The following is a 288358-nucleotide window of genomic DNA, read 5'->3' as shown; positions in this document are numbered from 1 at the left end:
CTCACAGATACACCAGAATCACAAAGGGTGGAGATGCCCCAGCTGCCGGGGAAGATGCGTGAACAGGTTCAATCAGCTGTACATTTGGAAAAACAAAACTTCATTAAATAAATTTTTAAAGATGCTTACAGAAACCAGAAGACTAACGACCCTGTTGCTGAAGATGTCATATGCCTTGATATGAAGAAATCAGGCTGGGACTGAACTGGAAACCTCCTCCTCTTGGTTAGTTAGTTTTCATAGTGCTGGAAAGTGCTACACAGGCTACTCAAGGAGAGTTGTGGCCAACGATCTGACTTGGCTTAGAGCCTATGTCTAAGTTACTTTTTTGTTGCTGTAGAGAGATGACCAAAGCAACATGTAGAAGAAAGGGTTTATTGAGCCTTTGTTGTGGAGTATTATGTTAACTAGGCAAAGATGTGTTACATTTGTTTATGCTGCAGAATATTACTTTAACTGTATAAAGGTGTGTTACTTTCATTGCATTGTATTTGTTTAACCATGCAAAGCTGTTTCACCTTGCCTGCCTGTGGCACCTGATTGGTCTAATAAAGAGCTGAATGGCCAATGGTTGGGCAGAGAAAGGATAGGCAGAGCTGGCAGGCAGAAAGACTAAATAGGAGGAGAAATCTAGGTGAGGGAGGGGGTGGAGGGAAGAAGGAGAGAATGAGGGACATGCCTAGGGCCAGAAGCCAGGCAGACACCAGCCAGACATGAGAAGCAGTGAAAGTGGGTTATACAGAAGAAAGGTAAACGGCCTCGAGGGAAAAGGTAGATAATTTAAAACAGGTTAATTTAAGTTAAAAGAGCTAGCCATAAAAGAGGTAAGATAAGACTGGGCATTCAAAACTAATAATATGTCTCTGGGTCATGATTTGGGAACTGGTTGGTGGCCCAAGAGAAAAAGCCTGGTACAGGGCTTACAGTTACAGAGGGTGAGTCCATGACCATGTTGTGGGCAAGCAGGCATGGGGCTGAAACAGTAGCTGAGAGATTACATTGGTCCACAAACAAGAGACAGAGAAAAGAGAGAAATGACTGAGAATGGGTGGGTTTTTGAAACCTTAAAGCCCACCCCTAGTGACACACTTTCTCCAACAAGGCCACACCTCTCAATCCTTCCAAAACACTTTCATCAACTGGGCAGTAAGAATTCAAATATATCACCCTATGGGGGCCATTTTCATTCAAAGTACCATACCTGTGTGCTCCATTATAAACTCAACAGGCAATGTGTGTGTTGGTGCAACAGTAGCCTGATTGTTATCAGTGCAACCACTTCCTGGAGAGATTCAAGGCCTACCACTCAGGAGGAAATTCATGGATTGCAAGTCAGGTCAACCACCTATGGCTGAGGCAGTGATAGGTCCTGGTGGGGATGCTATTGATGTTGTTTTGTTAAATGGTTATGATGTGTCTATCACATTGCTTTCTAAACACTTACGTTTTTGCCCATAGATTATCACTGCTGCCATCCTTGATCAGGGAAACTTCTTTTATTACAGTGGGACTTTAGAGACCTATAACTGGTGAGGGTGCTGAGACTAAGTGATTGTTGAATGCTCAGACCCAAATAGGACATTTATTTAAAACCTTCCAAGGTTCAGGAAACACTGGATGATAGGGCAGAAAGTAGGTAGTATGTTGGAGCATGAGAAAGGGATAAAGCATTGTTGAATGATGTCTTTGGGTACAACGTGGCCTTTGTCCTTGTGGTGGTTTGAATGAAAATGGCTCCCAAAGGGAGGTGTGGCTTTGTTGGAGTGGGTGTGGCCTTGTTGGAGGAAGTATGTCAGTGTGGAGGCAGGCTTTGAGATCTCATATATACTCAAGCTGTGGTGGTATTGTGTTTCCCAAAATATTGTGTACCTTAATAAACTTATCTGGGGTCAGAGAACAGACAGCCACTAGATACAGAGGCTAGAAAATGGTGGCACACCCGCCTTTAATCCTAGCATTCCAGAGACAGAAATCTCTCTGGATCTCTGTCCACAATGTGGATCAAGGCCACATTGGAAACGGCCAGGCATGGTGACACACGCCTTTAATCCCAGGGAGTGGTGGTAGAAAGCAGAAAGGTAGATAAGGCGTGAGGACCAGAAACTAGAAGCATTTGGCCTGGTTAGGCATTTGTTTGGTTAAGCTTCAGGCTTTCTGGCAGCAGTTCAGCTGAGAGCCATTGGGATGAGGACACAGAAGCTTCCAGTCTGAGGAAACAGGACCAGCTGAGGAACTGGCAAGGTGAGATAGCTGTGCCTTGTTCTGGTACTCTGACCTTCCAGCATTTACCCCAGTAACTGGCCTCGGGTTTGATTTTATTAATAAGAACTTTTAAGATTCATGCTACACTCAAGCCACACCCAGTATATCAATCCACTTCCTGTTGCCTTCTGATCAAGATGTAGCCAGCACCATGTCTGCCTGCACGTTGTCATGTCCTGCCATGATGATATTGGACTAAACCTCTGAAACTGTAAGCCACCCCAATTAAATGTTTTCCTTTACAGGAGTTGCCATAGTTATGGTGTCTCTTCACAGCAATAGAAACCCTAAGACATCCCTCTTAAACTGCCAGCAGCTATAATTACCTGCAGGAGACATGTACAAGACTGGGCCCATTAAGCCAGGTGGTGGTGGCGTATCCCAACACTCAGGAGGCAGAGGCAGAGGCAGGTGGATCTCTGTGAGTTCAAGGCCAGCCTGGTGTACAGAGCGAGTTCCAGGACAGCCAGGGCTACACACAGAAACCCTGTCCAAAAAAAAAAAAAATTGAGTGTATTAACATTCATGAGGCCCTGTTCCTCCCACCACCCACCTGGACACCCAAAGATACATAAACTGTTAATAGTTGATGGTAGAAAGAGACTTCTTAGGTGGTACAGCCACTCATAAGTCGTCCTTGATCCTGTAAGTAACCACCCATGCTCTTGTAGGTAGCCCTAATTAACTCACTGGTCTGTTGTTGGTGTCCTACCTGGGGAGAGTGGACATTTTGTTAACGGGACAGCCTGGTGGCACAAGCCTATAATCCCAGCACACTTGGGAGATAGAGCCAAGAGGATTAAGAGTTGAGGGTAAATGTTGATGTCCACGATCCGTGCTGCTGCCAAAGGCCATGTCGATGTCTGTGATCAGGACTGTGGCCCATAGCCATGTGGTCTGAGGATGGTATTTATTAAGCGGCGCTGTTTACCATGCAAGAGAAGCCACGAGGCACAACAAAATCCACTCTAAGAGTTTACTAAGGGGAGGGAATAGAAGGGGTGTGCATAGGCCTATGAAATGACCATGCAGGAAGAGATGGGAAGAATAGGTAGAACCCGCTTTTATAGGTATCCCCCTCCTCCCACCCCCGCACATGCGCATATCGACTTATGTAGCTACACCATGCATGTGCATAGATTATGTGATCCCGAAGCGCAGGTAAGGCCCTGGGATGACTAAGCATCTGCCTGGTTCCTGGACAGTGCACACACTGTCGTGTAGCTGGGAGAGTGACTAAGAATTCTAACAGACGACCCCAGTGCTTTGCTCCATAAAGCATAGCAAAGAGGCCAAAACTTTCATAATCAGCTTTTTAGATCTCTACAATTTGGGATTAGAGGGATGGCTTCATGGTTAAGAGCACTGGCTGCTCTTCCAGAGTGACTGGGTTCAATTCCCAGCACTCACTTGTCAGCTTACGACCATCTGTAACTCCAATTCTAGGGGTAACTCTAGTTCTGGGGGATCTGATACCCTCTTCGGCCCTCTGAGGGCACCAGGTTTCTCTCAATGCAGAGACATAAATGCAAGCAACACACCCATACACATAAAATTTGAAACAAAAACTAAGAACACTAGAAGTTAACAAGAGACTCAAAGTCACCAAGAAGTGTTTTGTTTGTTTGTTTCTGAGACAACAGTTCTCTACATAGTTCTGGCTTTCCTGGAACTCGCTCTGTAGACCAGGCTGGTCTTGAACTCAGAGATCCACCTGCCTCTGTCTCTGCCGGAATGCGGGGATCAAAGGTGTGTGCCACCACCACCTGGCTAGAAAGTGTTTATTCAAAGAATGCTCTGGAAATCAGGGTCAGCTGTGAGCTGTTTGGCATTTTAACTTTAGCGTCCAGCCCAGCTCCTGGTAGCGATGTTGCAGGGAACAGCCTGAATTCCAAGCACCAGCATGACAGAATAGACCTCATTTTAAAAGGGTAATAATTAGTTTCTTTTTAAAAATGCACTTGGTGACTCTGTGGAAAGCCAGCTTAAAAGGCTTATCTTTGTTTCTCTTGATTTGGAAGTGGCCCAGTGCAAAAGCTGCTGGAGAGGAGGGAGGCTTTAGTCAAGAGTATTCACAGGTAAATGTTTTAACTGCTACTGCCTGAGGTGACAGATAACAGTAGGCACAAACGTAGGAGGGAAAGGCTGGGAAGTGTGAGGTCCACAAAAACTTTGTAAAGTTCACAGTAATTCCTGGACTCTGAAAAGACATTTGGGTTTAGGAATGGCCTAACCTCTGACCTCTGGCTAACCTCAGCCTGAGAAGGAAGCAGAGGGTTGGGCAGAAGTGTAAGCTGCCTGGTGAGTGCTCAGCCAGGCCCCAACATACAGGCTGCTTCTTGGTAGAAATCTGGTAATAGTTTTGGTTCCAGGCATCTAAGAAATCTTCGTTAGGTTATCATCTCGTTCCTAATCTAACAGAGACTTCAGTGGCCACAAATGGCAAAGAATGCTGATGCTGGAAAAATTGTTAAGTAAACAACCACTAAAATTATCGTCATCAACAACCCTGGTGTGCAGTGGGTAGCTGTTCCAGCTTTGACTGGTAACTGTCACACCTACGAGGCGGGGCCAAGATGGGAGCCCTAAGACCCGAGAGATCCGGATGGGCTAGCTCTCTTGGTTCCTGGATCCTGGATGCTGGATGTAGACCTAGCAGAGTTCTCTAGAGAACACCGCCGGACTGCACTTCACCTCTCCCAGACCTTGTAACCTATCCCTTTACTTGTTGTAAGTAAAACCCCCAAATAAACCTCCCTTTTAACTACGTGGAGCTGCCTTCATACTTCCACCGATGCTGGTGAGAGGAGAAAAATTGAATTCCCGAGTCATCATTCTGGAATATTCAAAACGTTCAGTGGGTGGGTGGGAAGATGGCTCAGCGGAAGACACCTACGGGTTTAGATCCTCAGCACTCACAGGCTTGCCAAGTGGACATGGCAGCCAGACTGTAATCCTAGCACTCAGGAAGCAGAGATGGGGAAGCCTGGTGCAAGCTGGCTACCATGACTGCAAAATCAGACTCTCTGGGTCCAAATGAGAGACCCTGCCTCAACATATAAGATGGAGAGAAAGGGAGTAAAACATCTGATCTCAACTCTGGCCGCCACATGCTTATGAACAAACTTACACACAGCATCCTCCCTGTAAGGGCCTATAGACATGGAAACATGCACACACAAAAGCACTTCACACATACCCACATACACCATAAGTAAATAAACAAGGAAGTTAAAGGGCCAGGTCACCAATTTCATGATTGTTTGGCTGTTTGTTTGTTTGTTTTGAGACAGCGTTTCTCTGTGTATCCCTGGAACTCACTCTGTAAGCCAGGCTGGCCACAGGACCCAGAAGTTGGACAGCCCAGAGACCTAGGATAGAACCAAGTACGACTGGCAAAAAAAAAAAATAAATAAATAAAAAAGCCAATGTAATGATGCCGAATGACATTCTGCTGTACTCATAGATTGGTGCCTAGTCCAATTGTCCTCAGAGAGGCTTCACCCAGCAACTGATGGAAACAGATGCAGAGACCCACAGCCGAACATTAGCTGGAGCCTGGGTAATCCTGAGTAAGAGGGGGAAAAAGGGTTATAGGAGCCAGCGGGGTCAAGGACACCCCAAGAAAACCCACAGAACCAGCTAACCTGGGCTCATGGAGGCTCACAGAGACTGAACCACCGACCAGGGAGCCTGCATGGGACCGACCTAGGCGCTCTGCACATATGTGACAGCTGTGTAGCTTGGTCCTCTTGTGGGACTCCTACAGCGGGAGCAGGGGCTGTCTCTGACTCTGTTACTGGCTTGTCTTGTGTAGCCTTAATAGGAGGGGAGATACCTAGTCTTACTGTAACTTGATATGCCATGGCTGGTTGATACCTGTGGGAGGCCTGCCCTTTTCTGAAGAGAAACAGAGGATGGGTGGATGGGGAGAGGAGAGGGGAGAAGGAGGGGAACTGGGAGGAGAGGAGGGAGGGGAAACTGCGGTTGGGATATAAAAACAACAACAAAAATGAATAAATACATACAATACAAAAACATAAAACAAACAAGCTGGCCTCAAAATCAGAGATCTGCCTGCCTCTACCTCCCAAATGCTGGGATTAAAGGCGTGCGCCACCATGCCCGACTTCATTTTTTTTTTTTTTTAGTGAGACAGGCAAAGGTGTATGTGTGTGTGTGTGTGTGTGTGTGTGTGTGTGTGTGCGAGAGAGAGAGAGAGAGAGAGAGAGAGAGAGAGAGAGAGAGAGACAGAGAGAGAGAGAGAGAGAGAGAGACAGAGAGAGAGAGAGAGAGAGAGAGAGAGAGAGAATGTAGTGGTGTTTACTCCACCCATGACTTTAGGCTATAGGGCTCAAAGGAGGCCGTGCTTCTTGCCATTGTGCATGACCTCTTAAAAGGAGAGGAGAGAGGGGTCACATGTCCCTTCTTCCATTTATTTATTTATTTATTTATTTATTTATTTATTTATCTATCTATCTATTTATTTATCTATTTATTTATTTATTTTTGTCCTGATGTGATTGGACTCAAGACCTGGGAATTGAACCCGGTTCCTCTGGAACATCAGTCAGTGCTCTTAACCACTGAGCTATCTCTTTCCTCTTCAGTCATACATTTCAGATACCATATTGGGTACCAGATAAAGTGAGAAATCCTTGGGAATGTGCTTAAGGAGTATTAGAGAATTTATTAGGATATAAATTGAGGAAATACACTCACAAATACAGTAGAACCGAGTAGACAGCTGAAATCGTCCTCTGACCTGACTGGGAGCAAACCCACCTGGCAGTTCAGTCATACCAGGAAGCAGGAAGCAGGGAGAAGGGGCCTCATGACCCCTCTCCCTTTCCTTTTAAGAGGTCATGTACAAGGGCAAGAAGCACCGCCTTGGGCTGTACAGCCTAAGGTCATGGATGCAGCAAATACCACTACATTAGAGAGAGCCAGAGCGAGGGAGCAAGGGAGGGAAGAAGGAAGGGAAGGAGGAAGGGAGGAAGGGAGGGAGAGAGAGAGAGAATGAGAGAGAGAGAGAATGTGGCCTAACTCAAGGAACGAGGAGACTACTAGAGTGTCCCTGAGGAGGCAGAGACATTGGACACCTGGAAAAGACCTTAATTAAGCTATTGAAATACATTTAAAAAAAAAAAAACTGAAGGAAACCAGACTTAAGAAGATAAAAACAGAGCTGAGCTGCCTCTGGGTTCCTGTACTCATGGCAGGGAGTGGGAAGAGCCAGCGAGCCGTGGAATGTAACCTACAGACAAGCTAGGTGCCCGTTAAGGCCTGCCCACCACAGCCTAGTTGCTGAGGTGGGACATTTAAGAGGGAACGCTGCAGGGACCCATTCTGTGGTGTCCGGAGAGTATGAATTCAGAGAAACATGACTGGTTTATTGTAGGGGTCTGTCTGTTTTTGAAGGATAAAATTCAATCAAGAGACAGTTTGAGCAGTTTATTCAGCAAAGTAAACAGGCACTCCAGAGATTGAAGTAGGCTGCACCCAAAGAGGAGAGCAGTCCACTGGGGTCTGTGTTAAGGGTTTGAAAAACATCTTCACAAATATGTAATGAGACATATGACTTCATGAATATGTTTGAGATATATGACATATGTATTCATGAAGTAAGGTAATATTTAAAAAAATAAATCTTTGTGGAATGGATCTTTCTTTTAGGGTATTTCTTCCCATCTTCCCATGATTATCTAGAAAAGCTCACAAAGTGTTGGGGAGTTGGTCAAAACCATAATGAAAATTGTACTGTTCTGAAGATTGGTCTTTAGGATGTGGGAAAGTGCCCCAGTTCCACAGTTTCTGATACAGTGAGAACTATTTATCTGCAGCTCCAAGGACATCTAACAATAAAGGAGTGTCTTAGGGTTTCTATTGCTGTGAAGAGATACCATGACCATGGCAATCTTATAAAGTAAAACATTTAATAGGGTGGCTTACAGTTCAGAGGTTCATTATGGTAGGACATGATGGCTTGTAGGCAGACATGGTGCTGGAGAGGTAACTGAGAGTTCTACATCTTGCACAGGCAACAGGAAGTGGACCAAAATATTGGACATTGCTTGAGCATATATGAGACATGGAAGTCCGCCTCCACAATGACACACTTCCTCCAACAAGACCACACCTACTCAACCAAAGCCATGCCTCCCAGTGGTGCCACTCCCTTTGGGGAACATTTTCTTTCAAACCATCACAGGGGCATTATGAATAACTTCCTTGATTACTTCCTGTCTAACTCCTTTTTGAGAGGCTCAGGACCCCATGATAGCTCTCACAGCTGTGAGTCAGGTAAGTAATTTTGCTAACTTTTAACTTTAGGCTTTATTTATTTAAGATTTATTTAAAAGCTACGGCCAGGGGCTGGAGAGATAGCTCAGAGGTTAAGAGCACTGGCTGCTCTTCCAGAGGTCCTGAGTTCAATTCTCAGCAACCACATGGTGGCTCACAAACATCTATAATGAGATCTGACACCTTCTCTGGCCTGCAGGCATACATGCAGGCAGAACACTGTATACATAATAAATAAATAAATCTTTAAAAGATAAATAAATAAAAAATAAAGCTAGGGTCAGAGCTTTACAATAGCTTGTCAGAAGGTACAAATGGGACCAGGGCTTGGGATGTATTTTAGGGCCCCTTCTCCTAGCTCCCCCATCCATGTTTTTCTTCTACCTACAGAATGGTAGAAATGCTTCCTCGAAGCCTGACGACTTGAGTTGGATTTCTGGGACCCACATGATGGAAGGAGAGAATTGACTCCTATAGGTTGTCCTCAGACCTCCATAAGTGAGACATGATATGCAGCCCCCTTCCAAATGACTGACTGAATGGATTAATATATAAATAAAAAACATTTTTTTTTTTGTCATTTTGAGATACGGTCTCATAATGTAGCCTTGGATGTCTTGGAACTCTCTGTGTAGATCAGGCTGCCTCAGACTCATAGATATCCACCTGCCTCTCCCTCCTGAGTGCTAGGATTAAGAATAGTCACAGGAGCCGGGCGGTGGTGGCGCACGCCTTTAATCCCAGCACTCGGGAGGCAGAGGCTGGCGGATCTTTGTGAGTTCGAGGCCAGCCTGGTCTACAGAGCGAGATCCAGGAAAGGTGCAAAGCTACACAGAGAAACCTTGTCTTGAAAAACCTAAAAAAAAAAAAAAAGAAAAAGAAAAAAAAGAATAGCCACAGGAAATGATACTGAAGAGTGGGGATGAGCCATTTTGTGTGGTAAACTTTGAGAGCTGATGGCTGCGGTCTGTCTGAAGTTGACTCATAACCTGGAAAAGCAAGGTGGACTTGGGACTTTGGGAAGTGGAAGCTGCCATTGAGCTCTGCTCTCTCTTTCTGGAGAAATGGACATGCAGGGGCCACAGGAAGAACACCCAGGGCTTGTCAGTGAAGCTCGTTAAGAAGAGGAATTGCTGATAAAGATGACACTTCATCACCCCCTCAGAAGCAGATGACTAATGAGTGAAGAAGTGGGTGAGAAGTATGGACAACCTACTCAGGAGTGAAAGTGCCACCTTAAATAGACTATTTCAGCAGAACCATTTAGAGGTTCTTAGAAGAGGTGGAAGACAGAAAATAAGAACATAGCCAAGGGGAGGTCCTAAGGCAGGTCACTTTCATATGATTGGCTCAAGCAAGTGGCAATCATATCAGTGTGTTCTTAGAGGCTGGTCAGAGTACAGTTTTCCATGTTTGAGCAGGCCTGGACAAGTCCCAGGCTCTGTCCTTGAGCTGCTGTGGAAGCTGGCTGACCTAGCATATACTGACCATGGGGGCTGGCTCAGTGGCCCAGGCTTGGTGCATCCTATCTCCCTTGTCCCTGTTGTCAGGGGCACCAGTGATTAGTTGCCCTTTATTTGTGGCTCTTTCTCAGAATTTGTCTGCTATGTTTAAAGGGAGCTCACACATCTTTCTCAGGGTCTTCATCATCTTGCGTTTGTGTGGGATGGCAGGCCCCAGTGTGCTGGAATAATTAATGCTCTTGCTGATTGCATATGTTGATGGTGGTCTTTTGTGGGACTTCTCCGGGACTTCTTCACAGTCATCAGATTTTATCACAGCAAAAGAAAAGTAACCGTTATACTGCTTTTACAGAGGACACAAGTTCGGTTCCCAGCACTTCAATGGGCTATTTACAACTGACTGTAACTCCAGTTCCAGGGAATCCACACCCTCTCCTGTCCTCCTCGGGCATCTTCCCCATGTCTGGCATGTGCATGCGCGTGCACACACACATGCACACAGAGATAAATCTAAACAAACACACAAACCCTTAAATCAGGTATGTTTTCTTCCCATAGCACACAGCACTTGGGAGGCAGACAGGCAGATTGGTCTACAGAATGAGTTCCAGGACAGTCAGAATGGTTATATAGAGGGGGGGGGAAGAATTCATGGGATTATCTGTGCTAAGACTTTCTAAAAGATGACGTATTTCACAGATAACGTTGTTATAAGCTTTACATAATATTGTTACCTGCTTACTTCTGTCTATGGATTTATGTTAAGAAATTTAACGATCATCCTGCTGGAAACTGTTGGATGTAGAAGAAAGTATCTTAGCTGAACAGGGACAGATGAAGAATAACACTGTCTTAATTATGCAGTATACCATATTTGCTGGCTCTGTTTTACTGGTTAAGCAACAGTTTTATAGCAAAATAAGAAATAAAATATTCAATTTCTTCATTAAAAACAATTGAAAAGTACCGGACTTTGCAAGTGCAGAGTATTGGTAATGAGTCAGAGATTGTATTTTGTTTGTTTGTTTATTTTCCAGACAGGGTTTCTCTGTGTCGCTTTGGAGCCTGTCCTGGAATTTGCTCTGTAGACTAGGCTGGCCTCAAACTCACAGAGAAGAGGCTGTATTTTTAAAAAGTCCAGTAACATTCTGGAGCTGAGATGCATAGTGACTGAATTCACAGCCCACCGGAGGCACTCAACAGTCGCTTTGATCAGGCGGAAGAATTGATGATTTGAAGGTAGGGTGATGGAGACAGAGAGAAGCAGGGAGTGACATGGAAACTCAGCAGAGACTTAGAGACCCATGGGCTGCCTGTTCACACCTCACTCCAGTGCCAGAGGAGGAGAGTGAGTCAGTCCACACTGACAGGGAGGAGATGGGCGGTGACGAGGTGTTGGTGAGGGAACGTGGGGATGACTGTAGAGAGGATGTAGAGTTTCCTTTCGGGGTGACAGAAAAAAACACCCTGAAAGTTAACAAAAGCAGTGATCATACAGTGAAGAGGAACGTTAACTGCTGGGGAACTGGTCATTTTAGATGATTTTATCTCCTGTGACTTTCACCTCAAGACATTTTTTTCCTTTTAAAAATGGAATATATTGTTACAAGGCATGCCACAGATCAACCTTGAAACAGCCTGCTATATGAAAAACAGACAAAACAAAACAAAAAAGCCAGACACAAACAGCCACATATTACATAATACAGTTTGCATGATTCGCAGAATAAGAAATTGATTGAGTTGGAAAATAGATTAGTGGCCTCGGGGGTCAAGGCAGGGGAATTGTGACTGGCAACTGATGGGGACAGGCTTTCCCACTTAGTTCCACGTTTATTTATTTACTCTATACGCCTGTGTGGATGTGCATCCATGCTCATGTGTAGAGTCTGTTTCCTCCTGGTACCCTGGGGGACCCGGAGACGGAATCGGCATGCCTGGCAGCAAGCACCATTGGCTGCGGAGCCTTCTTGCTGGCACCTGGAGGCAGGCTTTCTTGTGGGGTGGCAGAGGTGTTCTGTGACTGAGAGCAGTGGCCAGCGTTCAGCACAGTGAGCGTGTTAAAACCCCCTGGACTGCACGCTTTGAAATGGCAAACTCTATGTTCTATCACTTACTCATTTAAAAAAGGAAGGAAGATATGGAGAGAGGATGTAGAGAAACAGTCTTGCATGCAGTAGCTAACTGACAATTATAAGAAAGTTATGATGTCATTTCTAGATCTGCCATTTTCGGCTTTGTTACATGTAACTTGCTGTAATTTCTTTTGCTCTAAAGATAAGCTGACCTTTTAACCTACTTCATACATTTTCTCCTAATAGGGCTCTTGAACTTGATGAAACTTGTTTCCCACAGAACCAGGATGCCCCCAGAAGCTTTGCAAGATTGGGGAATTTTGTCACCAAACAGGGTGTACCCTGTGCCAATGGGGTCTGCCTCTCAGTATCTCCCAGTGCCCCATCAGTCCTCAGGCCCCTTCTGAGAGCACCTCTGTTTATTCTCACATCTTCCGTTGCTATAATCCGCACTCAGCTCCCTGTGGCTGGTCTAGTCCTTGGCCATCAGCAGACTGCCTCAGGGGTGGTTTTAAAGTTATCTACTTAGTGATTTGTTTGTTTAGACATGGTCTCGTGTAGCCCAGGACAGCCTAGAACTTTCCGAATAGCTGAGGATGCCGCAGCTGGGATTATAGTCAAGTGCCACCACAGCGAGGCCTGGCACTCATCTCCAGTGGCCCTCCAACTTCGAGGTTGGTGATGCTGAAACACCCCTCTCTCCTTTCTATCCTCTGCTGAGGAGCATCCATCCCAACCTCTCTGTTTATCCCGTCTTTCACCTTTCTCTCATAAAAAGGGCCTGCATCAAACTGTGCCAGCACCCTGCCTCATTCCCCCCAAATTCAACACACGCATATCTTTGTGCAATTCCTTCTCCTCAACTTGGACCCTACACCTGCCTGGAGCCAGCTCCCAGGTGGTCCTCAGAAAGGCTTCCCACCTCTCTCTGCAACATAGATGCCTCCCACTGGCATTGGTGAAGAGCTGGGAGCATTTTAAACAGCCCGTGTTTGCTCAACTTACACTGTTTCTGTGTATGAATGTATAAAACATTTATATGCATTCATGGGTTTATATATGCCTACATGAATAGTATATATGCTTTCTATTTATTTTCTCAAGAGCTAGTCATCTATAAACATGTCCAAGGCAGGGACGATGCCTCATTTATTTACATTTGGAAGTCCCCATGTTTTCACTTGACAGTATGTGCACACCCCTGTGCCAATTTCTGCACAGGAGAATGACGCTTTCGGAGTTGAATAATGAAACCACCAGCAGAGCACAATTAAGAACGTTAATGTGCCGCGTGTTGGTGGTGCACACTTTTAATCCCAGCACTTGGGAGGCAGAAGCGGGTGGATCTCTGAGTTTGAGGCTAGCCTGGTCTATAAAGTGAGTTTCAGGACAGCTAGGACTGTTACACAGAGAAACCCTGTCTCAGGGGGAAAAAAAAGAATGTTAATGTTAGAAATAAATTAATGTCGACTGTAGACGGAAAACCAACCAGGTAGTACTGAGGGTCCTGGATAGAGGGGGTGGCTGCTCTATCTGCATCGTTGTCCTGGGGCTTGGGGCCTCCCGGCTAAACAAAGAACCCTTCCTAGAGCAGATGGGCAGTGTAAAGGTGAAGCCGTGTTTTCAGGGTGTGGGCGATAGTGGTTTAGGATATGGGCGGCCAGGTTCTTCTCTGGAGGTGAAAAGCGTGACGATTGGATAAGGGTGAGGTTGGTCTTAAGGAGACAAAGGACTTCTGCCTTCCCAGTGGGAGGTCCTGGTCCCTTCCTGTTTTCTCACAGTTTTTGAGCTCTTCCACTGGACAAAAGAAACTGCAGTAATGTAAGTTACTGTCACACCAGTTCGTGCTGTTGGGGATGGGTGGTGAGCCACCCCCTGCCCCGCCCCTCCCCTTGGTAACACACAGCCATATTAAAAGTGGGTGGAGGAGACACTCCCCTTTTCCTCTCTGCTTCTCCCAGTCGAGTGGAGTCCTCGGAGGCTTCGCAGAGGCCAAGGCTGCCAGGCTTCCTTGAAGGGTTTAAAGAAAACAGCAGGTGCCTTGCTGGGCTAGAAATCCGGGATGTGGATAAAGCAAGTGGAGCTGGGCTTGACAGTGCACGCTTGTAACACACACACACACACACACACACACACACACACACACACACACCCGCACTCAGGAGGGAGGAGCGGGTGTTCAAGGTCACTCTGGGCTGTATTGTGAGTTCTGGGATGGGCTGTGCTACTTGAGACCCTGTCTCAAACAAACAAGTAAAAACAAGCAAACCAAAAACACAGATGAAGAAACTGAATTCCATTTTGTGTAGGGGAGTTAGAGGGGAATGTCTCTTTGTTCACTACTGACGACACGACTGTGACTTCATGGGGAAGCAGATGGAAGCCACACTTAATTTTAATGTAACTTTAAATTTAATTGTGTAACTGAAATTTTTATTTCAATGTTTTATAATTTCCTTCAGCCTTCCTTCCTCTTTCTTCTTTCCTTTGTCCTCCTCCTCTTCTTCCTCCTCCTCCTCCTCCTCTCTCTCTCTCTCTCTCTCTCTCTCTCTCTCTCTCTCTCTCTCTCTCTCTCTCTCTCTCATCTTGGCCCCAAGTCTGCTTGTGCAATGTGCTGTGCACCCAAGCCGCGCTCCTGCCGGACAGTGTGAAGAGACAACACCCTGCTTGGGGCAGAATAGGCACATGAACCTGGAACAAATGTCCAGGGAGGGCCATTTCAAGAGATGCGTCTGAGCAGGTGTTGGCAGAGGAGAGGGGTTAGTGTAAAGTCTGGAACTAAACTGAAATACAGCATTCTGGTCCGCTATTCTTTCCTGTAACAGGCTTCTCACCATGGCTGAGCTGGGCACCGAGCCGAGTACCCGAGCTGGGAAGGGGCAGAAGGCATCAGGGCAGACTGGCAATTCACAGTACTTGTGAAGCTTCCACTGTGGGACAAAAGAGTGCTCCAGGCTGGGCTAACGCGGCTGAGACGCTTCTGTGTGAAAGGGGCATTGGGCTCCAAAGCTAGACAGAGCGAGCTCTGCCATTTGGAAAGATCCACACCCGTGGTGGCCATAAGGGATCCGGGCTGATTATGTGTCTACTCATCTTGTTTCCAAAGCACTTTGGCTACTTTATCAACAAGCGCCAAAGCAGACAGAAGGAATTTTTTTTTTTTTTTTGGTTAGGACATGGGGTCCTTCATAAATGTGAAGTCCAAAGTACAACTGTCCCATGAAGTCTGGAACCTGCCCTCGAAAAGCTGCCCGTAGGTTGGGACTCTTGGGCTGGCGATACAGTCCACTGGTAGACTTGCTCTCCTAAGGCTCTGGGTTCTGGCCCCAGCACCGGGGGGGGGGGGGAGGAGATTGGCGTATTCATTGTGTGTGTGTGTACCCTCTCCTCTCCCCTTTCTTACCTATATGACAGTTCATTCCAGAGGCCCAGAACCTGTTGCCCTGTAAACCTCACTGATCTCTGAGGGTTCCCTGCTGAATGAGCATGGGGTACCGAAAGGAAAAGTACCCGCTGCGACCCCCGAGGCCATGTTCTTATCACAAAGGAGATTTATTTGCCCCAGAGGGACAGCGGGCAGGAGATAGAGGAAGAGGGAGACCTGAAAGGGAAGAAGGGAAAGAGGCAGGAGTATTTGTCCTGGAGGGACAAAGGACGGCTTGTGGATTGAGAGGAGACAGACACAGAGCAGTTTATAGAGGTAAAGGGGAAATCCCATGTAGATTTGTCTTTGCTCTTTTGGGGGGCCCACCATCCAGCTCCCAAATAAATCACATATGGAGGCTTATTATTTTTTTTTAATTCATTTTCCATACCAACCACAGATCCCCTTCTCATACCCCACCCCCCAACCTCCCAACACCCCCCACCCTGCCACCTCCGCCCAGTTCTCCCATAGCAGCACAACTAAGCCTGGTACATTCCATTGAGGCAGGATCAAGTCCTTCCCCGCTGCATCAAGGGTGAGCAAGGTGTCTGACCATAGGTGATGTGATCCAGAAAGCCAGCTCATGCACCAGGGATAGATCCTGATCACACTGCCAGAGGCCCCTCAAACAGACCCAGTTACATAACTGTCTCCTGTATGCAGAGGGTCTAGTCGGTCCCATGCAGGTTTTACAGCCTTTGGTCTAATGTTTGTGAGTTCCTCTGAGCTTGGTTCAGTTGTCTCTGTAGGTGTCCCCATCATGATCTTGACCCTGCCCCCCTTTGCTCATAGAATCCCTCTTCCATCTCTTCAACTGGACTCCTGGAGCTCGGCCTGGTGCTTGGCTGTGGATCTCTGCATCTGTTTCCATCAGTTACTGGATGAAGACTCTATGGTGACAGGGTATTCACTAATCTGATTACCAGGGTAGGACAGTTCAGGCACCCTCATCACTATTGCTAGTAGTCTAGTCTGGGGTCGTCCTTATGGGTTCCTGGGAATTTCCCTAGCTCCAGGTTTCTCCCTAACCCCATAATCTCTCCCCCATGAGTAAACTGGGGATGAGGGAGGGCAACAGGAGAACAGAGGGGGGATAAGAACCTGAGGGAATGGGACGAAGGCTTATTCTTAATTATGAATGCCCGGCCTTAGTTTGGCTTAGTTTCTAGCCAACTTTTCTTTTCTTTTGGTTTTTTGAGACAGAGTTTCTCTGTGTAGCTTTGGAGCCTATCCTGGAACTCACTCTGTAGACCAGGCTGGCCTCAAACTCACCGAGATCCACCTGGCTCTGCCTCCTGAGTGCTGGGATTAAAGGCGTGTGCCACCACCGCCCAGAAAAGCCAACTTTTCTTAAATTATCCAGTCTACCTTTTGCCTCTGGTCTTTTCCCATTCTCTTACTTCTGTAAATCTTACTCTTACTCCATGACTTGCTGTGTAGCTGGGTGGCTGCCTCCTTCTCTGGCTCTTCCTTTGATCTTTCATTTTCCTCCCAGATTTCTCCTTCTATTTATCCTCTCTGCCTGCCAGTGCCACCTGTCCTTTCTCCTGGCTTGCTGTTGGCTGTTCAGCTCTTTATTAGATTATTAGGTGTGTTGGACAGGCAAAGTAACACAGCTTCACAGAGTTAAACAAATGCAATATAAACAAAAGTAACACACCTTAAAATAATATTCTACTACACCCATGTTAGGATGAGGTGTTTAATTTTAATTGGGCATGTTAATTAGGGCAGCCAAAGGGGAATTTTGATTGCTGGACTTTAATACACTGGCAGCTGGACCTTGATAGTCAGCCTCAGGAGGAGGCAGTGGCCAAATAAGGGACTAGATCTTGGCTAGCTTTAGGAATGTAATCTAACAGTTTTTAGATGGCAGAGGGAATGGGAGAGAAGGGCAAGAACTGCCAGAGCCATGCTTGCCACCCTCGAGGTGGCCAGAGTCCCTTCAGGTATGGTATTGGGAAGAAGGAGTCAAGTGGGCCTTCCCAAATAGTTTTAGTCTGTCACCACCGGAGTTCTCAGGAGGCAGAGACAGGGTGGCCAGACTTCCCAAATGACCTTTATTACTATACAATTGTTTCATGTGGTGGCCAATCACACTTTTTTAAATGGTCTCACGAGAGTCAGTCTCTCCCTCTGAGACGGAACAGCCAGGATTTGCTCAGGAAGCCTCTCACTCAAGTGCCCCTGGGGTCTGTGAGAGATGCTGCAGAAACCAAACCAAGCTCCAACATTAAACTGGTCACAGAATTAGCAGAAGGCAAGTAAACCAACAGTCTTCCACAACCTGGAGAATGCAGAGAGAAAGTTCTTGTCCTCAGTTCAACTTAGCTGATTTCATTAACCATAATGTAAATGCCTTGCTAGGGTATGCAAAGATAACTGTCTGCATTTTATCCCCAAGGAGTTCAGAGTCCAGAAGGGGAGACAGACATGCCAACAAATATTAACAGGGTAAAAATAAGTAACCAATATGAATACGTGGAAGAGTCCTAGGCAGAAGAGTGGACCTCCCCCACACAGAGAGGGACAGGATAATCTCAGAGTCCTTTGTGAATGAGGTGGAGCCTGTGACTATGCTGGGCTGTGAAGGGCATTCCAGGCCGTGGGCTTTGGACACAAACACATGTAGTGACGAGACTAAATGGCATCTGGAGGCAATAACTGCTGGGATGAGGTGGTGGTAGTGGAGGCAATAAATGGGTCAGGAGACCATGTGAGATGGTGGGGGACTTGGATCAGGGGTGACACAGATAATGGGGAGCTATCAAAGATGGCTAGCAGCCATCCATGACTGGATTTTAAGTTTCATGCATGCATGCTAGCAGGAGCATGGAAAACGGATGGAGTAGCACACAGGCAGAGAAATAAGGAAGGAGGCTGCTCCAAGAATCTACACGGGGCGGACAGCAAGGGCTACAGGCAAGTCCACAGCACTGGGGATGGTGTCAGTCACACATGCACTGTTGTGGCCACAGTCCCTGACAGAAACAGCTTGAAGGAGAAGAGATGAGTCAGGCTCAGAGTTCCAGAGGGTTCCCTTCGTACCTGACAGGGGTGATAGAACAGTGCTGGTCACGGCCACAAGAGCAAACGGCAGAGGCCTTTCCCATCAAGCACACCAGGGAGCAGAGGATGGATGATCTGGACCCGGTGCTGAGTATAACCTGGGAAGTCCTGCTCTTACTGACCTACACTGCCTCTAGTGAGGCCCTGCCTCTTGAAGGTCCCACAGCCTCCCCAGACAGCAGTACTAACTGTGGAGTAAGCATCGGAGTATGAGCCGATGGGGGACACTTCAGACTCAACCCCAAGCAGGGAGGAAGTGGGGTGGTTACACACAGCAATGGGTAGGGAAGTATTTGAGGGCATTGGTGGCTGGTTGGCTGTAACTTGTAAGGAAGGGACAAGGAGACCCAGCTTAGGAGCTGGGGAGATGACTCACCTGGTACCTGAGGTCAGACCTGAGTTTAAACCCCCATCCTCCATGTAAAAGCTGGGCACAGCAGCGTGCAATCTGTAGTCACAGAGCTGGGGAAGCCAAGATGGGGATATCCCTGAAGCTCACGTCCAGCTGAACTGGCAAGTTTCAGATTCAGTGAGGGACCTTGACTTACAATATAAGATGGAGAAGCAGTTGAGGAAGACACCCAGCATTGACTTCTGTCCTCCATATGCATGAGGCATCCATGTGTACACATATGCACACACAGACACACAGACACACACACACACACACACACACACACACACACACACACACACACACGAACATAGAAGCACACTCGAAGTCTGGAATTGATCCCAGCTTTCTGCCTCAGGAAAGCAGGGTAGATGATGATAACATTAATTCCCTATACAGAAGGAAGGAGAAGGATGGAGGAAAGAGAGGGAAGCAGGGGGCTGGAGAGGTGGACAAGGAAGTTTTCAGAAGTTAAGCATATGTCTTGAGTGGACAAAAGCAGAACTGAATGTAAACTGGGAATCTCCTAGAATCTAGGTGTCTGAATCAAGGGAGAGGCTCAAATCTCCAAGAGAATACAGAAGAAGCCTAGACACAGCACAGTCCCTCGGGTTCCTTTCGGCAAAGTGATTACTAGAAAGACTTCAACAAATAGTGACCCACTCAAAACCGAGAGGAAACTTGTATGGAGAACATGGGTAAAGGGGTCAGTTGCTACTGAGAGGTGAAGCAAAGCTTAGAGAAGTTAGAAATGAGCAAGGTGCTGGAAACTTCTAGGAAGATGTCTTCTGCACTGTTGGAATGGGAGAGAGGCTCAAGGGCTCAGAGTGAGGAGGAGGGGTCAGCAGAGATGGTTCCCTTCAGAAGGTCAAGTCTGAAGCCACATAGGGAGAAGGGGCTTAGCTAGAAGCAGCATGGCGTTGGAGGGCTGGGTTTAGACGTTAAGTGTGGACCTGATTTGAAGACTGATGAGGTCCCCACAGAGACAGAAGCACATAGATTCTAGAGCAGGTTTAGTTAGGGACACTGATCTTCAACAGAAGGAAGAACACATCTCCATCTCAAACTTGAAGAATGGCAATGGATGAAAAGGGGGATTTTGTTTGTAAAATTTAGGAATTTTAAGCCCATTGGCTTGAATTACTGGAAATATGAAGGCTATTTTCCAGGTTGAAGAATCAAGAAAGGAGAAACCAATGGGGAGTGTTAATCCCACCTGATGAAAATAAGACCACTACCACAATTTTGAGCCATATTTGAAGCAACCTTCGATTAAATACTGGCCAGGATGATGGACTCTGACCAGGTCCTTTCCTAGGCCATCCCAGAAAATGGCAACAAGTCACATTTTGCAGAGGTTTATAAGGCAAACCCATAAGGCTCATATTTCCCACCAGATCCAATCAGAGGCAAGCATACATCCTGACGTATTTCCTGCCTACATACCACCACCTACATGTGATCAAGCACATCCTGTGCAGTTGGATCAAGCAAACTTGTTTAGGGGAGCGAAATTATTTGGCTTGTTATCTTATATAAATAGCCTCCAGCATTTTAGGAAGTAGCTGTCCTTGGGCAAGGAGCTTACGGGTTAGAGGCATTTTTGTTTTATGAATCTCTTAGGCACAGTAATTAAAACTTAAAACATTACTTTGGCTCTCACAGGAGGAGGTACTGGTTCTTATATCTACATGGTCAGTGATGGAATGAACTCACAAAAAGGAACTAAGAGCATTAAAACTATAGGGAAACTATAAACTAGCGTAGGAACTGGTCATCAGCATCCCAGGGTGTAGATGTAATGGTCTTATTAAATAAGAAACACAGAGCCAAATGCAGAGTTAAAAGCCCAAGAGGTCAGAGCAGTAGCTGAGAGCTGAGACTAAAAACCCTTTCTTACCCTTCGCTGCCGCTGTCGTCCTTCCCCTGAGAAAGAGACCTACTTCCTGTGTATCTGTCTTTTTATTGACTTTCTCTTCTTCCTTATCATTGGTTGTAAACCCAACCACATGACCTCCTCGTCACTGCCTGTCTAAACAGAACTCCAGGTCTTCTATGGTTGGTATTGAGATTAAAGGCGTGTGTCTCCATGCTGATGGTGTCCTTGAACACATAGAGATCTGCCTGTCATATAATCGGGATTAAGGGTGTGTGCTACCACTGCCAGACTTCTGCTATGGCTTGCTGTTGACTCTGACCCCCAGGCAACTTTATTTATTAACATACAAATAAAATCACATTTCAGCACAAATAAAATATCACCATACCAGGGAAATCAAAGATCTTTCTCCAGCTCCTGCTACTAGGCCAGTCTGCTATACTTTATGTCAAATGACATCAATTCTAGAAGTTCAAGGCTTTTCCACTATAAACTAAGTATTCAAGTTAGATAAATTAAATACGATGCAAGGTGTCTGGTAAAGTTATGTCTGTGGAAGTCAAGTATGGGAGAGTACCCTCAGCTTGCTGTGGAAGTCAAGTATGGGAGAGCACCCTCAGCTTGCTGTGGAAGTCAAGTATGGGAGAGCACCCTCAGCTTGCTGTGGAAGTCAAGTATGGGAGAGCACCCTCAGCTTGCTATGGAGCTGCATCTTCCCCAAAGAACAGTGGGAAGACGTGAACTGGCACAGTTTTAATAAGGAATGATATCCCAGGAAGCTAGTGAATCCTTGGACTTAGAAGGAGAACCTGCCAGGTGAGCCTCGGGAACATGTATGTTCACTCTAGGTGGTTTTCATTTAGTCCTAGGGAGTTTATGTGACTTAAATGCCCTTTTAATTCTGTGCATCATGTGGGCTCTGGGGGAAGGGCAGAGAGAGACACACACACACACAGAGACAGAAAGAGAGACACAGAGAAAAAGGATGCACACACACACACACACACACACACACACACACACACACACACACAGCACACAGGAGGCTTCATTTACTGGAGAGTATTTTGCTCCTGTTGACTTAGCCTCATCTGTAATGGGTACATCAGGAGGCTTCAGGTGTCAGTTTCTTGTCTCACTGCTGTTGACAGAGCACCCTAGCAAAAGCAGCTTAAGGAAGGAAGGGTTGATTTTGGCTACTGGTTTGTGGGGATACATCCGTCACGGTGGGGGAGACACGGCCAAGGAGCAGGAGGAGACTGGTCACACCGTGTGTCCACAGCCAGGAGGAGGAGGTCAACGGTACCACTCAGCTGATTTTCTCCATTTTTTTAAAACCTTTTTATTCCATTCAGTATCTCAGCCTGTGGCAGAGTGCTACCTGATGTTTCTCTGTCAGCTTAGCGGCTGCACATGAATCTACCAATATTTTAATTATGTCTGCAGTCCCACAGCCCCCCAGTCAGCGCGCCACTGGCTGAGTGACTGTGGCCCCGGCTGGCTCTGCCATGGCCATGATATGCAGGTTTAAATTAAGTCTCTATTTTTCTACTTATCAACAAGATGCAGGAGTCGAAGGCTGGGGTGAAAACCTGCTAGCTCAGAGAGGTTGAGTAGCAGCTAGCAGACCTTGCTTTTTGGCCAGAGACACTGCAAGAGACATTTCTCTTCTCTCACCCCAGAACCAAAAGGAAGTTCAAACTCTGGTCCCAGCTCTTTCCTTCCTGAGCATCTTCTCTATCCAAATTGCTGGCTTCTCTATGGCTAATTCTGGTCAGCTAGTCTCTGGCTTCGTCCTGTGATTCAAGGTAAACTTTATCGACAGTCTGGAGTATCACAGTGTGATCAAAATATCCAACAACAGCTATCTACCTACAGCCAGAGCTATCTTTTTCTGGTCTTTTAAATCTTTAACACTCTCACAGACACACCTGCTGGGTGTGTCTCCTAGGAAATTCCAAATCCAGCAAAGTTGAAAGTAGGTATTAACGGTCACACTTTGATGTAAATTAATCTGGACCTTAAAGTCGAACAAGTCATGTGTAATCTATTCATTGTGTCATCGGCTCTATCAAGGGGAGAAAGGGGGAAATTCTGACCCCACCCCCTATTCCCTAGCAGCCTTGCTGGCTATCTCTAGCTTGATTAAAGGGAATGATACTCATTTGTAAATGTATTTGGCAAACTTACCCTGCTATTGTTTCCATTATTTTGCAAATTACAGACATTGAGATGAAGGCTCTATAATTTCCTAGTGCTCCCTTTATTCCCGCTTGGGAAACTGGTGTTGCCCTGGCATGCTTCCACTTCGCTGTTATTTCATTTGAATGCAGCAAATTCTTTATTATGATTAACAAAGACTTCTGCTCCATTCCTCTTTGAATATCAGTCTGCTTATGGAGATGAGTTGATTGGGAGCCTGCTGTCTACTTGAATCCCTCAAAGACTTTCAAGACAACAGACACCCAAGGATTCCTAAATGACATGTTTTTTTTTTTTTTTTTTTTTTTTTTTGCATGTTCTCCATTTTGAATCTGTGATACATTTAGTAATTTTGCCATTGTCTGGAACTTTTTTCTTCTCTTCTTTCAATTGTCTGCTTCTAAGTGTCTCCTTCACCCATTACTTAAATGCCTGAAAAATATGCAAATGGCTGGGTTTTGGTGATTGTTGGGGCTCAGAAAAGTGTCAGTCTATAGGGAAGTCCTTAGCAGCAAGGCTTATCACTAAGCTTCCCCAGCCTCCTGCCTCTGACCACTTTCCTTTCACAAGCCACAGAAGCTAGAATCCCTCTCCTGCAATGTGATGGCAGCAACCAGAATCCCTTCCTCCAAAGTCAGACATAAAACCCCAAAACATGACTCTGACTTTGCTGCCTTTCTGCCTAACAGCTGGTCATTGAAAAACGATCAAACCTCCATGTTGACACCATTCCAGAAATGATCCTGTGCTGTGCCTGGAAGGAAGGTATGTTCCGCAGCATTCTGGGAGAATCTGAAGAGACAGGCTTGCTGACTCTCCCAGCTCAGTTTTGTTCACAGCCTTTTATTCACTCATACTTCTGCATGAGTGTCTTTATAGAACTAAAGCATAAAATGGGAAGCTTAGCCTGGGTGTCTGGGTCTTCAGTCCAAAGGCTCTTGAGTCACACAAACCCGTGATCAAGCAGCTTTCTTATGATTTCTTCTCATTAACCCCCATTACAGGAATGTTGAACCTTTAAAATGTACAGAACTTTCCCCCCACATGCTCTCCCGATTTTAAAACTCTTCCTCCTTGAAGCTCTTTTGATTTTCTTTTCCTCATCCATGTAACCTGTCAGGATGTTTTTACAAGATTTTCATAAACAGCCTTGATTCCAGCCACTTTGGGGTCCCTCAAATGCATACACGGTTTCTCTCAAGTGATAAGCACCCGATAACTGCTGAACCCACATCACCTTGGCCCACGCCAGGCTCTCTTTCCTTAAATTTCACTTAGGTGTTTCCTGGTGTCATGTTCATTGTGCTGATTCTCACCGAGAGTCTGTCTCCTTGTAAAGGAGGCACATGTAGGGGATGTCACATTAAGAACACTCTTCTAGGTGGAATGTGCTAGAACTACCACAGGGGCATGGTTATGACTTGGGAGCCTATCTTCCAGACCAAATATCCATACATAAAATACTTATTGAATCCTTTTTTCTTGTCTCTTCTATCTCCTCCCTCAGGGATGTCAGCATCTCTGGTCATCCTTCTTCCTTTAACTCCAGCTGTACACTGTACCGAGGTGAGGGTAGCTCAAATCCTTTCTCCAGCCGGATGGGTGGCATTGTGTAAAGCTAGGACCATCAACAATTGCATCTCATACTTACTGAAAACTTCATGTGTGCTTGGCATCTTTCTTGGTGTATTATCAATATCATCTCACTCATTCCCAGCCTTCTGAGGATGTGTCTTAGGCTGGGCCCTCAAGAGGAACATAATATATGCATATTTAGTTGTAGAAATTTATTGGATTGGTTCCTATGACAGGAGCTGGGCAGTTCAACAATGTCAGTCTGCAACACCAGAAAGGCTGAGAACTCAGAAGTAGCTAGTCCATGAAGCTAGATCCCCTCAGCTGCCCAAATCCAGTGCTGAAAGTCGAGATGTTCCGTGCCATCAATGGTGTGGGCTACATATTGGAGGCCTAAGAACCTGGAGTCCGATGATGTCAGTAGTGGGAAGGAGCAGCAACCACAGATGTGCTCACTCAACAAGAGGAAGCATAGACAGGCGCCCCACACTGCCCTTTCCTAAGGCCTCTTTCTACCTGTGCTGCCCATGGGGAGTGGTCCAATGAAGCGGCTCACATTGAAGACAGGCCTCATCTGCTCAGTTAATCCTCTAGAAATGCCCTCACAGACACACCCAGAGCAGTGCTTCCTAGGTGACCCCAAGTCCTGTCAATCTGGCAATCAAGACTAACCATCATATAAGATAACAGCTGGTGCCTATGTTGAAGGTACAGGTTTCAAACCACATGGCTGCTGTGGGATGTAGTGGGTGGCTGTTCCAGCTTTGACCTTGAAGCACTGCCCCTAGTGAGGCAGCAGGTAACTGCTACACCTGCCTATGACCTGCCCTTGGGGCGTGGCTGAGACAGGGACCCCTTAAGATCTGAGATGCATGTACCTGCTCTTTTGGCTCCTCGTGATCTTGGATGCTGGGTTGCAGACCAAGTCAGAGCTCTCCAGAGAACCACGCTGGACTGCACCTCACCTCTTCCAGATCCTGTAACCCACCCCTTTACTGGTTGTAAGTTACCCTGAAATAAACCTCTTTTAAATACCAGATAAACTATATGGAATTGCCTCATTAATTGCCACTTCAGTGAAATGTCTTTCTGTATGCTGTGAATATATGTTGCTCTCATCGGTTAATAAATAAAGCTGCTTTGGCCTATGGCAAGGCAGGATAGGGCTAGGTGGGAAATCCAAGCAGAGATATAGGAGAAGAAGGGCAGAGTCTGGGAGATGCCAGCCTGCCACCCAAGAAATAACATGCCAGCACACCAGTAATGCCACGACCATGTGGCAATACATAGATTAATAGAAATGGGTTACTTTAAGATGTAAGAGCTAGCTAGTAACAAGCCTGAGCCGTCAGCCAAACATTTATAGTTAATATAAGCCTCTGAATGGTTATTTGGGAACTGGCAGGCAGGAGAGAATCTTCCAATTACACATGGCCAACTGTAGAGCCACTGTGTCAGAGCTCCACTGAGCTTTTCAGGGTGACTGCTATCAGATACTGATCATGTATGCTCTGAGCACTACTGTGTGCTCAGCTGGGTTGGACCTGCCATCTCTTTAATTTTCACAATAATCCCTGGTAACGTCTTTTTTTTTTTTTTTTTTCGAGACAGGGTTTCTCTGTGTAGCTTTGTGCCTTTCCTGGAACTTGCTTTGGAGACCAGGTTGGCCTCGAACTCACAGAGATCCGCCTGCCTCTGCCTCCCGAGTGTCAAGCCTTCTTTTTATGATCAACATGGAATCTCAAAGACATTCTGTCACTTGCTCAAGATAGAGTAGTGGTTCTCAACTTTTCTAATGCTGCGACCCTTTAATATAGTTCCTCATGGTGTGGTGATCCCCAACCATAAAATTATTTTCTTTGTTACTTTATAAATGTAATTTTGCTGCTGTTATACATCATAATGTAAATATCTGTGTTTTCTGATGGTCTCAGGCAACCCCTGTGAAAAGGTCATTCAACGCCCCCACAAAAGTTCACGACCCACAGGTTGAGAATCACTGAGCTAGGAGGAAGCAGCAGCAGCCCCAAATAGTCCAGGGAATTGCTTTTTAGCTCCATCTGAATGGTGTGCACTGTGGAGAGCACTGTGAATTTTTTCTTATCAGACTGAGGGTGCTAATAAGGTCTGATGACAAAAATGTAGAAGCCAGTAGAGGCTTCCTCCTGTGCAAAGTCTTATTCCCGAAGGCCACGTCACCTAGGCTCAACACATTTGTTGAGAGCTGTCAGTGCCCCATAGAGTGTTTTTCCCAAGAGATGTTTTGTGTGCTCAAGAGGAGACGCATCCTGAGGAGCAGCAGGGAGGAAGGACTCACACTGGAGTCAGCTTCCTCAGCATCTTGAGCGGAGGTGGAGCTGCTGTTTCAGTAATTACAACAAAGGCCTTGAGCCCAGTGATGGTGGCACACACTTTAAATCCCAGCACTTGAGAGGCAGAGGCAGGTGGATCTCTGTGAGTTCAAGGCTAGCCTTGTCTACAAAGCCAGTTCCGGGACAGCCAGGACTACATAGAGAAAACCTGTCTCCAAAAACCAAAAGAACCCAAACCCAAAACAAACAAACAAAAAAAACCCTTCAAAGACATGGAAACTACTCTTTTACTTTTCACTCTCCACCCTTTCCCTGTCCATAAGTGTCACTTATGAGTACGTAGGGACCACACCAGGATTCGAACCTATGTGACGAGTGCCACTCTGCATCCAGAATCTTCCTCCTGTCCATCAGCTCGGATGCGGTTTTGCTCCGTGGTCCACCTTGCTGAGTGGAACCCTCCTCGTTCTTCCTCAGAAGAGTTCTTTCGGAGCCTCACACACATTCTAAAGATGTTCAACGCTCTAAAGCACACTTCAAACTCAAGGGCAGACTCTCTAATCGCCGCGTCTCGCTGTTTTGTCTGTCGAATATCCAAAAGCCCTTGTTATCTTGCAGGGAATTGCCCCTCCTCCACTCCCAAATGTGCTATCTTGAAGGAGAGGTGTATCTGCCAACTGGGCAAGCCGCAGGGCCGGAAGTGAGCGTGTGGTCTTGTTTGGCCCATCAGTGCTTTCCTTTGGAGCTTTGCTATGAGGAATCATACAAAGAAGTGAGGGGTCCGAAGCTGGCAACACTCGGGCAGCCCCTCAGACAGCCTCCTGTGGACTCTGAGGCCACGCTCTCAAACTGCCCTTCGCTCCACTGGCTCGCTGAGCTCCTGGGATGATGAACGGGAGTTACCTGTGAGAGAAGACCGCCACAGGCACTTCTGTTGCTCCCATTAAGAATTCAGACTGAAATGGAATGGAATAGATGATAGAGAGGTGGCGATGAGCATCTCTGTGGTCCTTCTTCATCACCTCATTCCCACTGATATTAGCTCCTCCGCCCGCGGCGATCTTCACTACCCTTACTGCCCAGATCTCTTACCCTGGTCACTTTTCTAAACTTGTCCCCACCAAAGACCGGAGGCCTTGGATTCTTTCTCTCCAACCCCACCATCCAAAGAACAATATATGCAATTGCTTTTCTCAGAAGGACAGCTGCCCTTGCAATCTGTGCAGTTAGATGCTGTAACTCCTCAGAGCTTAAAAAACAGACGACTCTTGCAGCTTTACAGCTCAATCTGTGAGTTGGTGAAAGGGCTTCTTAGGTCCACACTGAGTAGAAAAACACACACTGTGAGCCAGGCTGTCTCTCTCTCCTACAGCTGCTGATGGTTCTGACCAAGCAGCAGAAGGAATATCTTAAGGCAAGCTGATGTCTTCTAGCATCCCATGGCACGGCTTTCATCGAATTACGGAGCCCTCTGAGATTTCCATGTTTGAACCTGGGAAGAGGAGGGCGTTGTAGTGGGCTCTCCTCAGGGAGCTTGCACTCCTGCTCATTTGGGTTCCAGTGGCATTTGCATTTTAGTAGAACATTTGAAGATTTCCAAACACACATCACCAGTGTCCAGAAATGGAGTTTTGTGACAGGCCAATAGGAAAGATGTTTGCTGGGATGGAGGGAGAGGAGGAATAAGGAGAGGCATCCAGTTTTACTGTTCAGCTTTCTGGATGTTACAACTCACCATGGATGCCTGCTCACACTGCTGATCTGCTATCCAGCCAAGAAGCTCCTGGTGTGCTTTGATATGTGGCCTAAGATACACATCTTCCTGGAGTTTCTGGCTTCCCTGGGGAAGCTTTGCTTCAGAACATGCTTTCTCTCTGAGCAAACAAGAACCCTGCCCACCATGCTGCTCCAGGGCAGTGGGTGCACCAAGGGGGTTCATTTCTTTGTTTGCGTGTGTGTGTGTGTGTGTGTGTGTGTGTGTGTGTGTGTGTGTGTGTGTGTTCATATATGTGTTGCTTTGCAGGCTAGGCTGGCTGAAGAGGTAGTCCTAGGCATTCAGCCTGTCTCTGCCTCCCCAGCCCTGGGATTAAAAACTTGCACCAACATGACCTTGCCCCTTTCTTTGTGGGTTCTGGGGATTGAAATCTTGCCTTAATTTTTGCAAGGCAAGCACTCTACCTGCTGAGAGATCTCTTCAGCCCTCATCTCTCTGCATCGCCATCCTGTGCACTGATGGGGCAATGTTTGTTCACTTGCAGCTCACAAGCAGGTGTGTACGGATGGTGCAGGCCACCATCTTCCCCTGACTACTCATCTAGCAGAGGCAGGGGTTGGGAACATCGTAAACCCCATTTGACTTCAACAGCTGGAAGGGATACATTTTTCTTTTTGTTGGAGACGTGAGACCTGGATGTTGAGACACTCAGCGACTTCCCCAAAGTTGCACAGCCAAGAAGAGGCACGGCTGAGGCGGGAAGCTGCATTCATTCTGCTAAGAGCTGTGTCTGCAGAAAGATTTTCAGTAACAGCAGACCTCTGAGGAATCAGGAGGACACGTACCCATTTGTCATTGTTCACTGTGACTCGGGCCTGTCTGAAAGCAAGATCCAGAAGGTAGAAGTGTTCCCGTGTTTGCAGTTCATAAGCTGGAAACGAGCGATCAGCTCTCTTTCACATAGACTACAATAATGGAGGCTGTAGTTGAAAGGTTTACAACAAGCCCCCACGGTCAGGCGTGTCTGCCTATGCCTGGTGGATACTTCCGCCTGGCTAGGTCCAGGTCCAGATAGCCATATCCGAGTCACGGCACCAAAAATGTTAGTTTTTCGACTGCGTTGTGTGCTTACCCTGCAAGGAAATGCCACGAAACACGACAGAATCCGCTAACAAGAGTTTTATTAAAGGGACAGAGAGTGAGCAGGCCTGTGGGAAACACGTGTGTGGAGAGGAAGAAGGAACCGGGAACATGGCGCCTGATTTTAAAGGCTGGGCGTGGACAGATCAGCGTCACTACTACGCGCAAGCGCGTAGATCACATGGCCACGTTGCGCGCTTACGTGGCTAGTGGGACGTCATGGATCTTGGTCCCGCGAGATTTTCGGCCAGCGTTAACGGTTTCCTGAATCTGTGAGAACGACCGTTGATCGTCCGGCGCCTCACCAGTATTCTTGAGACCGGGGGAACCCCCGACCACGGTCTTCACTGGCTACGGTCGGCCCCTATCGCAGGCCTCAGATTTCTAGCCCTCTCCCACGTCTGTAGCCTGAGATATTTCTCGCGTTGGGACCACCGCCGTTGGGTGCGTCCTGGGGGCCACGTGGGGCCGACACGTTCATCCGACTTGACGAAGCGGCAGACGCTGTCCGGGTTCCCGGGGAATCCTTTCCTCACGTGGCGAGGGCCCCTGTTTCTGTGGCTGACGAGCTAAGGAACAGCTTGTGCCCGGTATCCGTCCTTGGCCTTGGGGACGCCTGGGGCCTTGGCTCCGGATCACGTTTGTTTTTTTTTCTTTTTTATTTTTTTCTGCCTCTCTGCTGCAGACATGGGAAACAAGGCTTCCAACCCTGTTAGTCCTTCCTCTCCGTTAGGCTGTCTTGTTGAAGCTTTAAAACCTCTCAGTTTAATGCCTTACATAAAGATTCCTAAGTTAACTCGTTTATGTTCTAAAAAATGGCCAAAGAATGCTTTAGAAAACAACAAAAATGGCCGCCGAGCGGCTCCTTAGATCCCGATATTTTACAGGATTTATCTAATTTCTGTCAGCGTTCAGGCAAATGGAAAGAGTTGCCCTATGTGATAGCATTTTTCTTTCTCAGTGCTAAACCGTCTCTTCTGGATTCCTTCTCTCCTGCTCATGTGCTCCTGGCTATGCCTGAACCGGAGGATTCTCTGACTCCGGAATCTCTGACTCTAGATCCTGCTAACGAACCTCCACCTATTCGACCTCCAGCTCCAACTCCTAGAACAACTGTTCCTTCCGCTCCCCTTCCGGATTCTTCTTCTTCTAAAGCTGCTCCTTCCTCGGCAGCGGCCGGTTCCAAAGGCCCTGCCCTAGCTCCAAACTTCACTCCTCCTACCACCCGCTCTCGGGCTGCTAAACTGCCGGATACCAGCCATCCAAAACCTTCCACTGTTCTCCCTTTGCGAGAGGTGGCTGGTGTGGATGGACTGATTAAAGTTCATGTTCCATTCTCTCTAGCAGAACTCTCTCAGATAGAAAGTAAGCTGGGTTCTTATACTTCTAATTCTGCTGCCTTTATTAAACAGTTTCAATATATAACTCAATCTTATAGTCTCACCTTTCATGATATATTCATGATACTTTCTAATAACTTACTTCCTGAGGAGCGCAGGCGGGTTTGGGAGCAGGCTAGGATTCATGCAGACGAAATTCATCAAACTAACCTCTCACACCCGCCAGGAGCTGAGGCGGTTCCTGACCGAGAGCCACACTGGGATTATAACACCCAGGGTGGCTGTCTAGCCAGAGATAGGTTTATTACCTGTCTCCTGACAGGTCTCCGTAAGGCTGCCCTAAAACCAGTAAACTATGAGAAACTAAAAATGGTTATTCAAGATAAAGACGAAAATCCGTCTCATTTTCTAGAGCGGCTCACCAAGGCTCTACTTCAGTTCACTAGCTTAGACCCAGAGAGCCCTGAGGGCAGGCAGCTGCTAATGACCCACTTTGTCTCACAGAGCTTCCCTGACATTAGGGATAAACTTAAACGTTTGGAGAACGGCCCTCTAACTCCACAGGCAGATATGCTGGCGATAGCATTTAAGGTGTACCATGGGAGAGATGAAAAAGCCCATAAAAGGAGCTGCCAGATGCTGGCAAGCACTGTCCGACCGGCTCCCCGAAAGCCGTCTGGTCCCTGTTTCAAGTGTGGGAGAGAAGGCCATTGGGCCCGGGCTTGCACCGCCGGCCCACGAAGGGCACCAACAAAGCCTTGTCCAAACTGTTACCAAAAGGGTCACTGGTCAGCTGACTGTCCTAACGTCCCAAGTGACGTAGGAACGCCAGATGAAGACCACCCTTCAGCTGACTTTGTAGGCTTGGCTTACAGCGAGGACTGACGCTGCCCGGTTTCCGCCCCGGCCACTCCCATCTCACACAGGGAACCTAGGGTAACTATAAAGGTCAATGGGCGCCCCATCTCGTTCCTTTTGGACACCGGAGCTACCTACTCTGTCCTGAGAGAGTTTTGGGGGCCCACCTCTCCTGCTCGTCTCCCTATTGTCGGGGTTGGGGGACAGCCTTATCTACCTCATCAGACACCACCACTCAATTGCATTTTCAGAGGCATCCCTCTCACACACACGTTCTTAGTGGTGCCAAGCTGCCCTGTACCTTTAATGGGGAGGGATCTTCTAGCTAAGGTAGGAGCGTCCATTTCTTTCGCTCCACACATTCGCTCCATCCCAGACGCGCCAGCAGCTCCTTTACTTTTACTTCTAGCTATTCACTCTTCTGACTCTAACAATTCTTTTCCCCTACCAGCTTCTCAGGTAGACCCAAAAGTCTGGGATACCCAGAACCCTTCTATTGCTAGACACCATCAGCCTGTTATTATCCAGCTACAAGATCCTGCAAGGTATATCACCCAAGCTCAGTATCCTCTCTCACTCCAGAGCCTGAGAGGACTTAAGCCTATCATTTCTGACCTTCTCAGGAAAAAGCTGCTTCGCCTAACCTCTTCACCTTTTAACACTCCCATTCTTGCAGTTAAAAAGTCTAATGGAACCTACCGCCTGGTTCAAGACCTCCGGCTCATTAACTCTGCAGTGGTCCCTCTCCATCCTGTAGTGCCTAACCCGTATACTCTCCTGTCCACTATCCCTTCAGGAACCTCTCACTTCTCAGTTCTAGATCTCAAAGACGCCTTCTTTTCTATCCCTCTCAGTCCTCAGTCTCAAAATATCTTTGCTTTTACCTGGACTGACCCTGACACCCACCGGTCCACACAGCTGACCTGGACTGTTCTGCCACAGGGATTCAGAGACAGTCCACACCTGTTTGGTCAGGCTCTGGCCTCTGACCTGCTTTCTCTGTCTCTCCCTGGCTCTAAACTAATACAGTATGTAGATGATATTTTACTCTGTAGCCCATCCTTACAGGTTAGCCAAACTAACACCTCTGCTCTCCTAAATTTCTTATCCAGCCGGGGTTACAGGGTATCTCCTTCTAAAGTTCAGCTGTCAACTCCCCAGGTCACCTATTTAGGCCTATCCATTACTCCAACTCACAAGGCTATTACTGTAGACAGAAAGCGTCTAATCCAGTCCCTCACAGTCCCTTCTACTAAACAGGAGATTCTGTCTTTCCTAGGAATAGCGGGTTTTGTACGGTCCTGGGTTCCATCTTTTTCTCTCCTTGCTCGCCCCTTATACGAGGCAGCTCAGGGCTCACCGCACGAGCCCCTCCTTCATCCTGTCACTAAACCTTTCCAAAGGCTCCAGCAGGCTCTTCTTCAGGCTCCAGCGCTCCATCTCCCAGACTTAACCCGTCCCTTTTCCCTCTATGTAGCAGAGAAAGAGGGATTTGCCCTGGGAACTCTAGGGCATCAGCTGGGACCCTCCTTTGCACCTGTAGCCTATCTGTCAAAGAAGCTAGACCTTACCAGTCAGGGCTGGGCACCTTGCATCCGTGCCTTAGCAGCTGCAGAGCTCCTTATTCGGGAATCAAAGAAGTTAAGTTTTGGGTCATCTATTACTGTTTTCTCTCACCATAATCTGTCCCATCTTTTAACTTATAAAGGCTTACAAACTTTACCTCCTTCCCGAGTTCTTTCTCTCCAGGTGGCATTACTAGAGGATGCGACGCTTACTTTCCGGACCTGTCCACCTCTCAATATTTCAAGCCTCCTTCCTCAACCTAACGCTGACTATTCTCCTTCTCATTCCTGCACTGAAACTTTAGAAGAGCTGCTACCTCACCCTTCACACATACAGGAGGGCACATTGCCTCAGGCTACTTATACTTGGTACACAGATGGCAGCTCCTTCTTATATGAAGGGACCCGTAAAGCGGGTTATGCCATAGTGTCAGATACTGAGATAGTAGAGGCACAGGCATTACCCACACACACCACCAACCAACAGGCTGAGCTGATAGCTCTCACTCGTGCCTTCCAATTGGCACAGGGACAATCTTTAAATGTTTACACAGACTCCAAATATGCTTTTCATATTCTCCTGTCCCATGCTGCTATTTGGAGGGAGCGTGGCCTTCTCACAACAAAAGGGGGATCCATATCTAACTCAGGCCAAATAATGGCCATGCTGGAGGCTTCCCACCTCCCCAGAGCTATAGGAATTGTCCACTGCCGGTCTCATCAGACGGATAGCTCCATCATCTCTAGGGGAAACAACCGGGCTGACCAGGCAGCCAGGACAGCGGCCCTCCAGGGCCAAGTCTCACCTCACCCACCACAGGGAATCCATACAGTACAGCCTACACCCTCACAGGGAACTCCAGACACTAGACAAATTCTGTCCTATCTACACCAGCTCTTTCATCCTAATAATCTTGCTCTGTCTCAATTCGTAAAAGCTCACCTGCAGCCCACCTCTGAGGATTTACAGTTCTTAAGAACTATTACTGCTTCTTGTGAGATCTGCCAAAAAACAGATCCCAATACCAAGTACAGGAGTCAGCCTTTTCCCACCCACCAGGCTAGAGGTTCCCTTCCGGGGAGTGACTGGCAGCTCGATTTTACCCATATGCCCACCGTCAGGAAAGTTAAGTATCTCCTCGTGATGGTGGACTCATTTTCAAATTGGGTGGAGGCATATCCGGTTTCTAATAAGCGGGCTCAGACAGTTGCAGACCTCCTTCTCCGAGAAATTATTCCTCGGTTTGGAGTCCCTGCTTCTCTCCAGTCTGACAATGGCCCAGAATTTACTTCTCAGATTTCTCAGACACTAGCTAAGGCGTTAAATATTCCCTGGAATTTCCATATCCCATACCGTCCTCAATCCTCAGGTAAGGTGGAGCGTACCAACCGGTCTTTAAAAACTATTCTTACTAAGATGTCACAGGAACTTCATTTCGACTGGGTAAGATTATTGCCTCTAGCTCTCCTCAGGCTCAGGGCTCTTCCTAAAAAGCCTCTTTCAATTTCTCCGTTTGAACTAATGTATGGAAGGCCAGTTCTAACACCAGGTCTTTTATCCAAACCTCCAACTATTCCAGATAGCCTGTTAACTCCTCTTTTATGTCACCTAAGGTCTATTCTATGGAGCTACGCAGACTGTTCATTACCTCAGCCGTGTGACAATAATTGTCCACCTCCAATACAGATTGGGGATCAGGTCCTTCTTTTCCCTCCAGGCCAGCGCCCTTCACCCCTTTCCCCTAAGTGGCAGGGACCCTTCAAGGTAATTCTTGTGACTCCTACAGCTGCTAAACTCGAAGGCTTTCCTCACTGGGTCCACCTGTCTCATCTAAAACCTTTTATCTCACCTCCATCCCAGAAAAATCTCTCTTCATATACAGTAAAACAAACAGGGCCTCTCACTCTCAAGCTCCAGAGGACACCAGGATCCACTGCCTTGTCACCAATTCCAGAGGAATAAGGTATCACCCCTTCATTTCCCAACCAGGGCCACACAGAGCCGGAGGCAAAAAGGACCATCAAAAATATCCAGGCGGTAAGGAATAACGTAACGCAATAATCTATCATTGTTCAATACTCAGCACCTGATCACCTGCGTTTCCTAAATGCTAACCTAATAAGGGAAACAGGTGCCTTAAATAAACTACCTCTAATAAGGCTTGTCTCAGATAGAGATCAAGCAGAGTACTAAGTCCAGATCTACCTCAGGTAAATATCACATGTCTCTATCTGGACAGGCCAGATCTACCTCAGACAAATGCCAACTCCAAAATAAAATAATAATGATTCTTTCTCTTTAAGCCTTTTCTATGTCAACAGTATCTTGTCAAACAGAAGGTTCCCAGCCACAGCACGGATGGACAGCCACAGAACGAGGGGACGGCAGAACTTCATTCCAGGACCTGCCCACCACCATCCCAGGACTTCACAAGATACCCTCTCATCCCCCTGCTCCCCAAGAGCCAACCAACGCCCACTATTCAGCTGGAAGCAGTCTTTGAGAGAAACGTCGCCCCCATACCCAGCCAACCACAATTTTTTCTTTTTTAAAAAACAAAGAGTCAGGAATGAAAGGTTTACAACAAGCCCCCACGGTCAGGCGTGTCTGCCTATGCCTGGCGGATACTTCCGCCTGGCTAGGTCCAGGTCCAGATAGCCATTTCCGGGTCAGGGCATCTCGCGGGACCAAGATCCATGACGTCCCACTAGCCACGTAAGCGCGCAACGTGGCCATGTGATCTACGCGCTTGCGCGTAGTAGTGACGCTGATCTGTCCACGCCCAGCCTTTAAAATCAGGCGCCATGTTCCCGGTTCCTTCTTCCTCTCCACACACGTGTTTCCTGCAGGCCTGCTCACTCTCTGTCCCTTTAATAAAACTCTTGTTAGCGGATTCTGTCGTGTTTCGTGGCATTTCCTTGCAGGGTAAGCACACAACGCAGTCGAAAAACTAACAGTAGTGGTCCCTGCAATTTTGTTAGGCAAAGAAAACAGGAAGCAAGCCCATTTTCCCCACGTCTTCTCTCTGGGGTGGGTGAGGGGGTGCTGGCATCTGCTGACTTCTTGTCAATATTGTATTTACTCTCCTGGTCACAGGAGCAGCGGGAGGATGATGAGTCACAGTTAACTGACTGCTAAATTAGGAAAATGTAACCCGTGAGCATTTGAGAGCCTTTCCCCTCAGCAGCCATGCCACACCCTCAACAGCAAACGCATTCCTGAACCCCCGCTAAGCTGGCTGGTGGTGATAAGTAAGCCCATGATTGGTTTGTGGTGGTTCTCTTCCAGAGCTGTAAGATTCTGAGGATGTTCCTCAGCCCCTGCTAACTCCAAAGTTCCTCCACTGTGATTCCGCTCACGTCCACCCCTCCCTGCTCCCCAGATTGACTGAAATGGAGCACACCACACTGGGCAGTACCATTTCTAACCCCAAGGTAGTCCTTGAGCAATAGACGTCTCAGAACCGTGGCCCTGTGAGGAATCTGTTGAGGTACTCAAGGTGACTTCCTTACTTGCTAAATATAAGAATAAGAGACCCAGCAAGGCTGAAGCAGGTTCGTGATGTCTGGCTTCCAGTCCAGCCCTCTGTTGGAGAAACCTTTCTCCTGAGCAGATCTGAAGATCAGCATCACACAGGAAGCCCTGGTTTGGAGGCGGCAGATGTGCCAAAGTTAAGCAAATAAACAATCATCACCATAAAACACAGCCAGTTCTCATTCCAAAGGGAACAAGAGAGGTTATTATGGGGCAGGGGAGAGGACTCACTCCGGAGGTAAAGTACTTGCCTTGTGAACATGAGAAGTTTGTCAGAAACAGGTGGATCCTCCAGGCTCGTTGACCTGCCACCCTACTTGGCAAGTTCCAAGCCACTGAGAAAACTTCTCTTCAAAAACAAGGTAGATGGCATCTTAAAGAAGGGCAGCCAAAGTTGCTTTCTGACTTCCACACTTATAGGCATACATGTGCAAACACACACACACACACACACACACACAGAGAGAGAGAGAGAGAGAGAGAGAGAGAGAGAGAGAGAGAGAGAGAGAGAACGTCCTAGCCCATCGCTTCCCTCACTTTTGCTCACCTGACAAGTCAAAAGCATGCTCTCCCCTCAGAGCATTTCAGGCATTTGGAGCACTATTTTGCAAGAGGAACGAGCCCTGTTTGTTCTTCCACATGGGCCTCTTGGACTTTGATTCCCTGAACATCTCCGGAGTTTGGAAAGTCTCCAGGTGGCAGCGAACAGCAGAGTCTCTGGGAAGGAGAGGCGTTCTGCTCAGGACCTGGCAGAGCTCTTTGCTCAGGGCCCAGCCAGCTACTTCAAGTTCAAGGTGACAGACAGAGGCTGTTTGTTGAAGACTTGAACCTGCTGGTTCAGCTGGCCTTCACACACCCAGCTCTTCTGTCTCCTTCCAGCGGGGATGTCTTCTTCCTGAGGAGGCTCAAGAATGGCCTTGGACCCTTCCGGTCTCCCCATCTATTCAGCCTCATTGTGCCGGGAAGGATAAATCTCTCTCTCTGTCTGTTTGTCTCTGTCTGTCTCTGTCTCTCTCTCCCTCTCTTTCTGTGTTTTACTCAAACAATTGAGAAAGAAGACAGAAGGCTGGACAGATTTCCGGCAAGCAGACTGTGACAGTCTAGACTAGTAAAACATAGTCAACTTACTTTTTTTTTTTTTTTTTTTTTAACCAGTGATGATTAGTGACTTGTTTTGTATTTAACTGTTTTCCAATCCAGGAGCATAAGAAAGTGAAGAAAACCATGTATAGATGCTAGGCTTGGAAATGACAGCCAACTTCAGTTATTTCACTAGTAACAAGAAGGTTAAAATTCTGATCAGAAGGTCCATGTCGTTTAGATGGAAATGTGGTAAATCTTGAAAGGGTCCTACTTTTTTCCTTCTGTAATTAAAAGAAGCAGCACATCCTGTTGTTAGGTTCAGAAAAACCCTGGCAAAAAGAGAGTTGAAATCACGACGACTGTTCATGTGGCTGTGAGATTACACGGTTTCCTGGAGCAAAGAATGACTTGGACTTAGGTAGGAAAGGTTCCAATTATGGACCTGACTACATGACTCAGAACATGTTAATGCTGCTCGGAATTGCTTCCCTCTCCATAAAGGGAGCCCCTTATTTATAGAAGAGTCAGGGATCGCAATAGAATTCTAGGCACAAAAATAATTGCTAATTTGGGGCTGGTAAGATGGTTCAGTGGGTAAATTGCCTGCTGTCAAGCCTGACCACAGGAGTTCTACCCTTGGGATCCACGTGGTGGCTGCAGAGAACCAGTTCTGGCAGGTTGTCCTTTGACCTCCACAGACATGCCTTGGCATGTCTACACCCCTCCACCCAGTAAATAAACACAGCAAACAATGAAAAAGATCTTCCTTTCAGTGAAATGTTGCTTGGATGCCCAGTAAAGAACCTCCTCCCCAGAGGTAAAAGGAAGTGTCTCCCCTCCGTTTTAAAGTTACATTTATTTACTTATTATTTTACTTGGGGGTGGAGCATACTTGGAAGCCTGAGGACAAATTGCAAGAGTTGGTTGCACGTATCCACCATGTAGGTCCCAAGAATTCAACTGGAGTCCTCCGGCTTCATCTATACCTTCCTCCTCCTTTCTTTCTCCTTTCTCCCCTCCCCCACTTTTCCTTCCTTTTCCAGATAGAGCTGGGGAACCTTGGTTTGGCACCCCCCCCCCCCTATATCCTCTGCCCACGCAGCCAAGCACCGGCTACTGTAGCTTGTGAAAACTCTGTGGACGAAAGCTGCTCCCTTCGTGCTGTGAGACCCACTGACTTGGTTGTGCTCGCTGGTTCCGTCAATAATTAACATTGCTTTCACAAACCTGTGGATGCTGGAAGGCTCGCTAACTGGACCTCAGGTGCAGCCTCTACCTGGCCCTGCACCAAGAAGAGTACTGCGGATGACTTCCAAACTCCATGACAGCCCTCTTCCTCTACCTCAGAAGAGTGCCCTTCCTGTGCCTAGCCCTACCCAGGAGTTGCCACACTGCTTTCTGGCTATCCTGGGTCCTTCTACCTTACAGGCAGGTCTGTCTCTTCAGAGTTTCCTTTGCTACTTCAGGACCAGGGGAGTCACACCTCCCTGTGTGTCCCCTTTCTCTCCCTCTGGCCTTGTGGAGGCAAGAGCATCATTCTCTGCTGCTCAGGCCACAGTCTTGCTGGCTTCAAAAGCACAGCTGCTTTTTCTGTTGAATTTTCATCGTGTCCCCACTGCCTGGAACTTTACTACAAGGCCAAAGGGCTGAGCACCAAAAACTGACTCCTCCATCCCCAGGATACCCTCCGGAGTCCCTCCTTCCTTTCTTCCCTCTCTTTCTCTTCCTGTCTGTCCTGCCTCCCTCCTTCCCTCCCTTTCTTCTTCCCTTGAACTGGTGGCTTCACTCCAGTACCTGCCCCTCTACCTTCTCCCCTTAGGAACCTTCTTTTCTTCTTAATTCAACTTAATTCTTCTGTGCCTAACAGCTCAGACAAGTCCACATCAGCTGACTCATGCCAAATGCTTCTGTGACCCCCTGGCCTTCCAAGCACCATGTCCAGAGCAGACTGGTTCAGTGTCAGGGTTAATTGCTGAGGCACAAATCTGAGCTAACAGTGACCGTGAGAATAAAAGAAAGGGGGAAAAAAAACCTGGCCGACTTTGGATTCTCCCAGTCCTGGAAAAGTAGGTCAAACTGGCCTTGTCTATGGCTAGCTAGCCAGACGACTTCACCTAACATCTGGAGTCCACATGGAGCAATCAAGACTGCCTGATGGGAAGGGACATCTCAGTGCTGGAAAATGAAGGAATTCGCAAGTTCAGAGAGGATCGCTGTTAGATTTCAAGGCACTTCTACAACCCTACACCATTATCTTCAAAGTAATACTGTTTTAAATTTAAATTTAAAACGATGTACATGTTTATGTGTGGGTATGTGCACATGAGATGCAAGTGCTTATGGGGGCCAGAAGAGGGCGACATATCCTTTAGAGCTGGAGTTATAGGCAGCTGTGAATTACCTGATGTGGCTGCTGGGAACCAAACTCAGAATGTCTGCTTGAGCAACTCACACTCTTAACCACCAAGGGTCTCTCCAGCCCCTCCAACTCTCCCTTGGTTGGTCCATTTCCCACCCACTCGCTGAGAGCTGCTCTGAGGGCATTGTGTTTAAAACTCCTTTGCTCCTTCGGTGGCTTGAATGTCATCTTCCAGACTGTACTCAGTTCATGTTCATTCTGAGTGCAATCAGTGAAGACTTCCCACTGTTTTTTTTTTTTTCAGACTTGAGTAAGTTAGACTTAAGGAATTATGTAGGTGAGAAAAACGGAGCAGCTATTCTCAACGTGCAATGGCCTGGAGGAACCACACCAGTGTGGCCCCAGTGCAGGGTGGGAGAGGATGAATAATGGCAGATGCTACTCCAAGCAGTTTCATCGTGGAAGGCCTTGATGTGGGGGTAGGTCATTTCAAATGGCCACGCAACAGTTTAGCTGGACATACACTTATCACCTTACAGTTATCACCCACCATGTTATAGCTATTATACTTAAAAGTCCCAAATAAGATTCAGTTGGGTTAAAAGTTATCAGAGGGCTGCATCCCTTTCTAGAGGCTCTGGGGAACAATCCATATGCCTTTCCATCTTCTGGAGGTCTTGTTCCTGCATTCTTTGGCTTCTGGTCCCATCCTGGTCTTCAAAGTCATCTACATAAAGTCTTCAGGTCTTGTTGTCTTCTGCTTCCTTTTTCTATTTTTAGCAACCCTTGTGATTAGCCTGAGGCCACCTGGGTCATCTAGGGTCATCTTCTCATCTTAGATCAGCTGACTTACAACCTTAACTTTATCCCCTTTGACTAGAAAAGTTTTACAGGTTCTGGGGATTAGGATGTGGACATCTTCAGGGACCAGCTCTTCCGCCTGCTAGTGAGGGTGTGAGCAGAGGGGCATAATGGTTGTGGTTGCAGTTAGGGCAGCAGAGATCACGGTTGAGGGGTAGGAAGCTGGAGTGTCTTACGGGAGCTTAAGTAGAAAGCCGAGGGAAAAGACCATTTAGGTACGCAGAGGCAGCACTGTTGGTAGCTGACCTTGAAGGTCACAGGAAGGTTTAATATGGTTAAGCTTCAGAAATACCTCCTGGCTCTGAGAGAAGAACAGTGTTTGCACATCCTGGTTTGTTATAGATAATTTAGGAACAAAGGCTAAGTCTTCACATAGCATTTCTTTACTTTCCCCAAGAAGATACTTTTTTAGCTAATGAAATGAGGAGGCTGCTGGACTCAGTCACCTCTGAAGTTTCATTCAAACCAGCTTCCCTGACTCTATGAACACTGTTTCTATCTTGCTGGCCAGTGGCTTGGAGATTCTTCAGTATTGAATGAAAAGACCTTTGCAATAAAACAGAGGGTGTAAGGATTCTGTCCTTAAATACATCATCAGCCTGTGATGGCGTCCCAGCCCAAACAGCGGGTGGGCCCTCTGTGCATCCCTCTCTTCCTTTCCACTTCTTCCTTCCGTCTGCCTCTCTCTCTCTCTCTCTCTCTCTCTCTCTCTCTCTCTCTCTCTCTCTCTCTCTCTCCCTCTTCCTCTCTCCCAATAAAGCTCTAAAAAGGTAACTATGGCTGTGATTCTTCCAATCAGTACTCTCCTCCACTGGCATGGCTGCCACGGGCGACGGCCAGCCATGAGGAGCAGCACCACCGCGGAACCAACATTGGTGTCGTGACTCGGATACACCACCGAACACCTCGGACCTGCTGTGACCGCTGCCGCCTGCCGCCTCCTCCCCCATCCAGCAAGACCTCGAGACTGCAAACATGTGTGCGCATCCCTCGCCTCCACTGGACCCCTATACAGCTACCACTACTGATACCGCCATGATTCTTCACCACAGTGTGTCTGCCATTCTCGCGGCTGTAGTCTGAGCTATATTCTTTGCGACGGACACCCCAGGGGTTGTCCTCAGGCTGTCCTGACAATGGCAGGCACATTTTCGCTCCTGATGAGGGGGTAAATGGTGTCTAGGGTTCAACAGTGGACCAATTGCAGTACAGCCAAGCCCTCACTTCCCCTTGACGAAGAGGCACGGTGACTTGAGCTGATTCATAGATCTCTCTCCACTCTTTGGGGATGCCCAAGATTGTAGTCTGATCCTGGTTTGTTATTTTAATTTTTTATTTTTCTCTCGGCTACAGCCATGAGTCAAAGGGGCGGATACAATACATTTACCACCTACATTGGCAGATAGGGGCAGGCACCAGTAAACCTAGCCACATAACAGCTTAAACCTGGCTACATAACAGCATAAACCTGGCCATATAACAGCGTTGCGGGAACTCCTGCCAGCAAATGGGCAAATAAGAGTTACTTTATCTCCAAGCTTTCTGCTGAAGTTCTAACCTTTAAAAGTGCAACCTTTTCTGTCTGACTTCCGCCGGCAGTGGGCGGACTCAAATGGGTGGGCTTGGGCAGTTTCTACGACTCGACCTAACTCACCTTAACTCCACCCACTCATTCTCAAACTGCCTTGAGAAGCACAGACGGGTCTGGAAGTGGCTAAGATCCACTGCCTGTGTTTCTTATGTGCACACAGACAGGGCCCTGATCTTTGCCTTGTTTCTAATTCCAAAAAAATAAATTCTCATGCACCACAAGCTTTTCTCTTCCCAGTTCCCTGTTCTAACTCACTGTTCAGCTAATGGTACAGGACCGCCATGGAACCCGAGTCCAGAGATCATCAACATCTTGTCAAACAGAAAGTTCCCAGCCACAGCCGAGAGGGACACATGTCTCCAGAGCAAACGGATGACAGACAGCATCCCACAACGCCTGTCTACCTCGGAAGACTCCCCCAAGAGCCAACCGATGTCCAATTGTCAGCTGGAAGCAGTTTTTGGGAGGAACGACGCCCTTATTCCTATCTATCTGCTTTTTATAATAAGTGAAAGTCTGGGATGTAAGGATTCTGTCCTTAATCATGTCATCAGCCTGCGACGGCGTCCCAGCCTAAAAAGCGGGTGGGCCTTCTCTTTCCTTTCCACTCCTTCCTTCCATCTGCCCCCTCTCTCCCTCCCTCTCTCTCTCTCTCTCTCTCTCTCTCTCTCTCTCTCTCTCTCTCTCTCTTTCTCCCCACTCTCTCAATAAAGCTCTAACAAGGTAACCATGGCTATGATTCTTCCAATCAGCACTCTCCTCCGCCGGCATGGCCGCTGCGGGCGGCGGCCAGCCACGAGGAGCAGCACCACAGCGTAACCAACAGAGGGTACTATGACAACATGCCTCCAACTACCAACCCATAAAAGACAAGAGAGAGACAAGCAGAAATGTAAGATATGAACAAGGGTGTGAGGGTGTGGTCTGGACAAGGAGGGACATGATGGCAAGCATTTGAGCAGTAGGTCACTTGGGACCTGCAGTCAGGAAGCAGAGAGAGATGAATGGCAGTTCTTAGCTTCCTTCTTCCGTTTAATTCAGTCCAGGACCCCAGCCCATGCCAGGGTGCCACTCATATTTAGAGTAGTTCTCTCCACCTCAGTTAATCAGTTTAGAAATTCCCTCATAGACAGGTCCAGAGATTTTTCTCCCAGGAAAGTCTAGATCCTGTCTAGTTGACAACGTGAATCATCACACAGTCCTTAAGATTGGAAGCTGGAGCCTGGGGGCGTGTTTGGGACATCAGGCGAAGGTACAGGAGAGGCTAGAAGCATTTGCTCCTCCTCCTTCATCCCTTCCTCCCCAGGCGTTCCCTCTCCAAGATGGGGCTTCAAGTGTCATCAATTAGAGGAAGGAAGCCAGGTGGATGTGGGGAAAGCAACGGGACAGAAGGGAGCAACCACCTCTGTCACCCCACACTGCAAGAGGACAGCTGTGAAGGGAGGGGCCAGGAAGGATGGGGAAGAAAGTTAGAGATGAGTTGGTGTAGGTTTGAGTTTAGTTTGCCTCTCGGAGACAGGTGCCGTTCATGCCGGGATGTGGACAGCTAGAGTACCTGTCACCAGAATGAAAATGACAAAGTGTAGGAGTAGCGGAGATGTGCCGTGTTCATCCCATCACCCAGGTGGCCACTCTCTGTCGTTCTGAGTATGGGGTCAATCTTCTCGCTGGCGTCATGAGCTGTGAGGCCCTGCTAGTGATGCTCAGAGAGGCCCGTCTTACTGAGGGCACCCGTGTGTCCTTTCCTGTGTCGCCTCCAACGCACACACCATCAAACAGATGCAACCGTGGGCTGAGGATGCGCTATCTCAATACCGTGTGCTGGTGCTTTTGCCAAAAGCCTTTTTGCCAAAGATTTCTGAGTGGGTCAAGGATACAGGAGGGAGCGGCTCGCATGACTCCAAATGTTGCCTGACAGCCTCATGAGCACGATGAGTGCTTGCTGCCCTGCTCCTGCCCAAAGTCCCTGGGAGGACGGGTTCATTGTCTTCCCTCTCTCTTGCTACATTGGAGTTAGCCCTTCCTACAGCTGAATTAGAGCCTTGTACTTCAGCCAAAACCCAGTGTGGATTAGACAACTAAAGATGTCTTTTCAAGTGAAACAAAGAAATTTAATTAGAGCCAGGCAGGGAAGTGCTTCCAATGTGACATCTGGCTTTGTCCCCTCTCTCTGGCCCTCTAGGCCCCAGCACGGAGGTGGGGGTGTGGCAGGTGATTGGTGGGAATCTCACCAAGGCTAGATGACAGAGCAGCCTCTGGGATCTGTGGCTGTACCCATGGGGAGGAGGTCAGCATGGTATGTCCATTTGCACGTGCATGTGTGTGTCCATGTGTGCCATAGTTAGCTTCAGCTGCCAGCCTGATACAAACCTCCACACCCCTGACAAGAGGGAAACTCAGCTGCGGAACTGCCTCCTTTAGAGTTGCTCGTTGCTGTGTCTTGAGGCATTTTCTTTTCTTTAAAATTTTTTAGATTTATTTTATGTTTATGACTATTTTGCTTATATATGTATATATGTGCACCATGTGTCTGCCTAGTACCTGTGGAGATCAGAAGAAGGTGTCAGATCACCTGGAACTGGGATTGCAAGTTGTGAGCCACCAGGAGGGTGCTGGGAATCGAACCCATGCCTTTTGCTAAACTGCTGAGCCATCTCCCAGCCTGTGCGGCATTTTCTTAATTGTTGATTGATTTCCAAGGGCCCAGCCCACTGTGGGTGGTGCTATCCTTTCCTAGGTGGGTCTGTGATGAGAAAGGTAGCCTAAGATGAACCAGGGGAGGAAAAACCAGTAAGCTGAGTTCCTCCATGGCCTCCATGGCCTCTGCCTCTGCCTCAGTTCATGCAGCAGGTCACTGCCTTAAGCCCTTCCCCACAAGTTGTTTTGGTCAGTGTTTTATTATAGCAACAGAAACCAAACTAATGCAATGTGTATGTGTGTTTGCATGTGTGTGTACACAGAGCAGCACACACAACTGCTGTGTAGCAAACAGGCCAGAGGAAGGGCAAGAAGGACACAAAAGGAGACACAATGTGATAAACTGGCATTTTTCGTCTCTCCTGATGTCAGGAAGGAACAAAGAGATCTAAACATGTTTAGGCAGAAAAGTCAGTCAGTCCCCTTCACTTGTGCTACTTAATTTAATTCTTAGTTAAGTATTTACCATTTTCCCGGAGGAGCCCACAGGCAAACAATAATCGCTCTAATAAAGGCCACATGGGGAAGAAGAGGCTTGGGGTCTTCAGTGCCTGACACAGAAGCCCGGGGACATCCTAGGTAGTACCCAGCCTCTCCCTTCAATGGCCCCTCCTTGAGACTGAGCACCTGGGAGACTTAGGGTATCCTCACTCTGCAGATAGATCACACCACATTTCTCTGCCTCTGTGTCCTTGGTCAACCGAGGTGAACTCCAGTCTTCTCTCAAGCGGGGATGTCCTTCTGTGAACCCTCACAGTATCCTCGATGGGGGTCACCAAACTCAATGTCATAGTTTCTATTCTTCCGGCTGTGAGAAAATCCACCGACAGAAGCAACTGAGCCAAGGAAAGGTTTACTCTGGAACATAGTTCTAGGTACGGTCCATCCTGGTGAACAAGGCACAGCGCAGCTTAAGGTGGCTGGTCACGTCATCTCTGCGCTCAGGAGACAGAGAACCAGGAATGCTTGCTCCTTGTTGGCAGTTCAGGGCCCACACTCAGGCAACGGTGCTGCCCGCTTTCAGTGCAGGCCTTCCCCTTTCAATGAACGTAATCCACATAACTCCTCTGGATTGAAGGTAACCAGTCCTTTACGACACAGTGAGTTTGAGGCCAGCCTGGGACACATGAGACCCTGTCTCAAGAATAGAAAAGAAAAGAAAAGAAAAGAAAAGAAAAGAAACATGCTGAGGCTTCCATCTGGAAACCTGAAGCCAGGCATCGAAGGAGTGAAGACATTTGTACAGGAAAGCTGGGGTCAGGTAGGCTGCACACACTCTGATGGAGCCACACGGACTACCCCAGAACCTCAGCATTTTAGGTGCAGCACCAGGGAGGGGCTAGCTAGTCTCTGCACGAGGTGTCTGTAGGTGAACCATCTCAGGCTGTAACCTCCTGGAGGAGGAAGCTGAAGGTCCTAGTTTTTATCCATATGGATCAATTGTTGGTAAACACTGGTATTTGGACCAGAGGAAGAAGGCTTTGCTAATTTCAAGCCTGACCTACATATGGGGAGAAGCTTTGCCGATTTCCATGAGCCTGGAGCTTGGTGGCTGTGCCCATGACAACAGTATGCACTCACTCGGGACATCATCTGGGCTTCCTCCACTTCGTACACTCCGGGTTTTGTAAACATGGAGTGGAAAAAGTCTGGTTGTTAAGAGAGAAAAGTTAGCAGTGGTTTAGCAAAGACGAAGAGCAGCCAGTGTCTTCCTCGGAAGGTCCCGGAGAGCCGAGGACCACACGGACAGTACATACACCCACCGTGCAAAGGGCTGGTTTTGCTGCAATTTCCACAGTGTGTGACCTTTGCTTCGGGATGGTTCTGAGTGTTAGGGGTGGGGAGTGGCCAAGCAAGGAATCCATGGACACCAACGAGAGGGGGCATTGGCTCAAGGTGGTGCAACAGAGCCTGGGCTTGGGTACGCATGCTGTTTTATTTCAGGACTCAGTGGGAAGCTACCGGTGCCAAAGGATATGAATATTTAACATTTCCCAAGGAAACAGTCAATCTGTTCATTTTATCCTTCTGTATGTGAGGAGATGGCAAGCAAGTGGAAGACACCCAGAACAATTTAAGGTCACTGGCCTCAATAGTTACAATGAATAATGAAACAAGAGAAACATGGGAGAAGGAAAAAACCACACTAGCACTAATTGTCATTGGCAACGGAAGTCTCAGATCAAACCTTTTTTTGTTTTTCAGTCTTCTCTGTAATTAATTAGTGAGAGGAGAGTGTACAGAGTGCGTTTTTAAAATGGGAAAATCAGTTTTTAACCTCACTTCTTAAGATGCAAGTTGGGTGTTACTGGACTGATCAGATGGTTTTCTTCTAGAACATTCTGGCTTCTTTGTAGCTGTCCAGCAGTTCTTTGCTAGTCACATGACTACAGATCCTGTTATCTAGCTCTGGTATCGTTAATTATGACACTTATGGAATTTACTGGGACTGGGGTTAAGGTAAGAATAACTAAGTTAGGGCTTTGGGAACCTCGGGTTCCCTTCAGGTCTGGTTAACTACGTTTTAGTGGAAATATAGTTTTCCAGTTTATTCTAATTGAACAGTTTGTGTCTCCTTCTAACCCATTGATAACCCGTGATTTTCTTCACTAGGAATTCAAAGCATTATTATTGAATCATTTGGAAGTTGAAGGGAAATCATAAGTGTTATATTATTAGCTGTGGAAACCAAAGTCATTGTCTACCCTCTTCTCATCTTGGTCTCTATCACTAGTTCATGGATCTCACCACCATCTACCCAGAAATCTACCCTGCTATTTCATATCAGCCCTTAATCCTTCCCTTTTATTTTTTGAGACAGGAATTGAAGGGACTCTGGCCAACTCAAGTGTGGTGACATGGCTCTGGCAGGCCCTGCTCTTCTCCTCAATTCCCTCTGCCTCGCTAAAAACCATTAGATTACATTCCTAAAGCTAGCCACCAAGGTCTGTTTCCTTATTTGGCCACTTCCTCCTCCTGAGGCTGACTACCAAGGTCCAGCCATCAAAATATTGAAGTCTAGCAACCAAAAGCCCCCTTTGGCTCACCTAATTAATATGTCCAAATAAAATTAAAGAACCATCCTAGCACGGTGTTTCTCCTTTACCTTTATAAACCACCATTTGCCTAGGTGCCATGTCTGTGTCCTCTCTATCCAGAGGCAGTCCTTTGTCCTCGGGGACAAACGCCCCTGCCCCCTCTCCCTTGTCCCCTTCCCCTTCGCTCCCATCCCCATCTCCTTGGCCGTAGCATCCTAGCCCATTGGAGCACATTACACTTGCTGTTTTCTGCCCGAGTCAGAAGCAGCCACTTTAACTTTTCTGCCCCACTTAATAAAGGACCTCTCTGTGAAAACAGGTGTTTGGGTGTGGTTTGTACCTAATCCAGGGTCCAGGAGGAAGCCCCCACTGTGGGGGGGGTTGCTCTTCAGAGTTCATTCTATAGCCCAGGCTGGCCTCAACTCTGCATCCTGGAATTGCAGGCATGTGCATGGCTTTTGATGTGTTTAAAATAACTTTTTTTGGTTGGTTGGTTTGGGGAATTGAAATCACGGTCTTCTACGTGATTGGCAAGTACTTTACCAGTAGCTACAACCACTGCCGATAATCTTCTTTTGGGGAGAGTGTGGTAAGTACCAGGGATTGAACTTGGGACTTCTATAGACTGGGCAAGCACTTTAATCCTCTACATTGTAGTCAGGTGTGGTGGCGCACGCCTTTAATTCCAGAACGTGGGAGGCAGAGGCAGATGGATCTCTGAGTTCGAGGCCAGCCTGGTCTACAAAGTGAGTTCCCGGACAGCCAGGGCTACAAAGAGAAACTCTGTCTTAGAAAAGAAAGAAAGAAAGAAACAACAAAAACCAGCTGGCTCTCCTGGCCTCGGGCCGGTAGGATTTGCTGAAGGAGGCAGAGGCACGAGGATCGGGAGTTCGAGGACAGCCTTGGATACAGATTTTAAAAGCAAACAAACAAACAACCACAAGCTTTTCTGCATTGCGTCAGGCATCAGATCCCTTCTGTTCTGACACCAATTTATGTCTAGAATTTATATCATTTTTTTTCTTTCTTTTTCCACCCCCCAGATCAAGCCTCCTTCATCATCTTGACTAGTTTCCTTTCCTCTGGTCTCAGCACCTCAGTACAAATGCCAAGAACCTCAGACTGAGATCCCTCAACTCCTTGTCTCCCCTTTGCAAATGCCCGAATTATCCCCTGGGCTTGGAGCTCAGGGCCTGGGGTTGAGGTGAGAACCTGCCTGACATGTCCACCTTGGCATCAGCGCCCTCCATCCAGCCTGGAGACTGTCAGTCAGCACAGGGCTCTGTTGCCATTCTCTCCATCCATCATCCGCTCCAACCACACAGTGAGCTCCTACTGCGGGCATGGCAGAGAACAGGACATATCTTACCTTCCTCAGAAACACTGCCAATTCTGCCAATGTACATATTTACATAATAGCTTTGTGGGGACAGGGGCTTGCTAGGTAGCACAGGCTGGCTTGAACTTGCCATCCTCCCGTATCAGCCCTCCGAGTGCTGGAATTACAGGTCCTAACCACAACACATAGCCTGATGCATATGAAAAATTCTTATACATTTAGGGAGATGAAGATACCACCAACTTCCCTTATAACTCCAGGTACTTTTTGTGTTACTTAAGAAACACCTTTTGCTTCTAAACCCTGATGGAACTCTTCCACAGAGCAATTTTGCTAGAGAACTCAGGCTAGAAATAAGTGTATGTGAATTCAAATCCTAGAAGCCGGACAACTTAGCTAACTGTGATGTTTCCGTTTGCTCATCTGTATAATGAAAATAGCAGGAGGCTTTACTTCCTAGATCGCTGGAAGGTTTGAGATGCTAGAACAGTTAAACGTATAGAGTGGCTCCTCAGTAGTTAGTAGGTGTACAAAACTACGGTTATTTTACATTCTTATTTATTTAGTTATGGGGACAAGGTCTCATTCTCTCACTCAGTGTGAGCTAGAGTGCAGTCTGTAATCCGGTCAGGCACCTGATTTGTGGCAAACCTTCTGCTGCTGTGGCTTCCTGCTGGGATTACAGGTGTGAGCCACCATGCCTGGCTTGTTTGCTCTGTAGGATTAGTTCTCTCATTTTCTCTCTCTCTCCCTCTCCTCCCCTCTCTCTAAGTGTGCATGCATGCACACACAAATGTGTGTGTGAGGCCGGAGGGTAAACAACGGTAAGATTGTGAACGACTAGGGGAACTTTTGAAGTTGGACTAAATGCATTTTACATTATGATATGGCCACAGGTCTATGGGGGCTAAGGAGTGGAATGTACTGGTGTGAATGAGAATGCTCCCATGGGCTCAGATGCCTGAACACTTGTTTGCCAGTTGTTGGAACTGTTTGGAAAAGATTAGGATATATATATAGCCTTGTTGGAAGAGGTGTGTCACAGAGAGCAGGCTTTGAGGTTTCCAAAGATTTGTGCCATTTTGAGTTGGCTCTTTCTGTCCCCTACTTGTGGATCAAGATGAAAGTGCTCAGCTCTTCAGGCCACCATGCCTTTGCTCCAGCATTATGAATTCTAACCCCCTGAAACCATGAACCCAGTTAAACGCTGTCCTTTACGAATTGCTTTGGCTATGGTGTCTCATCACAGCAATAGAAAATTCAGTACCTTCATCACTGTTCTGTTGCTGTGAAGAGACACCATGACCATGGCAAGTTTTGAAAGAAAGCACTTAATTGGGGCTGGCTTACGGTTTCAGAGGTTTAGTCCATCGTCATCCTGGTGGGAGCATGGTGGCATGCAGGCAGACATGGTGCTGGAGAAGTAGTTGAGAGTTCTACCTCAGGATCCACAGGCAGCAGGAAGAGACACTGGAGAGACACCGGGCTTGGCTTGGGTTTTTGAAACCTCAAAGTCTAGTGGCATACATCCTCCAACAAGGCCACCCTCCTAGTCCTTCTCAAGTAGTACTACTCCCTGTTGACAAAGCATTCACATACATGAGCCTATGGTGGCCATTCTTATCCAAACCACCACAGTAACTAAGCCATGTTAATCTCAGGTGGTGTTCCTCAGGCATTGTCCTCCTTTGAGATAAGATCTCTCACAGGCCTAAGAGTTTTCAAGTACGATACATTGGCACCCAGAAAGCCTGCTCCTCTTCCTCAGTACTAAAATGACAGCTGTGGGCCACCATATCTAGTGTTGTTTTTTCCCCATAAATTCTGTCCTGGGAAATCAAACCAAAGTCTTGGAGCTTAGCAGGCAAGCGCTTTGGTGACAGAGTTCTTTCCCTGGTTCCTCCTGCAATCAGCTCTGAAATTCATTTCCATTTATGGTAGAAGTTGTGAACCCAATGATACATTATTTTTTACATCAAAAGACAATCATTGCAGACCTGTTCTAAATCTTCCACAGCTTCTCTCTGCTTCCAGAGCCACAAGGTGATTCCTTGCCATTTTCTTTTCACTGTGGCTCTGCTTCCTGCCCTCCTTCTGGGTTTTTATTTTAACTCTATCATCACAGTCCCTTTGAGATCCCAAACACACCGCTCTCTTCTCCTCCCAGGCTCCTTTGTGTTTCTATCTTTTCTTTCAGTCCTTTGTTTCTTCTGTTTTATAGAGCTGTCTCATGTGATTTGAGGATCCCCTTGGCCATCCGACAGGAAAACCACCATTCTTCCTGTTCCAGACAAGCCAGCACACTATTTCGGCCCCGGTTCCTTTTTCTTGTTTTAGGTATCTCACTTTGGATCTGAGAGTTGATGAATCACCCTTATTTCCCCCTAGAACATGGGAATTATTGAACAGAACTGTCTTCTATTTGTATACAGATCATATTTCCTGACCCGGAAGAGCTATACTGATATTTTTTTTTCTTAAAAGAGAAAATGACAGTGTGGGCGGGCCGTGTCCTCCTCCTTCTTAGGGGTCAGCATTCTACTTCTGTCCTAAGCGTGTACTGTCTATTGGGGTTGCCAGGCCGCCTTTGGTGGGACCGCGTCCCCAGTGTCTGGAACCACATCTGTAAACAGCAGGGCCTGATATAAGCAGGGTGACTTGGTGGAGGAGAATTCTGCTGACGCTGTGGAAGGCTGTCTCGAGTCCTCTAGAGAGCCACAGGATGGGGCTGGGCCAGAGAGGGGGACATCAGGGGACCTGGCAGGAGGGCCCAGCTTTGATCGGTGTTGAAAGCCGGGGAAGACCGAGGTTTGCCAAGCTGGCTTGAAGTCCTGGCTTCGGCACTGGCAGAGCTACACACCTGGATTGCTCTTCTGCTGGCTTGCCCCTGTGGTCTCACGTCAACTCTAACCTGTCCACGGAGGGCTTTTGAGATTCTCATCGACTGTGGGGATGGGACACCGAAAACCCTGGGAATTTAAACATGCATGCCAACCGTTTAAAGGTAGGCTCCAAGGCCATGAGGCTAGGAGCTCCAGTGGGCTGCTGGCCTTCTGTTGGTGGCTTCAGCACTTACCACACAGTGTAGATGAGTCAGGTAAGTGGCTTTTCTGAGGTTTCTTTGGTTTTTCTTTTCTTTTCCTACTTTGATATTATGAGGATTTATTATTTTTTTCCTTTTGGGCCTGGGCATGGAAAAGCTGTCTGTTGGACGTCTGTGTGCCCATTCTGTCAGGTGGTGAGGCAGTTTCTTTCCATGTCAGATGCTCCTCCCTCCCCACTTCACTGGCACTTTTTGGGCTGGTCTAACTTGGAGAACATCTCTGCCTTGGTCCCCTGCCATTTCTCCAGAGATTCACAGCCACTGAGCAGTTTTTAGGAGGGGCACAACCCAATTACAAAATCCCAAGGCTTTGTTAGACACTAGTCCAAGCCAAGCTCACTGAACTGTGGAGGAGAGAAGAGCGGGAGAACCTGAGCCAGAGCAAACACCAATGTAGCACTTTTTGCGGGCCACAGCAGTGCCGTGCATGTTACAGGGGATACTTCAATCTAAAATGTGTCCCAAAGGGCAAATGGGTCATTTGAGAAAGATGGTTCTGCTCCAGAATGACATTTGGAGATGACATTGGGACATACAGATGGAGATGTCTTGGGGACAGATGTGACTCCTGGTCCACAGTTGGCTCCACACAACCTGAAGTCCAGCCTTAAGATTCTGATTAATAATCCTCCAGGATGAACAAAGAAATCACGAGGATGAGCTCGTGCACACTGAGGACTGAATAAACGCACAGAATAAGAGCTGATCATTCGTGCAGATGTTAAGTACGTCAGTGAATGATCTTTTTTTAAAAAATGACAATGAGTGGAATGTGTTCCATTGGCTTTAATTAGGTGTCAGCCTTCTCTTTCCCTTTGCTAAATGTCTACTCTGTGTGGAGATTGGCAGGCTGCTTCTGGTGGACCTGCAGTCTGCCCTGTTCCCTAGGTGACAGAACACAGACCACATTGTTGAGCTTGAGTCTCCAGTTCCCCAGGCAGTCCAGGTGGGTTCTGGGACTTAAGGGTTCACAAAAAGCTTTCCCTAGCTCTGAGCTTTCACAGGTGGAATGGCGTTGGGCCTACAGGGTTAAGGAAAACCCCACTGTTTAGCATTTCAGTCCGAGGGCCAGTCTTGATCAGGAGAGGCCAGTCAAGCATTCAAGGCTACACACTGAGTGGAAGCCCCAGGCACTAAGCCTTCCTTCTTCAGACAAGCTATGTTTCCTCTTGGCCTGGGGCAAATCTCTACGGGCCTGTCTGGCACAGGTGGGCAATGCCACCCTAAATTGCTCAGGCTTCTTGTGAAGTCTATTAGCAATTGCAAAACACAGGTGCTATGCTCAAGATCTCATTTAGTCTCCAGGGTAAAGTTCTGGGTAGGCTCCACCCTCTAATCCCGACAGCTAGACTGTCCAGCAACTCCTTGGAGTCAGCCGGAGCTGGACTCAAACATAGATGCTTTTCCTGCAGAGATCTGGCCCTAACCACAGCACTCTTTGGTCTGACCATCAGACACAGTCTCCTTCTGGCTATGGTGGCAGCTGATGGCTAGCATCCTTATATGGTATGTACTAAGAGCATATGAATTAGCCATTTTTTGACCTTTCCAAATATCAAATGAATTTTAACAAGCTTTTATATAAAACTGACCTTTATTACAATTTAAAAAGAACAAAGACAAGTTTATAAGTGCCTTTAATTACAACGTACCTGTTATTTACAAGTAATTATACTTTTAATATACAACTTGAATAAGGTTCATTACATGTAAACTAGAAGACATCACGAGTTAAACTGCAGCCTTTATGACTATTCAGAATTGACATATTACCATCAGAGACAGAAAACAAACACCCGTGTCAGTTCCTTAGGTACCATTACTGAATGAAAACTCGGGATCTGGCCAGAGAAGAGGAGTAGAAATATGCTTAAATTGAAACATGACAAAAAGTATTGCTATTATCTAATCCTAAATACAAGGTACCGGATCATTAAAAACAATGCAACCTTAATTTGTGTAGCACCTTTCAAGGAGGCCGAAGCATCCGTACTTGTTTATAGTGTCTTACTTGTCCTCCAAACACCCCGTGAGGTAGGCAACGGTTGATTATCATTCCCCCCATCTTGTCTTATGGAGAAAGCGAGGCTCAGAGAAGTCCCATCATTTGCTCGAGGTCCCGTGGTAAAGCTGATGATGGAACAGAGACCACAGCCCTGTGCTCTTGTCTCTAAAACCAATAATTCTCTTCAGACTCAACACATTAAGTCACGCTTCCAAGAAAATTTTAAACTGTGCTCCCTGCTCCCCACAAATTGTTGGAACATGGTAGGCAAGAAGAAACCCCTGGGATGATGGCAGACAGATGCTGTGTTCTGCTAGAAAGGCTCTGGGAGTTTTGTTCTTCTATTCCAGGAGTGGATCTTTGAAAACAGCTGAAGTCTTAAAAAGTACCCTTGAAAGACTGCTTCTCCTGGTTACAGATTGCAGCGATCATGACCATACTACGTTTTCCACACACTTGGCTTACTCTTGAGTTCCAAAGAAAATATCTAAGGAACAATTTTAATGTTTGAGTGAATTGTCCTCATTTATACACATTCACTGTTCACATCTTAAGACATTGGTTCTCAACCTGTGGGTCATGACCCATTTGGGGTTGTATATCAGATATCCTGCATGTCAGATATTTATATTACGAGTCATAACAGTAGCAAAGTTACAGAGTAGCAACAAAATAACTGTATGGTTGGGGTCACCACAACATGAAGAACTGTATTAAAGGGTCCCAGCATTAGGAAGGTTGAGAACCACTGCCTTAAGAGATTTCAAGTGGCAGGTGGGGAGCGGGGATAGGATATTTTTGAGAGACAAACAGAATCAGGAAGCTACTCACAACACTTAGTTCTAATTTTATTTTTTGTCCCCCTTCAGAGTTAAATGTATATTTGATACTTAAAAAAAAAATACTAAAAATACATGGAATGATTGGAGCCCCAGACTCAACGTTCCAGGCATTTTTTGTGTAGCATCTCTCTTAGATAAACACTGTGAATGCTTTCACAATCCTCCTGGGTAGCTGGCAGCCCTCTGTGAAGTAGCATGGAGGAACTGATATTCTAGACTGACTTCAGGGGATAGAAGAGAAATAGAGCAACAGAAGCCTACATTACAAAATGGAAAAGGCCTAAGTGATGGGGAATGTCACATCAGGTTCACCAATGGGTTCTACATGGAGCTGGGTCAGGAATGGACAAAGTCATCAGTGACCTTTTCTTGGAGCTTGAGAAGCAGGAAATTAGAGGTGGTCATTCCAGAGCCACAGTCAGTGGTTTCTCGCTGGCTGGTGATGGGTGCTGGGAGAGAGAGGACATGCTGCAGAGATGGCACAGAGGGGTAGCTGGGGAGATTTCCATTGGTGGGGAAGAGGTCCTCAGACAGATGGACAAATGGACAGAAGGCCATCTGTGCAGGAGCAAGCAAAGTGAGGTGGAAAGAAATACAACTTCACACCCTAGTGCTTCTGCCTCTAGACCATCAGAGCTAGGGAAGAACTGTAGGATTCTGAGGCAGTGTGGATAGTTTTGAACATATAAAACCAAATTTTTAGTATTTCACTTTTGAAAACCAACTCCTCACTCCTCCATGAACTGGATGATCAGAGACAGTTACAAAGATCTGCAGACAGCTGGTGGGTGCTCTGAGTCTTGAATTGTTTTGTACTGTACTTGAGTAAGAGAAGTACCTTTGAACTGGTGTGGAACCCAAGAAACATGTTACAGTTAACCATCCTTACGAGGGAAAGTGATTGAATGAGAAATACAAACCCTACTTATGATAGTGTACTTATCAGGCTGTATTTCAAACTCCCCCAGAAAACATAAGGCATGTAAATGCGACATGATTATTTAACAGATGACAACATTTTCCTGTGACCATTTAATAGATGAGTCTGAGGAGGGACAGTCATCAACCTACATATAAGGTGACTTGAGATAACTGGAATAGTTTATTTAGAAACAGGGTCTTGCCATGTAACCCAGGTTAGCCTTGAACCCAAGACCTTCCAGCCCACTCTCCCAAATTATAGGATTACAGGCATGAACTACCATACCCAGCTCCTATATCTTAAAACCTACAGAATATCAGTGACAATCCAAGGAAGAAGTCTGTATTAGGATAGATGAATATTAAATGGAATGATCTTTAATATTATCTTTTAAACAAAATTGTACTTCCAATTTTATCTGATATTAAGAATCTGAACAAATATTTCTCAGTAAAATGAAAGAACTTGAAAAACAATAAAATACAAATATTTAGAGGTAAGATGTAAAAAATAAAAATACAAAAGACTTGAAAATGAGCAAAAATAGGATTAAAAAAACTATACAGGTGTTGTTTCTCTTTTAGACCATGATTTTTAACATTTTATTTCCTAATTCCAGATAAAAATAACTTTCCTGGGTTCTGTCCTGATTTCTTTACTTGTAGTATAGAGTGTTTTCAGCTTGTCTGATGCTCTGCCGGAATAATGCCCTGAGGAAGATACGGGCCCCAGCAAGGAAGGATGCAGAGGCCACTGTAAATAAATCCACATTTGATTTTGTCCAGACATGTTCCTATTTTCACATCAGTTACTCACTAACACCCAAAATTACACTTTCTTTTATTTTTTTAAAATAATTTGCTTATTTTTACTTTATATACATTGGTGTTTTGCCTACAGGTCTGTCTGTATGAGGGCATCAGATCCCCTGGAACTGGAGTTAGAGACAGTTGTGAGCAGCCATATGGATGCTAGGACTTGAACCCGGGTCCTCTGGAAGAGCAACCAATGCTCTTAACCACTGAGCCATCTCTCCAGCCCCCAACATTACATTTTCAATGTCCCCTTGGCACAGTATAATATACCTGTCAGGGTTTCCAGGAAATAACCCTCAATACAGACTGTGACTCCGGCAGCCAGCTCTAAGCTGTCTGTGTACCAGAAACCAACCCTTTCTGAAGAATGGCACCCCGAGATCACAGGGATTCCTATCCTCCATCACAAGGAGCATTGGGATCAGTGTCATCTACCCATTTACAAATCCTGCTTCAGTCTGGAATCAGCTGCTGCACGGTCACAAGTCAGGCTTTGTCCCTCCTGCTGCAAGTGTTTGGGTTTGAACAAGGAATAAAATAGATCCCCCGTGGGATCACTGGCCTCAGAGCCGGGGCGGCCACCTTGCCTGCAGCCCAGCTCAGGGCTTCTCTTTTGTTGCTTTTGGCTTTCTCTCTTCCTTGACACATGCAGAGTAGTACACCTGTTTACAGTCTTTTCTCAAACTGAATATGCATTGAGTCTCAAGTATAACAAAGGCATCTTCAGACAGCATTGTTTGCCAACCGGGAGAATTAAAATCTGAATGTATTCATTGGGAAAGCTCAGTGGAAGCAGCCCAGGAAGGCGTCCCATAACTACCAAATGAAACGGATGGAGAATAGTTTCTTTGAATTCTGCTGCTCTGACACAAGCTCATCACACTGGTACGATAAACTTAGCAAACATATAATAGAACACAGACTAATTAGTGCCAGAGCCAGCAACACAGAATACATACATATGTACATACATACACATGTGTGTGTACATACAGTTCATGACTGGTGAAGGCGGGGGGGTGTTCTAATTATACAGGTGAAAATCAAGTAAGAGAAGTACTCTGGCATGCTGGTGAGATTTTAGTTCTGTGTTGATGGCTTATTGTTATTTAGCACTCAATTAGAATTTACTGTGGGAGAATGCAACTCTCTTGAATTTACTGTAGAACAACCATGAACCTCTTTCTCACAAAGATTATTGGTATTATTTAGAAGTGTTAGAGACTTAATGATATGATTTAGATAAGGACAAGTCAAAAATATGCAGCCAACATGTTTATAAAAATGACCTTCTTTCAGAATTTCTTAAACATTTCACATAAGACAGCCTATGCTTTCTTATGATTTACATTTGGGAAGTATGTGAAGCAGTATAAAATGCTTTCCTCAGACTTTTAACAGTATTTAAAGAAAAAGAAATAACCACTTCTAGATAGAATTATAATTCTGATTTAGAGAAAAAAATCCTCTGATTTACTTTTCTCTTTGTAGATAAGTTCCCACAAGCTGGGTATGATCAGACACACATTGTGGATATCAGCCGTGAATGTTTCTGTATACGGGGCAGTCTGCTTTGGTTATTACTGTCGCACACACTTAAACTCTGTAATATTTAGGTTAAGACTTTAAAACAGACCACAGGATCTGTCCAGCTCAGACAGGAACACAGATTTTTGAACCAAGTAAAAGAGTAAAAAGCTACAACAAGACAAAACAAAAAAGCCCTGGATAATCAAGTCGAACAATGAGGAGACACCAATCAATACACACTGATTATGTGCCTGAAGCTCAGCTGAGCCAAGCTGACCGTCCTTGCCTGCTCCTCCCCCAGTCCTCACAGCCATTGCTTATTCTTTTGGAACTTGTGTCGAGGGCCTTCCAGTTCCTTGTAAAGCACACTTAAGATACGATCTGTCACAACTTATTCATGGTTCTCAAACCAGGAGAGTGCATATTTTATGACTGTTTTGCATATATATTTGAAAACTCCGGGGACATTCTGACGACGAGATTTCAAGATGACATGACTATTGATAATGAATTTGTCTCTAAAGAGTTTTATACATAGAGACCACACCAGCTTCCCTGCTAAGTTAAGACTTTGTATAAAACACAATCAAACCTCTGAGCCGTAAGGTGCCTGTGAAGAATGGTGCTGTGGCAAGCACAGACTGGGAGTGCCCTGTGTCATGGGTAGCACCACGTGCTAAGGCGACACTTGTGACCCAAGAGACGCTTGGGTCAACTCATTAATACCTAGCGGTGGAAGTCAGTGTTTGCGGAAGATCCTTGCCCTCTGCTGCTCCTGGGGCTGGCGGTCCCCTGCTCGTGACCTTCCGATCGGCAGTGGTGATGCTTATCCGTGTGGCATCGTCACGGGTTGACGGACACCACCTAAGAGAGCTGAGTTTGAAGTCCCACAAGCGTGGCATACAGCAGCGACAGAAGTTTATGAATACGGGATGGGAACAGGCCACAAGCCGGGCACTTCACCCCCTCAGTCACACTCGCTGTCACAAGAAGGGAAAACAGCATGATTATTAAGTCATTGGAGTCAGATGTCACGGCAGTGGGGGGACCGGCCTCTCTCTTTGTCTGTATCGGTGCAGGAAGGCTTCCTGTCTGCACTTCGGCTAGGCTCCTTTTGAAATGAGAAGTGAGCGCGGCTTCCCATGTTGGCCTTGGAAGATCTACAGATGACTAAATTCAAACCAGGCAGAACTTTTCATCGGAACTTCTTCGCCCTGGTTTTTGTTAAATGAAGGAAAAAAAAGCCTAACAGGCAATTTGCACTGTCAAGTGCTGCACTGTGGATACCACCACTGGTGTTCTTAAAGGCGTCATCGGCCTTCAGTGAAAGTCGGATACATTCAGGAAGCTCAAGATTCCTGAGTCGGATTTTGTTCTGTTTTAACACTGACTATTTCAGTAGCGTCCGTCACAAACACTGACACACTTACTTTTCCCTACTGTATTTTCGCCACCAGTGGCCTGGGTGTTTTGGATCTGGAGCTCCCAGTACCGTTTGGAAAGCTGAGTCGTTACAGGTCTTCAATGTTGTATTACTTGTTAGAGAAAAGACTAAAAGCCGCTCATAATTATCTAGTTTATGTGCTTTATGGTGTCCTTTCAAATTGAGAGTATAAATCATTGTACATAAAATCAAAATAGTTAATATATATTTTCTGGCACTTTCTAGAAATTAGGCATGAAACATAAAACATCTTATAAATTTATATAATAAAATAAATGCTTACATTTTACTCTTAGACTACTATCAGATAACAGGAAAGTCACACACGTGGGCAGCAGAGATCACTGGAAACACAAATTCGTGTCCACAGCCCTTTAGGGATAGACACCATGGCTGCCATCCGCACATGTGGCCTGGGTCCCAACATGAGCACTAAGGCTCTGCTTGGAAGGAAGAGCCCTGGGCTTACACAGCTCCAGAGGTACCGTGGTAGTCACTGGAAATTCTGAGAAGGCTTTGACAAATTTCTGAACACTGTTGGGGGAAGGTTTGGAACAGAAAAAAATAGAAAAAGTGTCTAAAGTCCCTCAAGTACCTTGTGAAAAGACTGCAGTGTCAAAATCAGGAGCAAGGACCCCAGAGATTCCAGGGACACCCACCCAGACCTAGCAGCCTGCACAGTCCAGATGCCCGGGGACCAACAGGGCAGGTCTGGGAAGAGGGCGATCTAATGGGAACCAGCGGCCAGCTTCTCACCATCATAACATCTAGCTGAAGGCCAGCGCCAAGCCTGTGGGAGACCGTCCTTGGAATGAACCACAGACGTGGGGAGGTTTCAAGGGGTGAAATGCCAGATATTTTAGCACTAGGAGCAGACAGAGAAAAGGAGAGTGAGGGAGAAAACCCTGGCTGGTCTGCAGGGCCGTATCCCAGGCAGAAGGAATTGCATCACTGGTGGGTGGAGCTTCCCCTCACAGCCTGCCTTCCTCTGTGGGATGCGAGGCCCCAGGTACTCAGGGTTCCTTGGGAGCATGGGGTCCTGCCCTGACAGGTGGGGCTACCCCTTACTGTTTCAGAAGCTGAGGAACAGCTGGGAACCTGTACCTGACTTCGGTTAACTAGAGCAACGTGAGACGGACGTCACTTCCGGCAGCCCTGTCCCGGGACTCTTCGGGACTACTTTCTGGGTCTCTAGAGCCTGGTGATATCTCTGCAATGCTGCAAGTCCCCAATGCTCTCGTAGTCATTCTCCTTGGGGACAAGGTGGCCATTGGTCTCCAGAGGGACCTTTTCTTCCTCCCTGTTTAGAGTCTGTATGGCTTCATAGTCAGGCTCCGGCTCCCCACTGGGCCTCCCTGCTGGGAGAAGTGTGCTGATGCTGTTGGGAGATTTCTCGAAGTCTTTCACAGTGGCATAGAGGTCATTACAGGAAGAGGATGACCTCTGAGGGGGCCCCTGCTTGGAGTGGCAGGTAAACTCTGGCCCTTTCGGAGCTGGTCCCGGTTTGTGTGCTGACTGTCCGGGTTTGTTCACGGAGGAATACATCGCCGAGATCTAGGGAACAAAGAAATGAATATGCTGCCCGAAAGCTGTGACTTCCTCCCCCCCTTCTTGGTGATGAGCTACTACACGGCACACCCCCGAGTTACCGTTGTCACCAATATGAATTCTAAGTATGTTACTAGAGAATAATCAGACTGTCTTCTCTTCTGTACATCACTCATACTTGATTAACCCTACAAACCCAGTTTTGTGGGTTTCTCACGGGACCAGATGGAACTTCTGTGATCGGTAGAAAACCCACTAGAGGGAGGTCATGGAATCACAAGAGATAGAGTAGGAGGGGACTGCATGGGCCCGTGAGGGGCACTCCAGAGGTGGAGTGTGAGCCTGAAGGTGGGGAGACCCCTGAAGGGCCTTGGCAATTGGCCGCCCCTGGGAGCGGGAGGCAACAGGGATCAAAGATGACTCCTAGGTTTTGCCTTGTGGAGACAGATAGATGATCGTTTCCCTTCCTTAGGAAAAGGAACTTGTAGGAGCTGAGGCAGTATCATCTGAAGAAAGTATGTCTTGAACTCTGAGACTCTTCATCTTCCAGCCCTGCACTCCAGAACTCCCTGGCTCTGTGTGTGGGTCTCCACAGGACCAAGTGCCCACACTGGGCATGCCACTCCAGCCTTGTGCAGCAAGATTAGGGAAGGGGTCTGGTGCTCTGTCTGAACCCAGCTTGATGTGTATCATAATCGTGGCTTCTACATTTCGAAGGCACCACTAAAAGTCTCAATTTTTACCCTGGTTCTTGCAAATTCACCGTCTGTTTTCACTGGTTGCTTTAAGTGTTGTCAGCCTTAGCCTAATTCATCTTTCCAGAAGCGACCAGCATCCAACATTCCTCACAGAGACAGTTCCCCGTCTTTTAGACAGGATCAAATTCCCTGTTCCCACCCATCCCAACTTTGGGATTTCCTTCTAGTGTGGTCCCCTAGCTGTTAACTAAACTCCCTCTCCTTCTTTTTCTGACCCCAGTTCTCTCTCCTCTTCATGTTCGTCCCACACTTCCTCCTGCCTAGCATTCTCCTGGCTCACCACCTCTCATGTACCTTCCCGTGCGAAACCAACATCTCAACCCTGACACCGACACTGAAGCAGAGGCTTGGGAGCCTGTCAGTTCTTTCAAACAAGGGAAGCAGTCAGGAAATGTTTATCCTTGGGAAGAAGCACTATTTTTCCTTTTTTGGTGGGTAGGAGGTCTATTTATGCAGTCCAGGCTTGCATTGAACTAAATATCCTCCAGCTTCAGCCTCTTGAGTACTGAGACTATGTTTGTGAATAACCGTGACTATGCAGTGTTTTGTGTGTGTGTGCGTGCGTGTGTGTGTGTGTGTGTGTGTGTGTGTGTGTGTGTGTGTGTGTGTGACTAACTATGACTCTGCAGTTATTAAACAACCATGACTGTGCAGTTTATTTCCTGACTAATCGTGACTATATAGGTATGGAACAACCATGACTGCGCAGGTTTTTTGTTTTTGTTTCCAACTTGATATGAGCTAGTCATCTGAGAGGCGGGAACCTCAATTGAAAAAAGGCCTCTATAAAATCAGCCTGTAGCCAAGTCTGTGGGGCATTTTTAAAACTGATGATTGATGTGAGAGAGCCCAGCCCACTGTGAGTGGTGCCACTTCTAGGGTGGGTGGCACTGGATTGTATAAGAAAGCAGGCTATGAGGAGCAAGTCAGTAATCATTACTCCATGGCCTCTGCTTCAGTTCCTGCCTTTAAGTTCCTGCCTCGACTTCCCTCAGTGATGGAGTATGACCTGAGAGTTGTAAGCTGAAATAAACCCTTTCCTCTCCAAATTGCTTTTGGTTATGGTGTTTTATCACAGAAATAGAAACCCTAACTAAGACAATACTCCATGAGAATTTCTGTGTATGTGTGAGACCAAGTTTCATGTAGCCCAGGCTAGCCGAATGTAGCCAGGGTTGGCCCTGAATTTCTGATCCTCTTGCCTCTACCTCCCATGTACAATGGTTGCAGCTGTTTGCAATCACATTGGATTTATGATAACTGGGGTTATAGATTTTAATTTTATTTTTTATGTTTTATTTTAAAAATTATATAAGTGAGTGAATGTGTGTGTGTGTGTGTGTGTGTGTGTGTGTGTGTGTGTGTGTGTGCAGATGCCTGTGGATATCAGAGGCATTGGTAGGCACTGGATTCCCCTGGAGCTGGTGAGACAGGGGGTTATGAGCTGCCCAGCCTGGGTAACTGAACTCCTCTGCAAGAGCAGTACATGCTCTTAACTGCTGAACCATGTCTTCAGCCCTTTGATGTCTATATTTTCTAGAGATTTTTTTTTGTTATTTGAAAAGAATTGAAATTTACCTCCTCTTCTGTAAGAGTCGGATCTTCTTCCCGAGACTTATATGACAAGGAACTAAATCTCTGTCAAAAAAAAAAAAAATGCAAACCAAAGTAAAGCAGTTTGAAGCCGACAGTTTAACCTACCTTCTGCCTATGTCTACACCAACGCTTTCAAGTGATCTCTACAGACTACGGGCAATTATGTGTCTCTTGCATCAGCTGTTGGCACACTCTGGCTGCCCAGCCACATCACTGCCACACAAGGTCATCTAATACTCCAGTGTGCAGGTGGAAACAAGCCAGTGATTTTTAAACCACGGATTTGGTTCCTAATCACCACCAAGGGAGGGCTGATCGAGGTGGGGGACGGTGATAATAAAGCTAGCCCTTTTATACAACATGTCCCATCTAAGAGCCAGCCGGTGTCACCAGTAGGAATGCCCACAGATCTCACAACCTCCCCTGGCCTTGTTTCTCAATGATTTTGTTCCCAGTTCTTCTACGACTTAGGCTCTGGCTTATTAACTAATTCTAATACACTTCTTATCTTAATTCTTGATTCCAACAAAAACGCATCCATCCAGACCCTCTCTCCCCCACTCTGACAGCATGCTCCGCCGCCTCCCAGTGCCTCTTCACTGCACCAGGCCTTTAGTTACCTGGGCCCTCTCTGTCCTCCACCACCAGCTCCTAGAAATCCTTTCAGACCCGCATTCCTCATTCCAACTCTTCTTTTTAATTCCGGATTCCAACAGTTCATCAACACTTAGTTGTGATGCAACTGTCTTTCCATTTCTCCTTGTGGTATCTCTTTCCTGCTTTACCAAGTATTACTCTATAGTCAGTCGTCACAACTGGGGAGACTCAGGTCCCTTCCCTGCTGCTGAGCCAGTGGGCAGGCCCTCACAGTGGCTCTGGGTCTTAGGCCACTCGACTAAGATACTCCGCATCTGCTCTTCCTCGCAGGCCCATTTACTTGGCATCTTCTCCTCTTTCTCCATCCCACCCCCCCATCCTCACCTGCCCACCACAGCACCACCTCAGTCACTGACAGACGGGACGGCCTCGCTTCTGGATTCTCTGAGAAAACTGAGAGGGGCAAATACTCTACCCCACCCCTAGCAGCCCTGGTGTCCTTCTGTCCCCAACGGGTTACCACACGTGAACATGCTTGCCATGCCCTGCTCTCAGCCGTCCCTCCTTCACACTGGATCCCGTCCTCTCGCACTGCGTGTGAATGCTCTTCTACCTCTCTCCTATTTTGTCTACAGCACCAGATTTTCTCCCTTGGTGGGGTCATCTCCACTGATGTGTAAACATGCTAGACACCAAACAAAACAAACCACTGTACTTCCATCTTTTCCTCACCATCATACAACAAAGTCTCAGATTACTGTCCTCTTCGAACCCATTTCAGCTGTGCTTCTACCTCCATGGTCGGAGGAACTGTTTGTCTGGTCCCAAATGATGGCCACATCGGAACGATGACTTGTCCTGTGTGAACTGAGGTCTCGCCTTCCTCTTCAAATACTTTCTTTACTCAGTCTCCAGCAACTCCCGCCCTCTTTCCTTGTTCTTATTTTGGTTTCTCCTGCTGTTCCCCCCATCCCCAGATTCCTGTTCTTGGGACTCTTCTGGCCCTAGTATTCACTCATGCAAAATCCCATGTGCTTACCCACAGTTCTGCTGCCAGTTCTAAATCGTGTGAATCCAGTCCCTGCCTCCCCTCTCGGCCCACTCACCTCCCCAGCTGCCCTGAGGTGTGTCACCACTGGGGCCAGTCCTGAGCTCTAGCTTGCTCCAGCTCCTGCCGCCTGAGATACTCTATCTTAGTTCACGGTGGTTCCCTGTGCCCACAGGCTGTGCCAGCCCTCAGCTCGTGGCTCTGGCTAGACCCTCTCATCATTTCTGCTGCCTCTGTCCTAACCGCGGCTCCTCTAGCTCTGGTTATTAGCACAGGGGAAGCTTTCAGAGCATACATTATACTGCTGCATCCCGCTGGTTTTGTTCAGACGTTGAGCCCAGGCCATACATCCACACCCTGGTGCCTGTCGACAAACTGCTCACATCCTTGCCTATCTTTGCGCTACCCCAGCCCTCCCTCCACAGACCAGCCGCTGATCTAGCTTAGGGGTTCCCCAGAGACCAAACTGCTCAGTGCCTGAAGACCACCTGGACAGCTTTCCTAGCCATTCCCTAGACTCTTCTTGGGATTACCTTCACGTTGAGGTGAAAGCCAACAACTCTATCCCCACCCCACTTACTCCCAATCTTCCTTACTTTATTTTTCCCTTTGAACTGTATTGTGTCTATCTCTTCCTCATTAAACCATAAATCCACATGACCTGGATTTTCATTCATTTATGTTTTGGTCACTGTTGTATAACATCTAGAAGGCCATATGACATACAGTAGATGATCAATAAAATCTTTTTAGAATATCAAACATTTTAAATTCTTAATTCACTTAAAATTGGGATTGTTTACACGGAAGAGGATTACTCACTTTTATGACATGAAGGGATAATTTGACCCTTAGATGTAGGTTTCCAGTTTTTGATGTCAAACCTGGAGAATTGCTTATTAACAATAGAAAACCAACCCTTTTAGCGTTCACACGTTTAATAATAAGAACCTTTAGCTATTCTAGGCAGTGTGAGCTTACACTGGTTTTCCTGTCTTTGGTTATACGAAGGGTGGAAACTCAAGACTGTACTGAAGTTTATAGACATGTTTGTAAACACTTTTAAGGTGCCTGCCACAGCCGATTTCACAAGATAACGTAAAGATTTGAAACAAACTCAGAATAGTGCTAAGAATGACTTCATAACATGACCAGTGTGGCCATAGGAAGGATGAGCATCTCCAATCTGGTTCCTGACCCCTGCAAAGGGCTGGGGGTGAAGCTATGGCCGTAAGATAACTAGGCATTTTTCTGTGTAGTTAACAGGAATCTATCTTGGCTGACTGAAGCAGAGGGGGCCTTCTTAACAGTGAGGGCATTTTGACACCCAATGTGAGGCTCGGTGTGGCTCAGACGCTCTGAGACACATGCACCACAGGCTGTGGACTGCTGATGGATTTTAGACCTCTGCTGACTGAACTTTTTAGAAATGACTTCAAAATATTGCATAGAAACTAGTGAAAAATAAGAGCTGTGAGTCGATTTAGAGGAAAATAGACACAATAAGTTGCAAGCAGGGGCACATCTGGACTCTCTGTACAGCTTTGAGTTGTGGGATTCTGAAAGGCTCCAGGTTGCCATGCTGCCCAGAGAAGCCACACAGAGAAGAGGGAGGATGTACGGCAAACAATCTAGCCTATTTAGTTCTTAGTCTTCAAACTGAAGACAATGATATCGATCTAATTACATATAATATAAACACTGGAAACTATCCACATGAGCTACTGAGAGGGAGGTTTTGAAAACGTCCATCTTCAGCACCTTAAGACTTAGAGGTGAAAAGGCCAAGCACAGCTCACACTAGGCTGTGTCTCTTCTCACCGTTTCATGGACCTGCTGGGAGTATATGGATTTCCCAGGACCCGGTAACCTCCTCATCAGGACAAAGCCCACCTTGCTGTGTCCACTGGTCTCCTCTGGAGCTTGCTCTTCTGCCCCCCTCTCTCCCTTCTCTGGAAGGTTTGCGTTCTCATCTAGAAGTTTAACGGGGACAGGTGGGGGGGCTTCCTCTTCCAGGTCACTGCAAGTTCCCAGAATGCTCTCGGCGTTGATGCTCTGGCGGCACTTTTTGTTTCTGTCCACGGAGGCGTATTCAGCAAAGTCGGCTTTGCCCTCTGCGTGGGGCTCCTGAAGCTCCTTCAAGGCGGAAGTGGACTTGGACTTGCCAGCCTGCCCTTTGTCCGTCACCTCCTTGATCTCCTTCACAGTTTCATACAGGCAGTCCTCCACCATGTTCTCCTGGGAGGAGCTATCCTTGAGCACCTCGTAGGGACCCTCCACTCCGGGCCCCGAGTCCCCATCCACAGCCCTGGCTGTGAGCATGGCGTCCACAGCGTTCTCAGGGGGGATCCTGGGCAACTCCCGGCTCTGATGACTCCTGGGCTTTCCGGTGCTGTCCTGGGAGTCCAGAAGATCTGAAGCCGAGGTCTGAACGTCCTCATAATGCTGCATGCAAGTCAAGGTGCTGTCTTCTGAAAGAACTGAAGGGAGAGGGCTATTAGCAGCAGAGGAAGACCACCCCTTACTAACTGGTGCAGCAGACCACTGTGATAGACCGTTAAGGCCATCTTCACCTGATGCTCAGCTACAAACTATGACGTCAGTGCAGATTCTCATTCCATTATGTTTAAAGGGAGGCTATCCCTTGTATCTTTCCCAGTACAACATTTGATCAATGATGTGGGCTATACTTTGACTCATGGTTCCTTTCATTACTTACTGTTACTCCTGCTGAAACCCATGTAGGCAGAGGGCTTGTCAGTACACAGGATTGAAGTAACAATCCCGGCGGGGCCAACCGCTTCAAGAGGCTGAGGCAGGAAGACTGAGTTCAAGACCAGCTTGGGTAACTTATCTCAAAAGAAAAAGGGACGTGAGGGCTGTGGCTGCAACCCAGATGTAGAGTGTTTGCCCGGCATTCACAAGGCCCTGGGTTCCACCTCCAGCACAGAAAACAGAGTTGACAACCCATGGTGCTGCAAAATACAAAAAATGGGGCACGTGCCGCCCTCGTCTAATTGGTTCCTGCCTGTATGGAGGGACCAGGTGCTCTTCCCATGCCTACCCCACTCCACAGGCCACTTTCATTCAGCAGACATAACGGAGCTGAGCAGCAGTGGTGGGCCAGTATCACAAAGGGCCCAGACACCCCGTGCCTCCTTTCCACTCCACCTCAGCCGCATCCTTGCCTCACGGACGAAGTCCAACCAGGATGTCCTTGGAATGCCTCTAAAACCGTAACCCTGACGCCTGGCAGTCGGTCCTTATCACGTGACTTTTGAGTGCTGGCTAGATGCCAGGAACTGTTCAGTCAGGTAGAGACACACAGGTGAGCAGGAACAGAATTCTTCTCTCAGGATGCTCACATCAAAACGACAAGTTCTTACCCAAGTGGACCTCACCGTAGGGAAATTAGTGACAGTGTACCAGCTGGGAGGGACTCCCGAGGCCCTGCACCCAAACCACACAACAACACAAAATCCAACAACAACAAACCAAGAAAACCGAACAGGAAAGGGGGAAAGGCATGTGGGAAGAGGAAGGGGGTCAGCAGAAGTGTATGAGGGTAAAGAGGGTGGACGTGATCAACGTACATTATATCCATGGATGGAAATGTAAAATATTAAACTGTTAGGAAGAAGAAAAAAAAAAAAAAGAGAAACGTGTGGGACAATAATGTGTCCTTAATCCTCTGGATTTAACAGTGCTAGAGTTCCAGCCCCTTCTAATCCTGCAGGAGGGCTCCCGCTGTGGCTCTAGGTATCTGGTCTCAGGACACACAGGGGCACAGGCACCTGCAGACTTGGGTGCCGTGACTGATCACCCCGAGTCTCCTTCATAAAGGAGGAAGAGGATGCCTGGCCTCGGGTGAACGCCCAGCACAAAGGAAGGAAGCAACGGTTGCTCCTCCACTGCCAGTCAGTGTACAGAGTGTGTCAGAGGGACGGCTGGTACGCAGTGCTGAGTGCCTGCCCTACAATCATGCTACCCGGTTCAAGTTACAGATCCCCAAACTCTGTGATACTTAAACCTTGGTCACGTTATTAATGGCTGTGTGACAAAGATTTGGCTTCCCAAAGATGCCCACATCCAAGTCTATGGAAACTTCATGCTGTATCACACAGCAGCTGTGTGTGTGTGTGTGTGTGTGTGTGTGTGTGTGTGTGTGTGTGTGTGTGATCAGCTGACCTTGAGATGGGTAGAGAAACTTGGGTTGCCCAGACAAGCCCAAGAGACCACATGATGTCTAAAGAGTGGAAGAGGAAGGCCAGTGGGTGTTGTTAGAGTTTTCCTGCCTGGCCCACAGTCAGGACAAATCTCTCTCACCCGCCAGTCCCAAGCCACTTAAACCTGATCAAATAAACACAGAGACTTATATTGGTTACAAACTGTATGGCCGTGGCAGGCTTTTTGTTAACTGTTCTTACAGTTTAAATTAATCTATTTTTATTAATCTATACCTTGTCACGTGGCTTGTGGCTTACCGGTATCTTCACATGCTGTTTCTCATCATGGCGGCTGGCAGTGTCCCCCTCACTCAGCCTTCCACTTCCCAGCTATATTCCCAGCTCTATTCTCCTCCTTGTTAGTCCCGCCTATATTTCCTGTCTGGCCACTGCCAATCAGTGATTTATTCATTGACCAATCAGCAACATATTTGACATACAGACCATCCCACATCAAGTGGGAGATTCAAAGGTTCAGTGAGAAGCCACAGATGAAGGACACAGGAGGCTGCAGAAGGCAAGAAGTCTCCCCATCAGCCCCAGTGGGAAGTGTGGGCAGGCCTGCACCTGGATCTTACTACCGCTCATACTTGTGACCTTGACAGTTAATGAGGTTGCTCCACTCCAGGTCTGTGGTCATTGGATGCAGCCGCCGTGGGCACTCAGTGCCTCCTGTCAGTGGGGCAGTAACGAGGGCAGCGAGGCGTAGCCAGCTCTCAAGGCTGGAGTAAACTACACACTTCTAACAGGGCTCCTGGCACCCCGCAGCCAAAAACCAAGATATCACGTGTCATTATGCAAATGAGACTTCCGGCTAAAACTAGTAATCATAACGACTGGGCTGGGATAGACTCCTCAGTCTCTGAGCTGCCCGTTTTCCTTACTTAAAAGAAAAATCTCTATTTTACATGTCTGGGAGTTCTGCCTGCATGTATGTCTGTGCATCACTTGCATGTCTGGTGCCCGTGGAGGCCGGAGGAGGGAGGGCATTGGATCCCCGGGAACTGCAGTAGTGGACGGTGGTGAGCTGCCATGTGGGTGCTGGGAATCAAACTCAAGTCCTCTGGAAGAGCAGCAGGGCTCTTCACCACTGAGTCATCATTTCAGCCCTGTGAGCTACCTTATTGGAAAATGAGTACTTTCACGGGGTGTCTCTACAGCGCTTACCGTCGCCATTGGTGAGCACCCCGTTCTGCTCACCGCTAGCCAGGGCATCTGTTGTCAGGCTGGTCGCTGAATGGCTGAACATCTCCTTGTCCGAAGGCTGAAAAACCAAATACATCTTTTGGTAAGAATCTGCGGGGCACCAGAGGAGGATACTCCTAAAATCAGAGCAGTCAAAAGCAAACCCCAGAATCCGTGAGTTCAGTTAGGTGAGTCCCGCAGACAACGGAGCCACCGTCAGGGGTCAAGTGGGGACCATTCTCACCAACGGAGAACGGCTAAGCTTACTTCCGAAGATGCGGTTCTGGACTCTCAGGGGCACTGGGACTCTTCCAGGGCTCTAGCTGCATTGTGTTTCCTTAGCTTGAGGCAAAAGGAGACCACAAATTCTTGTGTGGGTCAGAACAGACCCCAGCAGGGACCAGTGCCATCCTTGTAACACAGGTGTTGCCAAACAAACAGCAAAAGCATCCCTGCTGTCTCCAGCTAGGAAGAGACTTCAGTCGGGCCAGCACAGTATTTAATGCCAGACATTTCTGAGTCTATTTCAGAGCTCTGGCTTCAGGCTTTTTACTAAAATGATCAACTCCTGAAAAACTGCTTTGCGCATCTTTCCTATTCTCAAAGACACACAGGCACTTGGAAGGAAGAGTGGACTGACAGTCTGTCCCTCTGGAGTGATGGTGGCGTGTAGACACTGCTTGGAACAACGTGACAGGTGGCGCTGTCACAAGGGGCATGCAGAACCAAGCTGCTCCTGGAGGCATCTCTTCCAGGACTCAACTGGTCCCAGAGAGCACCCCAAATGGGCGTACAATGGACCCCATCCTTTTCATGTTCATGGCTTCTGCTGCCCAAGACACAGCCCAGCCTCCAGGATAGATCACACAGGAAATTCTCACATATCCTGCACAGAAGTCTTGGGGAGTTGGCCTCACAAACTTCCTGATTCTGAGGGGAAATCAAATAACAATAACAACAGGCAGAGAATGGCCCTTGACTGTACGGAGATGCCCAAATGTCCAGGAAGCCTGCTCTTCCATGCCAATGCCGCTCACATCTGCTGCTCCACGTTCCAGATGCTCATACTATGAAAACAGTGTCCTCAGGGCACAGGACAGGCGATCAGTGGAAGGCGTCCTGTATAGCCAACCTACCATGGCCAAACTCCCACAAGCCGTGTTTGAACCGCTGTTCGCCACCTTAGTTTCTGTGAGAAACAAACCTGCAAACTGAATGATTTAGGAAACGCGGGAGCTAGGTGGGCAACAGCGTGTGTGCAGGCCTCGCCGCCAGTATGAGCGCGCATCCTTGTGAGTGCGCACTGTGGTAGACAGTCATGTCGTGAAGGCGTGGGGAGGGCATCCTGTGTGAGGAAGACGATGAAGAGGCAGTTTTCTCCTCTGCTCACCTGCTGACCTCACCAACGGCTGCCGACCTCGGGCAGGACAGCAGGGACAGAGCCAGAATGGTGGCATCCACACTGACCTGCGTCAGAGTGCCCTGGAGGCTGGGTCCAACCCCCGGGACCCTGGCTGTCTACCGGCTCCCAGGTGGTGCTATTCCTAATGGTCCAGGCCTGGCTGAGAACCCTCATTCGAGAGGAAAGAGGGTAGAGGTGGATGCCTAGCCTCAGCCACAACTCACCATCCCCCTGACTCTGAGGAAGGTGGAGGGTGAAGAAGGACAGGCCTATCCCTCTACCCGCTTCCTCCATCCCACGGCAATCACTGGGAGAGACTGGAGAAGCCAGGACCAGAAGAGAAGTGGGGATAACGTAAGACGTGCAAACAGTGAGAAAAATCAGTCAAGGGAGGGAGGATGCTGAGGGTCAGGATGGCTGGGATGGGTGAGGACAACAGTCTCACACAGACAGAAGGGAGAGCGCCCTGGGGTCGAGGAGGAGCCAGGAAGGGAATCCTGGCAGCTTCCTGTCTGTTTGGGCCATGGGCACACTGGGAAGTGGGAGTTCGGGCAGTCCGGTGCCTCCTGTATCAGCTCTGAACACACCCGCTGAGTGTAAGTAACCTGGATCCCACAGACTTTGATGCATTCACGCTTCCTTCTTGCTCTGAGCGAAAGCGACTTCTCTCCCAGCACTGCCCTGGGGCTCAGAGGGCACTCTTTTTTTTTTTTTTTTTTTTTTTTTTTTTTTTGGTTTTTCGAGACAGGGTTTCTCTGTGTAGCTTTGCGCCTTTCCTGGAACTCACTTGGTAGTCCAGGCTGGCCTTGAACTCACAGAGATCCGCCTGGCTCTGCCTCCCGAGTGCTGGGATTTAATCTCAGAGGGCACTCTTAACACAGCCCTGTGGATACAGCTGCAGAGACTGCGCTACTACCTAAGGGCACAACTGAGTCAAAGGACAGACAGACTGACACCCTCAGGCCGGTTCTCGCCCAGGTGGGTGGATCCTTGAGACTATTGGGCCCACTAAGAGCCCGTCAAATGCTGAGGATCCCAGACGGCAGCAAGGCCAGGCTCTGCTGTGGGCCCCAGGCCCTGGTGAATGGTTGTATTTCCACTGAAATATAGGTTAGAATCTTATTCCCCAGGGCACAGACTAACTTTCTGGAAACAGGGCCACTTCAGATGACACTTGTTGAGGCTGAGGTTACATTAGCTGAGGTTAGGTAGGGTGGGTTCCGGTCTCTGTGTTTGGTGTCTTTATGAAAGCAGGGGACTTGGCCTTAAGGACAGACACTCAGAGCGGGAAAGGCGACATGAGGGCCATAGGAGAAGGTGGCGGGAAGGTGGAGACAAGGACGAGAAGTGTGAACTAAGGAACTGAACTTGGGAACAGATCCAACTCAGGAAGGACCTAGTGTGACAACACCGTGAATGCCTGACTGCTCTCCAGAGTGGAGAGACAATAAATCTTATGAGTCATCCAGCTTGCTCTTGTGACGGCCCTTTCAGACCCGAGGGGACACGAAGACACCCCTGCAGCAGGCTGGAGCCCTGTGTGATCTTCCAGGCAGTCCGGTGACTGCCTTTGCTTCAGAAGCCGCTGGGAGCCCTGGCGAAGCGCACCCTCCCCGCCCCCAGCCACACATGCAGACTGTAGACAGCCACAGCTCATGTCTACTTCCGCATGCCAGCTTCACGGGGGTCAAAAACCAGCAGCAACATGCCTGGGCAGGTGTCATTGGACAGACAGACAGACAGACAGACAGCCACACCGAGGCTTACCACATTCATCAGGTTCTCGTGGTCCCCACTGGGCTGCTTCGGCTTCTTCTCTCTGCAGTGGAAAAGAAGACGTCGTTCTGATGTCAAGTGTGTCCCTTAAAGTGAAGCGGACACCACGCTTCTCTAGGCTAATGTTTACCTGGTTTTATGAACTAGGTTTATTTTGCTAAGAGAGGGAAAGAGTCACAACTGACAGTCAAGTCCCCTCCCAGTGAGCCGAGGATCGAGTTCACGATGGGCGGACAGAGGCAGGCTGCAAGCAGGGTCTGGCTGTGCCTGGAGCGCTCAGATGACGGACAGCGCTTTTTTTCCCTAGCAAATCCTAACAGTGATCTCATCTTCCTTGAGAGTCTGTGGAGTCACATGCTGTGAAAGTACATGAGAGAAAGTACAGGAGATACGACATTGGCACATCAGGAAGGTGACATGCTCTCAGAATGAGTCATATGTACCTCTAGTCTATGGAAAAGTCCAGTGAGTAAAAATAGACCGTGCTTTACACAGAACAGTCTCTAAAGAAAGCTGTCAGTAGTAAAGATGACATTTCTACCTATGGTGAGGAGAGGGTGACACCTAGCGGGAGAGTAAGTCATTGCAAGAGCAGAATCGTCAAGCTCGTGGGAGGTAGAACTAGGGTCTCCCATGTTCTCATCTTCTTGGAGGTCAGGCTTGTCCCAGCCCTGAAGACCTGGTGCCATGCTTAGCAGGGATTAGGAGAGGCTACATGAAGCCTGGATTTTCCCTTCTTGACAGATTTTAGGGTGGGATCCATATCAGACTTCTAAATATCATCCCGTTTCTTCTCAGACTGAGAGAGCTGAGCAGGGAGCTGGCTAAGCGGGTCCCCACGGGCTCTGGCAACACCGGAAGCCTGCACACTTTGTGCCTTCTCTGACTGTTCTTGCTTGCAAAGAACTCCACTTCCCCCTGAGCAAAGGGAGACAAGTGTAATGCTTAAAATGAAAAAAAAAAATGTTTCCACATTCAGCGAGTCTCTCTTGTAGGAAAACAAATCTGTCTCTTCATAAAGGGCAGTTCCCCACACACATTTTTAATAATACATGAGCTCTCCCAAGCCACGTAAGAGCGAGCACCCTCAGTAACTCCAACTGTGGAAAAAAGATGTAGTGCCTCCCACTCAGATTCCAAAATGCCCACAGCTAGGAAAAGACAACACACAAAAAAGGATGCGTTCAAAGAACAGCAAGAACTCACTCTGAGACATTTGAAATACTACGAGGGGCTCTTTGCTTTGCTCTCCAGGAAAATTAGTAAGGCTTTCCAATCGCCTGATGAAGAATGTCCTGGAACACGGGCCAGGGAGGCTCTTTCATACAGAGGCTCCTCTGGGCACAGGGAATAGGTTTAGGTTCCAGAAGAGGCGTGTTTGTCCTCACCTGTCACAGCTTGAGCACAGAAAGATGAGGACGGTGATGAGGAAGAACATGGCCACAGCAGCCAGACTTCCCCACAGGACCATCTGCATCTGCATGTGCCCGCTGCTTAGTGTGCTTCCTGCAGGGCCCATGGTGGGAGCCGGGGTGGCCAGCGGCTGGCTGGAGGCAGCTCTTTACAGGTGCTCACATGGGTCTAGAGGCTTCATCCTCCTGCAGAGAGAAAGACACATTTGCAGTCGCTTCGCTGGAGAGGTTGAGCATTCCTGAGCTGAAAATTCAAAACCAGAGGGAAACCCAAAGCTAAACTTTGAGTACTGCCACGCTGTCACCCCACAAACTGCTGTCCATGATGCCCGATGCATGTGCACTGGCCCCGTAAAATGACCTTCAGTTTGAGTATGAAATGAATAGGAAACACACAGGAAGTCACCACCAGGCTTGCGTCTTTTCTCCAGGCTAGCTAGCTATATTTCAGAATCTGAAAATCCTCCAGCACTTCTGTACACGATCACTTCAAGTAAGAAACGCACAGCCTCCTGTCATAAGCAAGGTCTCAGAGCTGCCAGGGTGACGTGGGCAGGAGGTAGGCATGCCTGGGAACCCGACACTCGGCCCAGTCTGCGGTCCGACGTGTGCGTTCCTCGTGTGAGAATCAGATTGGGAACGCACCAGTGCCTAGCAGAGCATCCGGAGCAATGGGTACTGTATCATCTTGATATATTTGGAGGATGGACTTATTTCGAGGGAGGTTCTTCAGGTCTTCAATAAAGATTTCAAGCACCCCAAAGCAAGAAAACATGTTTATTTGGACTTAATATGTCTTTATCTAGGGCAGTATAAAATGTTTGGTGCACATGTATACATGTACATACATACACATCTTTAAATTTTTTATTCATTTTTATTGATCTAGGTGTGTGTGTGTGTGTGTGTGTGTGTGTAGGTGTACATACCCCATGGGACAAATGTGGAGGCTACAAGACAACGTGCAAGAGTCCGTCCTCTCCTCCTCCTCTGTAGGTCCTAGGGACAGAACCCAGGTTGCCAGGCTCGGTGGTAAGCACCTTACCTCTGGGCCATCTTGCCAGTCCCTAGACACACAGTTCGCAAAAATGCTGTTTTCCTCCCATGTCCCACTGCCACCGTCTGTCCCCCTGTCTCCCTGCCCCACCGTCTGTCCCCCTGTCCCACCGTCTGTCTCCATGTCCCACCGTCTGTCTCCCTGTCCCACCGTCTGTCTCCATGTCCCACCGTCTGTCTCCCTGTCCCACCGTCTGTCTCCATGTCCCACCGTCTGTCTCCCTGTCCCACCGCCTGTCTCCATGTCCCACCGTCTGTCTCCATGTCCCACCGTCTGTCTCCATGTCCCACTGTCTGTCTCCATGTCCCACTGTCATTCATTTTCAAAGGAAAGGGTGGAAGCTCATGCTGAGGACACCCCCTCAGTAGAAGATGGATTCGTGAAGAACCACAAAGTAGGCATAAGACCAGCACTCAGCAGGTCCCAGGAACGCCACCAGATGATTGGCATGCATTGCCGCCACCACCACTCAGTGGGAGGTGCTGTTCTTCCCCATTACAGAGCAGGTTGGACCCATGCAGGGAAAGAACCTGGTCCAAGTGCTCTGGAACCGTGAGTCTGGCTGCCTGGACTCCACACGGCCGTGTTCCTGACCACCGAGGAACCAGCCCCCTGTTCCCACTGTAATGCTTCCGAGGATGTCCAGGTACTGGTGTTAAATATTCAGTATTAGAGGCACATTGAAAATGGAGGAGCACACCAGGCCAATACTATCTGTGGTAAGAGAGATCTTATTTACACAACACCCATTTGGTTAGTTCCAGAACATTCTAATTAAAAGGAACAGCCTGGAATTTCCTCTCAAGTAAGCAGTATAGTAAGAAAACATAACTTCTGTGTTAGGATGATGAGCCATAAGCCACGTCTTCCTTGTGAAAGACCACTGATGCTTACATTGTCATTTGACTTAGTGACAGCACTGTAGTGTGGCCATCCCTGAGACTGCACATGCTGGCACCTCTAGGGTGTCTTAGTGACAGATCAGAGTGTAACCCAAAGGGGGAAGTCCAAGCCATTTCAACCAACACAGATTTCTCTATGACATGTTTATCTCAGTCTTCAAGGATGAAGAATATGTAGCTGAAGCCCAGTGCAGCCAAGAAAATCCTGTTTCTCTGTCTGTGAGTCCACATGAATATGCTTCAAATGCTCTATAAATGCATACATTAGAACTTGGGTAACAGAATTTTTCTCTGGTTATACATTATGCCTGTAAACAGGCCAGGCTCAAAGTAATACACAGACAAATTGCTTCTACATGAATAAAATAACTACCACATTTCAGGATGCAAAAAATAATTCTCTTTAAACTGTGTCTACAAATTGCCATGGCAATCGGTTTCTAAAACACACACGAAAGAAGCATTTAAATTGTGGTGACCCGCCGGGCGGTGGTGGCGCACGCCTTTAATCCCAGCACTCGGGAGGCAGAGCCAGGCGGATCTCTGTGAGTTCGAGGCCAGCCTGGGCTACCAAGTGAGTCCCAGGAAAGGCGCAAAGCTACACAGAGAAACCCTGTCTCGAAAAACCAAAAAAAAAAAAAAAAAAAAAAAAAAAAAAAAAAAAATTGTGGTGACCCATGAAATAACTTTTGGGTGTAGGTGTAAACCATGAAACACTTTAGGAAGCACAGACACAGGACTTTCATTCACACACCGGATTAATCAATGCTGTTTATAAAGGACAAAATTCCCAGGAGTTAGCTGGCTGTGTGGATTGCTCAGAGGCAGAGTGGTGGACCAGAAGGCCGCAGGGGCTCTCCAGTATATTCCTCTCCATTCCAGCGCATGCCTCTCTCCGTTCCTGACCGCATCTCCTCTTTCCTCTCTTGTTCCCTTAACAGGAGGGGCTGATTGGAGACAGGGAAATATGTGGGCTACTGTCCTAGGAGGGCAGCCCAGGGAGGGAGAGGAAAGGGGGTCACTACAAGCTACGGAATAAAAGATGGAACTCACATAAAATGTGTCAAAACTCCTGGCTTACCCCCTTCAATTAGAACTTCATGAAAAGGCACAGAAAGAAATTCTCCCCAGTTCTCATCTGCACAAAAATCTCGCCATGAAAAGAATGCTTGTCTGGTAGCACTTTCCCAGTGAGCCAGGGTAAAATCTCAGTCTCAGCTGTTGAACAGCTTCCAAGGCAGTGGCTCCTGGTGCTACTCTACTGGAAGACTGAGGCTCCAGCAGGGGTCTGGGCAGAGCCCTGAGAGACAAGGTAGCAGCAGTGGTCCTCTACAAGGTCCCTGGAGGGGCTTGGTATCAAGGGTGTGCACATGGTGCCAGGGCAGGTGGGTACCTTCACACCTCTGACCTCTGGAGTGAGAGTATTCCTGGTTTAGAGATCTTATACTCTTTTGTCTCCCTCTCTTTCTGGATCTGCCCCCATAGTTCTGCCCCCCATGTCTTCCCTGGATACTACACCCTGAATTTCCATAGGCTCCTCTACAATTGAACCATATGTGTCTCCTGCAGTCTCCCTGCCAACGTGTGTAGATGCACTGTCTCCTCCTTTATGTGGAGATGAAAGGTCCCTTCTCTTGTGTGAATGCACTGCCCCACTGTCGTGTGTGTGTGTGTGTGTGTGTGTGTGTGTGTGTGTGTGTGTGTGTGTGTGTGTGTATATGTGTGTGTACACTGTGACTTGTGCTTTCTGCCTTCTAGGCAGGAATGGGGGTCGGGTCCTTCAGTAAAATGTATGTTACATCTCTTGAAGAGATTCATCAAGAACAGTTGATTTTGGAGGCTGGGTGTGGTGGCGCACACCTTTAATCTCAGCACTCATGAGACAGAGGCAGGTGGATGGATCTCTGTGAGTTCAAGGGCAGCCTGGTCTACATAGTGAATTCCAGGACAGCCAGGGCTATGTGGAGAGACCCTGTCTCAAAAGCAAACCAAAACCAAAACCAAAACAGAATAGCTGACTTTAGAGTGCACATGTAATATTTTTTAAAAAATTATTTGATACAGGGCAAAGGAGTCCTGTCTACCTTTACTGCACCTTAACTGACACTATGACACATGCGTACCTTACAGTTGGAAAGGCAGTGGACAAGTGTGCACAGCTCTTTTGTGTTATGGTATACCTCGTTATTGGATACACTGACATCAATCAAGTAGCAGACAGCTGTGTAATAAAAATACACTGCATTACTGGACAGGGCCGTGGGGTTTCCTGCATCCCCCAGACCTATGTCAATTCTGGGGGGACTGTGGGCACTCACCTCCTTAACTAAGGAAGGTCAGTACTTCAGCTTATAAAACTTCTGCTGGGAATTCATTCAGAAGTGGGTGTATTTAGTTTTTTTTATGTAGGTTTTGTTGGTCTTGGACTGGCTATGTTGCCAAGGGTGGCCTTGAACTTCTGTTTCTACCTCCCCTGCCTCCAGAGCGCTGGAATTACATGTGTGTATCACCATACCAAGCTTGCTTATTTTGTGCTGAAAACTTCACTATCTGTTATCATCCTGTCAAATACATTGAGTCTACAACTTCAATTGTTATTAAAACCACCGGCCTTTAAAACAGATACCATTTTATGCCACAAGGTGGCAGCATAGGTCTATTTTGGCTCCAGGGAGCAGGCTGGAGCCTCACAGAGGCGCTGAATAATTCTGGTGTTTGTCGTACTTGGCATTTTAATTGTCTTCATTAGCTTGGATTATCAGCCACCCAGATCAATTCCAAAGGAAAAAAAGCAAATACCAGACACAATTAATGAAAAGGTACAGAGCATATGGCAGCTGTTTACTTCTCTAGCCAAACACACTTAACAGGTAGGTGCTCTGATCACACACAGCCAGTCACATAATAACACCACTCTGCAGGGCTGGGATGGCTGCCGCGTTAGATTATCTAGGCCGACACTTGCAGCTCCTTTGAAGCAGGTTTGGGTTAGTAATGACAGTAACTACTGTTTCACAGCCGTCCTGTGGGCCTGTAATTAAGGATGAGAGAAACCATCTAGGCTGACGATCCTTCTCCTAGGGACGGAGGAGGGCAGAGTCACAAGCCCCATGGGAACGGCTCCTGCCTGGTCATTACCAGGTATGTGAACCATGGGGGGGAAAGGACACATTATGGGCTACAAATGAACCAGACAAGTTAACAATCACGAGGAGCCACACTCTCAGGCAGATCCCAGTCCTGCATGCAGTGATGGATGCGGGGGCCAAGGGTAAATGAATCCCAGGACAAAATTCTCATGTCCTCTGTCCTAACGTCACTGTTGTCACTGTGATAAAATATCATTATGACAACAACCACTCCCAGCACCACCACGGAGAGCAGCTCAGGGGAGGAGGGGCTTGTTTGGCTCACAAGTCCAGGTTATAGGCCATCACTAGTGGGAAGTCAAAGTGGCAGCAACTTGACACATTTAGTTGTGCCCTATTCAGTCAAGAGCAGAGAGAAATACATGCACATAATCCTGCTTGCTTGCTTTTCCTCTTATATAGTTCAGGCCCCCTTACTAGAGAATGGTGCCACCCACAGTGGTCTTCAATTAACAACCAGAACCATCCCCCACAGGCAAACTTGATCTAGACAATTGAGACTGTCTTCCCAGGCTATTCTAGGTTGTATTATGTGGACAGTTAGAAATGAACCACCACATCCCCTGAGAGAGTTTTAACTCAAGTGTTTACATTTGGTTGGCTGTCTTTTCAGACTGAAGGGACTCTGACAGACACAGGCAAGCCTGCTTAAGCAACAGCATGAAGCAGGTCTGTGGCATACGCCTGAATAATGGAAGCAAATATTCTGCTCCTCTGTGGTGTGCTGTGAAGGTTTTGGTCTTGGAGTGTACATAGATGGTTATCTAGATGTTACCAAGATTGGAGCATGGAAGGAAGATACCCAAAGATCAGAAGGTGGTAAGAGACTCTGGGCCAAGATTCTTTCTATCAGAGCAGTGTCTTGATATTTCTTCCTGCCGCAGCTTGAGAAACACGTTACCCTGAAAGTCTCCCCTCCACCAGCACAAAGGGAGAGTGACTAAGGTCACTGTTCCTACGAGAGGGGTAAGTTAAATATCCTTATGCCATCTGTCAGCAGGGCTTGGCTACTTCTCCCGACGGGGATTCTGACCTAGCCTGGACACAGGAGAGCAGACCCTGATGGGGAGCACCTGAGCACGCCTGCCTGCCATTTGTTTTTTGGAACCCAGCTGCTTTGTTCACGCACCCACAAACGGTTAAGAGGCATGATGGGGTTTGATGGGCAGGGGAGTGACTCCTATGACTGCCTTTTCTCATTATGATCTGATGCGGATTTGGGGGAGGAGAGAAGGAAAAGAAGAGCGAGGAAAAGAGGGCTTGTAATTTCTAGCCTCCTGTGCTGTCTGCCTCCAGACAGAGCTCCGAGACCCACTTGCCTGCATCTGGGTCAAGGTGACCCAGTCTGGGCTGAGTAGGAGGGCAGCAGGTGAAGAGGCGTTGTTGTCCTGCCTCTGGACCGTGTGTGGGCCACATCAGCAAGCTTGCAGCTGGGCCTTTGGGAGGCCTCTCTTTATGCTGCCTGCTTGCTTACTTGACCTAGCAGAAAACGCATTCACCTTACTTTCCTTTGAAATCTCAGCATCTCCGCGAGCTGAACAACAGGTTCTGGACAGGAAGTTTTCCTGAGAGCTGCTTGTGTGGGAAGATGAGCACAGAGATTCTCAAAATGCAAGTGTGGTTTATGTGTAAGCGAGAGAAGTAGGGAGAGAGAGGTGAGCGCGTGGAACAGCTGAAGCAGCCCAGTGTGTCCTGGGGCCAAAGCCTCCCTTGGGAATGAGCATAGCGGATCATTCTGGGGACACTGTTGCTCTACACACATTGCTACCACTGAGCAGGCTCTGGGTGCTGGCAACCCCACTGTCCTCAGGCTGAGTGTCCCCACCTCCCCTCTCACAGAGGACCATTTTGCATCTCCCCTCCCCTGGAGGGAGCTGGATGCTACCCTTTTCAGAGGAAAGCGAGTTCTACACATCTACAGCCCCACCTGGGATTTAATCTGATGACATCCTGTCTGCCAGTGCTCAGCTTCAGGGCCATTCTTCCAAACAGGTTCCTATGCTCACAGCCCTCTCCCCTCCACATTCAGTTAGGGCCCCGCTCATTGAAGTTTTCCTGTCTACCATGACTCAAAATTAAAACGACAGAGCACTCCAGTGTCTCTTCCGTGGACCTCTGTGGGTGTCAGCTGTTGCCTCAGTGTGTGGCACACAGTGGGCGTTTAGAACACAGCTTCAGAAGGAAGAGTTCTGAGGGGGCAGAGCCTTCTGAGCAGGCTGGGACAACAGAAGCCTTTCGGCAAGAAGTTGCTTTTCTGTTTTCAGGTTGGCTTTCTGTGAGGACACAGGAGTGATGCCTGTTAGGTTTGCCTGTTAGACCACCAGGGCACAGCAAGCTGATCGTCACAGTGCTCCTTGGTACACAGCCCCGGGTGGGTACCTTCCTTTACCAAGGCTCCCCAGGATGAGGAGGTGGCTACACACCGGCCATACCTCCCAGTCTTGAAATAAAGCCCACCAGAACTCTAAATGAGTTTATACTGCATACCAGCCTCTTTCCCTATGATCAAAAATATTCATATTTAATGTGACTATATGTGGGTTTGTGTCATAGAGGCCAGGGGTGTCAGACACCCTAGAATGGAATCACAGGAATTGTGGGCCACCTGATGTGGGCACTAGGAACCATACTCAGGTCCCCCTGGAAGAGTACTATGTACTCTTAGCCGCTGAACCATCTTTCCAGCTCATGTATACGATGTTTGATTTAATCCTGTGGGCCTCTGCTATGGGTGTCACTGAGTCTGTTTTATATACCAGGAACTGATGCTCCTGTTAATTCCTTGTCAGTGGAAGGGCTCCCTACCCTCTCCAGCACTAGGTGCTCAGAGGCCATCCAGAGTGGGGTTCTCCCCGGTGCTTCATCCCTCCCAGGGATGATGGCAGACAGTGAGGACAAGGGAGCGCTGCCCATCCTCCCTCGCGCTTCGGTCCCCATCACGACTAGTTTGGGCAGCGCTCCTTCTCATGGGGCATTAGTCACAGGCTGTCTTTCCGCGGCAGCCAGAGCACTTCGCAGGCCTTGGGCAGCAGCTGGGCTGTGATGGATGTGCTGCTCACAGGATGCTGCCTGAGCCCAGGTCTATTTACCGTCACGCTCAGCTAAGCATTGCTTCCAGACCTCTTTATTTGGCTTCTCAGGCTCACTGACTGAGCCCTTGTTTTCATAATAGTACAAGACAACACAAACAGATTTCAGCTTCTTCTTTTTTAAAAATGAACTCTTGGACATAAATACCTCCCAGTCAAATCCCCCTCTTACAGCTCACTGTATTTAAAAGTTGTTCAGATCTGTGGCTAAGGAGATGACTTAGTCAGCAAAGTGCTTGATGTATGAGCACGAGGACCCGAGTTTGGATCCCTGGCATTGACATAAATGCCGGGCTTGGTGGCACACGTCTATAATCTCAGTGCTGGGAGATAAGAGTCATGAGGCTCCTTGGAGCTCACTAGCCGGCTGGTATAGCATAACCAGTGCGCTCCAACTTCAGTGAGTGTAAGGTGGAGTGTAAGTAAGACACCTGGCATTGACCCAGATCTCCACATCTACAAGTGCATTTGCTTTTGCGCACACACACATGCACGCGCGCACACACACACATGGCTCAGATGCACTTGGACAGGTTAAATTATGAGTTTATCATTCTCTTGCACCCCCTAACAGCACTGTACGTCCAAACATGCTTATTATGTGGAAGTCACCCTCAGGACTGGAGAAGTAAAACTTAAGACAGATGATGGCTTAAGTAATAGAACAGAAACAATAACAGAGGTACTCTGTTCATAATACCCCCTCACTGTGCCACAGCAACCAGCACCACAGCAATCAATGGCCGTAACACTAGACAGACACAGACAGTTAAGGCATGGTGCTCAGGAGATGACTCCCTCACCTGCTGGCAGAGGAAGGGTCAAGCATGGCTCATATAGTACAGTGGCTGAAACAGTGGTCCTGCACTTTACCTCCTGGAAATGTGTTGAAAACACAGTCTTCCGGCCGGCTTGCTTGTACAAGTCTGTAATCTTAGCTGCTTGCTCACTGATGACCTGGAAGTTCTAGTTCAGCCATTCGGGAGGGGCCAAAGGCTCTCCATTTTTAGCTACTGTCTAGATGGTGACCTATGGCCTTCACCTCAACTCATGCCAGTAAGATATTTGAGTCCTGTCAGGAAGACATTTGTCATCCTTCCAAGGAGAGCTAGAGGCTATGTGGCTAGCTCCCTGGTGCTGAAACTTGGCCTTCACCGTCCTTGAAGTGCGCGAGGCCATAAGGTCTCCAGCGCCTTCTTTCCCAGTGGTGCTTAAATACAAGGCAGTTCTGTCAGTCCAGCAGTTGACAGACAGACAGACAGGCATGGTGGACACCCATGCCATGTGCAGGAGATTCCGTTCTATGCATTTCCACTAAGCTGCTGTGTGGCCTGAATCTAAATCGTCTCAGGCCTCCCTTAGTTTCCCCTTTTGAGAAATATGGTCATTTAAGATTCCTTTCCAGCTTCTAGCTTCTATCATTTCATGAAGGTGGCTGTGGTTCTCCAAGTGTGAACAAGGCAGGGCTGTGTGTAGAGGCACACATGCTGCCCGGCTGTGCCTAAGGATAGCTTGAATGCACCAGGAAGCATGGGCCTAAGGTTCATGGGAAGTCTTATCAGTTAAATAGATGCCATGAGGGAAAAAAAATCACAGCATGTAGTACCAGGAATCTACCCCACAGTCCTTCCAAAACATCAGCCATAATCTACGGTATACACCAAGGCTGACTTCATGTCCCTATCATTTTATGAACATTACATTTCATGATTCATTACAGGCACATGCTTGTAATTCCAGCCTAGGAGACTGAGGCAGGAAAATTGAGAATTATGATCCAGCTTGGACTATGTAGTGAAACCCTGCCCCTCCCCAAACCATGAAACAAAGAAACAGAAAGCATGTACTTAGCATATGTACATATTTTTGGCTGCAATTTCCAACAGCCTTTAACAAAAATGCCAGAACTGAGCAAAGCCCCAGATATTCAGTGGTTCATATACAAGTAACGCCGAGCCGCTGCTGCTGGGCACAGCTTGAAGCTTTTTTTTTTTTTTTTTTTTTTTTTTTTTTTTTTTTTTATCAAGACAGGGTTTCTTTGTGTAGCTTTGGAGCCTGTCCTGGATTTCACTCTGTAGCCCAGGCTGGCCTCAAACTCACAGAGATCCACTTGGCTGTGCCTCCTGAGTGCTGGGATTAAAGGCGTGCACCACCACCATCGGCTGAGCTTGAAGCTCTTTAAGGGCAAATGCTTGTGTTTTGGCAAACCCCACAGGTTTGAGAGGGCTCCATCTCAGTGTGTGGTAAGCCCAAGGGGATTCCAGAAGTTATGACATTCTAGAGACTGTCTCTGTTGGGGAGGAAGTACAGAGGCAGGTTCTTGGTTTGGCCCCACTGGTTTCTTGACTCATACCTCTGGACATTTCTAACTCTTTGCCGTTCTCATTCTCTAACTACCCACTGTGTGCTAAACGGGACACATCCAATCACATCTTAAGCTGAGAAATAGGTCAACTCTGTAAGAGCAAAGTTTCTCAATCAAGGATGTATTTTTGGCCACGAGTAGAAAAACAACTTAGCATTACATTTCAAGCATGCAGAATGAGAACAAAAGGCCGTGAGTCCTTCCCTTCGACTGTGTTACATTTGAGACAGCACGCCGCCGCAGTCCCTGCAGCTTGGCTCTGTGTAGCGTGGCTGCAAAGGCTCCACGGAATTCGTGCAGCTGCACTGCCTTGGACTGATGTGGTCTCAAGCTGAGAACTGTCCTCAATGTGTCGGGCGGATTCCGAAGGCAGTCTTCGCATGCTCGCAGGGTGGAAAGGCCCACCACCCACGTGCACGCAGCCTCCCAGCGGCGTCAGCTGGCCTCTGAAGACGGGCCAGCTTTCAAGGACAGGAGGTGCCAGCACAGACAGAAGAAAGCTGCTGGTTTTATAGCTAAGACCAAAGGTTAAGAATGCAAAGACTTGAGGGAGGCGGGACGAGCGCTGAAAACCTCACAGAAGCATGTATGACCGGTCGTCAACCAAGTCACCTGATGTAGAAAATAGAGCGAAGGAGGGTGAGAGGGCTGTGATCGAGGAAGACGAGACATGGAAGGACAGACTTGGAAGTGTGCGCGTGTGCGTGTGACCGTGTGTATGCAATGTGCTCGTGCGTGTGTGTAAATACGAGTATGGAGGTCCAGTGGGGACATCAGATGTCTTTCTTGGCTGATTCCCACCGTACCTTTTGAAACAGAGTGTCTCACTGGACCTGGAGCTCACTCATTTGGCTAGGCTGGCTGGCTAGTGAGCTCCAGGGATCCTGTTGTTTCTGCTTCCAGAGCACTGGGATTACAGACACACACTGCCACATCTGGCTTCTTACATGGGTGCTGGACACCCCAACCTAGGTTCTTACGCCTGTGAAGCACCACTTGACTGAACTAGGGGACTTCTTAGGGCAGTTTTTCCTGCTTTCTCACCCTGTCTGTGGCTGGTCAGGTGGGGAACATGATGGAGAAAGGTGGTCATGCGCACGAAGGTGTGTTCTACACACTTTAATACTTTGATTTCTCTCTCTTCTCTTGCCAGATGTGGAACAGAAGATCTGGGATCTAGGATGAGAGCCCCTGAAGGTGCCTTCCAGAATCACCTTCACCCTTTCCCAATCCTGCTTTGGAACACCTGAGGCCTTTGGGAAACCTGATGCCCAGAGCCAACCCTCATGTCTTCTGCTGAGGGCCTGCTCATACCATGTTCAACCTGAGTGAATCTGGAACTCAGCAATAGGAAGCTGTCATGTTTTTAGTTCATTGTTCCATTTAAAAGCTGCTAAAGCCTTGGAGAGCTTAAAAAGTCTCTAGTTATAGAAAACCACATGGAGGAAACGACAGGGTCTCAAACAGAGACAGGACCGTAGGGTGGAACAGCATGTCACTTCTGAACAGGGGAGTGTTGTGTCGGCCCATGACAATGCCTGCTGTGGCCTTGCCCAATAACTGCATGGGTCTGCAGCAGAGCATGTGATATGCACGTGCTCTAGTCACCCCGCCCCCGCCCCCCACCCTGGCTCCCCCAAGCAAAGGTACCCTCCAGAATCTCTCTTTCCTTCACCTTTTCCAATCCTGTTTCACAACACCTGAAACATTTATGAAATCTGATGCCTAGACCTGACCGTCAGATCTTCTGGTATAGATTCAAAGTGGGATCCCACAGTCTATATTTTTATCCTACATCCTAAGAGATTCCAAAATGAAAATCCTTCAAAGAACACAGGCCGGCGAGCATGTGAGTCTTACAGTGTTCATCCCATCCGCACCGAGCAGCTGAAGCGCCCACTGTCCCTGCTCCTGCCCATCACAGTTCCTCAGGCAGCTTTGCGATGTCGTGGATCTGACATGCAGCTTCACAGCCTCTTGTTAAGCTGACACAATTGCTTGCACTCCAGGGGTTTTGGCAGGAGGTGGCAGGGGAAGGTTAGGGATATGACTCATCTACGCACACCCTCAGACAGATTCCGAATGCCACAGTTTGGATAAAACCACTGGTTAATATGCTAGATATTTGTTTATCTCCCTAATGGGGACCCCAGGGAGGTGGCTTCAAATTTTCAAAACTTCAGAATTACTTAACATTGACACAGCATCAGGCAGGGCTCACTATAGAGGGTGAGGGAGGGTGTGTGGGAGCAGGGTTTCTACATACAGTATTATTTTTCTTGGTTTATTCTGAAAAATGAAAAGTGTAATCCCACTGTGTGTCCCACGGCAGGGAAGGGGAAGCTCTAGGGAGTTCTCAGGGAGACTCTGGGGGTCAACTGTGCTCCTTGTAAAGCTACGTAACTAATGCGATTATACTACCTAATGAACTGAAGCAAATCCAATTTTGAACATCTTCATAGCTAATGAAAATCACATCTTTCCCCCCAAGATCTTCCATTTTCTCTGTAAATGGAGAATAAAATGGAGGTGATGCATTGAGACCGTGTTTATGAAAAGTCTTAAGAGTGATATATGGAGAGTTTTATGGTTTGAGTGAACGTCACAGTAGCTCCCAAACGGAGGAGCTGTGTTTGAAATGTCCCTGCTGCAGCGTTAGGGCTGGCTTGCAAAGGAACTCAGAATGGATGCATTGAACTGAGAAGTTAGGCACAGCCTTTCCCTTCACCGAGTTTAAAGCACTTTGTACCCGGGCAGTCAATACGGTCACTTTACCCACAATGCCCATTTTCTCTGGAAAGGGAAGAGCAGAAAAATTCTCTACTCTTGTACAATGAGAGCTACTATGAGGGATGGCTCTGATACCTCTGGTCCTCACTGCTCTATGCTGTGTCTTCACATTTTTCTGGAAGGGGAATGTTGATGGTATTACATTGAAGGGAAGTGAGTGACAGATGGTGACATGGAAAACTGAACTTGGAAAGGGCATATTCTAAGACGTGCTGTAGTAAGCTAAGAAAAATGGTGATGACTACATCATCCCGGAGTGTCAAAGTTAGTTCTATTAATTTAACAATAAGGAAATGGATATTATTGGAATGCAAGTTACTATAACGCGCTTTCAGTCAGAGGCTCACACAATGGCTCAGAGGTTAAGAGAACCTGTTGCTCTTTCAGAAGACCCAAATTCGGTTCCCAGTGCCCATATCTGGTGGGTCATACTCACCTGTTACTCCAGCTCCAGGGGATAAGACACCTTTGGCTTTTGAGAGCTTCTACACTCACGTGCATGCACCCACGTGCACACACCCATCTACACACAATTAAAACATTTTAAAAAAGAACGTAAGTCAGGTGTAGTGATGCACACCTTTGATCCTGGCACTCAGGAAGCAGAGGCAGGCAGGGCTCCTGGAGTTCAAGGCCAATTTGGTCTCCATAGTAAATTCCACAACAGCCAGGGCTATATAGCGAGATGCTGTCTCAAAACAACAAAATCCAAGAATCTCCCAAGCCCTTGACCCCAAACATTCAACAACAACAATAACAACAATAACAACAACAACAACAACAAAATCCAACCAACCAAAGATACCACATGAAAACGCAAAGAGATTTTGCTCATGTAGTTAGGAATTCACTCTTTTCTGCCATTGAAGCTTTGCATGGTTCTGGTTCTGTTAGGGGTGTAGACTGCAAGGCGTGTGGTACATCTTCTGGAGGTGAGAAGTGTGCATTGCATAGCCATGCTGGCAGCTCTGGGAAATACAGTAGAGGAGGATCTCACTAGTCTCTTGGATCTCTTATAAGAAAACTTCCAGCAAAGTATATTTGTGAAACGGTACAAGAGATGATTTCAGGAACAGATGAAGAGTCACCTAGGAGCTGAGTGTGGTGATCGACCTTCTGCTCTGATGAGACTGAGACCATGGGAGGACTGCCTGACTCCAGGGTGTCATGACCAGTCTGAACAAATCAGTGAGACTCCTCTCAAGAACAAAACCACAAACCTCCCTCCTAAAACAAAATTCTCACCTAGGAAAGCAAGGCAGTTACTGATACTTAGTAATTCCTACTGGGAAAGGAGTTTATAGTTCTCATTTTAACTTAACTAACCTAAGTGACTTTATCTTGTTCTTGTTTGTAAAATATTTTATGATTATTGTACCCTAAGCACAGTATTCTACCATAAACAAGAACAAGCCAGGCTTTTCCACATTCATTTCCTAGGCCGTTCTCTAAACTCTTTAAATTCGACTTATTTGGCTTCCTGGTAAGTGAGCATATCATAGTCTATCAGGAGCAGGTAGATTGCAGGGCTACTGCATACCCACAGATGCATTCTACTTCCTTTTGCTGAGAACACAGTGAAGAACAGTGCAAGGCATGCTATTGTTCCAAGTCTGGGTCTGTAGCTGGGATTCATCCAGGATGCCAAGGCACACGATCTCAGAACAGTTCCCAAATGACTAACGCCTCCTCAAAGGCCACATCAGAATGCTTTGGCTATCCCAATTAAAAGGGTAGGGGTAGGCCGGGCGGTGGTGGCACACACCTTTAATCCCAGTACTTGGGAGGCAGAGGCAGGCAGATCTCTGTGAGTTCGAGGCCAGCCTGGTCTACAAAGTGAGTTCCAGGAAAGGCGCAAAACTACACAGAGAAACCCTGTCTTGAAAAACCAAAAAAAAAAAAAAAAAAAAAAAAGGGTAGGGGTAGGGTGGATGATCTAAGGCTGGTTTCCCACATTACCTAACAGTGTGTACTTCACCTGACAGACACCCTTTACCCTGCTTTACAACCATGTGGGGTGGCTCTCAGGAGCTGAAGGGCATCATCCTGCGTTAGTATTGTGTCTAGTATGTTCCTACTGTCATGGGCTGGGAGGCCAAGGAGGTAGCGGCTCAATCTATGAGCTTATGACATGAGTATTTCATGTCATAAATAGCAGCTTTGTGTGACATATTTAAATGAGAAGCTGACATGACCTGTCTATCTGTGTTTTTGGTAAAACTGTTAATGAATGCCACTGCTCTATTTGTGGGGTCCAGGAAGTTTTCTGCCTCTGTGTAATAAATACCTAGTGCTCTTAGAGCTGGAAGAAGGGTTTTGCATCCCAGTGAATTGCTTGCTTCTCTTTAGAAAAACCAGGCAATACATACAAAGTCATATTGCCTTTATTTCCTTTTTTCTTTTTCCTTCACACGGCTGGCTGTGAGCTCAAAGTGTGTAATTATCTTCAATTATAGCAATTATCTTAGCCTAGCTCTTTCTTCCCTCTCTCTGCAGCAACTCCAATTACAAGTTGTTTTATTTCACACCGTTTGAAGAAACTTTTATGTGTCTTTATTATAACTTCACTTTTCTGAGTTGATTCTTAACTTCCAGGTAATGCAAATGAAGCTTACTGTTGTATGTGGTACTGCAGACTGAATGGGGGCCTTGTATACGCTGGGCAAGAGTTCTACCCATAGCTAGACCTTTACCACCTTTTACTTAGTTGTTCAGGTTGGCCTTGAAATTGCTCTGCGGCCTTGGCAAGCCTTGAGCTGTGATTCTCCTGCCTCAGCCTCCCATGTGGCTAGAATCATAGCCTGAGTCTCCAGGTTCAGCCGAAGATTTTTTAAAAATTCCCTTCAGTACTGGCATTTGAGTGCAGGGTTACTAGCATGCTGAAGAAGCATTCTATCACTGAGCTGTGCTCCAGTCTTCTCTTTAGCCTTTGAGACCGGATCTGTCGGATACATAAATGTTAAGATGATTAATATCTAATTAGATTTAGCCAGGTATGATGTACTCTGGAGGCTGAGGCAGGAGAATCTCTGCAGGTTTATATCCTGAGCTACACAGTGAGCTGAATGTCAGTCTGGGCTATATGGGGAGATTCTCAAAGATCCAAGACAATAAAACTTAACTAGCATTCCCCTAAAGGCTGAAGGGAACTCTGCAACTCATGGTGAACACTCATTTCTTTGGTTAGATTGCTGGTTTTCAACCTTGGTTACATATTAGAATAACTTGAGACACTTCATAAGATACAAGTGTCCAAGTCAAATGCCCTAAGGGATAGGGCTGGTCACTAGAAATGTTCCCAGGCACTGGAATATATAATGAGGATCGAGGATCACAGAGCTAAACTGTTCATTTATATTATTAAGCTTTTTTTTTTTAGATAGGGTTTCTCTAAGTAGTGCTGGCTGTCCTGGAACCCTCTCCATAGACCAGGCTGGCCTTGAACTTAAGATCTCCCTGCCTCTGCCTCCTGAGGGCTGGGATTAAAGATGTGCGCCACCACTGCCAGACAGTCTAAATGTTTTCTTTGTTGACTTATTTTTATTTTGTGTGTTTTAGTTTTCTGTCTGCGTGTATTTATGTGAATCATTGGTGTGCCTGGTATCATAGGAAACTAGAAGAGAGCATCGGAGCCCCTGAATTGGAGTGATGGTTGTGAGCCTCCATATGGGTGCTGGGAACCAAACCTGGGCACTTTGCAACCACAGTAAGAGCTCTGAGCCGCCGAGCCATCTCCCCAGTGCCAGTATTTTAAACTCTTAACTATCAAATGCTATTTCCTCTCAGCTGTTTTTCCCGTTACAAGAACACTAGCAAGAATAGGAAGGGACAGTGTAAGACATGCAGTTCACCCGTGCGTTCTTACCACACAAGTCCTTACTGGCAATTCCATAAACCGACAGATGCTCTCTGGCTCACAATGGGGGCAGTCAAACACACCAGAAATAGAAGTATGGTAAGCAGAGCTCCACAGTGATGGTTGTTTTCTCGAGCCATCGCTCCTGACTGGTGCCTGAGGCTCAGTGATGCTACCCACCATCATCATCGAGAGAGCATTGTACTGCATAGCACTAGCCTGGGAAATGATCCAAATTTAGTATCTGAAGCATCGATTCTGCTGACTACTTAGAGCTTTCATGGCATCATCAAATTGAATAATCCTCAGTTGAGCCATTGTAAGTGGAGAATGTTCATATGCTTACAGCCCAGTCCCGAACACATCCTACATCAAGCCTGGCCCAGGAAGTGGTGTCTAAGCTCATGGCACAAACACCTAGAATCCCAACATAGAGATTTTGAGCCATTTACCACCAAATTTATTTTAATTTTATGTGTACAGGTGTTTTGCCTGCACATATGCCTGTGTACCATGTGTGTGCCTGGTGGTGGTAGAGGACAGATCCCCTGGAACTGGAGTTACAGATGGTTGTGAGCTAACATGTAAGTGCTGGGAATCAAATCTGCATCCTCCGGAAGCGTATTCGGTGCTTTTAATCCTAAGCCAGCTCCCGGCTCCCTTGAGCCATGATTTCTTGCTGCCATGTCTACGTATTTTTCTTCTTTCCACATGTTTCTGCATCTTCCAAAATCTTAATCTCAAAGTTATAAAGGTACTCATCTGGTAGATAAATTATAAAGTATATTCTAAGATGAAAATTTTCAACAAGCAATGTATTAAATCTTATGGCTTTGAAGCTCAATGCTGCTGTTTTTTTAGGCGATGTGTCAAAGCCGACTAAAACACATTCGTTATTTATTCACTTGCAAAATGATCTATAGTCCTTAGAGGTAAAGACTGTGCTAGAAATCAATAGATTATCTCGATAAGAAATAACTTTTCTTTATGCTTTAGGCCATCTTAGCTTTTCTATTGATCACCATTGCTGAAGTGGACACGATACTTTGTTCAGCTCAGTTTAATAAACTCTCATTGGAGATTTGTCATCAGCAGGTGACCTAACCTTCTGCTCTGAGCTGGTTCCTTCTCCTTGTTCATAACCCTCCATGTATTTTTCTTTCTAGACTTTGATGATGTTGGGCATGCCCTCCCCTTTGAATTTTCATAATGTTTTCTTGAATGATCACCCTTCAGGGTAACATATAGCTGATTCCTTTTCATTTTTCTATCCTACTTAAACATGTTTTTCAGAAATGCCTTCCCCGACCAGCCTGTTGTCTGTGCAATTTGGCTATACTCACTGTTTTCTCTCTGCCGTCCCTGTATGAAAGCATATTGATAGACCCTTGTGTTTATGCTGCGTGTGTCCTAGAGAATATAATCTCCCTGTTGGCCTCTGCAGCTCCAACTCTACCACCAACGATGGTAACTACTGAGACTGTGAGTGGATGCTTGTCTCTGTAGTTTTACCAAGAATAGTACCAAATACAGTCCTGAGTTCTTTGAGCTAGAAACTACTGATGGCTGGTAACAAATGAGTGTGCTCAGATGCAATTTTAACTTATAGTTCTCATGCAATATGCGCATGTTGGGATTTTAATTAGCTCCACAGTGCCAGCTCCTTTTGCAGAGAAGCCAATTTGCATCCTGTGCCTCCCTGACCTCTAGCTGGCTCTCAGCTTCTGCCAGAATGAGCGCTTCCATTCTGTATAACTTGCTATCTTGGCTATTTCTTTCAATTCCCAGCAGAAAGCAGAGAGATGAGACTGTACCCCCACTACTCTGTTGGTATTTTTCTAGAGCGCTTGATTGGAAATACACCATATACATTTGGCTAAGGGCCCTCAGTATGCCAAGGTAAAGTCCTTAGGTGGCTTGCTATTGTTTACATGGCTGGCTTTTGATGGAAATTTCAGGACAAAAACCATCTATTAAATGTTAGTAGACTCATTACAGTCCAGGATTTTTTTTTTTTTTTTTGGTCTGCAATGGTATCCTTATATTATTACCAACATGATACTGAGGGTATGAGGGTACTGGTCAGGAAGTCAGCTGCAGAGTCTTCGGACAAATCCGTGGATATATGGCACAGAGAGTCGGGCACTGCCACTATTTGGAGGCACCTCTGTTTGGTGTAGACTCACACTTCCAATCACATTGAAAACACACCTTTCCAGCTTCCCACACATGTATGGGTGTGTACAGGCACTCTAATTCGGTGGTTCTCAACTGTGGGTCATGGCCCCCTTGATAAATCTCTACCTCCAAAAATATTTATACTATAATTCATAACAACAATAAAGTTACAGCTATAAAGTAGCAACAAAAACAGTTTTATGGTTAGGGGTCACAACACGAGGAACTGTAGCAAAGGGTCACAGCATTAGGAAGGTTGAGAGCCACTGAGAATTTAATCAGTAACTTCAGTGTTTCATTTTTCTAACAAGCATAGAAAAAATTAATAGCATTTAATAGTGTTATCAAAATCAGCTCCATTTGTACCTCATGAAGCATGCATAGCTCAGTGTCCTTGTCCAGAATAGAGCCCCAATAAATCATACTACCTCCTGCTGCTTCCCTTGCCGACTTAATACAATCTTCTTCTCTTCAACACACACTTAAAGGAAAAATCTGCACATTATTGCACTCAAAGCAGTTGATTTTGATATTATGATTTACAACTTATCATTTGCAATGAACATAGAACATGAGAAATCATCAGACTTCTGCACAGGTAGACTCTTTAAATATGCTGAATTAAAAATTACACTTATTCATTTTGTGACCTCTGTGGCATGTGTGCAGAAGTCAACTTGCATAAATTATTGGTTCTCTTCTTCCACCTTGTGGGCTCCAGGGGTCAATCTCAGGCTGTCAAGCATAGCGTCAATGTCTTCACCACTGAGCAACCTTTCCAGCTATCTACACACCGGGCTTTTGAAAGGCAGTAGATCCTTCCAAAGCCAGTGAGTACTCCTCGCATGGCGAGAGCAGGCACAAGCAGACACTGTATCATGTGACCTGAGCAGCTCTATCTGGCCCGAGTTAGAACGTGCCAATCCAATGGGAATCTGAACCAACGGGAACTCGGGCTCTAACCAAAGCCCTTTGTGTCGCCACTGGAGCACTTCTCGGATGACTAACGGGCTGTTAAGGAATCTGCCAACTCATGGGCTTCCATGTTTTCAGAGTAGTCTTGGAGGCTTCTAACCATGGAAAAATATCAGAGCAACTTTTAGACGCGCATCTTGTACACTTATCTGTAATGTGCTCCATGCATCAGTTACAAAGGCAGAGGTCCAGCCGACAGAGGACAGCAAACTGTGGTCTCGTGATTTATATATAAAATGTCCCCACAGGCTGCTGTGTTCCAACACTGGATTCCTAGCTGGTGGCACTGGTTTTGAAAGTTGTGGGACCTTTAAGGGGTGGAGACTTGTAGGAAGTCGATCTTGGGGCAGCTTGGAGGCTTTGAAGTCCAGTCCCACTTCCTGCCCACTGTCTGCTCCTTGACTGAGGTAACACCCCCTGCTACCAGTCCTTCTTGGCCACTATATTAGTTACTTCCTTGGTGGCTGTAATAAAACACCATGACCAGAAACCACTTCAGGAAAAGTTTAGGTTTCAAGAAGGAGAGATGCTTATGATGGTGGGAAGGCGTGGTGGCAGGAACAAGGAGCTGAGAGGTGACAGTCAACTGCAAGTGGGGTGAGAGGATACATCCCCATGCCTTCTCCAGGGGACACACTTCCTCCGGTAGGTCACATGGCCTCAAGGTTCTGTAACCTTCCCAAACAGCACCGCCAACAGGGGACCGGTGTTCAAACACGTGAGCCTGTGAGAGGCATTTCTCACTCAAGCCACCAACCATGATGGGATTTTATCTCCCCAAACCGTGTGCCCACATAAGCTCTTTCTCCCTCAAGTTACTTTTTGTGGAAGCTTTGGTAGCAGCAACAAGAAGAGTAGCTAATTCACATGGCAGTCACATCATGCATGAATACCTTTGCAGTCCTCTCCCCAGTGACGGGACACTGAAGCTCTTCCAGGCCCAGCCTCGGCTCTTTCCCTTACTTTGCTCTCTGTCATTTTCTTGTGTGTGCTATCTATGATCATGGCTTCAATTCCCATCATGTTGCCTTGATGCTGTCTGGATACCTAGCAGAGGGCTCTGTATCCAGCTCACACCTGAGCCTCTCCCCCTGGTGTCTCCCAGGCTGGGCTCTCCACCAGCCTTCCGTTAGCTACACTAGACTGAACCCTAGGTTACCCTAGTTCCCACCTTCCTCGGCTGGTTCCCCTATCTAGTCCATCTTCAAGCTCCTCAGTGTCATCATCTTTACATACTCCAAAGTCTATTTCTTCAACTTATCCTTGTTTCTGCAAACCCAGGGCTGCATTCCTTTGTTGAAGTCACCGGCATCTTGGCATTGAAGGAGCCTACTGGTCCCTACATTTATATTGCTGCCTCCAACCTCAGCCAGACCGACATCTTTAAATAGAAAGCTTGATCACACCAACTTCACATCTTAGGACCTTTAACGGTTTCCCACAGCTCAGAAGATAAAGCAAAGGAAATCATAAGCAGCCTGCTACTTCCTGAATGTTCTGCCTTTTGCACGCTCCCTTACCTCATCCTGCTCACTCACGGCCTGCTACTCCCCCACCCCCACTTCCTGCATCTCTGGAACTTCTTCAGCCCACACTGGCTTTCCCCAGTTCAGGTCTGTCCGAATTGCACCACAGCACGGGATGGAATTGACCCAAAGGTTACTGCCAGGAGTTTTGGTCTTTCCCTCTTTCACAACACCGTGTTTTCTTACGTCCACATGTGGATGGGACATGGTCGGACTGTGTGGCAGCCCTATGAGGAGGAGATCAAACCCTCGCTAGGAGTCAGCAGACACTGCAGTCTCCTCTCTGGCGGCACGATGCCATCTCATCTTCTGTCACACGTGCTTAATCTTGTTGAATCTGGATCCTCGGGTTTGGGTTTGGTTCTAGTTTCTGTTTTCATAATTAGTTGGAAAGTATGGGGTTAGGTTTAAAGATAAGGGTCCATTTGTGCTATTTCCCCAAAAGATTGTTGAGCAAGAGACATGTAACTGTCCCCTGAACTTTAAAGTTCAAATGTTACAGGCCTATTAGAACACAAAGGATTTCCTGAAATTAACACTGTAGTAGGCTGACTCCACACTTGGGTGTAACATGTGCAGTGTGTGCATGGGTGTGAGGATGCTGGTGGCTCTGGATGGCTCTCGGCCTGATTCCCTTAAGTCAGGGTCTGCCGCCGAACCTGAAGCAAGGCTGGAGGCCAGCAAACCTCGGCAATCCTGGCTCCTCTCCTAGCGTGCTGGATTTACCGGCCCCCGCGGCCAGGCACGGCTTTTTATGTGGGTGCTAGGATCTGAACTCAGGTCTGCACGCTTGCACAGCACTGCTGTACCCACTAAGCCATCTTTCTGGCCCCATATTTCCCACTTTTTATGGCAGATTATAAGGAGAAACTGACAATCGCCCATAAAACCAATATTTGATAGCGCTCAAGAGGGATACAGATGGAAATGAGATCTTGACCCAACCAAGTGTCCTGAGCCACTCACTCACTCACTCACGTGGTCACACACTCACTCATGCAGTCACTCAGTCACTCATGCACTCACCCAATCACTCATTCATTCATGAATTCACTCACTCATGCACTCACTCACTCACCCAATCACTCATTCACTCACTCACCCATCTGGTCACACACTCACTCATGCACTCACCCAATCCCTCACTCACTCACTCACTCATGTGGTCACACACTCACTCATGCACTCACTCACTCACTCACTCACTCACTCACTCACAAACACCAAGAGAGCCAGCTCTGAGTCCCTCACCTTCCAACTCAAGGCAGGGAGATGTCCTTAGCTTTGTGGACTACGTCAGAGTCATCAAACGTTTTCATAGGTTTTCCTTTCTGAGTAATTCAAAACTTGAAAATTGATTAGTTAATTTTTATTTTAAAATTATCATGAGTGTTTTATAAAAGGGGTCAATATGATAGAGAGATGACATGGCAAAGAAACCTGCCCTGGGGACAGCACTATCCCTGTGCTGGGACAACCTCTAAAGTCTATGCTTCCTTCTCATTGTGTATTTGGATTAGGAAACATGTGATTCCACAGAGTGAATTTTATCAATGAGCTGTGAGGTCACAGATTGGACAACATGAACCCCAGTGACCAGAAGGTAACACCAACAATGATGCAGCCAGCGAAGAGTCAGCCATCTTTCTCACTTTTGTGAAAAGACAGAACTCAATACATATATTCTGTTGTTTTTTTCAAGACAAGGTTTCTCTGTGTAGTTTTGGTGCCTGTCCTAGATCTCACTCTGTAGACCAGGCTGGCCTCTAACTCACAAAGATCCACTAGCCTCTACCTCCTGAGTGCTGGGAGTAAAGGCCTGTGCCACCATTGCCCATATATATTCTTTTTAACACTAAAAAACATGGTGTGGAGGAGGAGAAGAAAAGAAAAAAGAAAAGATGTAGATTTGACTTTGATGGTTGGGGAGTAACAGAGTTGGAGGAGATGGAGGCAAGCTATTACTCAACACCACCCATACTAGATGCTGGGTACTACTCTGGGTATGGTACATGTCTGGAATTCTAGCACGCAGGCGTGGGATGCAGGAGGATCATGAATTTATGGTCAGCCTTGGCTCCATAGTATATCTGAGGTCAATCTGGGCTATATGAGACCTGTCTCAAAGTGGGCAGGAGGGAGAAGGAATCAGCAGAAGTAGGGGCAGAGAGGGAGGGAGAGAGGTAAGGAGAGAGGGTGCGTGGGAGAAGGAAGTAGCGGAAGAGCGAGAGAGGGAGGGAGATCTCTAAAGGTGACAACATTCTACAATTTTCCATAGTAGAATAGGAGTTCATGACTTAATATGAGAGTGGGACTACTGTAGCTGTGTGAGCAGGAATGAGCATTTACATTTTACCAGCGATCTGAAACTTAGGAATGAAGCACTCACTAAACTCATGGATGGCTTTCATCAGTATAGTTTCAGACAGATTTCAACATATGCATTTAATACAAAGTGTTAATACTGAAAAGTTTACGCCATTCAGGGAACCTGGAGAACTAGTCTCAGATACTTGCATCTAAAAATTTTATTGACAATCATTGTGGCAATTTAACATATTTGCAGGGTTTACCAGGGTAAAATTCTCTTATCTCGGGCTCATCATTCTATATGCCACTTCTAGTTTTGTAAACACATGTCAAAACTATGGAACTCCTCCTAAAGATATAGAAATAGACTCACCAAGTTTAGAATATGAAGCCCAGATGGCCTACCAGTATCAACAAAAGCACTTTCCTTGCCAACATGAATTTTACAAACCAGAAATCACTGTCAGGCCTGCAGAGAAGACAAAGGAGTACCGTGTTAGGTGCTCCACTGCATGGTCCATAAAACGTTATTTTCAAAACAAACACTGCAAGTTCAGAATGAACTCTACTCTATCACCAAGGCACCGAAGCCTTCCAGAAGATTGACCTGCGTGTCCCTGTGTTCCACTGAGAAAGGGGAGTAGAGGTAGGTGTGGGTTTTAAAAGCAGATGCAAACCCTTCAGCACACCCCTTGCCTGCGTCACTTGGAACTTCTAACTACAAGTCCCTCTTCTTTCTGACACTCGGAGTTTCTGGGATTCAATATCTATGTGGTTGCTGAAATCTACTAACCATCAGTGTACTAGGATAGCTCTATCAACCCCCATCCACTAGGCGACTGTTGGTGCAGAAGGAACTGAGCTAAGGCCTACAGCTTCAGACTCGCCTCTGTGGCCTGGAGAGATGCATGCTGAACCTCTTCATCACTCTGCCTCAAGACTTTCTAAAGTCACAAAAGGGACTAAGTGAGGCCGGCAAGAGTCAGGCTGTCCAGGCAGCCTTGGCACTTCTAGAAGTGATAGTTTCGGTGAGCCAGACTGGGGCAGTGGCAGAGAATCCCACCACATGACATCTGATTTAGGGGCTTCAAATTTCCATGTTCTAGGAGGTAGACCCTTTAATGAATTTGCCATAGTTCTACAGGATGCATATGTGTTGTGTGAAGAGTGGTGTGTAGGTGTACCTATCCCCGCAGAGGCCAGAAGATAACGTCAGGTCTTCTTGATCTCTCAGCCTCGATCTCTTGAGGCAGGGTTTCTCACTGACCTCGGAGCTTGCTGTTTTGGCTGTGCGGAAAGCCAGCAAACCCCAGTGAGCTGTCTCCATCCCACCCTCCAGCACTGAGGTCACAGGTGCACATGGAGCTACACCAGACTTTGTATCTAGTGCCAGGGAACCCAAACTCAGGTCCTCACAGTACAGTAAACCCTCTACCCACTGAGACACATCCCTGGCCCTCCAAGTATTTCTTAATTGCCTTTGATGTTTTATTCATTTCAAAACAGGCAGATTTTTTTCACCCATGTCACTAATTAGGTATTCTAGCCGCTAGACAAATAACCTATGCTCAATCTGTTGCACAGGATTTGTGTGCAGTTTATGGATCAATCTGGAACTATGTGGGCCTTAAGAGGTTTGATGAAAATATTTACAATAGTGAACTAAATCAATAAAGGTTTATTAAGAGCCTGGGTTTTGAAATGGATTCTTGCCCATTATGACAGACCTTTAATAGTTTGGGAGATGAAATACTGTATTTTATTGTTTCTGGTTCTTTCCTTGGGTTGACCCTTTATGTGTTATGCACACTGCCATCAAGCTCTGGTGACCACATCAAGTGACAGTCCCTGACCCTGAACCGAGCTACACATGCCCTCAGAGGCAACCTTCCCTACGTCTGTTATCATGCTAGACGGGAAGGCTGCGTGACACTCAACTTTTGTGAGTAGTGTTTCATGGAGGCTCATCTGATACTTTTAAAAAGAAAGCAGTTAAAGAATTTGGATCTGATGGTTAATACACCTAAGAAAAGGTCAACAGTTTCCAGGTATTGAACAGGCACAGTCTGCCAGGTGCTTTGGCACTTGGAACCCCACGGGTTTGTGAAGTAGATGAGAGATCACAGACTGTCACAAGTCTTCCCTCTCTGCAGCCTCACTGCTTGGAATGGGACTCCGTAGCTCGTAGCTCCTTCCGGGAGCCACAGCTGTTCCTCTGCTCTGGGCTGGCCTTTTGACTCACTTGTACCTATGCAAAGCCCTTCCAGCGAGTTGTGCCTGCTGCAGTGTTTACTCTTGGACCCCTGCTTTCTCTCTGGGAAGCCTAGCCTGCGTGCTCCTCACAGACTTGGGCCCAGTTGCCCTGGTTTCTCAAATCTAGTACACCTCTGGATTCAGAGCGACATGGCGGGCTGCAGGCGGACGGTGGGCTCCTGATAAGTCCCGGTGAGATCAGAGCTGCCCAAGGGAGTCAGCACACACGGGAAGGGCCTAGAACTGGGAGCTGAAGCAGTATCTGCTTACCAGCTGTTGAGTCGTAGGGTGGCTTACTACACCGCAAAAGCCGACAGACACACGGTTGACCTCTCTGTACTAACCGCGGGGGCTGTCACTTGTCCGTGCTCCACCAGCGGGTACGTGGTGAAGGCTATCAGTTACCACATCTGACATGAGGGCCTGGGCTCTTAGGTCACATCACTGTCCACACTCAGAAGCCCATACGAAGTGCCCTCAGTGTCAGGGTACTTTCTGTATCGGAAGAACTTGTCATTTCTGTCTAATGAAGCTGCAACTTGGTGGTCTGGCTCTTGCTATTCTTAGTACCTGAAATGGGTTTTCGGCTTCTGAAATCTGCTCAAATGTAACCACTTCTTGGGAATCTCTCATCATATTTGAAGACAGAATTACTTTTCTCTATCCTCTGGGTGATGGTAAAAAGAACCACAGCTGCTCACTCTTTGTGCCTTTCACAGTGTGACATTTCAGTATCTCTTATCAAGAGATGAAATCTGCTTTTCCATCCCCTGAACATAGACTGACTGACTGACTTGCTTTGGCCGAGGAATGTAGCCCAAGTGTAAGTATCAATGTCACAGTTCTGGGAGGTCTGAGACATCTTGTATTCTCAAGGGAAACCTGATGCCCCTTCCAACAAGTCTACCACGTCCCGCTGAGATTCAGAGAGCAGAGTTCTGTCAGCCAGGGTGTCTCCGCTGAAGCCCAGATACGGGAGAACAGCCTAGCTAAGAGGAGTTAACCCACATCAACCAGAGTATGGACACACACACCACACACACACACACACACACACACACACACACACACACACACACACACACACACACACACACACACACACACACCACACACACACACACACACACGGACACACACACACACACACATACACACACACACCACACACATACACACACACACCACACACACACACGGACACACACACACACACACACACACACACACGGACACACACACACACACACACACGGACACACACACACACACACACGGACACACACACACACACACACACACGGACACACACACACACACACACGGACACACACACACACCACACACACACACACACCACACACACACACACACACACACACCACACACACACACACACACCACACACACACACACACACACACACACCACACACACACACACACACACACACCACACACACACACACACCACACACACACACACACACACACACACACCACACACACACACACACACACACACACACACACACACACACGGACACACACACACACAGGATAAACGGCCAGACAAATGGTCACCCTAAGTTTGTGCTGAAGCAACAGACAAGGGTTGTTACTTTTTCTGTTTTACTTCAGGTTTAAGAGATCATTTGTATTTCTGTGGCCGTTTCAAGCCCCCCCCCTTTTTTCCCCCCGAGACAGGGTTTCTCTGTGTAGCTTTGGCACCTTTCCTGGAACTCACTTGGTAGCCCAGGCTTACCTTGAACTCACAGAGATCCGCCTGGCTCTGGGAAGGAGTGCGCCACCACCGCCCGGCTTTAAGCCTTATTTTTGATTGCGATTGAGTTCTTTTATTAACAAAATGAACAAATGATGGAATGTCAAACTAGTCAGAAAAATTTGTTTTCTCACAAAACAGAACTCTGGATTTCTCTCTATAATGATGGTCCTGGGGACTGAATTTGGGGCCTCGTGCTGGCAAAGCCAAGAACTCTGGCCTTTTATCCACGTTTCCTGGCTGGAAGTCAGATCCGTGTGAGCATGGGATCTGATACCTAGCAGGTGCTGCTTAACTCTCATCTGCCGTGGACTCTGTGCCGGAAGGAAGGTGGACGTAAGCAGAACAAGGCAAAGCCAGAACACGCGCACGCGCGTCAAAGTCAGGGCAACCTCTCCCCGCGTCTCCTGGAGGGAGAGTCAGGGTCGGCCAGGAGCTGCTCTGTTTGTTCAAATGCTGGCAAGTGTCTTTCTCTTTGAAACTATGTTCGTCCCCAGTACTCCCCAGCTCAAGCCACACAGTCACAAACAGCAGGAGCATTCTGTGATGGGCCACCTTGGAGGCATCTTGCTTTCCAAGGCAGTAGTCCTCAGCTCCGGTTGCACATTAGAGAAACCTGGGAGCTTTAAAGAAATGCCCTCAGAGATCGGGTTAATTAGTTTGGGGGTACAGCTTGCATGTGCGGACACTAAAAACCTGTGGGTGATCTGACCGAGCAGTCAGAATTGAAAACTGCTCTTCAGCCTTCCACAGATTCCCTTCCATCACACTCATTATGGGATTTAACAATCAAGGTAATTATAACAAAACCTTTTTAATGTGCCTGTAATCAAAACTCAGCACCGATGCACCACAGCTAGGAAATAATTTCTTATACCAGACAGTGACTGGCTGTGAAGGAACTAAAAATGATTACTAGATGAGAAATGTCCCCACGATTAACTCCAAGCACAATGTGAACACTTGGCAGAACCCAAAATATCCTAAAAGCCTCCAACATAAATGGGTATTCAGGGTTTCATTGACCTAAATTAAATAACACATAACAATACTACAGACTGCATTAAATAATACAGCAAAGCTAATTATCATTTAAGTGTCTAGTCTAAAAGCACATTAAACTCTTTCTCTGAAAATATACATCATTTGTGTGAATAAAATCATTTTATCCCAAATTAAGCTACAATGTGGTATTTTAGTGTGATTTTAATTTCAGGTTCAGATTCAACATGGAGATCTCAAAGAATGTGGGTTTTATCTTCCTAGTATGCAAGTAACTCACATGGCACTAGTGCTACTTTCACAATTATAATTATTTTTGGACAAGACTTCAAGTGTCAAAATTATAAATAACCTTGTTACAGAGTATATAATATATACAAGTCACTTTACTGCCAACATTTCATCTTAATAAACATAGGTTCCCCAAGAGCAAAGCCTGCTCAGACCCGACTTTATAGACAGGAAAACAAGGTCAGGAGATAGGGATCACGATCAGCAGTACTCCTGCCCGGAATGTCTGGGTAACCATGTCTGGATGTCTGAGCCTACGTCCTCTCTCTCGGGCATCTGGAGTGTATTCTACTGCACAAAATCAGGGTGCAGTACTGGAGCTGGTCCCCAGCCTTTGCTAAAGGCCTATGTTTTGCCAACCTCTGCATGGTTATGTTCAGTGAAGGATTTTAGCAAGGGCAGAAATGATCACTTTCTACACTAGTTCTTCCTACAAAATGGGCGGATGTCAACTATAGTAATTTACTACATTAGCTTAAATTGTTTATTTTCTAGTCCATCATTAGCTTCTTATATTAGCATGCTATAATTTATAAACTGATATTGGCACACTGTTATCATTTAATTCATATTTTCTTAGAATTTATCTAATTTTTTGAAGACAGGAGTCTCATTCTGTAGACTTGGTTGGCCTTGGACTGGAAGCAATCTTCCTGTTCCATCTCTCAAGTGCTGGGAGTTGTGAGTCACCACACAAGGCTTCTAATGATTGGCTTTTTGTCCCGGGATGGTGTATTACATTTAGTTGGCTCTTTTTCTCTTTTTTTTTTTTTTTGAGAGACGAGGAGGAGGGAGAGAAGGGTAAGGGAATGGCCGGCACACACACTCTTTGAAGGAGTGTGACAGGGATGGGGAGGGAGAGAATGGATGGACATGAGTATTTTTCTTCTGGGATTCAAAGGGGGCAATCCTACAAATTACTGCTCTCCTGTTCTCCTATGAAGAAGAGGGCACATGTTAATGAAGTAATCTCAAGTTTTAATTATGAGAAATACACTGTGGACAGGAGAAAGGTTAAGTTAAAAAGAATGTGACATTTGGAAGGACCTGACATGTGGTTTCTGATTTTTAACATGGATCACCAAAACCTAAAAAGCAAGGGAAAGGGCAGAGTAGAGGAAATAACAGGCATTTCACACACAACCATGATACTCTTGTATAATTTGCCATCACTGGCTTGAGAAAGTTCATATTCTTAAAGCCCACAATGATTCAATGAACATTTCCCTGCCAATGTTTATGTAAAACATTTCCCAAACAAGACTGATTCATCTTACTTTGAAGAGGATTGTCAGATCACAACAGAGAATGCTAAAGCGTTTGTGTCCTTTACAGAGATGCCAAGTATTTTACTCTGACTGGTGCTGCACTATAAATGGGCAAATCTAAAGGCCAAAAAGACCCTCCAGGTTGCCAAGCACAGCACTTCAACATCTTTTTTTCCTAGTACTAATGACTTGTTCTTTCAAAGTTTGAAAATAACAGCTAGTTATGATTCCAAGAAAAATTGTAGTTTACTTCAGTTAATGCAGTGTAAAAGATACTACACTGAATGGGTATGTCTGTTGCTGTCCTGTCCAATGAATACTTCTTTAGATATTAAAACCTTGTTAAGCAGTGCTGTGATGACAGGTGGGTTTTTAAATTAACATTGAGAGTCAACCAAACTTCTTGGAAAACAGTTGAGTCCAAGATGAATAATTCTGAACTTTGTTAGTGGGCTTTGGATGTATGTAATAGCAGATGTAAATTTTATCTACTGTGATGGAAGAAATGAATAAAGACAGAACTTCAAAACTGATAAGCCTGCCAAATAAGGAGATCCTAACAACATCCTAATGCCCAAAGGCACAAAGGAAGGAAAACTAACATATTCTAATGGAATGTAGAAATTCTGGGGAAATCTTTTTATGTAAGAACAATAAATGAGGAAATGTCACTTGTTTCTGATTGACATTTCAAAAACAGTATGGATCTCTCTGTCATGCACTATGTAAAGAGAACGTAAATAGTATAGGGATTTCCAATGACATTTAAGGTTATCATTCATCTGAAGAGGTGACTCCTGGGACAGAAACCTCCAGGAGACCTGGCATGGATGGCGTGGTAGTGTTGTGAGCACAGCTTTATGACATTTTCTTCTAATAAAATGACTACCCCAGTGGACTTTAGGATTTCCTCTGCAACTGATTAGGCTTCATATCAAATTACAATTTTTATGAGGCTACCTGTCTTTAATCAGTCATCCATTATATATATATATATATATATATATATATATATATATATATATATATATATATAGTAATAAAGTAACTGTACTTGATGGATTATAAGAATGGTAAGATTTGAGCTGGGGCTATAGTTCAGCAGAAAAGCATTTGCCCCATCTGTGTGAGGCCCTGGGTTCAATCCCTGATGGTGCAGAAACACACACACACACACACACACACACACACACACACATACACACACACACCTGTGATTTGGGGGGCTGGAGAGATGACTCAGGGGTTAAGAGCACTTGCTGCTCTTTCAGAGAGCCCAGGTTCAAAATTCCCAGCACCTAGTTGCAGGGATAAGAGCCACCTGTAATTCTAGTTCCAGGCATCTGGCACTTCCTTTGGCCTCCCCTGAGCATCAGGCACACATGTGGTGCATAGACACACATGCACGCAAAATGCTCATACACAGAAAATAAAAATAATCAGAAAAATAAATAAATCTTAAAATCTTAAAAAAAAGAATGGCAAGATTCAAATTATAACAAATAACATTATTCCAAAGTTGTTCCTGGGCTTCATTAAGGGTGTGGCCTACTTAGACTTTCATGGTTAAATTTTTGCAGGCCTCATGGCAAATATTTAAATGTTCTATAATACATAAGAAACAACATGTAAAATTTTGTGGGTTTTGGTATATTATTGTTAACTATATTGTCAAATTTGTTTTAATATAAACTTTAGCTGTTGCATTTTGAGTTTTTTCTTACTTAAAAAGTAACATGCTTTTAATTTACTTTAAATCTATTTTGTACTGGAATGCATAACTTAAAATATCTTTTAAAGAAGATTTATTTATTTTATGTGTATGAGTGTTTTGCCTGTATGTATGTCTGTGCACCACATGCATGTCTGGTGCCTGAGGAAGTCAGAAGAGGGCTTTGGACCTCCTGGAGCTAGAGTTACATACAGATGGTCGTGAGCTGCCATGTGGTGCTGGAAACTGTACCTGGATCCTCTGCCAGAGCAACAAGTGCTCAGAACCACTGAGCCATCTCTCCAGCCCCACCAAACAGTTTTGAAATGGCAATTATGCTATATATTCTTGGTTTGGGAACTAAGAATGCAATTTTCAAGCCACATTTAGTATATCATGATACTAAAATAGATAAAAATTGTTTATTATAATAATTAGCATTTATGGTATCTTGAATTTGGACAAAAATACTGAACTTACAAAATTTTTTGTGGTTAATAATAAAGTAACCTGGCAAAAAGCTTTTGGCACACGCGCGCACACACACACACACACACACACACACACACACACACACACACTCATCTCCCAACCCTTTCCTAGGTCTCTCCATCTATGTTAATCCTCTTTACAAGTGTCTTTTCCACATTCATGCTTTTGTGATGTTTGTTTTGGTTTTTTGAGACAGGGTTTCCCTGTGTAACAGCCCTGGCTGTCCTGGAACTCACTCTGTAGAGCAGACTGGCCTTGAACTTAGACATCTACCTGTCTCTGCCTCCTGAGTACTGGGATTAAAGGTGTGTGTCACCACTGCCAGGCCACATTTTTGTGCTTTACCTTATGATCTGGTGAGTTTAATTGGGGCCATCTGTGTGACCATGAACTTTGAGCTATCCGTTGGAGCCTGGAGGGCTCACTGTGGGGACACTAGGGAAGAAGACAATGACCATCTCTCCTTGACAGTTCACAGTCAGCAGGGTGGGCTGTGGTCTTGTGCATCCTTCCTTGATCTATGATTGAATGATGACAGGCTTGGTCGTGAGCAAGGCCCAATGCAAGCAATTATAAATGCTGTGATGGCCGATGGGTTAGTTATGCATTTACCTGAAATTTGTACATACTGTGTTTTATTACTCTCTCTCTCCAAAATCCTGAGAAGTGTGTACAAATTCTGAGCACATGACTGCAGTTAGTAATGTGATAACTGCGATGTTTCTTAATGTTTACTGTCAAAAACTGGCTGTCCTTTATATGTATAAAGAAATCTCATTTAATTAATATTGGAAACTACAGAAAACTGAGATGGGAATTATGAATGTCTACACAAACCCTAGGCATTGAAGTGTGCTTGCTCACCTGATCTTCTCTGTTGACATATTCCAAAACACCTTTCTCAAACATTATTTTCTTAAACATTTAAGTCATCATTTCACTTACCAATTCTTTAAACACAGAAATTGGATTTGAACCATGGTAGTACCATAGTTAGTACTACGACATGTGTACAACTCCTGGACATGCTGAATCTCAGTGATTTTCCTTTAGTATTATGAAATGTGTACAACTCTTGGGCATGCTGAATCCTAATGCTTTCCTTTAGTACTATGAAATGTGTACAACTCCTGGATGTGGTGAATCCCAATTATTTTGGTGGAGCAGCTGCTAGGAAGAACTCAGCACTCTGGGCCCAGGCACATTGTAAGAAATTACATAAGGGCGAAGGGAAAGAAGATGGGGTGCTGAGAACATGGGAAGAAAAGGGGAGCCCTGAAAACATGGGGCAGGCAGAAAGTCAGGCTAGCATGCTTTGCCATTGACAGTGTTTCCTCCAACTGCACCAGGGACCTGGGGCTTTCTGTCATACAGTCCGTCTGGTTTTGGAGAATACCTCAGAACTCAGACAGTCAAGACTCACACATCACACATACCAAGCAGGGCTGTATGGTTCAGGAACTCAGGCATGAGGACAATGTGTGCACGGCTCCCCGTGACTCACATCCACTGAGGTCCCGCATCTTCTTGCAGCAGAACCATAATCAATATCTAAAAGACTATGGGGAAATTTTGGTCTCAAAACTGGGAACAGTTGCTTCTCCTGGGAACATTTAATTGTTTGGGTTTAGAACATCATTAATCACGAAGCAGCAAACACAGTTCCCTTTCAAACTGCTCATTAAATAAAATAAAGTCTGTTTCTCTCATGCCCACCACAAAGGATCTTGTGGAACTCCTCTGTATCCTACCAGCCCTCTTCCCTTCTATTCCGTTCCTCATTTCACTCCCGCCATGCTTTCCTGTCCATTTGTTGTGTATTGTGGTCCTTCTGGAGTAGGGCATGTTCTCACCAGTCCCCGGTTTCTAAAGCTACAAAGAGCTTAGAAATAATCCAGTTCTATCTTGCATAGTTCACAGATGAGAAACCCCAGGTCCCAGTGGTTAGCGTTTCAAAGTCTGACTGCAAGGCAGGGATCCTAAAAGGAATTTATGATTTCTAGTTAGCATACTGTTGCCTCCATGTCACGAGACTCTTTTCTTTCCTGTTCTTAAGATGGCATCGCTTGGACTTCTCCCCGACACAGAGAAACTCTCCAGGCTACACCTTACTTTAGAGGGTCACAAGAAAATTCTGAGAAGTCTTCTAACAAGTGAATCCACTTAACCTTTTCTAACTTGTATCTGTAAAACATATCTGATTATGAATTAAAAACATCTCTTTTGGGGCCATGGTTGGGAGTTATACTTATGAAGGCTCCTTGGAACACACCTTGAGAAGTCTGGGGTCAAGACGAGATCCCAGGAATCAGGTGGAGGACAGAGATGGCCACATGTTCATCTCCTGACGCGTCAGCCTCTGCTGAGGGTGCTCTTGCAGGTGGCAAGTCACATTGTCCCTAGGAGCTCAATCTCCCAGCAGTGGAGAGGGTACTAGGCCTGCTAGAAACACTGCACCAGGAGGGTCATGAAGGAAATGTCTGGAATTTTGTTTTTTAATGATCACTGTCTTTTGTCCACTTTAGATAGGAGGCGATTGATTATAAGTTATTTTTCTACAGAGGTACACACAATCAGACAATGGTTTGTTTCCAAGTGTGTGCCTTTAGAGAGGTGACTGTTTACAGATCCAAAGGAGGGGACAGCTCAGCAAGCTCAGCCCAGATTACAAGCTGTTGTTAGATGACAGTGTTGACTCTCACGTTCTTACCCTCTCTGAACTTCTCTTTCATCTTCAGTAAGATGGGTATCCTAATAATCACAATATGGAGCTATGCAGATTGCAATTTAATACCTCAATGCTTGCCCTTCCCTTTCCAGGAGCCATGATGTGTCCTGTAACAGGAAAACACCGTTCAGGCTTCACTGTGTCTTCCCTTCATACACACTTCTCTTCACAGTGGACAAGGATGACGTACACCAATGGTCACATAAGACCCTTGGTCTCCTCCCCTAAGGACAACTGTAGCTAACCAGTTAATACTGGCTCCTCCAAGGATCTACCCGCCTGTGAGCTCCTACCCCCGTCCCTTCTGATGAGTTATGCTCACAAGTATGGGAGACCAGGTGTCAACAGTAACAATGCTCAGGCCCCGGGTATAGTGGTACTGGGGGTTTCAGACTCAAGAGAAACAAATGGGTTTCTCTTGGATGCCATGGATGCCAGAGTCATGATGGGCCTGCCACCAGGTCCTCTGTAGACAGCCTTGCCATCTAAGCAGCCTCCACAGACTTCCCAACAGGCAGGAGTGACACAGCTCTCTAGGATGCCCTCGTACAACAGCATCTTAGAGATGCCAAGGGCATCTACCCCATGCCCTCAGCAATCCTCTACTCAATTGTTAAAAACAACAACATTTATATTAAAAACTGATAAACTAAAATGCATCAACTGGAAACAAGAAAGGAAGGGAGGGAGGTTGCTGAAGATCTTAGTTATTTTTATTGATTTCTCTGTTGTTCAGTCCCAAACACTGTCATATTAATGCACTCTTCTATTTTTTGTCTATTTATCATCATTCTTATTTATTACTGTGGTTTGTAAGTCTAAGGATTGAACATAGGTCCTCGGGCATATGAGGCATCTACGCTGTTACTGAGCTTTAGCTCCTGCCCTCTTCCTATTATAATCAGAAAAAATTAAAAAAAACAATTAAAATATATGTTTTAGAAAAAAGAGAAATACAAGCATATCTTCAAAAAGATTATCAACAAATACTGGAAAGTTTAAAAACAACAAAACAAATAATTTTCATTAGTCATGTCACTGGCGGTCAAGTGAAAGGTGGGCCTTGACTGTGTAAGATGAGTCTTTACATAGGTGACCTCAAAAGCCGGGAGGGTTTGCAATGATCTGAGGGCCGACGCTATCAGAACTGCACACTGAGAAATCTCCTGATTTATAAAATGCAGTAGCTGGGGGAAATATTCGAAGGGGTTATTCTTCTACATATCTGGCAAGACTGGGGAATGAGGGACAATCTCATGGCAAGCTTGGGGACAAGCTCTAAACTCAGGCCTGACCTCAGCTCGAGTCTGTATTTCTGCCCTGGCAGTATCCAGTCCAGACCGCAGAGACTTTGACCGCTTCCTTCTCCAGTTGGTGCCTTCCAGGTTCTAAGCACCATGGGTGGCACCCTCTCCATGCCCCTTGCCATGCAGTGTTTACTCTCTGCACACCTTTAAATGTGCTTTTTCTCTTATTCAGGGGGCACATAACTGTTTCCATGAGCTTCAGATTAACATCACCGGCAATGGTATGCGTGCTACAGTACACGGAGCAGCATCAAAGGCTGTCTGGAACGTGCAGGAAGTCTTTCTAAATTTCTAGGATTGAAATTCTTGATGCTGCAGTATTGAGATGGGTACACTGCTCTCATAAGGACCTCTCTTTGTAAGACATGCATAATGCAGGGCAAAGAAAGGAAGCAAGGAAAACGGTTTCCCAAATTATAACTTGCATCTTGGTAATGAGAAGCTATTAAAATATATTTTAAAAAATCCCTAAGCTGATGTGTTTCTTAGAATTCTGAGGTTTCCCACTGCTCTGCCGTTTCCCATTCTGTATGCACAGCAGAGGCTCCTGCCAAGACTATTACAGTGAGCAAACAATGTCCTCTCTGTCAGAGCCGAGAATGAATAGTATCACAAAATTCTCCTCTAATGTACAGCCTCCACTCCCCACAAGCCTTCCGAGGAGAGCAGCCTGGGGAGGGGAGGACAGAACGTGGCTCTCCTCTTGCCAATCTGAAACGGCTTTTCAGAACACCAAGGGTGGACCAACACTAACTGTGAATTATCTTCTAATCAAAGAAAGTGGACAAGTAGGTTTTAATTCCCATCGAATATTGTCTTATCCCTCTGGATTTGAGCACACAGACACTTTTGTGAGGAAAAAGGAGGAAGGGCTCATCAAGCAACATCTCAGGGCTTAGCGAAAATAGCCTTTTGCTACAAACTAAACAGCAGCAGAGGGACTGCCCAGAGGTTTGTGTGAGGATACCAGGAGCTGAGGCACAAGTGTGAAAGTGAGTGTGGGCTCTACTGCTTCCCGTAAGCCGTGGTGTCTGCTAAGCTCATGATTCATGGAGGAAGAGCCTGGAGCTACTCCCCTGGATGTAAGACAAGGCTGGCCCACTCTGCTCCGGTCCCAAGGACTGTCTATGTCTCCCCCTCCACGGCTCCTCTTCAGAAGAGGCATTAAGTACACAATCTTCCAAAATGAGACATTTAGAAAGCATTTTGCACACAAATCAATGAAAGGCTTACTTGGTGTACATTTTCAGAAAAGAATAGAGATTTCTTAAAACTTTTCTTATTTGTTGTCGTAGTTGGTGCAGAGTATAATGGTCTAGGCGCCCCCCCCCCCCCCCCCCGCCCCCCGTATGACATGTGCAGAACATATACTTTATCTGACCTTTAATTAGAATCACTCAACTCTTTCGTCATAAAGGAATGAACACTACTTTCAGTCTAAACACACAGGCCCGCTCCCCTCCTCTTTTCCCACACACTTGCCGGCGACCTGTCCCATGATCTCCCAGGGTGAGATGGTGCTCTCTTGGTGACACACTTAGCCAGGCTGCAGGAAGCAGCGACAGCCCTCCTTTCTTTCTCTCACACAGTCCAAGTCTGCACTAGACTAGACAATCAAAGCTCTGTGTGTGCGGTCCCGCCGCCACCGCCATCTGAGAATGCTGACCATGTGCTCGTTCTTCCTCAATGGCAATATTTACCTTGGAGGAGTGCTTGTCCAAAAGTATTTCTGAGTTCTAGTAATGTGTCCCGTTCAAATGTTGTTATGGGAGAGCCCCTCTCCTTTCTTGGCCTGCAACCAAAAAGAAAGAAAGAATGTTGGGGGGCAGGGAAGGCGTATGGATAGGCTGTGAGAGACACTTGCCAGCTTACTGGAAAAACCCTGGCCTGTTTACCAGACATGGAGCTTTGCATTCCTCTCTAAGGAGGCTGCAGGTTTAACTTCTAAACAGGCAAACGTACCAACAGCAGTGAATACATACAATTTTTCCCCTCTGAAACAAGAGCCACATTATTATTTGATCCAATATAAAGCAATTTATTTTTTTTTCCTGCAAGTCTTCCTAGTTTGTGACAGATAAATCTGTATGTTACTTAGTACAATTAGGATCAAGTAACAGTTACCAACATTTGAGGTAAAACACAGTATTTATATGAAAAGAACATTCATACTTTTTGGCAAGGTAAGCTATGACTCAATTCTGAAATTTTCTGATGGAAAGGAAGCTGTGGTGGTGTGGTGCATACATCAAGACCCAAGAGCCTGTAGATCTAATCCTTTATCATTCCATCAGCACCCCACCATGGAAATGAGAAAGATTCTCAGAAAGGGAGGCAACTCCCAGAAGACTCCCCCAGTCTTTCCCACTCATCAGCTCCCACATCCTGTCACTGGTCGACTCTAGAGTTTTGGCCAGCCCTTCTCCCGCCTCCCTTTCCTCTTTGCTTTACTTCCTATTTTTGAACAAATCTCTTTGGTACTGAATACCTAGTTTTATCTTTGAAAATATTTATTCATGTGTATGTGTGTGCATGTGTGTGCCGTGTGGGGGTGTCCGTGGAGGCTGGCAGAAGTGCTGGAGCCCCTGGAGCTGGATTTGCAGGAAGTTTTGAGGAACCAAACCTGGGTCTTCTGGAAGAATTGATGAACTGCCTCTCTGGCCCTTGAACACTTACTTTACATGAGACAACCATGTTGGGGGCCGGGCGAGGGAGAAGAGGAGAAGAATGGAGTGGAAATGAAGAGTTTATTCTCATGAGACTATTCCAACTGCTGACCAAGATCTAGAGCTTCTTAATTACTTTAGCAGACTGAGGTGCAAATTCTGTATTGTTTAACATTCAGTCGTAGAACCCGGATTTGTATTAACTGTTGTTCTTTTGGACTGATCATTTCTGAGTGCTGCTTTCTTCTGCTGCAGAATCAACACATTATTCATATTGTATATATTGTATTAAGGTGTAACTATTCTTTCCCTGCCAGTTGTCAAGTGAGAAAGGCTGCCTTTTGTTTGCCAGTGCATTCAGCTACATTATTATTTTCTTATTTCTAAAGTAAATCTAAAAAGATCAGAACGAGAGGCACAATCACGGGCTGTCTTCTTCCTCTAACCCAACTCCAGGTCTCTCTCTGTCAATCACACAAAGTGGGAGGGACAAGGCTGTGCTGGGTGAAGTGCTCCTGGGCTAAGTGAATTCTAGTGATATTGTTCTACTCTTTCATTAGCTTTCCAGTCAAACCTCCTCCCAGGCTCCTGCCATGCACATGGATTTAGATGCAGATTCTAATCACCTCTTGGCCTCTCTATGTCAATGCCCAAGCTCAGAAAACTCTTTTGAATTAGTCAGAAAGATGAGCAAGGTTAATTATCCAAGTCCAATGGCTTCAGGTCAGGGTTGTTTTGTTTTTGTTTTCAAATGTGAAATTCTGTCAATGCATATTAGAAATAGTATTTCAGGGCTGGGGATGCAGTTTGTGAGTTTGTGGTAGAGCACTGTGTAGTATGCTCAAAGGTCTAGGTTTAATTCCTAATATCACAAACACATACAAATAAAATCAAAATGAGTTTTCTTTTACTAGATGTGAAGGAAGAGTCTGACTTAAAAACTGAACAGTCTAGGGTGGTGCATAGTTTTGCACTGTCAAAATAGCTAGAGCATGAGTTAAAAATATTCCAGGGAAACAAGGTGATGGAGATAGTGGTGTTATCACAAAGACAGACAGACATACAGATTAAATGGGAAAAAAATTACCACCCATGCAAGCAAACCCATAGATTTACATTCCTTTATTTACATGGTCAATTGCCTTTTAACAGAAGTGCCCAAACCACCCAATGGAGAAAGAGCAATCACTTTAGCAAACAGGGCTGGGATAGGTAGCAGCCATAGGCAAGAAAGTGGAATCCTGAGTTCACGTGATACTAAAGTTAAGTTGAGATGATAAATGTAAGAGGTAAAACCACAAAAAAAAAAAAAAACCTAAAACAAAACAAAACAAACTACTGTGAAAGAAAACACCAGGTAAATCTCCATGAGATCAGATTTGGCCAAAGCTACTGATATGATGCTAAGTGTACAATCAATAAAATATAAAATAAAAAGTTATGAGCTTTAGAAAACACTAAGTACAATAAAGATGACATCCCAGAGAAGAGAAATAGCTGCAAGCCTATTTATGATAAAGGAAATGTAGTGAGAATATATAAAACCTCTTAAAAGGAAATACGATATCCAAGTCCCAAACGAGCAAAGAGTCTTAGATAGGCATTTCTCCAAAAGAAGTTATAAAAGGACCGATGAATTCACAGATGGTCAATGCCATCATCAAAGAAATGCAAGTGTAAACTACAATGAGATGCTGCCTCACGGGTCTGAACTAAACGCTAAGAGTAATGTGTGCTGGCAGGATGTGGAGAAATCTGAACCTGCAGCCGCTCTGCTAAGAGTGCAAGACGATCATCCACTTTCCAAAGAGTCTCAAACTTCTCTGAAAGTATTAACCGTGAACTATCATCTCATCCAATGGTTCTACTCCTAAATAGAACAAAGAAAAGCAAGAACAGAAATCCACACAAAAGCTTGTACACAGAGGTCCAGAGCAACATGATTCATCACAGCCTCAAACCAGAACCACCCATGTGTCCATCAGCTGATGAACGGAGACAAAAATGGTAAACACACAGTCACATGTAGAATGGAATGCCATATTGACATAGGTTCAACATGGATGCCCTCTGAACACATGGTGAGGGAAAGAAGCCAGTGATCCTGAATATTATGGGATCCCATTGATAAGAAATGTCCAAAAATGATCAAATAAATAAAGCTGGGTGCCTAGAGAAAGAGTGACTGCTTAGAGTTGGGGAAGATGGGAGGTAGGCACCGTGGTGGAAATGTTCTGCAAACAATGCTTGCATTACTCTATGCTAACACCCATTAAACTGCATCGTTTAAATGGATGATTGTATGCTATGTAGATTATAGCTCAGTAAAGTTCTTACTGAAAAAATATTCCACAAGATGTAGACATTATAATATTTTCCAGATCACTCTCAAAGAACTGTGGCAAACTTGAGCTGAAGCAGAGCACCTAGCTCCATGGCAAATGGTCGTGTGTGAACTGCCCTGAGTAGAGTCCTCACTGACATGGTGGTCCTTCGGGGCTCCTTTCGTGTGTGTGGCTATCTGTACATGTGTACACTGCAAAGGAGGACTGACTCAAACTAAGCCCACACTTTCAACTTAATAGCTCTTCTGTCCTGTGGGATTTTAGGATGCCCCAAACCAGGTATCTACTCATCTTTCTGCTCCTCTGCATCTGCATCCACAGAGCCTGTGGAATGTGAGGATCAGCATCATTTTTTTCTACACTTATTCTACGGACAGCTTCCTTATGACTGGCAACAGGTTCTGAACATTAATAGTGATACTCCCAAGAAGGTCCAAACAAGGAGTTTGTGATATGCTTGCAAAACACCTGAAAGCTTGCTCAGCCTAAAGCTGCTCAGAGCCATGGGAATGATTTAATTTGGGGACCCTGGGACCTGTGGTAGGAGATCTGCATTTGATAAAAGGCCTGGTCTGGCATCAAAAGTCTTCTCAGTGGTCAGTGACAATATCATCTCAGCATGGGAAACCACAACTGAACAAATGAATTCCACCAATACTGAGCAAGCATCCACCATGGATGAGGCCCAGTGAATGTGATCTGTGGTGCATTCCACCAGCAGCACACATTAAACAGCCTCAATACTTCATGTTTTAGTCACCACCAATTCAGTTTTGGGGAAGGCACGATGATGTGTGTGAGAAAAAGTGGTGAGGAGAGAGGGAAGGCAGGCAGGAAGAGACTTCCTGGGGCGGACACTTCCCGTTTCGGTTTTGTGGGTTTTTTTTTTTTTTTTTTTTCTTCTCCTTGAGCAGTTCAAAGGCAATTCTCCACTGAATGTGGCTGGTCAAGTCGGAGTACAGAGCCCTGGTCTATACTGCCTTGCATATCATTCTTTATACAGAAAGGCAAAGGTCACAGCAGCTTCTTATCAGCTATATTATCCTGTTGTAGACAGCATCTTAGCTAAAACAAAATGTGAACTTCCTTCTGTGGCTAAGCCCCATCTCTCCTTCCTGAGGCTTTTGCAGTTGGACTGGGGAGAGGCTGCTTACACAGTCTCCAGGGCAGTTCTGCGTCTCAGCTTTGGGGTGCAGAGCTAAAGGCCAGAGTGCTCCTGCTTCCTGCACTGCGCCATTGGGTGGCCATCTTTCACAGTTTTTAGCAGCAGATGGAGTTTCACCCAGATGAGGCCTAACGTTGACTAAAATGGGATTAGTCTAAAACTCCAAGAGCCTCCCTGGGAGGTAGCAATTTATTAATCAGCTCCTCTGGGATATGCCTACTAAATCAGCTATTAATCCAGTTAATTATACACATCCCCAATTTGTCAAGATGATGAATGTCAGCAATTTGATAGATTTTTGGTAAAGAAAAAAAAATCCATAAACTAATGCATGCTACTTCCCATTAGTCCATTGGCATTCTGTGATGGGTTTAACAAATTAACAATAAATTAGAGAGATCTCCCTCTATTTTAGACAGAACAGATATTCCTGTCCATCAAATGTCAATATTCAGTCCTTTTCAGCAATCCTGTGAGACAACAGTGTTAACTGCTCAGTGGCTCGGCAATGCAGGGGCAGCGAGAGACAAAGTAACAGGCTGCCAACGGCTGTGCAGTGGAGGGACCAGTGCCCTACGCCGGCCGGCATTCCAGGAGTCTCATTGCAGGCTGCTGGCATTGCCTGCCCTCACTAAGCTTTTCCTGTTCCCTGCTGCCGTCTATCTCCTACCAGTTCCCCAGCTGTTTCTCTCTCCCCTCCCCATCCTGCTGGCCACAAGCTCAGCCTCCCTGGTGGTCACTGCATTCCCTGTTCACAGTTGCTGTCTTCACGCCATCATCTGATGCTCCTGCTTCATTGTTCCTGCACTCAAACAGCTGAAATCCCTGATGGATGCAGAGCGGCAGGCCATTAAGAGGAGGGGGTTTTCCTGTTTTATTTTCCTTGTGGCAAACGGAGAAATGGAAAAGGGGAGAAAGGATAGTTGACAGAGGCCCTGCAGAGGCCACCATGAGGATGAGATGGCTTAGGAATGTCAGGGTGTTTTTTTTAAGTCATCAAAAAGATTATAAAGACGACACTGGGACAATAGTTCCTTCTGGAAATCCTCTCAAAGGTTCAGTTTAATAAAATAATCTCCCCAAGAATAATATGCTTTCTTGAATTTTAGGGAGTTGATGATAAGAATCCTTGAATACATATTTTTATACTATCTGCAGTCTCCAGACCTTGGGAAGACAGGTACCATTCTAATGCCAAGGTCTAGTCGTAAACAATTGGCATTTTATAAGCAAAAGCTTTCTATTTATAAGCCTATTACTTGGAAAGAGATAAAATGACACATTAACACAAACCTTATCTGTGAGCATGTATCACAAGTGTGGCTTGGCGATGGATCCCTTGCAGTTTTAATACTAGGAGAGAAATAATGAAAGTGATAGAGCGCTTAACAGGAAACCAGTCCTCCTGGCTGGTAAAGAACAGACTAGGCTAGAATATGCAAATGTGAGCATTTAGGGGAAGTCTACAGCATACTTCTTAGGTATCTGGACAGAAAGCCAGTGGCACAGACACCAGCATGTGAATGCTAGTTTCAGAAATGACATGCTGCTTTGGAGATCAGAAAATACAGAAAATGTTTCTGCTCATGACCTTTACAAGTTGGTAGCAAAAAAAAATATTTAAGAATTTTCTCAAGGTAAGCAGATGGCACATGCTAGCATCAGGAGGCTAAGGCAGGAGGATGGAGAGTTCAAGGCCAGCCTGGGCTACATAATAAGGCCTGACCCCTCAATCCAATTTAAAAGAATACTCTTTTAGAGAATGGAAATACACACGGAACAGTCACAAAGCAATGGGAAAGCCACTTTTCATTCACTTTCTTCATTCATCTGTCAATTTTATTACCTTTCTTATGAATATAAAATCTCCTCTTTCCCAGTCCTGCCCATTCCCTACGGCACAGAAACGTCTTTTTTTGCACCGAGAATTCACTGCCATTTATCAGCTTCTGGCTTCGGGTTGACTTTGTCTCATAGCGATGGGCATCTTCCCGACAGGGCAGCGAGAATGCAGACTTGTCTATCACAGCCCCAGGTCAGCCTTCAGATGTGTCCTGATAAGAAATAACTTCTCTAATTTCTGTTTTCTGTTGCTGCACTCAAGGGTTAATCTCTAGCTCACCCAAGGGCTGGAGGAAGCAGAGTTGTATGAGTGTAGAAGGGAGACGGGCAAGAATGACGTTTTCTTCTTAGAAGTGGTGTAAGTGCAGACTCTGGAGCTGAAAATCAGGACAGAGACACCTCTGACACCCTCAACTGCACGAGCATCTACACGCTAAGTGCCAGCCCATGCCAGCCGGGTAGCAGGGAACGTGTTGGCTGTTCTTGTGGAGCCACAGAACGAGTTGTGCTGCGTGGACCCTAGGCAGGCTACCTGTGCGGCGGGTGTGTGTGGGTGGGGGTGAGGGGGTGGGGGTGTGGGGTGGTGGATACAGGCGATGATGTGATGAGGCTCTGCTCATAGGCCTCCACATTTCAAAGACTGGTCTGCAAAGTTGCCTGAGTTTCAGAAGGTTGTGCGAATAGGCAGTAGGGCTGGCTGACATTTAGGAAATGGACCATGAAGTAACTGTATTCTTTGTCTCCATATAGACACACACAGACTAGATATCTATCACCATCTTTATAAATGTATAACACACACACACACACAAATTGGTAAAAGGAAAATTCCTTAGATCAATTAAATTGAGTTTCTCAGGCAAGATAAAACAAAAACTTGATTTCCAGTAAATACAGCTTCCTGAACCAGAGCAGGTTCTGAGAACCTTGAGCACCAATCTAATCAGACACTAATTATACAGCAATGAGATACAGGGAAGGCTCCAGCATGGCCCCAAGTCAATTGGTTATAGCTTAACTAGTTCACTGTTCACACATTAATCAGTGAACTGGCTACAGCCCTTTTTATAAACAACTTAAGTTCAGTTATTCTCATAAAACTCCATAGTCCTGGCCTCCATTAAACTCCATAGTCTGTTGTAGAATATTATTTTAAGGTGTGTTACTTTTGCTAATGTTACATTTGTTTAACTCTGTGCAGCTGTGTTACTGTGCCTGTGTAAAACACCTGAAGGTCTAATAAAGAGCTGAACAGCCAATAGCGAGGCAGGAAAGAGAAACAGGTGGGGTTGGCAGGCAGAGAGGATATATAGAAGGGGAACTCTGGGAGAAAAAGAAGTAGTCAGAGGAGGAAGAGGACTCCAGGGGCCAGCTACCCAGATCCACAGCAAGCCACAGAGTAAGAGTAAGATTTACTGATGTAAGAGAACGGGAAAAGCCCAGAGGCAAAAGGTAGATGGGATAATTTAAGTTAAGGAAAGCTGCCAAGACATAAGCCAAGCTAAGGTTGGGCATTTAATAAGTAATAATAAGCCTCCATATGTAATTTATTTGGGAGCTGGGTGGCGCCCCCCAAAAAAGAGCAAAACAAACAACAATAACAGTCTACAGCAGGCATCTGTCCAAACTCAGGACTTCTTAGAGTATGTTATTTAACAACTCTCTCTCTCTCTCTCTCTCTCTCTCTCTCTCTCTCTCTCTCTCTCTCTCTCTCTCTCTCTCCAATCCTCTGTATACATGGATTCAACCAGTTGCTGAATGAAAACAGAATATCAAAATATTAAAAAATGCATCATTACTGAACAGTTTTTTTTTTGATGTCTCTAAACAATACAGTAGAATAACTACTTACAGAGCACTCATGGTCCACTAGGTGTTATATCCAAAGAAGATTTAAAGGATCCTGGAGGATGTACAAAGTTCTATGCAAATACTATGCCATTTTATATAAGAAATAAGCATCAGCAGATTTGGGTATTTGTGAGTGTGTATGTCCTAAGCAACCCACTCAGATACAAGGGGGAGTTGTATACACAATGACACACACACACACACACACACACACACACACACACACACTTCAAGCACATTCTTTTCACACTGCTTGCAGACATCACAGAGGGCTTGTTCTATGAGGTGTCACCACATGCAGGACACCCCAGCCATTCTCTGATGGGAAACAATTACTTGATGACCTAAGTTGAACTTGGCGATTCTGATACATTCAGTAAGATGTCATGCTTAGTATCTCAGAGGAAGACAAGGAAATTCATCTGAAGGTAAACAATGCATGAACCAATGTGTGCTCAAGCACCCCAGTGGAGCCATGCAGTAAACAGTGAGAGCTCGGTGCATATGGGCTGTGTCATGAATAGTCAGACATGGTGTGTTTAGAAGAATTGAAGAGGAAGCTATAGCTCTGCAGGGTGACACACTCATACTGCTGAACTGTGTGGTGGTATTTTACTTGTACTGAAATGTGATTTTAATTGTATGTTAATAAATAAAGTTGCCTGGGGGTCAGAGCTATTAGAGCCATAGAAAGTGCGCGGCGGCGGTGGCGCACGCCTTTAAGGACCTGGAGGGCGGTACATTCAGGCAGTGATGAGGCAGTCACATGTTTGGGTTTACAACCAATGAGAAGGCAGAACAGCTAGAGTATATAAAGACATACACACAGAAGTAGGCCCCTTTTTCAGAGAGCTCTCTTGGCTGAAGAGGATCCCTGAATCAGGAAGGGTGAGGCTCTTAGCTCTGACCTCTTGGCTTTCTTCTCTGAATTGGCTCTGTGTTTCTTATTTAATAAGACCGTTGGTTACATCTACAGAACTGTGTATATCCAAGTATACACACTTACCTGCTACCTTTCTAAGACCATTAGAGGTTCAGTTGTCTAGGCAAAAATGTACACACACACACACACACACACACCCCTAGATCCAGAGTCATGCACACACACCGGGAGAACATGATCCAAACTGAGACTTGGTTGCCTTAAATCAAGGTGCTGCAGAGTGAAAGAGGCCGGGCACACTTGCTTGAAGCCACTGCAGCGGCATGCCTCGCTGACCCCTGGATCTTAGCCCCAGCGTGGAGAGCTGACACAAGCTATCGCTGTCACCCAAGCCACACACTCTGGGCCACTTTGTTATGGCGGCCTTGGGAAACTGTCAGAACCAATGCATGGAAAAACAGCCACACCTCCTACCATCCCATCCCACCTTTGAGGCAGAGAGGGGAGGGTGAGGCAGGTGATGCTCAGGGCATTATAGCCCTCACATCAAGGCTGACACAGCCACCTTGCTGCTGCTGTTTCTTAATTATAGAAATTCAAAGGAACGTAGAAGGAGCAGGCAGGTTCACATCATTCATTATACCATTTCAAAGATGGAGCGTGCATTTTTAAACATCATTTTCAGGACTAGCTTGCAGGCCTAATTATGAAAACAACATGCAGCAGGATGGAAGAGAAAATTCCATAATTATAATTGTGAGATAGTTATGAAAGGACCCCACAAGACTTCGGGCTGGCTGGAATTCTCTGAGAACTGCTTCTACTCTACTAGAGCATACTGCATAAACATGTTAGATCACGGTTAGTTCATTTTGGTAGTGGGGACTGAACCTAGGCCTTGCACACGGTAGGTGAGTGCCCATTTGTTTTCTGTGATTCCACTCTGTTCATGCTGTCTCTTCTCGGAAAAGTCATCTAGTGTTCACAGTTCTGAGACTACTTGGGTTTCCGACATTTCCTTCATCTTTGGTGTGTAATGGTGTTTGTGTTCTGTTCCTCAGGACTTGTACCCATTTCAGAGTAAGCTTAAGATACTTTTAGAGCCGAGAGCAAACTCCATGATAGCTCAGCTCTGAATGGTAGCGAGAAGGAAACCAAGGCTCAGCGAGGACCACCGAGGACCACGTAGCACTTTAGGATCGGAGCCCGGAGCAGAATCCCTACGACCATGTTTCATGACCTTTAACTCTGGTGGTGACAAGGACTTGTTCTGCAATCAAATGAAACCCCTCACCCAAAGGTTGCTGTATTGCTGCACCCAGACCAGCTGGGCCCAGATGCCCACTTAAATGGGGCATGGCCCTGAAACATCTCAGCTTCAGTAAAACAACACTAATGATGTGTGGTTTCTTTAGTGTATTTCTTTTTAAAGAATCTCTTCTTTTTACTTAACACGTAAAATATATTTCTTCTAATACATCTGTAGAGCTAATGACCATCACATATAAGCCTAGCTTTATTTCCTAGTTGTTTGGTGACATTTTAAATGACAGAGGAAATCTATGTTCTACTATTTGCAGCCCTTTGCCTGGCTACCCCATCAAAGATGGAATGTACATCCACCCAAGTGACCATGGAAGAGGGCGTGAAAGGGAGGAAATAAAGAAGAAAAGGAGAGAATTAAAACAGGCTGTAGCTTGGCACGGTGGCACACACCACTAACTGCAGCACTCAGGAGGCAGAGACAGGTGGATCTCTAGGAGTTCGAGGCCACTTTGGTCTGCACAGTGAGTTCCAGGACTGCCAGGACTATACAGTGAGAGCCATGGTTTCCTGCAGCAAGAGTTTGAACTCCTGAAGGGTCATCTTTGCTGACAGCTACAATCAAAATACTTTTACAGGACATTTGAGGAAGTCCATTTTTGGCCTTGGGCAGATGCAAGAGTATCAGTTCATGTCTCTGATACACACTCTCAACTTACTTGAAGGTTACACATGTTCTAGGTTCTACAAATCTGAGAAAGGGTCACTAATTGAAAGTTCTAGTGAGCAATGGCCCTTTAGGGACAACACTCTTTGGATCTGTCTTCCTCTGCCCAGTTTGCCCATGGTAATAAAGTACCCTTCTCCCATCACTTTCCTTCCCACTAACTGCTTCCCAAGATCCACTGAACAGACGGTGTTTGTTCAACAACAGTATAACAGTTTCAGGAGGACAGACAGATACTAGAAACTAGTAGATGCTATACACCAAATAAGAGAACTAAACTGTATGTTTCTTTTACCTCTACAAAGCTGTTAACGGTAAATACATTTGATTTCCTCTTTCTGGCTCTTTGGAGTCCACTACCTGTGGTGGGACACCTTGCACAGCCTTGATGCAGGGGGAGGGGCTTGGACCTGCTTCTACTGAATGCACCAGGCTCTGCGGACTTCTCATGGGAGACCCTGCCTTGTTGGAGCAGGGAATGGGGGGGTGTTGAGGGGGAAGGCATGAGGAGAAGGAGGAAGGGAGGGAATCTGTGATCGGTATGCAAAATGAATAAAAGAATTTCTGAATTAAAAAAAAAAGACTCAGAAAAAAAAAAAACCCATGAAAAATCAGCCCAATAAGGGGATTACAGAGCGGAATAGGTCATTTACAGAAAGAAAAATCTAACAAAAACTATGTAAAAATTAATAAAGACATGACTTGTGTTATAGTCAGCAAAACCACCAGGCAACAAAACACTCCAGAGGGTGACGTAGCCGCAGCTTAGCGTGTAAAATGGAAACTGCAAAGAACAGTTTCAACCACCTGCCAACATGAAGGAAACAGGTATCGCTCACAAGATTAGAAAGAAAGAAAGCATCCCTTGGTCTGAGTAAGGAGCAAGAACACAGCAGCAGCTTCCTTCTGCAAATGGCATTCAGTTTTCTTTGCAGTCTGCTATCAACAGGTGTTACTATGGCAACCGCCCTATAGTTAAGTAGCAAAGGTGAGAAAAACTATATAAAACCACCACAGAAAGAAATCAGAAAGGTGCATTGTAGCAAAATGAACCTCAGATCTGGAGCAACCAGGGACTTGGTATGCCATTTCGTCAAGCCTTGGGTGTTGTTTGAAAGGGATGCTGCAAGCAGAGAGCCCACCAGCTTGGGAGCAGGGTCCGTGGGGGGACCAGTGTTAGTCAGGGGCAGCTGTGCCCCTGAATTTGTTCTAAGCACCACTCTCCTACAAACGGTGCCGTTCATCTCTGTGATAGCATGGTAGGAGGGAAGACTGCTGTGTCTATTACATCAACACTTCTAGAAGATGACCGGCTTTGGGGTTATAGTTCTCTGTCTTGTATACAATATATTTAGTAACTATTTTTTTCTGCCTTCTTCCTTCAGACCAAGAAGCTGTGGACAGCATGGGGATTCCTCCTCTAGAGGTTACAAGAGAAACATGGCTCTGAAACGCCTTGACTGCAGATTATGGATTCTAGAACTTTGGGAAGAATTAGTAAAACAATTAACAGCTATTTATTTGTGTGTGTGTGTGTGTGTGTGTGGTATGTGTGAGTCCATGTGGCCACATGTGTATGAGCACAAGAGGGCCAAAAGCTGATGTTAACTATCTTCCTCCTTTCCACCCTCATTTTTGAGACAAGTTTTCTTCATTGAAACTGGAGCTCACAGAAAGGCTAGCCCAGCCTGTCTTCTCCCCAACACCTGTCTTGAGTGTGGGGGTCACAGTGCTACCATCCAGCTCTTTATATGAGTGCTGGGGATCCAAACTCAAGTCCACATGTTTTACCCAGGCAGCCAACTCTCTAGCCTGTAACAACTATTTCTTATGAAGAAGTATGGACAATATTTCTAGACTAGGTACTAACATTTTTAGATTAATCACCAGGAAATGCCTTGAAATCCGGCTAGGAACAAAACTTTATTTCTGTGGAACTTTCTGTATTGTTTATGATAGTATCCATTGATTTAGTATGATGAACGAGAAAGTTATTATTACCATTATCAAAATGAAATACAAGTTTGTAAGACATTATTGGTGGCCTACTTAAAGGACATTATTTATCAAGCTTGTTACTCAAATGACCAGTCTACTTCATAAATAAGTAACATAGATGAGAAAAACTGCTAATCTCTGTAGCTGACAGAAGATTTTTGGGAGCTAATATGAAAGGTATAAGCTAAGAAAAAAAATCTAGATGGTACCAAGGATGTTTGGCTGAGATACGCAGGCATCAGGACGGCAGTGAAAGATGGTACCTGCGGTGTTGGCGAGGCTCCGAGACCTGGGATTTGCTGTTCCCTTTCCTAAAGAGGTTGAGTTATTCTTCCTCCAGGGGCTGGTGTGAGGCCATCATGGAAATAAAGCATGTGCTTGCCAGTTTTTGTCACTGTGACAAACACCTAAGAGGAACAATTAAAAGGAGGAAAGGCTTATTTTGTGTCTGGCTTCAGAAATCCGTGGCTAGTGGCCCCATTGTTCCAGGCTAGAGCTGAGGCAGAACATCAACCACATCAGTGACAGCCCAAGAGAGAGGAGGCTGCTCACCTCACAGCGGCCAGGAAGCAAACAGCCAGACAGGACGGGGTCAAGGACAAAGCATTGTCTTTCAAGGGTGCATCTCTAGTAGCCTACTTTCTCCAGGTCATTCCCACCTCCTAAGTTTCACTACCTCCTCATAATGCCATCAAATCCATGAATCGATTGAGTATATTGATGAAGCCAGACAGCCTCATGACCCAACCACTTCCCCCAAGTCCCACCTCTGAACACTGCTGCTTTAAAGGGAGCAGCTCACTTCATTCCCACACCATTTCCAAACATAGGAAGTGTTCTCTTCACCAGCTGTAAAGCACCAGGCATATAACAGCTCACGCCGGAAACACGGCTGTCATGTGTGCTTCGGGCTTCCTGCTGTCAACACTACCTGGCTCACACACTCTTGATAACTAAATAAGCAGGGCCTGAACATTTTCACATGATGGTTTTGGCAAAACGTCTCTTTCCTCCTTATTTGGAGTCGTTTATCTGATCTGGAAGTCTTTTTCTCCAGTGAGTTCCCTTTGACTTTCTATTTTCAGGCTAGAAGATTTTTATCAAGCATGGCTGGATGTGTGTATAGAAAGGAAGAGGGATGATGGACGGGCAGAAGGAAAAAAGGTCAAGAGACCAGCTACATAGAGGGAAGGTGACGTGAGAGGTGTGGGGAGACCATTATATGATGCTAGGGGCAGACAGGGGAAGTACCTGAGGCTACCACAGCTGGAAATGCAAAGAAAGATTCCTCCCCTAGAGCTGCAGAGAAACATGGCTCTCTCTGAGGCACCCTGACTGCAGACTTGTGGACTCTAGAACTCTGGGAAAGGAAGTATTATTCTGAACCACTGGTTTGTGGTTCTTTGCCATAGCCGTCACAGGAAATGAATGTGGTAGGTGAAGCCTGGGCTCTTGGTACTTCACACAGGACTTTCTAGAGACTGATTCACAGTTCAAAGGATTCTCCTCAGTGCCTTCCTTCCTTTCCCATCACCCCTCGGCTATGTCATCTGCTCACATCCCAAGGCCCTACGATGTGTCCTACCTTCACCTCCATTTCCTTCTCCCCATGTTCAAGCCTCCCTAATGCTTTCGTGGGCTCTAGTGCTGCCCTCTGCGGGAGCTGCTTCTGAGAGCTCTGCCTCACAAGGCTCCCGCTGAAGTGACTGTCCCTTCCATGCGCACTGTTAAGTGCTGTTAAGAGGCTCTGACTTTATTTTGTACTCACCTGTTTTTGCAAATCCATCCCTCCCTACTGTGCCGTAACCTCTCAGAAGGGAGGAGCCATCCCATCAAATTCGATACACAGAAAGTCCCCAGGGGCTTTTGCTACACAGTACACCAGAGGCCTAAAAATATGAAATCGATAAGCTATTTATTGCAAATTTTGTCTGTTAAAAGCACTTCGTGCGAAGAGGTAGAACAAATGACTGAAGTCTACAACTGGCGGTGCCTGTAAAGTACTTTCCTCCATTCTGAATTCGTGGCTATTTTCAGCTTGTTATCATCCCCAGTGATACATAATCTTTTCATCAGTCACATGCAGAAACTGTAGACTTTTCCATTAGATTCAGCAAACTCTCACAGCTACAACCATCCCAGGTAAGTGTTTCCAAGGGGCTGCCTGGCCTGTTCCATGGAGGCAGAAGGGAATCAGAGGGTGCTTAAGGTAGGTGGGGGGAGGGGATACTTACTTGTGGGTGGGGTGGGAGGACAGCAGGGGCAGTGAAAGCTGCTTTTGGGTTTAGGTAAATGTTCTAAAGCTGACTGCGATGGTTGCGTGCCTCTGGGTACACTGACAGCCACTGTACTGGGCACTGGAAGTGAATGCACTGCATGACATGAGAATGCTATCTCTATAACTTGCTTTTAAAAAAAATGGAATCTCAGAGGGGATAGAGGACACCAGGAGAACACAGCCCTCTGAATCAACTGAACAACACATATGTGCTCACAGAGACTGAAGCAGTAAGCACAGGGCAGACATGGGTCTACACCAGGTCATCTGCATACACACATACATACATACATACATACATACATACATACATACATACACATATATATTTAAAATAGCTATTAGCTTAGTATTTTTATGGGACTCCTGCTCTCGGGACTCTTTTGCTCCTGCTGGGATGTCATGTCCAACTTCAATATGAAAGTTTTTGCTTCATCTTACTATATTTTATTTTGTCTTGTTTTGTTGTTATCTCTTAGACGCCTGTTCCTTTCTAATGAGAGACAGAAAGGGAGTGGATCTGGAGCGGAGGAGGGGTAGGGAGGGATTGGGAGGAGTAGAGGGAGGTGAAACTATAAACAAGATATTGTATGAGAAAATAATCTATTTTCAAAAAAAAAAAAAAAAAAGGATGATGTCTTACATAGGGTTTCTGCTGCTGTGATGAAATCCCAGGATCAAAAGCAAGTTAGGAAAGAAAGGGTTTATTTGGCTTACACGTCTATATCACTGTTCATCATCAAAGGAAGTCAGGACTGGAACTCAAACAGGGCAGGAACCTGGAGGCAGAAGCTGATGCAGAGGCCATGGAGGAGTACTGCTTACTGGCTTGCTCCCCATGGCTTGCTCAGCTTACTTTCTGATAGAACCCAGGACCAGCAGCCCAGGGATGGCACCACTCATAATGGGCTAGACCCCTCCCCATCAATCACTAATTAAGAAAACACCCCAAAGGTCTGCCTACAGCCCATCTTATGGAGGCATTTTCTTAATTGAGGTTCCCTCCTCTCAGATGACTTTAGCATGTGTCAAGCTGACATAAAACTATCCAGCACAAATGGTTTATTAAATTCATAAGTTCACAAAACTGCCATTAAAACAAGTTAATGTTTTTCATAAGCACATACGCACATAAGCATGTAAAATAGGCCTCTTGCACTAAGAGCAAACAAATCCTGTAGTCTCTTCAGGAAAAGCTGACACAGCTGGCCCTCTCACCCTGTCTCTTGCCCAGGTAGAACAGAGAAACTAGATGACATATGTTGCCTTTGTTTACAACATCATGTTCCCTCTTCTTTCTCTGGCATTACAGAGTCCCTGGATTCGGCCAGCTGCGATCTAGTGAAGAACTAAGATACCCATTTGGTCAAAGAGAGCCAAGAAGGGAACCCCACTGTGGGGCGTTTACCCAACCACCCCCACAGTTCCCCAGAGTTTTCTTGAGTGCGAGCAGCAGGAAATATTAGATAGAAGGAATTATTGCGGAGAATATCGCAGAGATAAACAGATAGAAAATAAAGGATAGCCTCGAGAGGGCCTGGAACCTATTCCAACGGCCCCCGACTGTCTCTGCCCCAGGGTTTTTATAGAGACGCCAAGGGGTGGAGCAAAAGACCTCCTCCCCCAGCACAGCCAAGTGCAGACCATCTCAGACACCTGCACTCAGGCCCGTGGTCCTAATCATCCTCTATGAGGACCTGCTGGGTAAAGCCACGAGGAACCCGAGAACGGGCTCCCACACCCCACAATCCAGAACCCCACAGTGGAAGCCATGCCCGGTTCTATACATAGCAAGTCTGTTGATCTCTGGGCTAAGCCAAGACAGTCACAGCAGTCAGGATCTCACAAAACAGAACTCTGTAAGAAGCCCTTTTTAACAAATCAGGCAGGTCTAGGATAGACAACCTGGCTCTTATCCATATGGTGCCTTGTATTTACCATATAGCATGTGACTGTCCACATCTTCCTAGCGAGACTTTCGGGGAAGGAGCTGGTGGCTGATATGCTCTGTTTACTCCAGGCCCCACAACTTTCTTATCACCCTTGCCCAAGCATCACTGACAGACATAGCAGTCCGTATTGAAGCATTCAGAGAAGAGTTAACTATGGCTTTATGCCAGATGGACCTCCCTTACAGTCTCATAATATTAAAGACTGATTTTGTTTCTTTTAGTGATATCTCTGGGCATGATTCACTGGAAGGGATGACAAAATCTATAGGTTATGACTGGCCATTCTCTCTCTTTGAAGTTCCTTGTCGAAGGACTCAATCTTGAGCAAATTCAACATAACCCTCACTCAAACAGAAGCGGCAACCTTAACATTAGTAGGTACTTGCCTTGGGAATATATCTGGACTTTACCCTGAGTTACCCAAACATGCCACGCAGTCTGCCTGGACTGATATATACTCACAAACTGCAATTTTAATGTCTACCTCATAGCTAACTCTCTCTTCTAACATAACCACAAACATCCTTTTTATCAGGGAAAAGGAGGAAACAATCTCTTTCTGCAACATGTCCTTATAAAGATCATACACTCCAAAAATTACGGGCTCTTTGCTAGTGAAATCTGATGATTAGTCACTGAGTTCAATGTATAATTGGAAAGCTTCTAGCTACATGTTATTAGTCAAGATAAATTAGAGAGAACGATGCAAATATACAAAGATATTCCCAGAGATCAGCATGCTAGCATACAGTAACACAACAGCAACAAAACCTTCCCAAAGAAAAGCCCACTTGTGCTGCTGCTGACAGTTGTGGGTGAGGAGGCAGCTCCCCAGCTCTCACATGCTCCGTCAGCCTTGGCTTTTTCCTAACACAAAGTTACTCCCCTGCATATATCTCTGCTGATAGAACCAGGCCTGGAATGTTTCTCCTCAAACATGTCCCTATCATTCTTGGTAAAGCTCACTCTTTTCCTCTGTCTTTAGGTTCTATGCAGTTTCACATGACCCGAAATGCTCTATTACCTGTTCTGCAAAGGGAGTGAACTATTCCGCCCCATGCCCATATTTCAAGCACATAAATCCATCTCTTCATTAGCTCCATCTATGGGGAGGTAACGTGACTACTCTAAGGAATTACCTGGGGGACATGCTGCTTCTCTCGGGAGTGGGGCTGCCCTCTGGGAACACAAGCTCTTTTCTAGTCTCTGGGCCATAACCTGAGTCGCTCTGCTGGGATTAGGGGGTGGCTTGTGCAAGCCGCTGTGGCCTGTACTTCAAGCTGGGGCTCCATATTAGAACAAATAAAACCTGGCCTTCAGCCTGGCCTCTGCTAGCAATGGGTAGTGTTTGAGCCTCACCTGTCCATGATTTTATTCCATCTCTTAATGTTTCTCAGAGCTTAGGGAAAAGCCCTAGGCGTCTTTAGCGTAGTGTTAACCAAGCCTCCACTATTCTTCTCTATATGAATACACATAGTGACTAGACAGCTGTACAAAGTGGTGTGAGATTGTATCTTATTTTCCTGCCTGGAAAATGTGTTGGATCACATGCTGACAGCCTCTGCCTTCAGCACTCCCTGACAGTACATAACAAAAGTGAACTCAAATGGGTTCAATCATTAACATATCAGCTAAGATATATAGAAAAGACTGAAAATAAAATAAAACGGAATTGTAACACTTGTGATTCTGGCTAATGATTATGACTTTATTGGTACATTTCTGGTATCACTTTTCAGCAGGGTGACTCGAAAATTAATATGGGCAGGGTGAGTATGAAATTAATATACGACACACACTGTGATCCTGTGCAGTAAATCTAATTGCACAGTGAGCCAGAAGAGAGAATAAAAGATAAGGCACACACTGATTGATTTTCTTCATCAAAACCTGCAAGATTTCATTTCAAAAAAACCCCATCATTAAATAGACAGCATATCTAAGAGTGAATTTTATGTGACACGTGTCCTGATCTAATGTCCTATGGAGTGATAGTAATCCATTAAATGCCAAGTTTTCATTTATCTATATCTTAGACCTTCATAATAATTTTTAGACGCATTCATCTATGCATAAAAGCTTTTAATGTACAGAGAGAAATGACTCAATCATAAGTCTGTATGAATTTGAATAATTCCACATGAAAAACAAAAAGGAATGATAATTATGTCTAATTAGTGTTTGTAAGTCAAATAATTGAGAAGAAATTACATTCTGCCTTAACTTTAGTATCACATTACTAGCTCCTAAGGCTTAACTATGCATTTGTTGAAGGGCAGCGGGGTGTTAGGACTGGCATAGGACTGGCATGGCACTGGCGTGCGGTAAATACCACACAGGAACAACACTGGAGAGGACTCCAGCATCAGCATCGTCCAACACTCGCAAATGGGACAAACATCCCCTTGATTCTAACTTCCAATCCTTTAAAACGACAAAGCAAACACTGTCATACACTTCTGTACTCAGGGAAACTGAGGCTCAGGGATTCAACAATACTCTGAGGACTGGCACTCTAGCCAGAGAGCCAAGTTTCTGCAGCTAATTACTTACCTGGAGATTGGTGTGTTACTCCTGAGCACCTGCTGTGTAAGAAACCCCATGTTGGGACTTGGGACACAGGTCATTACTCTCCTGTTTTGATGCAACTGACCCTGTTTAACATGGGACCAAATCATCAACGCACACATGGCAGTCCATATACACATTTAGTTTTATTTGTGTATAAACAACACACCTATAAATACTTGCCACCACCCCCAACAAAACCCTAAGGAAAGCTGCCTTAAAGTTAAGCTCAATCATTAACTTAAGCACATGGTTTATTGTTCCTCCTCAATGCTCAAAATAGAATGATGGTGTTTCAATTAAAATGGAGATTCCAAATTAAATGTGTCCTTTTTCATTTTACAATATAGCATTTAATCTTCTAGCAAATGGATGAGAATTTAATCACAGAAAGGAGTCTACTTCATGTGCCCAAATGTCACAATTTATCGAATGAAACCAAGTTCAGTTTAAACATCCATAGAGAGAACTACGGAATTTGCCCGGAAGATGCTCTTTGACATTAAGCGGTAATCTTTCCATATCAAAGGTGACAGGAGGTAAGCTTTCCATATCTAAGGTGACAGGAATCTAAGGCCTCAAGGCCTCTCTGCATTCTCAAGTCAGAACTGTAATTTGAGGTCACCTTTTCACAAGTACAGCCATCACAAAGTGCCAAACCATGGGAGAGAGAGGACCGATACTTAGTCATGAAGCCACAGTGTGTTTTCTTCTCAGATGGGGTTTTCTCATGTAGTCCAGGCTGGCACCAAACTCATTATTCTTCTGCATCAGCCTCCTGAGGTTGCAGTGGATAATAATATGATGGGTCACCCACACTGCTTTTTATCCTATCTTTGTCTACAGATTATTTACAATATAGTAAATACATTGAATGTAAGGCAGATTTCCCCTCCAGGTGGGAATTCCAACAACAGAAAAAGAGGCATCATATTGAGAAATCCATAAACCAATGAAAAGACAAGAATTGGTGTCTGAGTCAGTCAGTCATGGCTGATTCCAAAGTCATGTCCCTCCCACCCCTGCTGCTGTGCTGGGGTGACTTTATAGTTCGCGTGCATAGGAGGAATGAGCTTACCACAGTGCAGTACCTGTCAGATGCAGTAAGAGGAAAGAGGACAATGAGACATCAGAGAAGTCTAGGTTATATAAATCACACTGTCTGGTGTCCTTTGCAAAGCACTTAAGCTTTCTGAAACCACTGAGTCCCAAATGGACACATAAATTACTACAGAGGATGCATCTACTGAGAGTTGGCGATATATATACATATACATATATATGTATGTATATATATGTTAATTAGAACTCTAAATCTTCTGCTCAAGTCTCCCACAGTTGTTAGCTTATTTACATATATAAGATTTTAGCAACATATAGAAAAAACTCTTAAAAACCAAGTGAGAAGAGGGCATAAGGGGAGGGTTTTACTTCAGAAGTTTTCAAGTCTGCCATTAGGAGCGACAGACTCATTAGAAAGTTGAGAAAACAAAGGGACAAATCCTAACAGTCTATAAAGTTACACAACTTTACAGAAAACAGAAAGTAGCGGACGACAAACTCTTCTGACATCTAACATTGCTTTTGACCTTCTTGAGAAACATTGGTTCAGCTTCTGCCAGCCAGTCCATATTGTCACCTTTATTTTCAGTTAGGATGCTGTCCTAGTTTGTCTTCTGTCGATGTGACAAAACATTCTGACCTATGGCTATGGTTCCACAGCACCAGTCCATTCCCAAGCTCCAGCAGGTCATAGATGGGGTAGATATTAGGGGGGGGGGGGCAACTGTTGTGAATGACTTTCATACATTTTCCTCCATAACATCAAATCATGATCTCACGTGTAGAACAGTTAGCATTCTAGAGAAGCACTGCTTTCCTATTGAGAGTGAGAGGATTCTTCCACTTCTCACTAACTAGAACACCTCTAGGTGACAGGGAAACTTTTGGAACCCTGAACAGAGGTGTCGTATGATTAGGGTAGGCCTCAAACACGAGGTTGATGGTGAGGACAGCATCAACAGTCACCATCACTACAACGATTCCAGAACCTACTATGTGCCAGATGTGCCAGATGTCTTACAGGATTCTTCCCACGCTTCCTGTCACACCCTCTCATGAACTAGGCACTACTTCTCACTTTAAGCACAAATAGGTTACCTGACTAATCTTAGGGCCATGCTCTATCCATTGGACCAAACTGTCTAGCTCTGACAAAAAGATCATTGGGAGCAGGGCCTGATGATGCATGACTATGATCCCAGCTACTCAGGAGGCTGAGGCAGGAGGATCACAAGTTCAAGGTCATCTGGGATTCAGAATGAGCACAACCTGAATACTTAGTAAGACATTGTTTCAAAATAAAAAATAGCTGGGCATGGTGGTACATGCCTTTAATCCCAGTACTTGAGAGGCAGAGGCAGGAGGATGTCTGTGAGTTTCAGGCCAGGCTGGTCCACACAGCAAGTTCTAAAATAGCTAGGACTACATAGTTAGACCCTATCTCAAAAACAAACAAACAAACAAACAAACAAACAATAACCCCCACCACCACCAAAATGATGACACACAAAAATAAAAAAATTAAAAATGCCTGGGGTGTAGCTCAGTGGTAGAGTACTTGCCTAGCATATGGGAGGCCCTTAGGTTCAACCCTCAGTACTGTAAAAATAAATAAAATAAACAAACACAAACTTTCTAAATGACCACTGGATGGTACTGTGGACCTGCAAGCTTCTATTTCCTAAAAGACACGAACCTACTTGTGTGATCTAGTAGTGTGATCTAGTCTTGGAGTGCCACCTGCCAGGTTAGATGGGAGGCCCTACGGGGTCACCAGCTTACAAACAGTGACACAGTGCCAGTAGCGGCTGCTATCACTACAGGAGGCAGCTGAGAAAAGGGCATGGAATCGATGTGTTAGCTTAACATCCACAAACACTTGCTCTTTAAGTGTTTCAGCAATTCTGAAGTCTGATGGTGGGCGGTATCTTTCTCTGAACCAGAATGTAAAATCATTCTTAATTTGACAGTAATTGAGCTATACTTTTTCTTTATATGTCTGATCAAAATATATCTTTGAAAGTCTATAGATAATTAACACTCCAGGGAGAATTTGGGGAAGAGTATAGATGTATTATATTATCCCTAACAGAGGAAACTATGAATCTTTAAGATCACTGTTTGGCACGTGGACCTGTTATTCTTGAGTCTATTTTGTGTTCCACAAAGACTAATATCTTTGCTGGTAGAATCAGAATTAATTTATGGCCTCAGCTCTACATGTAAGTGTTGTCAACGTCTCTTCTGTTCTTGGAAAACAAAGACAACTCCTGTCTAAGTTTCAAATAGAGAGTGAAATTAAGGCACTATGAAAATATTTGCTGGATAAAACAAATGCCAAGATCAAAGCTGCTAAGGCACTGAGTGGATATTAATTACTCACTAATCCCTTTGTGTTTCAAGCTTATTTGTGCGATATTCCTCTGTGCTCTTTACTAGTTATCAGAGAATAATTTAAATTCATAAAAGAGTAAGCAGAGCTAATAGTATCATGAGCTTTACAATAATATTCAAGTAATACTGATGAGGATCAAAATGCATTTATTATCTGTCTGTGCTCTTTGGATGAACAAGAAAAATGATAATGTCATGTTAAGGGTTTTAACTCTTTACCCTCAATCAACGAGGCTTTGCATCAAATATGGGAGATTCCCTTTCAAAGCAATAAATAAATGGTTTTGAAGTGCCAACTCGATCAATTGGATAATCACTCCTTCCTCCATATGTTCGCGTAAAGAAACCATAGGCTTAAGAATATTCTGGCCATCTACCATTTCCAAATTTTCACTTGAAAAGCCATGTCTACAACTCAGCAATGGACCTCTCTCCCATGACAGAGATGTACCAACAGCTGTTACCTGATAGACCTTCTGGAGAGGAATTTCTGGGCTCTGGTCTGAGCACACTGGAATGGGGAACCTTCTCATTGAGGCCAATGTTCTCAAGCAGATTATACATTTAGGATAATCAACAGGCATTCACTGCAGATTGGTCACAAGCAGTGAAAAGAAAGATGGCATGCTGACATATGGTAGTGTTGTTAACCCAGATAGGAAGGAAGCCCAGGAGGAATTTGTTTCCTGTGGAAAATGTATTCTAATCATTTGCTGATTTTAAGAAGGACATGGGGTCTGGAGGTAGAGGAATTTGATGGGTGTCTAAAATTTAAGGATCTTGATCTCGGGGGAAAGATGAAAATACTAAGTGAGATTAGGAAACTCATCAATTTTCTGTAAATGGCCAGGGCATAAATATTTCAGGCTTTGGAGGCTACTCATTCCCTCATAACTCCAACTCTGCCACTGCAGCACAAAGGCAGCCAGGAAACATAGCTGAAGGACGAAGGCATGGCCGTTCCAGTAAAACTTAATTTACAGATAACAGGTCCCAAAATGTATTGCTGTCAACCTTGCGTCACATGACTAATGAAAACCTAGGAACCGATAGGGTCACCTACAGAGAACACACGAAAAACAGGTTTGTCTGTGATGAAATCTGAAAATGCAATTCTGAAATTCTATTCAGTGTAATGCAGATGTATCCTGTGTGCAGAGTGTGCAGTGAGGCTCCCAGGAAGCCCCAGGCTCTAGGTCATACTGTGTGTGAAATGGGCCAAGTTAATTAACCTCTGAGCCCGATTGCTTTGCCTTCAAATGGCAATGGTGATGATTGTGGCTGGGAGGAGGCCAAAGACGACATTAACAGCAGCCTCAGGACTAGGTGCTCTTATGAGCGAGGGTGCAGAGGCACAGAGGGTGCTAAGAAGCACGGTCAGACGACGGGGCCGGTAGGTGGGGAAGAAGTCTCATGGCCTGCTCAGTTGGTCCTGAAACCCCTCGCCAGGGACCACACTCACCCCTCACATGTCATGTGCGTACCAGATGGCAGAAAGGGAGCTTTCAGTGCTGTGGGCAGAAAGAGCCTTGTGAGGCCACTGTCACTACATCTGGAGTGATGGGCTGGGATGAGGACTGAGCCAAGGTTGGTCCTGTCCAAGACATTCTCCCCACCGGATTTATAGCCGAGCTTGAAAAGGGCCCCGGATCAACTCTGCCGGCTTCTTCTAGGCTGTTTTTCCCTGAAGGAACAAGGAAAGGAAAGAACAGGGTCTCTCCATATGCTTGCCTGCTTTGGCTTCTTTCTACTACGTGTTCTAGTCAAGCTTGGGGACTGTGGTAAGGTATGTCTTCACAAGCATTTAGGTAGAATTAGGAATAGAGTTCAGGAAAATCGAAAGAACAGGAGAGCGGTTCTGCAAAGGCATTTTTTGTTCAAGCAACTACTGCTTATCCACTAAGGTCCGGCTTGAGCCACCCTCCTCTGCAGAGCTTGCCAAGGCCTTCCTGGCTTCCCCAGCCCCATTTCTTACATATTCTCTCTGCACTCACTATTAATATTCACGTCTACTCCTCCTCCTGTGAGAGAAGGGGTCACCTGATTGGTGGGACTGGAGCCATTTTTACTTTTTAACTTTCCATGTAGAACAAGGTCTAGCAAAGGGCTTTACACACAAGACAACCACTAACTACAAAACAATAAAGGATTTGAGTTGTAAGTGAAAGCAATGATTTCACCACTGCTACTAGTTTCCCAAACACTTTTGAAAGTTTAACCGTCACATGGAGTGTGCCTATTATTTAAATCCATCAATTATCGCTAAACGGAGTTAAAGCCAGGTTTTGATTTTTCTAGAAGAATCCGAATGCTGACATGAATTAACTCTACTCAGAAAATGGATTAAGTATTTGTATCTTTAGACACCAAGGACATTACAGCTCAAGAAACTACAGAGAGTGTTCTTTGTTAAGGGCAAACAGCCTGCTTAAACATCAGCTTCAATGCATAGGTCCTTCACAAGACTCTGTAGCTCCTTCCTTAAAGACTGTCAGCTTCTTAAATACCAGTCACGATGAAAGGGCTCCCTAAATGTTTCTGTTTGACTGACAGTATCACAGTACAGAATAAAATCCAAATCTGCACCAAGTGCCAGACCATTGTCAGAGATCACAACATCGAGATTTTTTTCAGCACAAAAATTAAGTTCAGCCACTGGTCAGAAGATGCAAGCCAAGGTCCTGCGTAAGATGGTGGGCCAGGCCCAGGGAGACCCGAAAAGTACCTGCAATTAATTATATGTAAAGCTGTCTTGGTGCATGCCTTTCTTCCGAAGACAGTCCGAAGCTGTCGTCAAACCCAGTCTATCACCTCCCCAGATCAAAGTCAACCTTGGGCAGTCAGGCCTTTCTGAACACATTTGTGTTGCCTTAAAGGACAAAGTGGGGGGCTGGGGAGGCGGCTCAGTCAGGAAAGCATAAGTATGACAACCTAAGTTTGGATCCTCAGCATCCATGTAAAAAGCTGCATGTGGCAGCTCCCACCTGCAACTCAACCCTGGGGTGTTAGACTGTTGGGGCCCTGGAGTTTGCTGGCTAGCTAGTCTAGCCAAATTTGTGAGTCCCAGGTTCAGTGAGAGACCCTGTCTTAAAAACTAAGGCAGAAAGCATTTGAGGAAGATCTTTTACAACCTCTGGCCTAATATATATGTTTCTGTGCCAGATCATTGGCATCAGGTCCAAGCTTAAATTTTGTGCATGACATATAAACTCCCAGAGACTGTGGCAGCATGCACAAGGCCTGTACAGGTCTAAGTCAGATGAGGTCCTGTTGGCTGAGAGAGGAAGTAGAAATAAGCTCCCATCCATAGCCCAGAAGAATCTCGAATCAATAACCACTTAGAAAGGAAAAATTAGTTTTCTTCAATGGAGTCTCAACTAGGTACACAAGCCACACTTAGGGGCAGGCCCCATGCTCATCAGGAGATGGCCAACACAAAATGAACTCAATGATATTTTTGGAGGCTTTTTTTGTTTCACAACACTATGTCTGTTTTTGTTTTTCCCCACCCCCAGATGTTTTCCTTACGTATTGTGGTTTCCGATGGGTTTTCTGCGTGTGCGAGTGTGTTCCCAGCATCTGTACGTGCGTGCTTTTTGAGTCTTTTCTTTGACTCGTTTTTCCCGTCCGGTTCTTTTGTCCGATTCTGATTTGTTTGTTTTGTTTTATCTTATTGTATTATTTTCTCAGGTGAGTGTTTGTATTCTAATGAGGGAGAGAAAGAAGGGTGTGGATGTGGGTTGATGGAGAAGTGGGAGATATGGGGGAGGGGAAACTGTAATCAGAATATATTATATGAAAAAAATATACTTTGAATTAAAAAGAAGATTTTGTGCATGAGTGAAAAGTTCCTTTTTGCTGTTTTCTAAGAACTGATCCTGAACTTAGACTTTTTAGATTTGAATGTATTTCCAAGGACTGAGGAATCTGTTTTTCAAGTTCACATAAAAGACAAAGATCAATAAATGCCCCAAGAGCTAAGAACTTCTAAAATTCTTAATTATTAATTCATAAGCCCAAATTTTAAATTAATATGGAAAATTAACTCTACTTAAAAACCAAACCACATACCAGACAAGAATGATATTCTTGCAGGTTATTGTGTTTGGAGACAACCCACCACAGGTTGAGGACAAAATTAAATAAAGAAGAACTCCCAGTTCTCCATTTATGAGCAATAACCCGTTGTCTTTAACAGCGTGAAGGTATTTTGTCATCTTTGAGGAGACAAATGTTTTCTTTCCAGGATAAAATTAGGTTCTCGTGGGGATCACATAGAAAGAGATGTCATGGCACTTTCAAAGGCCTTTGCTGCATCTCCCTGCTAATTTAATTTTCTTCCTTTTCCTTGTGAATAGCCAGGTTCGATTTGGAATAGCTGTTCTATACTATTGGAAATCAGTGAGCAAGTCTCCTTAATGCTTTCAGACTGCTGATGTACCAAGGTCACTACTGTAAAGTGTAGAAGATGGGCAAAGACCATTTCCCTTCCTAAAACAGGAAGTCACAAGGACTGTGAGCTTCAAAGGCTCCTTTCTGTTTTACCTGAAGCTTTCTAATAAACATTATCTCTGGTGAACACAGAACCAACATTTCCTTTTGTTAACCTGACAAGAGCCCATAAAATTGTATTTTACAGGCTCCCTAACAGCTTCTCTGCTCCCCGAAAGAATAGCATGATTCAGACACGTTCCAAATTATATCTATTTTGCATAAATGAAGTCGACTCTGCAGAAAAACTTGGACTCATTATCATGTAAAATAAGCCATTAGCAGAAAATGTAGTAATTATATTCGCAGACAGAACAAGAACAGACTCAGGCCACTGTGTTGGAGTTGGGCAGTGAGAAAAGGGTACAGTTGCTCATGGGGGAGGTGGGGTGGTGGGTGTAAATCAACAGTATCAGGAAAGGAGGCTCTGTCAGGCCTGTCTTCTGTCTGTCCGCGGAGCAGAGCATGCTCTCCAGCTGGCCTGCAGAGCCAGCCCCACTGCAGCAATTCAAGGGTGGGCATGTGGTTCTTGTCCAGAGCCTCCTTTGTCTTGGGGCTGGAAAGCTGTCCAGCCCTCACTGACTCCAGTGGCTCCCACATTAACCAACAGTGGGTAGATGTCGGTGATCCAGTCAGATTCCACAACCAGAAAGCAGCTGCTGCTCAGTGAAAGAATGCATGGTGCCCAGTACCACGGAGTCCACAGCCAGGGGAGGCCAGGGGAAAGCTCCTTCCTTCATTAGCTGCCTGGCAATCATTCCTTCTGGTGGACCCAGAAACTATATCTCTGCTGAAATGGCCTCGGGGAAGGCCCAGAAGATGGGGAGAAGAAAGTGTGTGGCTGGGAGGAATGTTTCACAAAGGCTTCCTTCCTCAGGCCAGGCACTGCCCTGTGCACTGGGGATTTCAGGCCATAAGACAGCTGTGGTCTCTGCTCTCCTCTTTGTGAGGGAAGACTGACAAAAGACCGACTAACATCCAGTCACCAGCCGGCTAAAGAAAATGAAAAAGGAGAAGAAAAGGAAGAGAGTATGCTTGTTGTTAGTTGTTGCTGGAGTTCCTAAGATGTGGGTATTAGGGATGGCTCTCTAAGGAAACAATAAAGCTGGGATTTGAATGGCAAGAAGGAACCATCTGGGGCTTCTGGAGAGATGACTCAGCAGTTAGTAGCATGCACCATCCATATGTAAACAAAATCAAATCTCAAGAACAAAAGCAGAATCAAGGGTACCATCCAAGGTTTTCAACCTATGAAAACCATCTTTGATGGGAAGAGGGGCGACAGGTGTAGACTAGAGGGGCATGGTCTAGTCTTGTTATTATTTAGTTGTTCTCATCAGTTTTGGCTGTGTGTGTGTGTGTGTGTGTGTGTGTGTGTGTGTGTGTGTGTGTGTGTGTGTGTGTGTGTGTTTCAGGCACACTTTCGAGTATTAAATGATTTATCAGATTATGTGAAAGGGCTATAAAACAAAACAATTCAAAATGAGAAAACAGTAACCGGAATCGAGTCACTACCTTTTAGCTAACAGGAGCACGGATGTCAAAGTGTCCATACTCCTTCTCATGGTCACCATGCTTATTAGCAGAGGCTCAGAAACACACAACATCTCTTGTATTTGCTTGTCCTCTGTAAAAAATAACCCGTTTTGTTCAAAGATTTTTCTGGCAATCCCTTTAAGTCCATAAACACAGTTTGCATTCTTTCTGTTTAGCTGAAAACAAGTGCAGGGAAGCTTCTACTTCCGGACATCAGGTGAGACGGGCAAAGGACGGGTCCATGAAGCGGGGGACCCACTTGTTTGTAAGTTTCTTGGCTGTCTGGCTATGGTTTCTTTTTAATCACTCATAGATTTGTTTTCCCCCTGCAGGAATTGTTGGAAGTTTTACTTTTTTCACTGCTGGCTGATTTGTTGTGGCTAAAGCCATCACAGACAGGCTTAACCTTGTCTTTATCAGGATCATGTTGACATTGGTCAAGATTCACCATGGCTGACATCAAGACTGTAGTGAAATCTGTTTTAGACAACATCCGAGGAGTACTAAAGCATCGTGCTGGGCAATGCGATATGCCACAGAGTATTGTAGGCATTTCTTTGAAATAAAGTAAAGGGAGAAGAGGAAGATGCTAAGAAAGAGAAAAGAAACAGATACTTCAGTAGAGGAAATGATCTGGAACTGTCCTGAGTTTTAAGCTTGATTGTCAAATTGACAGGATTTGTAATCACTGTGGGAACAGTTGTGTGTGTGTGTGTGTGTGTGTGTGTGTGTGTGTGTGTGTGTGTGTGTGTGTTTCTAGACTAGGTTAACTCAGGTAGGAAGATCTCTAACTGTCAGTGGTACCCATTAGGGACCTGGACCGCACACACAAAGGAGAAAATGTGTGTGTTGAGCACCAGGATTCATTTTCTGTTGCTTGCTGACTGTGGCCGCAGGGTGAGCAGTTGCCTCACCTTCCTGCTGCCCTGCCTTCCATGGCGGCTGAACTGTGCCCTGAAACCGTGAGACAGAACAGCTCCCCACCCCCTCTTCCCTAAGTGGTTTTTGTCAAGTGTTTCATTATAGCAAGGAGGAAAGAAATCAATACAGAGGAAGAAATGAAATTTCAAAATCTAGAACAAACATCCCACGGGGGGCTGGGTCACCTCTCCTAGGATCTCCGACTGCGCCTTTTCACCGCTGTGGTTTCTTCTACTCTAGTAGACTGAGATGGGCCCATAAGAGCCCATGGTCTCCCTTTCTGTACATTGATAAGGGCTTCCAGCACAGCTTTACTCAAAAAAAGGGTAGGCTCACCAGAGAAGGTCTGTGCCGTGAGAAAAGGAACATGGGAAGCAGCTTCAGCTGCCGATGGTGGGGGCAGCCAGACAGGCCTGTTCACTGAGCTCTAGGTTCACAGCAGAAGCTTCCATGAGCTCCTCTGGGGAACCCCAAGACACTGAGAACAAACAAGGAAACGCCTTTTTCACTAGTGGGAGTTCATTTTACATAGATGAACTGGAACATCCGTCTGAAGAGAAGGCTGCCTGGTCACAAGGGAGAGACGGGAATCGGAAGATAAGGTCAACACAGTGGGGACAAGTTCCCAGATCTGGACAGGTCTCCCTGGGCTGTCCACCATCTGGCTGGAGCTCTCCCACTCTCCATCCACTATCCTGAGAGCTAACTCCTTCCTCTAAGTTTAGTCAGATGGAGGCCGAGAATGCTCAGAGGAGAGAGGGTCTTACAGAGACACACCATCATTTATGAGGCCTCCATGCATATGGAATTGGGTGGACATTGCTCATCCCATGCCTGTATTGGCTGTTGGGTACAGGAGACCATTAGAGTAACTTCTTTGCTGCCTGCCGAGGTGACTGAGGCCCACACAGAGAAGGAGGGCTCTTCTACAATGGACACGCCAAGAGTATCAGACACCATGCTTCCCCCCAGCACTATAGAGTTCAACATCATAGTAGGTCAGAAATTCGGGCGTGATGGCTGGTTTGATGGGACACATGTCACTCCACTGTCTCCTGGGCTGATCTATGGAGTAAAGGAGCCCTCAAATGGAGCCAAGCGTATGGCTGAGGACAATAACCCCCTAGCTTACTCCCTAGAGAAGTTTAGAATGAATTTTAAAGGAGGGCAAATGACCAGAAGTGAATCGTAGAAAGCAGATTGTGTTGACAAATGTTACCGAGACTTTAGCTAAAGCTGTGTAGGAAACAGAAACGGTCCTCAACACGATGGTGAGACTCCTAACAGCCTTCCCTTTTATCTCTACACAGGTCACCCCTGGAGTGCTTCTACTGCAACCGGCCTTCCCACAAAAGTGGACACGGCAGCCACAGGCCTTCAAAACCAGCTCTGAGAATCTGCTCTTGTTCACAAGATGTAAGATGTCCATTCCTAAGTTAGAGAGTGCTCCTGGAGCGCAATGCGGACAACTCCAGAACACACACGAGCTCCCCGGTTATCTCGGTGTACAAAGCAAGAAAGCCGGTGTGACGTGCAGAGAACAGCTGCTGTCTTCATGGAACAGTAACTCAGACGCCACCCAAACCACTGGCAATGTGCTAACGCCCTAGGCCCGGCAGGGCAGCTGGCTGCTTTCGGGACAGGGCGTGAGGTTCCTGGTCTCCATACCCGGATGTATCTTCCTGGTGCAGTTTCTAAGGGAGTTGGGGCTGCTGGCAGCTGAGTTAGCATCTGAAAGTTTTTCTTTTAATTGAAAGTCACAGACTTTTAAAATTGGAATAAACATTATTCTTGGCAAGGGAATAATTCTTGTCTGTCTCCTCCTTTTATCTCATTCATTTCCTCTTTAAGAAACTGACTGGCTACTTTGAAGTAGAAAGAAGAGACAGACGCACGGAAGACCATGGGAATTAAGAGGCCAGAGCTTGCCAGTTTCACATGCTGTCACTCGCGGTTCTTTTTTTTTTATTTTTGGTTTTTCTAGACAGGGTTTCTTTATGTAGTTTTGGTGTCCGTCCTGGACCTCACTCTGTAGACCAGGCTGGCCTCAAACTCACAGAGATCCGCCTGGTTCTGCCTCCCCAGTGCTGGGATTAAAGGCGTGCACCACCACTGCCTGGCCTACTCACTGTTCTTTAAACCAGTAACCAAAGCTATAGTAAGAATAAGAACCGTAGTCCCAGAGAATCCAGGACCTTGCCTTAGGTCACACGGGGCCAGAAGCAGATAAGGCCAGTGTCTACATCATCTGACTCCCCACCCAGCTCTACTATGTAAAGATCAAAGAGTTCATAGAAAACTACTGTCAGGAATTCTATATAATGACGTTCTAACCACTAGATGCATTTTTCAGCCACTGGAAAAACAATCAGTTCAGGACACAGGGAAAATTTAACTTGTAGTTTCTAAAAATAAATTGGAAAGCCAAATAGCAACTATTTATTTGATAAATACTTCTATTAACAAAAGGTAAAAACTTTTAGGAGAACTGTATTAGTTACTTTTTTATTGTTGTGACAAAACACCATGACCAAGGCAACTTACATTATAGAAGGGTGGGTTAATTTGGGCTTGCAGAAGGAAGGGTTCCAGAGGGGTGGGAGTCAATCGCCATCACCATGGGGAGGCATGCTACAAAGAGTAGGCTTGTCAGCTGGAGCAGGAGCTGGGGGCTCACATCTCAAACCACAAACAGGAAGCAGCGGCAGAGAGAGTAAACTCAAAATGGTACAAGGCCACACCTGCTAAGCCTCCCCGAACAGTGCCACCAACTGGAGACCAAGCATTCAAATGCCTGAGGATATGAGGGACATCTCCTTCAAACCACCACAATTACATAAGACGTATATGGTCTAGCCACATAGAGAACCATTTTTACATGTTAACAAACCAACCAATACTTAAAACCAATACTTAAAAGAATGAACACATTCCTGCTGACTACCTCCTGCCCAGCAAGGCCCCTGAAGCTCCTTGCACTGTGAGGCTGACTTATATGAATGAGGCAGGTAGCAGGGCCTTTGTGAGTGAGTAACAGACTTAGTGTCAATAAAGGATCAACTGTCAATAAAGCAACTGGTGTTGCTTCTGGCCAGCTCCTGGCTCTAAGCTATATATTTGGCAAATGCAGGGTCCGATTTTCATCGTATTCCATTAAGGTCTGTATGCAAAGTAACTTGGAAAACAGGAATTTAATGCTGTGCTGTACTGTTCCTTTCACACACGGAAGTGCAGTGGCATGCTTCCCTGGAGTCATGTGGTCTCCTCTGGTATTAGCACATTGATTGTTGGAGCCTGCACCAGGGTTTTACACCACTGTAACTCCTGTCTGACATCATCTCAGCTTTATGAATAAATAAACCTAATCTCTGGGGAAGCATTGATGTAAGAAGAAAAATGAATACCCGTCCTGACCCAGCCCTACGTGTACCTTCAAGTACAATGTACCCTGTGTGCAAGGCCGCGCTTGGTCCCCACTCACCGTGAGAGAGCATAGACCTGCAGCAGGCAGGAGTTTCCCACTCAAGCACTGCAGTTCCTCTTTTCTCTTTAAACATAGCTGATGTTTCAAAAAGGAAAGAGGAGGAGAAAGAGCAGAAAGGGTGGATGAGAGCAGAGTGGCAAAACCTGGATGACTGTGAATCCACCTTGTGAGTGTCTGAGGAGTCGCTGTGAGTTCCCTGGGTTTGTGAATGTTTTTCACCACAGAGTGTTTATAGTGCTTGCTTAGGGGAGACTGTAAGCTGACTGCTAACCAGCTTGGTAAGAGCGGTATTCTGGGGGCAATGTGCAAACCAAGAACTTAATTTTTTCCTCAATCATCTGCAGTGAGTAGTCGTATTTTCTTGTGATTTAGAATATAATAAATATGAGGGAAGAGGCAGAGATAAAAGATTAATGAGGCTGACTGCTAGCCCAGTGATAGCTAATTTACTGATTTAGATTCCTAGCCAAACCTTTCTTGCTGCTTTTGGATGCTTTTCAAGATACAGGCAGGTTGCTCTTAAAATGAACTGCTCTCAAAAGTAAAGCTAACAGCGTATGCTGAAATTAACCTCGTGTTTCTGAGCCAAAAGGCCACACTTCAGAAGAGGCTGGCAAGAGCCGCCATTCCCTCAGCTCTGTCGTCGCGTCACAAGCAAAACAGTGGAAGCGGCTGTGGGGAGCTCTGTGGTGCCCTGCCATAACCTTTGACTGCAGAGCCGCTTCAAGAGGGCTAGGCTCTTGCCTCCAATTAGTATGAATTAAAAATGAATCCCATTATTTCTCTCCGGCTCCTCAAATATTCGGTTCATCACTGTGTTAACTGTGGCTTCTCAGGAAATGCAGTGTTGCTTTGGATTGAGGGCCCACACCTCCCTGGCAAGTACTGATTCTGTCTTCTCAGAGTTCAGGGAAAAGGAAACACACCTGAACATGTGGTGCACACTTCCAAAACATAGGTATGACAGAAACCTAAAAATGGGTTGGGGCGATTTAAATGTTTACACCCAAATTAAACACCACGGAAGTGGTCACCATCATCGACAGAGGTGGTGAAGACACTGGATGAGCCTACTTCCTAGGTGGAAATGGTACCCGATTACAAGTTCAGGAAAGATTCAGCCAATACGTTAGCACTGATATCAGCAAGAGAGAGAAAGAGACCAGGGATAGGGTCTGGTGGTACTTCCTTAAAACACAGATATGAAAAGCAAAAAGAGAAAACAAAGCTATATTGTTGAGCAAAAAAGATGCTTATGTGATGTCAGAAAAAGAACAGCTTGAGGTCAGTTTCTTCTCATGAGTATGTTTTCTTTATTAGTCTTAGAGATGTTTTCATCCAGAGAAATTTGAATATCTAGACAGTTATTAGATGTTGTAGGTACCAAGACAGGATTAGACCTTGCCTTCAAGCTCAGGATCCACAGGAAGGTCATATACATGCAAACAGCAGCAACAGAGTGTGTTAGCGATACAGCCAACGAACCGCATGGATCCTGTGGTACCTAGAGGACCAAGGAAAGCTTCTCAGAGGAGATGGAAAGTGAGGTGAGACTTGAATAATGCTCTAGAATTAACGAAGAAAGAAGAGGCCTGCTGTGGGATGTTCTGTATGGCAAGCGTGTTGCTGATTAGTCAATAAATAAAACACTGATTGGCCATTGGCTAGGCAGGAAGTGTAGGCGGGACAAGGAGGAGAATAAAGCTGGGAAGTGGAAGGCTGAGTCAGAGAGACACTGCCAGCTGCCACGATGACAAACAGCATGTGAAGATGCCGGTAAGCCACGAGCCATGTGGCAAGGTATAGATTAATGGAAATGGATTAATTTAAGCTGTAAGAACAGTTAGCAAGAAGCCTGCCACGGCCATACAGTTTGTAACCAATATAAGTCTCTGTGTTTACTTGGTCGGGTTTGAGCGGCTGTGGGACTGGCAGGTGAGAGAGATTTGTCCTGACTGTGGGCCAGGCAGGAAAACTCTAGCTACAGAGGCCAGAGCATTCTCAGAAGTGAGGGCAGTGTGCCCAGAGACATGCTTGTCTTAAGAGGCACGACATTCTAGAACACTTTAAGAAATCCAGCCCCCGGGAGCAGGGTAAGGCATGCTGGAGGGGTGCTCAGGACTGGGTCACAGGGCTCCACGGTCAGGTATCTGGATGGGTTCTTCAGGTTACAAAGGCACAGAAGTCACTGTGTGGGAATCATGAACAGGGTCCTCAGTGAGGGAGAGTCTTGCTGGAAAGGAGCTATGGAAATTAATCAGACCTGCTCTGTGCACACATGAGGGCCAGAAGCAAAGCAGCAGAGGAGATGGAGGTCAGAAGTCACTTTCAATGGCTATTAGTGACAGTGAATACATGGCCCACTAAACACCAGTCCCTGCTCCTGAAACTTCTGCATTATTATTGTAAATCCAGAACCTGGTGTGGACTGAATGGGGAGGAAGCCATGCCAGGGCAGAGATTTCTGGCTTGAGTAACTGGGTCAACAGGGATGCCATTAATGGGAATATTGATTCCAGGAGAAGCAATCAGCTACAAGCAGAAGAGGCGGGAGTAAGGTGGGGGAAGCAGTTGTGCTGTATAGCCAGGCATTTGCAGGAGAGCTGCTTGGGACACATAAATAGGGATTATTGAGGACTAGGGACAGGAATTTGGTACAACAGAGAGCAAGCTGCAAATTCACAACTTAGAAAGAAAACCAAAGACAGAAACATATCTTTGCTGTAAAAGCTTAAGAGCTGGCCCAGGGACACAAGAGGAGCAGACAGTGCTCTGCAGATCCAGGGGTGGGGGGCAGGAAGGAGGGGTTGGCTGTGAGTGTACCACAGATGCATCTGATGCCTACTCCAAAATGCATGGTTTCCCCTGTTGAATCTTAATGTTTCCCTGGCTGGAAAATGTTCTGCACTTCAGGTCACCACTAAATGTGCCAGGCAAGTTGCCCTTGTGGAAGCAGAGTGCCTTAGAGGAAGTGTTGAATCCCTGAATCCAGATTCTTGTCAGCTGTTGGGAGATCAGAGGAAGGCATTTGCAGAGTACAGATAATCAAAGCCCTTAATGCATGGATTCTTCAGCCTCAGTTAACTAACAAAAAGCCACTGTTTCTAGGATCTGTAGTTACACTGAGAATGACCCAGGCCTCAAACTACGATGACCCAGATCTCCAGACAGCAGAGACTTAACTCTGAGTTTCTCACCAAGTGTAAGAAAAGATAATTAAAAGACAGAGGGTTATTTTTACCAAGTTCATTCTGTGTGAGACTGGGAAAACCCAGACCGGATGGACACTTTCCTCTGTGAGCACAGAGGAACTGGATAATGGTGTGTGATGGGATCGGGTCAGGGAGGCCAGGACACTGGAGATTTCTAAATCTTTCAAATGGGGTGGACATGACACTTCAAAGTCCAGGATTCATTTTAAAAAGTGATAATCTTGTAGTAATCTGATTGCTAAAATCAAATATAGAATATGTCTTTGTGTTGCCTTGCCATTTGCTCAGGCTCAAGGATTTAACTCTGGGTTAGAGTCTGTAAACAGGCTGGCCCAAGCCCAGTGCACTCAGGGATGTCTGGTGTCAGTCATCAGGGCCTCATGGTTCTGATGGTGGTAGTGGTGGGAGCTTGGGAGCTTCCCACCAAGCTCAAGAGTTAGTATTTCGGTCTCAAGATGAAGAAAGAGACTGAGATGGGATGGCATGGCCATGTCCACAGAGGTCTCCAAGAGCAGAGTCAGGAGCGAGCCTGATCAAGGAGAAGCATCATGGTGTAGGAGCTGTGTTGCTGGTGTCTTGGTCTCTTGTCTTTGGATAGGAAACATCCCATGTGTTGATGGCTTGGTCAACAGCTGGTGGAGCTTTTGAGAGGTGAATGGATTATGGGGTTGAATTCCATTGACAGATTAAGCGATGGATTCACTGCTGAATGGGCCCTACAGGAGATGGAGTAGAGAGGAAATAGGGGATGCCTCTGAAGGGTGGATCCTGTCCTTACACCTCTTCTCTGGCTCTCTGCTTCCTGTCTGCTAAGAGGGAGCAGCTTTGGCCCACCACACCCTTTAGGTGGCCTCACCATGGGACCCAAATGATGACGCTTATGACTCAACTGTGACACACAATGGTCCTTTCTTCCCGTTTCTCCCAGGGGTGTGTTAGAGCAACATAAAACAGACCAGTGGCAGCAGTCTCTGTGGCCGAGCACTTGTGCCGTGACACTTAAGGTGGACTAGCGCACACTGGCTGGAGCTGAGAGTCGCCATATGTATAACCCAGGGTCCCCAAATGAAGAACTGATGCAGAGCTATGCTAGAAGCTTAAATGATCAATATTAGAGATGATAATGTCGATGAAGAAACACCCCAAACTCACCTCTTCCCAGCTCCAAGTTGTGTTCCACTATTGAACTCAGAGAAGGAAGGGCTCAGGTTGTTCTAGAAAGGAACAAGAGGAAAATATTTCTCACTGGACTGGAACTGTAAAAATTAATAAAATTATTACCTTCTCTTTGACTTATTAAGTATTATACAGCAAAGGAATTGATCAATAGCCCTTTAAATGGTAGCATTTTAATACTACGTAGAAAGGAGTCCTAAAGGCAGAAGTTAAAGTGTGCTCTTAAAATAGCCACAGTCTGGGGCAGAGGACATGGACACGTCCGGGTTAAGGAGCACTTGTTCCTCTTGCAGAAGACCTTTGTTCAGTTTTGAGCACTGACACAGTGTGCCAGTGACTCACAGCTGTCCGTAACTTCAGTTCCAGAGACTCAGATACTCTCTTATGACCTTCATGGGTACCAGACACGCGTGTGGTACCTGTATATACATGCAGGCAAAACACTCATACACATAAAATAAAACAATCTAAATGTTTTAAAACTCACTCCTCTACAGTACCCCCTATATAAGATACCTGTATTGTACATATCACTATATATGTAAGCAAATAGAAATGATGCCTCAAATACATGTGGTATTTAATTATGTCTATGCCTTTTTTTGATTCATTGCCACCTTTCTCTTCTTCCTCACAGATTCCTACAGCAGGCGTGAGTGATCATTGTCATAACCACAGACATGTATGATGGGCAAAGGTATCATAGACTCAAACAAAAACAGCTATGTGTTTTGAGAGAGAGAGAGAGAGAGAGAGAGAGAGAGAGAGAGAGAGAGAGAGAGAGAGAGAGAATGGGAAATGAAAGGGTAGAGAACCATGTGCTAATTGCTAGCATGGATCTAGCCATGCTATGTTATTCCTTCAACTTGAAATACACTGTATTTTAAACAGTGCCTTATGCTTAAAAGTAAGATTTTATCACTTATAAAGATCCCTTTCTGCAGGAGGAGGTGTGATCCAAACCTGAGAAACTTAATCTCAAATCTAAAATTCTGCTTCTGTAGGATGGTTCTTAGCAGACTTCTCAGCCGTGCTGCATGGAGGTGAAATGCATGGAGAGTAAGGAAGAGATGTAAGAGCTGGTGGAGATGGCTTGGAAGATGAACACTAAGGTCAAACAGGCTCTCTTCTACACTTTTAATTTGTTCCTGCTTTGGTAAAGCTTAAAAGAGGAAAGAAGGAACTGTTCCTCAGGAATTGATCAGGAAACCAATATTAGAGAGGGTGAAGAGGTGCTCACACGAGGGAGGTGATGGGCCTATAGGAGACTATTATATGCCCAGGTGAGACTCCGTGGGGACCATCAAGACGTCAGAGAAACAGTGGTGCTCACACGGGGGAGGTGATGGTCCTATAGGAGACTATTATATGGCCAGGTGAGACTCTGTGGGCATCAGTAAGGTCAGAGCTTGCTACCCTATCCTACTTCAAAGATCCCTGGCCAAGTGGTCTAGAGCCCTTGGAGGTGTGCACCAAGATAAAAGGTGAGGGAGTCACTCAGCAGGAGAGGCGAGAGCAAAGCAGCCGCCTGCCTTCACATCTTGCTGCCTCTGCTGCCAGCAATGCAAGGCCGGCCGCGGGAATGCCTCTCAGCCGTCTGCTGGGGAAACTCCCAACCCAGAACTACTCAGGGCCACAACTCAGCGATACTGTGGGTTCTGGAAGGTCTCCACACTAGCCAGAAAAAACATCATTTTTAAAGGAGGAGGAACCTCAAGCTCCAATGACAGCATCGGAAATAAAAACTTGGGAATGCTTCTCGTGCATAGTGGAGATGGCCCAGGGAGCTTCGCCAGCTTCACCACACTGGCACGGAACAGATCCTCCCGCCCCAACCTGCTGCCTCCTCACTCCAGTCTCCCTCAAGCCATCTAGTCCACTGTCCTCTTCACAGGTTCCAGCCCGGGGGCTGAAAACATATTGTAGAAGAAGAGACAACCAATAACCTAATTCCAGACATCCAGATCTCATTAGAGATAAACACCAAAACAGGAACACTCAACTTCATATAACAAACATGACTTCATGTAAAGTCACAGATTAACCCCAATCCAATAATTATGAGGGAATTCAATACCCTACTCTCATTGAGAAAGGTCATCCAGTGAAAAAAAGAAACATTGGAGTTAAATGGAAGGGTAAATCAGATGGTCCTAAGAAGACATATACAAGACATTCCCCCTCAAACACTAAAGAATTCACTATGTTCTCAGCAGCACACACAACTTTCTTCAAAACAGGCCACATTTTAGGACTCAAAGCAATCCCTTTGTTTGTTTGTTTTGCTTTTCAAGACAGGACTTCTCTGTATAAGAGCCCTGGCTGTCCTGGAACTCATCTGTAGACCAGGCTGGCTTCGAACTCAGATCTGCCTACCGAGTGCTGGGATTAAAGGCATGTACCATCACCTATGGCTTCAGTCCTTAACACTTATAGGAAAATTGAAATAACACCCTGTATTCTACCTCACCACCACAGAATAAAGCAAGATATCATCAGTAAGAGAAATTACAGGAAACATACAAACTCATGGGCACCAAACAACACACTCTTGGATAATGAATGGGTCCCTGAAGAAGTCAAGAAAGAAATTAAAAAAACAAAAAACAAAACTCTGGAATTTGAATACCAAAATCTATGGGACACAATGGAGGTAGTTCTAAGTAAGTTTACACACTAAATGCCTACATCAAAAATTTTGAGAGCTCTCAAACAACTGAATGAGGCACCTTAATGCCTTGGAAAAACAAGAATAACCCAAACTCAAAGCAGTAGATGAAATAAATAAGATCAGAGTATAAATTAATGAAATAAAAACGAACAATACAAAGAATAAATGAAATGAAAGTTAGTTCTTTGAAAAAATAGTAAGATGGACAAACAGTCAAATTAACTAAGTCAGAATATACCAAAGCAATAAAATTAGAGATGAAAAGGGAGACATCACTACAGACATCAATGAAATTCAGAAACCATAAGGATATACTATAAAAATCTATATTATACTAAATTGGAAAATTTAAAATAATTCATTTTTTAGATATATATCGTTTACCAAAATTAAACCAAGATCAATAATTTAAACAGACCTATAGCCAACAATAAGATTGAAGCAGTGATATGAAGTCTCCTAACTAAAAAATAGCCCAGACTATATGGAGTCACAGAAGAATTCTACCAGAACTTCACAGAACTAACTCCATTCCTATTCAAATCATTCTCCAGAACATGAAAAGAAAGAATGCTTACAAACTCTTTTTAGGAAGTTAGTATTACCCCGGTATTCAAACCCAGATAAAGACACAACAAAAAAGAAAATTCCAGACAGTTCTCACTGATGAACATGGATGTAAAAATTTCCAATAAAATACTGACAAATACCCAAAAGATCATTCATCATGATCAAATGGGCTTCATTACTGGAATGCAGAGATGGTTTGACATACATATACCATTAAATGTAATTCATCAGGTAAGTGGCCCCACAGATAGAAATCACACAATCGTTTCATTAGATGCAGAAGAGGCTTCAACAAAATCCAATATCCCTCCATGATAGAAGTCACAGAGACACTAAGAATGGAGAAAGTCTGCCACAGCATAAAAAGGCAATCTATCAAAAACCTATCCAATCTCATGCTGAATGGAGAAACCCTAAAGCATTGCCACTAATACCACTAACAAGACAAGGTTGCCTATTTTCTCCACATCTAGTCAATATAGTTCTTGAAGTCTTGGCTAGAGCAATAAGACAAGAGAAGGAAATAATGGTATGTAAACAGGAAAAGAAGTCAAAATACCCTTACTTACAGATGATATGATCCCACACATAAGAGACCATGAAGACTCCACCAAAACCAACCAACCAACAACCAAACAAAAACCAACCTCTTAAAGTTGACAAACATTCCCAGCAAATTGGCAGTATAAAAATCAATGTACAACAACCAGTAGCCTTTTTATATGCCAATGGCAAAAATACTGAAAAAGAAATTAAGAAAACCACACCATTCACAATAGCTACCAAGAAAATAAATAAAAAGTATTGAAATCAATATAGCCAAGGAAGCAAAGACCTCTATGATGACAATTTTGACACTGAAAAAGAAACTGAGAAAGATACAAGAAGATGGAAAGACCTCACACACTCATGAATCAGAAGAAAAAATACTAGAAAAGAGAGACCCTATCAAAAGCAACCTACCAATTTCAATGAAATCACAATCAAAATCTCAGGAACATTCTTCATGGATATATAAAAAATTAATTTATATGGAAGCACAAAAGTCCAATGATAGCTTAAAGCAATCCTGAACAAAAGGAATACCGTAAGAGATAGCACATCTGATTTCAAGTAATACTGCAGAGCCACAGTCATAAAAATAGAATACTAGCACAGAAGCTGACACATAGATCATGGAAAAGAATAGAGGAGCCACATGTAAGTCCACACAATTACAGTCTCCTATTTCTTGACAATGATGCCAAAAATATGCACCCGAGAAAAGTCAGTAACTTTAACAAATGGTGTTGGGAAACCTGGACATCAATATGGTGTAAAAAGAATGAAACTAGATCCCTATATGTCATCTTACACAAAATTCAATTCCAAATGGATCAAAGACCTCAGTGGAAGACATGGTACCCTGAAACTGCTGGAGGAAAGTGTAAGGATGCTTGTCAACACTGAGGCATATGTTAGGACTTAGGAAGTAAGACCAACTCTTGACAAGTGGGATCTCATGAAACTGAAAAGCTTCTGTATAGCAAAGGAAATGAATAATTGAATGAAGAGGCAACTCACAGAATGGACAATTTTTCCAGCTATAGATCTGATAGAGGATCAGTATCTGGAATATGTAAGGAACTCAAATAACCAAACTCTCAATACTCTCCTCCTTTGTTTGGAATTCAGTGAAGAGTTAATCTGCACACACCAGTGTAAAATTTATGCTCAAATAGGACTTGCAATTTATGCCCTGCTGGCATTACAGCTGGATAGTTTTGTTGAGGGGACTAGGGGCTTTTACCCAATATATGACAATCAAAAATGTTTCTAGACTTTGACAAATGTCCCACATGAGGCGAAATCAGTCCAAGTTGAGAATTGTTAGCCTAAAATGAGTACATACTTAATAAAATACAACTCGACTTCTACCCTAATGTCTGTCTTACAGAGAAAGATGGCAGCATGAACGCAACCCTCAGAGAGGGTGCAGACAAAGAAGAGAGAGATAAGCTGTGTGCACTGAGCCCTGATATATTCTTGGTCAGCTGTGAAGTCAGTGGTCTTATTTAGTACCTGCAACATCCTGTGTTTCCTGCTTGCTTAATACTTTGAGAGGTAACATGTTAGTGTATGGTAAGGATGTAATGAAATGCAAAACTCTTTGGAGTACACTAAAAATAAATGTGGCTACAACTTCTCTCTCTCTATATGTACCCCTCTCCTTCACCTTTAGTGGACTAAATGCCTGACTTCTTGTCCTTAAGAACAGCTGGACGGATTGATTCTTAATGCAAGGTCTTGCTTTTTGTGACTCAGGTCATCACCACCTTAAAGCCAGACAGTTGTTTGGATGATGGGAAGACCATAGGAGTCACAGGAATCATCAAATGCTAACTGGCTGCATCTCTGTATTAGTGTCCCAAGAGTGAAGAGCAATGCTTCTGTGGTAGTTTGAAAGAAAATGTGCCCCCACAAAGGGAGTGGCACTATTAGGAGGTGTGGTCTTGTTGGAGTAGGTGTGGTCCTGTTGGAGGAAGGCTTTGAGGCCTCATATAAATGCTCAAGTCATACCCAGTGAGACAGATCATTTCCTGTTGCCTGCAAGATGTAGGACTCCAAGCTCCTTCTCCAGCACCACGTCTGCCTGCATGCCACACGCCCTGCCGTGATGATAACGGACTAAGCCTCTGAAACTGTAAGCTACCTAATTAAATGTTTCCTTTATAAGAGTTGCTGTGGTCTTGGTGTCTCCTCATAGCAATTGAAACCCTAAGACAACTCCCAAATTCCAACTAGAACCTTCCTGAGATCCTTTAATAAGATAAGGGACAGAAAGTTTTGAATGGAATTTAATGTTGGGTACTTTTTTTCCTCCTTATCTTTAAAGGGCCTGGTAGGCTCAACAGTTTTTACTAAATACAGCATTTCTAAGTTCAAACAAGTCCCAAAGCAGGGGTCTTCCTTAGCCCTGTCTATTCACTAAGGACAAGAGGCCTTTAAAATACATACGTTGACACATGCTTTTTCCTAATTGGTTTTTCCTAATTCTGTTCTAATCTAATCCCACCTCAATAACTATTCAAATATTTTAAGCATCTCTGTGTACCTGTCGCTACGATACCTGGGATTTTGATACTGATCAAAACAGACTAATTTTCCTATTCTCATGGAGCTTAGTGGTAGAGAAGAAGCCGAGTTTATGCACTGGGTAGAGAAGCTGTGATGCTCACTGAAGAAATCCAAGGGTTAGGGGCACCCAGGGGTGGATGTGACATGAACTGCAGGAGTTGGGAAAGACTTCACTGACAGAATGCTTGCCGGGAGGCCATGACACGGTGGGGGAATCAGAAGCCAGAATATCAGTTCACAAGAGTAAGGAGAAGGAAGGATTTGAGGTTTGGAGAACGTCTGGGTTGCCTAGCAGAAACCACGCAAGGGACCATGGTTTTAGAGGGACTTCAGTTCATCGTAGTGGGGAAGGTGGGGTAGTTGCTCTGTTTAGGGAAGAATATGAGGGAGAGCTGCTGTTCACATTGGGGGATCTGGAGAAAGCAGAAATCTAGGGCCAGAGCCTGGCTAAAACCCTCAAAGGCCTATCCTCAGTGTCTTGTTCCTACTGGCCAGGCTCTATCTCTTAAACATTCCACAACCTCCCAGAACAGTACCTGAAGTGGTGAACAAGCTTTCCAAATGGGAGTCTATGGGGAACACGTCAATTCAGGGTCTGGCAGTAACATGGAAGCGGGAGGAGTGAGTCAAGCAGAGTGGCTACTGCCATGAACATGAGACCTGTGAGCATGGCGGTGTAGACGCTCTCTGCCCTACAACCAGCAGAGGCGAGGCGATGGAATGGGATGAGGGTGAGTTTTGCAGGGTTGGAGCTTTACCAGGTGAGTTTCAAGTAGAAAGTGAGAAGAAGCAAAGACTTGAGGCTGGACACCAAAGCGTGATTACAGTGAGACCCCGTGCGATCTAACCCAGTAAGCAGGAAAGAGCTAGAGGACTAACAGAGTGAAGGGTCAACAGGCAGTTGAGTGTGGTGGGGTAAGTCGAGGGCACAGAAAGGTGGGGGAGGTAACAGAGAAAGGGATGCTTGGAGAGGAAGGGGTTCAGACACTTCCTACTCAAAATACAGTCATTGAACTGGCAGCTTCAGCAATACCTCGGGGCTTTTTTAGGACACGCAGGTCTCAGACCCATAGAATCTGCATTTTAATACTTTTCCAGGTGATTCAAGTGCACAGTAAGTCTGGGGAAGAACTGTCTTACTCACTGTTACATCCACACCAAGGTGGATAAATCTCTATTTGCATAGACGCAGTAACACCCTGTAGGATGGTGCATGAGCAGGTTTCTGAGATGATGGCCTTTCTGAAGCCTCTTCCTCAGAGTTAGCTCCTACGGTCTATTTGAGTTTCTTGAACTTCCATCAGTCTGTCTCAGGCCCTTGGTCTACAGGCCTTATACCCTTAAATGTGGCTGGTAGGCTTCAGCTGTCTTTCTCTCCTTCACTTTCCTCCCTGGCTGCAGGTGGAGAGCATCCTTTATTTCCTGACACCACAGTCCAGATATGCTCCTCAATTCTTTATGTGTAAGGGGGATCCGAGTGTGCAGTGTCCTCAATCCTGCCTGCACAACTCTATGTTCAGAGATCTAGTAAGAGACATTAGTGCAAAGTGTATAGAACTGCCCTTTATGGCTTTTTAAAAGTTTAGCTTTCCAATTCAATAAGCCTTCATGGTTCTGTACCTTCTTTAATATGAGTAGGCTGTCTTCACACTTTATTGTTATATATATATATATATATATATATATATATATATATATGAAAACAACAGCTGCATGTGACATTACAGAATGAAAGATGAGACTGAGCCTAATTAATGGAGGCTTTGTCTTCACAGCAGCTTTATTCCTAATAAACAGTGTGACATTCTATTAACCCAGACACAACCTCCTGCACGAAGACTTGCAGACAAAGCAGTAGAAAATCACAAATGTGGAGTCTCTCGTTCTTTCTTCCTGACACATGATTTCAGGGGCTGTCACATACATCAGGCTTCTTATGGCTGCTGACAATGATCAGCTCTGAGGCCTTGCAGTTTCAGACACCATGCTACCCAATTTCTCCGATCTGCACCTCAGACTGTGCACAAGTACTGTATGGGAGCCATACTATCATTACTCTGCAGGCAGGACGACAACTCCAGTGGGAAAGGTGAACTGATGCAGTCTATCAGTGCTGGAGCCAAGTTCCAAATGAGTGTATCAGATTTCACAACGACTCCTCCCACAGATGCATGCCTGTATGCTGAGGGCACAGCATCTAAGCTTTCTCTGCATGGCTGTATTCCTATGTGCACATGATCATTACTGAATATCATATGTGTTCACATGAATCAGGGAGGTTTAAACGAAGGGTCTCTAATTTCACTCTTAGTCAATATTTGGTTGAGAAACCCTCAAGTGGATATGAGCATCTTTAGATGTATGATAATTCAGTTCTTGCTGAGTTAGGAAGGTCAACAGAGTGGGGTCATCCTAGCATCACTCTGCTAACCAGTGATACGGTTATAATAAATTGGCTTATCGCCATGGAGAACGATGTCTCCAGCAGCTTGCTTGGCTGGCCCTTGAGCTCTGCTGTCAGGAGACAATGCTGGTAACTGCTGTTCCTTTGATCCCTTCCTCCACCAAGGAGACTGAGTCCTTAGGCTAGGTCAGCAGACATGTGTGCATGGAAGGAAAAGAATCAAGTCCAGCCTCCCTCTGTGAGTTAATGACCATGATGCTTTGGGCTCACTGGTTTCCTCCTCTGTATTGTTCACTACCCTATGATTCAGAGATAGCAATGTCCAGTTCCTCCCATACTGTTTCACAAGGGTAGTGTGCCAGTGACTGGTGGGTCAGAGCTCTGGACAGGAAGCATGGAGAGTAGTTTAATGGACCTGTGAGGATACACTCAGGGTTGTAACACCAAGCCAAGCCAAGGCACCTGCACACTCACAGGGTTAGGATTTGGGGCTGATGAAATATTTCTTTTGAAGTCAGTGAGGCCAGAATCAGTCAGCCAACAACAAAAGCAGTCCAGAAACTGACCTTTCCCCCTACCAGCTCTCACAGGGAAGAGGAACAGAAGTCTTGTCTTTATGTCAAAAATATAGGGCAACCTTTTTAGTTTCCTAGAGATTAAAAGAAACAAAAGATGTGTGAATACAAATATTCTAAGGCCTATCTAAATACATGCCTGTTTTATTTTAATGCACCCAGTATCAGATGGGCATATATTGTAACTCTGTATTTATTACTATCTGTATACATATTTCCCTGCCTTAAGTTGTCCAGTCTGATAAGCTGGGACCAAATCTAGTCAGTGCTTTCTGGAATGCATGTCAAAGTATTACGTAAAATTAGACATTGAAGGGTGTCTGATAGAGATAATCATGAAGAATGAGGACTGTTGATTCCATTGGAGATCATGGTGAAAGGCCCCTGTCTCTCCCACAATGTCATAGAGCATCTAGTTAATGGACACTTGTGCACAGGGATCAGCAGAACTAACTAAATGTTGAGTGGTTATGGACCAGCTGTATTAACACTGCTTGGGACACCCTGACAGGAAAACAAACCCCAGGCCACAGCCCACACCTACTGAGCCAGGATCTGCAGTTTTACAAGACACCCACGTTACTTCTATGCTCATTAACGTCTAGCAAGCATAGACTCAAGGCCCAGCCAGTTCAACTTCTTCACTTTACAAGTGAGGAGGTTAGAGTCTTAAATGGGCCAAGGGACTGACAAGCAGGGTGTAACCTGTCCTTCTTGGGACTCCAACATGCAGATTCCAGAGTTGTACAGCCTCCAGCTCACTCATGCTCTTCCTCACATGACCCTACTGTGGGATGTTGGGATTTAAAATGTGAATGAGTAACACTGTGTGGCACAGAGAACCATACCAGACTGATTGTGTTTGCTTGTCACAGTGTCTATTCTTTCTTTAAAGATGTAATTATGTGTATATGTGTCTGCATGTGGGTTTGTGTTCATGTGAGTGAAGGTGCCTGTGGAATTTAGATGAGGGCATTGCCTCCTGGAGCAAGAGTTACAGGCAGTTGTAAACTGCCTGCCATGGATGCTGGGAATTGAACTCAGGTCCTCTGAAAGAACAGTACCTGCACTTGAGAACTGAGCCATATCCCAACCTACCACCTGTATTCTTCCAATGCCCTAAATACATTTATAAGATGCTAGGGATGGAAATGGAGAAGAGCATTTCTCAGGAGTAGGCTTGCTCACCACATGCTGCTTGGGGTGACTGATGAGGTGTGGAACTGGACACCCTGCTTTTGGGGATGAGCTGGAAATCCCCCTATTTCTACATATCTCTGGTCCAGTGACGCAGCTCTGACCACAGTTCTCTTCTGACCCTACTCTTTACTTTATTACATACTTTAAAGTCGCAGCTTACACATGGCTCTGCCCAGTCAAACTTGTCAAACCCTCGAGGATGTGCATTCCAAACAAGATTAGAGCCACAGCCTCAGGAACCTACTTGAGTTGCTACTGATACGTTGGTTTTCTAAGTCATCCTCTAAAGCAGCTCCTTCCATACCTTCCAGTCTGGATATCATGTATGTCCCCAAACAGGCTTGGAAACATTAATTTCTAAGTAGAATTTGATTATGGTGATTTCCCCCTAGATTTCAGCTGTGAAAGCAGCCAGAATGTAAAGGATATTCAATAATTTTCAGATTACATCAATGTTGTGCCATTAATATTTTAAGAGGCTGAAAAGGACAGGCAGGCTCTTTAATCTGTCTGTCTGGCAGGCATCTGTCTTCACTCACATGTGAACAGCAAGTGGTCTCCTCCCAGCATATGGTAACTTTTCTGGGAAAACATTAATTTCTCATGTGTGAAGAGACTGTATGTTTGTCCATACTAACACTTTGTCTACCAATTAGGAATCAGAGAAGGACATGCTGGATATAAGAGCACTGTACTGAAGAAGACATGGCTTCAGAAACACAAGAGAGTAGCTGAATCAATAACTCAAGATGTGGGAAGAATATTAAAATGTTGCTGAAAGCAAAACACTATGAATCGCGGGGAAAGGACGATGAATTGATCCATGTTCTACAGATTCCTAAATAAACCATGAGATCAAACTGTTGCTCTGCTGAAAAGGCTGTAGGGCTCCTGGCTCACTGGGAATTGGAGCTCTTGCTCTGGATGCTACCAACCTGCCATCTCCCGCTAGACTTGATCTCCATTATTCCCTACCTACCCAGTTCTGATCTCTTCAGTCAGAATCTAAGGCCTGATTTTTGTGTGTACAAAAAATAAAAACTAGGTCTCTAGACTACAGACTGTTTTAGATTAATGGTGAGATCTTTGATCTTCCTCTTCACCACCTGACAGGTTCTGATACTTACAACATCCATTTTTAACTTCTCAACCTCTCTACAAGAGCCTGAACTACCACTGCTTACAAGAACTTGCATGTACACACACATACCCTACATGTTCACACAAGACACATACATATATTCAAATACACACACACACACGCATGCACACACACACATGCACACGCATGCACACGCATGCACAGATTCTCAAGCATATACCCCTCCCCACATCTCCAACCTGAGAGGAAGAGGGGAAGGTAACAGGAGAAAGGGACCTTTGCCTTCTTTGCATGGGTTTCCTACCCTCACAGACCCGTGAAGAAATAGAGAAGTGGAAGGAGGGCAGAACCGGGAAGGAAGGAAGTTATTTTACACCCCTGCAGTATTTCTAAAATGTTCCTCCTCAGCTTCCACTCTGCAACTGTTACGTCTGGAATCTGAGATTCTCTCACAGACCCCGAGTGTTTGGGACACTGGGTCCAGGGATGGTGCAGTTTTGAGAGGCACAGAGGATCTCAGAGACGGGGCAGAACAGGCCTCGAGGGCAAGCCCTTGACAGCTCTATCTTCCTCGGGCTCCTCCTTGCCTGGCTTCCTGGTCTGCTGTGATGTGAGCAGCCTCTGCTGTAGATAGGCTCCTGACGCCATGACCGGAGCTGCTCTGCCGTGATCGCCTGAAACATGCTGGAGCTGTGAGCCCAAACACACCCTTCCTCGAGTGTGTCCAGCAGCGTTGTCACAACAGTGCAAGAGCACCTGATACAGCGGCCCCCCCAGGGAGCCCATTGTGTGTGATAAGGTGGGATCAGGGGTGGGGAGGGGGTGATAAGAGGCGGGAAGAAAAACACCTCACTATGCTGCTCAAGACATCAGATCCATTCTTCACCTTTCCTGGGGTCAGCAGCTGCTGAAAGAAGGGAGAAGAGTGAAGCCCCACACCTCCCTGCTCTCCCCAAAGCCCTCAGGCTCCCTTCATCACCATCTTGCGCCCTCTGCTCAGTTGAACCCTTCCCGCAATGCATGCTGGTCCCTTCCCCCACATCCTGAAACCCACTCAGAGGGCTCTGGAAGAGGGATGGAAGAGCAGCTCCCTGGAGACAGGACCCCAGCTTCTTGGACTTGGAAATCATTGGCCCTGCTGCCTCTTGTTCCACAACAATCGAGCTCATGGAAAAGGAATAGATCAGTGAAGACCCCGAGTTCCTCACAGGCCCACTGGCATACATGGATTAACTGGCTCTCAACACACAGAATTAAGAACATGGAATTTATTTCCTTTGAGGTTTTGATATACACCTTTAGTTGTGTATTTTTTTGGTACACATAATTTAGTTGTATATTTTTGTATATATTATTTAGTTGTATTTTTTTGGCAGACATCATTTAATTGTATACTTTCTTCTAATGCACTTGCTTATTCAGTCAAGGTGGCTTAAACATTTAGTCTGCTTAAAATCAACTTCAAAACTTTAAAATCTGTTAATAATGATTTTAAAATTTATTAATACTTTAAAATCCAATATCTAAGAAGAATTGAGGTTCAGCCAGGGATGGTGTGTAATCCAAGCACTCAAGAGAATGATGGAAGACGACTATGTGAGACGTGGTGAGTTTAAAGCTGCCTAAGGGAGAGTATCTCAAAACAACAACAAAACAAACAAAGCAAACCACCCAACGAAACCCAACTCCCCCAAAATAACCATACCCTCAAAACCAAACCAAAAAAACTGAGGGTGGTCAATTCCCCTACACGTGGAAGACGTTTCTCTGGGCCTTAGGAAAGAGGAGATAAAACCGTCTGTCTCTTTCATGGACAAGGACTTCTGAAAGTATTCTAGGCCACAAGCAGATGAATCTTGAAAATGGAGAGCTAGCTGGGCTTAGCACACAGGCTAAGTCAGAACAAACATCTAAGGGTAGAGATGGGTCCTCTAACGAGGCAGCAGGAAGAACTCATGTATGACGAGGTCCCAAGCCCAGGGATGGCTCTGTCAATTTCACACTTCTTCGTTTAGAGCAAGCCCCTCCCGTTCTTGTGCCTTCCGTCTACAGCAGCAAGCACTATGGGCTGACAGTGCACCAGGCACTCTTCTCTACCATTCATCTGACGGCGGCCCTGCGCCCACTGATACCACGTGATTCCCATTGATAGCGGAGAACACTGAAGAGCGGAACTGTGTGCTCCTGGGCACAGAGGTAGGAGGAGGAACAGAAAACAATACAAATCCTTTGGTTCTAGATTACAAACTCAGACCCTCACCCTTTCCTCTATTTTATCACCTCTCACCCATTTCGTTATCTTCTCTCTTGCAGATGCTGGAGTTCTGGCTCCAGCAACACTAAGGCTAAGCAGTCACTGGTCTGGGAAAGCCAGGCTGACCTCTCCTCCCAATAGCGATGACACGGATTAGCAGCCAGAGACGGCCAGCTTTGATCTCAAGGAGCCCTTCCATTCCTCCATTGCTTCCTTTGGTTTTGTGTTTTTCCTTATGTAAGTTCCTTTTCTTTGTGAAATTTTGTTTCTTTCTTTTCTTAATCATAGGAGAGAGCACAAATGCTGTCCCCCACTACCATAAATGCAGAGGATGTTCCCACGTTTGGGGATTGCAGGGGTCGGCATGTCCAGAGTGCTAAGACAAGCCTCACCTTAGAAAACCACCTTTCTGTTATCTCTCTCCCATCCTTTCCCTTTCCTTCCTTCCTTCCTTCCTTCCTTCCTTCCTTCCTTCCTTCCTTCCTTCCTTCCTTCCTTCCCTGGCATCTGAGTACTGCAGGTGCCCAGAGTCCAGAGGAGAGTGTTGGATCCTCTGGAGCTGCAGCTACAGGTAGTTTTGTGTCACTTGGTGTGAGTGCTGAGGACTAACTCCAGTCCTCTGCAGGAGCAGCAAGCACTCCTAACCTCTGGGCTGTCACTCCAGCTGCCACCCCACCCTTCGTTGTGATGGGGCTAGGAATGCTACCTAAGATCCTCACCATGCTAGACACGTCTTCTACCACTCAACTGTATTCCCCAGCCCTCCTCTCTTACTTTCAATCAGCGCAAATGTTAACATAAAAGCCAAAGAGAATCTGGAAGCCAGACACAGAATCCACGTAGGCAGCCATTTCTCTAGGAACCACCAGGTAGCCTGGAAGGATAGTCACAGAATCTTCTGTCATCCTTCAACCCTAGCACTGCTTGTCCAGTGTCCTGATAGCCCCCTGTCATGTACTACTCGATCAGACAAACAGCCCTTCTAATGGTACATAGTTTGCAACAGCACTGTGCTTAGATAATACTGAGTTACTTAGGAGTTCACTATCCAACATAATGGCTTTACTTCGGGATGCCTACTTTGCAACAAAATGTGTGTGCTGTTGCCAAGTCTGTCAATATGAATAGTTTACTAATCCTCCCACCGTGGTAAATTCCTTCTGCAAAGATCTTTACTTCCATTTCCTCTGGTGTTAACTCCTTTAGACGGAGGTAATGAAACTCACGAAGGACTTACTTTCACATTTGGGTCCCCTAACAAGAGACCAGTAAGAGTGGGGTGGGAAGCTCTGAGCTTTAAAACTGAAAATGGCTCATTAGAAAACCAGACACTGCCGGGCGGTGGTGGCGCACGCCTTTAATCCCAGCACTCGGGAGGCAGAGCCAGGCGGATCTCTGTGAGTTCGAGGCCAGCCTGGACTACCAAGTGAGTCCCAGGAAAGGCGCAAAGCTACACAGAGAAACCCTGTCTCGAAAAACCAAAAAAAAAAAAAAAAAAAAAAAAAGAAAACCAGACACTGAGGAAACATTTCCTCTTTTATGAACCAAATCATGTAAAGCATGAACCCAAATCAACCCATAAGCCTTCTGTTGAAACTCCGGCGAAACCACGAGAAGATCTTTAGCAAGCAATGTTACAGCAATTGTAACAATGAAGAAGATAGCCTCCCAAATGTGGAAGGAGAAGATCTGGTTGCCGGGTCCTATTTCCTTTTATTGAGCAGTTTCAACAGACAGACTAGTGATTTCAACCTTTCTGAGGCTAAGGGGTCCTGAGTTCAACAACTGTAAATCTGCTAACAATAACAGGCAAAAATCTTTGAGTAATGTGGGACCAGAAAAAATATAACCATACAAACTGCAGGGATAAAAACGATGGGAAGGACTTAAAAGCTGTTAGAAAGAAGTGTGGAAACATGCTAAGACTAAACTGGCAGCAATGAAGCTTTTACTAAGGTGATCAGATAGGTTTGAAAACCTTGAAGATGGAATCCTATTTGAGCAGGTGGGCAGGGAGACAGACATAGTGCCAGAGGAGTGACAGCGCTCAGTCATGAAAGGCAAGAGTGACCACGTCAGATAGATGCTGATACACATACCACGTGTGTGTGAAGAAGTGAGCCAGGGCTGTCTTCACAGGTCTAGGTGACGGTGAGGAGAGTAAAACCACTTCCCCTGCTTTAAGAAGAAGTGTCTCCTAATGTTTCAAGGTAGCTGAGGGGACAGTGCCCACACCACAGTAAAGGGCAATGAGGACAGCAGCAAGGCTTCCTCACGGAAGAGCAACCCTTAGTATCTGGGATTTGGGGAAGCATTTTGGGAGGGTGAATTTTCTAATTCTTCCTAAGAGAAGCTAGAAACCCGAGATTCTATTATATTTCACAATGTTTAAGTGTATGCTACTAATACAAGTCAAAAGAGTAATACTTTACTAACATTTTGGGTCAACAAAATATGCTTGAGGAACTGTATACTCTTCAATAAAATGTTCACACCTTTGGTCCAACTCTTCTTTCTCCCCCTGCCCTTTTGTGTGTAGTACAAGGAACAGGACCCATTAGACAGGCAAGGCAAGTGCTGAGTTATGCTTCCAGGCCGCATGCACTTGAACAGGATCAAACAGCATCGTTTTGTTGTTGTTGTTGCTGGGACTGAGTTTCTCCAGTTCTCTGTTTTGCAAACAGGGTTTATAATTATTCTCCCTGGCTCTGTAGCTTGCCTTTTAAAACTGCTAACAAAATCTTCTGTGACGCAAAGTTTTTAATAGCATTCTACTTATCAGTATTTCCTTTCATATGTTCTTTCACGTAAGTGCTTTTGTGTCCGTCTAAACATCAGGTGAGCACAGTTGAGTGAATCAGCTCTGCATTTTTTCTACCGTGTTCCACTGATGTTTATTCTTCTCTCAATGCCATTTGTTCTGCTTTTTCAAAATTGTAGACGCTATTCTAGTCCCTGTCTTTCTATATAAAATTTAGAATAATTTTGCCTAGGTCTACAAAAAATCTTGCTGAGATTTTTAGAGAAACCGTGTTAAACTGGCACACCAACTTTGGAAGCATCAGCATCTCCACTATGTGGAGTCTTCTCAGCCATGAAGGCGCTATGCTTCATCAGCATCTGGGTTTTCAAAACACAAGCTCTTCAGAGATCACACCAAAGTATTTCTTTCATTTTTGTAATTTTAATATCTCCCCCTCACATAGAATTAACTTTCAAGCATAGTTGTAGGTTTGCAGCAACTTCAATAGAACGTAAAGAATTTCTATATATTCATGGCTTCCTTCTAATAGTGTCCATCTTATAAAAATCCTACATCACAGGGATTCATGATTAACAAATGCACACTGACATACAATTATTGCCCAAATCATAGTTTGCGTTAGGGTTCACTTTTGGAGTATTATGTTAATTTTGTATTTATGTATTCACTTCTAATAATTAGAAAGTACTACTGATCTCTATGTGTTTGTCTTGGGTCTTCTGAGCCTCCTGAACTTGCTCACCAGTTTCAGTAGTAATTTTGTAGATTCACTATGATTTTCTGCCGAGATCATTCCATGTAGAAGTGAATGGCTTTATCTTTGTCTTTCTGTATGCTAATATTTTGTCTTCCTCTTGTCTTATTGCACTGGACGCGACTTCCAGCATTACACTGGGTAGAAGTGATGAGATTATACACTCTTATCTTCTTTCCAGTCTTAGGAGGAAATCATTCAACCTTTTACTAGAAAGTATGCTTTTTTGAAGATATTCTTTCAAGTTTTATTTTCTGTCAGTTCTGCTTTCTTATACCTTCTGAATAACTAGCATTCCATTTTGATGTATCTGCAGTGGTTTTAAGTATATGATCTTGTACAGTTTTAGTGAGTGCTGTGTGTTTCATCATATGTAAAATATGCATCGTGGTCTACTGCTTTCATCACTAGAACTTTGAATTAAGATAACTTCATCCTTCTTTGTCCTGGTGTGTGTGTGTGTGTGTGTGTGTGTGTGTGTGTGTGTGTGTGTGTGTGTGTGTGCCAACTCCCATATAAAACTTAGGAAAGTCCCCAGGAGGCAGAGGCAGATGGCAGGGCTACAGAGAGAAATCTTGTCTCAAAAAACAAAAGAAAGACCCCAAACAACAAACAAACAAAACCTAAACCAAAAAACCAGCAACAACAAGACTTTAGGAAATTCTATAGTCTTCAGCCATATTTATGTTCACTGACTTTTTTTATTTCTTGATCTTATAAGATTGTTACTTTTTTTTTTTTTTTTTAGGGTATTTCCTTTAGCAGTTCCTTATGGAGATGCGCTGGTGATTCATTTCTTTGTTTTATTTCACCAGAGACTATCTTAACTTCCCTTGCTTCCAGAGGGTACTGTCATGGGATCCAGGACTCTGAAGAGATAGTTCTCGCGTCACTTGAACTGTGAAGTGTCAGTTCTTTTTGATCGTGTAGTTGCTGATGAGCAGCCACTGCCGTTCACGTTGCAGCGCCCGCAAGTGCTTCTGACTTCTCTAAAGTCTTGCTGTTAGCATTTGGAAGCATGAGGCATCTTATGGGTTTCTTTGGGCTTATTTGTTTGTGGTTAACTCAGTGGATCAGTTTTATACTGCTACTGTAACAAATTGTCACAAATTTAGTAGCTTAAAATACCTCAAATTTCTTATCCTACAGATCTGGAGGTGAGAACTTATGTACTCTATCCTGAAGCACAAAGGAAAACCCATCTTCTGACTTCTCCAGCTTCTGGATGCTCCTTGCAGATCTTGACCTGTGACCTTGTATCCCAGTGTCCTTTCTGTGTCTTTTCTGAGAACTCTTGCTATTACATTAGGACCCAATGAGATAAGACAAGGTATTTTCTTATCTCAAAAATCCTCAGTCACGTCTGCAAAGTCCTTTGGTTGTATATAATATGATGTACTCACAGTTTTAGGGATCAAGGTATGGCATCTGCGGCAGGGAGAATTACTCAGACAACTACATTGCACTTCTTATGTCTGTAGCTTTTATAAATGTTTTGGTCAAATTTTGTAGGTTCCAGTTACTTACTCAGATGTTTCAGCTCCCCGCCTTTTCTTATTCTTTTTAGGGGCTCCAAAGACACAATGATTTTTAGTCTACTCTTAAGGTTCTGGGGGTTCTGGCATTTTCTCTTCAGTTTACTTGCTCTCCACTATTCAGACTGGATAATTCTCTGGTTCTAACGTCCGGTTCACTGAGTCTTTGCTCTGCAGTTTATCCACCAAGATTTTCACTCTGGCTACTACACTTTTTCATTCCGGGATGGCACTAGGCTCTTCATTGCATTTCCTACTCACTTGCTAGGGTTTCAACGTCAGCAGTTGTAGCTACTGGTTCATGACTCTTCACTGAAGCATTTCCAAGGATGGCTGCTCTAAAGTCTAGCTGGTCGCAGAGTATTAGCTAGTGTTGGCCTCTACTGAATGATGACCCTTCTCCCCACACAGAGGTTGACAGCTGCCTTGTTCCTGGTATCAGGGGTTGACTTTGTTTTCATTGAAATGTGGACATTTGGTAAATAGGTTTGAAATCACTGGATCGCTGTTTTAACTTGCCTTCTTCTGATATCAACGCCAGCAAGGGAAGCTGGTGGGGGAGGGGACAGGGAAGGTGTCACTAGTGCTAAGGGCAGCATCAGATTCCCAAGTACAACCCCACTGGTGTCTGAGGGGAGGGCTTCTGAAGGCCCAGCAGGAGTGAGACTTTGGGTCCCCATTAGGCGTCCACTGATGCTTTCGGGGCTGGAAGGAGTCACCCATTGTTTCTCATGCGATGTCTTCTGACATCACTCCAATGGGAGAGGAAAAAGGCCCACACTTTTGGAAGTGGGAAATCCAGGCCTCTCTATGGCATTTACTTGTCTAGAGCTTGGACTGTAGGCTTTCATTACCACCCACCTGAAAAGAATGCTGCTCTTTTCTGTGACACCATCCATTGAGGAAGCCTGGGGAACTGCGGACTAGCAGGAGTGGAAGTCTACCACTGCCCATCATTGAGTGCTGTCGGACTGGAGTCATATACTCCTCTCGAATAGTTTGTTAGAGTATAGGAGTGTTGCTCAAGAGTCTTCCTTCTGCACCATCCCATCTCGGGCACTCTGGCTAGAGAAAGCAGATCTGATTTTTTATTGATGTTGTTATGTGCTTGCGTGCTAATTAGTCTGTGCTGCTGTTTCTTCAGTAACCTTTTCTATTCCAAATCCGGAGTATGTGCGGCAGGAGGAAAACCCAAGTAACACATCACTGGACTCTTCCTGGGGTCCACAGGTGCTCTGTCTTCTTCCCTCATCATCTTTAGAGTCTTCTTAGGTTTGATTCATGTACAATACATTGAGTTTTAGCTGGACTTAGAGGAACAGAGAAAAGCATGTCGATACCATCTTTCAGGAGGCAGAGCAAATACTGCCCTTCATATTGAGGCTAAAATTAGAATTGTCATTAAGCAGGGAAATTGCTCTACTGAAAAAGTTCTATCAAGTGGCAGCAGATCACATGAAATCAATTTGGAGTGGTTATCAAAGAACCTGAGGGTTTTTACAGTAATATGTTTTAAATATTTTCCCAAAGAAAATACTTAGTGATGTTCACTTTTTGTTTAGAAAGGAGGAGAAAAGGGCCTTTCCTGTGTAATATTTCATAATTATTACCTAACACATATGCTTTAGTGCTTCTCCTATCTTTAATTATTGGAGGGACTCCTTCTTTTCTGTTTAATAACAAGCAGCTACCTAGGACTGTACAGCATGGAAAAGCACAAGAGAATAATAAATGGAAGTCTAACATACATTGATATGAATTCTGGTTTTTGTCAATTAATACAAATGGATTACTCTTAAGAAATTTGGTTAAAAGTACTGGAGTCAAATAAGATATGTAAATGGCAAGGATGGCAATAACTTCCACAGAGAGAGGCACCTTAAGAGACACTGTAAGCTCTCTGAGGTGGTTGGGTGCTCCAGGGTCTTCACTTGGAGTAGCTGTGAGGAAATCAAGACTCTGGTTTTGTGCTCCACATGGCAGTTAGAAGCAAGTGGCGACTCCTCGGGCCAGACCCTAAATTCATTACATTATTGCTTAAGGCAGCTAGTTTCTTTCTGGGGTGAACAGAAGGGAACTGCATGGTACAGTTCCCAGTGAAATGTAAAGTAAGTATTAACAGGCCATTCTGAAGATTTAGCAGAATTAAGCTTCATAACCAGCTTGACTCACGGCCAATCCGAAAGTATCCGAGAAAGAACACGTAACAGTGATATGACAAGCAGTACAGAAAATTAAATGACTCACAGCTGCATCACTCTGCTGAAAAGTTGCACTGTGTTCTGTGAGGGAGAGCTGGTTACTAGGGGGGCCATTCCGCAGCCAACAGGAGAGTTCCAAACAGCATACCTGCTCCAGGAAAGCCACTAATGGAAACAGCAGCCTGTTCGGGTCCTGTCTCCACTGAGGGAACTGTTGACTAGACAGGAGAATGTGTGTCCTTTCTGTCAAAAGGACGCATGGAATATCCTGACAGAGCTGAGGTCTGCCCAGGGCTCCAATATCCAGCTGCTTCAGATCTAAGAGAATAATGCTAAGTAAACTTAAGGCCTGTGTGGTCACAGTAAGTATTCTATATACAAAACTGAATTGTTGACACAGTCAAGTAAACGTACTCCACCGTCAATATTTGAAGTTGTTGAGTGCTATAGTTTACATTATAGCATTCAGGGTATTTTTTTTTGTGTGGGTGGTGGTGGTAGGGATCTGTGATTTTTTTCCATATATATTGCTAATTGCTTTAGCAAGTGTATCATATTTTTAATCTGGCTAGCAAACAGTGACTATTTAGTAACAGAATTTTGCCTTATTTAATACTGAAAGCATACTTTAAATCAAAATGTAGAGACAGGAGTAATGTAAAAGAAAAGTCACTTAGTTGCTTCTTTAAGGTGGGACTATGATTAAGGAGTTCAGGCCCAGTATTAGTAGCTCTTGCTCCCACTGTAGAAAAAAAGAAGAATGTGCACTTCTCTTTAAACGTTCATTTCATCCACATGTTCATTTACTTATTCAACTTCACTTAACCTGTAACCTACATGCACTTCCTTAAGCCTATTCTCAAGTGGTCAAGTCTCCTAGTCTGAGAACAAAACATCAATATCCCTTACAAAGCTTGAGCATGATTAAAAATACTCAGGCAACTGGCTAATGAAATGTAATTATTCAATCATTCTTCATATCATACACAAACACCAGGTGTAAGATAAGTTATAAACACTTATACATGAAAGACAAAACCCACAAAACTTTGAACAAACAAGGTGAAGTCTCTTAGAAGTTCAAGGTCAAGTTCACAATCCTCAGTCCTGAGTGAGAAGGACCGTCACACATTACAACAATCTTTCTTCCTGAGTGGGAAGGACCATCAGATACTACAGTAATATTCAGTCCTGAGTGGGAAGGATTGTCACACACTACAGACTATACTCAATTCAACCAAAGCTAAGATGCTGTGTGTGGTAACTTTAGAAAGCATCAGATTATACTCTTGAAAGGGAAAGCTTCAGAATACATGTTCTGTACCCCACAAAGTTACTATAGGCTGGACAGTCCCAACACAAAAGTCCAAAGCCCGAAATGTCCCCAAACCTGAAACTTGGTGAGCACTAATGTGATGTTAAAAATGTTCTGTATTCTGGAGCCTTTCATATTTCAGATTATGAATGCTCAGCTAGTAACGTATATGCAAATATTCCAACATTGACAGAACTCAACTCTAAAACTATTCTAGTCCTAGCCATTTGGGACAAGAAAAACTACTAGTATTTTGTGGGGGATCCCTGTCTCTGACAAAGAATGTAAAAACAGCCCAGAAAAGCAAGAGAAAATATTTTGTCGTTTTGAGACCCACAATGGTGCAAGAGTTTCTTTTACACACACACACACACACACACACACACACACACACACACACACACACACACACCAAACAAAAATTAGATAAGAGAAACAAATAAGCACAGACTGCTCATGACTGTAGGAAGGGATGCTTTGCCTCACAACTGGGGAAATACAAACTTAGGTGCATAATAAGATGCCACTTGGTATGCACTACAAAAGCAAATGAAAACCATAGTAATGTCCAGTTATGGTGTGGAGAGGCATGACAGGATCTCTCACACTGTGGGAGAGAGGATAAGTAGGCATGACCTCACTGAGAACAGCTCCCATTTCCTGTCAGAATGACTGTGTCCATAACTGATGATAAACATGTCTTCTCTTAGTTGTATCTGAGAAGAGTTCCAAGAAACTATGGCCTACAGCTAAGAGTGCTTTTATAGTTTTTTTTTTTTTTAAAGAGCAAGTAGCAGAGACCAATGTACTCTGCAAAGTCTACATTATGAACTAAATATTCGTTTATAGAAAAGTTTGCTGGCCCCCATCTTAAAGAGGGTGTGTGTGTGTGTGTGTGTGTGTGTGTGTGTGTGTGTGTGTGTGTGTGTTCTTAGCCCTGTATTCACAAGCAATGAGGACAATAAAACCTAAGCAAACATCAACAGTGACCAGATGGATCAACTGAGGGATAGTCACACAATACAAGTTTATTTGGCAACAAAAACAAACTACAACTAGATTCAAAGTAACTGAGTAAAAGAAACAACTCACAAGATACACAGAGCATGACTCTACTTGCATAAAATACCATAACCAGCCAGACAGCACTGGGGATATATGCATGGGTGATGAAGTCAGTTAGTACCCCAGGGGCCAGGCACTGTGAGGCACATACACTCTCAACTGGGGAGGTACACGGCAGTCATTCATGTACTAGATACTCAGTCGTGGTTATACAGACCCAAAATAGCTGTGAAGATCCCAAAGGGCAAGTCTATCTGCTGCTCAGCATGATCTTAGGGGTTGAAAATTACAAGATAGGGATGGCATTTTAATTGTCACTAGGACACTCTCGACTATGTGTAGCTACATTAAAAACTAGTGGGGGAAAGCATAGATTCAAAGCTCAAGATCCGTGCAAATAAAACACTACTCTTACTTTTAAAAGATCTTTACATTGTCCAGCCATATGACTTTTTTTTCAAAAACCACTCAATATCTATTAGCCCCAAAGAGCTTTGGGTCTGAGCGTGCTTCTTTGACTACATGTTATTTATATAGCAATTCCTTCCCAAAAGGATTTGATGCAGCCTGGGTGATTTAGAACTTTGTGAAAAATGGAACTCTGTGCGGTGATAGTAGTTAGCTAAAATTACAACTGGACATTAATACTATTTTTATGATCTTTAATTTCCCCAATGTCCATTACCTCCCAAACAGGAGCTCCTGGCACTACAACAGCATTCCATAATCATTATTAATGGCCCTCTATCTTTTCCTCTAATGCATTTAACCCTACAATGTGGTTATCTTTGCAACGAGTAAACAGCAAAATGACTATGATATATTTAGGCATAATAAGAGGGAGCAGGATATGGCGACATGGAAATACAGCTGGAAAGAGTTTTCTGGAGGGAAATAGCCTGAATGAAACTGTGCTGGTTATTTAATGCAAATATTTAAACAACCACACTCTACACATAAACACTGAGAAAAAAAACAAAAAACCAAAAAAACAACCCAACTTAACACGTTAATAGAAAATGTTAAACTCTAACAAGGGTAAAGTTGCAGAAAATGTTGGGATGAAAGCATTAGACAAATTGAAGAGGTATATTTGCCATCTTAAAAGGGGAAGAAAAGTTGAATCAGCAAAGAACATTGTCTTTCTTGGCAGTAATAGCTGGCCTATTTATTTTTATCTTTTTGAGTAAGCATTGTGCAAAGTTCTTACTATTCACCCTTATAATTCAGTATGTTAAATGACTTTTACAAGTGGAGATTTCTTGAATTCTGTGAAGATCTGAAAGATCTCAGGTTTCTTCCAACTTGCAAGCTAACACACTGTTAAATATTTTTATTTTTTTATGTTATGAGTGTGGTGTTTGCCTGCATGTATGTCTGCCTGTCTACCTGCCTGGTGACCTCAGAGGCCAGAAGAGGGCATCAGATCCCCTGGAACTGGAGTAAGATAGTTCTTAGCTGTCTTGTGGGCTCTGGGAACGAAACCAGGTCCTCTGGAAGAGCAACCAGTATTGCAAAACCACTGAGGCATCTCTCCAACCCCACAAGTTAGCATATTGACCTGTACATCTTTATGGTGCTAGAGGAAAACACTATGGGACAATCAGCCCAGGTTTTATGCTCAGTCTCTGTTGCTTGATACTCAAATTCCAGCGGTGCTAGAGACGGGATACTCTGATTGTTATGGGTTTGCATCACACCAATCGAGTGTAGGGATCTTGTGTTGTCCATAATGGAGCCTTCCTCTGCCAGAAGACAATATCTCTATCTTGCTGGACAATAAACAAACTCTTTGTTTGGAGGGAAACACTATCTCTTTCCTTTGTAGATGTTCATATCACAGTGATCTTGAAAAGATAGCTTAGCACAAAAAAGATTATGAGTGTCTCTGCCTACAAGACATGTTGAAATGTGAAGAAAACATGGAGAATACTCTCAACATTTTCAGTTTTGCAGTAAAACAACCCTTGAAGACTATGATGTAAGGTGTGCTGTAGTTACTGATTAATTTGGAGAGGAACTAAATCTCTCCCACACTGAGTCTCTCAATCCATGAACACAGTACATCTTTCCACTTACCTAACATTTTTTTAAATAATCCTATAATTTTCTTCACAAAGACAAGATCTAATTTTGTAGTTTCTCTTATTAATATAGGTATCATTCTCTATATTTAAATGTTTAAACAAGTATCTAATTCTCTCAGGGTACAGAATACAATGATTACAATGATCATATATCCTAAAATCTTTCTATGAATTCATTTCGATGAATGTCCTGAGCATGTTCTTTGGGTGGACTATAAACCTAAAAGACAATTATGGAGTTCTACTTGTGTGCTGGACGTTAAATTGATGCTTTGTATGTAGTAGTTCTTTTATTTTCTAAAACTCTGAGAAAAGATTTACTATCTAGATGAAGACAGACAGGATATTGAGAGGCTCAAGGTCACAAATATTTGGTTACTACAGAGCAGATGTAATGCCGGACACAGGGGAAGTAGATATTGAGACAATATTTGTCATCATATCCAACAGAAGACAGACAAGTAGACATCTACAGTACAGTATGAAAAGCTCCTAAAAGGGATGTGATAACATTATGAAAGTGGAAATGAAGGGCCTTTAAAACAAACTGGGTTGGGGGATTGAACATTTGGGATCAGCTTCTCCGAGAAAGGAGGCCCTGTAGAGTAAAGTAAGAGTCAGTAGGCGGACTCAGGGATAGTTCATGCAAAGCCTCAGGCCACATCTCAGCACCATGATTGCTCAGCTAGAACACAGGAAAGTGGAGGGAGCCAGGCCAATTGACCATCAGGAGCTTCTAAAGACTTTGTATGCTATGCTAAGGAGGCAGAACTTTCTGGAGATCATGTTCAGAAAAGACAATATAATATTTTAAAAAATGACATGAGCAAATAAATATACTAGAAAATTCTCCCCAGCATCAAGGGAGAACACAGTTCTGGCAAGATCAGGCAGAATGCAGACTAGCTAGGAAAAAAGTAATATGGGACCATATGCTATCCAGACGCTGGCAGAGGGATTTAAAATTAAAAGGCAGATGCAATGCTTAACAGACACAGTGTACAGAAGACCTCAAAGGATGGAGCTACATCAGACTGCTCTGTCTTACCTCTGCAGCTAGTGATGAGTAGCAGTAAGATAAAGACTACAGGAAGGGGAGATGTAACAGGAGGACATACATGGAACAGAACAGTGAGCTGGATATTGTCCATCTTATGTTGGAAGATCATAATGCAAAAGATCCGCTTTATGTCAGGCACCAAAGAGAACTCACAAAGAGGCACTAAGAACAGTTCGTTTCCTTTATATCTCCTTGAAAATTCAAATACATGAATAGGTAACTCATGGCTGGCCTTAGTATATGGCAAAGTCCATGAAACCTTTGTCTGTCCATCAATGGCATGCTTCACCAATCATATTTCTAACAGGTATATCCCAGGCTACAGAATAAAACAGGTACCTTCACAATAGTGTTTTAGGCACCTGCTTGAATTTAAAAAAAATTGTGTATATTAAAGTGACAATTTCACTTTTTGTAACACTATTTAAAAGAAAAATATTCATTTTGAATGTGATTTCATCTTAGATATATTAAGTATGACAGATCTATAGACTCTGAATCTGAGAGAAGGGGTTCATAAATGCCCATCAACTAGCCATCAAATGCTGATGTCCTCCTATACAGCTGATGTATTATCTTTATCCAAAATTTAATTGCTCACCACAGATCTGATGTGACAAATTAAACAATATCATAACTTTGAAATTAAGGTTTTTCTATTGTGTACAGAAAAAAAAAAACACTGAAAATTGTTTCCCAAGTAAAGTCATTGGAATATCCCACTTTACTGGTCAGATGGCATAGGATCACATTTAATAATTCATTCTTTAAATTTTAACCTGATGCAAAATCTGGCACTTATTTCTTGTAATGATCAATTCAAGAGGAAAAAAAAATCACAGCAAAATCCAGGGATGTAGGCTTGGTCAGGACTTCTGCTGTCCCTTTCTCTGAGCCCAACCCAAACACTTCCAGTATGCATGAGTTAGACAAGTCACACCACCACCTCTCATTTCACTCTCCGACAAGGTGGCAATAGTGAAGCCTTAATGATACACATTAGCATGTTTTAAGAGCACTTGTCTTAAAGCTGAAGAAATGGCTCAGTAGTTAAGAGCACTTACTGTTCTGTTCCCAGCCCCCACATGTGACTCACAATCATCTGTAACTCCAGGTCCACAGGATTCAACCCCTTCTTTTGACCTCTTTGGGCATTGCATGCACATGGCACACAGATGTCCATGCAGGCAAAACACCCATATATATAAAATTAAATTTTTTTTTGAAAAGAACACTTGACTTTTAACAAAAACTTAGGAGGCGAGGGCTTAAAGGTATACAACAATGTTGCCCCTGAGTCCTTGAGGGTCTCTAGCTATAGAAATAACCAGCCTCAGGACAAATGTATTAGTGAGTAAAAAAGTAGCAGTTGTGAACATGCACAACTTCTTTCTTTTCATTTTCCCTCAAACAACTACAACATACCAACTGCTTGCATGGTGTCTTAGTTACTTTTCTATTGCTGTGATAAGACACCGTGACCAAGGCAACTTACAGAAGAAAGAGTTTATTTGGGACTTACAGTTTCAGACCATAGAGGCCATGAAGATCATGCGGCAGTAGCCAAGAGCTCACATCTTAACCCACAACCACGAGGCAGAAAGAGGAAGCTAACAAGGGATATCCTGGGCTTTTGAAACCCCCAAAAGCCTGCCCCCAGTGACATACCTCCTCCATCAAGGCCACACCTCCTAATCTTTCCCAAACAGTACCAACTGGGGCCCAAGTACTCAAATGTATGAGCCCTTGGGGACATTTTCATCCAAACTACCGCACATGGCATTTCCATTATAGTTAGCATTATATGTAATTTAGATATGATTTAAAATAAGTGAGAACCCATGTACAGGTTATATGCAAATACTATGCCATTTTATACACAGGCCTGAGTACCTTCCAATTTTAATATCTGCAGGACATCCTGTAACACGTCTCCCATGAATATCAAGGCATGACTGTTCTGAAAATAGCATGCTGACTGTATATAGCCTTTTGGTGCCCTCAAACTGACGGAATAAAACCAGAACTGTGTGCCTGACCCAAATCTGCCCCAGATAAGACATCTTGCCTTTGGAGAGTAAGCCAGCTATCCCAGATGCCGACACTCACTGAGAACACTATCTAACACAACTAAGTTTTTTTTTTTAAAAAAATTAAAGGCTTTATGGTGGTAATAAAGAATAAAAATTGGTGAACACCCATGATAAATGATATGCCAATATTACTTTATAATGCACATAAAGATCTAGAAAACGTTTCCAGACTTTATGGACCATGCATATAATCAACTCATAGAATGCTCTCACTATAATCTCAAAGCTAGTTTCCCCCTGTTCAAATCTACTGTTCCTCAAACTGCAATGAATTGCACACAGTTTTTTCCTTTCAAGGGTGTCCCTGAAATTCCTCTCTCCCTTGCTTACAACTGTGGGCACAGATGGGGGATCATGTTGCATCCATGTATGATTTGTCTTGTCTTTATTCAAGCCCTCCCAGACATGGCCCTGAGCCACCATGAGCAATGGGAATGAGAATGATCACACATCCCGGGCAGCCCAATGCCCCTCTGGGAAAACCTGGACACAAGACATCAGCCTCTCTGGACAACCAGCTTCATACAGTGGCAAATGAATTTGATTGCTGATAAAAATAATCACAGGAAAGAGTGCTCACGCCTCATGTTCTGAAGGAAACCTGTAGCAGTCTCTGTTGTGACAAGCCTTGAGTGGATCATGAATGAAATGGGCAGAATCTCTACTCTGTCCCTCCGTCAGTCACTGAAGCTGGTTTCTGGCCAGAGACAGGTAGGTCCTAGCCTGGAGTCTAGGGTGAGCCATATGGCCTGCGTTCTGGGTACCCTCAGTGCAGTGCCCTGCAGTCTGTCCCTGGTCAGCTGTAAATGGCCAGAGAGAGGCTGTCTTGGAAGACCCTTCTCCTGTCCCTTTCAGATTCTTCTGTCCACGTATTTCCCAGGAGGTCGACCCCCACATCATGGATGAAATCTAATTAAATCTTTCAGATAAACATGTTCAGTATCCTATCCACAGAAGAAAATGGAGGCAGAACCAGCCTCACACATTCAGATGGAGACAGACAGGTAATTTACTGAAGTGAATGTGTTTGCAAGCCAGCTTTTAAATGTGATTTGTGATTACCAGTGTGCTTTCCAGTCAGCAACCCTCTCTCCACCCCTTACCATCATCTGCACAACTCCTGGTTCAAGAGCCACTTAGGAAATAAATGATTCATGGCAGCTGGAAGCAGCACAATTCTCTGTAATGCATAATGGTTGGTTTTGAAGCCTGTGGGTGGTAAAAACTTGCTACCCCTTAGCCCTCTTCAGCCCTTTTGGGGGAAAAGGGCAAAAAGAGACAAAGGCCATACAGATCAAATACCTCCTTTGCAAGACAAATATTTTTTCTGCGTGCATCTACAATTCTAGCTTTGAGGAATAAAATTAAACTCTTAGAAGAAAAAGCTTACAAAAAATGTACATTTCTGGTTATTCCACAAGATGGGCTGTACAGAGCCTCAGGTTTGAGAGACAGACCATGCTCATCTGTGAGACAAGCTTGCCCGTGGCAGTTTTCCGGATTGTGTAGATCTGCTCTTTCCATTTACACACACGAGGGTCTATTTATGAAACGGGGCAAATTGTTTTGCCAGACATACCATGCACCGCCTGTGTGACCTTGGGCCAGATGTTTAACTGTATTGAGCCTGCTTCCTAATCTGTAACCTCAGAAAAAATAAGCTGCTCTCACAGGGCTCTTGTGAGAATTAAATGGGATATTAAAGAAAGAGTACAGTTCTCAGATGTAATTTTTCTTGAAGATTGGCCCACGTATCCCTGCTGAGATGAGCTACCTGGAGGCTAGGTCCCACTGAAGTCTGGGTCCCCCTCTATGTTATTACATTAAACACCAGACCAGAAAGTTGTCCTCCCGCTCTGCTTCTTTTTTGAGATAGGAGGTCATGTATCACAGGCCAGCCTCAAACTCATCACACAGCAGACCTTGAACTTCTCTCCTCCTCCTGTCTTGAGGGTGCTGTGATTATAGGAATGTGCCACCATACCCAGTTTATGTGATGCTGGTAATTGAATTCAGGGACTCATACACGGTAGGCAAGCACTCTACCACCCAAGCCACACCCCTAGCCCTGGAAGTCATCATTTCTAACAAGCATTTTAACCAGTGAATTTAGCCTTCTGTCTCACAAGGCTGTGAGTACAGAAGAGGTAGGTACCCAACAACAGTATTTCAGCATTGGGTTGGTAAGACTATGTTTCCTACTTAGCACTGATTCTGAGTTCCTATTTCTGGGTCTAATTCACCTTGTATGAATCAGATGCTACCCAAAGTGGTTGTGGTGGTTTGAACAGGTATGGCCCCCATAGCCTCATGTATTTGAATGCTTGGCCCATGGGGAGTGGCACTATTTGGAGATATGACCTTGTTGGAGTAGGTATGACCTTGTTGGAGGAAATGTGTCACTGTGGAAGCAGGCTTTGAAGTCTCATATATGCTGAAGTCATGCCCAGTGTGATCAAAATGTAGAACTCTCAGCTCCTTCTCCAGCACCATGTCTGCCTGCTCTCTGCCGTGCCTCCAGCTACAACGACAATGGACAAAACCTCTGAAACTGTAAACCAGCCCCAATGAAATGGTTTCCTTTATAGGAGTTTCCGTGGTCATGGTGTCTCTTCACAGCAATAGAAACCGTAACTAAGACAGTGATCTTCCTAAAACACAAAGCTGGACATAGGCCAGAGCATAGACTCCCTGCTCAGAGCACAGGCACCCATTCTCAATTCTCTCTTCTTCTGCCTGGATCTTCTTTGTTCAGTCAGGGTACAAGTCTTTCCAGGCCTGATTGTCTCTTTTTATATTTCAGCTTAAATGTCTTATTGGAAGGTCCTTTCCCCAGCTGTCTAGTCATTCTCAATGACAGGAATATAGTTTACTCTCTAACAAGGACCTTAAAACTGCTGATAGTCACTTGAAAATCAAGGTAGGTGGCTGTTTGCTACTGTGTCTGCTACCTACCATTGTGCCTGCCACTCAGTAGGTCCTCTGTAAACAAAGGCCAAGTGGAGGAGGATGCTAATCTATTATTAGCCTGCAACGGGGCCAGCCTGGGTAGCATTCTCACATTGAGGACTGAGGGCTGATAGGGAGAAAAGCTGCATTTCTTACTTCACGAAAGGACAAGTGCAGGGCACAGTGTGCTTTATGCAGTATCTGTGCCCAGAGGAAACCGACAAATAAAAAGAACTTGGTAAATCCACCTCTATTGAAGAAGGCTGGCCTTTAGTCATTTGCTGTGAAAAGAAGTTTACCCAGTGAACCATCTTTTTAGAAGTGGACTGTCACCTTATTTTCACGTCAGATTTCTTATGACAGCTCTGCATACTTGTTATTAGTATCAAAATCACCTCGCTTATATTTTCCTACCTATGAGTAAAAATAAAACAACTGTCTTTGAAAAAAATTGTCCCCTCATCATAAAGCAACAGGGTCACTTGTGTTGTAAGTGTTCTCAGCTCACTTGGAGAGTAGGGGGCAGCTGGGCACACTCAAAGGTTCTACTTTGTGCCTTCTAGAAAACACACATTTTCTGGCCACAGGAAGTCTGGGAAGAGACTTGAGACAGGCTGTATAATGCAGGCCATCTCCCAACCAATCTCTGCTCAACTCCTAAAATTGCTAATGCGTGAGGAAGAATATTGGAGACCATTGGTATATTTGTTTTCTAAGGAAAGAGAAAAAGAGAGGGTGTGGATTTGGGGAGGTGGGAAGGATCTGAGAGAAGATGGAGGATGTGAAATCAGAATCAGAATACATGGTATAGGAGAAAAAAAATCTATTTTCTATTTTTGAAAAAGGAAAATAAAGAGAAAAAAATCATGAAGAAATGGCGCTTTGGTGTGGGCTCTTCTCGCTTGTTAGTTTAGAACATGATATCCCACGTCATAGTTTCCGAGCGGAGACCCTGCCGTCCATCTTTCCCTGTGGTCAAAAGTGAAGAGCTCTCCACAAGAACAGGGAATGGGTCCTCTGTGGGTGCCACATTGGCTAGTGAGCTAACTGCAGGTGCAGGTGGGAGGAAGCAGGAGCGTGCCTGTTAGTTTACAGGGTGTCACATTAGAAGAAATGGAAACCCTGGGCTGTATATGAGCAAGCCTAAGGAAGGAAACCCTCACAGCCAGCCTCAGGAAGAGGTAAGCACAGGACTCACCCAGAATGCTTTCTTGCTTGCTGAGGTCACATGACTGCCTGGACCTACTGATAAGAATCTAAGGGCAAGCAGTGGGGGAAAAGCCACACCAGGCAAGTGGGCATGGATGGCACTTACCATACCTGAGCTGAAACTAAAAGCAAGCAGAGGAATGGGTAATGAATAGCTTCCCTTTTGACTCCTTTCCATCATTTTCCAAAAGTCCCATTCCTTCCACGATGATGATGATTCTTCTTTTTAAAGATTTGTTTTATTTTTAAATTATGTGTCTGTGTGGGTATGTGAACATGAGTGCAGGCGTCCATGGAAGCCAGAGAAGAGGGCCCTGGAGCTAGAGTTGCAGGCCACTGTGAGCTGCCCAGACTTGGGTTTTGGAAACCAAAAACAGGACCTCTGGGAGAGCAACAGCGCTCTTAACTATACTGCCATCTCTCCAACACTCACAGTGGCTCTTGACATGGACAGTATTCAGGGATTTTGAGTACTGCTACTTATTAACATCAGCTGTATCCTCCACTTATCAAAACCCATCAAGGTTGAGACCCCACAGCATGGGCCTTTAATCGGAATGACTGGGTGGGAACTAGTACATTGTAGCCCTCGCCAGGGATGCTAATGTGTAGCTAGCCTGGAACGCTATCACATACAAGAGCACGGCTAACACAGATGGGGTGGGGAGGATGTGCTTAAATGAGGAGTGAACGTGTAACAGAGACAGGGCGAAGGTTCTGTGGACTGTCAGCTTGGTAACAACGGGAAATGTGGTAAAATGAAGACACGTGTGCAAACTCTGGAGGATACACAGCAAGAGAAAATACCAGGGTAAGATGAGAGCAGCTCCTTCTAGAGTTAAGAGGAAGCAGGAAAATAACACTTGCAAAGAGGTGATCAGACTGTGGAAACACCTGGCCAGTGCTGGAGTGGCTGGTGCTGGAGTGGCCGGTGGCTGTATACAGAGATGCCCTATCTCTGCAAATAGGAAAAGTGAGGTTCATGCTTCTGCACCCAAATGCTGATATGCAATCTCTCTATACTCATGGCTCATCTTCAATGTGTTGGTGAACAACTAAGAACTTAAACAGAAGCAATTAAGGAATAAAAATAACAAAACAATTGCAGTAAGTTATTGCCATCCATTCGGGTGGTGGCGCATGTCTTTAATCCTAGCACTGAGGAGGCAGAACCAGGCAGATCTCTGTGAGTTGGAGGCCAGCCTGGGCTACAGAGTGAGATCCAGGACAGGGGCCAAAACTACACAGAGAAACCCTGTCTCGGAAAAAAACAAAACAAAAACAAAAACAAAGTTATTGCAGTCCAGTCCCCAGCACATCTACCTGTGAGCTATGGAAGCACACAAAATGCCACCTCACCTCACTCCCTCTGGTGACCTTCAGCATTACCCTGCCATGTTTAATTAAAAGTTGTAATTAATTCTTTCAATATTTCACATAATGCATTTTGGTTACATTAATCCCACTACCCCCAACTCCTCCCAAGTCCATCCTCATCTCCTTGTGGCCCCAACTTCATGTCTTTAAAAATAAATTAATTTGTGCTATTTGCACACTCCTGCATGTGGAGCCCTCCACTGGACTGTGGGTGATCTACCAGGGCACACCATTGAAGAGAATGACTTTCCCTCCCCTAGAAGCTCTCACATGTCAGTGGCTTCTCGGTCAGGGATGGAAGCCTGGAAGCCCTTTCCCTCTCCATGCAAGAATGCTGACTGGGTTCATCTTGTACAGGCAGCTGCAGCTATGAGTTGCCTTTCGAGGTCTTATTACTGGCCTGCATGACGGTCTGAGTTAGCAGAAGGCAGCCGTCTTTTCCTCTATCGTTGATGGGATGGCACACTTGGCTCTTTCGTAAATGAGTCTCACAATGTGTAATAGCTTTTTAGTCAAGTACTTTTGCTATGGCATTTTTTTGCTATGACAATTTTGCACACTTACCTTTGAAAAAGCAAACTTTACCCCTGGTCAAAATCTACATTCACATTCATAATGGCTTTCGAGCAGGGTAGGAGTGCCCAAACAAAATGAAACAGTTCAGACCCTCCTGAGTAAAACCACTAGAGTCTGGAAATGAACACAGACAGGAACTTTATGAGTCAACGACTATCGAGACTTATCTGGTACCATTATTTTACAGGGTAGTGAAGAACATAACGAGTCAGAACTCGCCTTGGACTTTTGTTCTGAGCAATGCCCTCCTTTTGAGCTGTGAGTGCAGTAGAGACCCACACAGTTTTCATCGTGTCCCTGACTTTCTTGAGCTCTAAGTACCTTAATTTACCTCAGGAAATAAGTTCCTAGTAGATTCTCTTCCCCAGTTTCCATATCTTTTTATACTGACTATTTTCTCATCCTGAAATTTTGTGATAGGCATGAGGGTTGCCAAGCTACCTGGAAGGACAGCTGGGATTGTCATTCCCAGTTGTTGGGATTGTTACCTACGGATTTTTCTTCACAGATTATTAACTATTCATTTAGAGTGTGTGTGTGTGTGTGTGTGTGTGTGTGTGTGTGTGTGTGTGTGTGTATGCCCATGTGCACATGATCATTTGGGTACATGTGCACATGTGTGGCCTGCAGTCCACATGAGGTACCCTCCTCTATTGCTTCCACCTTAGCTTTGAGGAAGAATCTCTCACTGGACCTGGAGCTCAGAAGTTCATCTAGGCTCACTGACAGGTAGCCCTAATTTGGCTTCTTACAAGAGCACTTAAACTCAGAACCCAGGTCCCTTTGCTTGTGCGGCAAGCCCTTTATCAACTGAGCCCTCTCCCCAGCCACATCCATGGATATCCTTTTTTAGCTAATAAAACCTCTCAGTCTTCTCAGGCCCCAGTGCTGAAGTAGGTAAGCATGGCTCCAAGCCAGGCTTATCACAAGGAGGTGAAACCACAAACCACAGGCTGGCGGACCATAGCACAGCCACACCTGGCCTTCGCTCACTAAACTAATAGCTTACTTGGCGCAGCATCAAGTCTGAGGGGAAGCTAACATTGGGGCTAAGTCGTATAAATGTGCAGAAGGCAGAGCAGATGAGAGCAGAGGGAGCTGACAAACGAAATGTGATATCCCGGGACACCCTGGTGTTCTCACGGAACTTCATAAGGCTGAGATGCAAAACACGGCTGAAATGGAGACATTTCTGAAAACCAGATTTATTGTTTTCTACCACATGAATTTGCTCCGAAACCTTATTTGAACTGGTTTGGGCTTTTTTCTCTGCAGCTAAATATAAATATCCATTCACTTTGCTACAGAAATGACTGTGTTTTCTAGATATCAACAGTACGTGGATTGTATTGTCTTACTTTTTTTTGAGGTGTGAGCTTCTAAAGGCTGCCTTTTGTTGGTTTCACTGTTTGTCACAGTGTGTAGCCCTGGCTGGCCTGAAAATTGCTTTGTAGGCCAGGCTGGCCCCAAACTCACAGAAATCCACCTGCCTCTGCCTTCTGAGTTCTGGGATTAAAGGCGTGAGCCACCAAGCCCAGCTCTTGTTTGTGTTTTTAAGACTGGGTCTTTATGGGGCCCAAACTGGCCTCAAACTCACAATCTTCTCCTCACCCCCACTTCCTGGGTGCTGAGCATACAGGCGTGCACTGTGACGCCCAGTGTGAAAACTGAATTCTACAAGACAGTTGGCACAGGGATAGTTGTTCTTTGCACAACTTCCAGACAGGCAAGTTTTCCAGAGCTGATTCTTTTGTAGTTCCCCCAATCAAGTGGGTCATTTACCTGATCTCAGCTTAGTAGTTGCTACATGATTTTATTAGATAGATTCAAAGGATAAAGAGTGTAGGAAAGGGGGTGCTCTCAGTGGCCCTGGGAACGAAGCAGGGAGAAGCTGAACAGCAGGCACATGGTCCACTTTCAAATATGACACACGCACTGAACATGGGCTTCTCTTCTTGGCTGCATCCCTCCACTTTAATGAGCATCTCCACATCTGTTTACAGTATGTAAAGGGTACAAGAAATATGACCAATGAAAAAAGATGACGAATTGCATTTTTAGTGGTAAAAGTTAACATTCCAAATGAGATGTTCAGAGTTTTGGTTTTCATTGTTGTTGTTTTTTAAGGTGAAGCACAGAGAAAGTGAGATAAAAATCAACAGGTTCATGGCTGCCGGGGCCAGTAGAGGGAGTGACAGGCACAAGGGCTCCTCTTGGAACTGAAGAGCTGTGCTGTGGAGACAGTTCCCCAGTTCTGTAAGTTTCCTAATCATCAGAACATGGTTCAGTTATGACAGACTCTTACAGCACAGAGATTCTCCCTCCAGAAAGATGCTAAACACTAGTACCTCCAACTCATAAGGTAACACTTTATGCCAACACCCCCTTTTAGTATTTCAGATTAACAGCCCTGAAAAGGGTATGGAAGACAGTAAGGGCTACCTATTCCTGAATACCTAGGGAAAAGGAGGACTGCTACCTATGTGACTGATATTCACTGTAGATAGAGAACATGACTTCCAGATATTACATTATAATTAGCCACGAGGTCTACAATCCTAAATAATTGTACTTATTTCCTCAAAGTACTGCATGAACCACAGAAAATTTAAAGTTTACTTAATTTAAATTTAAAATTTATTTAATGGTCATTCTTACAAGGAGAGTGCAAACTTCTGAGGTACAAACTGTGCCCCAGTGTTCTGGCAACCCAACCGGTGCGCATTATGTAATCACATTGAGTACAATAATCTCTTCACCAGAACCATCTACCACACTCTATCAGCAAGAAAAACGGAAAGCAAAATTAGACAGGCAGCTTCCATCTTTCATACAGATTTCCAACTTCAGCACTATAGACATTGTGGACCATAAAATTCTTCACCATGGGGTAGGGGAGATGGTTCACTGGGTTAAAAAAAAAAAATGTTTGCTGTACAAGTCTAATGACTTGAGCTCCATCCCCAGAACTCACAATGGAGGGAGAGAACCAGCTCCTGAAAGTTGTCCTCTGACCTCCACAAGCATGCTGTGGATGTGATTACACACCCCATACCACCCGCACACACACACACACACACACACACACACACACACACACACACACACACACCCACACCCACCCACACACACACACACACACACCCATACCACCCGCATACACATCACACACACACACACACACACACACACACACACACATACCACCCGCATACACATCACACACACACACACACACACACACACACACACACACACCCACCCACATACCACCCGCATACACATTACATACACATCACACACACACACACACACACACACACACACACACCCACATACCACCCGCATACACATTACATACACATCACACACACACACACACACACACACACATACCACCCGCATATACATTACACACACACACACACACACACACACACACCCACATACCACCCGCATATACATTACACACACACACACACACACACACACACACCCCCCACATACCACCCGCATATACATCACACACACACACACACACACACACACACACACACACACACACACACACATACCACCCGCATACACATCACACACACACACACACACATACCACCCGCATATACATTACACACACACACACACACACACACCCACACACCCACATACCACCCGCATATACATCACACACACACACACACACACACATACCACCCGCATATACATTACACACACACACACACACACACACACATACCACCCGCATATACATCACACACACACACACACACACACACACACACACACACACACATACCACCCGCATATACATCACACACACACACACACACACCCACACCCACATACCACCCGCATACACATTACATACACATCACACACACACACACACACACACACACACACACACACACACATACCACCCGCATATACATTACATACACATCACACACACACACACACACACACACACACACACACATACCACCCGCATATACATTACACACACACACACACACACACACACACCCACATACCACCCGCATATACATCACACACACACACACACACACACACATACCACCCGCATATACATTACACACACACACACACACACACACACATACCACCCGCATATACATCACACACACACACACACACACACACACACACATACCACCCGCATATACATTACATACACATCACACACACACACACACACACACACACACACACACACACACCCACATACCACCCGCATATACATTACATACACATCACACACACACACACACACACACACACACACACACCCACATACCACCCGCATATACATTACATACACACACACACACATACACACACACACACACACACACACACACACACATACCACCCGCATACACATTACATACACATCACACACACACACACACACACACACACACACGCACACACACACCACTGTTGTAGAAGTGTTTAAGGTGTGTTACTTTTATGCTGCACTTGTTTAACTCTGTGAAGTTGTGTTACTGTGCCTGTCTGAAATACCCGATGGTCTAATAAAGAGCTGAACAGCTAATAGCGAGGCAGGAGAAAGGATAGGCAGGGCTGGCAGGAAGAGAGAATAAGTAGAAGGAAAATAAATACATAATGAATGGGAGGAGAGAAGAAAGAGCAAGAGAACAAGGGGAAGAGGATGCTAAGGGCCATCCTCTCCGCCACCCAGCAAGAGTGAAAGTAAGATAGACAGAGTGAGAAAAAGAAAAAGCCCAGAGGGAAAAGGTAGATAGGATAATTAAGAAAAACTGGCAAAATACAAGCCAAGCTAAGGCTGGGCATTTGTAATTAAGAATAAGCCTCCGTGTGTGATTTATTTGGGAGCTGGGTGGTAGGTCCTCCAAAAGAGCGAAAAACCACCACCACCACCACACACACACACACACATACATACATACATACATACACACACACACACACACACACACACATCACTTAATAAAAAGAAAAAATTTAAAGAAGTCATTAAAAAATTCCTCGCCATAGAGAGCTGTCTTGTGTATTGTACAATACAGAAAGCATACAACTTGTAAATAGTGATTCTCTGAACACAGACATTGGAGTATTATGAAAAGAAAAGGTGAGAAATTGAATTCTCTTTATTCTCCATGTAACTGTGGAGATGTAAAAGGATTATTCCAGTCCAAGGCTGCCAGTTTTCAGGATACGTGGAGCTGTGAAAATACTTACAAAAGGTTCTAAATGCCAAATGCCCCATGGCTGTGAACAGTTTGAAAGAAGCATGCTCACGCCAGCACTGGGCTGTTTATTATGAATTGCATCTAAGAGAACAATTCTGAAAATGCTATTGAATATTTATTAAAAGGAAAGATCTATAATAATTCAGGTTTTGACATGCTACTATTAGCTAATAACTCACGGCTGGAAAGGTTATGAACTGTGGAGGGAGAAACCATTAAATTGACGAGTAAAGTAATTTAAGAGTAAGGTTAATACATTGTGCGTCACTGTTTTTTCAATGACTGCAATGTTTAGCAGCTCTGTTCCTATTATCTCAGAGCACAGTCCCAAATGCTGTTATTCATATTGAACTGTTTTAAAAAGACTCTATAAGCATTTTAGTTCCAATTATACTTTGTAAATACTTTGTAAAGTCTTTTACTTTGTTGGTGTGTGTGTGTGTGTGTGTGTGTGTGTGTGTGTGTGTGTGTGTGTGTGTGTTGTTTTGTTTTGTTTTGTGACAAGGTCTTACTATATTGCTCTGGCTGTCCTGGAACTCACTATGTAGAGCAGGATGGCCTTGAACTTGCATGGATCCTCCATCATCTGTCTCTAGAGTGCTAGGATTACAGGTGTGTGCCAACACACCCAGTCAGCATTGAACATGATACAAAGCTAATGTTTAAACTCAAGTTGTACATTTTGGCCAACATGACCAATATAGTAAAGTCAAAGAATATTAACACTATACAACTATGTACAGTTATTTATAAGAATTCATGATACTACTTTGCTTAAATACACCTGTATTCATCACTTAGCAAAACAAAGAAGTATGCTTTTAACATTGATGCCAAGAACTCAGTCACTATAGGGGACACCATTCTGTTTTCTTGTTACTTTCTTAGACATAAAAGAAAAAGCTATTGTAGGCAGTTTATGTGTTAATTCCTAACACTCAAATAGGCTTAAAATATTTGCATTCCCTCCTGTGAGCCTCTTGGTAAGCACATATAGATTTAAGACTCTGAAATTGGAAGCATGGATTTCTTAAATCCACTAAGAGACAGACCATTCACATTATGCCAAAACACTGTACTCAAACTCAACTGTGCGCATAATTATAGTATTCAAATTAGATCACTAATTTAGACATGTTCTATCATGTCAAGTATAACGAATATAAAAATGTATGACTGAAATCCAACAAGAATAAGAAAAAAAGGGGAAAAAATGTAGTTACTCTTTTTTTAGGAAATGAAAATTCATAGCACATGATATAATACACTCATAGAAATATTAGTAAGAAATCCAGCTTAACTGTTCATGTTGGTAAGTGAGTAAAAATACAGTAGCATCAGGGTACCTGGACAGAAATCTAACTCTATGCTCTGGATTACAATATTTGCATTTGGATGAAATTGGAACACATGAGGCATGAAATGGACAAATTAATCTTCATTTGAGTTACCTAACATATTACTATAAAATGCAATAAAATCATATTTAAAATACCATAATACTTTCTATTGTTATTTAAATTTTCATGTGCCTGTATTGTAATTTCTCAGTGCAATAGATTAAGGCTAGGACATTACTTTGTAGAAAAGTAATCACCAGAACTAAGATGGTTGCCTAACATTTTATCAACATTTTAGAATTTACGAATGTCTCATTATTATTTTTTTTTAAATTGGCACTACCAACACAACAGCGATCCAATGACTGTCATGGAAACATCAGTCCTTTTCGATTCAACATTTCCTGCTGAAGCTAAAATATAAAATTGGCACTATGAAGCTTGAAATTGAGATTTTGGGATAGCATTGGCAACAGCCTTTTCTACTTGCCAGAAATTGCTTTCATCTGGAAATTACCACTTAGCCGACTCCTCTGGTACATTTTGTGTGTGTGAAATAAGAAATGCAACATCATAAATTTTCCCAATGGTTGTGAGAGTACATGTCCATTTCATGACTCAAACATTACTGTACACATGTAGCTATCTATGACTTAATAACAAAATTAAGGAAATTAAAAGTTTAGACCATTCAGAGCCAAAATACAAGTTGTGAAATTGGCATCTTTAGATTTATACTGTATTGTCTTGTAGCACTTAGGGGAAAGAGACAAACCCAGTGTAAGACTTCAGTCTTATACAGGTAACACAGTAACTGCTTCAGCAGCCCAAAATAAGTTATGTTGGTTCCTATGACCAGAGCACTCAAGGAAACCAACGATTTAAACTTAACTTGGCTGGGTTTTGTCCGATATACTTGTACACACAGAATGAATGTTTCTCACACACAGTAGGCACTGTAATTATTAAGAAATAAATTTCCAAAGCTACACAGAGAAACCCTGTCTCGAAAAACCAAAAAAAAAAAAAAAAGAAATAAATTTCTAGTATAGCACAAAGAGCAAACTTAACTACAGTAATCTCAGTTTAAATTAGTAGGTCTCTGTGCTTTATAGACATATGCTTTTTAAAAGTCAGCACCAATAATAGATAAATAAAAAAAATGCCTGTTTTCTAAAAGTAAACCCATACTCTCCCCAGGTTAACTAGACATATTTGCATAAGTAACCTTTGGTCCATCGAACAGAGCGTTTAGCCAACCACAGTCCCGACCGTTGATGCTTTAAGCAGATTAATTTGAAAACAGATCTTAAGTATTCCATCCCTGCCCCAAGTTGTCCTTCAGTAACAAACGGCAAAGAAAAGGGGCAGAATCATTAGAACTTGGAATTTGAAGTCAGAACACCTCACTTTGGGTCTAACCAGCTTTATCATTTGGCAGCTGGATCTCCCCCTCGGTCCTTTGGACTCTCTCAAGTTTTCAGTTTCTATAACGGTAGTGTAGTGGTTTGAATGTAAAACGCTCCTTCTGTAGGCTCACACATTTGAACACCCGGTGCCCAGCTGGGGGCGCTCTTTAGAAGGTGTGGAACCTTGCTGGAGGCGGAGCCTTGCTGGAGGAAGCGTGTCACTGGGGGAGGGCCTTGCGGTTTTATAGCTTAGCTCCATTTCCTGGCCTCCTTGGGCTTCTTGACTGCCGATGGACGCAGTATGAGCAGCCACCTCCTGCCACCATGGCGTCTCTACCAAAACAGACTGCTCAACTTCTTAAACTGCAAGGAAAAAAAATCTTCTTATATTGTTGTTTGGCCACAACATTAAGAAAAGTTACTGCAGCCGGGGGTGGGGGTGGCGCAGGCCTTTAGTCCCAGCACTCAGGAGGCAGAGGCAGGCGGATCTCTGTGAGTTCGAGGCCAGCCTGGTCTACAGAGCGAGTTCCAGGACAACTAGAGCTACACAGAGAAACCCTATCTCAAAAAGAAAAAAGAAAAGAAAAAAGTGACTGTGACAGGAAGAGGGTAAAAATCAAAGGACAAAGCATTGGAGGACTGGTATGCATGATAGCAATGAAAACATGGTAACTATTTTCATGGTTAATAAATACTCCACATTGTCTATAACATAATGAAGTCCATTTTCATAAAACAAGTGAAAATCATGCACTTTTGTATACAGAATACTTCAGGTGATCCAATGGGCCTGACACACTACTAAACTATGAAAGGACTGGTACAGAGTGTCAGCTTTCTAAGGACACCATGCCATGATCAAAGCTGGGTTGTTCATCAGGCCCCTTCCCGTGCACTCCTTCACAGATCCACGAGGAGATGTGCTTGCCTGGGAGAACCAAGCACGTTCTGCACTGAGGAAGCTTTTCTCCCACCCTTTCCACTCTGCTCTGTGTTCCTCTGTCCACAAAGGGGCATATTAGTGGAGAAACAGGACGAAAACGGAAGAACGTGAGAAGTGCACTCCAGAGCAGATGGAGATCCAGGATCCGGCTGCCAGTGAGTTAACACCGTTCCGGGATGACATCCCCACCTACCAGCCCGTCTTCACATGGACAGAGAGGAACCGAAAGCCACCAGAGAAGAGCCCCCATCTCCAGTGCGGACGCCAGTAAAGGAAGGGCACACTGCCTCTGTGGCATCTTCCTGTCTCTCTTCTGTGTCCCCAGGCTCCCATTCAACCAAGCGCCTCATCCGGCTCTGCCTCTGGCTTCTGTCCCTCTTTGGTCAGAAATTTCTCTCGCTCACACTTCCCATCCGGTCTCCTTTCTGTGCAGCATCCTGGCCCCTTCTTTATTTTTTATCCCATACATTCTCTCAGGCAGAGAGCGACTTCAACAACCATTTCAAACACTCAATTATCTATAACATAAGGAGGCCTAGTTTTATAAAAAAACAAAACAACTGAAAGTCACATTATATGCAGGCTACCTCAGGTAACTAGATATCAACTCCTCAGATAATGGACTAGGTACATTAATAAAATGCAAATGGATTATAAACCTTCATTTGCAGCTGGGTGGTGCCTTACATTTCAAACCCGCAGTCTGCGTAGTATGTCCGATGTCCTTCTGCTGCCTCACAGTGCATAAATCCACAGCTCAGCATCTTCCCCCGTGGAATGCTCCAGCCTCTGCATTCACCGCCATCACCAATGGTCCTTCTTTCTATCTCTTCAATGACCTGAGCTAAGCCATCTGGGGATCCTCTTCAAAGTCACTGTCCCCTTGTTGCTTCTCTGCCTCCCCCAGTGTCTATACCCTTACCAGTCTGAATTCAGACGTTAAACCTGGCTTCCTTTTTTTTTTTTTTTTTTTTTTTTTTTGGTTTTTCGAGACAGGGTTTCTCTGTGTAGCTTTGCGCCTTTCCTGGGACTCACTTGGTAGCCCAGGCTGGCCTCGAACTCACAGAGATCCGCCTGCCTCTGCCTCCCGAGTGCTGGGATTAAAGGCGTGCGCCACCACCGCCCGGCCCTGGCTTCCTTTTTATGTCCCCTAGCTCATCTGTTTTGTTGATATAATACACCAGGTTGAGTATTCTAAAAGAACAGCCTAGGTCAGGCCTGGTAGTACTGGTTGGTCATCCCAGCTACTTGTGAGGTCGGGGCAGGAGGATTACTTGGGCTGCATTGTGAATTCAGGCCAGTTGGAGCAACTTAGTGAGCCCTGTCTCAAAATAAAAAAAAAAAAAAAAAAAAAAAAAAAAAAAGCACTGGGGATATTGCTCGGTGATAGAGTGATTGCTTAGTGTGTAGGAAGTCCTGACTTCAACCCTCACTGTCCAAAAAACAAGAACTTGACATGCTCAAATTCACCTGCAGGACCAAGTATGGCCAAGCTCCTTTACTAAGTGGCTGCAGCCTCTACTCTCCAGTTCCACATCTGCCACATCAGTTGTTCTCAACACACTGACTGAGCTGCCGTTCTACAATCTACTATCAGCTCAGTGACCTCATCAGACTCACTCTAACCCCCAAACCCTACTCCTTCAGACTCAGACCAAGCACTTCTTCCTGAATGAAAGCCATATGCTTACTCTTTTTTTAAACTCCTCTATTTTTCATTTATTTTTATTAAGTTAGTTCCTTGACAATTTTATGGAGCAGGATATCCCTGTGCCTGACATCTCATCTCCTGAAATATGTATCTGATAAATGTCCAAATGAGTATACCTCACTCTTACTAAAGTTGACGCAAACGCAGCTAAGCTGCTGGTGACTGGTTAAGCATGATTTAGAGGTTCACAGCTCTTTTCAGACGTGACATATAAAATAATAAGGCCACTCGGGGTACAGTTCCCAAGTGCTGAATGCAGAGGTTTAGGGAACTGTGCACTGCCATGTTAGCAACTGCCCCTCTTTTAAACAGTAAGAAGTCACTTCAGAGCCAGGAGTGGTGCCACACGCTTTTAATCCCAACACTTGGGAGGCAGAGGCAGGAGGATCTCTGAGTTCAAGACCAGCCTGGTCTACAGTGTGAGTTCCAGGACAGCCAGGGCTACACAGGAAACCCCTGTCTCCAAAAACCAAACATAAAACAAAACCCAACCAAACAAAAGAAGTCACTGTGCTTTGTGGCTTTATTGCCTCTGACTTACAATGTGGGTTGCTTCAGGATCACTTTCCCATGTTCAGTACTACTGGGGTGATGAAGGAAGGGTCCACGGTGGAGGCAAAGGGCTGCAGTGGGCGAAGCAGCCTTACCAATAATGGATGGAGTCGTACGTGGGTGAGACCAGATGAGTGAGGTGTCATCCGGTCACTCTTCATTCCTCAGGGAACACATTCACAGAGAAGCTTATCCACAGCCCTGGGGCTGGCTAGGCAAGACCACAGGTGACAGCCATGCTGTGCAGTCACACTAAGGAAGTCAGGTGAGGCTCATCACTTGCAGATAAGGGCCGACATGCTATGTTGGGTTGGGCCGCCTGGAGACCTGTGAAACTGGAGAGGGTGAAGAAAAGCTGCCAGCACCTTTTAAGTCCACGCTATAAAGTTCACAGGGGCTCCCGCACTCTTTATCCTAAAAAAGGCCACACATAGTTCAAATTTCCTGTCCCTGGCAAATCTATATTTAGAAAAGAGTTTTAAAATAAGTTTTTAATCACTTGCTGGTTTGAAAATCATTCAGTCTGATAGTCTAGCATAGGGATAGCGAAGCCATCAATACTATGCCTGGTCCAGAGATACTAACTTTTAAATTCAAACTGAAAAGACGCTGGTTCCAATGTGAAATCAAAGAGGGGAAATGCGGCTGAGGATGCAGTGCACTGGCAGAGTACTTGCCTAGCATGTGCTGGGTTTGACATCTAGGCAGGCAGTCAGTCAGTCTGTCCATGTGTCCCGTTCTCCCCCCCCCCCCCACCATCCCCTCTGCAGAGGCATTTCTCAGGGAAGGGTTTTAGACTCTACCAGGATGGACTCAGAGTTTCTGCTGTCTATCTGGACTAGAGTCAGGAAAGCTACAACACAGACGTAGGAGACTGGATGCAGTGCTCTTATTCTGAGAGGACACACTTGAACCCTACTTGTTAGACATGTGGGTACATTCCCTTTAAAAACCATAGTTGGGATGCTGTTGTTGTAACTCAGGCATTTTTAGATTTTAATAAACTTAAAAAAAAATCACTTGAGAAAAATCTTAGGCCTTTCCACTTCTCCTTTCTCTAAGGACAATGATGTAAACATCTGACCCCAAACACGGATGACGCAAGTTTGCCTTGTCACCGGAAGCTTTCATGCTCCTTACGGAGTAACACGTGGCTTTTGCTCTTTTTCGCAAAGTGAAATGTGGTTTTTGAGATCTAGCATACACTAAGCTTAAGCTCTACCTCGACAAATGTACAGAGATAGACTTCTTATTCAGCCAATTCCTGCTGTGGGCAAGAAGGTTCTACAAAGCCCAAGAACATTTCTGCTATATAATTCATCACAATGGCTCAAAACCCAGAGGCAGGAGGATATTCTGTAAGGAATACCAAAAAGTTCTCAGCTCCACTTTTTCTTACAAAACTCACCCATGTAATCTTGGACCCATGACCTTTCTAGGCCCGTTTCTGCTTCTGGGAATGACTAAAATACAGGAACTACCCAGAGGGTTAGTGGAAGGGTTGAGGGAAATACTGTACGTAATGTTGCCATCACAGCCAACACTGAGTAAGTGCTCCCAGCTGGCTATTCACTCCAACTCTTATCAGAAAGGATGACCAGCAGGGACTAGAAAGTGGTCAGATAAATCGTGCTCAGGGCTGTCTTCTTTCAAGTCCACCCCTTGGCCTTGAACTATGCAAAGACCTGGCCTTGAGATGCAATCTCTGCCACATTGCAGATAAAATGCTTGCCTGTAAACCAGAAATGTGCCTCACTCCCAAGACACCAGGATACAAGGCATGAGGTAAGATCAGTATCAACTCCCAGCTCCTCAATACAAAGTGAAAAGCCAAAGGAGCAATGGAGTTACAGCAGACTGTCAAATCACTTAGATCCATATTAAAATTGTTTTGCGCATTTTGCACACAGGCCTTCTCCCATCCAAGTACTAACCAGGTCCAAGCTTCAGAAATCGACTGGGCGAATGAGGGGTGGTATGGCTGCATGCTGTAAATGGGCCTTCTGACAGCAAAAGAAAACTGGGTGTCGGGGGAAATTTGTAGATTTAAAAGTGGCAACAGAAAATCCACTAAAATCACACAGGAAATAAAACAGCCATATGCAAATTATTTTCAAAGACTTAGCTCAAGTTATAGACATGTTCCTGGGAGATACTTGACCAGAAAACCCAGAACAGGGAACGGTTGAGAGACAGCTAGTGACTGAGGCAAAGGGTGTGTGGATCCTCTGAAAAGGAGGGCTAAACAGCAGCCGAAGGTAGCAGAGAGACGCCTCCGTTGGCGGCAGAGTCCTTTCCGGCACACTGCAGCTGTGGTACTGTGTCTCCAGGCTCTCAGACGCTGCCTACTGGAACTCACTCTTGGGAAGCTTGACTTGAGACCAAGGAGGGATGGGGAGGAGGGAGGAAACCTGTGGCTGTTAAACATCTGGCCTGAAGTACCTTTCAGTGGTAGATATATTAGCTAGGAGGTTTCATTAAACATTAAACCACCTGGGGTAGTCTGCTGCCTAGGAGCTTTCTATAGCCATTAGATTTTAGCATCTAGAAGATAAAGATCAAAGGCCAGAGCACAATGATGGTAGGTGGACTTAAGAAAGCCACAGAAGTACCATGGCCACCCAATCACTGTAGACCTAGAACTCAGGGAGGAAGCTCAACAGCCCACGGCTATTTCAAACCAAGATGGCACAGAGAGAGTCCTCACAACTTCTTCCCATGGATTTGAACCTAAGACAAAAGGAAGTGTGCCTATAGCTGTGATGGAGAAATGATTCCCATTTCAGAACACTGAGTCCAGTCTAAGTACAAGGCCCACTCTCTGCCAGAGTGGAGTTCTCCCGTGGACACTGGCGTAGGCTCAGAGACAATGTGGACTGATTATTGCTGCTTGTGGTAACTTACTTGACTCTGTGTGGACCACAGCAACTACACAGGCAGGCAGGAGGCAGAATAGATTGCATCAACCTCCACTATCAGAAGCATCAAGTTACAGCAAGTTTCCTTTTTGACTCTATGAATATATAGACAGGGAAGAAAGAAATAACAAAATCTAAATCTAGTTCCAACAGAAGACAAAAACACCCTGTTACCTCTCTCACACTAGCACTAAAGGAGCTTGCAACCACTGAGGATGATGACAGCAGCTTCCCCTCGTGGAGAACTGGGCTGTGAGTACTGTTAGCAGTTTGCGTACTTTAAACTTAAAACTTCCTAAGGACAAAGAGGATAATAACCCATCTACTATGCTTGTAAGTTGAGGCAGCAGGGTCAAAGGACACCGTTTCCGACAGGCATGTTTCAAATGCTCGCTCTAATTTATTTGATCTCAGCCCCAGTTTCCTCCTCCCTCACACCAAGACAAAGCCAACTCCCTCAAAGGCCTTCAGGGAGGTGCCGCTGGAGACAGTAAGTCCGATATTAGCAATGTGGCCAGTATGTTCACATCCTCTCTCCTATTACACTTGTGAACTGTTCTATAGGCCTCCAGCAACAGCTGTTTAATGTCTACAGCTTATCCCAAGACAAATTTCCTCTCAGAGCAATGAGCATGTTTTCCCAAAGTCGGCCTAATATACTTGACATGGGCTCAATTCCTTCACATGCAGGATTTCACTTACTCCTCACACAACCCAACGAGGGAGGTATTACTGTTACACCCATCAGTTTTACAGATGGAGATACTGAGGCACAGAACTGGGGTAACTTGCCCCAACTCAATGCCAGCAACAGAGCCAGCAGCCTGGCCTCTTGACACAACAGGCCAACCTGTTTGATGCCCACACTTGGCCAAAATTTCTTCTAGAGGTCAGCACTCAGTGCTCTTATAAACTCAGCATTGACTGCCTTTTAACTTAGAAAACAGCACCCCTTTTTTCCCTCTTAGAATTCTTAAAATAAAAACTATGTTTAAATCAGGTGCCTGTAACTAGTTAGTCATTTTGTTTTATTCACTGAAACACCTTAATATATACACACCTCCTTCTAAAGGTCATCTAAATAAAAAACCCACATCCCTGAGTTTTTATTTCAAATCCAAATTTATGTATGTATTTTTCTCTGTACGCACTTCTTTCTGTCTGTGGATACAACATATCACAGGGCAGCTGCAACGTGAGCTATTTGGTTCATGTAAAGCCTTCTGTGGTCAGCGCTCTAAATATCTTTCTTTATAATATTCACTGCCTATCAGCCACACAGCAGGGCTGTATGGTATTTCAAAGAATTCCTTTTACAAATTTAATCAACTCAAGTATTAACATCAATGGCATTAATCCATTGCTCTGCTTTAAAAGAATCTCTAGGGGGCAGCTGAGAAAGAAAGGTTAAAGATTTCTACCCTTCAAAGTAGGCCACTGCAGCTACCTATAAATCATGCTCTTTGTTTATTAAGATAATTAAGCCCATCAGTGCACTTAACTTTCAGACTCAACAATTGTCTGGCATGAACAATCTCTACTTTTCCTAAGACAAAAGAGGATGTGTTCTAAAGGGGGTCCTGTGCATGCTCTCTGTACAATGTATGGCATTTTAAAGAATGATTTATGTATCTAATTCCTTGAACTGCCTTGAAAAACACACCGAGTTCTTCCTCCCGTGCTCCCCATTAGGAGAAGACACTCCAATTTAAAGACTGCCCTGTTTTTGACTGCAAACCGCTATATCATGTCAATATTTTCATTAAATACGGTTCAAGCTGGACTTGAAACAAATGGAGTTGGAGACACAGCTGCAGCCCCTGCAGATGCAAAGTTACCCAGCCAGGAGGCTTACATAAGAGATGCAGGACAACTCAGTCATCATCTGAATCCTCTTTCTTTGATACTTGCCCACATTCTTAAAGCATATGAATTAAAGCGCACAGATCGTTTTTCTCATTTTCTCTGCCTTAGAGCACAAAACACTCAGTTGACATAGAAGTTGTTTTTCCCTAAAGGACTAGGCTCCAATTATGGGAGGTTGCCAACTTCTGCCTAGGGGAAGAGTGAAGTGGGATGCACAGAAAGCCTGCAGGCCTGAGCAGCAATGTCTCATCTCTGTGCCAGTCCTCAGGGGGATGTCAGCAGAGCCTCCTAGGATGGAGGTGGCGGATGCCCCTGACCCCACGCCGCGTAGAATCAAGGAGCTCAAAATGTGCAATTAGCGGCGGGCCAAATGCCCTCGGAGCACCTGTCTCTCCTAGCACATTTCCAACTGGCGCATTCAGCAGAGGCAGGAGCCAGCCCTGGACTCCAGCCGTCAGTCCTCGAGTGCCATGCCCCCCTCCTTTGCAGCCCAGTACTCCCTCCTCCAGCTGCAGCCCGGCTAACAGGAGGTGCCACCTCGGCCTGGCACGACAGGAATAAAACGAACCTGTCCTTCCCACGCTGCCTGCAACTTCAGAAACTACAGTCAACTTACTGGCTCGCAGGAGGCAGGGGTCTTCTGGGGCTTCGGCGCGCTAAGAAGCGCTGCAACTCCGCCACGCGCAGCCCGGCTGGCCCTCGGTGGCCCGTGGCAGCGGGCGCAGGATCCGCCTGGTCCTTGTCGCCTCGGCTCTACCGCGCCCGGGGCGGCGCACTCCCCCGGGCGCACCGGGCGGCCGCGGCGATCCGGACTGCGCCGGGGACCGGAGCAAGCGCCGCAGTGGCCGCCAGCCCTTGAGAGCTGCGCTCCGAGCGAGCTCCAGGTGCGTGTCTCCCGCTCCGAGGGAATGCGACGCCACGGAGCCCCCGCACGGGAGGCGCCGACGCGCTGCAGAGCCGCCAGTCCGCCCCGGAGGAGCAGTCACAGCGCCCGCGCGCCGGGCAGGGACCGCAGTCCGCACTGGCCGCCGCGCCGCGGAGAATGACAGCGCCGAGGAGCGGCGCGCGGGACCCAGTGCGCATGTTCGCGACTGCTGCGGCACGTCACGGGGGCGGGGCTAACGGGCGGGGTAGGGCGGGGCGAGCAGGGCGGGGCGGGTCCCGGGCGCGAAGCTAACGTCGCCGCCCGCTGCAAGGCCAGGTGCTGGAGACTCGCAACCGGGGCTGATAACCTCAAGCTCTGTGACTGAGTTTGCCTCCTGAGCCCATTGTCCCTTAAAAGGCAGTGTATCGGAACTGTCTTAAGGTCCCGGGACAGCCCACAAAGGCCAAGTTTAACTGAGGTGATTGCTTAACCCCCAAGGGCTTCCATTTAGGGACATCTTCTTTCACCTTGACCGCATGTACAGTGAGAACTTGAGAAGCTTGTAAGAGACCTTTGCCCCGGCCGCACCCCTAAAATAAGCACAGGAGACTCGAGGGGTTGGGCCCAGGTATGCAGGTTGTAAATAACCTTGCCCAAAGCTCCTCAAGAATCTAGTGCTGCGGAATGTATTGGTTGTGTGCTAATACAGAACTGCCCCATGCAGAATCAGAGGGTCTGGAGGATGGGAGAATCCCCATTCCAATAGGGTCCAAGACGATACCAGGGCTGCAAGCCTCCCCTGCCCCGCATCCTTGCCAAGTAGAGGGCGGAGAACCAGGAGCAGCTTCTTAAGTGTTGGCCTGCCCCAGAATTCGCTGGAAGAGCTTTTAACTCAAGAGAACAAATTCCCAAGGCGTATCCACGGTGGTTCTGGTTCAGTCACTAGGCACAGCGGGTGGGGGTGGGGCCCCTGGAATCTTGCCTGTAACAATCTGTAGATAAATTGGACAGGGGTTTTTGTTGGCTTCTAATTTTAGGTCATTACACCCGCAACCGCAACCTGGAATTGAGGATAGATGTTATAGTAACACATAATCAGACCAGATGTGCAACTCAGGACTCCTAAGCCAACCAGTCCTTTATCTAAGTAGCCCAATTTTTATGCAAGTATTTAAGAGCTCTTTAACAGGAAAAATGGCACAAGTGATATTGAACATACACACATCCATTTTATTGGATACATATGTTTTGCTTTTAAAGAGAGTGTGAAGTTGGCTGGATAAAAAGGGCTCATTATGAGGCAAAGGGTGGGATTGGGGAGCAGTGATTGAGAAGGGAATGTTAATCTGTTGCAGAAGAGAGTGTGTAGGAGATTTTTGACTCAACCTTCAGCTTGGAAAGGTACTTTGGGGCTACGAATGCAGGATCTGGCTTGGCTTCCAGTCTCAGTGGAAGGCAGCTCACTGGTTCAAGAGCTTATAAAGCTGTGGGTTTCACTACCAAGCTGTATTAGTTACTTTTCTTATTGCTTTAACAAAATGCTTAGCGACAGCAACTCAAGAAAGGCAGCCTTTCTTTTGAGGCATGGTTTGAGGGTCCAGTCTACGATGGTGCAGAAGGCAGGGGTGTGAAGCAGCTGGTCACATCGCATTTGCAGTCAGGATGAATTCTGAGGTGCTAAGCCTTATTATTCCAATATCCCAGTCCGTGGTATGGCACTGCCCACAGGGCTTCCCCCTCAGTTAAAGCTCCCTGGAAACACCTTTACAGGCACACCCAGAGATTTGTCTCATAAGAGACTCAAAATCCTGGAAAGCTGACAAGATTAACCATCACAATTACCTCATTGAATCCCACAATGACCTTCTAAATTAGATTTGCAAAATTATTGTATCTATTTTACACACTTCAAAAATACATTCTGGAGGGCTTAGTTGGTGAAGTGCGTGCTGCACATACACGAGGACCTAAGTTTGGATCCCTAGAACTCACTTGAAAGCCAGATGTAGAAAGCACACATCTGTAATTTTAGATCTGGGGATGTGGGGATGGATGATCCCTGCGGCTTGGTGGCCAGGTAGTCTAATCGGATCAGTGACCTCCAGGTTCAGTGAAAGATCCTGACTCAAAAATGAGGTGGAGAACAATTGAGGAAGACACCCAGTATCACCCTCTGGACTCTACATGTGTGCTCATGCACACACATGAACAGGTATATGCACATGTATCACACACAACTAATGAAGTAAAGCTAAAGTATAAACAACAAGAAGAAAAAGTCCACTCCAAACACTAGCTGACTGTTCCAGTGGAAGCATGCTTCACAGGTCAGACGGGGCTATGATAACGCTAAGGAAATGATTTGAATCTTAGAAAGAAAATGCTTTCTGCATTTACTCTTCACATGTTTTAAAAGACTTTGCCAAAACTTCGAAAGTTTTAGTTAGAAAGGCTTTCCTTTTCTAAGGAGGAAGTATGTCTTTTGTCTCCATCCAGTTTTGCAGCTTCATGTATTGGGGTTGCAAAATGTGGTTTTCAGAGCACTATAGTCCTGTGGTTACATAGCACAAGTTTTGCCAGGGATTTAGAAGGGCAACACTCATGCTTTCCAGGCACAAGTGTAATCACCATCCTCCTTTTACCCAGGAAGAGCGATTGAGGAGAAAGCATTAATCCCGGCAGGGGCCAATCTCCAGTCTCAGTCTCTTTCTCCTGATCTTTTTACCAAATGACCCCCTGGAGATAAGTTTTCACTTCCAAATTGTTCATATCAGGACCTGCAACCATCCAATGAGTCCAATGTGTTTCAAAGACAAGTCTCGTAGTTAATAAATAGACTACACTCTCAGTCTGAAAAGTTTTGGAAGCAAGTGTTGTTGTGGAATAATCTTTTTGTTCACTGTGAATATGTGTTGCTCCCCTTGGTTTAATAAAGGGCTAAATGGCTGATAGCTAGGCAGGAAGAGGCTAGGCCCGACTTGTGGACAGGAAGAAAGCACAGGAGATGAAGGGCAGAGTTGCCAGGAGATGCAGGGAGAAGCCAGACAGACCCTGAACGGGTCAGACACACAAAATGAGATAAAAGTAACAAATCCATGAAGCAGAAAGTAAATTAATAGAAATGGGTTCACAGCTCCAGAAAGGCTAGCTAACAGGGAAAGACCCTAGGAGGGACACATGGATGACCCAGCGAAGGAGAAGTGGATGAGATTTACATGAGTAGACTGGGTGTAGGGGGGTGGCAGAGGACGAGGAGTGGGGAATGAGAACATAAGGAAATGGGAGGGTCAAGCTGGAACAGGGACAGAGTGGGAGGGCAGGGAGAGAGATACCATGATAGATGAGGACATCATGGGAAAAGGAAGAGGCAGGGTGCTGAGGAGGCTCTCAGGAGCCCACAAGGATGACATCACCTTGGTCTGCTGGCAGTGGTCCAGAGGGTACCTGAACTGGTCTACTCTGGTAACTGGTCTAGTGAATACCTTAACCGTCATCATAGAGCCTTTGTCCAGTGACTGGTGGAGGCAGATGCAGAGATCCATGGTCAGGCTCCAGGCTGAGCTCTGGGAATCCAATCGATGAGAGAGAGGAGGGATTCTGCAGGCAGGCAACGTTGATATCATGATGGGTAGAAGTGCAGAGATGACCGGCCACACTAGTGGAAGCCCATGAACTGTAGACTAGTGGCTGTGAAGTCCCCATTGGACTGGACTAGGCCCTCTGGATATGGAAGATGGTTGTTTGGCTCAAACTGTTTGGGGAACACCCAGGCAGGGGGATTGGGATCCATCCCGGGATCCAGTGCCTGTGGTGTGGCGCCTTGTGCAGCCTTGGTGCAGTGGGAAGGGGCTTGGACCTGCCTAGGCTCAGTGTGCCAGACTCTGCTGACTCCCCATAGGAGACCTTGATTTGGGGGATGTGGGGACGTGGGGTGGCTTGGGAGGGAGGGCTGGGAGATGGGAGGAGGGAGGAGGTGAGATCTGTGGGTGGTATGTAGAGTGAGTAGAAAATTTCTTAATAAAGAAAAAATAGAAATGGGTTCATTTCAGTTATAAGAGCTAGTTAGAAATAAGCCTAAGCTATCTGCTGAGCTTTTATAATTAATAAGAACTCTCCAAGTGGCCATTTGGGAGCTGGCTGGTGGGACAGAGAAGTCCACCTACAAAGTTTATGGTATTTATACATTCTACTTCAGAGGTCTGCTTGTCACTACTGTAACTGCACTCTTTTGATTATAAAATTAAAAAAAAACCGAATGAGTTCATAAAAAGGAGAATTCCTTCAAAATGAGGGATCCCCTACACCATAGATTGTAAAATTGGTTATTTTTTATGTTTTATTTATTTTTATCCATTGGTATGTGGATGTGCTGTGTGACTTTACATGCACTGTGTGTGGAGATGCCTAAGAAGCCCAGAAGAAGGCATTACATCCCCTGGAACTGGAGTTACAGGTAGTTGTCAGCTGGGAATTGAACCTGGGTCCTCTGTAAAATCAGTATATACTCCTAACCATGGAGCCATCTCTCTGGCCCCTGGTACAGTTTTTCCAATAAGACTATTTTGATTACAACAGAAGTTAGTAGAATAAATGATGTTGGGACCTGTAGGTAAAGAACCTGGTGTTTGTTACTTTTCTTGTCGCTGTGACAAAGAACAGACAAAAACAGCTCGAAGAAGGAAGAGTTATCTGGGGTCATTGTTGGAGGGGAGCACGGTCCCTCGTGGTGGGGAAAGCACGGGACAGCTGGTCACGCTGCACTTACTGAAGGAAAACGGGAGAGATGAGTGCTGGCTCTCGGCCTCCTTTTCTCTTCGTTCTTTTTCCGTTTTATTTACTCTGGGACTCTAGCCCATGGCGTGGTACCACCCACACCCAGGGCAGTTCTTTCTTGCTTTGTTAAAGCTCTGCAGACACTTGCTACAGACACAGACAGAGATGTTTCTCTAAGGCGATTCTAAATCCTGTAAGTTGACAAAGAAGTGAACCATTGCAAACCCACAATTATTCTAGCTTTCCAAGGCCCCAGCAACTCCATCTGAAATATTTGTCTGGGTAGTGTTTATTGACTTCAATCAATCCATGGTTCAATTTTATATAAAAAAGTAATTAGTATGTCGTACTGTCATTGTGTCTCAAGCCACTGTTATTGACATTTAAAACATGAAACGTAATACTGTCTTAGTATTGATTGAATCTTAATATTTACCATGTCTGCATTTCAAATTTATTTCTTATTAGCTGCTATTGTTGTGTGGTGAGAATAACAGATAAACACACTCTCTCACTCTGAGATTTGTATTCATTATGGCCAGCAGAGCCTGCACTTTGAGAATGTCCTCATCCAATGACCCTAAAAGTGCCACTCATGAAGTTTTCAATCCAGACACTAGCAACTGCACGAATCTATTCTTTGCTTCTTCAAGAAGCTGTACCCAGAAAAGATTTCCTTCTTTCTTTTAAATTAAACCATTTCTGTTAAGAATCACAGGATGATCACCAAGCTAAGGAGTCCTGACTGAAAGACTCTTCACCTTTCTTAATTACATTTCTTGATCCTTTTCACTCAAAGGGATTCTTGGACATGAAAATCTCCAATTCTGCCTACCAGACAGAGGCAATCCAGAAGAGAGAACTGGGGGAATTCAGGGTGACTGGTGAGGCTGAGACCAAGTTGGAAGGCAAGAACTTAGACTTTTGGACATAGTTGATTCTCAAGTTTGCAGGGTTTGAATACATGCAGTGGCAAACAGTGTTGCTGGAAACTGTAGCTGAGTCCCTGGTTGGACTCAAGTTAGTCTGTCTTGTGTCCTGAGAAACTTTTGTGACCTTTTGAAAAGCTCATTGTTCTTGCCGTAGCATCGGAAACCTATGGCATTCCAGTATGGCAAGTGTTCAGATCTAAAGTAGTTTATTTTGAATGTGGGCAGACGAGAGCAGGAGGGTATGTTGAAAAACATTCAGGAGAGATGAGGGAAAAGCCTGCCAAAGGAACTTATGGTCATATGCTGTACTGCAGAGGTTTGCTTTTTTTTGGGGGGGGGGCGGGTAAGGCTTAAGGATTTGACAAATTCTGTTGGAAGAAAACTTATGACAGCAAGAGACAGTTTTTACAAAGGTGAAAACAGAGTGTTTTCAGAATTGTCTTTATGTTATAGGTATTCCCATTTCCCTGACTTACCTTGACCTCAGAGATTCCTTATGTTTCTCTTACGTCAAGCATCCAAGATCTGTAGCTGCAAAGCTAATGCACAGAGTAGGCCTAGGCTCGCACTCTGTTCTGCACCTATCACTTCAGTATGACATACTATACCAAGGATCAGAAGGGAGGTGTTGGCTGGCCTCAAATTCTCCATCTTCTCAAAGGTGTCCTTGAACTTTGATTCAGTCTGCCTCCACCTCCCAAGTGCTGAAAGTACAGCTCTGTTTATCCATGTCTGGTTTATGCAGTAAATGAGAACTTCAGGACTAAGGGAAGCACTCAGGCAGTCTTCATCACCTAAAACTATGGCCAGTTTTTAGTGAATAATTCATTTCTGTCATTTCTTACCCCACTATGCATCTTCCTCAGGCCCCACCTTTTTTTTTTTTTAATCTTTCCCAGCAAATATTTTCTCCTACCCTCAGTCCCGTACCGTCTCTGCAATGTAGGTCAGCTCCTGTAATGTGGGGATCAAAGATGGCAGGGAGAGGAAGTAGAATGCAGCCAGGATCATGTTTTAGAAAGAGAAGGATGTACATTGTTCATATGGCTCTCTTCTGCTTGAGTGAGGTCCTGATCTAGTGCCATACACTTGGCAGTGGCCATCCTCCATCTGGGTAGAGGAATATAGCTTAGTGGTGCTGGCTGAACATGCACAAGGCCTCTAGGTGTGAGTCTCCTGGCACTGAACAATGACAAAACTCACTCTACTATTTTGAGTAGGTATCAAAACTGGCATTTGAAGTGTTACTTGGTAGTTGGTGGTCAGACCTTCAGTGGACTCTCACCCACGTCCCGCTAGGAGAAAATAAGAGTACAAGTCTAGCCTTATAGAAGAACAAGGGGCCTTGGAAATTTCACAGCAATTCACATAGAGAGAATTCCCACGGGCAAAAAGCTGTAAAATAAACCATCACTCCAAGATGTCTTGTAAAACCAGCAGTTGCTTTTAGAAATATTTAATCCCGAATTCCACTGAAAAGCACATGGTATTTCCTGTCTCTGGAAACAGAGGAAAATGAAGCTCTGTTTAAAGCAAGCAAGCAGAACCAGATGTTGGCGTTGGTAATAATCTGCAGAGCCCAGCACGCATGTGGTGTAGGCAGAAAGATGCTGGCCAGCTGTCTACAGCTCTGGGAACCCAATTTCTCTTGGAGAGAAAAGAAACAGAGCATGGGGGTTGTTTTGTTTGTACGTACAAGGAGACAGCTGAGTCCAATAGATGTTATTTTCGTTTGTAGAGCCAGCACAACAGCAATTTAAAACGTTTTTTTCTCTTCTTTTGACACATTCCCAGTCACTTATTTAAGAAATATTCAGTATCTAACAAAATTCAGTAACACATTCCCAGGCACTTATTCAAGAAATATTCAGTATCCAACAAAATTCAGTAACTTAAGAAAATAATGTACTATTCCGTTTTGAAGCCAATTTTAAACAATCTCATAATAGTTTGCTTTGTCCATATTAATAATCAGCTTTCTTTCCCTCTGAAAATACACAATTGACCTTCTCAATTAAAATACCTTTGAGGCATATGGATGCTGCAGTTTGACTATGAGATGCCCCTGTAGGTCCTGTGTTGACTTCTTGGTCTCCAGCTGCGGTGCTATTTGGGGAGATGGTAGACAATTCAGGAGCTGAGCTTACCTGAGGGAAGCAGGGCATTGTAGAGCGGGTATGGAATGTCTTTGAAGGTTATACATGGTGTCTTAGAGTTTCTGTTGCTGTGAGGAGACACTGTGACCATGGCAACTCTTATCAAGGAAAACAGCTAATTGGGCTGGCTTACCGTTTCAGAGGTGTAGTCGTCCATTATCGTCATGGTGGGAAGCATGGCGGCATGCAGACAGACGTGATGCCGAAGAGGTCGCTGAGAGTGGATCTACATCTTGATCTGCAGGCAGCAAGGAGAGACCATGAGACACTGCCAGGCTTGAGCATCTGAGACCTCAAAGCCCATCCCCTGCGCCACACTTTCTCCAACAGCACCACACCTACTCCAGCAAGGCCACACCTCCTAATAGTGCCACTTTATTCAAACTACCTGGTCTCTGGTTCCTTCTCTCTCCTCTTCCTGTCTACCATAAAGCAAGTGGCCACTGCCACAGGCTCCCACCACCATGATGTTCATCCTTACCACGAGTGCCAGATTCAAGGAAACCAAGGACCATGGACCAAAACTTCTGAAACCATGAAACAAAACAGATCTCCCTTCCTTTTGGGTTGATCTATCAGGTATCAGATCAAAGTGGTAAAAGTATCACTATGACCACACTGATAGCAGGAGTGATGGATGGCTGCTTCATCGTATCCTATTCTCAGATCTTCTTTAGGTAAACTGGTTTTCTCATCCTTGCTTCCATATCCATTGTCCTTTCTTGCTCTGAGGTTTTACTGGCATTTTAATCCAAGCTCTCGTCTCTAATTTATGTTCTTCAAAAGCTTACCATACCCTAATGCCTAATTCGTACTTCCCCGTGTACGGGACGTTGACCTTGGTCCTCCTAGGTAGCAGAGCCTCTCCTCTTATTTATGGCTGTGCCATCGACTGCCGATCTAATTACATAGTACTTCCCTACACTGCTCTGCATTGTGTCAGTGTGTGTGTGAAAGCAGCCCAGTAAACAGAACGAGTGTGAAAGCAGGTGTTATATCTCACACTTCTTTGCCTCTACTCCTTAACTATCCAGTTACTTCATCCATTACAATCTTTATGATGGTGCTGATTGTGATCATGTTTGGTGTAAATCAACTTATAGGACTGTGGGAAGGGAAACAGAAAGAATGTTAAAGCCAATTCATCATCAAATCCTATTTGGTGTGCAGAACTAGGCAGATCATCCAGTGCTTACTGCATTTGACTTATATGGTGAGGCATTGGCTTCCAGAGGAAAAAAACTGGAATCTAATTACTAGAAGTAGGATAGAAGGTATGGGCCAGATTGACATTAAGATTTATTTTATATTGAACTCCAAGCAAAGAATAATCAGTATTTACCCCACTGAGTGACAATGGACAAGATTAAATCCAGAGCTTGGGGAAGGGTTAGGTCTCTGACTGCAGGAAATGTGATCTATGGGAACAGAGAAGACAGCACAGCAGGAAGTCAAGTAGATTCTGTTCTTCTTCCTGCAGTACCTTTCTGAGCAAGCTCCTGAGGTGAATGTAGAGTACTGTGTCTGTCTTTCTCTATGCTACCGTCTTTCCATCCGGCTCATAGTTTGTTCCCTGTTCAGGCAGGTGACCCTAGGCTGTATTGTGATAGGATGTACTGCTGACAAGACCAACTCTGACCTGATGCCATAGCTTGACACAAGGGGCTTATGCAGCAGGGGTAATTGGTTGAGCTAATGAGACTAGCCTCCACTCAAGTGCAGGCTGAAGAATAAGGAATGGGGTGGGCAGTGGATGGAGGGAAAGGGAACAGACAGGCAATGTCAAAGCAGAAAACAGATGAGGATCCCAGTCGATGCAATGGTTTTTCTGGACCGTTTGATTCTTGAAATAAAGTTCTCTTTCCATTGCCCAGTCCTTGAAAAAAAAAAATACTTAATATGCTGCACAATTAATGTTTATAAAATGAATGACTGGAAAGGAATTGTGAATATTATGAAGCATGCAGAAGACAGGATTTATATGCATGTGATGTAATAAAGGATATTTCTAGACTTTGTCTCTGGTTTCTGGCAGAGGGCTCTGGTTCAAAAACCTTTAGGATTTCCTGAGGCATAGGAATAGCTTGTGCTATTCATAATTAATCCTTTGGGGGTACTAATGAGACATGAAGTGTGATTAGGAGGCTGGAACTTTCAGCCTCACCTCCAACCTCTGGGGAGGAAGACTGGCTCTGGAGATTAAGTTCAGTCACATTTTCAGTGACTTACGATGCAGGCACATAGTGACAGTACAATGAAATCTCAGGACAGTGTGTCTTGGAAGAGCTTCTTGGTTTGTGAACAAGTGCATGTACCCAAGAGTGACATGCTAGCTAGCCTCCACAGGACTGAGGCACCTGCTTTCAGCATTGTTCTTGACCTTGAGTGCCCTGTAGGGTAACATGAAGCAGGCTCATGGAAACCTCCAAATTGTAGCCAAGTCAGACAAAACGTTGGGTAGCCCAGGGACCCTGCTGGCATCTGGTGTCTGATGTGAAAGCTGTCTAACTTGAGGGATCTGATGCTCCCTGCAAGTAACTCACTTGAGCACTGAAAACATGCAACACCCAGTGTGAGAGAGTTGGCAGCAGAAGCCAATATTTCATTCTTCAAGTACTGAAGGATACCACACCTGTGAGGTCTCTTTACAGTTTGGATAACAGCAGCAATGGTTCTGCTAGGTCCAGATAAAGGAGAAAGCATGCGCCGGGCAGCTAGTGTCCCTAACAACCTGTCTGCATGCTGACTGATGCTCAAGGGAGCAAGCGAAAGATTTTAATCTACACAACCCATTTATCCCGTTGGAGTCTTAGATTCTGGGAAGCAAGCTTGTTCATTCTACACTTGTGTGTATCAAACCATGTTGAGTGAATTGTCTCAAAAATCCAGAGTCCCGAGGCTGGAGATGACTCAGTAGTTAAGAGTGCTTACTGCTCCTGCAGAAGACTTCAGTTGGGTTCCCAGAACTGACATACTACCTCACAAACTGCCTGCAGCTCCAGTTCCAGACGGGACACCCTCTTCTGACCTTCACAAGCTGGTGCATGCAGATGGTATACATGAACTCACCTGGGCATATAAATAAGTAAATAAATAAACAAATAAATAAGCCTTTTTAAGAATTCCGAAGTGCTACTGAAACACTGCATAGTTGACGTGATGATATACAGATAAAAACTTTTTTGTTAGATATCTTGCATTCCATGCTTACTAAACAGTCTTGTCACTCTGGATACCACTGTAGTGTCGTTTCCTTCCCATATTTCACAAATAGGAAACAAACTCTAAGTCCACACGTAAGTGCCTTATCTATGATCTAGAAGCAAGTCATGACTAGATCTGCAGTTGAAAACCAATTTTTTATGCCTTTCCAAGCCTACTGTGTAACTTGTCAAATGGTCCTCAAGTACTGAGAGGTACTGGCCAGTCAATTTAGTTCAGTCCCTACCGGGGCATGATGATAGGGAAATCGTCAAGAAGTTCAGAATCAGGTTCTATTAGTCACAGCACACAAGGAGGCACCTTGCCGTTTAGATTAGAGCTGGTTCTTTCCTTTCTCTTTACTCTGGGAGCCAGTCCAGTGTCTTTTTGTCAAATTAAGTCTTAGTTATACAGGTAAGAAAGGTTAGGGATGTCCATCTAAGTTATGCTGAGGAAAAGAAATAGAGTTCAAGTATTGGCAGAAACAAGAATCATTAAAACAATAAAACTCCAGAGTGTGAAAATGACTGTCTCGTTTATCTTCCAAGTTAAAATGCAATTTGTCTTACTAAGTTGCACCTGGCCTCACCCTTTAAGTTTGCATGTTATAAACAGAATAGAAAATGTAAGTTTTGCAGGTTGAAGAATTTTTAGTCATTATGGGGGATACAGGCCAGAGATTGATCTCAGCTGGGAGAGCAGTGTAAAATCTCATTTTATCTTATCTGATTTATCTCACTCTTCAGAAGTAATGACTTTTCTAACACGTAAAGCTTAATTTTGTGGCTAACGAAATCTTTCAAAACACAGTAACTGGGGTTAAGTAATAGTCGTTAGAGCAGCATTCCACTTGCCAGCGTGCAATCATGCCCATTTAGAGCTTTAAATTCCCCTTACACATGTGGTAGAAAACTCCCAGGTTTGTTAAACCCACTGTGGGGGACATAACCGTCTCAATAAAAAGCATGTGTTGGTAGACTGGTTCTCAACATATTTCCCTCCGAGCTTTATCTAAAAGGCACTGACAGGAATGATTGTTTCCTGGAGTCTTGGGTTTAGACATTGTCCTGACATGGTCTCTGAGACAAAGAAGGTAATGCCAGGGGACTCTCTTCCATCAAGGGAAAGCTTCAGGACCTTCTTGCTCTACCTGTGCACGTGGCTTCACACAGGAACAGATGCTAATGTAGTTGTTCCATACAGCTCTCCTACTTGTAGGCTCTTCATTTAGCAGTAGCCGATGTAAAATGCTCCCCCACAGGTTCATGTGTTTGAATACTTGGTCCCCAGCTGATGATGCTGTTTAGGGACATTGTTGAATCAAGAAGAAATAGGGTCTAGCTGGAGAAAAGGAGTCACTTGGAGGGGGTCTTCAGGGTTATAGTCCAGCCTACTTCTAGTCACACTGGGCTTCTTTATCTGCCCAGATGTGAATAAGCAGCCTTACTTTTCTGTGGCCACAGCCACAGTTGTTTCTGTCATGATGCCCCCTTGCTCTCAGCAAGGGACTGTGTCCTCCCACCATGAGATAAAATAAATTCTCCTTCCCTGTGTTGCTTCCTAGTGGATATTTGTTAGCAGAAAAGAGAAGAGTAACAAATACCCTGACTTTATTTCAGTCAATTTCAACAGAGTCTAAATCAATTATCTTTTGAAGTCACCCATCTCAACACCCAATTCCAGAGCAATTAACTGGCTAGACAGGACTCTTTTCAGTCTGGGGTGATGTGGCCCACTGTAGAACCACTCTACTGAGGCACAGGAGAGCGGAAAGAGAGTTGGTCAGAGGAAAAAAAATGGCCTTAATCATAGAATTCTGAACTTTAAAGAACCAGCTAATGATTGGACTCAGCCCCCAGCATGGTGGTGAGCAGTGTAGACTCTGGGGAAAGTCACTGAGGTTTGTATGCCTCTTCTGGTAGGTATTACAGCCTCCCCCTAGCTGTTTATCCTTGCTCCAGAGTCCTTTGTAAAATGAGACAATGGTGTATCTAGTTTAATATTTGGTAGTGTGTCAACAAAGGATGCTAATATTAAAGCTGATGATTTTTTAAAAACTTAGAACAGTCTCTGGCGCCTAGAAAGTATTCGAGTCACTGCTCCTATGTGAGGTGCTGTGGGCAGCCTTGTCCATAATTCACTTATTTTTTGTAAAGACAGTGGACTACCGCTCTCTTGGTTTGCAGGTAAGGAAGTGGAGACATACACATGGGCTAGCGAACCTGTCTGAGTCCACATAGCTAGCAGGCAGCTGACTGACCTCTGTGCATTTAAAGTTGGACCACGTGACTATGAAGTCCACGCGCAGAGCCCCTGCTCTCTGACACACGACTAATAAATCAGTGTGGTATTTTATTTATCGCGGTTTTCCTTCCTGTAAATCTTCCCAGCTCTGTGAACGTGATTCCTGCTCCTTCAGGTCCCAGGAGGAGCAGCCGCTGACTCCCCCTCCCGCAGCTGAACCAGTGATTCATGCCAAAGCCACTTACTATTTGCAGGGCGCCCCTGGTGAAGAAGAAAGGGTAGTGGGGGTGGGGTAGGGGGCTGAAATTATTCACAGGGTGTTATGTGTTTTGTTTGGATCTGGAAACTCAACTAGTACCTTTGAAGACCTCTGTGTCTTAATTTCTTATATTATGGAATGACAGGTTAGACCTGGATCATTCCCATGCATTCCCCGTCTCTAGAATTTCACAACAGTCTATTTATTTAGCAGTTACTGAATACCCTCTTGGCATAGAGCGTTGTGCTCTTTGCCAATGACAGAAAAAAAAAATGAGTAAATAGAAGCCATGGTCTCACCCACAAGGCATTCTCATCCTGAATAATAGACAACTGTTAAAGCCATCATGATAGGAAGGCTGTATGAATTGGGGTGACTGGGTTCAAACACTGTTTTCCATTTCCTACCTGTATATTGCCTTTAAAATTATCTCTCTGAACTTTAATTTTCTCTTTTGTAAAATGGGCTTTGATAACATTTTCCTCACCAGGGTGGGATCATTGCTGGTACTCATAAGTGTTGCTTAAAGTGTTTGACAAGTGCTTTGAAGAGACGCATTATTTACAAGAACAAGTAGAGGTATCTCAATAGAAAGAGATACACTGTGGGATCTCTAAAGTACATGTGGCATCACAGGCTACTTTAGTTTCCTGGAGCTACTTTCAACAAACCTAAGAAAGGGATTATATTCCAAACGCACTGTAAATGCTCTGGATTTAAATAAAGTTAATAAAGTCTAGGCACCAAACAAAATTTTACAATTGGGAGCCTGTGTACCTTTGGTCTCTAGAGATGCCTTAGAGATACCAAGTGCTTTGGCAGAGATGGGATGTGACCTTGTGAGGACTTCGTGCTGTTTTTTATGAAGGTGGTTCGGGCATGTACAGACTATCTTCTATCTCAAAACCCCTGTTCCTACCAAAAGCAACGGTATGTATACAAGTAAGAGAAATAGATAAAATGTTATCCCCAATGAGCAGAGAAAGAGCCTCTCTTCTCCACCCAGTTCTGGTGCTCTCTTCTGCATAAAACACCTGACACTCTCTCATCCTCCTTCCTCATCCCCCCCTGCTGTTGGGGGTGAAGAAGGGGAGACTTTATTTGATTGTGGAGGTTGAAAGGAGAAGCAGAGCACAGGCAGTTTGCTCCCTCCCTGTTTCTGTTCGGCTGGCTCTCTTTCTTTCATGGCGGTTACAGATTTGAGGATGCTCCTGGAGAGGGAGATGCATGCTGCCCAGTAGGCCAGCAGTAGAGATGGAGGCTGCCTCACTGCCCATCTGTGCCTTCGGAGTACGTGGGATGCCTTGTCGCCTCCTCCTGTAACATATTTGTTGGTTAAAAATGTTATATTATCACCCCCATTTGTCTAAATTTTTTTCTCTTGTGACTTAAGTTACTTGGAACTGAAGGACAGAAGGTATTAATTGCTAATCACCCTTGATTTCCTGTATCCAAGAAGTTGTTGACTCTAGCCCAGAGGGCCTCTGTTTTCCCTGCTCATCTGTATGGTGTTCTTTCTTGTCTCTTTGATGGCACTGTATATTTGGTGGTGGTGGGTGACTTGGACTAATAGAAATATTTTCCACATAGCGTCTAAGCCTGTTAAACTGAGTCAATACATGGGAAGAACTTAATTGGGCCTTCTACATTGGAAATACGCTGTAGAAAAATGAGAATGACCAACATTCTCTTAATTAAAATGTATTTCAGTTTATTACTTTAATGCTACTATTATGTGATACCTAATAAGAACATGCATACACACACACACACACACACACACACACACACACACACACACACACACACACGTATATACTAAGATGATACATATCCATGCAACATGAGAAACATGCCAGTTTGCTAATTTGTGAATTCAGGGATAAAAAACACAGTCTACATTGTCTACATTCAAAGTCACACTGTCCACTCTAGCCAAGCTGGGTGCGGTTGGTAGATTTGTGGCTGTTCTAGGTAAGTGCTGGCCTGTGTCTTTTCTAAGCATTTTAATGCCATCGCTTACAGAGTGGTCCCCTTTCAACTCTGGGCTCCTAGAATAATGTCTATTCAGCTCAGTGCAGCAGCTATTCATATATTTGACTCAATATTCTTTATGTTGCATTCCATGCTCTGTTTGCACAAAAGAGTAATGAACCAGGTAAGTATGAATCATACTCCCCTGAGGAGTGTTGGAAAAGAATCCAATTGCATTTGCTTATTAAATTATAATTGTTAACAGGGAAATATTTTCTAAAGTCCAGAACACCTTTATTTAAGCCTCTGCACTGTGATTTCTATGGCTATATTTTTGTGTGTGTGTGTGTGTGCTCATGCACGGGGAGGTCAGAGGTCAACTTTGCATGCCATTCCTCAGGTGTCATCTGCATTGTTTGTTGGCACAGGGTCTCTCTTTGGCTTGGAGCTCATTGATTAGGCTAGCCTGGCTGGCCAGCGAGCCCCAGGGCCCACCTGTCTTTGTTTTCCCAGTGCTGGGCTAACAAGCACGTGCTACCACGCCGGGATCTCCTGCTTTCTGTCTGTTTGTGGAATATATACATGGGCTCTGGGGACTGAACATGAGTCCTCACGCTTCTATACCAAGCACTTTATTGATTGGGTTATCTTTCTAATTCTCACTATGCATCTTCCCTTTAATTTTTAAATTTGTAAAAGTCTCAATTGAAATAGAATTAGAACACGGCTCTCCCTCCACCTCCTCCCAGGTACCCTCCCTTGAACCTTTTCCATGCCCCCCCCCCTCAAGCTGGTAGCCTCTTGTTTAAAAATTATGATTGATATAAAAGGAATAAAAAATAAAATGAAAAGTATGGTTGCTACATGCATATATATGTACATATATGCACAACTGTATAATAAACACAACCTTCTGAGTCCACTTTCGTTTTTTGTGTGGATATGGTTTCAAGGCTGACCATGCTGCATTGGACAACCAGTAAGGGGGCTCAGGTCTGCCAGAGGCTAATTCTCCTTTTCCCAGAAGTCATTAGTGGCCTATGGTTCTCTTTCTAGAAATGGGGCCATTCAAAATTCCCCCACCTTCACATGCCAATCAACACAGCCATCGCTCAGGTGTCATGTACACAGCCATTTCTAGGAGAGACTGACTGTGTCACAGCGGACTTCCTGGTGTTCTGGCCCTTGGATCTTCCTGTCCCCTCATCCACGGTGCTCCCTAAGCCATAGATGCGGAGGCTGTGATGGAGATGTATCTGTCGGGTCTGGCCTCTCCACTGCCTGCTGATCTCTGCAGCACAGGCAGTTGTGGTTTTTTGTGGTCTCCATCTGCTGTGAGGGAAGTTTCTCTGATGAGGGATGGTAGGTACCTTTGTAGAGGAAAGGTGACCTTCACAAAAAGACAGCTCAGTCCTCGGCAAGCAGACCGACCAGCATCCAAGCGAACCCCATTTTGAACCACCACCTCCATGACCACTCACTACTCCATGCTCCAAACTTAACACTGGTTGTTCATCAATGTGAGCTGTTCTCATAAATTAATATATGTCAGATTGGAAAAAATAGACTACATCTAAACTAGGAAAGTAGAAAGGAAAAATGGAGGGATGAGAAGGTGACGGTGCTAAAATGCTTGGTTCTTGGTGGTGGAATGAGCTTTATGAGTAGTTATTTTCTACTTTCATGTATTTTCTGCTTAACTATGCATTAATGTAACAGGACAAATTAAAGCTACAAGGAAGATGTTGGTACTATTTAATTAATTTGATTTATTAATTCCACTCCTAAGTTTCTTTTTAAAAACAGTACTTACCAAAAGAATAAGAGCCATTTCTCTTTCCAAAATGATAAGGTGGTGGTGGTGCACGCCTTTAATCCCAGCACTCTGTGAGTTCCTGGTCTACAAAGGGAGTTCCAGGACAGCCAGGGTTACACAGTGAGACCCTGTCTCAGGGGTGGGAGTGGGGGGGGGGGGAGAAAATGATACGGTCGGACTACTTATTGTCCCAGAAATCATTCTTCGATTTTTTAAAATCGTCTTTTGAACTTTCTAGTGCACTTAGTGACGTCAGTGGACTACTTTCTTCTTTTTTTTTTTTTTTTTTTTTTTTTTTTGGTTTTTCGAGACAGGGTTTCTCTGTGTAGCTTTGCGCCTTTCCTGGGACTCACTGGTAGCCCAGGCTGGCCTCGAACTCACAGAGATCCGCCTGGCTCTGCCTCCCGAGTGCTGGGATTAAAGGCGTGCGCCACCACCGCCCGGCACTTCCTTCTTTTTAGTGGAGCAGAAATTTGTCTTTGAGCATTTGAGCAGATCTCTACCCAACCAGGCTCCATCTGTTCTGGGTTAGACCCTGCCCTGAGCAATCTGCAATTCCACTGCCCCTTTCAGGCTGTTTTCATTCTGGTCGTCCCTGTAGTTCATTAGGCATTGCAGGGAGGTAGGAAGTGACTGCTTCCCCCCCCCCCCCCCCCCCCCCCCCCCCCCCCCCCCCCCCCCCCCCCGGCAGCTTGCTCAGCACCTTCTGGTGCTGTGAGGGCTAGTGCCCAGGGAAGAAGCTCCAGGTCAGATCGGGCTCAGATCCTTCCAGTTCTGTGTCTGACATGGGTACGGGTACAGATATCTTTGATCATCTGTATCATAGGTCTTTTAGATAACTTTCTTGAATGGGAATGGCTGGATCAAAAACTATACACATTTAACCTTCTAACTGTTGTTGTGAATGCGTCCATTGGAGGATAAGTACCTTCAGTCTACATCTTTCACCTGTTTGAGAGTTCCGAGGGGAGGGAGAGTTCAACTTCACTTGCAACCAAAGGAAACACTCTCAGAGGAGAGCCCAACACAGACCGAGGTGACGCCTTCAGGTAGTCTGGGGAGGGAGGAGTTCTTGAGAGGTGACACATTGGGTACTTTCCCTGGGGATTCCTCACTCTGGCTGGCAAACGCCAGGCTGGAGGGGCAGACAGGACTGGTTAAGGAATGTTTCTGACATTCCTTCTGAAGAGTAGGGTTGCGGTGACACAGCTTTTGTGTTGATCGTTGAACAGCCCTGTTGGTTACTCAGTCTGGACAGCTTGCGGGACAAGACACAGGTCCGGACGGCCTGCGGCATCAGTCTTTTTCAGTTAAGAATACTTTCTGTTCCACATGACAGGAAGTGAATAACAGTGGCTCGTTAAAATTCGAGGGCTGTTTTTTCCTTAAATAGAAAGTCTACCTCCAGGAGGCTGGGAGCTGGCTCATGGGCTAGCTAGTGTCAGGGTCTGTGTCCTGTCATCCCTGAAGTTCACTTGACTCTGCTCAAGGTGGCAACATGGTCACCTAAGCTTCTGTTCTCCCACCTGCAGTTAAGCCAAGAGGAAGGAGGAAGAGTAATCCTGCATCAAGAAAATATTTACCTCCCCAAAAGCCCTCACGACAGACTTCTGTAGCAGCTTTACTGACTCCTACTCTGAGAGAGAAGTTGAAAGTATAGAAGTATAGAGAATGGAATGCCACAGTCGTTTGGATCAGTATGACCATCGTTGGTAAATGTGTACTCAAATTTTCAAGCAAAATCAAGGTTCTCAGAAGAGGAGAGACATTGATATTAGTGGATAAACAAAACCATCTTCTTATTGTTTGGATTTTTGAAGGGTATATACACAATCTACTGATGAAAGTGACTTTCATTTTGGAAGGCCAAAAGCAGCCCTTCTATTTCCCAGATGTTTATAAAGTTTGTGAGAAATGGCTGTCTTCCCCCGACCCCCCCCCCCCCAAAAAAAAAAACCCTCCGAGATTCTGGACTTAGGAAAACTGATTTCGGAGTGATGGCCACTGATGAAATGAACAGCTCTCCTGTTTACTGCACAGTGTGAGCGGAGAAGACAGTGCCATCTCCTTGATCTGCACAGCTTCTCTTGACTTCAAAAGGCTTATTATAAACAAAAGCGTTTCACAGGATGTGGAGGGAAAAACATGCCACAGTGTAAGAGGATTCTCAAGGGACGAGCAAATAAGCCCGGTTAAGATAAGCCCACATCTACACACACAAACACAAACGCTGTCACGTACGTTATCATGGACTTCAAAGCATCTTCAGTTTGGTGATCAAAGAACCAGTTGTTGTCTTCTTCATGGTAACAAGCATTTTCTTAATATAAAGATGTTCCCTCCTTAAGTAAGCTCAAAACTAGTGCTAAATGCGCTACATTTAATTTATCCATAAAATCATATTTTTATTGATATGATGATGATACATTTGTGCTTAATAGAGGATAAACAGGAACAGAGCATCAGAACAGGAATTTTACTATTGGTTATATTTAAATTAGGAATTAAAGGGAGCCTTTTAAAAAACTTAGGCTTTTTGGAAATTATAAATTGGCTTATGCATTGTATTTACTAAACCCTTTTTAAATATTAAATTGTATTTACTAAACCCTTTTTAAATATTAAAACATTTTGAGTTGAGAAAAGAGCATTTTTAAAAATGAATTAATGTTGCTTTGAACAAAAACCAACCACTGTTATGAAACTGTGATTTCTTATGTGGAAATATTAGGAGAAAGATTTAAAGTCTTAGTACTTTCAATGTATACTCCAGGGATAAAACCCCATAGAGTATGGATAAATGGTTTTATTACATAGTAATTAAATTTTTTATCAAAATAAATGCTGTTGCATGTTATTATTTTATCAAAGGAAGGGCACAAGTGTTTTCAACCTTCCAGTGCAGACCTTTCCCTGACATGCGCTGTTATCAATGTAAGCATGCCTAATGGGGACCCAAACGGAAGAAGTGAAGCCTAGCTTCAGTGTGGTAACAATACCAACATTTATTCACAGTCCCTCCCAAGCAGACGTGAACATGCATTGCTAGGTGATTTCAAAGTAGTAAGTATAACTCCTTCCATAGAAGAATGTTGATCAAATAAAACATTTTTTTATATAAAAGAAACCACCCCTCCTCTTTTTCATTCCTTTTCACTTTTCCTCTGCCTTATTGACACGGAGCTGTCTGGTTTTCAGTTTGTGTTACCTCGGATGTCACCCCAAGATAGGTCAGGGGTGCTCAAGCTCTGAGTTTTCCAGCTCTGTTTCTCCAGGTTCTATGGGAAGTCCAGTACGTGAGAGGGGATCTGGGAGCTCTTTATAGAGAATGCAAGGTAAGGGAGAGAGAGCAAGAATGGATAGGTGAGCCTTCCCATTCCCTGCAGACCTGTGGTGAGCAGGGTGGTGGTGGAGGTGTAGGGGTGGGGTGCTGGGGTGTGGTGTGTGGGTCTTATGTGGTAACAATGCTTTGAGAAGGCTGAGCCAAGCTTGTGGGAAGTACCCCAGACACTGAAAATTCCCTGGAGAAGTGTCCTGTCGATCCAGAGAGGCAGTTTTGGAGTGGACTGTTGTGATCCAAAGCCACGACCATTGGACTTTCAACCTGCTTTTCAGTCTATGCCTACCTCCTGAGCAGGGCATTTCTGTGGTCACCACACTAGCTGTTTTCTCCCTCACCCGCCCTCTAGATAGTCATGTCGCTCCTTATCTGTAAGCTCCTGGTTAGTTAGCTCCAGCACATCCTGAAGGCTTCTGTAACAAGGGCTTGGATTCAGACACACCATCTACTGTTAGAACTTCTCTCCCTGATCACATTCTTCAGCCAAGAACAACTTCTCACTGGGCTGTGGCGTTCCAATGCCACCCAATGCCTCTGACCAACATTTGCTCAAGCTGTTCCACACCTTCCCTTCCCGCCTCTCAGTCCATCCAAATCCTCCTTGTTTTTCTACATCCAGAGAACTGCTTCTTCACTGAGTCACTTTCCTCTAGTCAGGATGAACACCTCTCCCTCGATCACAAACTGCCATAGTGTGAAGGTGTCTAGCTGGTGTGGTTTCAGTTTACTTTGGATCTTTTCTTCAAAGATCGGGCAGGCAGGAGTTGGATCACTATGACCATATCAGGCAACACATGTACACACATCTGATGCATGCTCACTGAAAAGGAAAAAGCCCAAGGGTATTGGTCTGTGAGGAGAGGGTGAGAGAAGAAAGATGTAACTGTCATTTCATGGTTCCCAAAGACATTTCTGCACAAGGACTCAATTAGTTTGTTACTTCTTAGGAAACACTACAGATTTCTTCTCCAGAACAAAATACATTGGCCATAGATTTGGAGGGAAAGGAAAACAGGTATATCTCCCCCACCCCCAGTCAGCCCTTGAGAGCTCAACTGTAAAGGGGAGACACAAATCTGGGTGGGTTTTGGAGCGTCCATCTTCCCTTGCTTTCTTATATGCATCCCAGATTCTCCCGCCTAGTTCTCAGAAGCAGGCTGAGCTGTGAGGTTTCTCATGCCTGCCTGTGTTATCTTTGGATCTCCATCCACCAGAAGAGGGTTGGGCAGGGTGTGGGTGCAAAGCAGCAATCATGGGTGCTATGCTATGCAGAGAGGGAGGAAGTGGGCATTCTTACCAAAGCAGGCATCTGATCACCACAGAGTGATTGCCAAGAAATCACAGGGTGAATCAGGGTGACGAAAACACAGGAGGGGGCGAAGAGGCCGAAATGAAGCCGGAGGGACACACTGTGTACTGCAAGGCCAGTTGGATTGGCCTGGACGATTTTCAGCTCCACAATAGAAGTAGAAATAGTAATTGCTAAGTTCCACTGTGTGCTCATTTTTACACAGGCCACACTTTTAAGTGTGTAGTTGATTTCTGCTTCTATGCAAATCTAGTCCAGTCGAAAAGACATGAAAACCCAACACGTGCTCTAGTTTTACATGACATTGATAATGATAATTGAGCTTCTTTCTCCTTCTACATTTAATTTACCCATGGGTCGTAGTGGATTAACGTGCAAACCATATCCCAAACCCGTCTCTAGCTTTACCACACACCCTTAGTGAAGATCTTGCTTGTGTCCTTTGGAGACGACTCTGTTTCCTTTCTTCTAGTTTTGTGTCACCATGGCACATGCCACCATCCTCTGTGCTGTGGCTAAGCCAAGGAGACTTTTCAAAAATGATCAGTGGTGTTCATTGTTGCCCTTGGATGAGTGTATTTTCACAAAGTTCCTATCATAGCTAACTCCTAATGCCTGCTGGGCCTGCCAGGGTCCTAGCACGCTGCAGCTCCTCTTTCTAGATTTCGGAAGAAGAGACATTGTCGGTCCCCACGGTTGTGGAGTGCACACAGGAAAAGGGAAGATCCTGCGTGGTCTGGCCCTTGCACTGAGAGGCACTCGGCGCAACCCCTGTCTTGCTGCCCCCACAGTGCTCTAGCCACACAAGCTCCTTTCGGCTCCCGGACAGCGGACAGCGCGGGGCTTGGCCTCCTTCAGAGCTTACAGCATCTGTTTCCTTTTTCTGCCTCAGACACTTAGTTCCCCATCTTTGCGGGGCTGCCGTTTTCCTTTTAAATATACTGTCTTTTCTTTTTGATTAACATGTTAATTTTAGGTATTAGTGGGTTCAGTGCCATATTTCAGTGTAGGCATACAGTGTCCATGAATCAAATCCATCTAGCTTTTCTTTCATCCTTCCTTCTTACCCCACCCTCCCCAAGCTCTAGTAAATCACTATTCTACATTTAGACTGGCTTTTTTTTTCACTTTCACATATGAGAGACAGAACACATGGTGCTTATCTCTCTGCGTCTGTCCCTTTTCACTTAACACAAAGTCCACCAGTTCTATCCACTTTCCTGCAAATGGCTTTTCTTTTTTCTTTGTGGGTGAATATCATTGAATTCCATTGTGTGTGTATACCGTGTTTTTTTATTCATCTATTAATGGGCACTGGGGATGACTTCTTATCTTAGCTATTGTGAAAGGTGTTGCAATAAAAATAGGCATGAAGAGATCTCTTCAGCATGTGATTTTGTTTCCTTTGGATCTATGCCCAGAAGTGGAATAGCTTGAGCATATATAGCCCGGCTTTTAGTTTTTTTGAGGAACCATCATATTGTTCTCCATAAGGAGAATGGGAATGTACATGAATTGCCTTTTCCCCACATCCCCGCCACCTGCTTTTAATTCAGACCCCCTCAGCGAAGCCTTTCCTAGTAGTCTGAGCTATTAGTACTCAGGGCATACATTTGTCACCCTGTTAAAGATCTTCATGGTACTTAGCAACATCTGTATACTTCACCCCCACCCCTTCTTACCACCTGAGCACACGTCTGGAGAGGAGAAGTCTTGAGACTTCTTCAGGGCCCTATTCACATTGCCTGAAACGATGCCTGCATATCCTTGGTTCTTATTCAGGAATTATTAAATAAATAGATTAAAACTACTATTAGAGACAAAGAGAGAACATTGAAATTCAGAGTATTTGTGGAAAGTTCTTGAGGGGAGAAAGATAGTTTTTAGCTACAAAGAACCGGTGAGAGCCAAGAATGTACTGGGAACAGTATGCTTGCATTTGCATTTGGCCAAGAGGGAACCCTGGCCTGACTGGAGCAAGAGGCACACAGAAACGGAGGTGGTGGATGTCATGTCAGGCAGTGGGATGTCTACAGGGTCAGAGGGTAAAAGAAAGTCATTCCATCACCAAGTCGTGCATGTGCATGCTTAGTGTGTATACACATAGTAAATGACATCTATGTTGTATATATATATTTGTATATATTTATTGCCTTGGGGGATGAAACATTGATATTCTATGTGGAACCTGAGAGCCAGGAAAGCTATTTATCATCTTATTTCCAGCCATGACAAAACAGAACAAATTACAATCCATGAGTCATGAACATAATGAAAAAAAGTCAGTCAGCCCCATATATTTCGTTTTTGTGCCAGTTTGATGATTTTATTTCATTTATTCATCTTTTTTGGCTTTTTTTTCATGAACTAGTTTGCTATTTCGATAGAGCAATTCCCTGAGTTATTCAATCTAGGAATAGTTTTCATTTATTTGACATTTTATTTTCTCTCAGGAAGGACTCTTATAGAATATGTATTTCTTTTCCTTGAATGAGGTGATATATTTGATAGTGGTTTGCAAAATATCAGATGCTCCTAAATAGAAGGTAGAGTGGAAACCTTCAAAGGACATCAAGGGCATAAACTACAAACAGCATTGTCTTGGTGACCCAGTTGTCATAGGAAAAGCTGTTTAGTTATTCCCCGGGATTACACTCACTACACTCAGGAGTTGATATGTATGTCTATTCACTTCCATTACTAACTCTTAGAAAAAGAAGCTAACACATTTCTGATATAAATCTTGGTTGAGCAATCAGTCCTAGAGTATATTCTTTGCCAGAAGAACAAATAATTTGAATTCTGCATATTTGAAAGACTGCATATTCTCATACCGCTGCTGGGTCCTTCTCTGACTGGCACAGAGTGTCTTCATGCAGAATCAAGGAAGTGTGGCAATTTCCGTGAGTACACAGCAGCAAAGAGGCAGGGGAGACCTTAGTTAGCTTCTCCAGCTCACAGTAACACTGTCTTAGTAATGAATTTAGGGAAAACTGGGAAACCAGAGCTTCCCCCTGCCCTCCACAAATAGCCGAGGGGGTCTTGGTACTAGAGCATAGCATTTCTGTGGTCACACTAATGCTTTCTATATAATTTTGAAGGTGATATTTTCCCATTTTATAGATATCGTAAGAGAAATGAGTTCCTCCAGGGTATACTGGGGTGTCTGGGTCCGCTTCCAGGAATAAACAAAGCTGGGAATTTGGTCAGGGGGTGAAGGGCAGATTAGGGTGGAATAGCTCTGAGTTCTGGCCTGCATGGAACTTGGCTATATCTGGGTGGATACTCATATACTTGGCAGGAGTGGAGATCCAGGCAGGAGTTTTCCAGGGAAGACACAAAGCAAAGGAAGAATAGAGCCTTGCTGCCATTGCCTGGAGAAGGCAGAATGCAGGATGAGCAAATTAAACTTCCAGGAGCACAAGAGAGACACGAACCCTGCACTTTAGGAACCTACTGGATAGTTTATGCAAATCCAGACTCTGAATGCAGTAACAACAGTAATAGATATTTATGAGTCACAACCATGCTCATTCCATTTTATGGCTCAGGAAACAAAGGTATAGGAAATCTAAGATGGCAAGTGGTGGATCCAGGAACAAAATGTCTATCAAATCCCCAAATCTATGAATATATATGGACACACACACACACACACACACACACACACACACACACACACACATATATATATGGGAAAACTTCATATATATGTACACACACATATCCAAAGGTTTATGTGTTTATATATTTGATCCAAAAAAATGTAATCACACATATGCAGAAGCTAAAATTAACTTTAATCTTATGTAAAAATAACATAATATAATGCTTCAGACAATTCCAGCTTCTAAAGGAACTGCTATTACCAATTTATGTTAGTTCCTTACTCAGTGCCTATATTCCTTTTTCACGTAGATAATCATATAAACACATTTTTCTGAGAAAAAATGCTGTGAAATGTCATATACATACATACATAATTATGAAAATAAAAATACATGCATATACACAAATAAAACTTAGTCCATATTGCCAGTCAAAGTTTATGTCAATTCATGACTTTACCTGTGTATCACACAAAGCTCTGCTTATGTTTTGCACAAACTAGTTATAAAGTTTTAAAATCTGTGTGATTCTGAAACGGCAGCTCATCTGTTTTACATATTTTGAATTATTATTAAAGATTAACTTTTTCACATATTTACTGAACATTAACTCAAATGCATTTCTTAACTACTTATTTTCTTAACTTCTACAGTGTTTTTGGTGTGTTATACGTAGTTTTGTGCATGTGTATAATAAGCAATATGGGAAGGAGGGATGGAGAACGTCAGGAAAGAGCAGATATGGCAGGGTGAAGGGTTAGACAGAATGAGTTTGTAAAGTGGAGCTAAATTTTCCTGTTTTTTAAAGGACATGTTGAATGTTAAGAAAAGTTCAACATATCATTAGTACATAGTTACTTCTATTTTCCCATTCTATCATCTTCCAGCCCACTATAACCCATTTCAAGTGTGCCCACACACTTTGTAGCTTTATAAAAACACTCCATTTTAAGAATGCTGAAAATTAAAAACAGAAGAAGAATGGCAAAAACGGAGCTCCGGAGCTGGCTCTGTTGGTAAATTGCTGGTGACACAGGCAGAAGTTGAGCTTTGTCCCCAGACCTGTGACAAGGCTGTGTCTGGTGCTGTGGGCTTGTGACCCCAGTGCCAGGGAGGCAGACACAAGCACAGGGTTTGCTGGCCAGCCAGTTTGAGCAGATCAGCAAGCCCCAGGCCAGGGAAAGACTGTCTCAAAGAAACCAGGTGGGCGGCCCCTGAGGAACAACACCTGAGCTTGTCCTCTGGCTTCCACAACGCTTGCACAAACAAACACACACAGTATAGTGAAAATCACACGTCTTCTCTGTGTCTTTCAGGAAACTTGGAGTTGGACAGTTTTATAAGGAAACACAAAGCCTTGGAATTTTGCTTTCTTTTGATTTAGAAAATTCTAAATGTGTTTTCCCTCAGGACATGGCAGAAAGCTCCTCTGTTAAATCAGGATTTTCTGATATAAATGGACGTGGACTCTCTTGACAATTTACCCATTTGAATTCTGATGGGCTGCTATACATATGCCTGGAGGGTCCTTCAAAGGGTGGGTATTATAAATCAAAATAAAAAATCCACTTCCTGTATTAGAACTATTATCACTGATCCATTAGGCATAATCCCCCAAATCTTCATTTTAATCAGATGCAGTTTTATTAAGCACTGTACGATTTTAATAGCCAGCTCTCTGTTCATTGTAATTCAAGGTTGCATGGAAGCTGCCATTCATAAATCACTTGTTATGTGCTCCTGCTTTTTAATACCAGCCTAACCTTTTGCTACATCTCGCTGTCAAAACATTACAATAAGGTTTGATGCAATTTCATTCTACATGTGTGCACCCGCCTAGCCTACAGAATAGCAGAAATAATTGACTACATCTGAGTGGCTTTCTCTCCAAACACCTGTACTCATTAAAGCCTCCAATACGTGGACAACTCTTGACAATCGTGTTCATCATGAGGACCTTCTTTTCAGAGGCACAACAAACCAGATGTGGATTGTATACAATGGCTTCTCAAAAACGTGTGGGCAATGGGAACTTTTTATTTGCCAAGCATTCCAGAAGATCTCATTTTGAGCCAGCTCAGATGTGACTCATTGGATCCATTGGTGATTCATGTCAGTGGCAGCCCTCATAAAGACAATAAAGAAACCCCTTTATTGTCTAAAACAAAGGCGATCCCATACTACTTCCTATGTAGATGACACACTCACATTGATCTTCTTTTGTTTTACCAACAGATAAATCTTTTCCAGGTGACAGATCACACCTGTCAAGCCAGTCCCCAATCAATGGGTCCCCAGCACCCCACACCAGAGGTGTTGGAGAGATAACACCAGGACAGATGTGTGAGCTCAAATGTTCACACAATAGAGATATAATGAGTGGTATTGATGTCTCTGTTATCTGACACTTAAAACACAAATGATATATTTTAGCTGACAACTTTTTTTCTTTTTCCTTCCTATTTTTATATACAGAAATCCAGAGATGGACATCAGGAAGCCAGTTTAAGCCATCCTCGAGGCAAGATTAGAAATTAACTTTGCAGAAGGTACAAACAGTACGTCTCAATACAAATTATATGTGGAAAGAAATCACAGACTGGGGAGATGGTTCAGTGGGCAAAATACTTGCCAGAAAATTGTGAGAACCAGAGTTCTAGCCTCAGAATCCATGAAAAAGCCAGGTGACAGCTGCCTGTCATCCTAGGGTGGGGTAAATTGAGACATGGAATCCCTGGAGTAAGTTTGCTATTTATACTAGCAGAAACCATGAGTGACCCTGTCTCAGTGTGTAAGGTGGAGAAAGAGATGTCAACCATGGACCTCCACACACAGGGACACACCCACCCCCACCCCTTACCCAGCACTCCATACAAACATATATAGGCAAAATAAATAAATTCATAAAAAATAAATCTTGCATATCTTATACAATGTGTAATATAATCATCTCTTCCCTTCTCCATTTTTTGGCAATAGTTATGATAGAGAAACGTCCTTGCTTGTTCCTAGGGGCTTAGGAGATAGTTTTTGAAAGAAAATGGAGAGCCTAGCTGCTAATGAAGTATTTACTCTCCTGAAGTACTTTCCCTATTCAAATTTCTCTAAGAAAAATTTAATTTCCCTTTTAATATCTCTTATATGGGCACAGTATCAGGTTTCATTATTATTATTTTTTTAATCTGCAATTTCCCTACGAAGCAGGGATGCAACTTAGTAACCAATTCTTTTAAAACAAAAATGGGCTGATAGCTTTTCATTGTTTCTAATACTGAAATATATTAGAGGCAGTGAGAGGAAAAAGCTGCTTGCTTTTGGCCATCTAGGAAAGAAATGTGGTATCATCAAGGAGGAAAAAAACCTTCAATGAACCACAGGTTTCAGCAGGAAAATTGGATGTGGTCTCTTGTGTAGATGGGTGGCAAGAACTCAGATTAGCTATACAAAATGCACAGTATTTTCTCTGTGACAGTGTTCTATGTAACAAAGGAGCTTAAATGGTGTGCATTATACATCTTTTTTACTTGTATAAACATAGAACAAGGCTCATGGAATATGGCTGAGCATCACCCCAAATGCTGGAACTGTGCAAAGAGAGCAGCCAGGCTCAGAGAATGACTCAACAAGTTAGAAACACGTAGCATCTCTGAGGGCACATTCTCTTTACCGATTCTCAGAGACACCAAATACAGCCTTGACTTTCCATTAAAAGATTAAAGAACTAGAAATTTCTCCTGAACTTTTACATAGAAGTCCCTGAATACAATAGAAATATAAATATTCCCTAATTTCTTGGCTATTTTATTTGATTGCATTAATGAGTCTTCTTATGTGTCGGGATTAAGTTTGACACAACTACAGCATGTCAGTCATAACACTCATCTTATCCTAGTGACCTAGCACTCATTCCAAGTCCTATAGGAAAAACAAAGTCATTGATGTAGTTGTCTGAACATCTCATGCTGACCACTGATGGATGCCTGAACTGTATCTTAATTGATGTTTGACATGGTCTAGTGTTTTGGAAAGTCATACATATCCTAGCAGGTCATGGGTTATGGTATGTCTACGTAGGGTTCTCTTGTCTCCCTGCCGCTCAACACACACCTTTGCCTAGGTCCCCATCTGAGTTACTTTTCTTGTTGCTGTGACAAAATACCTGACAAGCAGCAGTTTAAAGGTAGAAAAGATTATTTGGCTCACAGCCTCAGAAAGGGTGCAGTGTGAGGCAGCTGGTCCTATTACACCCACAGTCAGGAAGCAGAGAGGGGACATGATGTGGAGCTGCTCTATGCAGCTATAAGGCCCATCCATGGTAACTCACTTTCTCTACAGAGGCTCCACCTCCCAAAGATCCCAGAGCCTTCCATAGACATCAACAACAGCCAGGACAAAGTGTTCAAACCCATGAGCTCATGGAGGACATTTCAGAGTCAAACCACAACAGTCTCTAACAGATCACCCTTGTGCAGTCCTGGCTCCACCAGCCTCTCCCTTCAGACTCTTGGTACCTTCTTCTTTTGGCAGCAGGGTCTCATTCACTGGTGTTTCTGAATCATTGTATTCCGGGTATAAACAATGATCCCTGCAACACCATAAGAGACTTGGAGCTCAGAGTCAACTAAATTAGTGTAGAGAACGTCAGGTGAATATAGCGCTATGGTAAGTGCTGAAAGTGGGGTCAGGAAATACATCTAAGTGCTATGGAAACTTGGACAGCCTCTATCTCTTTCTATGTTTTATTTCTTAGATCATTTATTATAATTAGACATTGTATATATTTACTCATTGATTAGCAAATTCTTAAATACTGCCAACCTTCCTTCCTCCAAATATAACACAGATTTAGAACAGAAACTCTTTGACTCTATTTGTAGCAGAAATCTGAGTGCCAGGGCAGTGGGTGACATGTAGAAGTTGATAAAACAGTGTTTGTGGAATGAGTGAAAGGATGCCACCCATGTGCCAGATTCTGTATTAGACGCTAGAAAAGCAACAGGTGAACCTAACTACGTGCAGCTTACACTCTAAAGGGATGTGTCATCCTACAATCCACACACTACTCTGATAGTTTCTCACACTGATGACAACCATGGACATAGCCATGGCAGATATGTCATAGAGAGTGAAAGCAGATTTTGTTCAAGGAGGAAGGTCAGGCCCCGCTTCTCTGAGATGACATCTGAAATACAATCTGGACCATGAGAATGAGGAAGTCAAGTGAGAGGAGATGGCATACAAGCAGGTCACAGGCTGTGGCTGCAACGTGCCCTTCTTAGACTGAGATATTGAAACCTAATGGTAAATGTGACTGGGCCTTTAAGGGGTAATGGATTCATAAAGGATACTCCCCTTGTAAACAAGGCTGAAGCCCTTTAAGAAGAGGCTTCCGCCCTTCTACCTTCTACAAATGATGACAGCATTCTTCCCTTCTGGGGAGAACACAAGGCACAGTCTTGGAGACAGAGAACAATCTGCAGTAGACAAACAAATGTGGAGTCACTCTGATCTTGAACTTCCCAGACTCCAAAACTGTGAAGCATGAATCTCCATTCTGGATCAATCTTATAGTCACGGTGAACTGAAGCTCAGGTGGAGGGTGTTACTTCTGGGCCCAAGAGGCCTGTGTGCCTAGAGTAGGTTTATAGAGTGAGATAGGTGCCCTGTAATAGGGTGTGACAGGTGGAGGGAGGGGTTTAGCTTTTGTTGTGGTTCCAACAGGAAGCCACCAGCACTTTCTAAGTACAGGAGTGCCATGATCTGATTCCTCTGAGACAACACTTGTGCACAGTCACTGTGTCTTCTGCAGTTACCTTTTGAAAGGTAACAAAGTCAGCAATGTCCTCTTGGATGGGGTCTATGACAAAGGTGTGAGATGAACAAGACCACAGCCTGAGGTGACGCTATGGCATGAGGCTGGTGAGAAGCACCTGGAATCCAGATGCATTTCAGAGGAAGAGGGAAGACTTGAAGATAGACTCAGAAAGGATGAATCAGGGAGTCATGGATGGAAGTGACAGAATCTGGACACATTAGGTGAGGGGAGGTGGTGAATACGTTCTCTGGAAACTCAAGTCAAAAGTCAAGTGAGCAGGATTGACCTAGATGTTACATACTTACAGGGAACTGGAATTTCACCATGGAAGCAGAGACCAGCAATGGAAAAGCAGTGTTATTAACCTGTGGTGGAGGGTGATAAGAGAGAGCTTTGCAAAGAATAGAGCTTTGAGATGTTAGGGAAATTGGTAGGCAAAGCAATGCCTTGGCTTCCCTTAGCAGATACAGCAGAAAGGCCTGCCGATGCAGGGAGAAACAGCGTGTAGACAACAGACCACATTTCCGTATCTTTGCTGCCTGTTTTCATATTTATCTGTGACGTTCTACCCCCAGGATTAGGTATACTGGATGAAGCAAAGGGAAAATAAAGAATTTAAGTTTGATTGAAAATTTACACAACTACAAATATTACCACAAGTACCTGGGGAGGAAAATGAGGCAGGTGTGGTTATTTGAAACAGGGAAAGAAAGTCCCTTTCTTAAGATAGCTGGCTAAAAGTGTTTAGGCTTTGGCTTAGAACATGTTTGCATTTGAATCCCACAAGGTGAGGTCTTCAGGAAGTTCATTTAAATAGAATGAATCAGCAAAGCTCAAATTGAACTCAGGTTCTGGGAAGCTGCAACATTTGTCAGAATCAAATCTGTGCTGGAAATAGATTAGCCTCAGAATCTTATAGAAGGGTGACCCTTTTTGAGATTGTCCCAGGAAGATTATAATAAGAAGCTATGTGTTTGGGATTAATAGCTTGAGAAATAAGCAAGTGTTGAGATGTCAAAATAAGCTGTAATTAAGCTCATTCATTTACATTTGACACATTGGAATTGTAGTCAAGTCTGAAAGTATCCCACAGGTCTGCAAACTTCCCTGAGGTCAAGGACCACAGTCAATGCATCTTCTGATTTGCACTTAGCTCCAGTAAGTGCTCAGAGGACATTTTCAAATGAAATGACTAAGGGTCTGGTGAAGGAGAAAGTGGTTGTGGCTGTGGCTGTGTATTAGGAGAAACCTTTTGGGTAGAGTAGAATATCAACTTACCTTTTAACAGAGAGAGGTAGAAGTCAGATGATGTGGGTGGGTTGCAGCTACTAAGAAATATGCAAGATTTCCTCTGACTCCAAATGTTGACAGGCGACTGAATGTCATCGGTCCATTTATTTCTCCAGCAATGCACTTGGGCTCTACTGTGCAGAGCTATATGCTAAAACGTAAGCACATGTTGAGAAATAAAGCACATGAAATCCTAACTCCAGGAAGCGCATAACCTAGTGAGGAGGATGTACAACAAATAAGTAGGTAACTGAATTGAAAAGGCACAGAAGAAAGCCAGCGTGCACTCATGGCACATCTTGAAGAAGAGACTAGTTGATGAAGGTCACCGGAGAGACCCTTCCTATGGACTGCCACTGAATCCGGACGAGAATCAGCTGGGGCAGGGCATTGGAAGGAGGTCACAAAGGGCTGATGCTTCAGCCAGGCAAATGGCATGAAAAGCTGTGAGACAGGAAGTACAGTGCTCTTTGGGGAACTGAAAGGAGGATGTGTAGGGCAGTTCTGAGGCTTGGCTTTGAATAAAAGTGAGACTCCCAAGCTGAAAGGGCGGGTCCACTGTACTCCCAGCACCTAGGATTGGAGGCAGGATGATCATGAGTTCAAGGCCAGTCTGGGCTACATTCTGAGATGCTCGCTCAAAAACCAACAAATAAACAACAAAAGTGGGACATGGGACATCTGAGTGAAGATCTAGAATAAGGGGGTAATTAACAACCTCAAGAGGGTGAATTGTCACCGGGGATGGACATCTGGGGCTTTGTGGCAATGGTAGTATGCATTTAAAAGGAGGGACACAGGAAGTCATAAGAACGTGATAAACAATTGAGCTTTTGGTCATGATAGGCACAATGAAGAGGATACAATGATTTTGATGACTCCAGTGAGGAAATCAGAGAAGGCTTTCAAGGAGAAGTCAGCCAGGTGACATGGAGCAGGTGCATTTCATGCATTGCGTGTGCAAAGGCCCTGAGATCGGCTTGTCTATGCAGCCTTTCCCAGACGTCAGAAGGCTCAGACTAGTCTCACTATCCTTCTGTCCCGTAACACATAATCACACCAGACCCTATCATGACCACAGACCCCCCACTTCCTCCAGGAAGATGAGGTCATTCTGGTTTACCCTTCACCTCCTCCCTCTCCTTCTCTCTTTCTGCCTGCCCTTCTTTCTGTCACCCGGAAGAAGTTATCTTCTCAATTCAGCTATGTGGACCTCTCCCCTTTCCCCTCCTCCTCCACCTCCTGAGGTGTGTACCCACCGTGAAGAGCTGTTGTGAAGGAGGAAACCCAAAGAGCCAAGAGCAGGAAGCCTGCATGCACAAGGAGGTCAGATCAGGAAATGGGTGTAGTACAGTTCACTGCCAAGTGAAAGATATGGTTCAACAACCTGCTGCCAGTTTCCGGCTGTGGGGCCTGGAGGCCTCTGGCCCAGGTGCTCCCATGATCCCCAGCGTGCATATGCACTCTGTCTGAAAACGGGAGCTCTAAAATTGCAATCAAATGCAAGAAAGATAAGAGTGAAGTGGAGAATTTGGTTCTCAGATCCAGCCCATATCTTATCATGTTGTTATTTAAGGTGCACTGAGCGCTACCAAAGTATTAACATAGAACCAGTGAAAGGTGTACATATATCTTCATTATAGAAGGTACTCGTCCGTCACTGAATGCCACAAAAATGAACTAAGCACCAGTTATAGACCAAGTAATTGGCTAGGGAAACAGATGAATCGTACGGTGATCTTTTGAGATAGGTTTTTTTCAGCCAGAGGTGAAAGGACAGGTTGACACACTGGCCACTCATTAGCAAGACAAAATGAGGGTGTCAGAGAAATCTTCTGAACATGTACCCTGAGGTCGTTTCCTGAGGTTTCAGTTGCCTTCCCAGCACATGACAGCAGGCATTGGGGGGCAGCCTGGTGGGCAAGCAAGAGTATGGTGGTTTGCCTTCTCTGTGCCAGCTCTGTGAGCTTGGGCTGGCAACTTCGCAGTCTCCTGATCCCTGAAATGTATTTGTGTCTGCTCTTCTCAGTCTGCAGATTCACTGAACCAAGACTGAAAACATGTTTAAATTGCAGCTGCATGACACATGTGCAGACTTTTGTCCTTCCAGTTCCTGGGAGAATATAGTATCATAGGCATTTACACAACACTGACACTGTGTTCCATGTTTTGATGGGCTGCGGAGATGGCTCAGTCAATGAAATGCTTGTCATGGAAGTATGAGGACCCGAGTTCAGATCCCCAGCACCCAGGTAAGAAGCCGGGAATGGTGGTGTGCACCTGTAATCCCAGGGCTGGAAGGAGGAGACGGAAAGGTTCCTTGGCTTGATGACCAGCCAGTAGATGAGTCAGTGACAGACTCTGTTTCAAAGAATAAGATGGAGAAGGATTGAGGAAGATACCTGATGTTGGCTTCTGAGTCCGTATTCATGTGCATACACATGTACACATATGTGTATATATACATATGTCATAAAACTAATTTTTATTGAAAGAATATTTAGAGAGGATTGAAGCATGTTGTGTGGGAGGATATTGATGGTTGTACACAAATGCATCATCATTTCACATAAAGAACATGAGCATACTCAGGAAAAACCCCCACCTCAAAACCTACATGTCTTAATTGGACTTAAGATCTGATCAACAAGAGGGAAACCATGCCTGGTACTGGAAACCTAGCTAACTTCTCGATGTGAGTAAAGTCATGGTTATTGGAGGAGAATCTACCACCACTGATTTACTAAATCAGCATAATCCCTAGCAAAAATCTGTAAACTTTCTTCCTTATCCACAGATAAGTTTCCCTCACCAAGGAAACTTCTTTTCAACAGAAGGAGAAATCAAAACCAGCTGGGCGGTGGTGGCACACGCCTTTAATCCCAGCACTTGGGAGGCAGAGGCAGGAGGATCTCTGTGAGTTTGAGGCCAGCCTGGTCTACAGAGCGAGATCCAGGAAAGGCGCAAAGCTACACAGAGAAACCCTGTCCCCAAAACAAACAAACAAACAAAAAAAGAATAGAAAACTCAAACCAATCAAAATAAAAAATTGTGGAACCCAGTCCTGATATCTTACAAAACACCCAGGAGACATTTCAGAAGAGGGAGTGTAAAGATTGTAAGAGCCAGAGGAGCAGGGAGTTTGCTGTGTGACTGTGTCTCTTGGTAATGTCAGAAGCTACACCCATAAAGTTTCACCAACATGAGCTGCACAAGTTCAACACAGATGGACACACCAAAGTGGACAGGGAAAAATCTCACTAGGCCTCAACCCTACACAAAGAACTATGGGAAACTGAGGAAATCTGCCCCAGGAGAGGTGTTCTGCCCCAGGGAAGAGCACACTAGCTGGTCCTTCAGGGCCAGATGGTCAGCCCTGAAAACATACATATAAGTAACATTATACAGATTGCGTACATTATATTTAGGAATATACATGTATACACATTTACATTTATGCACCCAGTAACAATGAATGAAGAGGCAGGGATTCGAAGGAGACTGGGGAAGTGTATGAGAGGGTTTTGAGAGAAGAAAAGGAAGGGAGAACTGTTGATATTATATTATAATCTCAAAAATTAGAAAAAACCCCACAAAAATCCTACATTTCTCATCCCTGTCTCTTGGATGGCTACAGGGCAGGAGCATCCTGGAGATGCAGTGGCAGCCAGTGGGACACATTGTCTAGAAACATACCAAACCCGCCATCTCCTGTCAGAAGACACTGAGGTTTCCAAGACATAAAGAGCGTGGCATTAATATCACAGTGCTGTCTTGTTTCCATAATCACTACCCCCTGGACCTTCTAGATGCCTGAGCAGGCAGATCTCCAGAAATACCGCACATGCCATGTCAAAACTCTTAAATGTGAGTGTTTCAGTTGGGCCCCTATTAGGAAGATATTTATTTCTAACTCATTTTTTTTTTTACCTGCTCAGTTCATCAACCACCTTTCCTAATAAATTATGTGATTATTTTTTCTTAAATAAGTGAATAACTTGACCTTTTGAAGCTGGGAAATAAATCAGAAAAGAATAAAGAGGAGGTAAATTGTTTTAAGTGTATCAGAAAGGCCTTAAGCATTCAGGAGCTCATTGGATTTTCTCTAAGTCAATGTACAGTGCTCAGCACAGAGAGCTACTGGATACAAAGCTAGGAAAATAGCAGCAGTGATCTCAAACTGTGACTGCACAGCGGTGACGTCACCCTTGTGATCCCATTCCCCCCTCGGATTGGCTGCTGTGTTGTACTTTAGGCTTAGGGGAACCAGATTTAATGCGTGCAGTCTTGTCTTGGATGTGTCTGGCAAAAACTCCTGACAGAATTAGCAGCAATGTATCGTGTTAACAAGACAGGAAGTCTAGCAGCCAACCACAGCCTATCTCCTACTTCTTTTTGTGACTAAGGTATACCATCATCTCTTGCTTGGATTCAGGGCTTTGGCAAAAATGACCTCTCCTCCCCATTCTTCTACACAGCAGCAATTTAGGGCTAGAAATAGACTACTCAATTCTGTCTCTCTCTGAGTAGTGACTCTGGGGGCTGTTCCTTCTCTGTATGGTTAGAATGGTGAACCACTCTGACATCAGGGAAGGCAAGGGGAGGAGGGCTCGGCAGAGTCCTTTAAGGTGGCAAATATTAACTTAAGAACACATGTTCTGTCATCTTCTTGCTTCTTACATTTATGGTGAGGAAGTGATTTTTAGTAGTAAGGAGCCTGTGAGACAGGTAAAACCCTCCAGAGAATGTTCCAGTTCATCCAGGTTTACGGTGTAAATAGGGACGTGTTTGGAGAGAAAACAAAACACAGAAACTGAGTACAGGGATGAAAGCTTGAGCCCCCAGCTTCCGTTCCCACGTCATTGCCTTTTTTGTGTTTTCACTTTTGGATGGGAATGGGGAGGAAGAGAGAGGGAGAAGAATTATACCGTGCTGAGCTACCAATGGTTAGGAGTGACCCATCTATGTATGACCTTTGCTGTCAGTATTTACCCAAGCTCTCCAGCTCTGCAGCCATGCCTTCCTCATCCAAGGTTGCCACATCTGCCTTTGAGCCCCAATCCGGATTTTTTCATTTGTCTTTGAGGAAATTGACCTAAACCTTAGAAAGCTTTTGGGGAGAAAATGCTACCACTGATCATTCTGGGATCTAACCTTTGGGTACTGACATATGAGGGACTTTGGCTCTTATTACTGCTACTGATGTTTTTTGTGGTGCTGGGGATAAAAGGACCTTGCCCATGATAGGGAGGCCCTCTACCCCTTAGCTACACCCCAGCCTCAGGGAGGGTGTTTTCTGAAGATGGGTAGGCCACCTCTGGTGTGTGATTTCGGAATATGGGCTGTGATATGGGTGGTGCTTTGAGAGCGACTCTCACGCCGGCTGCTGGGTCAGCAAGTTCTCAATACGGGAGTAAACTCGGGTGAGTAACATACTAAATTTAAAAAGGGTGATAACTTCCCCGAGTGCTTGTTTTTAAAACCGGTACAAGTGTTAGCAATGGGGGAGGGGACTATCTGAAAGCTTTGGGACAAGCTGGTGCAATAAATTGTGAAACTGGATGCAGCCAAAGGCTTATGAAACAGCACCCACTCTAGAAGATGGCTTCCCTTTGCCCTAGGAGGTTGCTTGTGATGGAGAAGTTGTGTAAGTTCTGTGCTTTACAGTAACCCATTACAGATGTACAAATACCCCATCACCGTTACAAGGACCGCACCCCACCTTCCCTGGTCCACAGCTCTAGTGGCAGAAACAGATGCAAGTCATTAAATAAATACGCCAATCTTTTCTCTAATCACTTGTCTAAAAATTTCACTATTTTACGGATTGGAGAAGATTAATTTTCAATCTTGTTAAATTAGAATAAAATGCAAGAATAGGGACACTTTTTTAATATTTGAAGAAATGTATTTTATTTCCCTCATTACCAGAGTAATCTAAACCATGTCATTCAGCTATTACTATATAATTCATAAAGGAATAAGACATTTAAAAGAATTAATTAAATTATCCTCTAATATAGACAACTTGATTTAATAAGAAACATGATTAAAAATTATCAATACTCTTCTGACTGTTGGTGATATACAAAAAGGAAAGAGAAACGTGACACAGAGGATACATAGTATGTGTTTAATTCTAAAAGTCACTTTAATTTAAACTGCACTATGTACATTTTCACAGCAGGAATTCAAAGATGTATTTTTGGACCACTTAACTGTCTAGTTAAGTCAGACATAACTGGAGGATCTCGTTCTAATTTCGTAGACTCATTAAGATAATTCCTCATTTTAGGATCACCAATCTAGCTCTTTTCAAAGCACTGGAAAAGTTGTGGGGTATGTGTGTGTGTGTGTGTGTGTGTGTGTGTGTTTAGATTTAGAAATGTAACTTTCTGTACTATCCTATCATAATAACATAGAATTGCTTTTCATTCAGTATTTTTAAATAAAAGCTCTCTAGTCTTCCTTAATAACCTTTTGAATATTTTGTCTGATGTTCATACAAGCACACAATGTGTTTGGATCACCCTCTATTTCTTGCACTCCAATTCATATACTACCTTACACTCTACCATTTCCCCCTCTCGGCTTCAGGTGCTCTTTTTTTTTTTTTAATACTCACTGTGTCCATTTAGTCCATTAGTGCATAGGTGTGGATCCTCTATTGGAGCTCGGGTAGCTTCCCAGGACTTGCATCCCTGAAGAAAATCAATTCTCCCTCTTCCAACAGCCATCACTTGGCTCCAGCTCCCCAGATAGCACTCATGAGTCCCTTTCCTATCCATGCTGGGATTTTGGCCTGGCTTGATCTTGTGCAGGTGTTATCCTGGTAACCACAGCTGCCGTGAGTTCATCAGAAGATAGCATTTCACAGAACTCCTCCCCACTCTCCAGCTCTGAAATTCCTTGAAGCCCCATTCTATAAAACATTTCTTTTTCAAAGATTGCTGCTTTGGAAAAGAAAAGATACACTTTTAAATGTTTCATGAGATTAAAGAACTTTAATTCTATTAACATGGCCTCAAAATTTAATTGACTCCCATCAGTTTACAGGTTTGCTTATTTGTTGGTTTGTTTTGAGGAAGAGTGTCCCAGTATTGCCTCTAGTCTAGCCTGTTTTTGAACACATGATTCTATTGCTTTAGCCTCCCCAGTAGTTAGGATTACAGACACATACCACCATGCCCAGCCTTTCCCACAAGTTAGGAAAATATAATAAGAATGTCACAATCAATCCATGCTTCACTGTTTAAACAAATGGACTTCGAAAAGATGCTATAATAAAATCATTTCATTTTAAGAAGGGATGATAAGCCCTGGGTTTAGAATAATTTTCATGTTACCTTTGATGAACTAACAACAACACGTATTCTGCAGCCATGGCTTCACTGTTTTGTGTTTTTTCCCCTTCATTGTGCCCTTGGACTTTTATTATTCCTTAAATGGCTTCTAGATGCCCACATGGCCACTGTCAGTCACCCCCAGGAGGTTCTCATGCTTTGGACACATTATGATGCACTTTGCAGCAATTTCACTCAGTAGACACCTGTTTTTTCCAAATAAGACTTGGTAAAACTCAGTTCAAATAAAATTTAAGTGGTCAATCAAAGTTCTTGACTAGCGTTTTGCAGAAATAAATATTTTATAAAATAGGTGACGTGTTCTTATGCACATTTTAATGCATAGAATTGACTCATAATGTGCTTTGGGTAACATCTATTTTCATTCTCACCAGTTTCTCTGGGCTGTGGTGGACCTCACATCCATGGGCAGAACAAACTGGACTTACTGGGTCATTAAAAAAAAAAGGCAAGAAGCTGAGAGAAGGAAAGTTGGTGAAGTGTGAGGGAGCTGGAGAGGAAAAGTGGGTGGCAGATATGATCATACCTCAATGTAAACAAGTACGAAAATCTCCAAGACAAAGAAAAATGGAAGAAAGAATGGAGCTGGGGAGAGAGCTCAGCTGGTAAAGGCACTTCCCATGACCTGAGTTTGATCTCACGGACCCATATGGTGGAAGGAGAGAACCGAATGAATTCCAAAAGCTGTCCTTGGATGTCCGCATTCATGTACACCCCATACCACACAAAGTAAATAAATAAAATGTAACTCTAAAATATTTTTTAAAGAATGACAATTTAAAAAAGCATAATTCTTTATTGATTCCTTGGGAATTTCACATCATGCACCCCAATCCCCCTCAACTCCCTGTCCCTCCATATCTGCTCCTCACCACTGCAGCATCCCTTCTCCAAAAGGAACCTCCCACAAAATAATTAAAAACAAAACAAAGCAACCAAACAAAAAAAAAAAAATCCACCCCTCTCCTCTGTCTTTCCTGTCTCTCAACACCTCTTCACTCCTCTTAGTGGCATTGGGAACTGCAGTGTGTCAGACTGTCTACCCTTTTGTCTAATCAACCCCACCCGTAAATGTCCATTGCAATGAGCCATTGGTCTAGTTCAAGGCCTCTGGCACACCATCAGTACTGGACCCTCAATGAAACTCCTCTTGGATGTCCTGCTGTTATCCTGAGTCATGGAGATCCTGAAGCTATGGTTCCGAAGGATCAGTTCCTTCACAAGCTCCAGCAGGTGATAGATGGGGTAGATGTTAGGATGGGCCAACCCACATCCCAGGATGTGGGTCCGGGTGGTAGCTGAATTGGTCAGTCTGGGCCACTGGGACTGAGCCCCTCAGGTGAGGAATGGAGCCAGCTCTTCTAACGCTCAGATGTCACCATGGCCCCAAGTGGCAGTGCAGGTCACTCAGATTAGCATGGCCTCTTTGGCAGTATGACCCTTATACAGTAACATGACCTCATGTGATGGCCCAGATCTCAGGTATTTTCACGGCCTTTGGTGGTAATAGGAGCCAGGGACATCAACACAGACCCTGGCTGTGGTAGGGCTACAAAGAATGACAAGTTTTAAGCAGAGATTGTCATTGACAATTTGATTTGCTATGGCAGTGTGGGAGTCCATGGGGAGTCCAGCTCTGACCTTCTCCCAGCTTTTGAAGGGTTCTTAAGTGGAGGAAAGAGGAATGAGGAAATATCAGATAGAAAGAGAGACCTTGCCGACGAGAAGAAAGACAGAAACACAGGATAGCTTTGGGAGGACCTGAGTCAATACCCAACAGCCTCTCTGTTTATTCAAAAGGACTTTTTATAATATGCCAAGGGGAGAGGCAAAAGACCTCCCCCTTGCAAGATCAAAGCACATTACACAGACAAGTGTAGACTCTTCCAAATACCTGGTAAACATGCCCATGGCCAAATCATCTCCTATGCAGCCCTGATGGGTAAAGCAAGCTCAGATTCTCTGACTCTGAGTAATTTGTCACTAGGAAGCCTCTGGGGGCTCCTACGTGGCAGTAATAACATCTATTGACGACTCTTGGATCTTTTTTATTTCAGTCCTAGCGATGGGATCCAGAGCACTATACCACTATGTGACAAATTCGGGCCTCTGGAGCCTATTTTTCTTTTTAAATGCATTGAACATTTACCTATGTTGCCTAAAACTTTTATTTTAGCATTGCTAATTGTTTTTAAATTGTTAAGTCTGGAAGAAATTAAATTTGCAAAGAAATAAATTATTTTTTAAGTCAGTAAACTCAAAATATGAAAGTATTGTGGGATAATCTTTTTGTACACTGTGAAGATGTGTCTCTGCTAGGCACCTTCTGATTGGTTTAATAAAAAGCTGAACAGCCAATAGCTAGGCAGGAAAGGATAGGCAGGACTTCCAGGGAGAGAAGAACTCTGGGAAGAATCTGAGAGGTGGGGAATTCACCAGTGAGACTCGGAGGAAGTTGGATGTACACTGTATTGAGGAAAGGTAATTAGCCACATGGCAGAATGTAGATTATATTTAGGTAAATTTAAGTTATAAGAGCTAGTTGGCAACAAGCCTAAGCTAAAGCCAAGTTTCACACTTAATAAGAAGTCTCTGTGCCATTGTTTGGGAGCTGGTGGTCCAAAGAAGGACCAGTTACAAAAAAATCTTGCATTGTATGCTCTAAATCTGGTTCAACAACAACAACAAATCCATGCAGGCTCCTTGCAAGGCTCAGTGGAGCTCCAGGAAGGCAGAGTACAGGCAGTGCTAATCACCCGTGTTAAGGAGTCACAGCAATGTCGCCTTGCTTTGCCGTTGACTTGTTTTTCTTTAGTTCTGTTGTTTTCATGCTGAATTCCTGGAGCACAGGTAGACAAATCCCATCTTCTGTAGGATCCAACAGTTCCAGAAACAATGTGCCACAGTGGAGATGAAAATGACTGAGCTTCAAAAATCCGCCCTCAGAAAACAAATTAGCTTGCAATGATTAAAAAGAAAATTCTGGTTAAAAGACTTAATGAGTTTCTATCCTTGCAATTAGCCATGTCGTTTTATTAAAAGAAAGGAGGGAGGCTTCAGCGAGCCCGTGTGGCGTGGTAAGTCCGATTTCCACGGTGTTGCTTCGGTTTACAAAGCTTTCTCACAAGCAATTTCATTTTCATTTCTATGGTGCCTGCTTACTTTTCTGTCCAATTTGAGAACTCTGTTCAGATCCATCATCAGCTGAAGCTTAAAGGTGTCGTTGACACAGAACTCGGTCGACAGTGGCTGACTTTATCTCGGATGAAAAATACCAGAGCTCAATAACTGAAGCGCAGAAGATGGTCCCTCACACACGGCTCCCTCTTACTTGGCATCCTGGGGCCAGTACTTCAGGGACAGCATTAGTGAAGGAGGCTTTGTAGTTCAATTTTTTTATTATTCAAAACTATGTCCTTGGAGACCATATTATTTAAATTCAGCTTTTAAAATCATTTCATTTTCACCCCTGTTGCCCTCAAGCTTTTTCATCAGGAATTTTCATAGGAAAAAAACCCCACCTTTTTGCAGTCAATATCCACAGAAATGAAAAACCAAATTGATCTACGCAGACTTTACTTTTACAATACTGCAAATGGAGGAAAGTCACATGCTTTGCATGGTGAGAATAGCTAGCATTTCTTATTTGTAAAATTCAGATAACTATCTGCTAATACTTTCTGTGGGTCCAGTTTTTGTTTGTCTCTGTTCTGTCACCTGGATCCCTTAGGCGGTTTTGTAATACTCTTGAGCTGATTTTGAAGGTTCCTCCTTTGTCACTGGGGTCCTTCTCTTTTAGCCCCTGGAATATTCTGACTCAAACAATTGTATCTGAACTATGTTTGCACGTGAATGTACAAATGGGAAACTGAGCCAGTTTTGCTACTGATTCATGCAGAAAGGAAAACAAACACAGAAAAAAACCAAGACACTTGGCAACCTTTATCAAGAAGTTCTCGGCGAATGTCTTTTTCTGTTCCAGTGATGCGGAAGACTGTCTAAGCTTTCCTCTTTTGGGTACAGAGATGCCTCATGTCACATGGCTTTCTCATCGCCTCATTTCCTGCCTCCTGAGACTATATCTCTTCCAGGAAGATGAAGATGTGATAACAAGTTTCAGTAGGTTTGATGCCTAGCATTTAAAACATCTGTGAAGATCTTAACTCATCTTTGGGCCTGACCCCCCAGTCCTCCATCTGAACCAACTGAATCTTCATTCATCTATTCAGTCACCTATTCACTCATTATTTAGCTATGGCTTGCTTTATGCTAGGTCCTGGGGAGATAAAAATGTCAGTGTCTTGAGAAGGCAGTTCTATGCGACGTGATGCTGTAGGCAAAAATAGATAGCATCTAGAAGTTTCAGACAGCCTTCCAGAAGCAGAAGCAGAAGCAGAAGCAACAAGAAACAAGTTTTCACCTAACCTTTCCTGTTCATCTTCTTTGATGTTTCCCCTCAAATCCTTATGGATGGTTGGACTGTTCTGTGTCTCGAGTCTTCGGGCTCTATCGTTCCAGGGTAGGCATTTTCAACAGCCCAGGCTTTGGCAAAGGTTCATCATGTTTCTCTGCCAAGGGTTCTCACTGGCAGATGGCAGCAGCTGCTGCAATTGCGTCTAAGAAAGTACAGGAGGAGCCCTGCAGAACGTCCTTTTTATTACACTAATGCCTTCTTTCTTGAAAGTGGCTTTTCATTGTATCAGTGCATAATTGTTTCTGCTAATGCATTTGCTCTGATCATACAAAAATCTAATTACTCTGTATAATGAATCATTAACAATTTCCTTAAATTCGTTTCCGTGTTTGCATGCTGGTATTCAGTTTATGCTAATAAACCTAAAATATTCATGCTTTTCAGTCTGAGATTGCAGATGTTAAAAATTTGTTTTAGTAAACGTACATTGCAGATCTACGTTTTGTAAAATGCGCAAGTATAAACTCCTCAAGATTATTCTGGAATATGCCATTCTGCTTTTCTATCCACTTTTAAAGTGAAGGTCCTTCATCTCCTTCACCACCACACTCAGTTAACCAAAACAGACTGACACATGCTCATGTTTAACGTGAGAGCGTTAATTGGCGTTTAGTAAGGAAGGAGGATGGCAAGTGACTGGGGCTGGATCTTTCCTTTTGGTTTATCCACACTGAGATTCAGCCTCTATCCAGTTGGTGAAACAGATATTAGAAATTAATATTGCTGTTAGTCTAAGAAGGAAAAATTAAACTTTAAATTCTCACCATGAACATACACCACACAGCTTTTCCTCAGCACTGCCACTCTTAAGAAACTGTATTCTGGGATGGCTGTCTCCTCTACTAAGTGCCCATATATTAATCACCTCCAAAGCTTATGAGGTCAGTCTATTATTATCCTCATTTCACAGATTAGAAACAGAATCTGAGAAGTGCAGCAACTTGGCCCAAGGTTACAGTATTTCACAGTGGTTCCCACGGGATTAGTTTTGTCTGTTTGGGGACATTTGGCTATGTCTGAAGACATTTTTCACTGTCACAACCAAGCAGGGGCCGACTTATACAGTGAGGAAAAGCCAAGGAAGCTGCTTAACATCCTCCAAGGCAAAGAACAAAGCCCCACAAGAGGAGATGATCGCCCCTCCCCAGCACGACCACAGTGCTGTGGCCGAGACCTGCGGTGCTGCAGCTGTGTCCAATGCTCCTGTCACAGCTCTGCGGGCTGCTGGTTTCAGAACAGCTGTAGTAGGCAGCTGTGGCGAAGGCTGCGACTACACCTCTCTCCCAGCACCTGTGGGAGTGTGGCCTTGCTTCCCTGTTTGGGGGCTTTGGAACACTTGGGGGGAACTAAGGAAGCCGTGAGTGAATGTGTATTGTTTGACATGGGCACAACTATGACCAAGACCCAATGCCTCCGAATGGCAAAGCCTTCCCCATACTGGTCAGGTCCAGAATTGGCAAAGCCTTCCTCTGGTTTGAGTGCGAATGTTGACAGTGTGTGGAGGTATGAATATTTAAGAACAATTGACCAGTGTGTGCAAAATGAGCAGTTGTGGCTTCCTCCTTCTGGTTCTTTATATCCTCAGACTGCTCACCTACAAGACCTACACTCGCTAACTCCTCCCCTGTGCTGGACATAACAAACTTGTTGAGGTTCAGGTTGTTGTAGAAATTGGAACACTCCATTGGAGTAAGCACAGTCCCCCGGATCCCAGTTTTTCTGTACATGTGTGTCTGTTCTTCATTCCCTTGCTGCCCCAGAACACCTGTGGAACTGCTGCCTGACCTGTGCACACAGTTTTCACCTATGGAAGTGACTCTCAGCTGGTGTTCAGACTCTCTGTTCTATAGGGCAATTGTGAGGGAATTCCGTAGAAACTCTGTCTCTGGAGGCTCAGTGGTCACCACTTAGTTCAGCTGGGAATCCTTCACCTCCTCCTCTAATTGAGGTTTGCCCCAGGGCTGGTGATACCTCCGGGGTTCCAGGTGGAAGCTGCTGCTCTGTGGGGTTGCAGTCAGTAAGGGCTCTTTATCAGTACTTACTTACCATTTTTTTGCCCTACTCCTCCATCCCACTCTCCCTCCAAAGTGACCTCCTAAATTCAGTCCCTGTGCCTCACTTTCAAAGGACCCCAAACTAAGACAGAGACAGTGAATCTTCATATCATACTGTAAATACAATCACACAGAATCAGATGGTGAGTACAGGACCATCAGTGGCCTGTGGCCATGAGTGGTCTTTGCTCTGTTTGCATGGCCAGCCACTGAGCACGGCTTCCCTGAGACTCTTTCAGTTCTCTCCCAGTAGATCTGTAATGTGTCTCCAATGGTCATTTCATTCTTTGTGTGTATGTGTGTGTGAAGGATGTGTGTGTTCATGAGTATGTGTGTTCATGTATGTACGGATCAAAGGCCCCTCATCAACCTCTCTTACCCCTTCCCTGGCCTATTGCATCTTTTCTTCCCAAGTTCCTCTTACTTCCCTGTCTTTACATGCATAGGTGTGTGAATATGTACATGTGTGCATAAAACCCACTGTTTTGATTAGAGTTTCCTGCACAAGCATGGGTAGGAAGTTATTACTTGAGAAAGGATATTGTACTAGTGGTTACAGCACTGAGGACTACGACTCCCCAATCCTGAGGGATTTTTCCTGCCAGTAGCTCATCTGGGAGGAGTGAGGCCTTGTAAGTCCTCCCCCAATCTATGACTGACTATTACCAGGCCTCCTCTTGTGAAGGTGGCCACCGTTGCTCTGAGTTCATGGGTGCAGTGGCCATGGCCTGTCCAGAAGGCAGTCTTTTACAGTGTTCTTTCCAATCATCCATTTCTCACCATTTTTCCACATTTCTTTTCTCTTCCACCCAGTCTAAGAATGAGGTGACTCCTCTGTCCTTTCTCTTGCCTCACTTGTTCAGCTAAACCCCTGTCCTCTAGGTGGATGTCATCTAGCTCTCTCTTTCCAACTCTGATATTTCAGCCATGCCCGTGATGGTTTCTCTTTCTTTCTTTTTATATGAAAATAGGATTTATCAGAGTGGCTTATAGCTTATGATCCTATAACAATGGCTGTCTCTCAACGGAAAGTTCAAGAATCCAGTAGTTGTTCAGTCCATGAGGCTGGATGTTTCAGAATTCTTGAATGCCAGAATCCCAAAGAAGTAGGCTCTAATGCCAGCAAAGGAATGCACTTGCCAGTCAGAGCAAGGGCAAGCAGGCAAAGAGCAAGGGCTTCCTTTGTTCCTGTCCTTTATATAGGCTGCTACCAGAAGGTGTGACCTAGATTTAAGGTGGCTCTTCCCGCCTCAAGATATCCAGATTTAGGGGAGGTTCTTCCCACTTCAAGTGATTCAATCATGAAAAATCCCTCATAGGTGTACCCACCATCTTGGATTTAATTAATTCAGGATGAAGTCAAGTTGACAGCCAAGAATAGCCATCACAACGATACATATCCATGATGACTGAAACTGAGCTGCTCTATTAACACTTACAAAACAGATTCCTCCAGTAGAGTTGGTCCAGCATTGCTTAACTAAACAGCTATAACTGAGAGACTTACAGCTTTTTAAAAGGAACTTTGACATACTCAATGATCTGTACATTAAATTGCCTTTTTAAAAAATAATTTTTTTTGTACAGAATAATCTGATCTGGGTTTCTCCTGCCGTGTCTCCTCTGAGACCTTCTGTATCTTCCCACCTATCCAACTCCACACCTTCTTTCTCTCTTTCTTTAGAAAACAAATAGACCAATAAAAAAAATAAGCAATCAGAATAAAACAAGGCAAACAAACAGAGAAAAGACAAAGGAAAAAACAAAAACTACAAGAAACATATGCATACAGAGACACACACATACACACACTCATGAAAACACAGAAAGCATAATAGACAAGCAAAAGAGAGTTAAGGTAAAAATAATATATCATTGAGTTTATTTTGTGTTGGCCATCACTGCTGGGCATGGGGCCTGCCCTTAAGTGTGGTCTGTATGCCTAGTGAGCATCCATTGGAGAAAACCAACTTTTCCTTTGTGAGAGTTTGTCAATAGCTGTTGGGTTAGGGATGGGAGCTTGTGTCCACTTCCCCTCTCAGTGATGGGATCCTATTTGGCTTGGACCCTTGCAGGCTCTGTACATGCTGCCACAGTCTCTTGGCTTCATATGTGCAACAGTCCTGCTGTGTTTAAAAGAGCTCGTTTCCTTGGTGTCTTCAATCCCCTCTGGCTCTTACAATATTTGTGCCTCCTCTTCCACACAGTTCCCTGAGACCTGAGGGGAGGGGTTTGATGAAAACATTCCATTTTGGACTAGTGTTCCAATATCTCTCTTTGCACATGGTTCAGCTGTGGCCGTCTATGTTAGTTTCTATGTTCTGCAGAAAGAAGCTTCTCTGACGCTGGCTGAGCAAGACACTAAGCTAATTCCCAGCGGGTGTGGCCTCTGAGTTCCCCAGTAGAGAGTCCCATGATGGTTTCTTTGCCTTCGACTTTCAGTCAGAATTCCTTGTGGTGATATTGTGTTCCCCATTATATTGTGCACCTTAATAAACTTATCTGGGATCAGAGAACAGAACAGCCACTAGATAGACATAGAGGTCAGAAAATGGTGGCACACACACCTTTAATCCTAGTCTTCTGGAGGCAGAGATCCATCCAGATCTCTGTGAGTTCGAAGCCACGCTGGAAACAACCAGGCATGGTGACACATGCCTTTAATCCCAGCATTGAGATCTCATGTCTTGCTTGGGAAAGACACATGCCTTTAATTCCAGGAAGTTATGTCAGGAAGCAGAGGGGTATATTAAGGCAGAGGACCAGGAACTAGAAGGCTTTTAAGCTTTTAGGCTTTTAGCAGTGGTTCAGCTGAGATCCATTTGGATGAGGACTCAGAGGCTTCCAGTTTGAGGAAACAGGATCGCCTGAGAAGTTGGCGAGGTGAGGTTAGCTGTGGCTTGTTCTGCTTCTCTGATCTTTCAGCGTTCACCCCACTACCTGGCTCTGGGTTTGTTTTTGTTAATAAGACCTTTTAAGATTCATCTACAATTCCTAAAACCTCTTTTTAAGGATCTGGATTACTTTTTATACATCAGCCCAGCTGACGCTGTTTCTTCCTGGTAATCACTCAGCCGAGAAGCAATTCCCCTATGCAAATTCAGCGTGCACTTTTAGTCCCTAGGCAAATACTACTTCCTCCACCAATTTCTAACTGGCAGCCTTTTGGGGTGGGGGTGGGATACCAGTGATTGAACTCAGGGCCTTGTATGAACTCAGTGAGCACTCTGCTCCTGAGTTACTCCTAGGCCCTTTTTTAATTTTTATTTGACACAGGGTCTCACTAAGTTGCCGAGCTGCCCTTGAACTTGAAAGTGCTATTCAAAAAAGCAATGGCGCTACAATGAGGAAAAAAATCACAGCCCCTCTCGCATCTGAAAGTAGGAAGTCAAACGCAGTGATTTCAAACTTCTAAGTTGAATGGTTATCTTATAGATACCAAAATGTTGTAGACAGCATCAATTTGATTTTGTAGAATTGAATTTTTATCCTAATGAATGTATTTCAATTAATATAAAATTTGAAAATTTGAAAGGTGTATAGATGGATGTGCAATTTCTACCTGCATTGTATTTTGGTTATATAATACTGAGAAAGCTGGTTAAATAACTGTTTTTTTTTTTTTTTTTTTTTGGTTTTTCGAGACAGGGTTTCTCTGTGTAGCTTTGCGCCTTTCCTGGAACTCACTTGGTAGCCCAGGCTGGCCTCGAACTCACAGAGATCCGCCTGGCTCTGCCTCCCGAGTGCTGGGATTAAAGGCGTGCGCCACCACCGCCCGGCAAAATTTTTTTTTTTTTTTTTTTATTTTTATGTGTGTTATTGTTTTTGCCTGCATGTATGTCTATGTGAAGGTGTCAGATCCCCCGGAATTAGAGTTACAGACAGTTGTGAGCTGTCATGTGGGTGCTGGGAATTGAACCCAGGTCTTCTGGGAAAGCAGTCAGTGCTCTTAACCACTGAGCCATCTCTCCAGCCCCTAAATAACTGTTTTTAAACAGAGTTTAGGAACCCACTTTGTAGTCAGTGAATTTTATTAAGCGTTTGCCTAAAATTATTGATAGGACATACCTTAACATGTTGATAATATTCCATACAGTAAATTTGATGTCTGTGTATTTATTACATCATTGATTTATTCAACATATGGCATGATCACACACAAGACTCCACTTTAGATCATGAATTCTCAGTTTATGGATATTATTCTGCCAGTGGTGATGTAAATATTGGCTACCGAGAAGAAAAGAAAGTTAGCTATTGAAATGGTTGCTTGGTCTCTAAATGTAACATGGACACAGGAGACATATAGTATTACAGTTTTTATAGGGAACAACTGGGGAAGCCGTGTGGAAGATTCTTAGGGGACAATGAAGGGCAGCAGCAGTGGATAGCATAGGAAAGGAAACCCCTGTCCTCACGGAGCAGGGGTTGTCATGGCAAAGAAGGGGCCCACAAAGAACAGGACAAATAATAAAAATAGGCCATGCAATATCATATAGATATGGTCAATCTGAATTTATGGAGTTTAATTTTTAACCAGATGAAACTATCTCAATTAATGAAAAACTGTAAGTTGAGGGGTTTTCAAGCCCAATGTTGGCTAAGGGGAAAGGTGAACTGAAGAAGAGAACTAGGAAGTGGCATGTGGGAGACCAGGGCATTGGCACTAGCTGGGGTCACTGTGGACATCTGAGTGCAGACCTTCATGAATAAAGGGTGAGTAGAGAGGAGGTCTCCAGTGATGGGGCAGAGGGTCCAAAGGCCCTGAGGACAGTGTAGGAACAGTGAGCCATTGTGGTGGGAAAGGATGTTGAAAGGTGTTAAAGTCACAGGGTCCAAGGCCTACGGACTGTTTAAGGTCCTGTTCTAACTCTTAGAAGAAATGAAGCTGTTAGGATTTTAGAGGAAGAAATGATACAATGTTGTTTACATTTTTTTGTTGTTAAAAATCTTTCTCACCATTGTGCTGAGAATGGACAGAACAAGGCAAAGGAGACCCTAGAGAGATTAGCTGGTACTGCTAATTCAAAATCCCACAGGGTAGGTGGCTTCAGTTTGGGAATCTGGAAAGTGCAGACTCAGGGTACCAACTAGGCGAGTTTCATGCTGAGGCCTCTTCTCTACCTTGTAGGTAACCACTATATCACTTTGTGTCCATGTGGCTTTTTTGTGGTGGACATGCACAATGGAGAAAGAGAGATGGGATATCTCTTATTTATCTTCCCATCTTATAGGACAAGTGCACTAATGCCAAAGTACAAGGGCTCCACTCTCATAACACCACCTAATTCCATCACCTCCCCTGTGGTGGTTTGAACAAGAATGCCCACCCCCATGGGCTCACATGTTTGAACATTTAGTCTGAAGTTGGTGGGACTGTTTGGGAAGGATAGGAGATGTAGCCTTGTTGGAGGATTTGTGTCACTTGGGGTGGGTTTTGAGGTTCTAAAAAGCCCATACCATTCCCAGTTAGCTCTCTGCATCCCATGCTGTGGATCAGGATGTAAGCTCTCAGCTACTACTCCAGCACCATGCCTGCCTCTTGCCATGCTCCCTGCCATGTCATGGTCGTGGACTCACTCTCTGAAACTGTAAGCCCCAAATAAACTGTTTCTTCTATGATTTGCCTTTGTCATGGTATTTTTTCACAGCAATAGAAAAGTGACTAAGACATCCACCAAACTTCAAATGCTACCACACTGATTCAGCACATGAATTTGGGAGAGATACAAATTTTCAGTCCACAACAGAAGGTCACTGCAACCTCTCAGATGAGAGATGACTGAGAACATGGTATCGTAAAGGATACAAGCTGTTTGTGAAAGTATTTTTAAAAGTAGAGTAGATTAGCTCAGTTGAGTAATCTGATATAGAGGATGGGAGAAAAAAATGGACGAAAGACAGGAGAGAGCATTGGATAGGCATGTTATTATTACTGTTTACTATGGTTTTCCATATTGATAAGTTATACTGAATACAGGCAAGCAGCTAAGAGTCTCCTGGACAGCAAGATTTAACAGTTCTTGCTTTAATGAGTTTCAATTTGTGAATGAATGTGAGCAGGGCATTTCATAACACATTTGTTTGACACTGTGGCTGGAGATAACTGGCCTATAAAGGACCAGGGCTAGGGATGTCAATGTTCTTTCAACACAGGCTGTCCTGTGCAGCTGAAGAATGGTTCTGCCACAAATCCCAGCAACATTCCCCTGGGAAGCATCAAGGGCATTGCTTTTATGTGTTTTCTTTTCTTAAAGCTGCCATTTCACTCTGAAGTGACAGAATATGGTCTTTTATTGTTGGATGGTTTGGGTATAATCTCCACCAGCTAAGTTCTAAAGGCCTTTTGGGCAGAAGTCATCTCAGATATTTCCTTTGTATCACCCTCCAGAAAATGGCAGAGAATGCCTTCACTTTGAAATCTCTTGCTTTCTCCACAGACCGTCATGTACTCTGATTTTACCCACTTTCAACCACAGCACAATAGAGAATTCATGGGTTATGTGAATTTAAATACAAGCTTGGTGAAGTTCTTCCACTCTGAAAAGGGAAGATACATGTGAAGCCAATACTAGTCGTAGATAAGGGCTGGTTTGTGCCGTGAAGTATCAGCAGACAGGAGAGGATAACGTTTTCTTAATTAATGAAAATGGCAGAATATTACAGAATTCTTTTTAAAAATTTACATTTTGTGTGTGTTCCATGTGTTGTGTACATCTTCATGTGGATGTGTTCATGTGAGTGGGAATATATAGGTGTGTGTAGGCCAGAGGTTGATGAATGCCTGCCTCAGTTGCTCTCTACCTTATTTTCTGAGACAGGGTCTCTTACTGAACCAGGAGCTTCCTCATTTGGCTAGGTCAGCTGTTCTGAGAGCCAGTGACCTGCCTATCTTCACCTTTCCAGCACTGTGATTATAGTTGTGCACGCCCTCACTTGACCGTGTGGGTGGGTGAGTGAGTGCTAGAGAGCTGAACTCAGGTCTTCACACTTCACTACAGGAATTTTTCTGGCCCAGGCATCCCCCCAGCCCTTGAGTTATAGCAGTCATGATGGAAGCAAGTGCTGCTCTTAGTTAGAAGGCTTTGAGTCACTAGTAGCTTGCCCATTCTCTTACAGGCACATCTTGAGAATAGAATTTAACTGTTTTTGTTAAATCAGTGAAAAATTTATCTTCTCAATCCTATGATAATCTGAAATAATGTTTATGTCTTCATATTGTCTTATGGTTTTTTTTTTTTGTCTACATGGAGTTTTCAAACACTAAAGACTTTCTATTATAGAACAGCATCGAATGGCAGCCATTGGAGACTGGGAGGCTTGAGGGAAGCAGAGGGAAAGAAATTAGAGGAGAGCATCAGAAGACTAAGAGGAAGGTGCAGTTGCTATACAGCACAGTGAGGGTATCTATTGTTTATAAAAAACCTATGGCCAAATACTACTGGTCTAAAAAATAAAAAAGTAGTGATACAATGACTCCTAATGATATTCTACTATACTCACACATCAGTGCCTTATTCAGCCATCATCAGAGAAGCTTCCTCCTGCAGCAGACGGGAACAAATACAGAGACCCAGGGCCAGACTATACAGGAAGAGAGACCTGGGAACACACAGCTCTAAATGGAAAAGTAGGAAGTAGTCTTGAACATGTTGGCACAGGAGACCACTTCCTAAATATAACACCAGTAGCACAGACACTGAGAGCAACAATTAACAAATGGGATCTCCTGAAACTGAGAAGCTTCTGTAAGGCAAAGGACATGGTAAACAGCCTACAGAATGGGAAAAGATCTTCACCAACCCCACATGTGACAGAGGGCTGATCTCCAAAATACGCAAAGAACTCAAGAAACTAGACACCCAAATACCAAAAAATCCAATTAGAAAATGGTCTACAGTTCTAAACGGAATTCTCAACAGAAGAATCTCAAATGCCTGAAAAACATTCAAGGGATTGCTCAACATCCTTAGTCATCAGAGAAATGCAAGTCAAAATGACTCTGAGATACCATCTTGCACCTGTCAGAATGGCTAAGATTAAAAAAAAAAAAACACTGATTACAGCTTATGTTGGAGAGGATGTGGAGCAAGGGGAACACTTCTCCACCATTGGTGGGAGTGCAAGCTTGTACAGCCACTCTGGAAATCAGTATGGTGACTTCTCAGAAAATTGGGAATGAATCTACTTTAAGACCAATGATAACACTCTTGGGCATATACTGAAGTCATGCTCAATCATACCACAAAGACACTTCCTCAACTATGTTCATAACAGCATTATTCATAATAATCAGAACCTGGAAACAACCTAGATGCCCCTCCACCAAAGAATGGATAAAGAAAATATGGTACATTTACACAATGAAGTATTAATCAGTTGTAAAAAACAAAGACATCATGAAATTTTTAGGCAAATGGATAGAACTAGAAAATATCATCCTGAGTGAGGTAACCCAGACTCAGAAGCAGCCTGCATAGGACTGACTTAGGCCTTCTGCATGTGGGTGACAATTCTGTAGATTGGTCTGTTTATGGGGCCCCTAGCAGTGAGACCAAGATGTATCCCTGGCACATGAGCTGACCTTTTGGAACCTATTCCCTATGTGGGATGCCTGCCTCAGTTAGCATTGTTACAGGGGTGTGGGGAGGAGCTTGGTCCTGCCTCAACTTGATATGCCATGTTTTGTTGACTTCCATGGGAGTGGGTAGGGAAGGGGGGTAGAAAGCAGGTGGGGGAGAGGGAGAGAGAAGAGAGGAGGGAGGGGAAACTATTGTTGGTATGTAAAATGAATGAATGAATGAATAAATAAATTAAAAAATCCAGAAATAGGTCAACCATAAAGGTGACTTGACATATAAGAAAATGTCCACTGAATCAGTCAATTGATGGTAACAGTTTCATCACATAATGTTGGTTCAATGGGGAATGGGGACACCTACACAATGTGTGACATGACAGTATGTCTTAGAATTGACTCTCTTCCTGTCTTATTCTTTCTCCTCTCCTTCTTCTTCATTATCCAATCACAGTTTCCAAGCAAGTAGTTGCCTAGAATGCTTTATTACAAGTGCTACAAACCGAAATTTGGAGGACTAAGTGAGGAGGCATAGGTTAATAGGATCTAGTTTTATTCTGGCATTTCCAAGCATCTTTGGGGTTGTTGTATTTATATCTATACAAACCTACTTTCTGTTGATTTTGAGGTGTTTGTGATCAAACCCATGCCCTCTTGCATGGCAGGCATGTTCTGTGTCTGTAATAATCTGTGTCTGATGCTTCACAACAATGTTGAAGCACCAAGGCAGCATTAGCTCTATTATACAGCTTCCTGGGTTAGAAATTAGGAGTGTGTAGTTGTGCAGTTCTGGTTTAAGGGATCGCATGATGCTATGATCAAGATTACAGCTGAGTCTGCAGTTATTTTAAAGATGTGCAGAGCTGGAGGGTTGGCTTCCAAGGGAGCTGGTTCACATCATCAGAAAGGTGGTACTGGATGTTGGTGGAAGGCCATAGTTTTTTTTCTCCCAGGGTCTCCTATAGGTTATTTAGGTTTCCAAGTAGCATGGCAGTGGACCAACCCCATATTAAACAAGCTGAGAGAAAACAACAGAAACACCACACCTTCTATGATCTCACTTCCATAGCCCCATTCTATCATTTTGGCAGCATCTGACTGGTTGGACACCTAAGTTCTATTTAACACAGAGTGGAAGCCCACGGAGTATGAAACCTAGGAGAGAAGGATCAGTTGGCATTTCTTGGTGGTTGGCTACCTCAACACAACTGTTACCAAAGAGGCACTTGGAAACATCCAGACTTTCCTGCAAAACTACTGACTTTGAAGAAATCAAGCTGATGAAATTTTCATGAAATAATGAGGATAATACATCTTTCATAATGAATTCTGCTCTTCTTTCTGCTCCATTAGGTTTCATTGTCAATGCATGCTCTGGAACTTGGTCGGCAGTATTATGAGATAATTGGCAAAATCTACAGGGTCAATAGTCATAAGCCAACACTGCCCTTCCTGATGCAACACACTTACCGTAAAGCAGATGGATTGGGGATGGTCTCAGCCTTGTTTGTTGAACATTGAGATTTTTTTCCCTTCTAACAGTATAATTACAAGCTGTTGTATGGCTATAGTGATTAAAATATATTTTATTGCACTTTGTTTATCCTTTGTTCATTTTAAAAGTCCTTCTAGTATAATAAAGGGGCAACATTACCAGCAGTGAGTAATGAAGCCAATATTTAGTGAAAAAAAACCAGTGGCATTTTTAGAAGAGGTCATGAATTTAATTTTTCTCATGTAGAAAAATTACCTGAGAAGGGCCATCTGAGGGGTAGTTTGAAAACCTAAAACAGTAGAAGCTTCCTAAAATATATACATATATGAAAGTGATGTACTTGGAATCTCGTAGTAACAGGAGAGTTGGAGCCCCAACTGTATATCTCACATCACCAAATGAAGCTTCCAGTATTGGGAATGGGTTACATCTAATCGAGTGGTTGGTCCAAGAGTCCCCATGGGAACCTCCAAACAACCCAGGCTGTTGCCAAGGTTATTGATTGCTTTCCACAAACTGACTGTAAGGCTCTATTGCTGAAGACAACACCTACACAATTCAGTGAACACAGAGAAGTCAAGCTGATGAGTGCCTAGAGCCTTCACCCCTACTGGCTAGTGCTCAGGGTACTGGAAGGTACTCTGCACACTACCAAAGAAGAAAGATAAACAAAAACCCGCTATGAACCCTTCAGTCTATGCTGTGGAATGTTCTGTATGGCAAATGTGTTACTAATTAGTTAATAAATAAAACACTGATTGGCCATTGGCTAAGCAGGAAGTGTAGGCGGGACAAGGAGGAGAATAAAGCTGGGAAGTGGAAGGCTGAGTCAGAGAGACACTGCCAGCTGCCATGATGAGAAACAGCATGTGAAGATGCCGGTAAGCCACGAGCCACGTGGCAAGGTATAGACTAATAGAAATGGGTTAATTTAAGCTGTAAGAACAGTTAGCAAGAAGCCTGCCATGGCCATACAGTTTGTAAGCAAAATAAGTCTCTGTGTTTACTTGGTCGGGTCTGAGTGGCTGTGGGACTGGCGGGTGAGAGAGATTTGTCCTGACTGTGGGCCAGGCAGGAAAACTTAAGCTACAAGTCTACAATGGTGACCTGCCTACAAGATGTGCTAGTGCAATAGTGGCACAAGCTTTATGGTGATAACCAACCACTCCCTGGTTGGAAGCCACCCAGGGCAATGCTTGGGTGACCAAGAACCTGAGACTAGATAGGTCAGAAATCTTGGGGAAACCCAAATCCACTGTTCTGCTACAGGAATGCAGCAGTAAATAAAGTAAGTCCCAACAACATTCTCCTATTCTCATTCACAGTGTCTTGCTCAGCCATCATCAGGGAAGCCACCTTCTGTGGGAGATGGGGATAAATAGAGACCCACAGCTGGACAGAGAGTAAGAGAGCTTGGGACACTCAAGCCTAAATGAGATGTCTCTGTCAGTTGCCTTCCCCCGGGGCTCAGGGAACCCCGAAGACGAGGAGGCAGAAAGATTGTAAGAGCCAGAGGGAATGGAGAATACCAAGAAAACAAGGTCTTCTCAATACAGCAGGGCTGGTGCACATATCAACTCACAGAAACTGTGGCAGCATCCCAGAGCCTGCACAGGCCTGGTTCTGATGGGGAGTGCTGAGAGGGGACATGGACACAAACCACCACTCTTAACCCAGAGTGCAAGGATGGGTGTCTCTGCATCCATGTGCTTTCCTGAGCTGTTCTTTGGCTCTTTTTCTTCAGTTTGTTTGTTTTGTCTTATTGGCTTGTTTTAATTTTATCTAATTTTATTTTGTTAGTATTATTGTTTTAGATGTTTGTTTGTATCCTAATGAGAGCGAGTTGTGGTGGGAGGATTTGGGTGAGTGGGGAGTATCTGGGAGGAATTGGAGGGGGGAAAGCCATAATCAGAGCATATTGTACTAAAAATATTTTTTTCAACAGAAAACAAAATACTGTTTTCAGTACCCATTCACAGAAAAAAATTCATTAGGTCTGAAGTAAGGCCTTACAGCCAAAAATTTAAGTAAGTGGTTGGTCTGATCTTGAAATAGTCCACAGCATGATGCATAAAATATGCACAACATTCACTAACTTATCATGTCCATATCCATTGATTTGCAGACTCAACCTACAGTATGAAAGACTTCTGACAAGAGGATCTCTCCAACATTAATTCCTGAAAGAGTGTTTTCTTAGGAAAATGCATAAGATTAGACGAGAACTTTCTACGTTAGCCGTGAAGCTCTGAAGAAGACACGGGATGCAATGAGGTGCAAAGAAACAGGTTTGCATCTTCACGTAATAGCAGAGAGTAGAAACCTGCTGTGGATGAGTAGCTGAGGATGAGAACAAGCAGAGACCACAACTCTACAGCAATGCTGTGGTTAATTAGGATGCTTACTCAGACTGAACCACACATCATTTCCCTGGAAGGATTCTACCCACCAACTAGTGAGTAAGAACTAAGTATTGCTATCAGCCCACACTGTGTATATAGCTTTAACAGTCGCTGTACATAAATACAAAGGTGAAATGTAAACATTTCTTATTTCAGTAAAGCCTAAACGTTCTCAAAGAATGCCTAGCTGTTTCAAGTTTTAAAACCACAAACAAAGGAGCTGGGGAGAGTACTTGCCACACAAGCCTTAGGACTGCAGCTTGAACCCCTAGCATGCATGCAAATGCTTTGTGGGTGTCGAGATCTCAACACAGGAGAGGCCGAGATGAGATCCCCGGAGCAAGAGTCCTAGCTAGACTCACTGAATCAATGAGCTCTGTGTTGAAGTGAAAGATTCCGCCTCAATACATAAAGTGGACAGTGATGGAGGAGGCCATCCCATGTCAACCTGGCTTCCACATGCATGTGCACACACACACACACACACTCACATGCACACATGCACACGCACACATGCACACACACACACACACACACACACACACACACACACACACACACGAATGTACCCAACCACATGTGAACATTCATACACACATGCAAGCACCCCATATACATACAAAATAAAAACTCAAAATGTGAATAAACAAATCAATATATCTGCGTGTTGGTGTCTTGGGATTGCTGTGACAAAGAACTCTCAGGCTGTGTCCTTTAAACAACAGAAATCAATGTCACAATTCTGGAGTCTACAAGTCTGAAATCAGTGTGCCAGCAGGCTCGTCTTGGGGAAAGTCTGTTTTAGCTGCTTCTTGCCTCTGAGCTGGTCGTCTTTCCTGTGCATCCGGCATCCTTTCTGAGTCTGCTGTGTCCTAATCTCCTCTCTTCGCACAGTCCAAGTTTTATTAGACAAAAGTGTATCTGGTGACCACATTTTGACTTCATTACTTTTGGAACTATCTAGCTGCGGCCTCTGAATGGCCACTGAAGGACATCCACATCTTGGGAGGGACGCATTTCAACACATTAAACACTCTTAATTATCCTTGTAAATTTTTATACTTGTGTTTTGGGGTTGGGATTGAAGATCCCTAATAAATAGGTTTAGAATAGAACATATGTAAACACGTATGTGTGTGCGAGTGCGCATGCACACACACACACACATACATGCATGCGTGCATACTGCTTGGTGATAAAGCATTTTGGGTGTGCAGGAGCGATGAAGGTGGTGGAAATAACCTGGTGAGCAACACAAAGGAAGTAGACACCTTGTCCTTGCCCTCAAGGGTCTTAGACTCTTTTTCTATACAAGAAACGGGCATGTGAGGTAGGATGAAGTCTGCTAGCTAAACTGAATTTAGCTTGGAGTGTGTTTGTGGTTCCGCAGGCAAGATGCCCAAGTGAGGGTGCGATTGTTCCTTCACTGCTCCCACTAACCTGGTGTTCTTCCAGAAAGACTCGGAACAAAGCAAATAGGAGACAGGTAGTCAATGAAGTAAAGCCAGGAGAGTGTGTTTGGATGCCGTCATTCTGTTTATAGCCCTGAGTAATGGAAGCTAAGTGGTCAATCAATGACTTTTCACACAACTCTTACTGAGGCTTCTTTGTTGTTACTCTCTTTGTCTCTTACTTTTTCTCTTCTAAACACAGCCACGTTTCTATACATCACTATTTCTCTTAAATATCTGTTAGGACAAGATGGAGTGTAGATACAATAAAGTTCCCAGAGGGGATCATTTTGCTTTATTTTGTTGGCCACAAGGAAACACTTTGATAAATTAAGTCAGCTTTCAAAAGCTTGAAATTGTAAATAAGAAATAAGAGTCAAGAAAAGGTCAAATGATGGATGAAGCTAAATCATGTAATTTAGATAGGATTTTTTTTATGAGAGAGTGGAATTGTGCCAATTTAGTCAATTGTAGATTTAATAGGAAGAAAAGTCTCAGATCCATAGCTGTTTGTGTTTCATGTAATAAACTATAATGGAAGTGAATGGTAGTGATTTATGGGATTCCCTTTGATCCTGACATCTCATTATTATTATTATTATTATTTTTACCCAGAATGGCATTTCTGGTACCAACTTTTAACATTGTGTTTCCTCATCTTGCTCTGAAATAACATCTCTACCACAATCAGCCTCTTTGTTGATACTCTGCTGATTTCCACTGGGTAGGCAATAGAACCATAAACAGGATCCCTGATCTACTTTCATTTGTGATTCTCTATGAGTCTTTCTGAGGATATGGAGAAGGATGGACTATGTCTTAGGGTTTTCATTGCTGTGAAGAGATACCATGACAGTGGCAACTCTAATAAATGAAACATTTAATTGGGTGGCTCACTTACAGTTCAGAGGTTCAGTCCATTATCCTCATCATGGGGAGCATAGTGGCATGCAGGCAGATGTGGTGCTGGAGTAGCTGAGAGTCCTACATCTTGCAGGCTACAGGAAGTTGACTGATACACTGGGTAATATCCTGAGTATGGGAAACCTCAAAGCCCACCCTCACAGTGACACACTTTTTCCAACAAGGCCATACCCACTCCAACAAAGCCACACTTCCTAATAGTGCCACTCCCTGTGAGATTATGAGGGCCAATTACCTTAAAACTACATTTCACTACCTGGCCCCCAAAAGCTTGTAATAACAACATCACAATGCAAGATGCATTTAGTCCAGCTTCAAAAGTCCCCATAGTCTAAAACGGTCTTAACAATGCTTAAAAGTCCAAAGTTCAAAGTCTCTTCTGAGAGTCATCAATCTTTTAACCACAATCCCTTATAAAATAAAAACAAAAAGGCAGGTCATATTCCAAACTCCGCATTTCCAAGTCTATTGTCAAAACGTTCTTTGGATCTCCAACTTCATTCATTTTTGCTGACTGCAACACACTTCTTTCTCTTGGGCTGGTTCCACTCCCTGTTAGCAGCTCTCCTTGGCAGATATCCCACGACTCCAGCATCTCTAACATCTTGGGTTCTCCAAGACAATCCAGGCTTCAAATTCACAGCTTCACAAAATGACTTCTCTACTAGGCCTCCCTTCAGGGACACCCCTGACACATGCCTAATCTTAGAGGCTGTCCTTAGGTATGGAGTCTATAACCCATTTCTTCTATCCTTACTCTAAAGCCAGAACCATGTGGTCGAAGCTGCCAAGTTCTGCTACTCACTGGAGCTGGAACATGGCCCCCTTGTTCAATTACATCTTCACCAACTTTCTATCCTTTACTGCCTAAGTTTGACTGTCCAGAAACTGGATCTCTAGACCAGGCTGACCTCAAACTCAGAGATCAGCCAGCCTCTGCCTTCCCAGTGCTGGAATTAAAGGTGTGCCCCACCACACCTGGCTCTAAGCTTTTCTTTAGTTCTTTTTCACACATTGAAAACTTAGCTGGGTGGGTTCTTGCCCTGAGATCACCACTCCCTCTATTCCATTTCTTAATCTGTTTATCTCCTTAAACACAGGACTTAGGTCTGTTTCACTTCCTGGTGCTCTTTTTCTCCTCAAAATCTACATTTTGTAATTTACCCTGCTCAGCTTGCTCCTTTTCATTATAAATCTTCATTAGAGTTACCACTAATAATCACAGAGAAGAGTCGATACTAGGCTGTTTTGAGATTTCTTCTGCCAATGGGATTAATCAAAAAACTCTTCACTTTAGCCTCGGGCAGATTTCTCAGACAAGAGCAAAAGGCAGCCATTTTCTTTACCAAAATATCACAAGACCAGTCTCTAGACCACACACTACCATTCTTCTCCTCTGAAACCTCTTGATCCCCACAGTTCATCAAATAATCATCAGCACCACTGTCTTCCATGCTTCTACTAGTACGGCCCACTAAACAGTACTTAAAGCATTCTATTCTACTGCTTTCCTAACCCAAAGTTCCAAAGTCCAAATTCCTCCAAGCAAAAACATGGTCCAGCCTATCACAACAATACCCCTGTCTCTAGTACCAACTTCTGTCTTAGAGTTTTTATTGCTGTGAAGAGACACCATGACTACAGCAACTCTTATAAATGAAACATTTGATTGTAGTCGCTCACTTACAGTTCAGAGGGTCAGTCCATTATCATCATGATGGGGAGCATGGCAGCAGGCAGGTAGATGAGGGGCTGGAGTAGCTGGGAGTCCTACATCTTGCAGGCAACAGGAAGTTGACTGATACACTGGGTAGTATCCTGAGCATAGAAAACCTCAAAGCCCACCCCAACAGCAACACATGTCCTCCAACAAAGCCATACTCACTCCAACAAAGTCACATCTCATAATAGTGTTACTTCCTATGAGATTATGAGGGTCAATTACATTCAAACTACTACAGCATATAAAATAGAAACTCAGACTTCAAATTTATTTTGTACAAACTATACACATGTAAATGAACATGCCATTTTGCTAAATCAGTAGTCACAGTTAAAAAATTGACAACAGAATCAGAAGTATATGACTTCATCTCTTCCCTTTAACTGAGTTTTTTCTTTGTATGCCTAAAATTTAATTGTATTTTTGAAACAACATACTATGAACTAGAGAACAGAGCTTCACTTATAGCTGAGCATTTTCATTAACCTACTTCTTTTCATTGCTTCAAGCTTAAAAAAAACATAGAATTTTCCCAAAGTGATACAAAACACAGGATTTTAAGAAAGATGGTTGCTGTGCATGGGGAAAAAAATCTGTGGCTTGCATATTTTACTTGACTAAAAATTCACCATATGCTCTGACTTGAGTTTTCCCCTTCAGGGCAGTGGCTGTGTAGCCAACTGCATCTGGTCTTAAATCTCTGCTTTGATAATGATTTAAAGAGGCACTTTATCTTCCTTAGCCTGATTGCGTTCCATCTGTGAACCTGAGATGACTCTCATTTAGTAGAATTTTATGGAGAAGAAATGAGATAGTATATGTATGATGATTAACAGTCATGAGCAACCTCACTGGGTTAGGAGTCACCTAGGAGACACACCTCTGGATATGTCTTTGAGGACATTTTCAGAGAGGTTTAACCAAGGAAGGAAGACATACCTGAATATAGACAGCACTAACATAGGCTGTGCCCCTGGTCTAAATGAGCAGGGAAAAGGAGAACACTGGTACCCAGCTGTCTTCTCCTCTCTCTGCTTCCTGGTCTGCTGAGTTGTGGGAAATCCCTGTTATATTCTCTCACACCACGAACTCCGCCATGCCTTTCCCTCCATGAGCCAAGTGAACCCTTTGTCACATAAGTCATTTTAGATCAGACATTTGGTCACAGTAATGAGGAAAGTGACACAAGTGATAAATGTTTCACTTCTACCAGAACTTACTTTCCTGAACTATTTCAAATCTTAACTGAAATTAGAGCTACAAGAACAACAGGGTATTAGACTCAGAAGAATCCACAAATTAGATTGGCCAACTGCTCACTCCAAGCAAGCACCCTTGACTTCCTAGCCGTGGTTTGAACACACTCAGGAAGGGGTGCTCACCATCTGCTAAGTGTTCCTGGCTCTACGATGAATTGTTTTAATTATGACCATAACATCTGGGTCACTGTATGCATAAAATTAGTACTGGAAGACTGCAGGGTGTGGCTTGCAGGGCTTCCCACTCATGAGGACTACAGCTCACATAGCATGGAAAAGAGCAAAACCACAATATCTAAGTGAAATATTGCGTGCTCGGGAGCATATCTCTTAGAAAGCAGATGGTTCTTTGTTGGGAACAAAATATGATTTTGTTGTTTTCATGCAAGGACTTTTATACCCTTCAATAAGGCTAGTGGCAGCTGTTTTAGAATACAGACCTTCAAATTGATAGGACAGTCAAATGTGCTAGCCTTGACTCCATGTAAAGAGATACAGGGGAAACATATCTTCAGTGAATATCAGTCTGATGGTCTATATCTGTGCAACAGCACCATGTGCAGATCCACATGAGCAGATCTAGACTCATTTCAGTATGTACTATTTTGGCTTCAATGGGCAATAATGCCATGCACGCACGTACGCATGCACGCACGTACGCATGCACGCACGCACACATACATAATTAGTATAGCTGGTGCTCTCTTTCCCCCTCCGGATGGATTTTAGTTTTTATGTCCTGTGTGTTACTTTGACCACTATTATTATTTCATAACTTCAATACTATGGGGAGGTTTTTGTTATTGTTCTTTTTATTTTTTATTTTATGTGAGAAGTCTGAGTAAAGAATGGCAAGCCTTCAAAGAGAAAGGACCTGGAAACCGGGCAGATTAGCAAAATTGGTGGAAGAAATGGAAGAACAGAGCTGTTCCTGAGCTAGAATCATCGGCTGCTCAGGCTCCAACTCAGTGGCTTCAGCCAGACTGGTTCACACAAGGACATTTGGAAACATCTAGAGATATTTTTAGTTGTCTCAACTGTATGACACTGGTATCTACTGAGTAAGGACATGGATGCTTCTAAACATCCTATAACACACAAGAGAGACACCACAACAAAAAATTTGATCCCAAATGTCAGTCTTAGCTCTAAAAAAAAACCTTTAAAACTCTATTTAAAAGTTGAGGTCACATATATGTCCCTACATACGTTTTATCAGAAGATATCTCTATGAGTGGACTTCCATTGTAATAAAGTAATTGTTTTGTTTTGTTTGTTTGGTTGGTTTTTTGAGACTAAAGAAACCAGCCTTTCTTTAGTATCACTAAAGCCCATGCATTGCAGTTAAAGACAGTTACGTTCTTTGAGAATACACACGCTCAGCTGTATCTGGTCTGGTGTGGTGGGTTAAGTTATTGTTTACCTCTGTACCTCACTAGTAGAGCTGTGGGGTAGTCTGTCACTTTGGACCCACCCTTTAAACTTGTTTTCATTGATGGCCTATTCACAGAGATGGCATCAGCCATAGCTTGAGATGTCCTTGCCAGGTGCTTCAGTCACAGCCCTGAAAAACAACCAAGCATACATCCCTCTGAACTATGATCTGTGCCCTTCTAAATTTGCGGTGAAGTATGGTCCCCAAGCTAACATCATTGAGATGTGATAAGGACTTTGAGAGGTGTTCCAGCAGTGCCCACAGAAGGAATTGGTGCCATATCCACAAATGTGAGTTAGAGCCCAGGACAGACTGCAAAATCCTGTGGAATTAGTGAGAGAGTTGGTTGTTACAAACTGAGTTTTCCTCTGTTCTTCGTCCCCTCAAATGCACCCACTTGCCCTTCTACTTTCCATCGTGGTATAGAATGGCACCAAGTCCCCGTTGGCTCCATGCCTCCAGATTGTGGGGCAAAATAAGCTTCTTTCCTTTATTAACTAATAACCCAGTCATGATGATCCAAGACACCTTTAATACCTGTCTGCCCCAGAATAGATAACATAGGCAATCTTCAGCTCAAAGCAGAGGCACCCAGCGGTTCGTTGTAACCAGCCTGCTCTTGCAGCCAGCCCACCCAGGAAAACTAAGCACTCCTAGCATGGCACCTAGGAATTACAGTTCACACTAACAAAGGACTAAATAGATGAGAATTACATAGTCTCCTGTCTAGTCTAGGCGAGTATGAAGGAAGATGGTTGGTTTCCTTTGAGCTTATTTTTCTGGGATGGGTTTATGAAATGCCACCCAAAACCTGATGCTTGGGACTTCAAGCTGAAGACTCTGAGGGGGCAGTACACGCTTTCCCTCACTTTCTCCCCTCTGGCTACAAGTCCTATTCAAGGTAGTCAGTGGTCACAACTCCTCCCCAGCAAACCCAATCAGCCAAGGAAAAATGAACTCATATCACAGAGAGGAAGATGGAGGCCAACACCACACCCATATGGACTGCGACAGAAGTCAGGGTTCCCAGTCACTTTCCCCAAGTCATTTACTCTCTCTTGGGGTATTTCTACTCACTCCCCGTCTTCCTTATGGAGAGGAAGAAGTGCACTAAGTAAGTTTTCTCACTAATGTAACAGAGTGCCTTTACGAAAGCAGTGGCTGACAGACAGCGGGATGGTCCAGCCCATCACGGTTGGCACAGACAGCAGCAGGACCTTGAGGGAGCTGGTCACATGGTGTCCCCAGCTGGAAGCAGAGGAAGATGAACGTTACTGTTCGGCTCCTTTTCACCTTTTAATCAGCCCTGCACCTCAGACCCTGGGATGGTGCCACCTCCCCTCACTGTGGGTCTTCCCTCTTCTGTAAACCTCTCTAGAAATGCCTCACATACACACCAAAAAGTGTGTGTCCATGGCTAGTCTAAATCTAGTTGACAATGAAAGTTAATCAGTCATCATAGTGAATTTCCGGATGCCCTGGGTTGGGGACTATAGTTTTCTTCATGTGATACACATGTAATAAATTCTGTGTCTTTCCCCTTATTAGTCCACTGACTGTCAGTTCATTTCATAGTCTCAGTTATTGAAAATAGAAGAGTGGAAGTCTTCCCTCTCCCAGGCTGCTCTGGGCCATCACAATCTGTGGAATGCCCGTGAGTGGGAACGGGCTTAAGGGATTCACCCATCTGGGGGCCACGTGCTTTCCTCTTCTCCTGCACTGGAAGGAAGACCACTCTAACTTCACTTTTGTGCAGAGTTAAGTTGTGTCTTTGGAAAATCTTACTTCCATATCACCTTCAGAAATAACTCCATTCTATGTCGTAGAATCTGTAAAACGCTGAACAAATGAGGCTGATAAAATGTAACGATTACAGCCAGGTGGTGGTGGCGCACGCCTTTAATCCCAGCACTCAGGAGGCAGAGCCAGGAAGATCTCTGAGTTCGAGGCCAGCCTGGGCTACAGAGCGAGATCCAGGACAGACACTAAAAGTACATGGAGAAACTCTGTCTCGAAAAACCAAAAAAACAAACAACAACAACAAACAATTACTTTATTACAATGGAAGTCCACTCATAGAGATATCTTCTGATAAAACGTATGTAGGGACATATATGTGACCTCAACTTTTAAACAGAGTTTTTAAGTTTTTTTCTAGAGCTAAGACTGACATTTGGGATCAAATTTTTTGTTGTGGTGGCTCTCTTGTGTGTTATAGGATGTTTAGAAGCATCCATGTCCTTACTCAGTAGATACCAGTGTCATACAGTTGAGACAACTAAAAATATCTCTAGATGTTTCCAAATGTCCTTGTGTGAACCAGTCTGGCTGAAGCCACTGAGTTGGAGCCTGAGCAGCCGATGACTCTAGCTCAGGAACAGCTCCGTTCTTCCATTTCTTCCACCAGTTTTGCTAATCTGCCCGGTTTCCATGTGTACTGTGGTTGTATTCCCAGGCACTGCATATAACTGTCTGTTTTCTCTTTGGTGTGAGAAATCGAGCATTTTTCTGCAGTCTCCTCTCAGCCATTTGCTAAATGTAAATAACATTTTCAGGTGACCCACCATTTTCTCTTCCATGAAACAAGGCAAAAACTTGAATTAGCAGGGAAGCACTCAGCAGGAGCAGAGGACTCTTCATTATATAACTATTCAGTCTTGATGGCTTCTCTGCAATTATTTTGCTGCTATTTACAACATTTGCAGAACAGAGGAAAAAATGTCAAATAAGCATTTGATATTTTTCCTCATGTCTCCCTCCAAGGGATATGGCTTTGTAATTTGTTTAGCATTTTAGTAAATCCATTAACCTTTCACCCTGGACACAGAAAATGGGTTCGATGGTTTAATTCTGTTCCCCCAGGAGTCTATAACCACATCATAAGCTGCAGCATGTTGGGCATTAATTAGAATGTATTTTCAGTCACATCCACATGCAGGATAATGGAAGCACAGAAAATATCTACTAGGGAAAGCCAGAAGAAGCTAGCCTATCTGTGAGCATGCTGAGTTTGAAATAGTCACACTGATTTCTGTTGACAAGAGTGATATGTAGTAGTGTCTTAGTTAGGGTTTTTATTGCTGCGACAAAACACCACCACGACCCAAAGCAAGTTGGGGAGGAAAGGGTTTATTTGGCTTACACTTCAGCATTGCTATTCATCACTGAAGGAGGTCAGGACAGGAACTCAAACAGGGCAGGATCCTGAAGGCAGAAGCTGATGCAGAGGCCATGGAGGGGTGCTGCTTACTGGCTCACTTCCCATGGCTTGCTCAGCCCACCTTCTTACAGAACCCAGGACCACCTGCCCCGGGATGGTACCACCCACCATGGGTTGGGCCCTCCCCCATGGATCACTAATTGAGAAAATGCCTTACAGCGGGATCTCATGGAGGCATTTCCTCAACTGAGGCTCCTTCCTCTCTGATGACTCTAGCTTGTGTGAAGTTGACACACAGAGCCAGCCAGGACAGCTAGCATTGGAGCACCAAGAGTAAGTTACACTTTGTTTTATAGTTGAGACTTGTTTTTATTATTCCTTAAAATTACATGGATAGCTATGTTCATGTGAATGCGGGTGCTGTGGAGGCCAGATGTGTGGTCAGATGTCCTGGAACTGGAGTTGGCAGGTGTTTGTGAGCTTTCCAATATGGGTGCTGGGAACTGAACTTGGGTCCTCTGCAAGAGCGGTGCATGCTCTTAACCACACAGCCATTGATCCGGCCCTGTTCCAATTTGCTTTCTATTGCTTCGATGAAACACTGACCAAAGCAGTTCGTTGTATCTCATAATCTTGATCACACTCGGTTGCTGAGGCAGGAACTGAAGCAGAGACTATGAAGTGTGTGTCGTCCCCCCCCCCCCCCCCCCCCCGCGCCCCTTACTGGCTTGTTACACAATCCAGGACCATCTGTCCAGGGGTGGCTCCCTTCCATAAAATTCATTAATCAAGACAATGCCCCGCAGAATTGTCTACAAGCCAAGCGTATAGAGGCATTTTCTTAGTTGAGGGTCCTTCTTCTCACATGACCTAGCTTGTGTCAAGTTGACACAAAAATCAAATCAGTACCAACCCCAAGTTAATCTAAATTTAAAAAAAAAATCACTCGAAATAAGCCCGTCTTTCCTGCGTGTGATTGCCACTGATTTCCATCACTTGGTTTCTCCAGGTGCTGTGATGTTTAGGGCTTGGAATCCAGAGGACTATTTTAGAAGTTGGGAACTAATTTTCTGAATCTTGCGTACAAAGGCAGCTTTTGCTTTTCTGTTGTCTCTTGCATCCCCAGAATCAAGTCTGAAAAGCAGGGAAAACATCAGTAATGTTCTGCAGTTAAGGTGAGGGAACTGAAATTCGGCTCAGGAGAGCAGCTACCTGCGCCTGCGCCCAGCAGCTCCCTGCACCCAGCAGCTCCCTGCACCCAGTAGCTCCCTGTGCCCAGCGGCTCCCTGTGGCCATCTGCCATCTGCAGCCCCATACCTGCGCTTCTCACCATGCAAGATGTGCGGGGCTAGGAATAGTTCCACTCTAGAGCTTGACTCAATCTACCTCACCCAGGCTCCTGTCACTGGAGGTGACACTTGATAACTCCAGTCTCTTTGGACACAGGGTGTGTCCTTACTTAGCTGACTTTAAGACTAATCTTGTAATCAGGCTAGTTTCCTTCATCTTTCTTGTATTGGATCAAAGATTTGTCTTTAGGCTAATTTCCAGCGTTATTGTGATGCCTGAGGACTTCATCAGTCTGGATGAACAGGCTCTAGAAGTTGAGAGGAAATGTGTGTGCGAATCTTGAGCATTTCCTGTTATTTTATGGGAGCAAAATTTTATTAGAAGGCGTATGTCTCTGGTTCAGTTCAGTTTTATTCTTTTGTGAAATGGGAGTGCAGAGGAATGAACAGATTGTAGGATATGTAGGTGCGGTGGTTTGAATAGAAGTGGCTCCCAAAGGCATATATTTGAAAGCTTAGTCATGGGGGAGTGGCAATACTTGAGAAGGATTGAGAAGTGTGACCTTGTTGGAGGAAGTGTGTCGCTGGATGTGGGCTTCCAGGTTTCAACAGCCCAGACCAGGTGCAGAATTGCTCTTCCTGCTGCTTGTGGATCCGGATGTAGAACTCTTGCCTGCTTCTCCAGCACCTTGTCTGCCAGCATACCACCAAGCTCCCTGCCATGATGATAATGGACTCTGAAACTGTTAGCCAGCCCCAATGAAATGTTTTCCTTTATAAGAGTTGCCGTGGTCATGGTGTCTCTTCACAGCAATAGAACAGTGATTAAGACAGGAAGTCTCAAATTTGGTTTCTATATTTTTTGAAAATTGAATGGAAGAACCTCTGGGGCATGTATTTAAAGAAAATTCTCTTTACCTGGTACAATTCTCTCTCTCTCTTTCTCTCCCTCCCTCCCTCCCTCCCTCCCTCCCTCCCTCCTTCTCCCCATCTCTCAGATTAGGAGGTAGGTAGTACAAGTGGAAAAGAGGAAGGAGAAGCATTGGAAGCATTGGATACGGATGAGGAACAACACCTTTAAGAAAGGACAGAATGATTACACAGAGCGGGAGCACTGCTCGTGTCAAAGAGAGGGAACAGGGGAATGCTTGCATGAAACTGCAACAGCCAGTGGCTAAATTTATTAGACTATTCTTCAAGAAAAAAATCCACTTTTGAAATTGTTTTCCAATGTGTTATTCATGCTAACCAGGAAAACAGAAATCTGCGCTAAGAAAGTATTTTTAAGCCTCCTACTTTAAAGATTTGGAAACCGAGGCACAGACAACTTAAGTGGCTTAAGATCCATCACTTACAGAGCAGGCATGTGAATCAATAGCTTCTCATTTCACGCTCCAGCCTGAAAAGGGCCGTCCAAAGCCATCTACAGACAATCTCAGGCCCAGTGTATATTTTATGTTAAAAACCAAAAGGGACTTTAGGATTGTGATAAAGTTAAGGCTGGTTCTGGGCTACCTAGACATTGTGGTCCCCTCTGTGCCCCGTGAGCACTCTGACTATTATGCCGCTGTCCTCTGAGTGGTGAGGAATGAGCCTTCCCTATCTCCTCTTCATGGTTCCCTGGGTAACCTCTCTCAGGAAGACAGTCCAAACCTTGGCTTTCCTACTCTCAAGTTCAGTTGAGAATTAGTAATGTCTAGGGCCTCATCCAGGTCTGGAACTACTTTTCTTTAATAAGTGTTGTGCAAATAAGGGTTTTTGGAATATTTATGTAGGTACTATTATGGTTTCCAAGTGACAACAGACAGTTTCTCCACTTTGTCAAACCAACTGGCCTTCTGTCAGGTGGCATTACTTATTAGGACCAAACTGTGGGGATCACTTGCATTCTCTAGCCCTTTCCTCATATAAAAAAATACTGAAAACGACTTTCTTCAGCTGCTTGAAAATCATATCTCAGTGGACACATTACCAAAGTGGAGACTGTGTCTTTTCCACAATGAATCAGGAAGCATCCAGGCTGCATTCACGGTGCTTGCACAACATGGCTGCTTCCTTACAACCTTTGTACAGATAGACAGTAAGAACAATCATTGTTCTACCCCTCAGAATCCATGCTTCAATAAAAGGAAGGCATAAATGTAGACTATTCAGAACGTAAGTCAAGAGGTTTGAGGAAAAAACTCTCACATCTCTCTGCAAGCGATGTTCCTCAGAACTATGTCTTTCCTGGCACAGAAACATCTTCATCTTCAAGCCACGGAGAGACTGCCAACAATTCACACTTGAGTCTGGTTCTGGGGGAAATTCAAAGAATTCTCTCATATGAAAAAGCTGTTTCTATAACTCGTCAACATATGACTTCATAGTTACAATGTTCTCACTAACTTTCTCTGGGAAATCATAATTCTGAAGGGAAATAAGCAAAAGGTTCTCTCTGTATAAAATCTGGAAGAGTACCACAGAAATTATGTAGCCAATTAATTCTGAATTGTAGTTACAGTCAGGTTCCAAGTTCCTTGTGTTGTCTTCACTGTGTTTATGATCAATAGTTTAGAATGAGTCCTCTTTTGAAGCCATACAAATTGCAGAAGCCTTCAGAATGGGCAGAATGTCAATGTTGGCATGCTGGGGTTAATTATTCACTCTGAAGGGAGGATGCCAGACAGCAAATCATCAACATACTTCTTGCCACACCTGGGGTTTTCTCCGTGGGATTTCCATGCTAGTGTTGACAAAACTCAACTTTGGATAGACTTTAAGAATTGGTGGGACTATGGCCAAAGTGCTTACATGTGAGTGGGACAGCCTCCATGCCCATTAACTACACTGTTCTGTTCTCCTGATGCAAAGAAAACAAGCACTTTATGAGTTTCCCAAATCAGTGCTAATGGTGAAGGTTTCCAAACGAAAACCCTCTAATTATTGTCATTCCTTGTAGTGCCCTGCCTGGACTCTTTCCTGAGAGAAAGCTTGGTCTGAAACTAAGTTGAAAGCTACTGCCCAGTGATAGGTCACGTAGGCGTGGTAACATGCCGCCTGGTTAACGTCAAGATGCAGGCTGCCGCCACAGTATCGGGTTTTACTTTCTGAACAGTCCTGGAAGCAATTGGAGCTAATGCAGTGCTCCACTTTCCAGTTGAGTGAACAGGCAGCCCAGAGTGCAGGAGTCCTGACCCCCTGGGTAACTGATTTGTCTTGGGACCAACACTTAGCAAGAGTTGCCCATTTCCCTCTTGGGAATTATGTCTTGGTATTAGCTCACTGTGGAGCTGACCTGTAAGATTGTGTAAGGAGTGATGACATTTTTAAGAAGGTCTGTCTTTAGGAACGCAGATATTTCATGGTGGTCTCACATACCTCAGTGCTTGACAGTGGGTGTAAATACAATAAACAGAGTGAAATATTACTTATAAAAAGGACATGATAGGAAAAGACTGACTATCACTGTTCAGTCTGCTAAGCCTTCTTTTGCTGCTGTTATCTGTAATTGTTCAATTATTCTAAAGTCAACACGGAGCCTGAGTTAAGGAGAGAATATACGAAGATTTACATTGACATGACGTCAGAAGGGTGGCTGGGGACCTGGAGATGCTGCATCAGGCCTTTGTTTTGAATACAATAACCTGATCTGGTACAACCTTCTAATGGAGTCTGTTGGGTCCCCATAGACCTGTGGAGCAAAACCAGCAACTTTGGGACTACAAAATGTGAGTTTAGTACCAACTATTTAACAGTTCGTTCTTCAGAAAGAAAGGAAATCGGTGAAAGAGTCTAGAGAACCAGTTACTACGACCCCGGAACGGGTGCTTTCTGTTTGCTGAGTCTGAGCTGGGCTCGTTAGTCATCATCACCTGTCATGACGTAGGTTTAATATGGTGAGTGGAAGTGTTCTTAGAAAACCAAGGGGTTGGGATATCTCTCAGTAGATAGTCTTAGCATGCACAAACCTCCAGTTCAACCTCCAACACCAGAAAAGGTATATTAATTTTAGGTATTGGTAGGTAATAAATTATCTAGCATCACGTTTCTAAGCAATTCCTGTTGTCTAGAAAAAAAAAACCCTTTAATTCCAAATATCTTTCTGCCATGTAATGATATTCTCCAAAGCCCTGGGAAGTGGGTCTCTGTCCTGAGATACACTCCCAGCACAGAAAGTCTCATTTTATGGAGAACTTAACTGGATATAGCAAAGGCCTTTGCCCTAAGGGAAATAAGTGTGGGCTGGAGGAGGGGTATTGGGTCATTCCTTTGGGAAGGGTCTGGTGCTGATGGACCGTTATCCGAGTCTGCACCAGTTACTACTGAACCTCGTGTGACCTGAAGCAGGGAAAGTGAGCGACTTTCCTGGATGACTGGGCAGCACATCACTTTTCTCCTGAAATATAAGGAGCAAGACAGTTCATGCCCCTAGCCGGCTGGTGTGTGCAGGCACAGTCTTGATGTCCTTAGCACGAATAGCTGCTGATAAGGTTTCAGTGGGGACAGATGGGAAGGCCACTCATTGCGCACACTTCCTCCCTCAGGGGTAAGGCACGTGACAGTTGCATGCCAGTCCTTAAACTTTACTGAGCAAAGCTCTGGTATTCCAGGCTCTCCCCTTTCCTGATTTCAGTAGGTCTGCAAAGTAGATGAACGTCTTTCAGTCAAACCCATACAGTCTGTGATCCCCGAAACTCTCACAAGTGTACCCTGGCTTCTTTACTACTGATTGTCCATTTTCTTGGGAACAGTTTACTATGAAATGCCCATTTTTTTTTTTACCCAAGCAAGGGAAAAAAGAGTGCCCAAGTACAAAACAAGCAGCTCTGAAAGTAGAAGATGAATAACAGAAGATGAGAAGGAATTGGCTTAGAATCACAGATATTTCAAATCACGGGAAGCAGAGCATGGTGGGGAGTAATGTATGTGGATAATAGAACAAGCTTCTCTTAGGACTAATAATGAGGAAAACGTGGCTAATGCATCCTTTTCTCTCCTCCTCTGGTTGCTAGAGATTGAACCTAGAACCTCACGCATGCTGGTCAAGCATTCTGCCTCCGAGCTATATCCCCCAGCAAGGTTAATATGCTCTTAAAAGATTTAAAGCAACTAATGGCACAACATGGAATTAGATTTTAAAAAATAACATGAAACCTATCGATTGTGATAATGGATGTAAAGATTAAGCGATGCAATTAAAAGGGGTTTTCAGACGGCGTCTGGAGTTACAGGTGAAGCCGGTGAGTGCATGAAAACCAAGCCACTCTAGGAACAGTGTGTGAGCTGAAGTAGACAGCGGCAGCTACTTATGAGCAGAGTCACCGGCACCCCTTCATTGGATACAAGGCATAATGGACTGAGTAATCCCAACAGATAGGAGTGTGTACACTGAATCAGCTACTCGGAGATGCTGAGGACACAGTGATGAACCAAACGGATCAGCCTGCTCAAAAAATTATTAGTTCTATGGAAATTTCCAGAATGTATTTTGATCATATATATATATATATATCCATTTCCTTTCCCTACCAAATTCCATCTTCTTACTCCCGACAACCGACTTCCTCAGATACGCCTATTAAAGACGAAACCAGGCAAGGAGGATAGGAGGGTGGAGCTGAAAGTAGTAAAGGCACAATATTCATAAATTGCTTTCCCTTAAATACATGGCATTAAAATCATCAATAGAAACACAGGAGGAAATGTGAAGATTTTTCTGCCTTCTCTCCTTAATACGTTATATTTAGTCGTTAGGAACTCAGAAACATAAATAAATATAAAAAGTACTATAGCAGCTCTGAGTAGTTTTAACTAATTGATTTTTATGTGTGTGGTAAATGGTATCTATACTTTACCAAGAGAAAGGTGTTTTGCTGGGATTTGTGAGTGTCCTGTAAAAGTCCCTTCCCTGCTAAGTCACACACACACACACACACACACACAGACACACACACACACACACACACACACACACACACACACACACACACACCTGTTATTAGTTTACATGCTGGTTGGACTTCCACAGATCGTGGATTATCTCAGCTGACCGAAGGGAGAGAGAAGACAGAATGCTTAGGAGAAGGAAATAGTCTCCAAAGGCCTCGTGGAAACAAATTGTTACTTAACTGCTGTTCACAGTACAGAAGTTTTGGTCCTCTACCCAGAATTCCACGGCCCTCTGTGTTTAAACCTCTGCTGCTTTTTACGTTTTAGGAGACGCAGTGGTTCGGATATGAGTTGAATGTGCCCCTCCCAGCTGGGTGTGTGTCCTGGAGTCCTGGCTCCCAGCGTGGTGGCGTTGAGGTGGTATAACCTGTAAGAGGTGAAGCCTTCAGGCACAGTGGTTCATACCTGCCATCCCAGCACCCCCAAGGCTGAGTCGGAAAGATTATGAATATGAGGTCAGCCTAGGCTACACATGAAGATCCTACTCAAAAATCCCCCCAAAACAAACACTGTGAAACCTGGTGGAAAGTGGGTGGTTGCCTAATTCGGAAGGGATTAATGAAGTTCTTGTGGTATTCCAGCCTTTTCCTTCAAGAGCAAATTGTTATAAAAAGAACAAGCTGAACCCTGCTTCTGAATCTCTCATTTTCTAGCTTTCTGTGTGACCTCTCACCTGCTAAAATACTAAGATATCGTGATGTGATGAAGCCAGGAGCCAGTGCCATACTCTCAAACCTTTAGACTTGAACAAACACACATTTTTTCTTTGTTCATTTTCCAGCCTCAAGTATTTGTTACAACAGAAAATGAACTGCATCTGAGGTCTCACTGCAGTGGTAATGATATCATGTCATGTCTAGTGTGGGTGTGAGCTAGAGTAAAAACAGCATTCTCCATTTGGATCGAAGTAGAAATTTATCTCATTTCTGGCAGTCTGGATCAGCTGCTGTGATTTCCCTTGGGGAAATATCTCTTTCTTGACTCCCGTTCCTTATGAGGGCATAGAAGTTCTTGGGTTTAGAAGTTCACCATGAAAATTCACCCTTGGAAGAATCCCGTGCCCACACATAACTGTATAAAAAGCAGCCTGCGGCGCCTTTTTATTGACTGTGTGGTCTCATCCTTCGAGCTTTGAACATATTGTGCATTTGTGTTTGTAGCTCAAATGATTCAATACTGCAATTGAATAGAGAGGTGGATGCATTTTCCTAAACAAGCTGGGGGTTGAGTCTCAGATGAGGTCTGCCGATGCAGTTATCACTGGTCAACAATAGCACAAGGTTCTGGTGTCAGATGACCATGTGTGTTGAGAAAACAGGCTGATGCGTACCTTTCCTCAGTCTGGATTTTAACCTCACTCATATAAATGAATGGCTTGTATAGCTGGGGACTGTGTCTTCATAATCATGGTGGCTCCTCTAAATTATTGCAGTGAAATCTTCTTACAAGTGAAGTAATGGCTCCCGACTTTATCTTCTCTCTGGAATTTACGAAATGCTCTTCTTACATATTTTGTGCCTGGTGATATGCAACCGTGTCTTACAGTCAAACTTTATGCACCCTAAGCTTTATATTCTTCATAAATATTTTAATTCAAATAAAGTACATTTCAAGTGTTACATTTTCCTCCCAAGACTGGAAATAGAGTCATTGTTAATCATTTCTGATTTTATTAGCATATTCTAAATATCATAAACAAAATTAAGAATATAAATCTTGACCTGGGTTATTTTTAAAAATTAGTTTTTGAGAACTTCTCAAAATTTTCAGAAAATATTTGGGGGAAATTGTTCATTTTATCTGAAAATTACATCTTCAGTTGTATATCTATAATTACTTTATCCCTTTTACATCTTTTTCATATCCTGTCTAATTTATCATCTGTGGCTTGTCACAACTTTTGTCAATTGGGTATTCACATGCATGTGTTTTCTCCCACAGATTCAGCCTCCACAGATCAAGAGTACAGTTAGACCTACAGTAGTCTCTGCATTGAACAGCTGTAGCCTTTCATTTTTGCTGTTCTTTCTCAAACAATACAGTATAGCAATGACCAACATAGCACTTACACTATATTTAAAGTAATCTAGAAATGATTGAAAGTTTACAAGCAAGCCAGTGAGACATGTCAGCAATTAAAGGTGCTTGCTGCTAGACCAGAGTTTGGTCCCCAGGTCCCACATGGTGGAAGGAGAGCATCAATTCCTACAAGTTGTCCTCTGACCTCCACATGTGTGACATGATATTAGCATTCACACACACACACACACACACACACACACACACACAAATGGACTACCAAATTTAAAAAGGAAGTATATAGGAAAATATTATCAGTTATATGCAAATACTATACTATTTCATAGAAGACTTGAGTGCCCCCAGATTTGGGTATCCACGAGCGTTTCGGGGGCTGGGAGGGCTGGCTAATTGCTGATAGCAAGCAATGACTGTATTTCATGCCTCTCTTTTGTTTACTAGCTAGAAATTCTTGCTTCAAGTCCAAAGCTAACTACCCCTTTAGGGAAGGAGACAGTCAGGAGAATTACACTAGGAGATATGTATACTTAATTAGGTCCATAAGTTTTGGGGGTCTCTCAGAAGGATTGAGTCTTAGTAGGGAACTTGCCCATAAATAGCATAACTCAGTGTGAAGTACTTCAAAATTTGCAAGATCATCTTAAGTTTATTCTCATTAGCAGGAAGATGAATAAGAAAACTGAGTTTTAGAAATTTTTAATTTCCCCAAGGATTGTGGGTATTTTTGTTGTTGTTTGGTTTTGTGGGTATTTTTTTTTAGCTTCAATTATTGAAAGACACTTCAAACAACAGCTTCTGATGATCCAACCACCATTTCACACTTACAGATCCTCAAAAGCAGAGTGACTTTTCTCTCTCTGCTCCTTGCCTATTATTTCCTTTTCAGAGGAAATATTTAGAGCTGATGCTGAAGTTACAATTCTTTTCTGAGTTCTATTCTACATATATTTTAGCCAAAAACCATGCTTGAGTATTAGAATGGTTTAGGACAATTATAATAAATGAGCCAAATCCATTAAATTCTTGGGTGTTAACTCATTGGGAGCTAAATTTACTAATCCTGTAGACAGCCTCAGCACCCTGAACTCTGATGAGCACTGAGCTATGAAATACTCACTGTCTGAAGGGGAGTATATTGACAATTGATTTATTTACTTATTTATTTTACCAAAAGGGTAGTTTATTTTAGGAGCTTTCTTCTCAGGTCTGCTGCCTGAATATCACTGACTTTTAAGCTTATTTTGTTTACAGATGACAATTCCTTTTTCCATTTCTCCAACTTCGCCCCAAATAAGGTCTTAGTGAGTGATGGTACCTTGGTGTCTTAATATACCCATGTTCTTCCCTTGTTTAAGTGACTCATTATCTTTTCTTACTAATATCAGTGGGGTACCTAACATGTGGACACTACTGTCCAAGGAATTGAAAGGTAGTTTTGGCTTTAATATAAAGATTTTTTTCCATAAATTTTTTCCTTAGGAAAGTTTAAGACTAACATGTATATTTTTTTTTTAAAAAAGCCTATATGTAAGTAGTATACAAGCAAGAAAAAAGACAAGGGCACCAGAAAGGGCAAGTGAAATCTTAGGGATCAGAAGATCTATGGGTGAATTCTTCGAAGGGATCAAGGACAATTTCCTGGAAAACATCAAGGTCAAGTGTCAAGTGACTATTGTACTAAAAGCAAACTATGCACTCATATAAGGTAGACACATACACTAATCACTGCACGGCAAATGGGGTTTTCAGTTTCTGCCCTTATGCTCTCCTCCTCCTCACAACCAAGCAGACAGTGTTTAATCATGACTCTCTCGTGGTCAGTGTTAGTGAGTCTGCTCTATGGAGTGGCTCAGGCCCTCAGCAACAGATTCTCGCTCTCTTTCAACAGTGTTGATCATTTTCTCCCATAACCTTCCTGCGTAGCATCTGCTCTCAACATTCTTACCCCTTTGTCCTTTAACCTTGGTCAATTTTCACTTCAAACTTATTCAAATGTCAGTGTGCTCCAAGGTTTTGATGCTCCTAGTTACTCTCTCTGCTCTTCCCCAGGGGCTAATTTAATCTAAAGGTCTCAGCTAATGTCTTCATCTAACTTTGCTGTCTGTTCTGGCCATTGGCTGTAGGACATGTGCATCTTAATCACACTAAAGCCCACTATTATCTTGAGTTTCCTGGAAACACACGAAGAACACAAAAGTCTGAGGAGGTGCTCTAGGAGGGAACATCTGTGGAACAGCAAGGGAGGTAGCATTTGGGGTGGAACACAGAGCTGCAGTGTTCAGAAGGCCTCAAGTACCCTTTGAGGAGTATTTGATGGCTCCTCAGTATCATTCCTAGTTGGAGGGTGGAGGTCCAGCATTTTTATCCTCACATTGATCTGCAGTGGATACAGTTGCTGTTAGATGGGGACTTGGCTTGAGTAAGGTTGGCTGTTAAGTACCTAACCTCACCATAACTCTCTATTAACTTTTCCAAAATACATTACTTCTCTTATATTCTTCCATTTGCTATCTTGCTCTCCTGTTCATGCCAGGCCCAAGAGACAGAGGCTGTGGGGTCTCTGGGTCTCATTCAGTTCTTACTAGCAACTAATCCAATGTCCAAGTATCCCCTTCTATATTTTTCTCACTTTTTCCCCTCCTTGTCTGACCTGTCATGGAGATCTCATGCAGATCCATTGGCTCCTATACCAACATCCACAATAGTCACTTGATATTTTTTGTTATTATTGTAATGATTGAGTGTGCATGTGTATGGGGGTGTGTAGCTGTAAATTTTCTCAGGTCCTGCCCGGCTCCTCAGTCCTGTGCTCCTCGGGTCCCTCCACCCTAGGTCCCTCAGCCGCTTAAAAATAATCATTTAGAGGCTTAATATTAATTACCAATTGTATGGCCTATGGCAGGATTCTTTCTAGCTAGCTCTTTCATCTTAAATTAACCCATTTTTATTAATCTGTGTATTGCCATGTGGCTGTGGCATTACCAGTCTGCTGGCATGGTGCTCCCTGGGCAGCGGGCTGGCATCTCTCACTCCTCTCCTTTCTTCTCTCCGCATATTTGCTTGGATTTCTGGCCTGCCTTTAAGCTGCCTTGCCATAGGCCAATGCAGCTTTATTTACCAAGCATTCAGAGCAACACATAGTCACAGCATACAGAAAGACACCCCACAGCAGGGGTATGGTAAGATAGTGTGATGCTTATAAATAGTGTGAACTGATCAGATGAGGATAATGACAATTTCCATCACATTACCATTCCTTTCTATTTGGACACTTAGAGCTCTTCCAGTTATTAACAGATATGTACTAGCTTCTTGTGAACTGAGCTATAAAATTCTGGAACTTACTACTTGTTTCTGAGTTAGTGTCTCTATCCCTGCTCTGGGTCTCTCAAGCCTTCCAGGTCTAGTAATCACTACACATGACAAATCACAACTGTGGCAAAGAATTTCTCCAGTTTTGCATAAAGCCTACAACCTAACTGTCTTAGCTAGGGTTGTTGTTACTGTGAAGAGACACCATGACCATGGCAGCTCTTATAAAGGAAACCATTTCATTGAGTTGGCGGCTTACAGTACAGAGGTTCAGTCCATTATCATCATGGGGGAAGCAAGCAGACATGATGCTGACTACATCTTAATCAGAAGGCAGCAAAAAATGGTCTGGGACACTGGATGGTATCTTGAGCATAGGAAACCTCAAAGCCCACCCCCACAGTGACACACTTCCTGTAACAAGGCCATACCCACTCCAGCAAATCCTCACCTCCTTATAGTGCCACTCCCTTTGGGGGCCATTTTCTTTCAAACCACCACACCAGCTATTCAGAAATGTTGATGTCCTTTTGACCTTAAGGCAGTCTTGCCATGTTTCTCATTGTGTTGTGCCTCCCATCTACGATGTTCTCTCACCCCCTCCCTAGCCACGCGAGACTGTCCACTTAGTCTTCAGGTCTTAGCTCAAGAAAGAATCTACTATGGAATCTTTCTTGGCTGTTTTTTTCCTTCTGGGGTGACCCCATTCTTTGGATTTATTTATGACTTCAGTGTGTCCCAACATACTATTAACTTTATAGCTGCAATCTTAATTGCATTTTGTACCCATGTCTATCTGCACATTTGTATTCTCCCTGAAGGCAGACACAATAGCTGATTTATTTCTGGACACCGTTGGAAGAAAGCACATTAATTCATAGTGAGCGAAAAGCATTGCCAGCCAGGAGGATCCAGTTGCTGACAGCAGAGTGAATCTGGAAAAAGAAATTTTCAAAGGGTTTGTGTCCCTCTCCAGTGATGCCGGATGAAGATCTGAAAAGCTGGGTCCATTAGAAGGAAAAGATACAGCGGAGGGAAAGGCTTATCAGAGGGCTTTCCAGAAACAGCTGCCACAGGAAAGAGTCTGCCAGAGACCAGCAGCCTCTGTCTGCTGCCTGAGCTGTGGGAGAGACACTGTCCAGGGCCTGGGGACACAGGAGGAGCCAGGAGGAGGGAGAAGATGGGGGGTCAAGGAGGAAAGGAGCACTCAGGAGCTCGGTGTTGTGGAAATCGACGCACCTTTGTCTGAAGATACAGCTCAAGCCACAGTGGTAAATAGGCAGATTAGGTGGTACAGTGCAGTAATAATAATGAAGATAAAAGTTGTTTGTTCTTAGGAACCTGAAAGGAGATTCAAGGTCCAGGGCTGGGTGGGTTATCAGAGCAAAACCAGCCTGGTTCCTTTAGGCTCCTCCCGGGTGGATCTGCTCTTCTGTCATAATTAATTAATGGTATCCCTCTGACTCACGTCTCCTTGTTTACGTGATAAATTATAGCTAATGTTCCTTAGTCTCTACCACAGAGCGCAAGCAGGTTACTGTAGTGCAGGTATGAGAGACCTCTATTCCTGGACTTTGGTAGAAAGAGGAGGTTCAAAATCAGAATTAAAATGTAGCAAATGATTTAAAAGAGTAACTATTGTAATTTGTTTTAAGATGATAAAAATGAATGGATTTTAAGTTTACAACTCGGACCACAAATAGAGAACTTTAAATTTAGAATTTATACCCAAAGCCTTGGGTTTCGGTACTGTGGACTCTGCCTTTTGTGTTGTTTAGACTATAATAACTTCAAACAAACGATAGACTCTTCCTGTGGCCAAAGGACTTATACTTAAAGGAGAGTTTGTCTACT

The 288358-nt window shown here is 44.6% G+C and overlaps 1 protein-coding gene across 5 annotated transcripts; it reads right to left on the bottom strand.

Annotated features, from left to right (window-relative positions):
* Positions 1–54804: 54804 nt before the first annotated feature.
* On the bottom strand, positions 54805–205049 carry Pag1 (phosphoprotein membrane anchor with glycosphingolipid microdomains 1). Of its 5 annotated transcripts, XM_052715783.1 has the most exons (10): positions 204648–205049; positions 153112–153173; positions 128325–128468; positions 115022–115113; positions 76267–76476; positions 74870–74921; positions 71683–71779; positions 68183–68769; positions 64627–64686; positions 54805–62296 (listed from the first exon to the last, which is right to left on the bottom strand). In XM_052715783.1, the coding sequence occupies exons 5-10, from the start codon at positions 76395–76397 to the stop codon at positions 61934–61936; spliced, it is 1290 nt and encodes a 429-aa protein (XP_052571743.1). In that variant the 5' UTR covers positions 76398–76476; positions 115022–115113; positions 128325–128468; positions 153112–153173; positions 204648–205049; the 3' UTR covers positions 54805–61933. The 5 variants fall into 5 exon arrangements, with proteins under 5 accessions (XP_052571743.1, XP_052571742.1, XP_052571745.1 ...); XM_052715782.1 differs by lacking the exon at positions 128325–128468; XM_052715785.1 differs by lacking the exons at positions 115022–115113; positions 128325–128468.
* Positions 205050–288358: the final 83309 nt, after the last annotated feature.

Source organism: Peromyscus californicus, unplaced genomic scaffold (assembly GCF_007827085.1).
Source record: "Peromyscus californicus insignis strain IS unplaced genomic scaffold, ASM782708v3 Scaffold_5__1_contigs__length_169319896, whole genome shotgun sequence".
In the NCBI taxonomy this organism is placed as follows: Eukaryota; Metazoa; Chordata; class Mammalia; order Rodentia; family Cricetidae; genus Peromyscus; species Peromyscus californicus.
The sequence above is the reverse complement of the archived record's forward strand: the minus strand, read 5'-3'. Positions and strand labels throughout refer to the sequence as shown.

Excerpts from the sequence above, each read along its gene's own strand:
- Pag1 (XM_052715783.1), bottom strand. The coding sequence starts at position 76,397 with ATGGGCCCTGCAGGAAGCACACTAAGCAGCGGGCACATGCAGATGCAG. Across the intron at positions 68,770-71,682 it reads GGTGCTCACCAATGGCGACG|TTCTTTCAGAAGACAGCACC; the intron begins GTAAGCGCTGTA and ends CTCTCCCTTCAG. Across the intron at positions 62,297-64,626 it reads CGACTCTTACAGAAGAGGAG|ATCTCGGCGATGTATTCCTC; the intron begins GTAAATTTCAAT and ends TTTGTTCCCTAG.